Source organism: Macaca nemestrina, chromosome 5 (assembly GCF_043159975.1).
Source record: "Macaca nemestrina isolate mMacNem1 chromosome 5, mMacNem.hap1, whole genome shotgun sequence".
NCBI lineage: Eukaryota > Metazoa > Chordata > Mammalia > Primates > Cercopithecidae > Macaca > Macaca nemestrina.
In genome coordinates this window covers 155,814,087-156,100,705 of record NC_092129.1, presented here as the reverse complement: position 1 = coordinate 156,100,705, position 286,619 = coordinate 155,814,087, and the positions used below count along the sequence as shown (strand labels likewise).

General features: G+C 40.1%; 8 protein-coding genes, 5 long non-coding RNA genes and 3 other non-coding genes across 38 annotated transcripts in view; 9 read left to right on the top strand and 7 right to left on the bottom strand.

Annotated features, from left to right (window-relative positions):
- Nucleotides 1–6,905: 6,905 nt before the first annotated feature.
- On the bottom strand, nt 6,906–18,386 carry LOC105491620 (zinc finger with KRAB and SCAN domains 4). Of its 3 annotated transcripts, none has more exons than XM_011758170.3 (5): nt 17,645–18,386; nt 15,580–15,727; nt 13,971–14,053; nt 12,895–13,018; nt 6,906–11,909 (listed from the first exon to the last, which is right to left on the bottom strand). In XM_011758170.3, exons 1-5 carry the CDS (start codon nt 18,065–18,067, stop codon nt 11,047–11,049), a joined length of 1,641 nt encoding a protein of 546 aa, XP_011756472.2. In that variant the 5' UTR covers nt 18,068–18,386; the 3' UTR covers nt 6,906–11,046. The 3 variants fall into 3 exon arrangements, with proteins under 3 accessions (XP_011756472.2, XP_024651757.1, XP_011756473.1); XM_024795989.2 differs by having other exon boundaries at nt 17,954–18,385; XM_011758171.3 differs by lacking the exon at nt 17,645–18,386 and adding an exon at nt 17,510–17,633.
- A 24,337-nt stretch (nt 18,387–42,723) lies between these two features.
- Nucleotides 42,724–44,384, top strand: LOC105491619 (NFKB activating protein like). Its single transcript, XM_011758169.2, has one exon. The coding sequence runs from the start codon at nt 42,796–42,798 to the stop codon at nt 44,011–44,013; it is 1,218 nt and encodes a 405-aa protein (XP_011756471.2). The 5' UTR covers nt 42,724–42,795; the 3' UTR covers nt 44,014–44,384.
- Nucleotides 44,385–50,452: 6,068 nt separating this feature from the next.
- On the top strand, nt 50,453–61,317 carry LOC105491618 (zinc finger and SCAN domain containing 26). The gene is given in 5 exon segments (XM_024795988.2): nt 50,453–50,595; nt 55,197–55,277; nt 55,365–55,682; nt 56,011–56,128; nt 59,516–61,317. Coding segments are annotated over 4 exon segments (1,350 nt in total). The 5' UTR covers nt 50,453–50,595; nt 55,197–55,262; the 3' UTR covers nt 60,415–61,317.
- LOC105491617 (piggyBac transposable element derived 1) lies at nt 56,012–88,750 on the top strand. 2 transcript variants are annotated; one of them, XM_011758166.2, is made up of 8 exons: nt 56,012–56,128; nt 61,965–66,992; nt 68,850–69,284; nt 70,634–70,790; nt 72,158–72,246; nt 82,119–82,248; nt 83,183–83,279; nt 85,793–88,750. In XM_011758166.2, the coding sequence occupies exons 3-8, from the start codon at nt 68,889–68,891 to the stop codon at nt 87,351–87,353; spliced, it is 2,430 nt and encodes an 809-aa protein (XP_011756468.2). In that variant the 5' UTR covers nt 56,012–56,128; nt 61,965–66,992; nt 68,850–68,888; the 3' UTR covers nt 87,354–88,750. The 2 variants fall into 2 exon arrangements, with proteins under 2 accessions (XP_011756468.2, XP_011756467.2); XM_011758165.2 differs by having other exon boundaries at nt 68,830–69,284.
- An 18,128-nt stretch (nt 88,751–106,878) lies between these two features.
- Nucleotides 106,879–140,428, bottom strand: LOC105491614 (zinc finger and SCAN domain containing 31). Of its 4 annotated transcripts, none has more exons than XM_024795980.2 (4): nt 137,534–140,428; nt 121,182–121,335; nt 112,825–112,975; nt 106,879–112,298 (listed from the first exon to the last, which is right to left on the bottom strand). In XM_024795980.2, exons 3-4 carry the CDS (start codon nt 112,877–112,879, stop codon nt 111,610–111,612), a joined length of 744 nt encoding a protein of 247 aa, XP_024651748.2. In that variant the 5' UTR covers nt 112,880–112,975; nt 121,182–121,335; nt 137,534–140,428; the 3' UTR covers nt 106,879–111,609. The 4 variants fall into 4 exon arrangements, with proteins under 4 accessions (XP_024651748.2, XP_070953527.1, XP_024651747.2 ...); XM_071097426.1 differs by lacking the exon at nt 137,534–140,428 and adding an exon at nt 113,670–114,142 and having other exon boundaries at nt 121,182–121,274; XM_024795979.2 differs by lacking the exons at nt 121,182–121,335; nt 137,534–140,428 and adding exons at nt 113,670–114,142; nt 120,473–120,539.
- Nucleotides 112,857–113,841, top strand: LOC105491613 (uncharacterized). Its single transcript, XR_011623912.1, has 3 exons — nt 112,857–112,985; nt 113,349–113,437; nt 113,703–113,841. It is a non-coding gene; the product is annotated as an uncharacterized lncRNA (long non-coding RNA).
- LOC139363474 (uncharacterized) lies at nt 113,872–121,420 on the top strand. Its single transcript, XR_011623916.1, has 2 exons — nt 113,872–113,991; nt 120,031–121,420. It is a non-coding gene; the product is annotated as an uncharacterized lncRNA (long non-coding RNA).
- Nucleotides 129,197–160,535, top strand: LOC105491616 (zinc finger with KRAB and SCAN domains 3). 6 transcript variants are annotated; one of them, XM_071097422.1, is made up of 8 exons: nt 129,197–129,478; nt 130,117–130,299; nt 143,172–143,635; nt 144,970–145,117; nt 146,799–146,881; nt 147,185–147,308; nt 148,429–148,521; nt 148,914–160,535. In XM_071097422.1, the coding sequence occupies exons 3-8, from the start codon at nt 143,234–143,236 to the stop codon at nt 149,771–149,773; spliced, it is 1,710 nt and encodes a 569-aa protein (XP_070953523.1). In that variant the 5' UTR covers nt 129,197–129,478; nt 130,117–130,299; nt 143,172–143,233; the 3' UTR covers nt 149,774–160,535. The 6 variants fall into 6 exon arrangements, with proteins under 6 accessions (XP_070953523.1, XP_070953522.1, XP_070953521.1 ...); XM_071097421.1 differs by lacking the exons at nt 129,197–129,478; nt 130,117–130,299 and adding an exon at nt 133,620–133,676; XM_071097420.1 differs by lacking the exons at nt 129,197–129,478; nt 130,117–130,299 and adding an exon at nt 133,637–133,782.
- Nucleotides 160,536–161,735: 1,200 nt separating this feature from the next.
- LOC105491608 (zinc finger and SCAN domain containing 12) lies at nt 161,736–182,829 on the bottom strand. 4 transcript variants are annotated; one of them, XM_071097417.1, is made up of 6 exons: nt 182,669–182,829; nt 181,347–181,816; nt 175,988–176,132; nt 173,183–174,507; nt 165,014–165,522; nt 161,736–163,779 (listed from the first exon to the last, which is right to left on the bottom strand). In XM_071097417.1, exons 2-4 carry the CDS (start codon nt 181,746–181,748, stop codon nt 173,219–173,221), a joined length of 1,836 nt encoding a protein of 611 aa, XP_070953518.1. In that variant the 5' UTR covers nt 181,749–181,816; nt 182,669–182,829; the 3' UTR covers nt 161,736–163,779; nt 165,014–165,522; nt 173,183–173,218. The 4 variants fall into 4 exon arrangements, with proteins under 4 accessions (XP_070953518.1, XP_070953520.1, XP_011756441.2 ...); XM_071097419.1 differs by having other exon boundaries at nt 173,361–174,507; nt 182,669–182,801; XM_011758139.3 differs by lacking the exon at nt 161,736–163,779 and having other exon boundaries at nt 165,388–165,522; nt 166,189–174,507; nt 182,669–182,828.
- LOC139363472 (uncharacterized) lies at nt 182,822–203,520 on the top strand. 2 transcript variants are annotated; one of them, XR_011623914.1, is made up of 3 exons: nt 182,822–182,911; nt 194,501–194,555; nt 203,244–203,520. It is a non-coding gene; the product is annotated as an uncharacterized lncRNA (long non-coding RNA). The 2 variants fall into 2 exon arrangements; XR_011623913.1 differs by lacking the exons at nt 194,501–194,555; nt 203,244–203,520 and adding exons at nt 183,762–183,891; nt 186,522–188,732 and having other exon boundaries at nt 182,829–182,911.
- A 1,696-nt stretch (nt 203,521–205,216) lies between these two features.
- LOC105491609 (zinc finger and SCAN domain containing 23) lies at nt 205,217–231,859 on the bottom strand. Of its 6 annotated transcripts, XR_011623908.1 has the most exons (7): nt 231,743–231,858; nt 224,249–224,733; nt 223,851–223,998; nt 222,846–223,472; nt 211,909–214,046; nt 211,032–211,415; nt 205,217–207,668 (listed from the first exon to the last, which is right to left on the bottom strand). XR_011623908.1 is itself a non-coding variant. In XM_071097430.1 (5 exons), exons 2-4 carry the CDS (start codon nt 224,654–224,656, stop codon nt 222,859–222,861), a joined length of 1,170 nt encoding a protein of 389 aa, XP_070953531.1. In that variant the 5' UTR covers nt 224,657–224,733; nt 231,743–231,859; the 3' UTR covers nt 205,217–207,668; nt 222,846–222,858. The 6 variants fall into 6 exon arrangements, 3 of the variants coding, with proteins under 3 accessions (XP_070953531.1, XP_070953529.1, XP_070953528.1); XR_011623906.1 differs by lacking the exon at nt 205,217–207,668 and having other exon boundaries at nt 211,282–211,415; nt 211,925–214,046; nt 231,743–231,847; XR_011623907.1 differs by lacking the exons at nt 205,217–207,668; nt 231,743–231,858 and adding an exon at nt 228,449–228,846 and having other exon boundaries at nt 211,290–211,415.
- Nucleotides 210,551–259,011, top strand: LOC139363471 (uncharacterized). Of its 3 annotated transcripts, none has more exons than XR_011623909.1 (5): nt 210,551–210,623; nt 211,339–211,511; nt 219,007–219,088; nt 230,859–230,942; nt 258,820–259,011. It is a non-coding gene; the product is annotated as an uncharacterized lncRNA (long non-coding RNA). The 3 variants fall into 3 exon arrangements; XR_011623910.1 differs by having other exon boundaries at nt 219,007–219,120; XR_011623911.1 differs by lacking the exons at nt 230,859–230,942; nt 258,820–259,011 and adding an exon at nt 220,069–220,191.
- A 6,760-nt stretch (nt 259,012–265,771) lies between these two features.
- TRNAT-UGU (transfer RNA threonine (anticodon UGU)) lies at nt 265,772–265,845 on the bottom strand. Its single transcript has one exon. It is a non-coding gene; the product is annotated as a tRNA-Thr (tRNA).
- Nucleotides 265,846–269,896: 4,051 nt separating this feature from the next.
- TRNAL-AAG (transfer RNA leucine (anticodon AAG)) lies at nt 269,897–269,978 on the bottom strand. The gene has a single exon. It is a non-coding gene; the product is annotated as a tRNA-Leu (tRNA).
- Nucleotides 269,979–279,020: 9,042 nt separating this feature from the next.
- The window catches only part of LOC139363473 (uncharacterized), an 11,727-nt gene continuing 4,128 nt past the window's right edge, over nt 279,021–286,619 (top strand). The window contains exons 1-2 of the long non-coding RNA XR_011623915.1: nt 279,021–279,377; nt 281,835–281,920. This is a non-coding gene — a long non-coding RNA (uncharacterized lncRNA). The remainder of the gene's footprint in view (nt 279,378–281,834; nt 281,921–286,619) is intronic.
- On the bottom strand, nt 284,766–284,839 carry TRNAT-CGU (transfer RNA threonine (anticodon CGU)). The gene has a single exon. It is a non-coding gene; the product is annotated as a tRNA-Thr (tRNA).

The following is a 286,619-nucleotide window of genomic DNA, read 5'->3' as shown; positions in this document are numbered from 1 at the left end:
TCTTTCTCTTCTGTTTCCTTGGCCTAAGTCTAGAGAAAAAAAAATTCTTCCCTGTATAGATCTTTAAGAAAATCAATTGTACGCCAGGCGTGGTGGTACAAGCCTATAATCCCAGAGCTTTCGGAGGCCAAGGCAGCAGTATTGCTTGAGGCCAGGAGTTCGAGACCAGTCTGTGCAACATAGTGAGACCCTGTTTCTACAAAAAAAAAAAAAATTTAAATGGCTGGGTGTGGTGGTATGTGCCTGTAGTCCCCAGATAGGAGGTTGAGGTGACAGGATCACTTGAACCCAGGAGTTTGAGATGGCAGTGATCATGCCACTGCACTCCAGCCTGGCCACAGAGAGAGACCCTGTCTCAAAACAAAACAAAACAAAAACCCAGAAACCTTGTCTCAAAAAAAAAAAATTCAGTTATGCTGCCTCCATCAGAAAATGTAAAAAGGAAGAAAATTTTTTTAAAAACCGGAGAAGACTTACGTAGCCTTAAATGTTCTGCCCCAGAGGAGACTCTCTCAGTGAAGTTTACTCATGGAGAAGAGGAATCTCCCCTTCTTAGGACTAAAGACTTGAGACTTGAGGTTTTCCAAGGTCCTTTGCCTGCCCTCCCTTACTCCCTTTTATGATTACTAAGGCTGCAACCCCATCTCTGTCCTTTCATCTATTTGATTTAAATGTTCAGAGGTTTCCTGACAGATGGAAAAGGAAAAATGCTGCAATTTGCTTAGGATGAGTCCATACACAGTTGAGTTTTGCACTGTTTTCAGTAACTCCTAAATGTTTTGCAGAGCAGCCAACTCCAGAATTGGGGATTGTATAATTTAACTTTTTTATATAAGATTCAAACAGAAGTGGAATAGCATAGTGAACCCCATGAACTTGTTGACGAAAAGAGTCAAACTCTCTAAAATATTTGAAGAGACTTATTCTGAGCCAAATGCAAGTGACCATGGCCTGTGACACAGCCCTCAAGGGGGTCCTCAGAACACGTGCCCAAGGTGGTCAGGGTACAGCTTGGTTTTATATATTTTAGGGAGGCATGAAACATCAATCAAATACATTTAAGAAATAGATTGGTTTGGTTCAGAAAGGCGGGATAACTCAAAGCATGGGCTTCCAGGCTATAGGTAAATTTAAACATTTTCTGGTTGACAATTGGTTGAGTTTATCCGAAGACCTGGGATTAATGGAAAGGAATGTTTAGGCTAAGAGAAAGGATTGTGGAGATTAAGTTTTATCATACAGAGGAATCTCTCAGGTAGCAGACTTCAGAGAGAGAGTAGGTTGTAAATGTTTCTTTTTTCTTGTTTCTCCACTGAATGAGTGGCCAAGGAAGTTGGATTTTAAGTCAAAACCCTTAGCAACACTTTCCCATCAGAGGGAAAATAAATTACCTAATACTTAGCATCACATAAAAATGCCACAAAATATCAGCTTAAACTAAGATACTCATTTCTCCTTTTGCATCAGGAAAAAGTTTTACACGTTGTAGGGAAGCCTAATAATAATTTTTGTGTCATAGTAGGTTTAAAGGATAAACTCCAGGATCATCTAACAGAAATGTTAAATATAATACCTTCCTATACCAAAAAATTGGTATGGGAATTACTTATTAATGATGACATTAATCGTCTTGAGTGAGTTAAAATTCAAAAATGTACATGTTAAAGTAGCCTCTTCTCTTTTTTTTGTTATGTCTTAATACCACATGGTATAGTTAAAAAAAAAGGAGTGGACCAGGAGTTGGGACCCCTGAGATGGAGTCCATGCCTAATCAATTCTAGAGTTTGGACCTTGTATAAGTCACTTGGGTTGGGTTTCCTAGAAGCGGAGCCTAGGCATGGATTCAAGTCTAGGGAATTTATTGAGGCAAAATAAGCTGCAGAAAAAAAGCTGCAAGGCAGAGAGGGAAGCAAGATATGGAAGAGGAAATGAGCTGAGCAAGATGTGGTCTGAGCTTAAGTCTAGTTTAGTGTAATTTGGAAGAAGGATCTTTGGAACAAACCTTACCCTTGTAAGATACAAAAGGGGCCAGCCTTTTGTACCTCGATCAGTGCCTTGTGGATTGGGGACTTCCTGGAGATAATAGATTATCTCCCTTTTCCAAGGATAATTCTTCAGAGAAGGTGAAGACTGTGAGCCAGTAGCAGCCAGTGCTCCTGATAATCAGGGAATGGGTGCACTGACCTTCCTGGCAAATGGAGAATGGGTGTACTGACTTGGAAAAGGGGACCTGGGCAGGATACCACTGGCATCTATCACCACACTTAACCTCTCAGGCCCAAGTTTCTTCACTTATCCTCCTATTTGCAGGATTGTTTTTGAAAAACAGCAGCTAGCAATTACAGTCCTATAAATGACAGGGATACATCCTGAGAAATGTGCTGTTGTATGATTTTTGTCACTGTGCAAGCATCATAGAATGTACTTACACAACCTAGATGATATACCCTACTACGCACGTAGGGTAGGTGGTATAGTCTGTTGCCCCTAGGCTGCAAACCTGTACAGCATGCTACTGTGTTGAATACAGCAGACATTTGTAGCACAATGCTGTATTTGTGTATCTAAACATAGAAAGATGTAGTAAAAATGCAGTATGAAAGATAAAATGGTATACCTGTATAGGACACCATGAATGCAGTCTGTAGGACTGGAAGTTGCTCAGGATGAGTCAGTGAGTGAGTGAAGAGTGAATGTGAAGACATTATACTACTCTAGACTTTATAAACATTGTACACTTTAACTATACCAAATTTATTTTTAAAATATTTGTTGACACCATCACTACAAACACATGAATAATGCATTGTGCTAAGCTGTTAAGATAGCTACAATGTCACTAGGTGACTGAAACGTTATGTGGCACATGACTATATGAAAGGACAATGCAATCTTTAAAATGCTGCATCAAACAAATAGAAGGAGATATTACCAATTTTGCATATAATATGCCAAGGTAAAAGAAGTATCTGACATACTGGTGAGAGAGTTTTAAGTTGAAGTTTTTGTGAGACTTTTTCTTTTGCCTCATTTTTTAAAAAAGTGTATTACAGACTGTACTCACATGGGTTTTAAAAGTAAATTAATATTAAAAAGTAAAGGTTTCTGTATTGAATGAAATTCTCCATTTTTTATATATGTCTCTACCCAACCTAATCATTTAATCATACGTAAATTCCATTTGTTCTGCAGCAGTCTCTCAACTAATCCATCTAAATGTTCTTCGATCCTAACTTCTTTCCTTCCCTGCCCTTCCCACCCCGCCTCACTACCTCTATTCTGCTCTCAAAACATCTCCCTCAATTGTTTCTTTAGCTCTGTTTGAGAACTAACATTGAATTTTAAAAATAACATTGTTGTGAATAAGGAGAGTTTTATTTCTTCCCTTCCTTATTTCCCTTTCTTGTCTTGATGCAGTGGCCAATCTCTCCTGGACAATGTTGGGTAGAAATCATACTAATAGTCATCTTATTCCTGATTTTGAATGGATTCATCTAATGATTCATATCATATTTGTTGTGAGTTTCTGATAATTATCCTCCATAATATTAAGAACATTCCCATTTAGTCCTCATTTACTAAAAGTCTTTCTCACAAATGGGTATTGAATTTTATCAAATAATGTTTCTGCATCTGTTAAAATGATGGTATAGTGTTTCCTCCTTTGATCTTAATGTGAACTAACAGATTTTCTGTTGTTAAAATATCAGTTTTTCGAGTTTGTTAACTTCAAATTTTTCTATAGCCTAAGTTTTTGTTTGCCCTCTGAAATTTTTTTTTTTTTTTTTTTTTTTTTTTTTTTTTTTTTTTTGGTGGGGGTACAGAAACTTGCTCTGTCAACCAGGCTGGAATGCAGTGGCATGATCTCAGCTCACTGCAACCTCAGCCTCCTGAGTGGCTGGGAATACAGGCCTGTGCCACCATGCCTGGCTAATTTTCGTATTTTTAGTAGAATTGGGGTTTCATCATGTTGGCCAGGTTGGTCTTGAACTCTTGGCCTCAAGTGATCCGCCTGCCTTGGCCTCCCAAAGTGCTGGGATTACAGGTGTGAGCCACCCCACCTGGCCTGATCTATTGATTATTGGGAGAGGTTTGTTAATACTTTGCTGAGGGGAAAAGACTTGTCAATTTCTCCTTGTATTATGTCAATTTTGCTTTGCATATTCTAAGGTTATGAGTTGAGGTATACAGAAGTTCAGGAATTGCATGTCTTCTTGACATGCAAATAAATCTTGAGGAATTATTCCTTTAATCATGATGTTTTTATTGCTAACAATGCTTGTGTGGTCTGATATTAATGTAACTAGGCCAAAATCTTTTAGAGATTATTAGCCTCGTATCTCTTTCTCATCCCTTCGCATTTTAAAAAAATGATTTCCTTTGGACATCAAGTGCACAGAATTGTATTATTCATATTCCTTTATGTGATTAATAACACACTGATATCATTGGTCCATGTATTAGTCTATTCTCTCATTGCTCTAAAGAAATACCCGAGACTAGGTTATTTATAAAGAAAAGAGGTTTACTTGGCTCATGGTTCTGTATCCTGTACAGGAAGCATGATACTGGCTCTGCTTGGCTTCTGGGGAGGTCTCAGGAAGCTTACAATTGTGGCGAAAGGCAAAAAGGGAGTGGGCATGTCACATAGCCAGAGCAGATGTAAGAAAGAGAGGGGGAAGATGCCATACACTTTTAAACAGCCCAGTCTCACGAGAACTCACTATTGCAAGGACAGAACCAGGGAGGATGGTGCTAAACCATTCATGAGAAACCCACCCTCATGATCCAATCACCTCTCACTAGGACTTGCTGCTGATACTGGGGATGACAATTTGACATGAAATTTCATGGGGACACAGATCCAGACCATGTCAGCCCATGAATGGCATGCTTTTGATTATTACTTTCTTAATTTAAGTAGTTATTTTAAATAATTAAATTAGCACCCTTTAACCTGCCATTCAAAACAAAAGACCTTGAAAACCACATATATATCTAATCATTTGGTACTCCTTATTTCAGCCACCTGACTTCTTCCAATTGAGGGAACATCATCCTGAATCCCAATTTTATCATTTCTTGCTTTCCTTTTTTATATATAATTTTATTGCGTATATATGCATTCCTAAGCAGTATGTTTTTAAAATTGATTTTAATATCCTTTTACAATATTTTTATGTCCAAATCTTATCTTTTAACTATGAATCCCTTTCATCCATATTTTTATGATTATTGATTTATTTCCACCACCTGATTTTGTCATTCTATTTTTCATGATCTTTCTTTGAGTTTTTAGTTCCTGTCTTGTGTTAATTTGTATTTTCTTCTTTTCCCCCATTTACATGTTTGAAAACCATACATTTACACATGAGCATAAAGTGTCCATATACCCACCTAGCTTGTAAGATTAGGAAACTAATCTCTTTCCCCACCCTTCTCCATATTATACAAAACTTGGAATGCCTCCTATCAACCCCCTCCAATATTATATAATGTTATTGATTAATACTTTATTTATTCTTGTTTTTAAGCTTTCCTTTCCCCAAAGTGATCATTGTTATTATCGTTGTTGTTACTATTGGATTTTTATCATCAATGATTAACTAGGTTTCCATGTATACATTTTAACAAATTGGTTTTACTCACTGGGGCTTTCTTGAAGATTCGTTTTTCTTCTCCCTGAAGCACATGTTTCAGTGGTTTGTATAGCAACTGCAAATTCTCTCAGGCTTTGTGTTAACATGTTTTTATTTAACCCTTACCCCTGAATGGTAGTTTCCATGTGTCTGCAGTAAGTTAGAGAGCCCTCATTAACTCAGTCTGCTCAGGTTGACAGTGGTATTCTTCAACACTTTAAGTACTTCTTTTTAGACTTTTATTTTAGGTTCAGGGGTACATGCACAGGTTTATTATATAGGTAAATTGCAACAGAGTGAGACCCCCACCTCAAAAAAAACAAAAAAACAAAAAAAGAAAACGCTGAGGTCAGAGAGATAATGTGAAGCCAGACTGTGAAGAGCCTTGCCCATTTCTGTAAGGGCTTGGGCTGTTAATTTTGGTGAAAATGGAAACCATTGCAGGGTTTTGAGTGGAAGAATGATGTGTGTGATCCGACTTAGATTATGCAGGGATTTAAAAAGGGTTACTCTGACTGATATATTGAGAAGAAACTGTAGGGGGGACTCATTTGTAGGCTTCCATAGTAATAATCATGGGAGAGCAAGAGTGGCTCAGACCAGGATGGTAGCAGTGGAGGTGGTGAGAAATGATCAGCTTCTGAATCTACCTTAAAAGTGAGTTACAAATCAAAACCTAGCAGGTTAAAATAGAGAGTAGCTCTCAAGCTTTTCCAAGGCAAAGACAACATCTTGTTCATCTTTATTTCCTTAGTGCCTGAGCACAGACATGACATAAGCAATTGGGGGTTGTTGAATGAATGGTTAGGAATACATAACTTATTTAGAAATAGGGAAAGCCTAGTATTTCTGGAAGCAGATATGCAAATACTTTGGCTGTCAAGAAATCTTGATTTACTTAAATAATACAAAAGAAGAAGTTGAGTCAGCCAATTTCCACATTCACTGATCTAAGAGGAACTCTTTTAGGTGCTGAGGTTACAATGAAAAGCCAGTCATATATCTCGTATATTTCATGTGTCCCTCGTATCTCTCAGCCCTTCAGCAGGCCTTGTATACCCTGTGCTATAAGTGGGTCTGTAAGGCTACAAACTCCATTTCCCAGGCTCCCAATGCTTATGGGCAGAACTGGTGGGAGAGAAAAAAAGGAAGAAAATTGTTAAAGGTTTTAATACTTTAGTTAATACCTGAAATGATAGTTATTATTCTGATAGTTTGGAAATTATGCAGTCCATTGTCTTATTTAATAATTCATTCAGAGGAAAGGAATAATCATATGGTTTATTACTTGTATACAAGTAAGTTACATTAGGATTGCTTTCCTAGATCCCTGAAAACCTTGAAGTACCAACCTTAGAAATGGCAATAAAAACAGGAATTTGAAAAAATGTGCAGAGGATTTTGGGTAATCTTCCAATTCAACAACATACACAGAACAGGCAGGAATATACCCCAGTGTTCAACCATTAATTCAGAAAGGAGTCCAGGAAATCTTACTGCATTCAAATTCCAGGGTCATTGGTTGATATTGTCAATAGAAGGGGACCGCAAATGCCAGAAACCAAGTAAGAAATCTGGGTAAATACAACAATGAAAGGATATTTCTATAATAAGGGAACATGATACATATAAAAAAAAAGTTCATAAGAAAGTAGTCATGGAAAGTATTCATCCCAAAAAAGTTCTGTCATAGCAACTCCCTTTGAAATGTACAAAAGAGAAACTACTTATACAAAGCTGACTGAAAAATAAAGCTTCCTCATTTGAATCTATCAGACCCAATTTTGACTATCATGAGGAAAAACAAAAAATGGACTAAAACAGGTATTTAGAGAAAAGTAGATAAATTGCATTTACTTAGTGGTTAAAGTTCTTATGAATAATTGAGGAAATGGTACCATGTAGGTTTGGGAAATTATTAGAAGATAAGAAGACCAATACTGTCAAATAGTTACAGGATATTTTTAAAATATAGTTTTTACTATTAAATAATTATAATTCCTTTATATGGAGGTTTCCATTAACAAAGTGTTCAATCTCAACTTCTCTACCAATTAGCAACATTTTCAGAGTTTTTACATAGCACTTCTTATTTGTATAAGCAGATCCTCAGAATCCTGTGAGGTAAGTTGTCACTCCTACTTTTTTTTTTTTTTTTTTTCACTAAAGGAAGAGGCAGAGAAAGTCTTTTGCAGAATTATATACATCTTTGCCAAAATTAAGAACAAATCCAAGAGTGCCATTCATCAAAAGCTTTTTTCATTATAACCATTCATTCTTTCGAAGTAGGAAAAACGCTATAACCTTTGAAACGAAGTAGGAAAAACGCTATAGCCTTGAAATACTATTCAAGCAAAGGGAGAAAAAAGAAAATAGAGGATTTCTGCACTGCTTGGGTTACAGAAATGAAATAGAATGGCAGACTAGTCACCACTAAAATTCCTAAAAACAATTTAAGAAAATATGAAAAGTGACATTTTATTGTGCTTTATATACTGCTTATATCTTAACTAAATAGTTTATTTTACTGGATCTGATTTCACTGGAAAATAAACTTTTTTGACCATCCTTTTCAATAGGCTACAGATAAACCTATTTTATAATTCAGCTATTTATAAACACATACCTCTGTTTTATACAAAAGTGGAGTATCTAAAAGACTGTAAGCAAAATAATTTTCTTACTTGATATCATATAATATACCAGATAAAGTTTCCTAGATAATATTTTGATTATGAAATATCATGGCTCCCTAGTGCTTACTGAATAAAATTTAAACTTTTTGCTCTGGCACTGAAGGCTCCTACAATGTCCCTATCTCTTAAAATTTGCTTTATTTACTCAATTAGACAAAGTTGTGAGTCCATTCAGCTTTCTAACATGTAAAGCTGTCTATATAATAATAACAGCTTGCACAGCTGGAAGTATCATTTTCCTTCTCCGAATTTCTACAAGCCTCAGTTTACCACTCATAAGGCATTTATCATTGCACTGCCTTATTTGTGTGCAAATCTTACCAACCTGATTGTACTAAAGGCCTAAGCCCAAGTGTGTATATACACACACACACACAAATAGAGGCTTTATTTCTTCCCTTGTCTAGCATAGCAGACACTGAAAAGTACTTTTCAACAATATTTCCCTCCGCTACAGAGAAGACTTTTAGGCTTGGAGGCGCAGGAGTGAAAGGAGGCACAGTGGTCCTTAGTTAATCTCAGGAAGTTATATTCGTATAATACTTTCTGGTTTGTAAAAAGCTTTCACATGTATCTCTTCATGTAACATCAGAAACAAATACCACAGAAAAGTGAATAGAGTTGTCTGTAATGAGTCTGAGTGTGTAAAATCAGAGCTATTAGCAAATATTTAGGAAAAGTAAAAATTAAAGGAGAAAAGAAAGTGGCTAGCTTTGTGGAAATAACATAAATAAAGCTGATTTTAAAGAAATTAAAAACCTAGAAAAGATTGAGTGGAGAAAGTCTACAGAACTTTGGAATGCTAAAGAAGTTTTAAATTAGACTGAAAAGAAGGAGATAATGAAGGCAATAAACGATTGTAGGGAACTAATAAAGGCAGAGCTTTATGGTTTTGAAAGTCTCTGGTCAGCCTGTAGTATTTCAGAGCAGAAATCCAGAAAGGGTATTTGAGAATAGACAAGAACACTATGCTGGTGACTGAATAAAACATGGTCAGGTAATTCATCAGAAGCAGAATCCATTCATGAAAATCTGGCAATGCTGGAAGATGGTAATAGGCACTTGAGCACTTCAGAAATCAGTCTTTAAGCACACAGGTGATTTGGATGAAAACAGAAGATATCAAAACATTCTTATTTCTTGTGAATAACTCACAGCATTGAGCCTTGACATCACATATCAACACTTTGGATATTGTGAAATCCTTTTCATCAGATACCTAGGATTCCCAATGTGCTTCTGAACAGACACATTTTCTTTTTTTTCTTTTTGAGACAGAGTCTCACTCTGAAACCCAGGCTGAAGTGCAGTGGCACCATCTCGGCTCACTGCAACTTCAATCTCCCAGGTTCAAGCAATTCTCCTACATTGGCCTCCCAAGTAGCAGGGATTACAGGCATGTGTCACCATGCCTGGCTAATTTTTGTATTTTTTGAAGAGATGGGGTTTCACCATCTTGGCCAGGCTGGTCTCTTAAACTTCTGACTTCATGTGATCTGCCCGCCTCAGCCTCCCAAAGTGCTGGGATTACAGGTGTAAGCCATGGCACCCAGCCTGAACAGATACATTTTCTCCTACCACTCAAGACGTGAGTTTCTCTCCTTGTAGGCTGCCTCTAACCTGATCTTCCTGTCCCCAACTGATAGTGCAGTTTTGAAACCATGAATAATAATTATAAATATTTGGTATGAATCTTCGGACCTGGAGAAAGTTTAAGCTTAGCTGGCATAAGCCTTGATGCACAGTCAGCTATAAACTGGGGAAGACGGACACAGATGACGTCTTAGCACTTCGTTAGGACCAAGATAACTAAAAGGTAAGAAACAAGATGGTAAGTCTTACAGAATGTCTTCAAAATTCATAATAATCATTTTGATCTAACTTGATAGGTTGATTTTTATTTACCTGAATGTGAAAGATTCCCCCTAAAGCGTAGCAAAATTAATGTAAACTAACATAATTAACATTGACTAAACAGTGGAGTTCTATGGATGGAGCAATTTCACAATGTCTTAATGATAAAGCAGCTGTTTAAGGGATTCTTCTCATCTGTACTATCATGGTAGAGAAATATGGATTCCCCCACCTCAATTCTGAAAACAGTATGTACATGGCAACAAATACACTAGATTGACCCAGAATCTAGAACCTCAGAGAAGAATACATAAACAAAAATGGCATAAGTTAGAAATTTCTCAGAAATACAGACATCAAATTTTTGGAGCTACAAAGGCCATTTTACTGGTACATTTAATAGATGTTTATTAGCACCTATCATACAAGGCACAATGAAGAGTAAAAGACCTCATTGATCTGACCAATATGTGAAAGATTCATTAGAGGCAAAATGAATGGTCAGAGCAGCAGCCCCCCAGATCAGAGCCATCCAACCAGATGTCCTAAAGTGCTAGCTGAGGGCAATTAACAAGTCCAGAAGGCCATTTAAATCCACTGGGTGAGAACAAACTATTTTAGGTCCTACAACTTTCAGATGACTCTCCCATGGCCTCCTATCAAATGACTTCTTCTTCCAATCACTTTCTAGAATGTAGAAGATAACTCATCATCTCAGCCAGACTACATTTTCCCATACCTGATGATGTATAGTGGTAAATAAAGCCCTGGTCCACAACTTCTGTAACCATTAAAGGCTCCAGGGTGGCTTCAGTTCAGTGACAAATGAGCACCAGTGCTGGCATGAATACTATGGGTCACTGTGAAATAATTTTTTTCCCTACATGGCTTCTCTGATGTTGAACAAGGTATGAAGTTCGAGTGAAACCTTTTCCACATGTATCACACTGATAGGGTTTCTCACCAGTGTGGATTTTTTGATGTTCAATAAGACTTCTATTCCGGGTGAAACTTCTCTCACACTCATTACATTTATAAGACATGGGAGCCTCAATATTTTCCCACTGGCTTTCCGTCCTACCCTGCCTTTCCCAGGACTCCCCATGCTCAGGATTCTGAACATTTTTATCACCATGAATCCTCTGATGTCTCAGGAGATGTGAATTCCGCCTAAAGGTTTTGCCACACATATTGCACTGATATGGCTTCTCCCCAGTATGAATTTTGTGATGTTCAAGGAGGCTGCAGCTCTGGCTGAAGGTCTTCCCACAGTCATCACACTCATAGGGCTTCTCCCCAGTGTGGGTTCTCTGGTGTTTGATAAGATTTGAGCTGTGACTGAAGACCTTACCACATTCTTCACACTCATATGGTTTCTCACCAGTGTGAACTCTCTGATGAATGACAAGGGCAGAGCTCCCAATGAAGGTCTTCCCACAGTCTTCACATTCATATGGTTTCTCGCCAGTGTGGATTCTCCTGTGTTTAGTCAGGCCTGAACTTTGAGCAAAACTCTTTCCACATTCATGGCAATAATGTCGCTTACTCCCTACAGCATTTTTCTGCTTTCTTTGTAACCTGCCCTCCTGTTCACCAGCTTCTGCACATGTAGGATTCTGGGCAATGTCTTCCCTCAGGTGGCACAATATCTTCCCATGCTCCTTTTTTGAAAGCTTCTTGACTGGAGGCAAGTCCCTGCTCTCAGTCTGTATTTCACCACCTGAAACAACAAATGGCCAGCAACCGTGGGTTATGCCCTGCCATGGGAGGAAAGCTCTGTGATGAGTACCAGGGAAGCAAGAATTACAGAAGTCTATATATGCCCAGGATGAGGATTTAAGTGCTAGAATAAGGATGGGAATAAAAGGGGAGAACAGGGGTGCTGGGGAGGAGGGAGACCTAAGAATGAGAATGGGGCCACTGGAAGGGTTCAAACTGGGAATGGAGGGAAAGTGGTGAGGACCCAGGACTATGCAGGGGACATATGTGGTGGTTCTAAGCTCTAAGAATAGTAAGGCAGGGCCATGCACCTAGGATTAGATTTTGAAAGGGCTAAGCAGAGGGTGATAGTAACAGGGCAAGTGGAAGGATTTCTGAAGCATCTGCAAGAAATGACAAAAGCAAAGACTAGAAATTGGTGATGGATCAATGACATGGGCCGTCATCTCTAACTGTGCCCCAGGCAGAGGCAAAGTTCTCAAACAGAGCTGACACTGGCACTAGGAGTTCTGAGTTAGAATCCCCACCATGCCACCAATAAGCTATGAAATTTCAAACAATTGAGGTAATTTACGCCTCTGCACCCTCAACCCTAAGGTCAGGGTCTGTAGTTGATTTCCAAGGTTGCTTCTGGCTCTCACGTTCTGAATCCATGGCTCATTTCCTGAAGAGGCCCCCCAGCTTTCCTCTTCAGTCAGGGATAGGAACAAGAGGACATCAACATTTACTGAGCATCTCCTATGAGCCAGACCTGTACTAGGAGTTGTGTCAATTTCACCTCACTTATCCTAACTAGAACAATGGCATGGCAGAGGAGAAAGCAAGGTCAGAAGGAGTAAGAAGCTAGTAGTCAGTAACAGACTTTCAGGAATGGTGATTCTGAATCCAAACATAACGGGGACTCAACAGCTTCTAACAGCCCAATAGGTTCTAATACACAAAAGAATGCCAAGCAATCTTAAGACAAATTAGTGTCTCAGTCTTACCAAGGGAGACCAGGCTGCTATGGTTCTCCTGCTTTTCATCTCTGTAGATGTTCACCTGAGATGAATCCAGCTGTGTCCACCCAGGAGAGAGGGTCAGAGCCACATCTTCCATTTTCAGCAACCCCTAAAACAATAGGTAGTCCTAACTAGCTCCTCTTGCCTAAAATTACTCCCAAAGCAAAGAATGAACATCACCTTTAAAGAGCAAGTGTGGCACACCTACACCGATTTAGCTTTATCTCTAATAACATTACCAAAAACACCTGCCAAATGAAAGAAATATTACACACATTTTAGAATAAGTACTTTCAATAAATATCGAAACAGTCCAGAAAGTGAAAAGGTTTGGAAAACAAGGGTCAATGCAGCAAAAGGAATGGAACTATGTTGAAAATTTTCAAAAGATTTGCAGTATGCTTTGGCAAAGTGAGGGTAGAGGTTCATTTACATTAATAGTTTTAAAAAAACAATGAAATCTAGGACTGAAGGGAGAAAAATTAGGGGAAAAAAGGATACTACAGAGCCTTAAACACTGAGATCTTCAAGCAGGACATGAAAGGCTGCATAGTAAATTGAAATCTAGGTTGAGAAAAGATTGTTCATATTGTAATATAAATAACTTTAAGAGAATATGCCTTATCTGACCTTTCAGGTATAAGTTCTTTGAGGGCAAGGGCCAGGCCTTTATATCCCCCACCAACAGCACAGCTTATTATATTTTAAAAAGCAAAACAGAATGACCATCCCAACAAAACCTTCCGTTTGCTTTTGCGGAACTGCCCTTGTTGAAGAAGAAAAATCACATTGAGGAAGAGGCTGACCTAAGAAATGTAGTAGGAAAGATCTGAGAAGCACAAATAACATTCCAAGGTTGTTGTGAAACAGGAAAATCCTCTTAGGTGGGCACCAAAATGATGGTAGACAATAATAGGCAACTTTGGGATAGATGAGAAAACTCAAATCCATATAGATCTAGGATAGGGGTGGGGTAGGACTGGGGAGGGAGGAACCTAATGCGGAGCCCAACAGTAGTGAAAGGTATGGGGTGCTGGGGAGGGAGAGGAGTTCCAGCTCACCTGGGACCCTGGAGTGAGCCTGGAAGCTACCATTGCATCTTCTCTGCAGCACCCTCCCTGGGCAAGCCCAGGAACCTGGAGAACTAAGAAGGAAAGAAGCTCTGGATGAGAACTACCCTAGTATTCAGCCTCCCTGCCTTGCAAAATCCAAGTTCAGAAACTGGGGCAGTAAGTTATTGCCAATAAGTTTATACAGAATGTGTTCCTTCCAAAAATGCCTGATTCCCACCAGCTCAGGCCCTAGGGCCGAAAGAAATCTGGTGTGCTCTGCAGATATACAAAAACCACGTGCAGAATCCTTGGTAGGAGTGGTGAAATGAAAGCAACATAACAAAGCTTTCCATTTGAAGACCTTTGGGTTTTGAATTTTGCTAGGAGATGGTGAGTAAAGAGGGTTTTTTGTTTTTGTTTTGTTTTGGTTAAAATGTCTTTAGTAGACATTAGGATGCTTTCTACTTCAGGTATGAAAAACTAGGAGGAGGCCAGGCACAGTGGCTCATCCCTGTAATCCCAGCACTTTGGGAGGCTGAGACAGGTGGGTTGCCTGAGTTCTGGAGTTCGAGACCATCCTAGGCAACCTGGAGAAACCTGTCTGAACCAAAATTACAAAAAATTGGTGGGTGTAGTGGCCTGGGCCTGCGGTCCCAGCTGCTCAGGAGGCTGAGTTGGGAGGACTGCTTGAGCCTGGGATACAGGTTGCAGTGAGCCAAGGTCTCACCACTGCACTCTAGCCTGGGTAACAAAGTGAGACCCCCATCTCAAAAAAAAAAAAAAAAAAAAAAGAAAGAAAAGAAAAGAAAAAGAAAAAGGAAAAACTAGGAGGAGTCAAATAAGGCTTGGTCCAGAAAGGAGGAAATGGAAGACTGCTTAAATAGAACTTGCTCAGACTCAAAAGAGAAGTAGAAGAAACCTTAGGTTTCCCTACAATAAGTCAATTTGCAAGGGGCAGAAAACAAGTTGGTTTAGGCCAGGAACTCTGCTGAGAAATAAAGATTGCATGTTGGATGGCATGTCCAAGTGTTGTATGTCTTAGGAATCGACCCAGATATTCACAGCACGTGAGGAACAGCATGGAACACACAGCTGCTTCCTGTTAAGTGATTTTCACTCTTCTAGTTATAGATTTTACAGGGTTTAGATTTACACTCTTCTATTTGTAGTAGTCCTACTATCTCTGGAATGTTCTGGCTGGCTTTACAAATTCTGCCTTACTTTCTTCATAGCACTTACCAATATCAAAATTTATATTATTATTTGCTATCCTCCCTGCTAGAATGTAAGCTCCATCAAAGCAAGAATTCTGTCTTATTGGTGGCTCTCTCTCCAGTACCTACAACACTGGTTACCACAGATGAGGGCTCCCTAAATATATCTTTAATGAATGGAGATCACCATGTTGTTTAAAAAACTGATTATTTCTAGACATCAATTTTAATAAAATAGGATTTACTATGTCCTAGTTTGGTTTGAAATTTCTCTTTTAGACTCAGTCTTAAAATAGAGTCTCTCTGTAAAGAGCATATAAACTGTAAATGGATCTTTTGAGTGATCCTTAAATGAAATTGGATGAAGTCTATAGAATTCATACAACCCAGAAGAGAATACTCACCTCTGTCTTGTAAGGGCTGGGATCCCAGAGATTCATGCTTGAACAGAGCCTTCACTGGTTGGCATTGGTTACTTTGAGACCCTTGAGTTTGTGTCAACAGTGCCATCTTGCAACAGAGCATTTCTTGCCCTTGGTCACCAACTGGAACCTAGAAGTCATTATTTTTAGTTATCTACCCAACATTTCTATGTTTTCCATGTGCAAGTGATTTCTATTTTCTAGGCACTGTTTCTGAAAGCCTTATGATATTAACACAATTCATATAGATAACAACCCTATGAGCTATTATTTTGGATTTTTGTGATAAGTTGCTGAAAACGGAGATGTGGCCCTGATCCTCTCTCTTGAGTGGACAGCATTTTTGTTGTTGTTGTGTCTTTTTTTTTTTTTTTTGAGATGGAATTTCACTCTTGTTGCCCAGGCTGGAATGTAATGGCATGATCTCGCCTCTCCACAACCTCCACCTCCAGGGTTCAAGCGATTCTCCTGCCTCAGCCTCCCTAGTAGTTGGGATTACAGGCATGGGCCACCACACCCAGCTACTTTTTGTATTTTTAGTAGACACGGGGTTTCTCCATGTTGGTCAGGCTGGAATGTAATGGCATGATCTCGCCTCACTGCAACCTCTGCCTCCGGGGTTCAAGTGATACTCCTGCCTCAGCCTCCCTAGTAGCTGGGATTATAGGCATGGGCCACCACACCCAGCTACTTTTTGTATTTTTAGTAGAGATGGGGTTTCTCCATGTTGGTCAGGCTGGTCTTGAACTCCCGATCTCAGGTGATCCATCTGCCTCAGCCTCCCAAAGTGCTGGGATTACAGGCATGAACCACTGTGCCCAGCCAAGGGTGGACAGTGTTTAAGCAGCTTGCCCTTGTCACCCAGCCTGGGCAAGGTGCTTTTAAGCAAGCTGCTTCAATAAGTGGCAATGCTAGGATGGGAGCTCAGACAGAATGACTCCAGATCCTGTGGTCTTACCATTACTCTAGGCTCCCTCATTATATACATCTGTGTGTTTACGAAAACCCTTTGGACACTGGTGCTAAATTCCTAAAGAATACTAATATATTTTCTAATCTGAGAAATGAGGATAATAATTTCTACTTTATGGGGTTTTGGAGACCAGTAAATAAGATCACAGTATGTGAAATCACCTAACATAGGGCCTGGCACATAGTTATGTCCTCATTAAAAGCAGGTTTCCTCCAGACATTTATAGCTAAATTACAGTTTTCAAGTTGCTGTCTCATGTGCAGCTCAGAATTTCCCACATCTTTTATGAAGAATGAAGCTAAGAGATTTATAATGACTTCCCACTGCTACAGGGCTCGGGTGCAATAGACCTAAGTCAAGAACCTCGGTATCCAGCTCACCAGTTAGAAGGCTTTGGCCACACAGGTCCTCTGAGGGTGTGTGCACAGGGACACAGGACAATGAGAAGAGGAAACAGTCCCTCATAAAACAGGGAAGAACATGGAGGTAAAAATCGGCCCACTTTCTACCAGAGGTTCATAACCAGTGGTCCATGGACTTTCTCCCAAGTGGTCCATGAACTTAGACAGGACAAAAACTAATCTTATTTTTACTGGTCTTTAAGAGAGTTAACATTTCCTTCAACTATGAATGGAAGCAACAAATCAAGGTAGCATAAGCAGTACCCAGGACTTTGTCACCAATAGAACCTGCACGTGTTTTCACATCACATTACAACCAGGCAAATAGATGCTTATCACCATTCTGAAATTGCCAATTATAAGCCCTGTCCCTAGGTCTTATTATTTAGTGCACTAATAAAAATCCACATATATTACTTTAATACAAATTTAACTCTTTGCTAACTGTATGTCATTATGGTTGTGTTCTTTTGTAATCCTTTATAGTTTCTTTATATATTTAAAAACATAATTCTGAGAAGGAGTCCGGGGACTTCACCTTACTGCCAAGGACGTTCACAGTACAAAAAGAGATGGAGAGCTCCTGGATCTTAAAGGAATGCCCCTCACTCCGATCTGGGATTTCAGGAGGAAACAGACCACAGCGCTCAGATATTAAACCTGTTCTTTCTACCTGCGGCGCCGGTTCATCCAGCTGCCTCTCCAAATACTCCAATAGCACCACCACTTCCTCCCCGCTCTCTGGATGCTGCTCCCGCACCCAGCTCTGCAGATTCCCCGGCAGGATGGTCAGGAACTGCTCCAGCACCAGCAGCTCCAGGATCTGCTCCTTGCTGTGCATCTCAGGCTGCAGCCACTGTCGGCAGAGCTCTCGGAGCCGGCTCAGCGCCTCGCGGGGACCCGCAGCCTCCGGGTAGCGGAAGCCTCGGAAGAGCTGGCGGGAGCGTTCGGGGCCCCGAGCAGGGCTGCAGGATGCGCTCACCTCCGCCGTCAAGGCGGAAGCTTCCTCCTTCTCTACCTTCACGGTCAGAAGCCCCGTCTGGTCTTCTGCAGACTGGGCGTCCAGGGCTGCGTTTTTTCTCGGTTCTCTAGCCATTCTGACCCAAGGCAGTACTCAGGTCTCACTCTAGTTGCGACCTGTATATCTTCAGAGGATTCTGGAAAGGTGGTAAATTGTCCAGTAAAACTGCAAGTGGTCCCCCTCCTCTCATGCCCAGAGGCCCAGGACACTCCTGAGGCGCAGCTGCACAGATCTCTCTTATAGTCCGTGCCCTTGCAGGGTCGTCCTCTGCACTTCACTCTGAATCCCACAGTAAGTATCCCCAAAGGATGTCTGGAAGTGAAAGTGATCACTCTCCAGACACGGGAGGGAAGTTGAGGCTGGAGCACAGGAAGCCTCGCTGGCAACTAAGGCAACTTCCTGGGCTCTCTAGGAAGCTTCTCTCAGTGGTTGTCTCCGAGTTAACCCTTTAGCTACCCTGTCCTTACCACCACACAAGGGAAGGCAGTTAAGGGAAAGAGAAGGAAAGGATGACGTACACTGGATCATAAGAAATAGGACTGAGCCTTTAAATCCTGGAAGGATGCCGTTGTGGCTCATATTTCTTTCCTATGTAAAGCTTGCTTAAGCAGCTGGCATAAAATTAACACTAAAATTGAGCTGGAAAGCAGGGGTTCCCCAGAGCCCTAAAAACTCTGGCAAGAGGACCAGAAACATCAAAGCAGCGGAACACATCACCAGGCACTTGCCTGGAGTGAGCAGTGGCTGCCCTTGGTCCTTCCCCACTCACCCCCTTAATCTGTCACTTTTTTTCCTCCTCATTAAGGTCAAACTACTTGAAAGAAAGCCCCCCCACCCCAACTGTAGCCCTCACCTCCCACTAATCCTTAACACAGTGTCCCACTCCCCCCTCACCACTTTGCACATTCTGTGGCTGCTTCTCTGGCAATCAGGCTTATGCTTCTCTCCACCTTCAGAAACTCTCTAGTCTCTGGCTTCAGGAACCCCATTCTCTTCTGCTTTCTTCCTTCCTGTTTCTTTCCAGCCCCCATTCACAGTCAAGCACAGTGGCTAGATACACAGGTAGCCAGGTTACCTGTGTAATCCTGGCTTTACCACTAACTGGCTGGGTGAGCTTGGTAAATTATTTACCCTCCCTGTGCCCGACTTTTCCAATCTGTAAATAGGGAAAGTAATAGTAGATAGGGATGTTACAGGCATTAGTAGGGATTAGATAATATTGAGAGCACTCTTGTGTAAACTGCTTAGAACAATGCCTGGCATGTGATAAACTAGGCCTATCCTATAATAGGAGAAAGCCTTGAGAATTCTTTGAACTAGATGGGACTCGATTTTAAGCCGTAATTGACTGTAAGTTATTTGGCTGGACACTTCAGTAAGCCCCTTTCTGCCCAGTGGAATGGAGAAGCTACAAAATGCAAGTTCAGTAATTTATTAGGGGAAAAAATACCATGTCAGTACTTCCCTGAGTTTTTCTTTCTCTGCCTATGCCTCTATGTTCCAAGGATTAGGAAGGAAAAGAACTTCAGAAAATGAGAGGTCCCAAAGAGTTTTGCAAATGAAAACTGCTACAAAATATCTTTCTCTTGATGAGCTACCACAGAAGGTAGAGGGCAGTGCCCCTGAAGTATCCTTATAAGTAAACTTGAATATAAGTAAGTTTCTAGATCCTAATATTTACAGAAACAAGTTAAGTTAGCAGTTTTCACACTCTGTCAGAGAAAATCACTGGGGAGCTTTTAAAACATCCTGATACCTAGACTGCAAGCAGGATCAATTAAATCAGAGTGTCACAGGATGGGACTCAGGCATGAATAACATCTTTTTGTTGTTTTTGTTTGTTTTGCGACAGTCTTGCTGTGTCACCCAGAGATGGAGTGCAGTGGCACAATCTTGGCTCACTGCAACCTCTGCTTCCTGGGTTCAAGTGATTCTAGTGCCCCAGCCACCTGAATAGCTGGGATTATAGACATGCGTCACCATGCTGGTCTCGAACTCCTGGCCTCAAGTGATCCACCCACCTCAGCCTCCCAAAGTGCTGGGATTACAGGTGTGAGTCACCATGCCTGGCCAACTTTCCTAGATGATTCCAACATGCAGGTGAGTTTGAGAGTTAAGGAATTAAATGACACTTTAAAAATCAATCAGCCAAATCCAGCATGTGGGATATTCTATAGAACAGAATGATGCAGGACAAGTGAGCCCCAAAATTAGGGCTTAGCTCAAGAGGATGCTTTGCTTTGCCCAGGGAAGAGTTCAAGGGCAAGCCAGTGGTATGAGGCAACAACTTTTATTGAAGTGTCAGTGTACAACAGCAGCAGAGGTACTGCTCCTTACAGAGCAGGGCTACCCCCTAGGCAGTGTGCCCAGAGTAGCAGCTCAGAAGCAGTTCTGCAGTTACATTTATACCTACATTTAATTATATGCAAATTAAGCATCCGATTATGCAGAAATTTCTAGAAAAGGGATGTTAACTTCTGAGACACCTGGTCATTGCCATGGAAAGGGTTGGCAACTTCCTTGTGTTGCCATGGCAATGGTAAACTGACATTGCACATTGGTGGGTGTGTCTTGTGGAGAGGTGATTTTGCCTCTTCCCTCTTAGCTAGTCTTCAATTTGGTCAGGTGTTGGAGCCCCACTTCTGGAGATGAATTCTGCCTCCTACCTCATTCCTCCCTCAGAGATTAGATATGCCTTCTTAATTTTAAGCAGGCTGCAGAAGGGCAGTGGTCCATCTTCTGTAACTGCTTCCTGCTTAGTTTATGGGTATAGGCCCTGCCTAGCACTGGAAGAGTACAAATCTCTGGATACCATATCTAAGGGTCAGTAGATGGGATGGGTTGGAAGCCTTTTGACAGCATTTTCTTTATCTGGAACTGTTGTAATTTAGAAGACACAGATTTTATAAAGAGGTTAAACAAGCAAGGGCCAAAGATTAGTAATAACAAGATGGCTATTAAAGGTCCTAGGAGAGAGAAAAACTAGGTGAGACTTTGAACGGCACTTTTGATAATTGACCAGATATAGTTGGAGTCAGTGCCCTGATTATAGATATGTAACCGGGTAGCTTGCTTATAAATCTTGTGAAAGTTAAACTCAACCTGTTCAGAGTTGTTAATACATGTGCAGCAGGTTTTATTAATAACTGCACAGACTACATCTTGTTTGGCTAGTAAATAATCTATACACTGGGGCTGGCAAGTCAGGGGCTCTTCTCTGGGCATTCCAGATACCCATCTTATGACACTTTTTCAGGATGGGTAACCCTGAAGGGTCAGGTTACTTAAAGCATTTGCTAATAATTGCACTTTTGGCTATTGTTAAACCTCTTTTGCCCTGTCCCTATTGTTGTAAACTTTAAAGGCCACATTTAAAAGGCTCATAGGGGTTTGAGGTCCTATTGCTGCTTTTTGTAGCTTCCTCCTAGTGTAAGGGGCAGATTGAGTAATAAAATGCATACCTAGGAGAGCTTGTCCTTTTTGGGAGTCTGGGTCTGCATTAGTATATTTTCTGAGTGTTTCACCGAAATGACCCTGAAATAGAGTGGGATTTTCTCATTTTCCCTGAGTTATTTCTATAACCTTGTCATAAATGACTGGCTTAACCACACAATTTTCCTTCACTTTTTTTCTTTTCATGGCACAGCAAGCAAATGGCAATACTTGCAAGTCATGACAAGTGAAATCAAAGAATATGGTAAAATGTATAAACCTTTTTTTTTTTTTTTTTGATTCTCTGAAAACTGGCCAAATTTTTCCTTGTATAAAACCAAATTATAGATAGACAATGCCCCTTGTACTGTAAGTGTTCCTCCATTTCCATCAGCTACCTCCTGCAATGGACGTAGGTTTGACTTTAGGGGCTTATATGGGGCCCTACTCCTGGTGGTCCTGGTTGGGCTTACTTTTTTGGGCCCTGGGGGGTAAGGGCTTGGGCTAGTTGGATAAGGGGAAGGGGTGCCTGATGACCTTGAGTTAGAATCCTTCATTAGAAAACTAATGGGACTACCCTCAGAATACGACTGAGGAGACTTCAGACAGGGCATAGGCCTTCTACAGGGGAGCTGCTTGGAGAGCATCCCTTAGGTGTGGCTTTCTGGTGTTTGGAAGTAATGTGAACCACTATAGAGCCACAGAAGCCTGTGCATAAGAGATCTCTATTTTCCTTTCTTTTTAGAGAGCAAATCTACTTCTTAAATATCACTATGATGTAAAGAACCCTGCCTAGGTTCTTTATCTAGTTTAAATTTACTCCAGTTGTCTACAAGCCACCCTAGTGGCGAGTCTCTTGGGATGCTCACCGTTTTCCCCGTGTTTAATGAAAATATCTACAGGGGTTTCAATTACCCTAAGTTTATTTTATCTTACTTTTTAAGAACGAGTCTCACTCTTGTCACCCAGGCTGGAGTGCAATGGCACGATCTTGGCTCACTGCAACCTCCACCTCCCAGGTTCAAGTGATTCTCATGCCTCAGCCTTCCAAGTAGCTGGGATTACAGGTGCCCGCCACCATGCCCTGCTAATTTTTGTGTTTTTAGTAGAAATAGGGTTTCGCCATTTTGCCCAGGCTGGTCTCAAACTCCTGGGCTCAAGCGATTCACCCACGTCAGCCTACTAAGGTGCTGGGATAACAGGCATGAGCCACCACGCCTGGCCTAGTTAGCCTAAGTTTAGCAAATGCCTAGTTATTTTTCCCTTTTAATTTCTCACTTTATTCTACAGAGAAGGCATAATTGAGGGAGCAAAGTGTTACGAAGGTGCATTATGAGCTGAACTATGAATGGGCAGTAGAATGTTGAACCTAAATTTTGCAGACAGCAAGTGTTATGCGGAGAGAGGCTAAACAAATGGTGACAATGGAAGGGAGAAAGGAAAAGGGGTTGCCCAGGGGGAAATCTCGGAGGCCCTGACTTGCTGGAGAACCTACCTACCAGCAGAGACACTGAAAAAAAATGTTTGGGTGGCCACTTGTTTACTGCTGTAGGTGGTTGGCTGTCATGCCAGGGGATTGGGTACTCCCAGCTTCTTCAACCAAGAGGGCTGAGCAAGGCAGTTATAAGCTAGCACAAAGGAAGGGGACTGCAACTGGCTATTAGGGAAGTAACTTCTAACTTTAGGGCAGACAAAGGCGAGACCAATATTTTCCTAGAGGTAGGGACTGTAATCCACAATCCTAGAGGGAATGTCAATGCTGAAAACCCCAGAGCATCTGCCGGGGCAGCCGAAAATACCAAAACCCAGAGTGCCTGAGTTTCAGCCAGCGAGGGTCTCCTCACCAAATACTGAAAACCCCATGGAGGCTGGACATGGTGGCTCACGCCTGTAATCCCAGCACTTTGGGAGGCCAAGATGGGTGGATCACCTGAGGTCAGGAGTTCAAGACCAGCCTGGCTAACATAGTGAAACCCCTTCTCTACTAAAAACACAAAAATTTGCTGGGCCTGGTGGTGCATGCCTGTAGTCCCAGCTACTCGGGAGGCTGAGGCAGAAGAATCACTTGAACCTGGGAGGCATAGGTAGCAGCAAGCCAAGATCATGCCACTGCACTCCAGCCTGGGTGACAGCAAGGCTCGGTCTCAAAAGAAAAAAAAAAAAAACTGAAAACAAAACATATATTTTAGGACTGAAAATGACTGGTGGAGCAATAAAATGGAGTCAGAGGAGAAAGAACTGGGGGAAGATGTGGCAAGGATGTGCTTCAAGGCACTCAAACAACAGGGTACTTTTAACTGACCACTTACCCAAAGACTTTTACTTCCTATCTTACCCGATATTAGGGGGTGAGGTAGGGGAACACAAGGAACATTCACTTATCCTCAAGAGTCAAAATGGCTCTGACCGATCTTTCACATGGGACCCAGGTGAAAGTCTCTCCCGATTTCCTCAGCTTAGGTGGGCTCAGCTGTCACATGGGGGACCAGGATGGGGCTGGTAACCCACCGGCCTGCTGGCTGGAGCAGTGGGTCCCATATAAGGCAGCAGCATTATGACCCCTTACACATCCACTTGGCTCCACCTGTCAGGGAAAATGATGGCTCTGAAAAGAACCTCTGGTTACTGTTATAGCTCTGTAGTGTTGGCAGCTCTTTATTGTTAGAGCTCTTGCAGCCTCAGTCACAGACTGCTTTGCCATCTCTCCATTTACCTTCTCACCAATCGCCATCTCTCACTGGTCTCTTGCTGTCTTGCTGACTACCATCTCTCATCATCTCTTGCCAATCACCACTTCTCTGCTGATCACTGATCATCTCTTTTGTCTCGCTGCCTTACTACTATCTTGCCTTCATGCTGATTGCCTCTTTCTCCACTGTCTCTGCTGTCTTCATCCCATCTGGGTTGCCAGATGATGCAGGACAGGTGAGCCCCCAAACTGGGGCTTAGATCAGGAGGGTCCTTTTTTTATTTCTTTTTTATTTCTTTTTGCTTGTTTCATAAAATGAATGAATCAATGGTTCTCAGCTTAATTCAGGAAAGAATTCAAAGGTGAGCTAGTGGTGTTAGACAACAGCTTTTATTGAAGCAGTAATGTACAGCAGCAGCAGAGGTACTACTCCTTTGCAGAGCAGGGCTAACCAATAGGCAGCATGTCCAGAGTAGTATCTCAGAATCTGTTCTGCAGCCATATTTATACCCACTTTTAATTATATTCAAATTAAGGGGCAGATTATGCAGAAATTTCTAGAGAAAGGGTGGTAACTTCCTGGTCATCAGGTTGTTGCCATGGAAAGGGGTAGCATGGCAATGGTAAACTGACATGGCACATTGCTGAGCATGTCCTACAGAGACGTGCTTTTGCCTCTACTCTGTTTTGGCTAATTCTCAATTTGTCTGGTGTCAGCCCCACTTCTGGAGTCGAGTGAAGACTCCTACCTCAGGAAGACCTAGATTCTTCAACAAATAAATGGCATTAATAAACATTCAGAGGAGAAAGGGGAACTATAGATTAAAAGACACTGAATAGACTTATCAACCAAATGTAATGGTAATGTTAAACCTTATTTGGACCCTGATAAGAACAAAACAATTGCAAAAAGACATATTTGAGACAATTGGGAAAATTAAAACACAATGATATTCATGAATTACTGTCAATTTAGTTGTCATAATGATACTATGGTTATGTTTTTGAAAAGTCCTTATTTGTTAGAAATTCACGCTGAAGTACTTGTCCTTGTAAGCTGATATAATGTCTGGGATTTTGCTTTACAATACTCAGAAAATAAAAGAGGAAGAAAAAAAGAAAACAGCACAAACATGATAATTGTTGAAGTTAGGTGAGACACATATGGGAGTTTGTCATAATATTCTTTCTACACTTACATATGTCTGACATTGTCCATAGTAATTTTCTTTTAAATTTAAAAAAATCCTACCTTCCTTCATTCTTGAATAATTCAGTCCAAAAACCATTAAATGGGGCCACAGGAGATGGAGGAGGAGGTGGCAGTCCAGCCTAGAGTGAACTTGGACCCCAAGTGGAGTGAGGAGAGTGTCACATGGGTGAGAGGAGGAAACTATGGTAGAAAAATTGACACATACATTGCTACCATCTATTCCATAGGCCTCATTCCAATTTCACCAAGTTGTAACATTTGAGGTCTGAGCCCAACTGAGATAAGTGAGAAGGCATGGGGAAATTGATTATATACATGAAAGATTGATTAAATAATCAGTTACAGTCATCCTTTGGTATCCTTGGGGGATTGGCTCCAGGACTCTCTCAGGTACCAAAATCTGAGGATGCTCTTTTCCCTAATATAAAATGGAAGAGTATAGTATTTTCATGTAATCTATACCCAGTATACTTTAAGTAGTTTCCAGATGTACTTATAATATCTAATACAATGTAAATGCCATGTAAATATTTGTTACAATGTATTTCTCTATTTGCATTATCTTTTTCATCATTGTCAAGAAAAAAAAAAAAACCCTTTTTATCTGAGGACTGCAAGCCCCTTTAAATGATCAGACCCAGAGAAGCACTGATATGCAATAGCACTCATGTCACACTCCCCTCTTGAGCTAAATAAATTCCTCTTAAAGGCACTCGCTTATGTGGGCTCTGCATAACTGTCCTCATTTTGGCTTAAGTGATCTCTTTAAAATAGTATTTTGTGCCTCAGCTTCTTCCTGTTAGGTCGACATTGCATTGTTATTTTCAATTTTTTTATTTTAAATGTTTTTTTTTATCTGTAATTGGTTGAACCCAAGATACAGACAGCCCACTGGTCATATTAGCATCCAGGTTTCTCACTGTCAGAGAAGGGAGTTACAAACATAAAAAATAAAAGGCCAAAATGAATCCTGCAGTATTGGATTAAAATTAAAGGTGTTGGTGTGAACTCAATGTTCCACTATCTGTAGTTACTTATAGAAATAAATATAGACATAGGTATGTAGGTGTGTGTAATATATATATATACACACACACACACACACTCACACATATGTAATTCCCACATGAGCCACAGGTCTCTTGGAAATGTTATCCAAAAGACCACTAGAATGGCTAAATGGTAGAAAAGAGGGCTTTATTGGTTATATTAGTTTTCAAACTGGGAAGAGATTGTCTCTTGCGTGGACCAAAGGTACCCTCTTCCAGGAAGGAAAGGACAAGTTGAGCTTTATGCTTCACAGTTTATGACAATAAAGTCATGCATATTCAGCAGGTTTGGGGGAAAGCTGGATATATTTATGAGGGGAGCGGAGTTCATGTGCGGTAAGTAAACATAAATGCAACATACATCCCATGTTCACTTTGGGGTAGCGTGGGGTGGGTAGCATTAAAATGAGGGAGAATTTGGCTCTTCATGTCTAAAGGTGAACTACAGGACACAAAGACAATTTATATGCAGCCCCTATGAGCCGGCTGAAACTGGCTTAACATCTACAATTGCTAATCAGAAAATAATGCTTGTAAGGCTGGTCCTCTATTCAGTCGGAGTTGTAGTGCTCTGGGTTATAAATCAGAGTTGGGATTTGCCTGATAGCTCCTGTTATTAGGGCGTTTAGTAAGAATATGGCTTTTCTTGTAGCCGTCAGAATTTAGAAATTTGCTTTACCAGCAAGGCCCTGAACCATCGAACACAAGCAGGTATACATGAACACATGCAGGTAAGGTTAAGATTGTTTCCTTAACTTTAAGGTTCATCTTAGTTGATAGAGGTGTGTCTATTTTGGTCTCTCAGATCACAGAGACAAGACTCTAAAAAGATGACACCTTTTTAGCACTGATCAGGGTCGGTGTATCTCAGCCTTCCACTGACAAAAATCTCTTTTCCTTCTCCTAAATCAGAGGAGTCAAGGAGAGGCATTTCCAACTCTTGGAGCTACTGTGGGTTTGAGCATCACGACAAACACCACAAACTATTTGAGAGAGGCTCTTCCTAAGAATATCTCTTCTCCCCACTCCTCTCACTCCCATGTAAGAAATAGTCCATTACCAACAAAATTGATAAAGGGCCTAAAAATTTAAAGAAAGGTAACAAAAGCCAGTCATCAAGACACTAAAGGTAAGGTGCTCCTTATAGGAAAAAAATAATAAATAATAATAGGAGATCATTATTACATCATGCTTACTCCATGCAAGGTACTATTTTAGGTGCTTTACATACATTCATTTAATCCTCGCGGACACAATCCTCACAGCCTTATCTAATGGGTTAGGTGATATACATTATCTCCATTTACAAAGATGTAAAATGCAGCACAGAGAGGTTACGGATTAGCCAGAAGTCACACAGTTAGCAGGACCCAACCTGACAGGCCAACTCTAAAATCCAGGCTCCTGACCAGTAATGCCAACAGTAATTTAAAGGGCTTTTAATACTGAACTTGTCTCTAAGAGCAGCAAAGATTTAAAGGCTCTCATTTTTTAAGGCCTGTGACTATAACCCAAGAATCCCCTCTCCTAACGAATTAAGGCACCAACCCAGAGAACGGAACCCCAGTCCACAACACGGCCCTGAACAAAAAGGCTCTTCTAGTGAGCCCTTTGTGGAGACCACGGCCCAAAGGCTTCCTGGGAAGACAGGGTTCAGGGAGTTGGGGAGGATCGGAGGCGGGGGGAAATTGGTGAGGGAGGGATTCCCACCCCCACCCCACCACACACACACATACACACACACACACGGACCCTAAGAACTGCATGACAGGTCAGAGAAGAGCAACCGAAGGAGGCGTGACCGCACATCTATAAGCAGATTCCGCGTGAGCCCACATCTGTAAGCGGGTTCCCAACCGGCTTCTGCCATAGACCACACACTGACAGTGTCGGAAACTAACAAACCATACACACAGGGCGGTACACAAAGGCCACTTCTGTTCCTCTCTAGCCACCTACCTGACAGACTCTGTGGTTTGCCAGCCCCCAACGCGTCTTCTTCCCTCCAGTGTCGCTGTTAAAATGACTTTTAAAAATGATTCTTTCAGCAAAGGGAGAAAAGGATCAGAGATATGTCTATATTTTGCTAGATTTTTGTGAAGATAGAAGAGATTAATAAGACTTTAATATATATTTGTTTCGATCTTGTATATTCAGAAGAAACCCCAGAGAGATACATTACATTAATAACGGTGGTTATCTATGAGGGATACATTAAGTTAATAATGGTGGTTACCTATGAGGATTAGAAACTGGGTAGACTAGGGGATATGGGTAGGAGGAAGAATGATTACTGTACACTTTTTAATATATTTTGAGGTGATTGCATTATCTAATTAAAACAAAGAATGATTATACCTTTTAATATATTTTGATGTAAATGAGTGCATTATCTAATTAAAATATTCAATATAAATGAATAAACCATGCTTTAGAAAATGTGTTGTAGTTTTTACACAGAAAGCCCAAGATAATCTAACACTTGAATTATTTTGATTAGTAAGAGAGTTTAGCAAGGTTGCTGGATGAAAAACATCAGTATTCACAATTGCTCTTCTGGTCTACCAACAAGAGTTTGAAAATGTAATTTTTAAAAGACAGTAACTACAAGAGCAATGAAATAAAAAGACACCTTAACGAAAACATAAAATTTTATTAAGAAAAGGATAAATAATGGCGATACATACCATGTTTATGCATAGGAAAATCCAATATGGGAAAGATTTCATTCCTTCCTAATTGATACACAAATTAAATGTAATGCTAATCAAAATCCCAGTGAGCCGTTCCATGGAATTTGACTAGCTGATCCTAGACTCATAAGGAAGAACAAAAGAGTGAAAAAGACCCAAGGAATTTTTTGAGCAAACAAAGGAGGTGCTGTAACTTGCCCTACCTGATATTAGGATTTATTATATATGTACAGTAGTTAGGTAGTTAAGCCAGTGTGGCATCAGCACAATTATAGACAAGTAGACCAATAGAACAGAACTAAAGGCTGAGAAGCAATTAGGCATGTATGGATGCTTCATATGTAACAGAAGTAGCATTAAAAATCAGTGGGAAAAAAAGGGCTACTTGATAAAAGATATCCAAATAGAAAAAAAAAAGTTTGGTTCATACATGCACAACAATTAATTTCTATGAAGACTTAAAAGTCAAAAAGCAAAACTGGCCAGGTGTGGTGGCTCATGCTTGTAGTCCTGGCACTTTGGGAGGTCGAGGTGACTAGATTGCTTGAGCTCATGAGTTTGAGACCAGCCACAGCAACATGGCAAAACCCCATCTCTACAAAAAAGGAAAAAATTAGCCAGGTGCAGTGGTGTGCACCTATAATCCCAGCTACTTGGGAAGCTGAGGCAGGAGGATCCCTTAAGCCCAGGAGTTTGAGGTTGCTGTGAGCTATGATTGCACCATTACACTCCAGCCTGGATGACAGAGTGAGACCCTCTCTCAAAAAAAATTTAAATAGAAAAATTTTGACACTTTCAGAAGAAAATTAGGAGTATTTCTTTATGATCTTAAGTAAAGCAGGAATTCTTTTAAAATACATAGCACATACTGTGAAGGAAAAAAATTAGTAAATTTGACCTCATTAAAATTTAAAGCTATATCAAAAGACACCAGAAACATGTGGAAAACCCAAAAGACTGAAAGAAGATATTTGCAACCCATATAATCAACAAAGATCAATAGCCAGAATATATAATGAACTTCTATGTATGAACCAGAAAAAAGCCAACAATCAAACAGAAAAAAATAACAAGGAATACACACAGGCAATTCACAGAGGAGGAATCTTAAATGGCCAATTAACATAAGCAAAGATCCTTAACCTTGTTATTAGAAAAGGCAAATTTTAAGCCAGTTCATACCTATACCTTAGCAAAATGTAAAAGTGTTTCAATAATATTTGCTAGTAAATGTGTGAAAAAACTCTTACACAGCTGATGGGTGTATAAATTCATACATTTATCTTAAAAAGCAATTTGAAAATATATGGTAAAGTTGAAAATGATATACATATTACACATTAGGACTCAATAAACTTTAAATTATTTAACCTTGTACAGAACAAGAATGTTGAGTTACTCTTCTGGGCTGGACACTATTTTAGGTGTTCAGGATACAACAGTGGCAAAAAGGACAAAGGTCTGTGCCCTCATAGTGTTAATATTCCAGTGGAGATTGACAATAGAATAAACCATAAGCAGAATGCATACATAAACTTTAATAGAAAGTTACGAGAATGATGGTTTAAAAAAAAAAAATCAGGATACAAGACCCTAGTCATTTTTTTTAAACCAGTCTATTCCTCAGACTGTTTAAGTAGCTGGTGACCTTGAAAGATAATGTCTTCCCTTGTACAATTACCAGGCTTACTCAACCCCTTGCTATAAAAGCTGCAGATTCCCTAAGCTCAGGCTTCTCTGGATGCAACACAACCCCACTGTGTGCATAGCATCCATCTGGGCCCATCATGTCACCTTCTTGAGACTTGGTGGCAGTGGCAACTGATGCAAATATGATAGCTGCTTGATATCTATGAGTAACAAATAGTAGACTTGCTATCTATGGGAAATAGACTGGTAAAAAATGATCAGAGACTTATATCCTTGGCACATACAGCAAGATGCGCAGAAGCACAAAAGGCCCAAGGGGGACTGTCTCTCCTAATAAGGTTTTTTTGGTTTTGTTTTTTATAGAGATGGAGTCTAGCTATGTTTCCAAGACTGGTCTCAAACTCCTGGCCTCAACTGATACTCCTGCTTCAGTCTCCCAAAGTGCTGGAATACAGGCATGAGCCACTGGGCCTAGACTATCCTAATTGGGAAAAAAATAACAATTGTAACTTTGAAATAGTAGGACTGTTTGGGGTGGGTTATTAATGCAGTAGAAAAAGGCAATGAAATTCTGAAGATGAAGTGTAAAAGTCATAGGGCCTCCTTGTAATCATAAAATTATTTTGTTTCTGACTTAGGCAATTTGTGTTATATGCCAGATTCCAATAACAGGCTAAGCTATTGCCTTGTTAGTAGAGTAAAATCAAATCTCAGACCCCCAAAACCTAAGACTGCACCTACCAGTTCTTGTTGAACCTCCTCTGGTCTTGCTTGTTCTTGTATCCATTACTCTGATTATGCATACACATATATTTCACAATTGGGAGTACTATTTATGAATTTTCCTTAGACTCGTTCACTCCCTTTCAGTCTTATGATGATAGAGCTTGCATGCCTAACTATTTTTTTTATAATTATAATTCCCTTAAGGCATAAACATGTACAGGGATAGTAGGCCAGTACTCACTATAGACATATTTTAACTTCTGCACAGCTTTTGCCCCTTGAGTAGTAGTTGCCTTGTTTATAAACTGCTCATCTGCTTTTTTGACTCTTGTCTTTTACTCTTCTCTCATGTCTCATCCAATTAATCAGGAAATCCCATTAGAACTACTTTCCCAATATATCCACAAACTAAATCACTTCTCACCATCTCCACTGCTACCACTGTTTTTCGTTACCATTATATGTTCCCAGGATTACTGCAGTAGCCCGCTACTGAGTTTTCTTGCTTGCACGTTTGTCTCTCATATAGTTTATTCTCAACACGACAACTACAGTGATCATTTTAAACCCCAAGCCAGATCTTAACTTTCCTCTATCAAAAAATATCAAATGGTTTCTCATTTACTCAGAATAAAAACCAAAGTTCTTACAGTAGTTTTTGAACCTCTATATAACCTGGCTACTTGCCTCCTCTCTGACCAGATTTTCCATTGCTCTCCCTCATTCACTTTGCTCCAGCTACAGCCAGTGAGCTGTTCCTTGAATCTAGACATACTCTCGCCTCAGAGCTTTAGCAGTTGCTGTTTGCTCTGCCTGGGATTTTATGCCCCCGATAACCACATGACTGGCTCTCTCACCTCCTTCAGGTTATCAGTGAGGTCTTCCTCATCACTCTATTTAAAATCTTCACCCCCTGTTGCCTGATGGAAGTCCCTGTCCTCTTTTCCATAGCACTTATTACCACCTATGTACTTTATTTTTTAGTTGTTTGTTAATTGGCCAACATCCCATAGAAGTTATGTGAGTGTGAATGCAGGAATTTTTTCTGCTGTTTTGTTTATTGTTCTAATACTGATGGCTCCAATACTGCACATGGTACACACAAGGTAAACATTTGTTGAACGAATTAATCAGAAATTTGAGTTGATCAATGAATGATCACCTCAACACAAATCCACTTCATTCACATTCCACATTTCACATTCTCATAACACCCCAGCCAGTTCTTTTTTGAACTGATTCTCATTCTGTTCTTTTCGCTCTTTTCCTTATCCTACATATATGCTTACTGCCTTTTTGCCAGTGTTTCCTCTTTTGGCCACTGGCACCACATATGTCACCTTTCTCATGTTCTCCTCATATTATGCCTTCTTCATATACTTTTCAGATAAACACAAACCTCATACTCATATTTTATTAGGAAGATTTTTCTCTCCTATAATAAGCCCCTTCTTTTCATTGGATTATTGTTTCCAATGGTAAGGTGAAGACTGAGAAAAGGACAGCAGCTCCAATTAAGGAAATTACAGAAAACAGAATTATATGGGAAGGTATGTGGAACACTCAATGGGAGCATGTACCAGGATTCTGAGTGTGGGAAAAAAAAATGGATCAGATTAGAACATCAGCAGGTGACTTTTACATTTAAAAAAATGACACAAATCTAATGAATTTGGGAAAAGCTTCATCCAAAATACAAGCCTCATTTACCACTACAGAATTCACCTGGAAGAGAAACTTCTTAAATGTGAAGTGGACAGAGAAGCTTTCTCTTCATGATTGGTATTCTGTTATCACCAGAAAATACACTCTGGATTTAGACCTTAAAAATGTGATTAGTGTGGGAATGCTTTCAGTGGGGTTATCAGTTTTGTTCTGTATCAGAGACTCCACAGTAGAGATACATCTTATCTATGTAAAGAATGGGGAAGGCCTCCATGAAGAGGTCAAGCATCATTCAACATCAGAGTGTTCTCAACAGGGAACTCTGTCTTTTAGAAAAAAGATGTCTAGATGTCTTCTAGACATCTACATGTCTTCTACAAAAACTCAGGTGTCAAAGCACTGAAAATGAACAGAAGATGAGCTAATACCAGAGGCTCCAAAATGCAGGCAATACAACCTACTACTGAAGAGGAGAGTTAAATTCCATACCTCTGAGGCAGTTTCTTGGGAATAAAACTTTCTTTTTACACTTTTTTTTTTTTTTTTTTTTTTTTTTGAGATAGAGTCTCACTCTGCTTCTCAGGCTAGAGTGTAGTGGTGTGATCATGGCTTACTGCAGCCTTGATTTCCTGAGCTCAGGCAATCCTCCCACCTCAGCCTCCCAAGTAACTGAGACTACAGGCACATCCCACCATGCCCACCTAATTTTTAAATTTTTTGTAGAGATGGGATCTCACTATGCTGTCCAGGATGGTCTCAAACTCCTGGGCTCAAACAATCCTCCCACCTCGGCCTCCCAAAATGCTGAGATTACAGGCATGAGCCACTGTACCCAGCCTTGAATCAAAGTTTCTAGAAAGCCAATTTTAAACGTCCTAGAAAGCCCATAATTAAACTTTCTAGAAATGTTTCTGAAAATCCCATAATTAAATTTGCTAAGGAGCAAACTATTCGTTGTTGGTGTTTAAACCCTGCATAATTGATTATGGGTGTTAAGAGCTTCTGCCTTTTCCCACAGCTTCTCATCCTTTTTTCATTCATATTTTCTGCCACTTGTGTTCATGACATTCATCATTATATTGAATATTACACAAGATCTTTGATTAAACACTGAGGTCTCTAAAAGTCCCACAAGGGGTACATTTCTTCTTGTCTTGTGCTTAAAAGTATAAAAACTTAATTCTGACACATCCTAATATTATGATCAAATTAATTGTCCAAGTAACAGTTGAGATGTTGGCTATAAATGTTAGAGGGCGTCTGATCCTTCTAGGGATCAGTATATATAAGTCTTCAGAACAACATAGAGGGAAACAATTCTCCCAATTCCACAGAAACTTTAAAGATGTCTAATTCTTCAGGTATTTTTGACTCACTTAGTAGAAATCATACAGATCTTACCAAACTGTTACAATACAAGCTGGATATTGTTCCAACAATCCACAGCATTTTTTTTTTTCTAGTTCTGTATGTTCTTTGTGGGACTATAGATGACTCATGGAATTTCCTTTATATGTTAAATGGGGGGAAAATGGGATGATCTTTTGTCTATCACTTATCTTTAAACAGTGCTGGAAGAAGGATAAGGCAAGAGAGGAATTTAGGCACAAAATTTAAGAGAGTGGGTTCATCCTTTGCCGTTCTGCAATATTTGCTGTTCTGCAGCCTCCGCTGGTGATACCCAGGCAAACAGGGTCAGGAGTGGACCTCCAGCAAACTCCAACAGACTTGCAGCGGAGGGTCCTGACTGTTAGAAGGAAAACTAACAAACAGAAAGGACATCCACACCAAAACCCCATCTGTACATCACCATCATCAAAGACCAAAGGTAGATAAAACCACGAAGATGGGGAGAAACCAGAGCAGAAAAGCTGAAAATTCCAAAAATCAGAGCACCTCTTCTCCTCCAGAGCAATGCAGCTCCTCACCAGCAATGGAACAAAGCTGGAAGGAGCATGACTTTGACCAGTTGACAGAAGAAGGCTTCAGATGATTGGTAATAACAAACTTCTCCGAGCTAAAGGAAGATGTTCGAACCCATTGCAAAGAAGCTAAAAACCTTGAAACAAGATTAGATGAATGGCTAACTAGAATAAACAATGTAGAGAAGACCTTAAATGACCTGCTGGAGCTGAAAACCATGGCACGAGAACTACATGATGCATGCACAAGCTTCAGTAGCTGATCTGATCAAGTGGAAGAAAGGGTATCAGTGATTAAAGATCAAGTGAATGAAATGAAGCAAGAAGAGAAGTTTAGAGAAAACAGAGTAAAAAGAAATGAACAAAGCCTCCAAGAAATACGGGACTATGTGAAAAGACCAAATCTACATCTGGTTGGTGTACCTGAAAGTGACAGGGAGAATGGAACCAAGTTGGAAAATACTCTTCAGGATATTTTCCAGGAGAACTTCCCCAACCTAGCAAGGCAGGCCATCATTAAAATTCAGGAAATACAGAGTATGCCACAAAGATACTTCTTGAGAAGAGCAACTCCAAGACACGTAATTGTCAGATTCACCAGAGTTGAAATGAAGAAAAAAATGTTAAGGGCAGCCAGACAGAAAGATCGGGTTACCCACAAACAGAAGCCCATCAGACTAAGAGCAGATCTCTCGGCAGAAACTCTACAAGCCAGAAGAGAGTGGGGGCCAATATTCAACATTCTTAAAGAAAAGAATTTTCAACCCAGAATTTCATATCCAGCCAAACTAAGTTTCATAAGTGAAGGAGAAATAAAATCCTTTATAGACAAGCAAATGCTTAGAGATTTTGTAACCACCAGGCTTTCCTACAAGAGATCCTGAAGGAAGTACTAAACATGCAAAGGAACAACCAGTACCAGCCATTGCAAAAACATGCCCAAATGTAAAGTCCATCGATGCTAAGAAGAAACTGCATCAACTAACGAGCAAAATAACCAGCTAATATCAGGATGACAGGATCAAGTTCATACATAACAATATTAACCTTAAATGTAAACAGACTAAATGGTCCAATTAAAAGACACAAACTGGCAAATTAGATAAAGAGTCAAGACCATCAGTTTGCTGTATTCAGGAGACCCATCTCACATGCAGAGACACACATAGGCTCAAAATAAAGGGATGAAGGAAGATCTACCAAACAAATGGAAAACAAAAAAAAAGCAGGGGTTGCAATCCTAGTCTCTGATAAAACAGACTTTAAACCAACAAAGATCAAAAGAGACAAAGAAGGCCATTACATAATGGTAAAGGGATCAATTCAACAAGAAGAGCTGACTATCCTAAATATATATGCACCCAATACAAGAGCACCCAGATTCATAAAGCAAGTCCTTAGAGACCTACAAAGAGACTTAGACTCCCACACAATAATAATGGGAGACTTTAACACCCCACTGGCAACATTAGACAGACCCATGAGACAGAAAGTTAACAAGGATATCCAGGAATTGAACTCAGTTCTGCACCAAGTGGACCCAATAGACATCTATAGAACTCTCCACCCCAAACCAACAGAATATATACTCTTTTCAGCACCACATCACACTTATTCCAAAATTGACCACATAATTGGAAGTAAAGCACACCTCAGCAAATGTAAAAGAACAGAAATTATAGCAAACTGTCTCTCAGACTACAGTGCAATCAAACTAGAACTCAGGATTAAGAAACTCACTCAAAATTGCTCAACTACATGGAAATTGAACAACCTCCTCCTGAATGACTACTGGGTACATAACAAAATGAAGGCAGAAATAATGATGTTCTTTGAAACCAATGAGAACAAAGACACAACATATCAGAATCTCTGGGACACATTTAAAGCAGTGTGTAGAGGGAAATTTACAGCACTAAATGCCCACAAGAGAAAGCAGGACAGATCTAAAACTGACACCCTAACATCGCAATTAAAAGAACTTGAGAAGCAAGAGCAAACACATTCAAAAGCTAGCAGAAGGCAAGAAATGACTAAGATCAGAGCAGAACTGAAGGAGATAGAGACACAAAAAACCCTTCAAAAAATCAATGAATCCAGGAGCTGGTTTTTTGAAAAGATCAACAAATTGATAGACCACTATCAAGATTAAAAAGGAAAAAAAGAGAGAAGAATCAAATAGACACAATAAAAAATGATAAAGGGGATATCACCACCGATCCCACAGAAATACAAACTACCATCAGAGAATACTATAAACACCTCTATGCAAATAAACTAGAATATCTACAAGAAATGGATAAATTCCTGGACACATGCACCCTCCCAAGACTAAACCAGGAAGAAGCTGAATCCCTGAATAGACCAATAACAGGCTCTAAAATTACAGCAATAACCAAAAAAAGTCCAGGACCAGATGGATTCACAGTCGAATTCTACAAGAGGCACAAGGAGGAGCTGGTACCATTCCTTCTGAAACTATTCCAATCAATAGAAAAAGAGGGAATCCTCCCTAACTCATTTTATGAGGCCAGCATCATCCTTATACCAAAGCAGAGACACAACAAAAAAAGAGAATTTTAGACCAATATCCCTAATGAACATCAATGCAGAAATCAATAAAATACTGGCAAATCGAATCCAGCAGCACATCAAAAAGCTTATCCAGCACAATCAAGTTGGCTTCATCCCTGGGATGCAAGGTTGGTTCAACATACGCAAATCAATAAACGTAATCCAGCATATAAACAGAACCAAAGACAAAAACCACATGATTATCTCAATAGATGCAGAAAAGGCCTTTGACAAAATTCAACAGCCCTTCATGCTAAAAACTCTCAATAAATTTGGTATTGATGGGATGTGTCTCAAAATAGTAAGAGCTATTTATGACAAACCCACAGCCAATATCATACTGAATGGGCAAAACTGGAAACATTCCCTTTGAAAACTGGCACAAGACAGGGATGCCCTCTCTCACCACTCCTATTCAACATAGTGTTGGAAGTTCTGACTGGGGCAATCAGGCAGGAGAAAGAAATAAAGGGTATTCAATTAGGAAAAGGGGAAGTCAAATTGTCCCCGTTTGCAGATGACATGACTGTATATTTAGAAAACCCCATTATCTCAGCCTCAAATCTCTTTAAGCTGATAAGCAACTTCAGCAAAGTCTCAGGATACAAAATCAATGTGCAAAAATCACAAGCATTCTTATATACTAAGAACAGACAAACAGAGAGCCAAATCATGAGTGGACTCCCATTCACAACTGCTTCAAAGAGAATAAAATACCTAGGAATCCAACTTACAAGGGATGTGAAGGACCTCTTCAAGGAGAACTACAAACCACTGGTCAATGAAATAAAAGAGGACACAAACAAATGGAAGAACATTCCATGCTCATGGATAGGAAGAATCAATATCGTGAAAATGACCATACTGCCCGAGGTAATTTACAGATTCAATGCTATCCCCATTAAGCTACCAATGACTTTCTTCACAGAATTGGAAAAAACTATGTTAAAGTTCATATGGAACGAAAAAGGAGCCCGCATTGCCAAGACAATCCTAAGCCAAAAGAACAAAGCTGGAGGCATCACACTATCTGACTTCAAACTATACTACAAGGCTACAGTAACCAAAACAGCATGGTACTGGTACCAAAACAGAGATATAGACCAATGGAACAGAACAGAGCCCTCAGAAATAATACCACACATCTACAGCCATCTGATCTTTGACAAACCTGAGAAAAACAAGAAATGGGGAAATGATTCCCTATTTAATAAATCGTGCTGGGAAAACTGGCTAGCCATATGTAGAAAGCTGAAACTGGATCCCTTCCTTACACCTTAGACATAAATTAATTCCAGATAGATTAAAGACTTAAATGTTAGACCTAAAACCATAAAAACCCTAGAAGAAAACCTAGGCAATACCATTCAGGACATAGGCATAGGCAAGGACTTCATGATTAAAATACCAAAAGCAATGGCAACACAAGCCAAAATAGAAAAATGGGATCTAATTGAACTAAAGAGCTTCTGCAGAGCAAAAGAAACTACCATCAGAGTGAACAGGCAACCTACAGAATGTGAGAACATTTTTGCAATCTACCCATCTGACAAAGGGCTAATATCCAGAATCTACAAAGAACTTAAATTTACAAGAAAAAGTCAAACGACCCCATCAAAAAGTGGGCAAAGGATATGAACAGACACTTCTCAAAAGAAGACATTTATGCTCCCAACAGACACAAGAAAAAATGCTCATCATCACCAGCCATTAGAGAAATGCAGATCAAAACCACAATGAGATACCATCTCACATCAGTTAGAATGGCGATCATTAAAAAGTCAGGAAACAACAAGTGCTGGAGAGGATGTGGAGAAATAGGAACACTTTTACACTGTTGGTAGGACTGTAAACTAGTTCAACCATTGTGGAAAACAGTGTGGTGATTCCTCAAGGCTCTAGAACTAGAAATACCATTTGACCCAGCCATCCCATTACTGGGTATATATGCAAAGGATTATAAATCATGCTGCTATAAAGACACATGCACAAGTATGTTTACTGTGGCACTATTCACAATAGCAAAGACTTGGAACCAACCCAAATGTCCATCAGTGATAGACTGGATTAAGAAAATGTGGCACATATACACAATGGAATACTATACAGCCATGAAAAAGGATGAGTTCATGTCCTTTGTAGGGACATGGATGAAGCTGGAAATCATCATTCTGAGCAAACTATCGCAAGAACCGAAAACCAAACACCGCATGTTCTCATTCATAGGTGGGAACTGAACAATGAGAACACTTGGACACAGGGTGGTGAACATCTCACACCGGGGCCTGTCATGGGGTGGCGGGAGGGGGGAGGGATACCATTAGGAGATATATGTAATGTAAATGATGAGTTAAGGGGTGCAGCACACCAACATGGCACAGGTATACATATGTAAGAAACCTGCACGTTGTGAACATGTACCCTAGAACTTAAAGCATAATTTAAAAAAAGAAAGAAAGAAAAAAGAAAATATGCATTACAAAATTATTCTCAATTATAGTTTGAATAATAATATAATTATATTGCATCAATAAAAATGTCCTTTTTCTTTTGTTATATGTATGTAATATACACCATGGAATACTACATAGCCATAAAAAGGGAATGAGATCATGTCCTTTTCAGGGACACAGATGAAGCTAGAAGTCATTATCCTCAGCAAACTAACACTGGAACAGAAAACCAAACCCTGCATGTTCTCATAAGTGGGAGTTGAACAATGAGAACACAAGACAGAGGGAGGGGAACAACACACACCAGGGCCTGTGGAGGGTGGAGGAGGGGAGGGAGAGCAGCAGAACAAATAGCTAATGCATGTGGGGCTTAAAACTAGATGATGGGTTGACAGGTGCAGCAAACCACCATGGCATGTGTATACCTATGTAACAAACCTGCACTTTCTACACATGTATCCCAGAACTTAAAAATAAAAATTAAAAAAGTTATCTATTCCTTGGAAAAATTGAACAAATTGTTTATTATACTTTATCCTTTAAAATAAATGTACATTTTGTTTTTTAAAAAAGTATGTAATAATATCCTCGATTTTGCCTCTTGGCCCACAATGCCTAAAATATTTACTATTGGCCTTTTGCAGAAAAGGGTTGCCAGCCCCTAGTCTAGTGTCCGGAGCTGCATGCCCCGGCCATAGCGAATAATAATTGAGGATTAAATGCCTGAGCTATATTCATTTCCACCCCACACCTTCTCCCTATCTTTGCCTATTTTCCCCTGTACTAATACCTCATTAAAGATGGCGCTCTTCCTGCTTCTTCTTCACTCACTTTTCCCGCGCCCGGGAAAATTGTTACTTAATAGCGCAAGCGCAACCGACCGGAGAAACCGAAACTAACCTGACCACGCCCTGGGCAATGAGATCATTTCCGCCTTAGCCCAACCCCTTCCCTTCCAAGTGTATATAAGGCAGTGCATTAGCGCCATTAAACGAGACTTGATCAGAGCACTGTCTTGTCTCTATTTCTCGTGTCTCTTGTTCCCCAAATTCCCACCCCCTCCTCCAGGGCCTACACTGACTATCCCGCGGGCCGGGATAGTCTAGGTCATAACTTTTCTAAAGATCAAAAATATATTCTAACTTTAATTTTCCTGTGTGCTACCTGAAAGAAGTATTTCATCAATCACCTTGTTAATTCAAGTCTACAACAGATATGAAATGGCTTAAATTTACAATTATCCAAGTAAGACATATCCATTTCATTGGCCTATCGAGTAGTTTATAACTCCAAAAGAAAATTTTCTTTACTTACACAAACTCTATAGTACTCACCCTATCCATATATTTTCACTATACATGTGACCATTCACATATAATACTCCCTGCTGTTTACCAGTTCCTAAATTTATGCATGGAACCAATTCTTATCCCCTTCAATCAAATTTACTAAAATTCTACTTAGAGCAAATGATATAATTTGGTCTTATTCAATTTAATTTCCCTGATTTTGTTGTTTAGAGTTCTAGCATCAGGAAGACATCATTCTTAAGTTTTGACCTGGCTGTCAAACAACTGAGCAGATCAACTTAATTAGAGAGAACCAAGATGATGTTAATGCCTATTTACATTTTAAGATGAGGGATAAATGATCTTGCATAAAATGTTTGTCATTTCTAAGAGTGAGATCTAATGTGTATTGAGAAAGTGGTTTCCAAACTACAGTTTCTGAAGAAATCTCCCTAGATAGAAAGACATCTGTCTACAAGATCGAGTGGGATGCTTCTGTGTGTTTCTAGGGTGGAAAAGTCTGTGAATTTAATAATTAAAATCATGACTCTGGGCCGGGCATGGTGGCTCACACCTGTAATTCCAGCACTTTGGAAGGCTGAGGTGGGAGGATCGCTTGAACCCAGGAGTTTGAGACCGGACTCAGAAACAAAGTGACAACCGTCTCTACAGATAATTATTAAAAAGTCAACCTGGCGTGGTGGCAGGCACCTGCAGTCTCAGCTCCTCAGGAGGCTGAGTTGGGAGGATCACTTGAACCCGGGAAGTCAAGTTGGCCCTGAGCCATGATCGTGCCACTGCACCCCAACCTGGGCGACAGACTGAGATCCTGTCTCAAAAAAAAAAAAAAAAAAAAAAAAGTACAACTCTGGCCTGGCCTTCACCTAGCTTAGAGGGTGAGCTCAAACTGATTCCAAAAGAAGTTCTGCTTCTTGCTTCCAGTGGTAATAAGGGGGGTTGGGAAGTGATTAAATATATTTCCTCCATGAAGAGGGTGGACAACTTCCTTTTTTAGGAAGGAAAAAATGAGGAGCGTAGGTAGTAGGGATCGTCCACAGAGGGGTAAAGTTAAGGAGGCAGAAATGAAAGGGAAGAACAAAGCGTGATAAGCAAAATGGTAAAAGGCAAAATCGAAAAAGAGCAGTGGCTGTTTCAACAGCAGAGGGAATCACTGACGCAAATTCGTCCTTTTATGTTCCCACACGGCTCAAGTTGGGGAATATAAGCCCTAAAAACAGGTGCGCCCTAATCCTACCCACCTCCCACAAGAAGCCTTCACGCAGCCAAGGCCCGCGCCTCACAGCACGCGCGCGGATTCGTTTTCCGTTTGGTAAGTGACAGGAAGCGGAAGCCGTGCACGGGAGGCCGATTCTAGTGCGCCTGCGTGGCCGCGAATCACCAGCTAGCGTCTGTGTCTGTAGTAACCGCCCATCTGTGAGTCGCGGCTCATGCCCCCAGTATCCCGGTCCAGCTATTCCGAGGACATTCTGGGCTCTCGGAGGCGGCGACGCAGCTCCTCAGGGAGCCCACCATCCCCGCGGAGCAGATGTTCCTCTGGGGATGGTCGTTCCCGTTCTCACTCCCGCGGCCGTGAGGGCCTCAGGCCTCCTTGGAGTGAATCGGACGTGGGCGCTCTTTACCCCTTTAGTCGCTCTGGGTCGCGAGAGCTGCCCCCAGGGCTCCGCAACTACGCCTACCCGTCTTCTTCGTCGACCTCGTATAGCGGATATCGCTACCATCACCACTACTATGCAGAAGAACGGCAGTGGGCGGAAGGCTATGAGAAGGAGAAGGAAGAGAACTATCGGCAGAGGAGGCTGAAGGAGAGAGAGAGGATTGGGGAATTGGGAGCGCCTGAGGTGTGGGGGCCGTCTCCAAAGTTCCCTGAGCCAGATTCTGACGAACATAACCCAGGTGAGGATGAAGAAGAGATAATGCATCAGAAAAGGAGCGGTTCAGATTCCAATTCGGAAGAACATAGGAAAAAGAAGACCAGTCGTTCAAGAAACAAGAAAACAAGAAATAAAAAGTCGTCTAAAAGAAAACATAGGAAGTATTCTGTTAGTGACAGTAACTCAGACTCTGACACAAATTCTAACTCTGTTGTTGATAAGAGAGTTAAAGCCAAGAAGAAAGAGAAGAAAAAGAAACACAAAACAAAAAAATACAAGAAAATGAAGAATAAGAAGACCAAAAAAGAATCCAGTGACTCAAGCTGTAAAGACTCAGAAGAGTTGTCAGAAGATACCTGGATGGAGCAGCCAAATATGGCAGATACTATGGATTTAATAGGGCCAGAAGCACCTATAATACCTACCTCTCAAGATGAGAAACCTTTAAACTATGGCCATGCTTTGCTCCCCGGTGAAGGTGCAGCTATGGCTGAGTATGTAAAAGCTGGAAAGCGAATCCCACGAAGAGGTGAAATTGGGTTGACAAGTGAAGAGATCGCTTCTTTTGAATGCTCAGGTTATGTCATGAGTGGCAGCAGGCATCGCAGAATGGAGGCTGTACGACTGCGTAAGGAGAACCAGATCTACAGTGCTGATGAGAAGAGAGCTCTTGCATCCTTTAACCAAGAAGAGAGACGAAAGAGAGAAAATAAGATTTTAGCCAGTTTCCGAGAGATGGTGTACAAAAAGACAAAAGGGAAAGATGACAAGTAAGAACTTGTTTGTTGTGCAGCAGGACTTTTAACAAAGTTTTATGTGTCCGAAAGTGTTAAAAGGCTTTACAGTGCTACTGTACTTACCATATTACTAAGTCCCTCAGGAAAAGCTTCTTTTGAGATACCTTTAGCAGCTTATTTTTTGTTATTTTAACTTTAAAAAGTAATATGTGCACATGGTTTTAAAAATATTCAACCATTACAGGAGGATAGTTCGTAAAAAGTGAATCTTTCACTTTAACCCCTGACACCTTTCCCCCAAAAAATATCTTTTTGGCGTCTTATATACAGAATATACATTGTGTGCTTATACAAGGGTATATGTTGCAGCATAAAAGTTAACAGCTATTAAAGTTTTTTCGCCTGTTACTCTGACTGTTTTGCCATTCATTTGTCCCAGGGGAACCAAAAGAAGCCCAGAAAGAACAAAGGATTCAACCAAGTGTATACCTCTACTTTCAGTTAACAGACTGGCTTGGAAAATAGAAAAGATTTAGTGGCTCTTACAAAGGAAAAGTCTAGACAAAGGATGGATTTTCTGCATGGCTTTAATTGGACTTTGGCTTTTTTCTCCACTTTTTTTTCCAAGGGTCATTTTCCTTGGGCTGGTTTCCCTTATATAACAAAAGGGCTGCCAAGGCTCCTGAGTTTGGTTATCTTTTTTCTGGTCCACCTCTGAAGAGAGAACATTTCTTAGTTGCCAATCCAAGCAAGAATCCAGAGATTCACCATAATGGGATAAGCTTAGGTCACATGCCCACTCAAAACAAGTGTTATTGCTTAGGAAATGGAATGGCTTATCTCTGGAGTCATAGACCAGTTGTAGAGGAATGGATTCTTGACTGAAAATCAGGGTAATTTTGGGCAAGGGGGATAGACAACCAATAAATGCCTACTACAGTTTTGAATGATTTTTTAAAAACATATAATGAAAGTACATGTGCTAAAAGTGAAAATTTTGAAGAAAAGCTTGGCTTTGACTATTAGCCAAATTCTGATTTAAGAGGATATAGGGTTTATTCATGAAAAGAGATATAAAAGATGACGATCAGAGCGCTTGAGTAGATTAGGGCCACCTAGACTAGCAAGAGAAAGAGAAAATGATAAGGTATAAAAAAGAAGACCCAGGCATGATGGCTTGCCTGTAATCCCAGCACTTTTAGAGGCTGAGGTGGGAGAATTGCTTACATCTAGAAGTTCAAGAACAGCCTGACTAACATAGCGAGACCTACAGCGAGACCTACTCCCACACACACACACACAAAGTTGTTAGGTTGTGAAGGGAAGGCAAGGGTTAAAGAAAGACATACACACAGAGGTCAGTTCAACAGGAAATGCAGGCTTTATGTCCAGCATAACACCCACAGAGGTGAGGAAGCAGCCTAATGCCAGTGCCCACCACTGCTTACAGGCTGGGGTACTTATAGGCCTAGGTGGGAGGGGTCTGGGCAGTATGGCTTGCTGCTACGTACTGCTATGTGTTGATAAGACGTTCCCATGATGAGGCAGTTTGGCTCTTGTTCCCGCAGAATGTGATGTTCCTTGCACTTTTTCCCAGCAGAATATGATAAAAGGCAGGCTATTTCTCACAGCCCGAACCCCCATGGAATGTTTTACTTTGATCAAGGCCTGAGAAATTGTGGGAGACTTACAACATGATGCAATTTGAACTAACGAGAGAGAGAACTAGAAGAAGAATAAGGTAGTTGGTAGAACTCATGAGGAGGAGACCAGGTCAGGAGGGACCACAAGGACAGGAGAATTAGCATCGAGAGACTGGCTAGCACCAGTCTTGGGGAAACTTCAGAGTGAGCTCCATTCATGGTATATTAAAAGGCCTTTGTTGTCATTCACTGATATGTGCCTGGCCCCTGAGACTTTAGTTCAACACTAGCCAAACTATCTCATTTTAATAACCCCCATTTCAAAGTTCAAAATACTGATTAGCCCCCAGAGACATGAAGGTGAGGAAATGGGGTTCTAGAATCTGGCGGGGCAGTGTGATGTGGAAGGGCACCTTTACCCTTCCACAGGATGTGACATGGCTGACACTGGACCACACCACCTTGAGATTTTTGCCAAAGGGGGTTGTGGCATGTTGGTGATAGACATGCTGTTACATGTGCATATTTCGATTTTTAGAACAAACTATACCACACTATGCACAAGGATTGACACCTTGCTCTTTTCAATTAATACATCCTGGAGATGTTTTATATCAATACATATGAATCTTCCTTTCTTTTAAATAACCTTATAGTATTCCATTATATGAAAGCACCATATTTTGTTGGATGGTTAGGATGTTTTTCTATATTTTGCTATCACAGAGCACTATAGTGAAAGCCTCTGTGGATATGGGACAATATATCTGTAGCATATTCATCTGAAAATAGGTGAATATTAGCTCAGAAAGAATCCTTTTGGTCATCTAGAAATGCTAACCTCAAAATAGAAGTATTAAACAAAGGGAAAATATCAGGTGCTTCCTACGTATTAGGCACTATGGCTGGTACTGGGGATAAACCAAGAAACAAGTTAGACTTGCTCCTTGCCATCATAGAATTTTACATTTTACTGAGGGAGACAGACTTCTAAAAGCCAATAGACAAAAATTACAAATTACAGTATGATGTGAAGAAAGTAAGGGGCTAGAGACAGTATTGGGGGAACTTTTTTGATATAGTGGTCAAGGAAAGTCTAAGAATGTCACATTTAAGCTCTGTGTGCTTTTAATAGGTATTGCAACAACACCTTCTGTGTTTACACACTCACCAACATCATCACCAATATTGTATTTTCGAACCTTTTGATCTTTCCCAATCTAAGGTGAAAATGGCATTTCATTTTTATTTATTGTTAAGAGTAAGGTAGAACATCTTTTCACAGATGTATTTATGAGTCTTTTGAAATTCTTTTGTATGTGAACTGCTCCCCTGATAACCTTTGTCCATTCTTCTATAGCGTTGTTAGTCTTTTTTCTTACTGATCATAAGAACTCTTTAATAAATAAATTAGATCTTTATCCAATATCTTGCAAATATATCTCCGTGTTATTTACCTTTGACTTGTTTTTCTGGGAGACACTTGACTATAATGCCCTTTAAGATCTAAAAAGATTTTCTAACAGTGGTCAAATATCTTTATCTTTCTCGCTTGGAAGAAGATGCAGCTGAGAAACTGTGACTTCTAAGTAAGCCAATGTAAGATTGGTGAGCTTCTTTCCCAGAAAGATAAAATACACACCGTGCAACAAATAGTATATCTAATGCCTACAGCGGAATACTCATGATAGCTTTTTTGCTGTAGTTATGCTTTAACTTGCCATTTAATGTTGCTATTAGAGAGGGACTTGGCCAATAAATCTGCCTTAAAAGAGATTTCAAGAGTTGCAATTTGACTGCAGATCACTGTTGTCTCAGGGGAGCTAATAAAAAGGGTTACAACTTTTCCTTTGACGTAATTTTGCCCAGAGTATGTAGTTATGGACTGTGAAATAGAAGAAAAATAGCACAACGAAAATTTTGTATTATGTTTACATTTCAAGAAACTATCAGAATCACTTTATTACTTCACTCTGCTCAAGCAGGAAGTTGAACAGATCAAATAACTTGTCTTAGCCACTAGAGTTACACTGAGTTTTATTCAGTGCTGAGAAACAGCCTAAGAAAGCAAACTAGTGAGGCTACTGCTGATTTACAATTGACACATTTTATGAAATAGCATTAATGTTCTCACAGACCATTATTAGATGGCTTTATGGAATTATCAAAAGTAGTGTTTCACAAAATATAAAAATCTCCCACTGGCATAAGGGGTCTAATGTATATTTCATGTTTGTTTTAAAATTCTATAGTACAAGGGAAGGTGTTTCTTAACCTTAGCTACCAGCAATTTAGGGAGTAAGAAATTATAGATTTAGCAAAATTGCTCTTTTTATTTTTAGCTCAATGAATTCAGCTAGATTTTAATCTGAATTTATGGGGGATATGTCTAAGATTTCACCATCAAACATAAGGGATGTTTTTGGTATATTTGGGATATATTTATTTTTGCCTTATAAAGGAATCATCCATCTATTTCTTTTTTATTCGGAATTTCTGCTTTTAGTCAGAAATATATGTTGAGTTTTATGAAATGACATTGTAGCATTTGTGGAGATTATATGATTTTTCTTTATCAGCCTACTAATATGGGTGACTTAAAGTTGTAGGTTTCCTAATATTGAACTATAAATTCGTTAGATTCATTTGTAGGCTTTGATTGTTTAGAACAATCACTGGACAAATTAAAATTTAAAAACTCAGAGTAATGAATGAGACCTTCCTGTATAGGTACAAGGAGAGAGAAGAGCAGGAAGCATCATTACCAGAAGATAAGAACTGTAAATCTTATGCTGCAGCATGGTGGCATGACTTGTAATGCAATAGCATCTCTACTGATGATATGGAAAAGAAAGTTCTTATCTTGAATATCCTATGAATGGACCTGGTAGAAACGCGATCACTATAGTTTACAAAAATGAGGATAATCCTGGAAAATGAAAACCTCAAGTTTGAAAATTGATTTGTATTTTAGTATTTTGTCCCTCCTGGTGATAATAGTGTTTTGAGCTATTCTCACCTTATCTACCCCTACCCCTCCCAAAAGATACAAACAGACTGTTTAAATGAAAAATGCACACCTTGTAAATTTTTAAAAACTCTTCTTTGTCTAGCTATTTTAAAGGTTTTGATTTTCATGGGATATCCAATGCAATGCCAATAATGTCAGCCTTGATAATAAAAGTGACAGATTTAAGGAACTAGTAATGGTAGGGAATTTTAGAGGAGGAGTAAAATAGTATTTACTTTCTATTTAAATTAAATTTTTTATCCCTTATATAATTTTTTAAAAAGTCCTTTTCTAGATATTAAAAAATAAGATATATGAGTTTTCCCTTCAAGAAAGAATATTGACTTCTAATTAGTAACACATTTATATTGACTAGATTTGTTGGCCTAATGAAAAGTTTTAAAGTAAACATATTTAATTTTTACTTTAAAAATATGCTTTCAAAGATACATTCAGTCACCTAAGAAGAAAAGATAACTGCTTGTGATAATGAAACTGATAGCTTTTTCTTTTCTATTATGATAATTTCAATGCTTGAAACACTGAATAAATTACATGTCATAGTACAATGGTTTGTATATTTAACGATATTTCAAAGCTTCTATCAACTGATCGGTTAAACAGAAAAGTTTGTTCAGAGTTTTTAAAGAGTTTTTTTTTTTCTTTCTTCCAACTTTTGTTTTAGGTTCAGTGGGTACATGTGCAGGTTTGTTACATGAATAAAGTGCATACTGCTGGGGTTTAGTGTACAAATGATTTCGTCATCCAGGTGGTAGCATGGTACCTTATAGGTAACTTTTCAATCTTCACCTCCCTGTCACCCTCCACCCTTAAGAAGTCCTTGTATCTGTTGTTCCCCTGTTTGTGTTCATGTCTACTCAATGTTTAGCACCCACTTAGAAGTAAGAACATGCAGCATTTGGTTTTCTGTTCCTGTGTTAATTGGCTTAGGATAAATGGCCTCCAGCTGCATCCATGTTGCTGTAAAGGACATGATCTCATTCCTATGGCTACATGATATTCCATGGTGTATGCACCACATTTTCTTTATCCAGTCCACCACTGATGGGCATCTAGGTTGATTCCATGTCTCTGCTATTGTGAAAAGTGCTGTGATGAACATACGAATGCATGGGTCTTTATGGTAGAACAGTTTATATTGCTCTGGGTATATACCCAATAATGGAATTACTGGGTCAAATGAGAGCTCTGTTTTAAGTTCTTTAAGAAATTTCTAAATTGCTTTCCACAGTGACAGAACTAATTTACATTTCCACCAGCAATGTATAAGCACTCAAAGAGTTTATCTTCTTCAAAAACTATAAAAACCCAGTTTGTGATACTGTGGGAAGAGAGACTATTTCTGTTCTCTGTTGTAGAATTTATTTTGATAAAGTGATATCTGTTGCTTTTATTCCCCCTAAAACTTACATTCATTGCAAAGTGTTGTTGATTTATTTTCTCTCACAGTAATAGACTTAATTTCTTATTACCTTAAACCTTTCAATCCAAACGTATGTCCATTGTTTAGTTTAATTTTCGAAGTACTTTGACAACTATTTTTGCCATTGTGTTTGATGAATTTTTAAATTGGGAAAAAATGGCGAAGTGTGTGTGTTTTATTTATGTGAGCAAAGTGAAAATATTGGTTGTTTGTGGTATCACTCAACGGAGCTGGCCTGTTTTTACATCAATAAAATAAACATTGGCTTTAAAATGAGAAAGAACTAAAACAAAAAACCCAACAATCTCAGCTCGCAACGAAATGACCCTCCCAGCTATGCTCAGCAGGCGGTACCCATGTTAGTCTCCTTCGGCTATGCCTGAGCAGTGGCACCATCGAGCCACGGTCCTCCAGCTTTCCTAGAGCGGAGAAAAAGGTGCTCCGAAGAGCTAGAGCTGACCCTCGGTGATGCGCTAAGATGGTGTTTCAGAGCGTTTGGCTCCTCTGAGGCCCCTTGGCCAGGTGAGCAGACCCTGGAGCTGGGCCCCGGGCTGGGGCGGAACTGAGGCTTAGGGGCCTAGGGAGCAGCTGGTTCCCCGCAGGTGCAGAGAACCTTCTCTCGATCGAGGGGGCGGGGTTCGTAGCAGAGATGTCCGCCCTGGGGCCTGTGATAGTGATGAAGCTGTGGATCTAGTTAACCGAGTACAACCTTCTGCTGCATATTTTTCATCCACTGTGCGCAATTTTAAGTAGGTATTAAATGTAGGCGTCACCGAGAAGGTAATATTTGAGCAGAAATCTGAAGGAGGTGGATGGAAAGATCTAAGTGGCTTTTGCGGACAGGAACTTTCTAGGTAGAGGGAATAGCAAGTGCAAAGGTCCTAAAGCAGGAGCTTGCTTGGCATATTTGAGGAATAACGGGGAGACTAGAGTGGTTGGAGCAGTGAACAAAGGCGACCTTTGTAGGGAATGATGTCAGAGAGATTGGGGTATGGAGAGGAAAAGTGTAGAGTAAATGATGACTGTATCATGTAAGGAATTTTGTCTTGGTGAGGGTTTTTGGAGGGTCTTGAGCAGAAGAAAACATGATCTGACTTATGTTTTAAAGCATCTTTACGTGGAGACTCATGATGATAATAGATTGTAAGTGGGCAAGAATGGAATCAAGAAAATTTAAAAGTTAAGAGTAATTTTTTTAAATTCCAAGTAATTCAGGTGGAGCCAGTGGTCAGATTATTGATCTGCTTTGAAAATAGAGCCAATAATATTTGCTACTGGGTCAGATGTAGGGTGTGACAGTAAGAGAGAAGGCAAATATAAAGTTTTGGGCCTGTGGGTGCAAGAGATACTGGAGGAAAGATCTGAGGTTTAGCTTGTTACCTTGTGTAAGTTCTTCAACTCTCCCTGTCTCAATTTCCTTCTCTGCACGATGAAATTAGGAATAGTATCTTCTTTATAGGGTTGTGTGAGAGTTAAATAATTAATATATGTGAAACATGTAATATAGTTGTCCTGGCTCATTGTTTTATTATGCTGAGACATGAAGTGTGAGTGGGCATTAACAAGAAGAAAATTGGAGGGTTGGAGGGTGGTCCAAGCAGAAGGAATAAGCTGTGGAAGGGCCAATGAGCAAGAAGGAGTATTGCAGATTTGAGGAAATAAAGTAGTTCATTAGATCAAAAAACAATTTAAACCATATTAAATGTTTTGAACTTAAGCTTAAGGGTAATAATCAGCCATTATATGTAACAGGCATAGCAGGTATATAATAATACTTCATATCCTCCTTAGAATGATCACTGTTTGTGTGTGGAAAATAGATTGATGTGTCAGTCCAGTCTGTTTGTCACAGTAGTCCGGGTAGGAGAAGATGATGGCAAAGGGGATGAGAAGTGGATTGATTTGAGAGAGATTTAAGCAATAGAATCAATAGAACTTGATTGATCAGATACATGAGATATGAAAGGAGGAAGGAATGGTCAGTTTTCTGGCTCAAATAGCTGGGTAGATGGAGCTCCTCCCAAAACAGTTTATCAAATTATTATATATTGTGTTTGATATATTTAATCACATTATAGAAATGAACTCACCACTAATTCAGCATCATACCTGGCCAGTAATCCCAGTACTTTGGGAGGCTGAGGAGTGTGAATCACTTGAGGTCAGGATTTCGAGACCAGCCTGGCCAACATGGTAAAACACTGTCTCTGCTAAAAATACAAAAATTAGCTGGGTGTCATGGCAGGCATTTGTAATTCCAGCTACTTGGGAGGCTGAGGGAGGAGAATCACTTGAACCCGGGAGGCAGAGGTTGCAGTGAGCCAAGATCGCACCACTGCACTCCAGCCTGGGCAATAGAGGAAGACTCCATTTCAAAGGAAAAAAAAAAAAACAACACACACACACACACATCGTACTCTATATATACGTATCAACATCATACCACATATTTATTTATATACCAATACTGATATAGATATCAGTATATATATATGTATGTGGCATAGATATATTTATATACTGATATTGGTAAGATATCTCTATAGATGTAATAATAAAAATACAGGTATATATGCATAAATAGTAATATGAATTATATATATATATATACACACACACACACACACAAATGCCTGTATTTGTATCATTATTTGCATAACTAGGGTATCTATATTGGTAAAGATAGATAGAGATCTAGAAAGAGATTTACTATAGGGAATTAGCATAGGTCATTATGGAGGCTGGCAAGTCCCAGTATCTTCAGAGTGAGTTTTCAAGCTGGAGACCCAGGAGAGCAAATGGTTTAGTTCCAGCTCAAGCCCAAAGGCCTGAGAACCAGGAGAGCTGATGGTGTAGTTCCTGTCTGAAGGCCATAGGCTTGAGATTCAGGAAGAGCTGTTTTAGTTCCAAGTCTGATGGCAAGAAGAAAGCTGATGATTCAGTTTGAAGCATTTTAGACAGGAAGAATTCTCTTACACAGGGGTGAGTCAGCCTTTTTGTTCTTGTCAGACTTTTAACTACTTGGATGAGGCCCACCAACATTATGGAGGGCAGTCTGTTTTAGTCTACAGTCTACCAGTTTAAATGTTAATCTGATTTCAAAAACATCCAGAATAATGTTCGACCAAATATCTGAGCACCCTGTGGCCCAGGTAAGTTGAGACATGAAATTAACCATTATAATACCAACCTTTTATTTTCTGGCTAATAATCATCACTTTTTTTTGAGACAGAGTCTCACTCTGTCACCCAGGCTGGAGTGCAGTGGCGTGATCTCGGCTCACTGCAACCTCTGCCTCCTGGGTTCAAGTTATTCTCCTATCTCAGCCTCCAAGTAGCTGGCACTACAGGCATGTGCCACCACGCCCAGCTAATTTTTTGTATTTTTAGTAGACACAGGGTTTCACTGATAATCATCACTTTCTTGGACTTTTTTACTTATATTAAGAATACTAGGAATTGGCTTTTTAAAGTTTAAGTTCATTTTGACTAAGAAAAATAATTATCAGCTGGGAAGTGTTACTATGTACACATTCAGGAATATGTAACAGCAAACTATTTGAAGGCTAAGCCACTGATTAAGTGAGCCTTCCCCCGTTCTGCCACTTACCACATGCACATTGATTCAAAGGCATGTATCAGCAGCTGACAGATGGTATTTCACTGATCTATAGGGACACTCAAGCATAGTCAAAGTCAAGAATACTAAATCTCCACATACCAAGGGCCTGCCGCAAAGGATGATAGGGAATTGTCTGAGTTCATTTTTGACATGTTGGATTTGAGAGGCTTCTGTAGGGTATCCTGGTCCCAAATAGGCAGAAGGAAATTCAAGTGTGACACTTGAGATGTCTGACCTGAAGAATAAGGAAATCATCAGCATAAGGACAGTAACTGAAGTCGCAAACATATTTGTACTCTACATTAGCCCTTTCTAGTTTCTGCCCTATTTCTCTTGTTCCATTCAATGTATTACTTTTTTGAAATTTGTCATTTATGCTCACTCTCTCCATTTTCTCATTTCCTATGGCAGGCTAGCTATTCTTACTACCAAAATTACCTTCACAGAGGTCACTAATGACATCTTTGTTTTTGAATCAAGTATCTATGCCAGGTCTTAGATTAATCCACCATCGTATAGCATTTCACACTCTTGAACACTGTGTTCATATCATTTCCCTTATAAATCAATGAATTCCTCATGTTCTTTAGAATTATCTCATTTGCCTCAAAACTTCTGTGAATTAGGTATTATCTTCATTTTACAAATGAGTGAACTAAGTCCAAAAGGATAAGTAACTTGCCCCAGGTCACAGCATGTAAGTGACAGGGCTGTATTGGAACCCAGGCCTGTCTAAGGCCCAGGGTCTTTCCACCATTCCACATTTGCAGAAATAGACCTCCTTGACCTTCTGGATACTATTGTCTTTTTTCTCCTCCTACCTTTCCAGTTCCATCTCACTTCTCTTTGTTACGTGTAGATGTTTCCCAGGATTCCGGCTCCGTATAACGTTTTCCCGGCCATAACTAACTACTACACTGAACATCCAACAGCTTTATGCTGTCTTTTTCTCTGTCTGAAAAAACTTTCCCTATTTCCTTGTCTGACTTTCACTTGTCTTTTTTCTTTTCTTTTTCTTTCATTCATTTTCTCTCTTTTCTTCCTTTTCAAATACAGGTCTTGGGGTTGCTATGGTTGCCCAGGCTGAACTCAAACTCCTGGGCTCAAGCAGTTCTCTCTCCTGAGCTTCCCGAGTAGCTGGGATTACAGGCATGTGCCACCATGCCCGGTGTCACTATGTTGCCCAGGCTGGACTCAAACTCCTGGGCTTCAGCAGTCTTCCCACCTCAGCCTCCCAAAGTGCTGAAATGAAAGTGTGAGTCACAGTGCCTAGCCTCAGTTATTTTGAGGGCTGCAAAATGGTGATTTTTCAAATCTATTATTCTTTCTACATTAGAGGGTATTCTGTAAGATAGTTTTTTCCTTCTGTATATATGTTTAGAAATGGTTGTTTCAGAGAGAAAAAAATGGATAATAGGAAATGTATAAACCCAAGAAAATGTTACTGTTCTTGTTAGCAGTACTATTACTGTTTCTATCGTTCTTGCTACTATATTTTTAGGAGTGTCTCTGAAGATACAGTCCAAAGAAAGTTCTCCGAAACAAGGAGAGCAGTCTGAAGCTGGGGATGGCGACAGCACTGGTGAGTGCCCATTCCCTGGCTCCCCTGAATCTGAAGAAGGAGGGGCTTCGGGTAGTGAGGGAGGATCACTACTCTACTTGGGAACAGGGATTCAAGCTGCAAGGAAACAGTAAAGGCCTTGGACAGGAGCCATTGTGCAAACAATTCAGGCAGTTGCGTTATGAAGAGACCACAGGACCTCGAGAAGCACTAAGTCGGCTCCGGGAGCTCTGTCAACAGTGGCTACAGCCTGCGACCCATACCAAGGAGCAGATCCTGGAGCTGCTGGTGCTGGAGCAGTTTCTGACCATCCTGCCTAAGGAGCTCCAGGCCTGGGTGTAGGAGCATCACCCAGAGAGCGGGGAGGACATGGTGGTGGTTCTGGAGGATTTGCAGCTGGATCTTGGAGAAACAGGACAACAGGTGGTAAGGGTCAGATGTGCTCTTTTTCAGGAATGCAGAAATTGAGATCTCTGGCCAGACAGGTGGACGTGGGCTCACCAGCGGAAGGAGAATTACTAAGCTTTGATTCAGTTTTTTTCCAGTCTAGCTGTTCATTTCTATAGGTCTTACCTCAACCTTACCTGGCCCTTGCTGGGAGAAAACAATGTGTGCCAGATTCCCCATCTTCTTTTCTTTGCCCCTCTGGGGTTTCTCTTTGTTCTCTTTTTTAACATGTAGGTGTTTTTCTGAACAGCAGTTTCCTAAACCCACCTGTATCTAATTATGCCTCCATATACCTAATTGTCCCTAGGATCCAGACCAGGCAAAGGAACAAAAAATACTTGTGGAGGACATGTCCCCCCTGAGAGGAGTGCAGGAACAGCAGGTTCGGCCTGAGTGTGAAGTTACAAAGCCTGAGAAAGAGAAGGGTAAGAACTGGATTGCATCTGCTGTGTGTGAGATGTGGTGGACTGTGCCTTTCCCTCTGAGGTTCTGCTTAGCACCCTTGTCTTTTGTTTTTTGCTTTTGTTTTGAGTTAGGTTTACTGAAGCATAATTTACATGTAGTAAAATTCACTCTTTTTAGATGTACAGGTCAACGAGTTTTCACAAATGTGAAATAATTATGGTCTAATCAGAACACTATCAAGAGATAAGAGATGTCTATCACCCCATATATTTTAGTTGAACAAAATAGCAAGGAAAGGGTACAAAGGGAACCTGGACCTTCACTTTGCTCTTCTTCCTCTTACTGTAGGGGTGAATAAAAAAAGTAGTGCTAGGCTAGCTACTTGGGAAGCTAAGGGAGAAGGATGGCTTGAGCCCAGTTAAAGGCTGCAGTGAGCAATGATTGTGTCACTGCACTTCAGTCTGGGCAACATCTCTTAAAAAAAACAAGTAGTGGCCAGGCATGGTGGCTCTTGCCTGTAAACCCAGCACTTTGGGAAGCCAAGGCAGGTGGATTACAAGGTCAGGAGTTCAAGACCAGCCTGGCCAAGACAGTGAAACCCTGTCTCTATTAAAAATACAAAAATTAGCCAGGTGTGGTGGCGGGTGCCTGTAATCCCAGCTACTTGGGAGGCTGAGGCAGAGAATTGCTTGAACCCAGGAGGCAGATGTTGCAGTGAGCCGAGATCACACCAGTGCACTTCAGCCTGGGTGACACAGCGAGACTCTGTCTCAAAAAAAAAAAAAAAAAACAAGTAGTGCTCGTTTCTTAATCAAGGCAAAGAAAGCCATTTTTAAAAAATTTCCTTCAAATTATTGTAAATGGCCACTCTCTTTCATTTCTAAATGTCACCTGGATTTTTTTTTCCTATATTTTCGTTTTTGTTGTTGTTTTTCTATTGAGACAGGGTCTTGCTCTGTCTTCAGGCTGGAGTGCAGTGGTACAGTCATAGCTCACTATAACCTTGACCTTCCAGTCTCAAGTGATCCTCTCACCTCAGCCTCCCAAGTAGCTGGGACTACAGGTGTGTATACCACCACACCTGGCTTTTTATTATAATTATTTGTAGAGACAGGGTCTCCCTATATTGCGCTGGCTGGTCTTGCACTCCTGGTCTTAAGTATTTCTCCCATTTGGGCCTCTCACAGTGCTGGCATAGGTACAAGCCACCTCGTTCAGCCTCCTTTATTTTCTTTGTCACTGAAGTTCTTCTTCCTAATTTTTGCTCCTCACATTTTTTCATTTCTTCTTTTTTTTTTTTTTTCCTGTCATAGGACTGATTACATTATATTGTAGTTTCTGGTTTGCTTCTCTTTTTCTCTTGCCAGACTAAAAGGGAAGGGTTTTGTTTCCTGAGTCAGCTACAGTTCCTGGCCTAGCGTAGACCCTCAATAAATGTCTATTTGATGAATGGCTGATTTCATATCTAAAACCATGCTTTACATGCTACCTATTCCTCTTTTCAATTTCCAAGTCACCTTCAAAGTTACCTTTCTTCTGGGAGCATTCTGAATAATGTAGCTGAAAGAAAGGGGCCTACCTTTTCTCAATAGCCTTGTAGAAATGAATTTGTACCATGTAATCAGTGATGGGTATATAGTTTAAATACAAAAAGTAAATGTGGCTGCCGTGGTGGTTCATACTTGTAATCCCAGTACTTTGGGAAGTCAAAGTGGGAGGATTGCTTGAAGCCAGATGTTTGAGACCAGCCTGGGAAACATAGTGAAACCTCGTCTCTACAAAAAATAAATAAATAAATAAATAGCTAGGCGTGGTGGCATGCAGCTGTAGTCCTAGCCACTTGGGAGGCTGAGGCAAGAGGATTGCTTGAGCCCAGGAGTTCAAGACTGCAGTGAGCTATGTGATTGCACCACTGTACTCCAGCCTTGGCAACAGAGCAAGACCATGTCTCAAAAAAAGTGAATGTAACATCAGTAGACTCTTGAAAATGTTCCTTACCCCCTGGATCTGTTGAAAATGTTATTTTCTATTCAAAATTCAGGGTTCTTTTGGTTTCATCCTCTCTTGCTTTTTTTAAGTTGTATATGTGATTATGTCATTACTGAAAGAGTCTTATTCCTTTTCCTTAATCTCTCACTCCTGCCCCCTGCCCCCATGTAGGACTGAATACTTCATTCTGTCGTAGAGGGTCTTTGTACACAGTACATTATTACTTTATTTAATTTCTTCACTCCTCACCTGTGACCTTCCTTTCTCTGATATCTCCTTACTAATCCCTTCACTTTCACTTTTCCTTTTGGCTGTCATCTACTCTCTCCTTTTTAATTATCTGCTGAATTAACTTGCTCACACTGATTAACCCTCCTTTGTTATTAGTGCTGCTTAGAGTCTCTTTCTTCTATTTTCTCCATCCAGCTTTCCTTTTACTCTCTCATTCTGACTTTGCATCCCCAGTCATGCTCCTAGCCTTTAAAGAGTTATCCTTAGCTACAAGAAAAACTGGTAAATAAAAATATAAAATGAAACAAAACAAAAAACTTGACATTCTTCTCACCCGTCTGCTTGTGTATCTATCTGAGCTTAAGTTTTCTCTATTTTCATTTAATTTCACCCTTAGGACACAGGCCATTTATTTAGTAAACATTTGTTTAATGTCTGTTATGTACCAGGCTCTGTGCTAGAGAAAACAAAGTCTGCTCTGCATGTGCTTACAGTCTCTTGGGGCATTGTGCATCAGGGGTGCAGGGAGAGAGATAGACATGAATAAATTATCACAGCATTGAGATAAAAACTTTGTTGAACCACACAGGAGAGCAGTTACTATTGTCCAAGGAGATTAGGAAAGCCGAAGGCATTTTTGTGAACTTCATGTTATTGTCACGGTCTTATGGTGCAATATTCTTTCTTTATTGATGAGGACACAGAGCCCAGATAATTTACCTTACTTTTTAAAGATTACACAGTTAGTGATAAAATTGGCACCACATCTACATTTCTTCATTTTCAGTTAAAATGCTGTCCCTTTCTTATGGGCCCTGGGGGTCTCAATTAACCTACCTTTTTTATTTTCCATGTGACATGTTATCTTCAAGACTGTACAGGCATGCCCTTTTAGACAGTTTATTTGCTTGCTTGCTAGCTACTCTGTGTGTGGTATCACATGATAAAATTTAAACTATTTAAAATAAGTTACCTCCCACCAGAATTCCCCATCTTTCCCCAAAGGCAGTCATAGTTAACAATGTCTTGTGTACCATTCTGTAACTCTTTTATACAATCACAAGCATCCACAGTGTTTTTACTTTGCACACATGGCTTCATTAAGTTTTTTTTTTCCTTCTAGTTGCAGATTCCTTTCCCCAAGCATCAAAAGACAAGTAATTGGTGGTATATATTTAATATTGCAGGTGAGGAGACAAGGATTGAGAATGGGAAGCTTGTTGTAGTAACAGACTCTTGTGGAAGAGTAGAGTCATCTGGAAAAATATCTGAACCCATGGAGGCTCATAATGAGGGCTCTAACTTGGAAAGGCAGCAGGCCAAGCCCAAAGAGGAGACTGAGTATAAATGCTCAGAATGTGGGCAGGGATTCCTCCAGCACTCAGACCTGATTGAACATGCGAGTACGCACACGGGAAAGAAACTCTGCGAGTCTGATGTGTGTCAGAGTTCCAGTCTTACAGGACATAAAGTCCTCTCTAGAGAGAAAGGTCATCAGTGTCATGAGTGTGGGAAAGCCTTTCAGAGGAGTTCACACCTCGTCAGACATCAGAAAATCCATCTTGGTGAGAAGCCTTATCAGTGCAACGAGTGTGGCAAAGTCTTTAGCCAGAATGCAGGCCTTTTGGAACATCTCAGAATTCATACTGGAGAGAAACCTTATCTATGTATCCATTGTGGAAAAAATTTTAGGCGCAGCTCTCACCTTAATCGACACCAGAGAATTCACAGCCAGGAGGAGCCCTGTGAGTGCAAGGAGTGTGGAAAAACCTTTAGTCAGGCCCTACTCCTCACCCACCATCAGAGAATTCACAGTCACTCCAAAAACCATCAATGTAATGAGTGTGGAAAAGCTTTCAGTTTGACCTCAGACCTTATTCGACACCACAGAATTCATACTGGAGAAAAACCTTTCAAGTGTAACATATGCCAGAAAGCCTTCCGACTAAACTCACACCTTGCTCAGCATGTAAGAATCCACAATGAAGAAAAACCCTATCAGTGTAGTGAATGTGGAGAAGCCTTCAGGCAAAGGTCAGGTCTTTTTCAACATCAGAGATATCACCACAAAGACAAACTGGCTTGATGAGGCGTTCTCTCCTTGTAGAACGTCAGAGAGGGCACATTGACTATCAAATAGCACTTTAGGAAAAGTCACCATAGCCCACTGTGGCATCAGAAAATTCTTGGGGGCTCCCTGCCTCTATTCCTTCTCCTTTGCTTTCCTTGAAGTCAGCTTTGGACCCCAATAATTTCATCCTAGATGATATGATAGGATCAAAGTTAACCAGCATTCTTCACTGCAGGACATCTCAGAGCTTTTAACATAACTGCATGATTATATACTCTAAGCAACAGAGAGCTTCATGACTGAGTAAGGGTTTTGAAGTCAGCAGTGAATCAAGTGCCCACAGATTTGCAGGCTTAAGCAGAACAAGAGAAGATTGATATTTTTGCATTTGCTATAGCAACTTACTCCTATAAAATAAAACTGATGATGTTTGCACCTTGAGACTACTCTCAAAGGTGTCTTAAAGTACAGGTTAATGGTGAACATTTTCCCCCAGTGGCTTCACCTCATTCCTCCCACTGGCCTTACCCCTTCCTTCCCCAGTGGAAGCATTTTCAAAAGCAAAGATATTTTTCGCTGGTGAACTTTAGAACTTGCCTTCAGGGTTAGCTTCATGTAATTTTACCACTTCCCCATCCCCACCGCATTATGTCAAGATTCAAGTTATAAATCAGCGTTTTAGACTTTGAAAGAGATTTCATGAGTAATTTGAATGCACCTTGCTGAATTAATCTGAATAGCAACTGTCTGACTTGATAACTCCAGTGCCAGTCTAGTGGCTGCTGCATAGACACTATTCAGTAAATGTCTGATGAAAGAAATTGGACTTTTGCCCTTTAATATTGATGATGCAATTTTGAAATGTTGCTTGTTCTGGAATACTTTGGAAGTTGAACAATAAAGTCAGCTTGGAGAGGAGATCATGATCTTTATATTGTGAATACCAGAATGTTACAGATGAAGAATATTAAAATTAGGGGTGTCCACTCCAAAACATATCACCAGAGTGATAAACACCACCTACTAATTGTTAGTAGCTGCAGAGGGTATTCCTTTCAGGAGAAGACTTTTCGGTCTTCCAGTGTGAAAAGATCAGTGAAACCTCATGTAGTGATTGGGACTGGATTCAGCTGCATATAGTTTAAAAACAAGGCATGAGTGACTTCATACAAGTTTATTTTTCTCTCTAATAGAAAAGGGCTGGAGATAATTAGTCCATCCTTGATGGCTGCTGAAGCTCCAGTTATCACATGTAAAATGTGGACAAAAGGTAGAGGAATAGAAAGAGGCTCCTCTCAGTTCAGTTACCTCCTTTTGAGCAGCCTCCAAAAATCACTTAGCAAGTATGTCATAGGCAAAAACCTAGACAAAGAAGGCTGGAAAGCGTGTCTTATTCTGGATTGCAGAGTGCCCAGCTGAAAATTAGGCTTCCATTACTACATTACTAAGGATAAAAGGAAGACTTAAGCTGACCAAAAGCAACAATCAATACAATTTCTTGGAGGGAAAAGAAAACAAATCTGTCATAGAAGCAGCTATAGCTTCTTTTTTCTTTTTTTTTTCAGACGGAGTTTTGCTCTCGTTGTCCAGGCTGGAGTGCAATGACGCGATCTCAGCTCACTGCAACCGTCCCTTCCTGGGTTCAAACAGTTCTCCTGCCTCAGCCTCCCAAGTAGCTGAGATTACAGGCATGCGCCACCACGCCCAGCTAATTTTGTATTTTTAGTAGTGATGGGGTTTCACCATGTTGGTCAGGCTGTTCTTGAACCCCTGACCTCAGGTGATCCGCCCACCTTAGCATCCCAAAGTGCTGGGATTACACGCGTGAGCCACAGCGCTCAGCCTTCAGCTATAACTTTTTGAGACACTAAAATATTTCATGTAAAATCAGTTGTAGTGTGTTGCTTAGAAAGCCAGAAAGCTATGTATATTTTATTCTGCCTTTATAAGTAAAGTTAACTTGATGTCTGGAATTTTCCCCACAGTATTTTGAGGACTATGTTAAGATAAGTATCTAAACATTTAGTACCATCTCATAGTTTAAATCTATTTGATTCAGTTCAGTTTAAGAAAGTACATAGAATATATTATTATGATGAAAATGAAAAGATTCAAAGTGTGAAGTACTTTCCCTCACAATTATCTGGAAGACGTATATTGGCTTTCTCCATGATGATTTTGTAGAACAGATGTAAACATTCTAAATGTATTGACACCTTACACAACTTAATTCTTCCTTATAGGTCCAAAGGAAATGATGTTCTCGTTATTTCCCTTGAGTCAGACCCATATCCACATGGGCATAAATGTCAACTGGAGGTATATTTAATTAATAATGTCTTACTACTTTATTCTAAAAAGTTATAGAAACATTGAACAAAGGGCAAATGTTATAACAGATCTCAAGGTTTTGCCTGCAGTGTAAGATACCCTGAAAGGTAAATTTAAAATCCCTATTCAGAGGACAGGAACCCAGGAGGGATGTATTGCAGCAATATTTTCTACTGATCAGGCTTTTCTGTTTGAGTAGTATCCTGTAATATCCAAATATACAGTGAAGTGGGAAGTCGCTGTATCTCCATTTCCCACTCACTCACTTGTTTAAAAAACTGATGAAGTTACTATGTAGTTTGCCATTAAAAGTAGCATGGGAAAAATAGGAAAGGGAAAAAATAACCCTAATTGTCTGTATTAATATCTTCATCAATTATTAATTTATACCTGATAGAAGTTCATATCCATTGTTTTAAAAACTTGAAAAATGTAAAGAAAGCAAATCATCTTGTTCATGGTACAGATATAACCTCTTAATGTAGATTTGTAGATAACTGGTCTTTTTCACATATAAACAATTGACTTTTCTCACTGGACTTTATGTCATGAACAATTTTTATGTGTAACAGACAGGATTGTCAATTTACCTATCCTCACATCCCATTCTAATCCACTCCTGCCATAATCCTGACTGTGCAGCCTGCCATGTGACCTGTCCCCCACCACTGATGATTGGATCAGGAAGGGACCCTCAAGCCAGGCTTTAGATGCCCATAGGAATTTGACATTGGATCACAGATTCTGATTAATGTTTATTAGGCATATGAACCCAAAAGTAATATAGAGTTGGAGGCTAGGTGCAGTAGCTCATTCCTGTAATCCCAACACATTGAGAGGCCCAGATGGGAGGATCACTTGGACCCAGGAGTTGGAGACCAGCCTGGGCAACATGACGAAACCCCATCTCTACAAATAAGAAAAAAATTAGCTAGGTTGGTGGTGCACACCTGTAGTCCTAGCTACTTGGGAGGCAGAGATGGGAGGCTTATTCAAGTCCAGGAGGTCAAGGCTGCAGTGAACCATGATTGCACCACTGCAGTCTAGCCTGGGCAACAGAACAGGACCCTGTCTAAAATATACATAGAAAAATAGAGGACACAAGCACACACTGGAACAATTTTGGTGGCCACATAAAAACCAAACCAAATCAAGACAAACTGAGAAACAAAAAATGAAGCGGACTCCTGAAGTGGGAATCCCATGAATCAGGTGTGGCAACTTCAGCCCTCAGCCTCTGCAATCCATATATATCCTGGTCTTGGGAGTCCATAGAATACTGTTTCCTTCTAATAAAGGTTTCAAACAAATCCCTGATTAAGACATGCTAATCATTAAAAGTCTTCGTGGAAGGTAATTTTCCATATAAGCTGTGCAATATTCTATGGTATATGTCTCCAGTGTTAATCATTTACGTCATTTACACTTTGATCACCATAAACAATTTTTCAGTGAACATTCTTGGAAATACAACTTTGCCTACTTACAGAATTTTTTTCTTTGTTCAGTTCCCATAATGAGAATCAATGAGGCAGAAAGTAGGCATGTTTTCTAAGGCTTTTGATGTATTTGCCGGAATGCCCTCCAGAAAACTTATACTAATTTGGATACCTTGTTAGCAGCCTGTGATAATGCCCAATTTTCTATACCCAAATAAACTCTGGGAATTATTCTTTTGAATATTTGACAACTGGTACATACAAAATGGATTGCTTTTTTTAATAGACTACTTTTTAGAGCAGTTTTAAGTTCTCAGCAAAATTGAGAGAAAGATACAAAAATTTCTCATATACCCACTGCTCCCATTCATGTATACCCTCCCCTATTATCAACATCCTGTCCCAGGGTGACATTTGTTACAATTGATGAACCTACATTGACATATTATCACCCAAAGACCACAGTTTACATTAGGGTTCACTCTTGGTATTGTACATTTTATGGGTCTGGACAAATACATAATAATGTGTCCACCATTGTAGTTTCATTGCCCTAAAAATCCTCTCTGTCTTACCTATTATGCATCCCTCCCTTTCTCCAGTCCCTAGCAACCACTGACCTTTCTACAGTCTTTATAGTGTTGCCTTTTCCAGGATGTCATGTATACAGGTGGAGTACCCCAATCTGAAAATCCAAAACACATTACAATGTGAAACTTTTCAGCACCAATATGATGCCACAAGTGCAAAATTTCACACCTGACCTCATGTGACAGGTCATAGACAAAATGCAGTCAAGACTGTTTCGGCCAGGCACAGCGGCTCAAGCCCGTAATTCCAGCACTTTGGGAGGCCAAGGCTCCTCACCTGAGGTCAGGTGTTTGAGACCAGCCTGGCCAACATGGCTAAAACCCATCTTTGCTAAAAATATAAAAATTAGCCGGGTGTGGTGGCACGCACCTGTAGTCCCAGCTGCTCGGGAGGCTGAGGCATGAGAATTGCTTGAACCCCGGAGGCGGAGGTTGCGGTGAGTCAAAATTGTGCCTCTGCACTCCAGTCTGGGCAACAGAGCAAGACTCAATCTCAAAAAAAAGACTTTGTTTCATGTACAGAATTATTTAAACTGTATAAAATTAGCTCTATGTGAGTAAGGTATATATGAAACAAATGAATTTCATGTTTAGACTTGGGCCTCATCCCTAAGATATTTCATAATGTATGTATATATTCCAAAATCTGAAATTGGAAACACTTCTGGCCCCAAGCATTTCAGATAAGGGATACTCAACTTGTTGTTGAAATTGTACAATATGTAGCTTTTCAGATTGGATTCTTTCACTTTCTAGTATGCACTAAAATTTTCTCCATGTCTTTTCATGCCTCGATAGCTCATTTTTTTCATTTTTTTCTTGTTTTCTTTTTTCTTGTTTTCTTATAAACAGATGTTTATAGCAGCTTTATTCATAATTGCCAAAACTCATTGGGTAAATGAATAAATAATGGGTCTGTTTTTAAAAGAGTGTTTTATATTTTTACTATTGAACATCTTTTCACATGTTAATTTGTCACTTACCTTGTTTTGTGTATAGTAACATTCATATCCTTTACTGATTTTTCTACTAAAGTCTCCTTTTACTCTTAAACAGAAGTGCCCTTAAAAATCAAATAGGGAACTTGCATATCAACATTTTAAATGCATATGTCCTTTGGCTGATCAGTTCTAATATGTGGCATTTATCCTAGAAATACATTCTTAAAAGAATGTAAAGGTATTGAATGATGTTCCCTCTAGCATGGCTTTTAAAGAAAAAATATAACCTAAGTATGCATCAATAGGATAGTTAAGTAAATTATGGAACACCCGTACAATATTACTTAGCTGTTAAAGAATAAGCTGATCTGTGAAGATCTCCAAGCTGTCTTAACCGAAAAGAGCTAAGGTGCAAAATTACATTATGATACCATAAGTGTTTTTAAATGTATAAATGCTTATTCACTAAACAAAATGTTTATTACGTGCTACTGTGTGACAGGTAGTGTCCTAGATAAATATGCACAAAATACAATGGTTAACTCTATAAAGAGTGGGACACTTTTCGTTTTATGGTCCTTCTGCAACTTGACTTTTTTGTTGTACGTATATTATGTATACTTAAAATAATTTGTACAGCTTACTATAATGGTCTTTTAATTGATCTGTTTCGCCTCCTAACCAGTGATGACCCCGAAGACAGACATTTACCACTCTGTTGGTTTTTTATTGAAATGATGTACATAAATGTGGGGCGTGCTTCCACCGTCCGGATGGGCCTGAGGTCCGGCAGCGGAGAGCGACCTGGGCGGGGCGGGAGGTGGCAGTGGGGGTCCTCCCGGATCACCAGAGAGACGAGCGGCCGTGCTCCTAGAGAGGCAAGGAACCCGCCAGACTCCGCCACTCGGCTGCGGGCGCGGCGAGTGGAGAAGCTTTTGTGCCGGCCCAGCTGCCGGAGGCGCCGGCGACACCCATCAGCCCCGCCAGCCCGCCAGTAGCACGGCTTGGGCTCTGGGGAAACCGGCGCTCTCGACTGGGCAGCCCCGGGCCTCTGCGCTCCCTCGGGAGCCTTTCACGAGGTCGGCTACGTCTTTGTTGTGCGCGTTCCTGAACTTTTGGTCCATTAACCAACAATTAGACACGCAGGTATTCAGTGCCTGGCGCGGTGCTAGATGCTGGGTGTAATCTCAGAAAAATACATTCTGGGGTGCGCCTGAGGGTGCTGGCTGCTGGCATCTCAGGTGCTTTACGTGCATTCGTGAAGAAGTCCATCAGTATTTGTTGAATACCAGGTACGTGCCGGGCTTGTAGAGTCTATGCAGAGATAAACTCCTGTCCTCAAGAACCCGGGGGGGATGGGCTGGGTGATCTGTAATACGAGATGGAGGAGATGAAGGTTGGGAGCAGTTTTCCATGGGAACACCCATCTCTACCTGTGTGGCTTACTTTTCCTGTCTATATGTTAGGGTTAGGGGTGGCCAGGGAAGGTTTCACATAGAACATTTGCGCTGGCCCTTGGGATTTTACCCTTAGAAGGGGGGTCCTGACTGTATAGAGTGGGTGGAAAAAAAAAATGAGTACTTAGCATGGCAGTGAGATAAGGAATTTGGGAAGACCATGGCTTTCTTGAAAGTAGGAACTAAGTCTTTTATTCCAGAGTTAGCTTTATGCCTGGAAAACAATGAGATGCTCCACAAATGTTTATTGAGTGACAAACAAATCAGCAAAATCCAGTAAAGATTAGATCCTGGGGAGTTTGAGTTTACTTCAACGAGTTTAATGAAAACTTTGTATGTGTTTATGTGTGTGTAAGGTATGTTGAATATGGTCAGAATTGTGCTTTAGGGAATATTAATCCAGTGACCATAGAAGCGGGGAATTGGGCAGGAATACCGTAACATTATTGTGACAGTGAATGAAAATGATAGTAAAATAATAAGGAAAGAATGGCTGCAAGAGGCATTTTTAAGAATTGACTTGATTCACTGATTGTATATAGAGGCTGTTTAAAAGACTGAATGCATGGAAGATGATGGTGATGCCAGTAGAAATGGAGAAATACAGAGTGAATGCAGCTGTGAGGAACTCTGATCTTAGTTTGAGATCTGTTGAAATTATAGTGCAGGAGAAGCCCACAGCTGCTGGCATTTCAAGATGTGGGTTTGGAGTGCAAAAAGCAAGCTGGAGCCAAAGATTTGAGTCTTCTTGGGAACAGAGATATATTGAAAGTGTGACTAAGGAGATCACAAAGGAAAAAATGAAGAGAGGGAAGAAAAGAACTTGATGCATTTCTACTGTTTCAGTTATGTGTTGTTGCATCAAAAATCAAACTCTAAACTTAGTGGCTGAAAACAAGCTCAGCTTATTGTTCCTCAGGATTCTGCAGGTTGACTGGGTAGTTCTACTGGTCTCACCTGGAGTTACTAATAGAGCTGCATTCAGCTGGTGAATTATTTGAGCACTAGGCCCGGCTGGGTTTTAGCTTGGTCATTTTGGTTCTCATCCACATGACCTCTGTCTAGCTAGCTTGGGCCTCTCACAGCATGGCAGTCTTATGGCAGTGAACCAAGAGCTACAGCAGCACTCTCTCTCTTACAATGTCATTTCTGCCATATTCCATTGGTCAAAGCAAGTCATAGGCCAGAACAGATTCAAGGGAAGGAAAAATAGACTCCACCCCTTGATGAGAACAGTGGCAAAATCTCATCACAAAAGGTATTTGAGGATGGGAGACTTTGGAAACAGTCTATTACACCTACATTTAAAGCGGAATATTCAGTGAGAGTTACACAGATATAGATGACCTTTGAGACTGTATTATTTGCCCATGAAGGCAGCCATCTGCCTCCTCAATGGGTAAAATGATCCCTTCTCCCCAGCTAAAGTGCAAGCTACTTGAGCGTTCTTATTGCTAACGCTTCTTCCCTCATATCCTACATCCCTTACCTCTGGACTCAGACCCTTTCGTACTAGTTCAAAATATACTTCTGATTCATTTCACTGATAAATAGAAGGAAGCAGGCTCAGCTTTTGAGCATTACCTATAGTGGGTACAAAAATATAAGTAGATTACATACAGTTTTGAAGGTCTTAGAATTTGTGTGTTGCTGATCAATTCTTATGCCTTAGATCTCTATTTCTGAACACAGACCCCCAAGCTAAGTGAAGCTTTAGCCTCTAAACTCAACATGTATGAAGCTTTGCCAGGCCCTGCTCCTGAAAATGAAGATGGCCTTGTGAAAGTGAAGGAGGAAGATCCCACCTGGGAGCAGGTGTGCAACTCACAGGAGAGCAGCTCCTACACTCAGGAGATTTACCGCCTGCGCTTTCGGCAGTTCTGCTACCAGGAGGCTCATGGACCCCGGGAAGCTCTGGCCCAACTCCGAGAACTTTGTCATCAATGGCTGAGACCCGAGATGCACACCAAGGAACAGATAATGGAACTGCTGGTGCTGGAGCAGTTCCTGACCATCCTGCCCAAGGAGCTCCAGCCCTGTGTGAAGACATATCCTCTGGAGAGTGGAGAGGAGGCAGTGACCGTGCTGGAGAATCTGGAGACAGGAAGTGGAGACACAGGACAACAGGTGGGAAGAAAATGTGTGTGGTGGTGCGGGAGAAGAACAGGGGGACATGTATCAGTTGATGTTTAGCTTTTTCTTTTGAAATAACTTCTAATTTATAGAAGTATTAGAAGAATAAAGAACTCCTGTAAACTTCATCCAGATTTGCCAGTTGTTAACATCTGTTTCATGAAGTCCCATTGTTGTGTACACACTTGTGCAAGGAAGTGCATCCCCCCCAATATGCATATGTACATGTATACACGCACATACATACATACACACATACAGTATTTTTTTTTTTCCTCAAACCATTTGAGAGTTAGTTGCAAACACTATATCCCTTTACCTCACTGTTGCCCAGGCTGGAGTGCAGTGGTACAATCATAGCCTCATTGCGGTCTTGAACTGCAATGGTGGAAGGCTCAAGCAATCCTCCCGCCTCAGGCTCCTGAGTAGATGAGGCTACAGGTGTGTGCCACCATGCCTGGCTAATTTATCTTTAATTTTTTGTAGAGGGGGTAGGGTCTTGCTGTATTGCCCAGGCTGATCTTGAACGCCTGGCCTCAAGCTATCATGCTGCCTTGGCCTCCCAAAGTGTTGGGATTACAGGCGTGAGCCACTGCACCCGGCCATTCAGTGTGGATTTCTGAAGAGTGAAGACATTCTGTTGTATAACCAGAATACAAAAATCAGGTTTAGGGAAATTAAAATTATGATACTGTCATATAACCTTAGTCTTTATTCATATTTTGCCATGTTATCCTAATAATGTTCTTTATGATAATTTTCCTCTGATTCAGGATACGAGCCAGCATCACATATTGCAGTTAGTTGCCATATCTCTAGTCTTTGTGAATCTGGAGTAGCTGCTGTCTTTCTTTGTCATGACATTGTTATTTGAATAGTACAGCTAGTTTTTTTGGAGAATATCCCTCAATTTGAGTTTGTCCTATAATTTCTCGTGGTCAGATTCAGGCTGCACATTTTGACTAGAATACCACAGAGGTAATGTTGTGTTCTCAGTGCATCACTTCGGGAGGTGCGTAGTGATGATTTGTCCCATTACTGATGAGGTTACAGTGGTACCTGTCAAATTTCTCCACTAGAAAGTTACCATTTCCCCCTATGTAATTACTAAGTAATCTGTGGGAGACATTTTGAGTTGGTGTACATATCCTGTTCCTCATTAAACTTTGACCAGCTAGTTTAAACATCCACTTGTTTGTTGTTTTTGTTTTTATGGGCTGGGGTCCTTTGCCTATCTTTTCTGCTTTGTTTGCTGCTGTATCTTCAGCATATAGAACAGTGCCTGGCTCTTAGCATGCAGTCCATATATGCATGCCTTTTCAAAATAAATCTTTTGTTTCCAGGCCTCTGTCTATATTCAGGGACAGGACATGTGCCCAGTGGTGACAGAATATCAAGGAGTCTCTTTGGAATGTCCGAGCCTCCAGCTCCTGCCTGGGGTAACCACTCTGAAGTGTGAACCTCCACCGCTTCCTCAAGAGAACCCCCAAGAAGTGAGTGGTGAGTGCTAGAGTGAGTTTAGTGAGGACACTGGGAACTGGCCACTGACACTTGCACAGCCTTCTTGTCCTCAAGTTTGTATACATTGTGAAATGATTACCACAAGCTAACTTACGTATCTCACAGTTACCTTTTATGTGTCTGTGGTAAGAATTCCTAAGATCTACTTCTCATGAAATTTCAAATATACAATACATTATTATTAACTATAGTGGCTATTCTGTACATAGGTCTTCAGAGCTTATTCATCTTATAACTGCAAGTTTGTACCCTTTGACCAACATCAAGTTTTATTTTTTTGTCTAACCCTGTATCTGGACAAACTTTTAAAGACCTGCTTTATTTTACACTGTGCTTTTTAAGCTGATTTATTTAGTATGTATGTGTTGTGGACAAGTACATGTAATAGTAAAAGTGAATTGGGGCAAGGCTGTTTTTTTTCCAGCAAACTTTATTCCTTCTAGAAATGAAACAACAGCAATAAAAAGATTCCATAGTGGTCCATTACGGAAGCAAAGAAAAGCAGAGCGAAGAAAAGTGATGTTCTGTTTTATATTTTGGGTTAGAATTACCACATGTGCTCTTCATTTGATAATTTTGTACTCTGCCATCTGCCAACTGCCAACTGTGTGACCTAGGCAGGTCATTTAATAGGCCATTCAATTAGTCAACAATTATCTGTTTGATCTCTGTGTGTACTCTGCACTCAGCTGTGATTCTTCTGAGTGTGCCTAGGATTTTGGCAGCAATAATTTGGACCCTCTTGATCATTTTGAGGATTGGAAATAATCTTTTAAAGTAACAGCACAGTGGCTGGCATTGTGCAGTCATCATCGCCGTTTTGATTATTGTTGGTTCTTTGGGATCAGTACCTCCTAACAGTTTTTCTAGTTCATGGCTAACATCTCTTCTCTACTTTTTTTTAATATCTTTATTTTTCTGTCTCTTTATCTTCCTTTCTTCTGCTTTCCTGTTTCCCCTCTGTCTCATCTCTCTACTCTCCACATCCTTTCTTTTGCCTCTGTGTTCTCTCCTTGATCCTTCCTTTATCACCAGCTTCTTCCTCCCCTTTATTTTTATCTATGATTTTTATTTTTTCTTTATGTAAAAGTGAATGACTATAAAACACCTTATGAGTTCATAAATCCCACTCCATTTTTTGCGTGAGAGACCCTAAAGCTGTAGAATTTTAGAATTTCTGACAGAATGAAAGCAGTTGTGATGCTCTTTCTCACACAGTAAAATCTACATCTTAGTTCTTGAATGTTTCACAAACATAACATTTGGGGGAAAAGGCTGAGTCTCCAAAAAGGGTACCCTGAAGGCCATCATGTCTCATTTAGGACTCTTACCTTCTCCCTCTACAGGGCCTGTTCCCCACGGATCAGCTCATCTCCAGGAAAAAAGCCCCAGAGACAAGGCTGCAGTGCCTGTGTTTAACCCAGTCAGGTCCCAGGTAAGTAGGATGCCCAAGCTTGTAGGAATGTCAGCAGTGGTCTTTCTCCTTCATTCCATGTTCCTTGCCCTTCTCTTGGCTCACACTCATCATCCTGAGAGCCATTCAGGTGGCATAGTGCCTCTGCCTTCACCTTGTCACAGAATATCACAAAGTGTGTTGCATCATTCAAGGAGCTTGTATTGATTACATGCCATTGTCTCATTTCATTGTTTAGGAGGCATGTCCAAATCTCAAGGCATGGGAGTGAGGGGTGGAGTGAGGCTCCTGGTTTCAGAAAGTGCTCCACTCATTTGATGTTGAGTAACTGATATTTTCTCTTTTGAAGTCTCTGGTTTATCTCCCCAGCTTTAGAACAAGGGCCCTTTCTCACACTACTTTATATTCAGCACATATGCAATTAATGCTTGGTGATAATAATGGAAATTCTATATATCCAAGGTAATACTTAACATCTTCTTCACAAAATGGACTCTGGTTTTTTTTTTTTTTTTTTCTTATCAGTGGTTCATTCATTTTCCTAGTCATTCATTTACAAAAAAAATAAATAAATAAGTCTCTCATTTAAGTCCTCTTAATATCGCTGCCACATCAGTTTCCTCAAGACACTTGCTCAGTCCTCTTCTATGGCTTCTAATTGATTTTTAATTCTATCAGACCCAGTGCCTCCTATTATTAACAAATACTTCCTGAGAAGAAGTGTCTAGAAAATAAAACGTACTCATGCACATTCTGAAAATCAACATAATTCCCTTAAATGTAATATAATGGTATAATGTAGAAACAAAAAAGTTACTTATTTTAAAAGTAGCGTTTCAGTAGGTAGGAATTGAACAATGAGAACACTTGGACACAGGAAGGGGAGCATCGCACACCGGGGCCTGTTGTGGGGTAGGGGGAGGGGGGAGGGATAGCATTAGGAGATATATCTAATGTAAATAACGAGTTAATGGGTACAGCACACCAACATGGCACATGTGTACATATGTAACAAACCTACCATGTACCCTAGAACATAAAGTATTAAAAAAAAAAAAGTAGTGTTTCAAAATGCAAGTGCTTCACGTGATTATAACTAGGAAATAACAAAGTCAGGTGTTTGCACTAAAGTATCATTAGTAAGTTCAAATGAAGGAGGAATAAGATCAGAAGTCCAAGAAAATCAAAGGGCAATGGTGTAGGTGGACAGTGGAATGAAACTAGTATTGAGTCAGATAATACAAGACTAGACAAAGTGGGGCCCTTAATTGAAGTAGGGTTTAGATGTTATAAATTGAATTATGTCCCTCTAAAAAATATGTGAAAATCCTAACCCCAAGTACCTGTGAATGTGACCTGATTTGGAAATAGACTCTGTCTTAGTCCATTTTGTGTTGCTGATAACAGAATTCCTGAGAATGGGTAATTTATTTTAAAAAGAGGTTTGTTTAGCTCAAAGTTCAGCAACCTGGGAAGTCCAAGATCATCAGCCTGTCTGGTGAGGATCTCATGCTGCTTTAGCTCATGACAGAAAGTGGAATGATGGAGAATCAAGTGTGTGCAAGGGGACCAAACGTTAGAGGCAGCCATCCTTTAAACAGCCTGCTCTTGGATCTGAGCAAGAGCAAGAATAGAAAGCTTATTCAAAGAAATAACAATAGGCCAGGTGCAGTGACTCTCACCTGTAATCCCAGCACTTTGGGAGGCCATGGCAGGAGGATTGCTTGAGGCCAGGAGTTCGAGACCAGCCTGAGTAACACAGCAAGACCCTGTATCTGTTAAAAGAAAGAATAGGCCGGGCGCGATGGCTCACGCCTGTAATCCCAACACTTTGGGAGGCTGAGGCGGGTGGATCGCGAGGTCAGGAGTTCGAGACCAGCCTGGCCAACATGGCAAAACCCTGTGTCTACAAAAAATACAAAAAAAAAATTATCCAGGTGTGGTGGCAGGCACCTGTAATCCCAGCTACTTGGGAGACTGAGGCAGGAGAAGCGCTTGAACCTGGGAGATGGAGGTTGCCGTGAGCTAAGATCATGCCATTGCACTCCAGCCTGGGCAACAAGAGCAAGACTCCATCTCAAAAAATTAAAATAAATTAAAAAAAAATAGAGAAATAATAACAAAAATCTTCACAAAACTTGAGAAAGATATAAATGTCCAGGTACAGGAAGATCTGAGAACACTGAACAGAATCATCCCAATTAAGATTACTACAAGGCATATAATAATCAAACTCTCAACTCTCAAGGAAAAAGAGAGAATCTTAAAAACAGCAAGAGAAAAGAAACAAACGCTGCACCTCATCTGGCAACAGACTTCTCAATGGCAATCATATAGGCCAGGAGAAGGTGGAATGACGTTTTCAAAGTACTCCAAGAAAAAAACTGACATTCAAGAATATTGTACCCAACAGAATTATCTTTCATTTATGATGGAGAAAGCGTTTCCTAGACAAACAAAAGCTGAGAGAGTACACCACCACCAGACACATCTTACAAGAAATGCTAAATAATTCTTAATCTAAAAGGAAAGAAGACTAATATGCAAAAAGAAAACTTTTGAAGGCATAAAAGTCACTGATAAAATTAAGTACATGGACAAACCCAGAATACTTTATTACTATAATAGTAGCATACAATATACTCACAACTGTACTGTGAAGTCCCAAGACATACCTATCAAAAACAATAATAGGACTGGACACAGTGGCTCATGCCTGTAAACCCAGTTCTTTGGGAGGCCGAAGTGGGAGGATCACTTGAGACAAGGAGTTTGAGACCAGCCTGGGCAACATGGTAAGACCCTGACGCTGTACCTGGAGACAGGAGACAGAGTAAGACCATATCTTTAAAACAAAACAAACAATAATAGCTAGCAACCTGTCAAGAGATAGGTAATATAAAGATATAAATTGAGACAGTAAAAAGTCAAAATCTAGAGGAATGGAATTAAAGCATATAATTTTTTTCTGTGTGTTTCTGCCTTTGTTTCTACTCTTGTATTTGGGATCTAAGATAAGTTGTCATCTCTTTAAAATAACTTATTATATCTAAAGGTCTTCTTTGTAAGCCTCATGATAACCGCAATGCAAAAACCTATAATAAACACACTAAAAATAGCAACAAATGAAGGCATACTATAAGAGAAAATCACTTAGCCACAGAGGGTTTTTGTTGTTGTTGTTGTTGTTGTTGTTGTTGTTTGAGATAGGGTCTCGCTTTCACTGAGGCTGGAGTGCAGTGGTATCATCTCAGCTCACTGCAACCTCTGTCTCCCGAGCTCAAGTGATGCTGCCACCTCAGCCTCCCAAGTAGCTGGGACCACAGGTGTGTGCCACCATGCCTGGATAATTCTTTGTATTTTTTATACACCTGGGTTTTTACCATGTTGCCCAGGATGGCCTTGAACTTCTGGCCCCAAGCAGTCTGCCCACCTTGACCTCCCAAAGTGCTGGGATTACAGGCATGAGACACCGTGCCCGGCTGTATATAATAATTATAAATACCTATGTATGTAACACCAGAGCTCCCCAGTATATAAAGAAAACATTAATAGATCTAAAAGGAGAGCTAGACTGCGATACAATAATAGTAGGAGATTTTAATTACCCCATTCTCAGTAATTGACACATCATCCAGATAGAAAGTCAACAAAGAAACAGTGGAATTAAACTACATACTAGATCTAATAAGCCTAACTGATATTTACTGAACATGTCACTCAACTGCTACAGAATGCACATTCTTTTCATCAGCACGTGGAACATTCTTAAGAATAAACCATATCTTAGGCCACAAACAAATCTGAACAAATTTTTTAAAACTATAAATCATATCAAGTATCTTTTCTAATCACAGTGGAATAAAACTAGAAAGCAATAACAAGAAAAACCTTGGAAACTACACAAACGCATGGAAATTAAATAGCATGCTTCTGAACAACTAATTTGTCACGGAAGAAATTAAAAAGGAAATCTAAAAATGTCTTGAAACTAATGAAAATAGAAAATGTGACATAACAAAATTTGTGGGATACAGCAAAAGCAGTACTAAGAAGGAAATTTATAGCAATAAACACCTATATTAAAAAAGTAAAAATACATCATATGAACAACCTAATGATACACCTCAAGGAACTAGAAGAGCAACAACTGACCAAACCCGAAATTAGTAGAAGGAAACAAATAATAAGGATTAGAGCAGAAATAACTGAAATTGAGACCAAAAAAAAAAAAAGAAAAACCCAGAAGAACAGTGAAACAAGAAGTTGGATTTTTCGAAAAGGTAAACAAAATCAAGCCTTTAGCTAGACAAACAAAAAAGGAGAAGACCCAAATGAATAAAATCAGAAATGAAAAAGACGTAACAGCTGAGACGTCAGAAATACAAAGAACTATTAGAGACTATTATGAACAACTATATGACAATAAATTTGAAAACCTAGAAGAAATGGATAAATTCCTAGATACATGCCAACTACTAAGATTGGACCATGAAGAAATAGAAAACCTCAGCAAACCAATAAAAAGTAACGAGATAGAATCTGTAACAAAAAGTTTTCAAAGAAAACTTTTTCAAAGAAAAGCCCAGGAGCTGTTGGCTTCCCTGCCAAATTCTAAACATTTAAAAAAGAACTGATACCAATCCTATTCAAACTCTTCAAAAAAAAAAAAAAAAAAAAAGAAGAAGAAGAAGAGGTACTACTTCCAAATTCATTCTAGGAGGCCAGGATTACCCTGACACTAAAACCAGACTAGGATACAAGATAAAAAGAAAACTACAGACCAATATCACTGATGAGCATAGGTGCAAAAATTCTCAGTGAAACACAAGCAAACTGAATTCAACAACACATTAAAAAGATCATTCACCATGATCAAGTGGGATTCACTCCAGGGATGCAAGGATGATTCAACATATGCCAATCAATAAATGTGATATATCACATTAATATCAGGAACAAAAACCATATTATTATTTCAATAGATGCTGAAAAGCATTTGATAAAATTCATTGCTTTTTGATAAAAACCCTTGTCAAAATTGGTATAAAAGGAACATACGTCAAAATTAGGGCCGTATGTGACAAACCCACAGCTAACATCAAACTGAAGGCCTTTTCTCTAAGGACTGGAACAAGACAAGGATGCCCACTCTCACCACTGTTGTTCAACATAATACCCAAAGTCCTGGCCAGAGCAGTTACACAAGAGAAAGAAATAAATGGCATCCAAACTGGATAGCAAAAAGTCAGGTTAGTCTGTTTGCAGATGATATAATCTTATACCTAGAAAAACCTGAAGACTACACCAAAAAAAACTGTTAGTGCTGATAAACTAAGTAAAGTTGCAGGATAAAAAATCAACACTCAAAAATTAGTAGCATTTATATACTCCAGTAGTGAGCAATCTGAAATAGAAATCAAGAAAATAATCGCATTTACAATAGCTACAAAAAATGTAAAATACTTAGGGAATTTAAATACTAAAAATTTAAACACCAAATTAAGTTAAATTTAGTGTTTAAATTCCCTAGGTATTTAATATTTTTTAGTATTTTATAATTTATAATTTAGTATTTAAATACTAAAGGAGTGAAAGACATATAAGGAAAACTAAAACTCTCATGGAACAAATTGAAGAGGACACAAAAACAATGGAAAGATATTTCATGCTCATGGATTGGAAGAATTTATATTGTTAAAATAATATAAATTATTAGAATTTATATTATTAAAATTACTTCCCAAAGCAATTTACAGATTCAGTGTAATCACTATCAAAATACCAATGACATTCTTCACAAAAATCAGAAAAAAAATTCATGTCATGAGCCCTAAATCTAATGACTCGTATTCTTATAAGAAGTCCGTATTTGCAAATTTACCAAGGGGTTGAAAAAAAAAGAAAGAAAAATGCCCAAGTGAAAACACACACAGGGAGAATGCCATGTAATAACTGAGGCAAAGATTTGTGTAACACATCTGCAAGCCGAGGAACACCAAGAATTACTGACAAACACTAAAAACTTGGAGAGAGACATGGAAAATTATCTCATAGAACTTTGTTTTCTTTTCTTTTCTTTTCTTTTTTTTCTTTTTGAGACAGAGTCTTGCTCTGTTGCCAGGCTGGAGTGCAGTGGCGTGATCTCAGCTCACTGCAACCTCCGACTTCCTGGTTCAAGCGATTCTCCTGCCTCAGCTCTAAAATAGCTGAGATTAAAGGCACGCACCACCACGCCCAGCTAATTTTTGTATTTTTAGTAGAGACAGGGTTTCACAGTGTTGGCCAGGATGGTCTTATCTCCTGACCTAGTGATCCGCCCACCTTGGCCTCCCGAAGTGCTGGGATTACAGGCATGAACCACCGCACCCGGCCTCCCATAGATCTCTCAAAGATAACATGGCCCTGCTGATATATTGATTTTGGATTTCTAGCCTCCAGAGCCATGAGAGAATATAATTCTGTTGTTTTCTGCTATTGAGGTTGTGGTACTTTGTTACGAGAGCTGTAGGAAAGCAATATAAGTTACAAAACAAATTGTGGACAGATAAAAAGGGAGAAAATAAGGAGGTGTGATATTACAGATATACCTCCTTTATTGTGTTTCACTTTATTGTGTTTCACTTTATTGTGCTTTGCAGTATTGAAAGTTTGTGATGACTCTGTGTGGAACAAGTATGTCAGCACCATTTTTTCTAACAGCGTGTGCTTACTTTGTGTCTGTATGTCACATTTTGGTAATTCTTGCAGTGTTTCAAACTTTATTTTTATATCTGTCATGGTGATCTGTGATCAGTTATTTTTTATGTTGCTATTGAATTTGTTTTGGTGTGCCACAAACCATGCCCATTTAAGATGGCAAACCTAATCGATAAACATTGTATGTGTCCTGACTGCTCCATTGACCAGCTGTTCCCCCATCTCTTTTCCTTTCCTTGGTCCTTGCTATGTCCTGAGACACAATAATATTGAAATGAAACCATTTATAATACTACTACTACAGTGACCTCTATATGTTCAAGTGAAAAGAAGAGTCACATGTCTCTCAGTTAAATCAAAAGCTAGAAGTGATTAAGCATAGTAAGGAAGGCATGTTGAAAGCTGAGATAGGCCAAAAGCTAGGAGGCCTCTTGTGCCAAACAGGCAAGTTGTGAATGCAAAGGAAATGTTCTTGAAGGAAATGAAAAGTGCTGGTGAATATACAGATGATAAGAAAGCAAAAAACTTTTCACTGATATGGAAAAAGTTTGAGTGGTTTGGATAGAAGATCACACCAGACGCAGCATTGCCTTAAGCCAAAGGCTAATCCGGAGCACATCTCTTACTCTCTTCAATTCTGTGAAGGCTGAGAGAGGTGAGGAAGCTATGGAAGAAGAATTGGAAGCTAGCAGAGGTTGGTTCATGAGGTGTAAGGAAGAAGCCATCTCCATAAAATGCATCAGCAACAAGTGCTGATGTAGATGCTGCAGCAGGTTATTCAAATCTAGCTAAAATCACTAATGAGATGGCTACACTAAACAACAGATTTTCAGTGTAGATGAAACAACCTTATATTGGAATAAGATGCCATCTAAGACTTTGATTGCTAGAGAGGAGAAGTCAATGCCTGGCTTCAAAGCTTCAAAGGACAGGCTGACTTGTTAGGGGCTTATGCAGTTGGCAACTTTAAAGTTGAAGCCAGTGCTCATTTATCATTCTGAAAATCCTAGGGTCCATAAGAATTAGGCTAAACCTACTCTGTCTGTGCTCTAGAAATGGAACAACAAAGCCTAGATGATAGCACATCTGTTTACAGCATAGTTTACTGAATATTTTAAGCCTACTCTTGAGACATAGTACTAAAAAAAAAATTCTTTGAAAATATTACTGCTTATTCACAGAGCACCTAGTCACACAAGAGCTCTGAAGGACAGGTACAAGGAAAATTAATGTTTTCAAGCCTTCCAGTACAATACACATTCTGTAACCCATGGATCAAGGAGTAATTTTGACTTTCAAGTCTTATTTTTTGAGAAATACATTTTGTAAGGCTATAGCTGCCATAGATAGTGATTCCATAGATAGTGATGGATCTGGGCAAAGTAAATTAAAAACCTTCTGAAAAGGATTCATCATTCTAGATGCCAGTAAGAACATTTGTGATTCAAGGGAGGAGGTAAAAATACCAACATTAACAGGAGTTTGGAAGAAATTGGTTCCAACACTCATGGTTGTCTTTGAGAGATTTAGGACTTCAGTGGATAATGTAGCTGCAGATGTGGAAAGGACTGGTATTAGAAGTGGAACCTGAAGATGTGACTGAATTGCTACCATCTCATGATAAAACTTGAACAGATAAGTTACTTCTTATGGATGAGCAAAGAAAATGGTTTGAAATTGAATCTACTCCTGGTGAAGCATTGTTGAAATGACAACAAAGGATTTAGAATATTAAATAAACTTAGTTGATAAAGCAGCAGCAGGTTTGAGATGATTGACTACAATTTTGAAAGATGTTCTACTGTGGGTAAAATGCTATCAAACAACATCGCATGCTACACAGAAATCTTTTGTGAAAGAAGAGTCAAGCAAGGTGGCCAACGTTACTGTTGTCTTATTTTAAGAAATTGCCACAGCCACCGAAACCTTCAGCAACCACCACACTAGTCAGCAGCCTCCAACATCGCAGGAAGGCCCTCTACCAGCAAAAAGATTATAACTCTCTGAAGTCTCAGATGCTTATTAGCATTTTTTAGCAATAAAGTATTTTTAAATTAAGATATATACTTTTTTTAGATATAATGCTTATCTACAATTAATAGACTACATAGTATAGTGTAAACATAACTTTCACATGCACTCGAAAGCCAAGAAATTTACGTGGCTTGCTTTATTGTGGCGGTCTGGACCTGCAATATCTCTGAGGTATGCCTATGTTTAAATGAGGTGGGCTTTGCCTTTTATTATCAAAATAATTATCTGTTTGTAGTTTGGGATATGGTGATGATGAGTTAAAGAGAAAATATCTTCTGTCTTGAAACCCCCTCGTCAAAACGGACATTCATTTCTGTAAAAGACTGGCACTGTATCCTTTTTCAGGCAACAAGAAAGAGAAAGTAGATTGGAAAATGAGAGAAAATCAAGAGGTTTATGAAACCATGTGGTAGCCCTTTGGAACAGTGTCAGAGAGATAGAAAATCTCAGACAGTTTCCAAAATAAATAATTTCAGTGTGTGATTTTTCTAGCCTAAATATCATTACTAGCTTTGAAATGTTTTTAAACAATCTTTGTTCATGAAATTTAGTGAGATTTCTGCATTTACGTTAGATTCCAAGTCTGTTTAAAGGAGTCTGAAAACTCCATTATGTATTTGTAGTCAGTTTAATTGTGTTTGTTATAACTGCAATATTATATTGAAGTGCTGTTCAACCAAATACATAGAAAATGCTGTAAAACTGTGTAGAATAATCTAAGTGAGTCAACTTTTGTGACAATGTCTTTAATCTATGTAAGCTTCCTTCTCTAACTTTCTTGAACCACTTGATTTTTTTTTTCAGTATCATCCTATAAAAACTCTTAGGATTCCTACGTTTCAGTGCAGCTGATTTATATTGATTGTAGGTTTGATTCAGGAGGACACTCAAAAGTCCGCAGGATGTGGAAGAATTATTTGTAGTGTGGGACTGTCCCACATATTGCAAGATGCCTAGCATCTCTGGCCTCACCCTCTGAATGGCATTGGCTTGGAGTGGTGGTGGACTTCATTGTTATAACCAGAAAGATTCCCACAAATTTACTTAATGCCCTGACGGGCTGGAACTATTGGTCTGCAGTGTGGTATTCAAACCCTTCACAACTGGATTCCTTAACCATGTGAAAACAAAGAGGCTATTTTCTTCTTTTGACTTTTTAGACATTGGTGAAGACTGAGGAAGAAACAGCCCAGGCCCTTGCTACAGAGAAGTGGCCACATCTGAGTCTGGCTCGGAGGAACCTCTGTGGGAACTCAGCTCAGAAGACAGTTACAAGCCTCAGTCTGATGAGTAAGGCCAGTCCTCTGACTGGACCCCTGTCTGGACTCTCATTTTCCCTTCACTCACCCCGGCTTGGCCCTTGGGAGCCCACGTTTCCTTCCACAACCTTCCATTCCCTTCTTCTAGCCTGTGCCTCCAGACTTCTCCTAGGCCTTATCACCTTGCATCCTTCCCAATCACATTTTCTTCTGTTGCTAATCAGCTTACTGATTCTTGTGGTTATCTTCTCTGATCATCCCTTCGAGTTCCCTGTTTCCTTCAGTGACTCCTTTGTATCCTTTTCCCCTTTTTTCTTCCCTATCGAGGATTCCATATAACTTGTCTTTCAGATATCCCTTCATACTTGGAAGCCCCACGAACACCTCTGTCTGATCTTGTCTTTACCTCAGAGGAGGTCATCTTCACTCTCTAAGAACACTACGGTTCATGTTTATTTTACTTTTTTAGTTTTTTTTAGAGATGGGGTCTCACTCTGTTGCCCATGCTAGAGCATAGTGGCATGATGATAGTTCACTGCAGTCTCAAACTCCTGGGCTCAAGCAGTCTTCCCACTTCAGCCTTCTAAACAGCTGGGGCTACACCCAGGTAATTTTCTGTAGACACGGAGGCTTGCTTTGTTACCCAGGCTGGTCTTGAACTCCTGGCCTGAAGCAGTCCTCCCACCTCAGCCTTCCAAAGCACCCAGCCTAATTTTCTTGAAATGTGCTCTGCCCTGTTGGGATCTCTGTCCAGCTGGGCTTTGTTGCCTTAATTAACCTTTCTTACCATTTTCCCATCCCATGCCACATTTTGTAGGATTGCTGAAACTGTGCACCCTTGAAACACCAATATGATTTTTTGTTTGTTTGATTTGGCACATCTGTTCCCTACCTTGGAAGTTGTTTTTTTTTTTTTTTTAATTAACAGAACAGATGACATTTAAATCATTAATACTATATTTTAGCTGAAGAAATTGTAACTAAAGATACATTGTTTAATGCAAAGCAAGAAACTTCTGAAGAAATGGAACAAAGTGGAGAAGCCTCAGGAAAGCCCAACAGGTGAGTGTCCATGGTCCTCAGTGAATCAAATCCTACAGATATAAGAAACTGGAATGGAATCAGAGAAACCAATTGGTCAAAAGCCTGCTTCCCTGGAATAAGATATGATGACTGCCACTCACTTCTGTGGTCATAGAAGGTCCATGCCAAGAAAGTGACCTATTCAAAATGTTCAATATGCAATAAATATACAAAACCTTCAGTTGACACTCAGTTGCCTCCGAGAAGCCTATCCTCATCCAGTCTGTCCTTGATTACCCTTCCCTGGGCTCCCTTACATTTCTGTGGAGCTATAGAGAAGCCAGAAGGCAGATGATTTAACAAGAGTGAGGGCTACAGATGAAGCTGCCATGACAGTTAAGAAAGAAATGTCAGAGCAGAAGAGGACAAGCAGGGTACAGCTTGAGCATTCCAAATCTGAAATGTTCCAAAATCTGAGCTGTTTTGAGCACCAGCATGATGCTCAAAGGAAATGCTCATTGGAGCGTTTTGGATTTCGGATCTTTGGTTAGGGATGCCCAACTGGTATAATGCAAATATTCCAAAATCTGAAAAAATCCAACATTCAAAAATCTTCTGGCCCCAAGCATTTCAGATAAGGGAAAATTAACCTGTATTTTCAACCGCCATTAGACCTGAACAAGGTATAGGTCAAAAGGAAAGTTAGCTGATGAAGTGGAAATGAATGACAGTGGTGGGCACTTCATAAGTGCTGGTTGTGGGAATGAATGAACTTGTAACACATACTTCTATGCAAATCAAGAAACTTCTGAAGAAATGGAACAAGGTGGAGAAGCCTCGGGAATGCCCAACATTCCAAGGCTTCTCAGGATTGCAGAAAGAGAGGGAGCAAATCACAAGCAGAGGGTTGGCTTCTGGTGAGGCCATTTGGTCCTCAGAGACTTGAGAAAAGAGAGAGGAAGCAAGGTGGGATACTTGGCTAAAGAGCGGAGAAGGGGGTATGAATTTTCCTTATTGACATTTGTTCAACTTAGAGAAACTGGGAGCTAAATCTCAGCTAAAGTAGAAATGTCTTAAAGCTTAAGAAGAGAAGTGAAATTTTGCATTAAGATTAGTGAAGACTGAGCCAGCCTCCGCTAAAGGAAGAGAAATGATGTTCAGTAACTAAGAGCAGAGTTATACAACTGGAGAATCGGAATCTGTTGTTGTGTCTGTGAGGTACATTTATTATCAGGCAACTATCAGGTAATTCACAGTGCCTATAAGAATAAAGATATTCATATAACAAAAAGTCTGAAGGTAGGCTATTTCAGGTTTGGTGCAATAGCTTAACCATGGTATCAAAGGTCTAGCCCCCTGCCCTGCTTCGAGTCCCCCTCCCTCACCTCCACCCCACTTTCTTAGCTCACTCTTTTTTTCCATTTCTCACTCCCATTTCCTTCCCTCACAATATTGGGCTTAATGCACTGTAGCTATTAGAGTTTAGATGTCAACAGTAGAAAGACTCAGTGTGATCAAGGAATGCACATATCTAAAAATTAAAAAGTTTGTGTAAAATAATACTTTTCAGCCAGGCGCAGTGGCTCACACTTGTAATCCCAGCACTTTGGGAGGCCAAGGTGAGTGGATCACGAGGTCAGGAGTTTGAGACCAGCCTGGCCAACACAGTGAAACCCTGTCTGTACTAAAAATACAAAAATTAGCTGGGCATGGTGGCACGTGCCTGTAGTCCCAGCTACTTGGGAGGCTGAGGCAGGAGAATCGCTTGAACCTGGGAGGCGGAGGTGGCAGTGAGCTGAAATCATGCCACTGCACTCCAGCCTGGGTGACAGAGCTAGATTCTGTCTCAAAAAAAAAAAATTTCATCTTTGTAACTTTAGCTTACTTCCTTATAGACCTGATAAAAATCAGTCCAAGTGCAATGAGTTGAGAGTTGAGTTTCATTTGTTCTTCCCCAGAGTAGTATGTCCATCAGATGAATATAGAACTAGCAGGGGCTAAGTCCTTCCATATTCAGAAATTCTGTGAGAGGTGTGAGGAGACCTGGTAAATAATAACCTTTGTTTCGTGTTCAGGTTCAGAACCAATTGACAGGGTCGCAGGGGTAAAATAGATGGTTCTGGAAACCTCAGTTTCTTACTGACAGAAGTTAGAACAGATAAAAACGGCTTAAAGGCAGAGCTAAATAGGCTTGTACTGGCAGAGGAGGAATGTAGCAGATGTCCCTCTGCATAGGTCTTCTCAATGCAACTTGGGGCACCAAGGAGCATGGGATGTCTGCATCCTGCTCCTAAAGAGGACAGAGAGAGGGGTGTACCAAGGATACCCAGTTCTTTCTCCCAGGCTCAACAGTTAGTTCCATTCTGAGGAGTAAGAGGTAGAGAGAGGCTAGAAATGTTCAATCTAGCCAAAGTCCTTCCCATGGAAACAAAAGAGAAATAAGTATCTCCTCCCCACCCCAAGCCACGAAAGATTTAAGCTTCAGCAGATTTATCATGTGTGAGAGAATATGATTGAGGATTTTTATAACATGTTCTTTTTTTCTTTCCCAGAGAGTGTGCACCCCAGATTCCTTGTAGTACTCCTATCCCTGCTGAAAGGACAGTTACACATTTGAACACTCTGAAGGACCGTCACCCAGGTGATTTGTGGGCCCGGATGCACATCTCATCCTTGGAATATGCTGCAGGAGACATTACCCGAAAAGGGAGAAGAAAAGACAAAGCTCGAGTGAGTGAACTGCTCCAAGGTCTCTCATTCTCTGGTGACTCAGATGTGGAAAAAGATAATGAGCCTGAGATCCAGCCTGCTCAAAAGAAGTTAAAGGTGTCTTGTTTCCCAGAAAAGAGTTGGACCAAAAGAGACATTAAACCCAACTTTCCAAGCTGGTCAGCACTAGATTCTGGACTTTTGAATCTCAAGAGTGAAAAGTTGAATCCAGTAGAGCTTTTTGAATTATTTTTTGATGATGAAACATTCAACTTAATTGTCAATGAAACCAATAATTATGCTTCTCAGAAAAATGTCAGCTTGGAAGTCACAGTTCAGGAAATGAGGTGTGTGTTTGGTGTCCTACTTTTGAGTGGATTTATGAGGCATCCTAGAAGGGGAATGTATTGGGAAATCTCTGACACCAATCAGAACCTGGTTAGAGATGCAATCAGAAGGGACAGATTTGAATTGATTTTCTCAAACCTGCACTTTGCAGATAATGGCCACCTAGATCAAAAAGATAAGTTTACAAAGTTGAGACCTCTCATAAAACAAATGAATAAAAATTTCCTCTTGTATGCTCCCTTGGAAGAATACTATTGCTTTGATAAGTCAATGTGTGAATGCTTTGATAGTGACCAATTCCTGAATGGAAAGCCTGTTAGAATTGGATATAAAATTTGGTGTGGTACAACCACACAGGGTTATCTGGTTTGGTTTGAGCCCTATCAAGAACAATCAACTATGAAGGTAGATGAGGATCCTGACCTTGGGTTAGGTGGAAATCTAGTAATGAACTTTGCTGATGTTCTTTTAGAGAGAGGTCAGTATCCCTATCACCTGTGTTTTGATAGCTTCTTTACCAGTATCAAATTGTTGTCAGCCTTGAAGAAGAAGGGGGTGAGGGCAACAGGAACAATTCGTGAGAACAGGACCGAAAAATGTCCCCTTATGAATGTAGAACATATGAAAAAAATGAAGAGAGGGTATTTTGATTTCCAAGTAGAAGAAAACAATGAGATAATTTTATGTCGTTGGTATGGGGATGGCATTATCAGTCTGTGCTCCAATGCTGTGGGCATAGAACCAGTCAATGAGATAAGTTATTGTGATGCTGATGATGAGGAAATCCCTCAGATAAGTCAACCATCCATAGTAAAAGTGTATGATGAATGCAAGGAAGGTGTAGCTAAAATGGATCAAATTATTTCAAAGTATCGGGTGAGGATAAGAAGCAAGAAATGGTACTCAATTTTGGTAAGCTACATGATTGATGTAGCCATGAACAATGCATGGCAACTACACAGAACCTGTAACCCAGGTGCTTCCCTAGACCCCTTGGATTTTCGGAGATTTGTTGCACATTTCTACTTGGAACACAATGCTGATCTGTCAGATTAAGGCACATAAAATGGACATAGTGCAGACATTAATAAGACATAGAAAAATAATTGTACATGCTGTTGTACCCTCCCGAAGTAAATCTGATATATGTAATGAAGTTATTAAATAATACTTTTAAAAATCAGACATTTAGTTTCAAGGACTATTGTAACAATGTTAAAAATTATCTGTGAAAATGTTGAACTGTAGTACTTTTCTCTATGTCAAATTTTGTGTCAGACATGGGAAATCCTTTATTTGTTCAATTGACTATTTTGTGCGTTCATTTATTTATTTTTTGAGACACAGTCTCGCTCTGTGGCCAGGCTGGAGTGCAGTGGCACGATCTTGGCTCACTGCAACCTCCGACATCCTGGTTCAAGCAATTCTCCTGCCTCAGCCTCCCGAGTAGCTGGGATCACAGGCACGTGCTGCCATGTCCAGCTAACTTTTGTATTTTTAGTAGAGACGGGGTTTCACCATGTTGGCCAGGATGGTCTTGATCTCCTGACCTCGTGATCTGCCCACCTTGGCCTCCCAAAGTGCTGGGATTACAGGCGTGAGCCACCATGCCCGGCTATTTTGTGCATTTAAAGAATGAAATCCTACCTCTTAAAAAAAATTCTCTGAAGATGGCCATTTTTAAGATGCAAGCAATGTCATAGTAACCATAGAATGATGCTGACTCCATAGTTCAAACTAGTGACACAGCTTATGAAGTAAGAATGGTCTAAACAAAACATAGGTGGTAGGAGACTAAAAACCTTAGCATTGGTGTAAAACTGGATTGGATTGTGTGTAAGTGAGAAGGGTCAGGCATGGATATTAAAGGAGAATGCTATAAAGGAAAAACCAGAGGTGAAGCAGTGCCTTCGAATATTGAAATGATAGGTGTATCCTGTGGTGATGGTGTGAGTTGGCAGCAGAAGTCAGGAGAGTAAAGAAAATCAAGGAAACATGAAGCAAATCAGGGTAATAAGTAACCAGGAGAGTTAAGGAAAAGATAGGCATAAAGTCAACGTAAAGACCATGTTGAAATCACCTGATTAGATATCTAGGCTTAAGGTCATCAGTGATAGGTAACTGAAGGAGAAACACTTGGAAAAGTGAATGATATGGACTGTGACTCCTTAGTGTTGAAGTCTAGTATTGGTGGATTAGTCTGGAGGGTAGAGAAGACAGGCTCCACCTCATTTCTGTGGGCTGTAGCCACAACAGCTCCTTGCCTTTCTTTCATATCCTAATATTTACAGTCCCTTTCCTGGCTGGAAGGCAAGTGGTCAGGTTTGAATTCTTTGAACAGGTGTGTTTATTATGTGGATGACTGGTGAAAGTGTAAGCCATGCGTAATGTCACAGATTCACCTATTCCATGCAAGATGTTCAAAGAAAATATAAGTTCATTACTTCCGGTAATTGATCTGATATTCTTTGTGAAATACATCACCAGGGTGGGTTGGTTTCTACTTTTAAATGATGAAGTGTCTGGTTAAGTACCTACCCACAAAAGGGTATTAATAGAGTGCAGGTTTTAGTTAAATGATGAGTGAGTGGTGCAGATAGTAATTGCTAATATAGGCAGGAAATAGTTACAGAATAACTTCTTATTTCACTTTCATGTCTGCCTTGATATTTAGAGCCCTCTAGCCATCCCCACTTGGCAGTTATCAAAGGCTGCACTTTATATCTCCCACATTCTAAATCTGCTTTTCTCTTCTCCAGGGTTCCATAATTATGTAAATAATATTAATCACTGACCACCCAGGTATCAAACAAGACACCTAAATGTTACCTGTCACCCTCTTCTACCACTCATCTCTAATACCTCTTGAATCTATTCACACCATTCAACCTCTTTGCCATCATTCAGACCACAGTTCTGTGATGTTGCTTGACTGCTCACCAAACCCTTCCTTGACCCTCCCCCTCCCCAAACCTGTCTCCAAACAATGACTGTGAAAGTTCTGAAGAGCAAATCTGAGCATCAGCTATTCAGAAGATAGAAACAGTATGTTATGAAAAAGCATAAATAGTGGACTGTATGTGCGTCTTGGCCCCAGAAAGTCTTTGAATTTCAGCCATGTAACCTTGGGCAGATTAACTCTCTGAGCCTAACCCACGCTCTCCATGGTGCTCAATATACCACTCTACAGTTGAGAAGTAAATGTGGAGCCCAAGGAAAATGGGGAGTGATACCCTAAGACGAGCAGAACCGGCCCATGCTGTACGCACCAGCACCTGCCCAGGAAGTGAAGTAAGCTGGAAGGAACCTGATTCCCTGAAGACTGGAATAGAGTCTTGAAAATTGCCTACGGCTGAGATTTACATGTGAGGGCAAAAACCTTCTATCTTGGTGAATTCATTGTTACTGGGGATGGGGTAGGTGTATTTGTTATTCCCAGCTGAACGTAATTCTAAGTGAGAATCACTGATCCATGTCAGGTCTCCTAGGTTAGATAAAGTTGGATACAGGAGAACAATTTTGGATGACTCCTATTTCACACCCACATATAAATTGAACAAAAACTTGTAGCATTTGCTACATATGACTGTTCTAAGAGTTTTAAAAATATTAATATCCCCATTCTATGCATGAGAAAACAAACATAGGTTAAGTGGCATTTTATAAGTCATATAGTTAGTAAGTGGTGTAATCCTTGCAGCCAATATTGAGCGCCGATTTGTTTTATGGTTTTTCCTTCTAGTTTTTATTCCTTTTGTTCTTCTCTCTATAAAACCCAAAGAAGATCACACTGCAGGAGAGGTCAACACCTTTGTTATTGCGAAAGGGTTAGGAAAAGACATTACAAAGGTTCCTGGAGATCTGTACCAAGAGAATGACTGTCTACCACACAACTGTACTGAACATCTATGGTACTTCTGCACACACCATGTTCATGGTGCTCCTTAAATACTGCTGCCTTACATGGTAGTTGTTTTTGTTCAGGGCATATCCTTTATTAGACAGCAAACTTACAGGGCATCTCTTTTGCAACCCTCCTTGCAACCAAAACAGGACCTGAAATTTCTATATTACTTATATTACTCAGGATACTTAGAATACACTGCAATTTGATGGGAAAATTTAGCTATCCAAATACATAGCTTTATCTTTAAAGTGTACTATAGAACAGTGGAATATGAGAGTAACCTTGGAAACAATACAGAATAATTTGGAGTGAGAGATAATGAAGACAAATGGTGACTTTAAAACATTATTAGGTACATTTTTACTTCAGGAGAGGCCCCAGCATCCTTTACTAATCTGGCTGGCTTCAAGGAACTGTTTCCAACTGAGTCATAGGACAGTGACTTTTTAAGGCAGGACAATTCTTGAAGGCAGGACAAACATCATGATTAAGTTCTCCTATAGTCCTTACACTGAGGTATCTAATTAGGGGTTGGCTGATTATTAATAACTGGATACCAAATTAACATCAGTCTGACTTGCATCTGTGCCTAAACATTCTGACTTAACCCCCAGGCTCAGACTGAACTTTTTCCTTATTTTAAACTATAAAGTTCATTCTTTTAAAATTTTATGTATTTCAATAGGTGTTTGGGGAAAAGGGAGTGTTTGGTTACATGAATAAGTTCTTTAGTGGTGATTTTTGAGATTTTGGTGCACCTATAACCCGAGCAGTGAACACTGTACCGAATTTATAGTCTTTTATCCCTCACCCCTGCTCCCATCTTTTCCCCCCAAGTCCCCAAAGTCTATTGTATCATTCCTATACCCTTGCATCCTCATAGCTTAGCTCCCACTTATGAGTGAGAACATACGTTGTTTGGTTTTCCAGTCCTGAGTTACTTCACTTAGAATAATGGTCTCCAATTCCATCCAGGTTGCTGCAAATGCCATTATTTTGTTCCTTTTTAATGGCTGAGTAGTAGTCTATGTTGTATATATGCCACAATTTCTTTATCCACTGTTGATTGATGGGCATTTGGGCTGGTTTCATATTTTTACAATTGTGTATTATGCTGCTATAAACATATGTGTGTAAGTATCTTTTTCATTTAATGATTTATTTTCTTCTGGGTACATACCCAGTATTGGGATTGCTGGATCAAATGGTAGTTCTACTTTTATTTCCTTAAGGAATCTCCACACTGTTTTCCATAGTGGTTGTACTAGTTTACATTCATCCACCAGCAGTGTAAAAGTGTTCCCTTTTCACGACATTCATGCCAACATCTATTATTTTGTTATTATGGCCATTCTTGCAGGAGTAAGTTATTGCATTGTGGTTTTGATTTGCATTTCCCTGATAATGAGTGATGCTGAGCATTTTATTATGTGTTTGTTGGCCATTTGTATATCTTCTTTTGAGAATTGCCTATTGATGTCCTTAGCCCATTTTTTGATGGGATTGTTTTTTTCTTGCTGATTTGTTTGAGTTCCTTGTAGATTCCGGATATTAGTCCTTTGTCAGATGTATAGATTGTGAAGATTTTCTCCCATGCTTTGGGTTGTCTGTTTACTCTGTTGATTGTTGCTTTTGCTGTGCAGAAGCTTTTTGGTTAAAGTCCCATCTATTTATCTTTGTTTCTGTTGCATTTGCTTTGGAGTTCTTGGTCATGAACTCTTTGCCTAAGCCAATGTCTAGAAGGGTTTTTAAAATATTATCTTCTAGAGTTTTTATGGTTTCAGGTCTTAGGTTTAAGTCCTTGATCCGTCTTGAGTTGATTTTTGTATAAGGTTAGAGATGAGGATCCAGTTTCGTTCTTCTACATGTGCCTTGCCAATTATCCCAGCACCATTTTTTAAATAAGATGTCCTTTCCCCACTTTATATTTTTGTTTGCTTTGTTGTAGATCAATTGGCTGTAAGTATTTGGCTTTATTTCTGGGTTCTCTATTCTGTTCCATTGCTCTATGTGCCTATTTTTATACCAGTACCATGCTGTTTTTGTGACTATGGCCTTATAGTTTGAAGTCAGGTAATGTGATACCTCCAGATTTGTTCTTTTTGCTTAGTCTTGCATTGGCTATATGAGCTCTTTTTCGGTTTCATATGAGTTTTAGGATTTTTTTTTCTAGTTCTCTGAAGAATGATGGTGGTATTTGCATAAGAACTGCATTGAATTTGTATATTGCTTTTGGCAGTATGGTCATTTTCACAATATCGATTCTACCCAACCATGAGCATGGGATGTCTTTCCATTTGTTGGTGTTGTCTTTGATTTCTTTATTCAGTGTTTTGTAGTTTTCCTTGTAGGGGTCTTTCACCTTGGCTAGACATATTCCTAAGTATTTTATTTTATTTGCAGCTATTGTAAAGGGGATTGAGTTCTTGATTTGATTCTCAGCTTGGTGGCTGTTGGTGTATAGCAGAGCTACTGATTTGTGTACATTAATTTTATATCCTGAAACTTTGATGAATTCGTTTATCAGTTCTAGGAGCTTTCTGGAGGAGGCTTTAGGGTTTTCTAGGTATATGATCATATTATCAGCAAACAGCAACAGTTTGACTTCCTCTTTATCAATTTGAATGCCCTTTATTTCTTTATCTTGTCCAATTGCTCTGGCTAGGACTTTCAGTGCTATATTGAATAGAAGTGGTGAGAGTGGGCATCCTTGTCTTGTTCCAGTTCTCAGGGGGAATGCTTTCAACTTTTCCCCATTCAGTATTATGTTGGCTCTGGGTTTGTCATAGATGGCTTTTATTACATTAGGGTATGTCCGTTCTATGCTGATTTTTCTGAGGGTTCTAATCATAAAGGGATGCTGGATTTTGTCAAATCCTTTTTCTATGTCTACTGAGATGATCATGTGATTTTTGCTTTAATTCCGTTTATGTGGTGTATCACATTTATTGACTTGCATATGTTAAACCATCCCTGCATCCCTGGTATTAAACCCACTTGATCATGGTGGATTATCTTTTTGATATGCTGTTGGATTTACTTAGCTAGTATTTTGTTAGGGATTTTTGTGTCTATATTCATAGGGTCTATAGTTTCCTTTTTTGTTATGTCCTTTTCTAGTTTTGGTATCAGGGTGATATTGGCTTCATAGAATGATTTAAGGAGAATTCCTCTTTCTCTGTCTTGTGGAATAGGGTTAATAGGATTGGTACCAATTTTTTGAATGTATGATAGAATTCAGCTGTGAATCAATCTGGTCCTGGACTTTTTTTTGTTGGCAGTTTTTAAAATTACCGTTTCGATCTTGCTGCTTGTTATTGGTCTGTTCAGAGTTTCTATTTCTTCCTGGTTTAGTCTAGGAGGGTTGTATATTTCCAAGAATTTATCCATCTCCTCTAGATTTTCTAGTTTATGTATATAAAGGTGTTCATAGTAGCCTTGACTGATAGTTTGTACTTCTGTGGTATTAGTTGTAATATCTCCCGTTTGATTTCTAATTGAGCTTATTTGGATCTTCTTTCTTTTCTTCTTGGTTAATCTTGCTAATGGTCTATCAATTTTATTTATCTTTTGAAAGAACCAGCTTTTTGTTTCACTTATCTTTTTACTGGTTTTTGTTGTTTCAATTTCATTTAGTTCTGCTTTGATCTTTGTTATTTCTTTTCTTCTGCTGGGTTTGGGTTTGGTTTGTTCTTATTTCTCTAGTTCCTTCAGGTATGACCTTAGATTGTCTATTTGTGCTCTTTCAGACTTTTTGACATAGATATTTAAGGCTATGAACTTTCCTCTTAGGACCACCTTTCCTGTATCCCCGAGGTTTTGATAGGTTATGTCACTATTATCATTCACTTCAAAGAATTTTTAAATTTCCATCCTGATTTCATTGTTGATCCAACAATCATTCAGGAGCAGGTTATTTAATGTCCATGTATTTGCATGGTTTTGAGGGTTCCTGTTGGGGTTGATTTCCAATTTTATTCCACTGTGGTCTGAGAGAGTACTTGATGTAATTTCAGTTTTCTTAAATTTATTGAGACTTGTTCTGTGGCCTATCATATGGTTTATCTTGGAGAACTATATATTCTGCAGTTGTTGGGAAGAATGTTCTGTAAATATCTGTTAAGTCTATTTGTTCTAGGGTATAGTTTAAATCCATCATTTCTTTGTTGACCTTCTGTCTTGGTGACCTGTCTACGGCTGTCAGTGGAGTATTGAAGTCCCCCACTATTATTGTGTTGCCGTCTATCTCATTTCTTAGGTCTAATAGTAATTGTTTTGCAAATTTGGGAGCTCCAGTGTTAGGTGCATATGTATTTAGGATTTTCCTGTTGGACAAGTCCTTTTATCATTATATAATGTCCTTCTTTTTCTTTTTAAACTGCTGATGCTTTAAAGTTTGTTTTGTCTGATATAGGGACAGCTACTCCTGCTCACTTTTGGTGTCCATTTGCATGGAATATCTTTTTCCACCCCTTTACCTTATGTGAGTCCTTATGTGTCAGATGAGTCACTTGAAGACTGCAGATACTTGTTTGGTGAATTCTTATCCATTCTGTCATTCTGTATCTTTTAGTGGAGTGTTTAGGCCATTTACATTCAACGTTAGTATTTAGACATGAGGTACTAGTCTATTCATCATGCTATTTGTTGCCTGAATACCTTTTGTTTTTTATATATTGTGTTTTTGTTTTGTAGGTCCTGTGACATTTGTGCTTTAAGGAGGTTCTATTTTGGTGTATTTCAAGGATTTGTTTCAAGATTTAGAGTTCCTTTTAGCAATTCTTGTAGTGCTGGCTTGGTAGTGGCTAATTCTGTCAGCATTTGTTTGTCTGAAAAAGACTATCTTTCCTTCATTTATGAAGCTTATTTTTGCTGGATACAAAATTCTTGTCTGATAATTGTTTTGTTTAAGGAGGCTGAACATAGGGCCCCCATCCCTTCTGTCTTGTAGGGTTTCTGCTGTGAAATCTGCTATTAATCTGATAGATTTTCCTTTATACATTACCTGGCACTTTTGCCTCACAGTTTTTAAGATTCTTTCCTTTGTCTTGACTTTAGAAAACCTGATGACTATGTGCCTAGATGATGATCTTTTTGTGATAAATTTCCCAGGTGTTCTTTGAGCTTCTTGTATTTGGATGTCTAGATTTCTAGCAAGGCCAGGGAATTTTTCTGCGATTATTCCCCAAATATATTTTTCAAGTTTTTAGATTTCTCTTCTTCCTCACAAACACCAATTATTCTTACATTTGGTTAACATAATCCCAAACTTCTTGGTGACTTTCTTCATTTTTTAGAATTATTTTTTCTTTGTCTTTTTTGGATTGTGTTAATTCAAAAACCTTGTCTTCAAGCTCTGAAGTTCTTTCTTCTGCTTGTTCAGTTCTGTTGCTGAGATTTTTCAGTGTGTTGTGCATTTCTCTAAGAGTGTCCTTCATTTCCTGAAGTTGTGATTTTTATTTATGCTATCTATTTCACTGAAGATTTTTCCCTTCGTATCTTGTATCATTTTTTTTTTTAATTTCATTAAGTTTGACTTCACCTTTCTCTGGTGCCTCCTTGATTAGCTTAATAATCAACCTGAATTCTTTCTCTGGCAATTCAGGGATTTCTTCTAGGTTTGGATACATTGCTGGTGAGCTGGTATAATATTTTGGGGGGCATTAAAGAACTTTTTATATTATCAGAATTGTTTTCCTGTTTCCTTATCATTTGGGTCAGAGGGAAGATCTGGGGCTTAGGGATGCTGTTCAGATTCTTTTGTCCCACGGGGACTACTTGATGTAGTGCTCTCCCTCTTCCCCTATGGATGTGGCTTCCTGAGAGCTGAACTGCAGTGATTGTCTTCTCCCAGATCGAGCCAGGTAGCTCTGCTGCATACTGGGCTCTGGGCTGGTACTGGGGGAGTCTGCATAGAGTCCCGTGATGTGAACAGTCTTCAGGTCTCTCAGCCATGGATACCAGCACCTGCTGTTGTGGAGGTGGCAGGGGAGTGAAATGGGCTCTTGTGAGGATCCTTAGTTATAGTTTTGTTTATTGCACTAGTTTTGTGTTGGTTGGCCTCCTGCCAGGAGGTGTTGCTTTCAAGACAGCATCAGCTGTGATAGTATAGGGAGGATCAGACAGCGGGTGCGGCCCCAGATCTCGCAAGAGATTATGTCGTTTGTCTTCAGCTAGCATGGTGGGTAAAGACCATCAGGTTGGGGCAGGGTCAGTCATGTCTGAGCTCAGACTGAACTCAGATGGTGGGTAAAGACCATCTCCTTGGGCAGGGCTTGCTGTGGCTGCTGAGGGATGGAGGTATGGTTCCTAGGCCAATGGAGTTGTATGTTCCCAGGAGGATAATGCCTACCTCTGCTGAGTCATGCAGGTCGCCAGGGAAGTTGGGGAAAGCTGGCAGTTACAGGCCTCACCCAGCTCCCACGCAGCCTAAAAGGCCAGTCTTACTCCCACTGTACCCCTACCAGCTGCACTGAGTTTCTTTCCAGGCAGCAGGTGAGCAGGGCTGAGAACTTGCCCCAGCCTACCAACCTCCTGACTGAGAAAGCAAGCAGTGCTTTCAGGTTTTGGGCCTTCCGACCTGCTGTGGTTTCTGTGCTGTGTCTGGACTCCCGATTCACCCCCTCCCAGGAGTTCTGTACAAGACATCTTGAATTTGGTCAAAATTGTTACAAAGTTCAGCTGGAAGTTTCCTTCTCTCTCTGGTCTTTTCTCAGTTCCTCTAGCAGCCTTCCCCAAGGACCCCTGTGAGACAAAGTCAGAAATGGCTTTCCTGGGGTCTAAGAGCCCATAGGGCTCTTCCCGCTGCTGCTTCTACCCCTGTGTTTCACTCAGCTCTCTGATTATGTCTCAGCTCCAGGTCAAGTCAAATTCTTCTCTCGTGATCTGGACCTTTGGGTTCCCTGGTGATAATGGGTGATCGGGGCAGATGATCCCCCTTTCACACTTTGGGCACCCACAGTTTTTCAGCTATCTCCTGGGGCCTGCAGGAGCAATCCGCTTCCTTCAAAGGGTCTGTGGGTTCCCTTGGATTTCCTGGTATGTTCCCGTGATAGTTCTTGGAGCAAAAGTTCACAATGTGAGTCTCCACACACTGCTCTGTCCATCTGAGTGGGAGCTGCAATTTAGTCCTGCCTCTTATTCGCCATTTTCCTGCTTGTCCGGTAAAGTTCATTCTTTACTGAGGTTTCACTCCCTTGTCATTCAGAGCAAAACTCAAATGAAAGTGGGACTTCTTGCGCACGTGGAGTTTCTGATGTTGGAAGTCAGAATGAAGAAGGAAGATAGCGCCAAATTCAACTGTCTGATAAGGTTTCTCTCCAGGACAAATTTACCAAAGTATATATATTTGTCTTCCAAGGTAAGGATGATGTCGGTGTCAATTCAAGCTCCAGCTCTGTTTTATTTTCCATGCTCCTGCTCCAGCTTGACACAGTCTGGGAAATAGTTGACTACCGCTATTAGTAAAGTATAGGTTCTGGTCAAAGATATAATTGGTTTATATTGTAATAGATGCACTTCTGGTATAAGAATTAAGCTCTTCATTTCTTCTTTTAATGATTCATATATTAATCTAAACTTATTCAAGTTCTATTCAAAGGTTTTCTTGCTATCACACTACCAATTAACATCTTTTCTTGGCTTTTTTTTTTTTTTTTTTTTTTTTTAAGTAGAGGGTTCTTATGGCCAAGAAGTGTTGAGGTCGGCCCAAAGGCATTGCCAGATACACACTGATAGGGCCTCTCGCTGGTGTGGACCCGCTGGTGCGGGATGTGGCAGGAACTCTGGCTGACAGTTTCGAGGCAGCCGCTGCAGTTATCAGGCCTGTCACCCGTGTGTGTACCTGCAGGTGCTGGAAGCAGGTGGAGCTTCTTAGGAAGCGCTTGCCGCGTGTGGAGTAGGAGATCGAAGCTGAGGAAGAAGACGGTAACCGCCCGAGGCATGCGCACGGCGGTGCTAAGTGCTCGCTGGGTGAGTGGCCGGCGCCATTGGGCACACGCAGTTGCTGGGTCTGGTTGGATGGAGCGCTGCTCCCACGCCGACTTCCCCTTGGAGCACTCATACGGTCTTTCCCGTGCGAGGAAATGCATCCTCAGGTGGATCTGGAGGTCACGTGAACCTTTTTTCCTTTGCGGGTTTGCCCATTCACTGCTTCTGTCTCATTTAGGACTGAAACACTTTTATTCGAGGTCTGCATAGGATTGCTTTAGGGAGTTTCACTTATTCAGGTATTTCTTGCTTTAAGGCTAGTTCTTTTTTTTTTTTTTTTTTTTTTTTTTTTAATTCGTAGTCTCCACATCTTCAACCTTAGATTCTGATCTGAAAACATACAAGGAATTTTTCAACCGGTCCTCGTCCTGGGGGAGAACAGGATGAATCAAGTGAAATGAAAGTGTAGTAAGCTTGAGGGTTGGTAAAGGCCTGCAAGGGATCACTGCCATAAACTGAAGGAAGGGGACAGAGCAAGAACCTGTCTCAAAAAATAAAAAAAAGAAAGAAAATAAAAAAGAAAGGACAAAATATTCTGTTGAAGCTGAACACTGAATCATGAGGAGCCACTCTGGATTCTGACTCTCTGGACCCCTTACTTTCATTCTTTGCTTAAGGCTGTAGAGTTAACAAAACTGACTTCTTAATCCCTGAACGGTGGCATGTATATATAAAATCTAAATGCTAAGATTTAGGAATCGCTATTCCCAACTGTCCTGTTGACTGCTGAATGTTATCTAGATGTCCATGACTAAAAGAGGCACAGTAATTCCCTTCAGCACAGATGCTGGGACAAATCATCAATGAACTGAAACCAGAAAACCACATATTGACTCAAGCAAATATATGTTGAACCTATGGCATGGACAAAAAGGAATTTTTAAAAATATGGATATAGTTTGCTGATAATTCTTTTTCTTCACATTCTGGACTTAAGGAAGCCCAAGAGTTGGGGAGGGGAGCTGGTTGGTTGAAAGGGAAATAATACAATTTATATAGTCTCACCTGGCGTCAAGGAAGAACATCAAAAGAAAATCAGGCAGAAAAGCTAACATTTATGAGAAGTTGGGGTTTGAGGTGCAGATTGGCAAGTCTGAAACTAAAACAAGTTTGGTGGGGAGGTAAGGATATCCAGGTGAAACCTGGGATTTGTCAATTCAGGCATGAGAGCTAAAGGTGAGATACAAGGCAGCTCACATTTTTATTCTAGGGCCAGAGGACTGGGAGTAAATGAAAGATTATAGCTAGGAAAAGGAATATAACAAAATTAGGCAGATATGAAAGGCGAAGTTGTAATTAACAAAGGAGATTCTACAGAGTAAGTCCTAGTTATTTTCTCCCCAGTGCATAGGAAGAAGCCAACAGGGAGTCTTTTAGTGTTCTTTTCTTTCTTTGATGCTTATATTTTCTGTGTCTTGCTCTTTCCCTTTAGGGAGGTACCTGTAACACAGAGAGTTACTAACCCAAGAAAGGCAGCAATCCAACTGTGAGGGGCAGTACACAGGGTTCTTCACTTGGTCCTAGAGCCATGGTTGAGTCTAGAATTGTGTGTAGTGGCTATATAATCGTGTGTACACATTTACATGCTAATGTGAAGGTGTCTTAAGCACAGATCACACATTCTCAAAAGGTCACATCAACACTCTTATGGTAAAGGCTATAGTCAATTCTATCCTGTCTATGCTGAAACACAGACTAAATGCAGGCCACTCAAATGATAGGACAAACAAGAGGCCGAACACACTTTGTCTCCAGAAGGAATGGGTAGATGTTGGTTCTGCCCACATATCTTTTGTGTGCATCAACTGGGCATGAGAAGAATGGATAGAGTTTTAATGAAAGGGGAAATGAATAAAAAAATGGGCCTGAAGATTACTTCTATGTCTCTAGCTGGCAATACTTCCATCTCAGAAGAAACTCTGCTTCTCACCAGTCTTTGGAAAGGTACATGGTTTTTGAGGTTCTCATTTACTTGGGTCTTTATGGGCTGCAAATGGATGACTAAGCATGCCTCCCCTGCCCTCAAAGATAATTTATCCTTCAAGATTATGTCATTTTTATGGAGATGGGCTGGACCCTGAATCAGTAGGTTTCTGTAGAAATTATTATGAGAATTAGGGCTAAATCCTTAGAGAAGAGATTGCAGGACATAGAAAAAACAGTGTTTCATTAGGCCATTCAAGGGCTGCAAGGATGATGTTTGAAAGTTGAAAAGGGCCGGGCACAGTGGCTCATGCCTATAATCCCAGCACTTTGGGAGGCCGAGGCGGGTGGATCACCTGAGGTCAGGAGTTTCAAGCCAGCCTGGCCAACATGGCGAAACCCCGTCTCTACCAAAAATACAAAAATTAGCTGGAGGAGGGTGGCAAATGCCTATAATCCTAGCTACTTGGGAGGCTGAGGTGGAAGAATCACTTGAACCTGGAACGTGGTGGTTGCAGTGAGCCGAGATCCTGCCACTGCACTCCATCCAGCCTGGGTGACAGAGCGAGACTCCGTCTCAAAAAAGAAAAAAAAAAAAAAGTTGAAAAATGCAAATAACTAATAACTTCAGCTTGGCTCAGTAAAGACAGAAGTTTCTAAGAAATAATCTCCTTACCACCAACCTGTCAGTGCCCCTCGTTCTGGCTTTATACCTCCAAGCCTTCTACCTTCTCACCTGCTGTCTTGATCAATCAGTCTTTCTCTTCTACATGGCCAAGCAGGTCACAGTCTCTTCTCCTTGCATAGCTGTTTGTTGTACCTCAGGGAAGTGGCCACAACTAGGACTTCACTTGTCCTCCAGATAGGTTGAGCCTTGAAAATTTGTAGCAGGTTCACTCTGCCTATAATTTTGGGATCTAGGAAGATTCCCATTCAGCATTTTATCTTCAGGGTTAGTCCTAATTTTTATAAAAAATGAAATTGTATAATATACATGTACATATACATATATCCTATATATAAATATACATACACACATATAACACAGGATTAATATCTAAAATATAAAGAATTTCTACCCTCTGATAAGAAAAAGTTAAAATGCCTACCAGAAAATCAGACAAAGGATATGAATAAGGAATTCACAAAGGAGGAAATGCAAATGGCCAATAAATGATTTAAAAAGATGTGTAGTTTCATTAGTATTCAAGGATTAAAAATAGAAGCAAGATACTTACACACTTAAAAGCTTGGTATATATTTAAAAGTTTGATAATGGGCAAGGATACAGAATCACAACCATACTGTGCTAGTGGTAATATACATTGGCATAGCCAATTTGGAGGCAGTTTAGTAGTATTAAAATTTTAAATGCACATATGATGTCATGTTTTAATTCTGTCATTCCCCACTGTCTCTGAGAACTGGGATACTTGACATGGAAGCTGAGTGTGAGTGACAGCCTCTAAAATGTCCCCCAGTAATCCCACTTCCCAGTATTCAAGGCCTTGCATAATCCTCTCCTTTTTTTTTTTTTCAAGTTCTGACACACAAACTTTTATTTATTTGCTTATTTTTGATTAAATGTTTGTTACAGGCAACCTGGGGATAGCTTTCTTTTTCCCCTCAAACCAGCTATAGAAAGGTTATTGATTGTGCTTAGTTCTCAGAACTTCAGAAACAACATAATAGGTAAACAATTTCTTAAAAGAAGTATTCTAGATAATAGTAAATGGGATTCTTTCAACAATAGTACTCTGTTGCAGTGAGAGATGATTTTTCTGAAGAATCCCAGACCTCACAATATTCTATATATTTCCTGGACCCTTACACGCACATACCACACAAATATTGTAAAATCTTGATCTCACATATATAAAAAGGCTCTATAAATGACAGGAAAAAGTGGAAAAAAAATAGCAGCATACGTCAAAGAAATACAAAATAGGCATGTGTTGACTATACCAGAAATTATAGAAAAACAGACTTTTAGTTCAATACCTTTGCGTTGTTACAACAGAACTGATGAAACCATAACTTTGATAACTGAGAATTATGACTATATCCTTTGCTTCAATACTTTTGCTCTAAAATGTGACCATAAGTAAAACATATGTACATAAATTCTTTCCATGAACAGCTTGATTGCAGAAAACCAAACGTATTTTAGACATATCTTAACTAAATACTGAACTATTTCAGTGCCTTCAGTTACAATGCGTTGCTTACACTGGCACCACGTGGAGACTGATAATCTAAAATAATAGCATTAAGTGTTATTCAAACTGGTCCATAAACATTCTCAGTGGTTGTTAGGTTCTCAAATTTGAGGAACATAGTCCTAAAGATTTACAAGTTTGCTTAGCTGTAATTGAAATTCTAACCTGCATAACATAATGTAACTTAAAATGTTAGTCCCTCCAAAAAAAAAGAAAAAAAAAAACCCAGGACCTCTTTGTAAAAAATCATCAAATTTATTTGATGATTTCTAGTTTCGTTTTTAAACTGTAGCTGCTAGACAATTTTTGTAAGTTAAAATTCATTATTGGGGTATAGAAAACACTAATAAGCTGACAGTGAATTAAATACTAACAGTGAATAAAATTACTGGACCATGCAGTTATAAAAGCCATGTTTAATAATAAAACATCCCAGTTATACTACTTAACTGAAAGAAATATCCTTTAGCTCCTTACTTCCAATTACAGTATATTCTCATTTTGAGATAATTTATCCTCTTTCACCCAATTACTGCTATGCCCAACAAAATGTTTCCAAATTTTGTACCTTTCTTTACCACTTATGAAGTATGACTTCACTGTTACTCATTAAGAGTTCTTTAAAAGAAATTTGAAATTTAAAGTTTCACTTTGAACCTGTTTGATCAGAAAGTATTAAATATCACTACCACATGAGTTAAAACAAAAATGGAATAAAAAAAGTGGTGTCTATGTAATCAGCAAATTACTTGATAAGACATTTTAACTATTTTACAGTTCTGCTTAGCACAAGAATAAACTGGTTCCAAGGTACTACCATGTTTAGCATTTTTACTGCAAACTCTAAACCATAGTATTACTCCTCTCAACAGGCCATCTCTAAGAAAATGGCAGTGTTTGAAAGTACAAAAAGTGTTCTATCCAATAGGTGGTATTCTACATAGTCAAGGTAAGAGGATTCTTTATAAAATAACATTTCAAAAAATGTGGCCGGGTGCGGTGGCTCACGACTATAATCCCAGCACTTTGGGAGGATGAGGGAGGCAGATCACAAGGTCAAGAGATCGAGACCATCCTGGCCAACATGGTGAAACCCTGTCTCTACTAAAAATACAAAAGTTAGCTGGGCATGGTGGCCCTGTAGTCACAGCTACTTGAGAGGCTGAGGCAGGAGAATCGCTGGAACCCGGGAGACAGAGGTTGCAGTGAGCTGAGATCGCGCCACTGCACTCCGGCCTGGTGACAGAGCGAGACTCTGTCTCAAAAAAAAAAAAAAAAAAAAAAAAGCAAAATGTCTTGATAATTACCAGTTGTTTCAAAGGCTAAAGTAAGAAAAATGCAGCAAATAGAAGTCCTTGTTGATTAATATTATTTTGAGAAAGCCAGAAATGTTTCTAAGAAGCAATGATAATAAAAGACATAATTAATACCTTATAGCTCTTTTAAGACAAAGCACATTTTTCACCTCAGACAGGATAGTTCTGACTTTTACATTCTTAACTTCCTTTGTCCAAAACAGGACCCCATTTTTTTTCGTTTTTTTAAAATTATTATTATACTTTCAGTTCTAGGGTACATGTGCATAACGTGCAGGTTTGTTACATATGTATACTTGTGCCCTGTTGGTGTGCTGCACCCATCAACTCATCAGCACCCATCAACTCGTCATTTACATCAGGTATAACTCCCAATGCAATCCCTCCCCCCTCCCCCTAATAGGCCCCGGTGTGTGATGTTCCCCTTCCCGAGTCCAAGTGATCTCATTGTTCAGTTCCCACCTACGAGTGAGAACATGCAGTGTTTGGTTTTCTGATCTTGCAATAGTTTGCTGAGAATGATGGTTTCCAGCTGCATCCATGTCTCTACAAAGGACACAAACTCATCCTTTTTTATGGCTGCATAGTATTCCATGGTGTATATGTGCCACATTTTCTTACTCCAGTCTGTCACTGATGGACATTTGGGTTGATTCCAAGTCTTTGCTATTGTGAATAGTGCCACAATGAACATACATGTGCATGTGTCTTTATAGCAGCATGATTTATAATCCTTTGGGTATATACCCAGTAATGGGATGGCTGGGTCATATGGTACTTCTAGTTCTAGATCCTTGAGGAATCGCCATACTGTTTTCCATAATGGTTGAACTAGTTTACAATCCCACCAACAGTGTAAAAGTGTTCCTATTTCTCCACATCCTCTCCAGCACCTGTTGTTTCCTGACTTTTTAATGATTGCCATTCTAACTGGTGTGAGATGGTATCTCATTGTGGTTTTGATTTGCATTTCTCTGATGGCCAGTGATGATGAGCATTTTTTCATGTGTCTGTAGACTGTATGCATGTTTTCTTTTGAGAAATGTCTGTTCAAATCCTTTGCCCACTCTTTGATGGGGTTGTTTTTTTCTTGTAAATTTGTTTGAGTTCTTTGTAGGTTCTGGATATTAGCCCTTTGTCAGATAAGTAGATTGCAAAAATTTTCTCCCATTCTGTAGGTTGCCTGTTCACTCTGATGGTAGTTTCTTTTGCTGTGCAGAAGCTCTTTAATTAGATCCCATTTGTCAATTTTGGCTTTTGTTGCCGTTGCTTTTGGTGTTTTAGACATGAAGTCCTTGCCCATGCCTATGTCCTGAATGGTATTACCTAGGTTTTCTTCTATGGTTTTTATGGTATTAGGTCTAACATTTAAGTCTCTAATCCATCTTGAATTAATTTTTGTATAAGGAGTAAGGAAATGATCCAGTTTCAGCTTTCTACTTATGGCTAGCCAATTTTCCCAGCACCATTTATTAAATAGGGAATCCTTTCTACATTTCTTGTTTTTCTCAGGTTTGTCAAAGATCAGATGGCTGTAGATGTGTGGTATTGTTTCTGAGGACTCTGTTCTGTTCCATTGGTCTATATCTCTGTTTTGGTACCAGTACCATGCTGTTTTGGTTACTGTAGCCTTGTAGTATAGTTTGAAGTCAGGTAGCGTGATGCCTCCAGCTTTGTTCTTTTGACTTAGGATTGTCTTGGCAATGCGAGCTCTTTTTCGGTTCCATATGAACTTTAAAGCAGTTTTTTCCAATTCTGTGAAGAAAGTCATTGGTAGCTTGATGGGGATGGCATTGAATCTATAAATTACCTTGGGCAGTATGGCCATTTTCACAATATTGATTCTTCCTATCCATGAGCATGGTATGTTCTTCCATTTGTTTGTGTCCTCTTTAATTTCACTGAGCAGTGGTTTGTAGTTCTCCTTGAAGAGGTCCTTTACATCCCTTGTAAGTTGGATTCGTAGGTATGTTATTCTCTTTGAAGCAATTGTGAATGGAAGTTCATTCATGATTTGGCTGTTTGCCTGTTACTGGTGTATAAGAATGCTTGTGATTTTTGCACATTAATTTTGTATCCTGAGACTTTGCTGAAGTTGCTTATCAGCTGAAGGAGATTTTGGGCTGAGATGATGGGGTTTTCTAAATATACAGTCATGTCATCTGCAAACAGGGACAATTTGACTTCTTCTTTTCCTAACTGAATTGCCTTTATTTCTTTCTCTTGCCTGATTGCCCTAGCCAGAACTTCCAACACTATGTTGAATAGGAGTGGTGAGAGAGGGCATCCCTGTCTTGTGCCACTTTTCAAAGGGAATGCTTCCAGTTTTTGCCCATTCAATATGATATTGGCTGTGGGTTTGTCATAAATAGCTCTTATTATTTTGAGATACATTCCATCAATACCAAATTTATTGAGAGTTTTTAGCATGAAGGGCTGTTGAATTTTGTCAAAGGCCTTTTCTGCATCTATTGAGATAATCATGTGGTTTTTGTCTTTGGTTCTGTTTATATGCTGGATTACGTTTATTGATTTGTGTATGTTGAACCAGCCTTGCATCCCAGGGATGAAGCCCACTTGATCATGGTGGATAAGCTTTTTGATGTGCTGCTGGATTCGGTTTGCCAGTATTTTATTGAGGATTTTTGCATCAATGTTCATCAGGGATATTGGTCTAAAATTCTCTTTTTTTGTTGTGTCTCTGCCAGGCTTTGGTATCAGGATGATGTTGGCCTCATAAAATGAGTTAGGGAGGATTCCCTCTTTTTCTATTGATTGGAATAGTTTCAGAAGGAATGGTACCAGCTCCTCCTTGTACCTCTGGTAGAATTCAGCTGTGAATCCATCTGGTCCTGGACTTTTTTTGGTTAATAGGCTATTAATTATTGCCTCAATTTCAGAGCCTGCTATTGATCTATTCAGGGGTTCAACTTCTTCCTGGTTTAGTCTTGGGAGAGTGTAAGTGTCCAGGAAATTATCCATTTCTTCTAGATATTCTAGTTTATTTGCGTAGAGGTGTTTATAGTATTCTCTGATGGTAGTTTGTATTTCTGTGGGGTCAGTGGTGATCTCCCCTTTATCATTTTTTATTGCGTCTATTTGATTCTTCTCTCTTTTATTCCTTATTAGTCTTGCTAGCGGTCTATCACTTTTGTTGATCTTTTCAAAAAACCAACTCCTGGATTCATTGATTTTTTGGAGGGTTTTTTGTGTCTCTATCTCCTCGTGCCTCGGCTGCCTACGAGCTGTGTGACCTTGGGTGAGTGACTTAACCTCCTTGTGCCTCAGTTTCCCCATCTTTAAAATGGAGTTGACTACATATTTAGATCATGTTTGGGGATTAAATGAACTAATACATGTCAAGCAACTAGAACAGTGCCAGGCATACAGTATTTCAGAAGTATCTATTATCATTATTATATTTTTATTCCTAAAATGCTGGCATTTATCCAACCACAGTTCTTGGCACCCCTTGCACCATACACCTCCAGTCACTCCTGGGCTTTAGCCTGGAGCCCAATGTGCATCCCCACCCTGCATCACCCCACTCACCCTAGGACTCATAACCCCACTCACCACGGACTCACCCTGAGCTGAGCCAATCTTTAACAGAGACTCTTCCAAAGCCCTTGGGCACCTTGACACCTGGGCAAGTCCTGCACCACTGACCCACCTTCTGCTGCCTCCTTAGGTGGCTTGGAGAATATTTCATGTCATTAACTTCCTCACTTTGAGCCCATCTAGGGCAAAGAGGCAAGTGGGAGACTCTTTTCCTTACTCCCCAAACATCCTGGGACCTTCTGTTTCGTTCTTTTCCAATTCCTAACCACTCCAGATCCCACCCCACCCCATACACCACTTGCCCCACAAATGGATTTACATGCTTTACCTGTATTGCTTTACCTCCTGAGATTTCTCTCCTCACCCACCTAACCTTCATGTCTTTCCACAAGAGCACAGAGAGGTGAAGTAACTTGTGCACAGTCACACAGCTAGATAGTAACAAACTACAGCTATGCTATGCTACCAAGCAGCAAACTTAACTGTGTCTTCACTTTCCCAGCCCTTCCTTCCCATGACGCTGCACTTTCCCAATCACTGTCCAGCCTCTCACACCTGACCTGCATTAACGCACCTGACAGGTTATCCCCCGCACCCCCTCCCTCCAGTGCTTTCAGGGCACAGCTACTCATTCAAAATAATTACTCAATACCTGTTTATGTGGCATCACGTTTGGCTTCTACAAAAGGAAAAAAAGCATAATTACCCAGATTGGAAAACAAAATTCCAACAAAAGAACACTAGATGGGGAATCATTCAGTCTTCAATGCAGACCTTTGCCACCTCACAGGCATGTGACATTGAGCAATCACTTTTACTTCACTGTGCTCAGTTTACACAATAAACACATAGGGCAAACACCTGTGCCTTCCTCTTCTAGGTTGATTGTGAGAATCTGTTGACAACCTCAGTGGGAAAACTATTTTTATTCCATACCTTAGCCTTTGCACCAGCTCAGCTCTTCCTGGAACATCCTTCTTCTAGATAGCATCGAGCTGACCCCCACTTCACCTCTTCATCTTAGTTTAAATGTCTCCTCCTCAATGAAGCATCGCCTGCACCATATAATGAAATCTTATTCCTTACACTGCTCCACTTTCTTCTGTTTCAAAAGTACTTTATCACCTTCTAATATACTACATAGTTACTATGATTATTGTCTATTATTTTTCTCTCCTGCTAGAATGTAAACTTTGTGAGGGCAGGAACCTTTGTCGGCTCTGCTGATGTATCCCAAGTTCCTACAGTGGTACCCACTGGCCTAACAAGTGCCCCATGGATGTTTGCTGATTGACAGAGTGCCCCCATCCACAGTCTGAGCCTCCCTTCTTTAGGTCTCTTGGTGCTCCTCTAATTATAGGGGCACTGAAAATCCTTCTTGTTACTGTTAATGAGGCCAAATGCAGGAAGTAGTGGCATCAACTACTACAACACTTTGGACCAGATCAGTGAAAGAGAATCTGGAAAACAACAACAACAAGAAAAAACAAACAAACAAAACCCAAACATTCCCAAATTCTCCCTTCTATTTTCTCTTTACTACAGGCATGCCCATTTGGGCCCTTTTTACATCCCTATCTCTCCCCTCCTCTTCTCTTACTCATTTGGGATGTCCCTCATTCCCTAAATGTTCCTCCTTCACCCTTTTGTCTTCCATTTTGTGGCTTTTTCCTCTGTGAGCTTTACTTTGCTTTTCTGAGTAGATGAGAGAGAAAGGGACTGTCTGAGCACTGGGGTTGGAGTCACAGAAGGACCACGCCAGGCTTCAGTGTTGAAGGTAAGTGTGGCATGCCATAGCACCATATATGAGGAAACCTCAGCTGGGACCTTGTTGCTTTGGCCCAGGCAGTTCAGAGAGCCCAAGAGAGGACTGGGGGTGTGGACTGGCAGGTCTGCATGGTGCTGGTAAACATGCAACAAACAGCCCCTTTCCTTTCGCCCTGCGAGCTCATGCAAGAGGAGCAGAAGCTCTGTAGAAGTAGCTTTTTCCTAAAATAAACATTTATGGGTCCTGTTTAGATTGCCTGGATAAACATTTAGCTCTATTTGCCTATTCCAGAGCAGAGGACGCTGCCTTGCTCTACAAACTCAGCTCAACTCACTTGCCCATTGCACTTCACAGGCATCTCAGTCCTCTTAGGGTGGGACAGGCAGTAGGTCAGTGAGGGGAGCACAGGTTTAGGGACTACCTACTGATGTAGAGGTTGCAAGTGGAAGGACGGAAAAGAAGCTATTATTTGCTTGATGCCTCTAGCATATTAAAAGGACCATACTAATCCTCAGGGTAGTCTGGGACCTTGATACTCAAAGTGCACTCCATGAACCAGCAGCATCTGAGGCACCTAGGAGTGCGTTGCTCATTTAAAAGGTAGGTTCCTGGGCCCCCTTCTGACCTTTTGAATTAGGAATCTGCATTTTAACAAGATCTCAAGTGATTTGTAGGTATTATACAATTTCATAAACACTATTCCAGAAAATCTGAATTCAGCTAATTGCTAATTGTTCTGTTGACAAATAAAATAGTAAGTGACTTTTAAAGAATCGTTTATGGTTCCTAAACCATGAGGAAAAAAAATACACATATATATGTATTCTTTAACACTTTAAAAATAAACTTCAAAGACAAAGGTTTAGGGCAGAACAGTTTTAAGCTCAACTTTTATTTCCTCTCTTTTGAAATATTCTGATTTAGGTTTTGACTATGGAGAAAAGAGTAACAATGTCAGCAGAGGCATTTCATATCCTAATTTTAACATGATACTTAAAATTCTACCTATATTTGTTAAATGGTATTATTTCTTATGTAAATCATAATGTACATTTATTGAGAGCTACATTTTAAGTACAAGTTTGTATTTATTTAATCTTATGTACCCTATGAGGAAGGTACTGATGTCATCCTCTGTTTTACAGATGGGGAGACTATAGCATAGGAGCATTTAGATAAGTTGCCTAAAGTCCCACAGCTCACAAATGGGGAGGAAGGATTTGAACTTGGTGCCAGAGCATACATTTAACCCTAACAATAAATGTCTGAGCATGCTGGTCTCCCTAGTAAGCAGCAAGCTGCCCAAGATATCAGACTTCTTTTCTTTATAAAACTACTTCAATGATGCTGCCTGCAATGGCACTCAAAGTTGCTGACCAACCCCCAAAAAAGAATAATGCGGACATAAAAGGCTATGAATTAAAGAGGTACCTTGTGAAGAACAGAGATTTTAAAGTATCATCTTATTATTTGTAACAAAAATGGAAAACTTAAATACAGTAATGACCAGCATTGAGAATTTGATATGAATCATCAACATAGTTATGTTGATATGTATATGCTACGTACTACGTTGATGATTCATATCAAACTCATTAACATGATATCAACATATATATGGATGATTCATATCAAAAACATGAGTTAGATATGAAATGAGACATAGATTTCTATTTTTTTTGAGATGGAGTCTCGCTCTGTCACCCACGCTGGAGTGCAGTGGCGCGATCTTGGTTCACTGCAAGCTCCGCCTCCCGGGTTCACGCCATTCTCCTGCCTCAGCCTCTGGAGTAGCTGGGATTACAGGCACCCGCCACCACGCCTGGCTAATTGTGTGTGTGTGTGTGTGTATGTGTGTGTGTGTGTGTGTTTAGTACAGACGTGGTTTCACCATGTTAGCCAGGATGGTCTCGATCTCCTGACCTCGTGATCCGCCGGCCTTGGCCTCCCAAAGTGGTGGGATTACAGGCGTGAGCCACCGCCTGTAATCACCTGGCCGAGACATAGATTTCTAAACCATTAAAACTACAGGTTTTATACCATGGATAATGCTGCTTATAGAAGCTATCTATCACATTCCTAGGGGAGACCATAGCAATGATTTCCTGTGGGAATGTGGACAATTCTTATTCCCAAAAACCTTATGTTTGTTTAAAACGTCACTCTTACAGAAAAAGATGCACCTCTGAATATCCTTTGATCTTAGCCAATCTTTTTTAAAAAAGTATACGTAGATACTGGTCTTTTAGAATTATTCAATGCTCAGTATTGCTCAAAAACAGCCCCTCCATAACAATTTATTTCCAGATAAGATTTGGTCCCTTTAAAGGAAATCATTAGAAATGGACCAAAGGATAGGAAATAAGAAGGCCACCCAGCAACCCCCTACAATCACAGTCATCCACACAGGAGGCACCAACACCTGGTTTGTAGACAAGTGGTTCACTGCAATACAAAATAAGTTTTATATGAACAGAATAAGCCACTTGAAAATCTTACTTTCCAAGATGGCCCCATTTAGGGGTCTGAGGGTCCACAGAATTAGTCTAGTTCTGCTGGAACAGTACAGATTCTAAAATGCCTAATAAGGTTGCAATGATGACTGAAGGCTTTTCCAAACTCATCACACTCATGTTCTCTCTCCAGTGTGGATTTTCTGATGTTTCTTAAGAAGGGTCCGCTTACTAAAGAGTTTACTGCACTGACTGCACTGATAGGGTTTCTCACCAGTGTGGACTCGGAGATGCTGGAAAAGCCCTGCATTCTGAATGAAGGCTTTGCCACACTCACGACACTGATAGCGCTTCTCTCCAGTGTGTATCCTCTGATGCTGAACAAGGCATGAGCTGAGAAGGAAAGCCTTTCCACACACTTTGCATTCATATGGTTTTTCCCCTGTGTGGATTCTTCTGTGTCTAGTGAGGCCATTGCTGGCACTGAAGGCTTTCCCACACTCCTTACACTGATAGGGTTTCTCTCCAGTGTGGCTCCGCCGATGTTCATTCAGGCTTGACCTCCGGCTGAAGGCCTTCCCACATTCTTCACATTCATATGGCTTCTCCCCAGTGTGGATTCTCTGGTGCTCAATGAGTACTGAACTCTTAGTGAAGCTTTTCCCACATTCATTGCACCTGTGGCGTCTCTCTGCAGTGGAATGTCCCTGCTGCTTTTCTGCCCTGCTGTCTTGTTTACAAGTTTCTCTGTACTTAGAATCCAAAGATACGTCTCTTTGGAGTCTGCTATCCCGCAAATGTTCCATTTCTTTTAAGATTTCTTGCTTTGATATCAACTCCTGGTTCTCAGGTATACTTTCACCATCTGGAATAATAAGTGGACCAAACAATGTAATCTCTTTCCTTTATGAAAGAACACAATCATAGGATGGAAATAGAAAGATCCATATCAAACAGACATGTTCTAGGAATGAAGAACTGCCAGTTAAGGAGGGGATTGGGTTAAACAGGGATGTTTAAGCTAGTAGAGTAAGGTCATCAGCACTGCTGAAATGGCTGGAGGGAGCACCCAGAGGCTCCCAGAGAGGATGCACATAAGCAGGTACTATATTATATTCATTACAAGGCAGGCACTGTTCTAAGTGTTTTACGTATGTTAATTTATTAAATCTCAAATGACTCTGTGACTGACGTGCTATGATTATCTCCACTTAAAATATGCATAAACTGAAGACACCAGGAGGTTACCTGACTTGTCCATTGTCACAGAGTTATTAAATGCAGCATTTAAATTCCAACCCAGGCAATTTAGCCCCCGAGTCCACAGTCTTAACTATTGCCCTATATAGACCCGCCAGAGATCTCCTGAAAGGACCTGTCAAAATCCTTACCTTGTTCTCGAAATTGGTGGAGGCGAAAAGATTCATATTTGAGCTGTGTCACCATAGGCTGAAGCTGGATGTCTGTTGGTTCCTGCTTGACCTTCAGATGTTCCACCTCCTCCGAGAGCACTTCAGAATGTCCATGTTCATGGTCTAGAGCCTGAAGGCAGGTAGGCACATTTCGTTCATAAGAGGGGGATTAGAGGAGTCCAAGCTAATATGAAATGAAAGATATCACATGGAACTATATGAAACATTTTCTAGAGAGATGTCACAGTGGAAGGACCAGAGTTTAATTCCATACCCAAAAGCAAAACAGGGAAGAGTGGCCCAATTTAGTATGGTGGTTTAAAATAAATCCACCAGGTAGAATCGAACTGCCCACCCCCAGCCCCCTGAATGTGGGCTATACTTGATAGCTCAACTCTACTGAATAGAAAGTGAGGCAGAAGAGATGGTATATAACTTCTGAGTCATAAAAAGCACTGTGGCTTTTTCCTTTCTCTCTCTTTCTCTCTTTCTTCCCTCTGGAGGAAGCCAGCTGACATGTTGTGAGGACACTCAAGCAGCCCCATGAAGAATACCAACATGGTAAAGAACTAAGACCTCCTGCCAATAGCCGGTGAGTAGCTGAGGCCCCCTACCAACAACTGTACCAGTGAACCATCTCGGAAGTGGATCCACCTACCTGAATCTTGTCTTCAGATGACTGTAGTCTTGGCCATTAAGGTTTAGGGGTAATTTGTTACACAACAGGGAACTAATACATATAGCTATAGCCAACCAACCTGTGTCACCAAACCCCAACTTTCATTTAGTATTTAATGTCTAGAAGTCCATCTTTGTCCTCTCACCTGGTTCCCTGGCTCACTAAGCTCTTGTTCCAGATCTTCGACTACAGCCACAGCCTCCTCCCCACTCTCTGGATGGTGCTCCCGCACCCAGGCCTGGAGCTCCTCAGGCAGGATAGTCAAGAACTGCTCCAGCACCAGCAGCTCCAAGATTTGCTCTTTCGTGTGGATTTCTGGCCTTAGCCACTGACGACAAAGTTCTCGGAGCCGGCTCAGAGCTTCTCGGGGACCAGGAGTCTCTTGGTAACAAAACTGCCTAAAAAGTTGTCGGGAGGCTTCTTGGCCAGAAAAGTTGTTCACTTGAAGGTGGGCTTCTTGATCCCAGGTAGGGTCTTCCTCCACTTTCACAATCTTAAGATCGTACTGTTCCTCTGTTGAAGCCATTCCTGGGGTTAATTTAGAAGGCTTACTCTGGCTTTAGGTGAAAGGATAACTGTGATTTAAAATTTTCTGATTTAATCTTCCTTAGAAGACACCTGATGATAGAGCATTATATATTAATGGAAATAAATCATAAAGTAGTGGGGAAAAAAGCAAAGTATGGAAATATGAATGGTATTCTATCATTTATGTTAATACAATGTATATATGGTTACTGACTTACATATGTTTAGCAACTGGGAAAAGGTTATTCCAGAGTACGTTAATGGCCTCAAGTCTTCCCCCTTCCCTGTAGCCATGTATTAATATTTTGCAGTGCCCTTCCATTGTGACACTGAATTCAACAATATGACTTGATTTTGCCAATGATATTAGCAAATGTGATGCATGCAGAGGTTTGAACAGTACTTGTGTAACTGGGTTTGCTTACTCTTGCCCTCTGAAATTGCCAGAAGAAGGATATTTTTTCAGATGATAAGAGACACGTAGGACAGAGCCAGATCACCCCAGTGGAGTAGATGAGACCATCCTAGATTAGTTGACAGCCAGCTAACTGCCAGACATGTGAGCAGGCCTAGCCTGAGGTCTGCAGAGCTGCTGAATGCAGATGTATAAATAGGGCCTGCCCACCCTAGGTAAGCTATGCCCCATATACTCACGTGCTATACATAAGTTTATCACTATATGCCACTCATGTTTTGTGGCTATTTATTATACCACATTATTATGGCAACAGATAACTGATATAGAAGGGTGAACCTCTGGGAAGGAAAATTAGGTAACTGTGGAATAAAAAAGCAAGAGATATTTACTTTTTGAGCATAGACATGATGCTAAAAGGAAATGCTCATTGCAGCATTTCATATTTCAGATTTTCAGATTAGGGATCTGTTAAGTTTAATGCAAATATTCCAAAATCCAGAAAAATCTGAAATCCAAAATACTCTGATCCCAGGGGTTTTGGATAAGGGATACTCAGTCTGTAGAAGTGATTTAAAGGCCTGGGCAATATGTTTATATGGTAGATCTAGGAGGAGAACAGGATATATAAAACTAGCTATAATATCAGATGATTAATGCTGTAATAGAGGCCTCGCCAGAATATTCAGGGAGTAAAGAATAGAAAAAATAATTTCTGACTGGGTATGGAACATTGAAAGAATATGACTTAGGGGCAAGTACATTTGAATTAGGCTAAAATCATGAACAGGAATTTATCAGGCAGAGAAAGGAAGGGATCCGCCATCATAAATCAAGCAAACAACATGAGGAAAGGTATTTAAGGGCACACACAACGGCGATAAGGACAGGCAAAGCTGAACTATAGAATATGGGTTGTGGGTAAAAATGTGAGAGATGAGGTTAAAAAGATGCATTATAGGGGACAGAAAACGGCCTTCAACTCTAGGCTGAGACATTAGACTTTACTATATGGAACACTGAGAGGCAAGGCTTTTATTTCATTGTCATGGTGTTAGATATGTATTTAAAAAAAATATTGAGTAAGATTCAGGATGGAAATGGTAAGAATATGTTGCAGCACTGTGGCTTTTTAAGTTGGGAAGTTTAATGGTAGTTACACTGATACAATGTTGACTTTAGTGGTGTAATTTAAGTTTTATCTGACTTTTGCCCAATGCTAATGGAATCATTAAGGTCTGAGAGCACTTGGAAGTTTTTCAGTTACACTTTATTGGGTGAAAATGCATTTATTCCATTCATTCATATATCATGTGTCTGTTAGGTGTCTGGAATAGTGTTGAGGTGCTTAGTTCAAATTGGTGAAAGGAAAGGTCCCTACCTTTATGGTATTTACCGTGGGAAAGACAGACCTTAATAAAATATTCACATAAAATTATGTTACAGAATTGAGAATTTGAAGAGTTACAAAGACCATGGCATTTATTATTTGTCAATGTCCAAGGCGATATGTATATCTTTTTACTCCTTACTGTATTATCTGGTAATTTGGTTTGTTGAGTCTTCAGTTCAGGAAGACTGAAAGTCTGACAGTTTCTAATTATGAATTTGTATTGGATTCCATTATTATTAAACATGTAGCTTCTTGTGGCCTTAGGTTTATAGTCAAAAATTGTTCTGCAAATATGGGTTCTGTACTTTAATGCTATTGAGAAACCATGGAGATACAGCTGGCTCTTTTTATTTTGTTTTTTTTTTGTTTGTTTGTTTTCTGGATCACTACAGGCAATCTCTCACATACCCAAAGCCACAGGTGGAGTATTCCTCCATCAGTTGTATTCTTCTCCCCACAATTGGTGCTTAGGATTTACCTCCTGGTCTTATGCCACCATGAACTGTCTTTATCCTTAATGCATAGCACAGTGCCTAGCCCACTGTCAGTGCTCCAGAAATGTTTTCCAGGCAAATAAATATATTCTCCCCTCCTATATCCCCTTTCACTTCATCAAGCCATGGTAAGGACAGGGAAGGAAACACAAAAGGGAAAATACACTCTTTATTCTTGTCCCCCCAAACCACTCCTGTTCCCAGGATGTATATGCATTACCCTATGTTCCCCAGTCCTCCCATCTCTTCCTATCTCCTCTCCCAAACGGCTACAGATTACAGACACTTCTTATTTTTAAAATGCCTAGAGGACTTACAAGTCTGGACTTGCCACAAAATTATGAATGCATCGTCAATGTTTTGTTTACCTGATTTATTTGATTAAATGCAAATTTGGTGTCATCTGATATCCTAGCAGGGAACAAATACTTGATAGACATCTGACAAATTAAATGGAATAAGCTATTTAAAATCATCTTTAGTGAAGCACTGCAGTACAGTGAATAATGTTCATATCCTGTGACCTCTCTAAGCAGTAATGATCATAGTACTCCTCTTATAAGTGTTGGGATTATACAAGGTAATGCATATAAAAAGCTTAGCACAGCACCTGGCCCATAGCAATTATTACATAAATATCAATGAGCAGGTATTATTAGTAAAGTAGTATTAGTAAATTGAATATCTTCATAGAGGAAATAAACCCAATAAAATAAAATATTGATGTCATGTGTTAATACTCAGTGGACAGTTGAAAATACTAGAAGAAATATTCCAGAAAATCCAGGACAGACAGTGACCAGTGGTGACCTCCCATTTGTGTACTGAAGCCCATCTTTAGATCCCACCAGGGGTATCCCCCTGAACATCCCAACAACAGCTCAAAAGCAACATTAAAAATTGGATTCATTTTTCCAGGGTATATGAAACAGGCCAATTTATGGCTAATTACCAATTGACTCCAAACATTTGGCATTGGAAGATGATATATAAAAGGAGATAAAGAAAAAGATATGGCCAGCTACAAATACAAGACAAAAATCTCAGTGGACCAGAAACAGAAACACAGAGTAGTTAGTGGAGTTGATGCTGTGGGCTAACTGACTTGACTGCAGAAACAGTCAAAGACATCCTAGAATTCAACTCCTGCAGGATTAAATGTGGTATGTCTCAGCTTGTAGGGAACCAGGCTCACTGTTTCATGCCAGGGCATGAAAGGGGGATAAAAAAATAAAAGGCAGTTGACTGCTGACTCAACTTATGACTTTATCAGCAACTAAGGCTCAGGAGGCAAGGGACAAGGAGAGACTCATTACTAGTAACTGATCCATTTACTTGCTCATTTAGTCAATAAATGTTCATTGAGCACCCATAACATACCAGGTACTTGGCTGGGCACTAGGGCTACAGTGGTGAAAAAGATGGGACCAGGCCCTGTTTTGCTGAAGTATATATTTTAACAGGGAAGACAAACTGAAAATAAAAGCAACAACAAAAATAAGTAAGGAGGCAAATAAAATAATTATGAGTTGTGATGATTACTTTGAGGAAAATAAACGAGGCACTGAGTTACCAAATACATGTAGCCTATTTAGATGAGGTGGTGGGAGGTGAGGTAACATTTAAGCTGAGCCCTTAAGTGCAAAAGAAGTGAGCCATACAGAGTAGGGATGAGGGACGGGAAGAGCACTCTGGACTATCCAAAGGCCCTGAGGAAGCGCATGCTGCCATCAAAGACAGGAGAGGAGGCTGGAGTGTCTACAGTCATGTGGGAGAAGAGTGGCAAAATATTAGGCTGGCAAGACAAGCAGGAGTCAGATCATGTAGGGCATAGGAGTTAGGATTTTATAAATGCAATAGAGAAACCACTGAAGGCTTTACGAAAGGAAGTGACAAGGCTGAATTATGTACTGAGAAGCTCTGCTACTGGATGGAGAATGAGCTGAGGGAATGAGGGTAGAGGCAAGAGTGGAAGAAGAAAGCAAGAGTAGAAGCAGAAGAGGCAAGAGTTGAAAAAAGGGTAAAGTGGAGGGGGTGAAGGCTATTGCACTGAATCTGGAAAGACTTCCACTTAGTTTAGATGTTACTGTACACATGAAAGGAGAAACAGCTTAACCTTTGTAAAAGCAGTTCAGTCACTGGACAATCAATTTATGGAGCTGTGCTAAGAGCTGGGAATACACAGGTGTTTATAGCTCTTGAGGATATAATTACAATACAATAAAATAAAAGCCATAATTTGAAAAATGTATACAAGGTATACTCCTGGAGGAAGTGGGAGAGCTCATCCTAAATACAAGATTAAGTTTCTATGCATTGCCTGTAATCCACAAAGGAATTCATTAATCCGTAAGTGTCTATGAGGTGTCAGACAGCAAAGAGTGAAACAGTGCAGAGTTTGATGTGTCCCCATTGTCCTTCACTGAAATAAAAACATGGCAGAAAGAGCATAAAAGAGAATGTTTTCATTCGTGAGAACGTTATCTCACGTCAGCATAATTAGCAACAGCAACAAAGAGATCATGTAAATCACAAATCATCTGTGTTGTAAAATACATCCCAAAGGATAACCAAGTACGATGACAAGAAAACAGAGGAAGAACTTAGATACCATGAGGAAACAGTCAAATCAAAAATTGGGGATGCACTACAGGAAGACTGGAAGAGCCTCCTTTTCAACAAGGCAATGGGATGGGAGGAAGGGAGGCAAAGGGTAAAATTGCCCTAGATTGAGACTTAACTACATGCAGTGAGTGGTCTATGATTGGATGCTAGTTGGTACAAACAGGTGTAAAAGACATCTGTGGAACAACAGGGGGTGGAGGGATTTAAACATGAACTAGGTGTTAGGTGAAGCGCCTACACTTAGTTGGGTGTGCTAATAATATTGTGGCTATGTAGGGAAATGTCCCTAATTTTTAGAGATGCATTAGAAACTAGAGGTGACAAGTTATGAGGTTTGTGGTTTTACAATATTTAAAGAAAACATTATATGCGACAAACATTGCATAATGTTGACTTATTAAATAAAAGTTACGTGTATATAGGAAATAAGGCTTTTGAATAAGGCTTTTGACAGGGAGCGAAGTCCACCCCTTCTCTACCTCTCGACCTCGGTTTCGCTGCTAAAGCTCCGCCCTCTCTAGGGGTCTCTTCCACCACCCTGTGAAAGGAGCTACCTAGCTTGCCTTAGGTAGATAGCAAGGGAAGGGTCCCTGGAGAGCCCGCCCCCGTCCATGGGTCAGTGTCTCATCTCCACATAGCATAAAACGCAGCCTGGGAAAACATTCACGTTGCAGACACCGATAAGGGAACTAGCACAGGGTGTTGTGCCTATAGATATGCCCACGGCTGCACAGATAGAAAAACCTCGGGCCGTTTGGATAAAAACTTGCACAGAACAGCCAGCTCACTCAGATAAGGGAACAAGGCCTGGCACATAATGCCTTTGTCCTTTGTATAGTCAGCAGGTTCCCAGGAAAAGTTTCTTCTCCTTTGTGGGTATGGGCACGGTGGGCTCTGGTAGGTTCCGGCGGGAGCTCTACTTTCCTTCATTAGCACGGCAGCTTCTATGAATCATCGCCTCAGCCCCTGATTGGTCCGGGCCCAAGCTTTCACATCAGATTCTGATAGGTCCTGGGCCAAGCTAAGCCGCATCTATGAATCATCATTGCAGCTCCTGATTGGTCCTGGGCCAAGCTCAGTCAAGCGTTCGCCAAGACAGCCCGCAGACTAAGCGCATTCTCCTTTCCAGTCCACAAAAACGTCAGAAAGGGCCCCATAGTGGGTACTCCGGGTCGGGAGCCTATCTCTGCTGGCAGAGAGCTTTTTCTTTTCGCTTATTAAACTTTCGCTCTAACCTCACCTTTTGTGTCTGCGCTCCTTAATCGTCTTGGAGGCAGGACAAAGAGCTCCGGGCGTTATCTCAGACAAGGAAAGGCTGTTTAACCTTCAGGATCAGGGGCGGGACCTCCACCTACTCCACTGGGACTTCAGGCCAGTGAATGTGTAGGGGCGTGGGTCACGCCTGCGCAGACGTTCCCTCCCCGCCTACTTCGAGGCACAGACCTGAAATGTTCCGGGAGCCTGGCGGGTCGCGACCAGGGACCAAGACTCACCTTCGGGGCACCGGGAAGCTACGGAACAGGTGGCGGGGCTGCAGCACCCCAATGACCGATCAACCGCAAAGGCCGGAAATGCGTCAGCCGTTCTGAGCCTACTGGCTGAAGCCAGGCAACTCTTTCCTTTCTAGGAATTCCAGAGGTGGCTGCATCTTGGTGACTCCCTTATTGCAAAACCCGGGGCCAAAAATCCCAGCCTCACTGGTTACGAGGCGGAGAAATGCGGCGAGGGATTTCTATGGGGAGCGGCTCCCAGCATTTAGGAGCTAGATGGTCATCGAGACGCAAAACATTAGAGCTGGAAGGTGTTAGGAAGATATAAAGGAAGAGAGCGAGTAACAGGAGGCAATTCCACGGCCAAACAGGTTTATTCACAGGAATAAGCCTGCGAAGAGTTCCAGTCAGGAATCTGGCTGATACTCTGATCGCTTACAAGCTGAGGCTTTTATAATAAAGTTCCTATTGGGGAGGGGTTGGGGAAGTGCTGGCCAGTTGGAACTGTTTGCAGACTTTCCAACTGGGGACAGATGTGGTTAGGGTCATTGGGCTCTGTTGCGGTTAGGGCTGTAATGCTCTGTTGAAGCTGAGGGCAGGGTTAACATTTGCTTTGTTTCTTGAGAACACAGTCATCAAGGTTGTAAAATGGCATCACTATTGTTAGTCCTCACAGAAGAGACTTCATACTTTTTCTGTCTCTAATACTTACCTATGCTTCTCCTAGTCTGTCCACTTCCTCTGGTCTCTTTGACATCACAAAGGGGAGATGGTAATGGTGGGGACGAGAATACAGAGTTGTTTTTGTTGTGGTCTTGTTATTTTGTTTTTTACTCTCAAACCTCTGTCTTCTGGAAACCCAAAGTCTAGAAGAAGAGCATGTAAACAAGTAACTACGTAAAACTGATGCATGTGAAATGAAGTAAAATAAAATCAGTGCTTGTAAATCGATGAGGATAGTCTCTGGAACATATAAAATGCTAAGTACGTATGTAGGAAATAAATGTATGTATTAGTTTGAATTCGTGGCATGGAAGAGAGAGGAAAACTAATGGGGCAAAACAAGAAGCAGCAGGAATCTGCCAGTGTGCACTGGAAAAGGAGCAAAGGAAAGAAATTTCTGGGAGAGGGAATCAAATGTACAAAAGCAGAACTGGGGTGAGATCCTTTGGTACATCCACAGAACTGGGCTGATCAGCATGACTGGAGAGTGGATTATGTGGCAGGGGCACCAGCTCTTACTTTTTTTGGATCCCTAACCAAGGAATTTGAGCAATCTGATCAAATTTACTTCTAGAAATGTTATATTGGCAGCCATGTGGGGATGGACTGTAAGGAAATGAGTCTACAAGCAGGGAGACCAGCTAGGAGACTACTACAAGAATCCAGGGTAGAGAGAGTGAGGGCCTGAATCAAGGCAGTAGCAATAGAAATCGAGAAGACAGATAATACATGTTAAGAGGTTGAATTGATTTTTTACAATTCATTCATTCCATATATAGGAAATCCATATATAGATTTCCATTGAATGCTATCTTTGTGCCAAGGGCTTGCTGGATATAATAATGAAGGACACAAGGTCCTCATCCTCATGGGGTTTATAATGTAATGAGGAATACAGACAGAGGGAGATCCATTTTATACAATTCAAGAGACCCTACTTGAGAAAAAGAATTCAAAATTACAAGTACAAACATAGGTATGAAAATGGAGATTTAGGTCAGGTGTAATAGCTCACACCTGTAATCCCAACACTTTGGGAGGCCAAGATAGGAGGATCTCTTGAGTCCAGGAGTTCAAGACAAGCCTGGGTGACATAGTAAGACTGTCTCTACAAAAAATAAAAAATATTAGCCAGGCACAGTGACTCATGCTATTAGTCTCAGCTACTGGGGAGGCTGGGCAGGGAGAATCAGCAGTTGTAGTAGCCATGATCATGCCACTCCACTCTAGCTTGAGTGACAGACTGAGACACAGTCTCCAAAATTAAAAATATATATATAAATAAAAAAAAAAGAAAAGAAAGAAGGAAAAAGAAAAAAAAATTGAGATTTAGCATGGAAAATGGGCCAGGCATGGTGGTTCACGCCTGTAATCCTAGCACATTGAGAGACTGAGGCAGGCAGATTGCATTAGCTCAGGAGTTCAAGACCAGCCTGGGCAACATGGTGAAACCCCATCTCTACCAAAAATACAAAAATTAGCCAGGCATGGTGGCACATGCCTGTGGGTCTGAGGTGGGAGGATTGTTTGAGCCTGGGAGGTGCAGGTTGCAGTGAGCTGAGATTGTGCCACTGCACTCCAGCATGGGTGACAGAGTGACACCCCATCTCAAAAAATAATAATAATAAATAATAAAAATAGAATGGAAAATACATTCTTTATATCACATTACAATTTTTTTTTTTGAGATGGGGTCTCATTCTGTCAACCAAGCTGGGGTGCAGTGGTGTGAGCATAGCTCACTGCAGCCTCAAACTCCTGGGCTCAAGCAATCCTCTTGCTTCTGCCTCCTAAAGTGCTGGGATTAAAGGTGTGAGCTGCTGTCACCACACTCGGCCATACTACAGATTTTAAAGTCTCCCAACCATCACAAACAAAAATCAGAAAAATAACAAAATATTTTTATTATTTAACTGCCTGACACCTATAGTAACTCTCCCCTAATTTGTTGGCTTTATGTTCTTGGACTGCTTCTTCATACGTTAATTTCATAATTTAAATTTTTCTAGAAAGAATAAAAAGTTAATGTAGCCTTTCCTCTAGCATAGTTGATCAAAAGCTTTTCAAATTGTTGACATTTGAGTAAACTTCTAACAAGTTTCTTTCAATTATGACCTACAAGATTTCAGGACATTAAAATTTTTTTATGTGGGGACTAATCTGAGAATCTCTGTGTTGATGACACATTAACTAGTTGGTCTTAGATATCCTCATTGCCAATGGCATATTATGTTGTTTTTGTCAATATCGGTATTTTGTGTCAAATGTGCAAGAAATTTAAATCTCTTTTCAAGGTGTTCAGTGATTCACTTTTCTTCACTAGAGAATTAATCCAAGAGCCTATTTTTTACCATATTCAAAGTTTAGCTTTTTTTCTTAATGAGTTGCTGATTTCATATACTTTGACATTGTTTCTTTTGTTATAATTTGCTTCCTGATGTCAGAATAATTTCCATTGATTTTATTATCTTTCTTTTGTTTCTCATTCCATGAACTTTTTTGGCAGGGGGTGGGGAAGGAGTCTTGCTCTATTTCCCAGGATGGAGTGCAGTGTCTCGATCTCAGCTCATTGCAACCTCTGCCTCCCGGGTTCAAGCGATTCTCATACCTTGAGTATCTGGGATTACAGGCATGTGCCACCACGCCCAGTTAATTTTGTATTTTTAGTAGAGACAGGGTTTTGCCATGTTGGCCAGGCTGGTCTCAAACTCCTGACCTCAGGTGATCTGCCCACGTTGGCCTTCCAATGTGCTGGGATTACAGGCATGAGCCACCATGCCCAGCCTCCATTAATTTTTAAATTTAAATTTGCTCTCAGTTCTTTAATAAATTATTTCATTTTGTAATTTAGCATTTATTGCTTAAATCATGCCAAAATATCTTTTCAAATTGTAGTTAAAATGATTTATTTCTAAGATAGTGTCCCCTTACCAGATGCTAAAATTCTCTGTTGTTATTTCAGTGCCACTCAACAAGAGAAAAATAAGAGATGGGGAGTCAGAAATGGAAACAAACAAACAGTGGTTTAAACACCTGTTGCTAAAATATCCATTTTTTCCCGTCAAATTTTGCAAGTTTATGAACCATGTAAACACATTGCTAGGTATCATTCCAGGCCAGGGCATTTGAAGAAACATGCAAATGTAGACTCACTTATGCTTTATAGACTTAAAAATAAACCCATTTCTGAATAAGTAAGTGCTGCAGTGGAAATAGACAGGAATCTGATGATTGTTACAGTAATTACAGTACCCATCTTTAATTTATCACAGCCTAATTGGAAATAATATTGTATCACTTCACATTTTAGTCTTAGTTGCATATTTAACACTTTCCATTTCACATATAGACAGAAACTTACAACACTATTATTCCTTTGCTCTTGCCCATTGATATGGTTTCGCTGTGTCCCTACCCAAATGTCATCTTGAATTGTAGTTCCCATAATCCCTACATGTGGTGGGAGGGGCCCAGTGGGAGGTAATTGAATCATGGGGTGGTTTTCTCCGTGCTATTCTCATGATACTAAGGTCTCATGAGATCTGAGGTTTTATAAGGGGTTTTCCCCTTCACTCTGTTCTCTTCTCTCTCCTGCCACCATGTGAAGAAGATGTTGCTTCTCCTTCTGCCATGGTTGTAAGTTTCCTGAGGTCTCCCCAGCCATGCAGAACTGTGAGTCAATTAAACCTCCTTTCTTTATAAATTACCTGGTCTTGGGTATTTCTTCATAGCAGCATGATAACAGACTAATACACCCATCTTTTGTAGTACTATTCTTATTTTACTTCTCTGTATGTTGTAACTGCCAGCTTAAAATGATACTATTTTTGCTTTAAATGATCCCTTGTTTTTTAAAGAAATTAACTAAAAAGCAAGGCTTTTATATTCACATGCATATTCACCATTCTGATGCTCTTCATTCCTTCTTGTAGATCTGAGTTTCCAGCCTCACCTCCCTTCGGTCTGAAGATTTTTTGTTTTTCTTTAGGGTTTGGTTTTGGTTTGGTTTGGTTGGTTGGTTTTCCATGCAGGTGCAAGTCTGCTGGAGAAGGATTTTTCAGTTTTCATTTAATAGAAAATGTCTTTATTTCACTCTTATTTTTGAAGGACATTTCCACTGGATTTAAAATTCTGGGTTAGGAGTGACATCAGAAAGATGGCAGAATTGGAAGTACTAGCCCTGTTCCCCTACAGAAATGCTGATGAACAATTATATATGGATCAACATATCCTTATGAGAATTCTAGAATCAAGTTAAAAAGTTGCAGTACCCCAGGTGAACTAAAAGCCAAAACTGCTACATTGAAATGGGTAAGAAGTACAATTTCACTTTACACAATGTCTTAGTCCAGTCAGGCTGCTATAACAAAATACCTTAAACTGAGTAATTTATAAACAACAGAAATTCATTGCTCACAGTTCCGAGGGCTGAGAAGTCCAAGGTCAAGGCAATAGCAGATTTGGCATAGAGTGAAAACTTTTCTCTACTTTATAGATATGGTGCGTTCTATGTGTCCTGTTTTGGTAGATGGGGCAAATAGGCTCCCTCTAGCCTTTTCTTATAAGGGCACTAACCCCATTCATGAGGGCAGAACTCTCATTACCTAATCACTCCCAAGTCCTCACCTTTTAATGCCATCACCTTGGGGGCTAGGTTTAAATGTAAGAATTTTGGGGGAACATAAACTTCAGACCATAGGGGTCATGTCAGCCCTTCCCCCAAGTGGGCACAGCTCAGAGCTAGGTGACAATGTCCTGGCTTATGAATTCTTTCTTGGGAGAAAGAAAAAATTGGAGCATGCATCCTCTGTTCTGGCTCTTTGGAGGGTGGCCCAAGGGACTGGTTTCTATCTTACCTCATTCGGAGAGCTGAGGGAACTGTCATAGTTTGGATGCCTGGGAGCCACTAAAAACAAAGAAGAGTTGGGGTAGCTTATGAGCTGCATAAATAACCCTGAGAAATAGCATGGGCAAAAGAATGATCAGGGCCTTGCATTGTTGGCATATACTGTAAGACGTGTCGGAACACAAAAGGCCCTAGAAAGAATGTTCTACTAATATTTTTTTTAGAATTTAAGTAGAAAACGTATTTATAATGACTTTGAAATGGTAGAGCTGTTTTTGAGGACCACAGATGCGTTGGAAGAAAGCAATGGAATTGGGTGATTATGAATGTAAGGCGAAGTGAAAAATTCAGAGACATTCCTGGTACCATATAAAGAGTCTCCTTCAGCCACAGGGAAGCAAAGGCTGAGGATCAGGCCTGGGGCTCAGCTGAATGTGTAGCAGAGCTTGAGAAAAGATGTCACATCCAGCAGGCTTGCTACACTAATGCCAGAGAGCTAATTGGAAAGAAATGGAACTCTACAATTGAGGATACGGGTATCTAGGCCAAAGCACTAAAAAGTCTTGACTCCTCAGATTCTCCTGAACCCTATGGACCTTCAAAAGTATCCCATTCCTCCCTAGTGTTCTCTACTTGCTTGAAGATGTGTGCCCGCTCAGGACACACCTCACCACCACAACTGGACACTACGTTAGTTCCTAGGGTTACATCACAGCAAAATCTGGCTAGATAAGTACTGGGTCTGCAAAGGGAGTAAAAACACTATCTACCAAAGTTGCTGTAGGACCTAGCCAACACGTAGTGTCAGGACCTAGGATCATACATATAGAATTGGATCCTAAGAGAGCTGGGTCAACAGGAATCTGATATATAAACTTGGATAAGAAAGAATGTATCAAGATAGAGACACTCTACTATGATTTAATATTCTGGCAAGGGCCCTGGGAGATGTTGCTTATATACAGATGAATATTATTTGATCCATAGTACTTTTTTAAAAAATCAAGGGTAAGTGATAAGGCTGAGGGCAACTATCATAATAAAAAGTCTCAAGTCCTTCTGTAGTTTTTGGACTAGAGCTAATTCTCAGAACTGGCTGTGTCCCCAAGAGGACAGACCATGTAGCACTAAACCAAATAGCATATGGAACATTTCCCCAAGTCTTCTACAGAAAGACTGCAGTCCAGGACATTTATTTAGTTAGATACATATTGGAGAAAGGAGGAATATCCAAAGCTTTTTAGGATGAACCTTTTACACAAAGTGTGAGTTGACATTGATACCTAGGTACCCAAAGTGTCATTGTGGCCTCCTGTTAGGATGTGGGCATATAGGGGCCAGATAAGAAATGAAGTTCTGGCCCAGATAAGGCTCATATTGGGTCAACAGACACTCTCTGCCTGCATTGGTCATTTCTCTCATTTCTGAATATAAAACAATATATATTACTCTCATTTCTGAATATAAAAATATGAACATACTTTAGAGTTGGAGTAACCCCACGTTGATCATTTGGGCTAGGGTTTATTATAGAATTATTGTACTGGAAAAAGCCAAGTGGTTGTTTCTGAAACTGCTACCCATTCCCCAACCAAGAGTACTCAGAAAAAAATTTTTGCATCTCAGTGGGAGTGGAAAGGTTAATATCAATCTTAAAGATGAAAAGAATACAAAGGTGGTAGACATGATTATCCCCCACCTTTATCTCACCAGCTCTCTACAAAGCCAGGCAGACTCTGAAGAATGACAGTTAACTACTGCAGACTCAACCAAGTAGTAGCCCCAGTTGCAGCTACAATGCTATATGCAGTATATTTTCTGTAACAGATTAATATGACTTCAGGTACATAATGTGTAGTCATTGATTTGGTAAATGCATTCTTTTCCATCCCTCTTAGAAAGGGGGAACAAAAGCATGAAAAGATACACAAAGGTTTCTATTTCTGGTTGTTTCCCAGGGGCTATGTTATCTCTCCTGCCCCCTATCATATTATAGTCAGAAGGGATGTGGACTAAAGGTACAATTCTAAGGGTGTTATATTGGTTCACTCTACTGATAATGTATTATTCAGACCACATGAGCAAAATGTGATATGTTAGAGGCCTTGTTAGGATACATTTTCTACAGAAGCAGGGAAATATATTCAATTAAGATGTAAATGGAAAGGTAGGGCTGCCACAAAGGTTTTTTGGCCTCTTTTTTCTAAGACATCAGCGACAAAAGGAGTCACTACCCTGGCAGAAGTTAATGGTTCCAATATATCTTCAATGATATATTCTTCAATGAAGAATTATTCTTCAATAATATTCTTCAATGAAGAATTATTATAATTCTATCAGATCCACCAAGATACCAGATTGGATAGGTCCAGCAACAGTGCCTCACAAGATATGTGTGGTATGTTCAGCATTGGACATGTGCAGGACTAGAGGGCAAATAAGCTTTCTGAGTAGGTGGCCCACATGTTCCTGTCATCCATCTCAACTCCACTAGCACCTATCTTTGAGCTCATCCTTGTGACTATAGGAGTGTGTGATAATTGTGTTTGGTGGAGTTTCCTTGTGACTAATTGACAGAGGAGGAAAAATACTGAGTTTGGATTATTTGGGTTAAGTGTCATTGTATGTTAGTAAAGGCTGAAAATGGATGGTGGCTATCTTAGAATTCCTCTCTGATGTGATCCTGGCATTAGTAGTCAAGGGAATTCCATCCAATGGGCAGAGTTTTGAATGGTACATCTAGTTAGGTGCAGTTAGTTATCTATATGGCTACAGGTAAAAATATATATAGTACATTTAGGGTAATGATGAATGTCATGTCTGGTTTTTAGGGAACTAGAAGAAAAAAGATTGGGCCAGACATGGTGGCTAACACCTGTAATCCCAGGACTTTGGAAGGCCAAGGCAGGTGGATCACTTGAGGTCAGGAACTCCAGATCAGCCTGGTCAACATGGTGAAACCAGTTCTCTACTAAAACTACAAAAAAAAAGAGAAAAAATTAGCCAGGCATGGTGGCATGTGCCTGTAGTCCCAGCTACACAGGCGGCTGAGGCAAAAGAACTGCTTGAACCTAGGAGGTGGTGGTTGCGGTGAGCTGAGATTGCACCACTGTACTCCAACCCGGCAACACAGTGAAACTGTGTCTCAAAAAAAAAAAAAAAAAAAAAAAAAAAGAAAGTAAAAGAAAAAAGAAAGAAAGGAAAGAAAAATGATTGGAAGATTGAAAACAAAGAAGTCTGGGAAAGAGTCATGTGGATGGACCTATAAGAGTGGGAAGAAAGTCCAAAGATCTCTGTTGTACACATTAAAATCCATTATAGAACATTCACCATGGAAAAGGCAATGAACAAATAAGCAGACAGAATGACCTTGCTGGTTTATATTAACCAGCCTCCATCATTAGCTACCCCAGTGCTGGCAGGATGGACTCATGAACAAGGTAAACATAGCAGCAGAGATGGAGGCTATCTATGCCTAACAGCATGGTCTCTCCCCGCTCAGTGGCGCCTGGCTATAACTGAATGTCCAACTTACTTGCAACAAAAATTAATATTGAGTATTGATACGGTAACACATCATGAAGGGACCAATCCCATCAGTGGCAAGTGATTCATCTTGAATCACTAGAATTAACAAATATTCTGGTGTGGGTTTGCCTCTTCTGCTCACAGGACTCAGCTAGTACTATTATCCAAGAACATACAGAATCACTGATCCACTGACATAGGATCTGGCATAACTTCACATAGGTTCAAAGAAGGTGTAGCAGTGAGCACATGACCATGGGATCCACTGGTTCTATCACACACTTAGCCACCAGGAGCATGCTGGCCAGATAGAGCATAGCTTTGAAAGCATAGCTAAAGTACCAACTTACATATGATACCCTGAAACAATGGGGTGTCATCCTCCAGAGCAAAGTATAAACACCCTAAAACAATAATTATTATGTAGTGTTTGTTTCCTAGTATGCAAGTATACATGCCTGGGAACAAAGTATAAGTAGCTCTGAATTCCCTCACTCCTAGTGATACACATAGGGAAAGATGTGCTTTCTATGTACCCTCTTGATTCTAGGCTCTGTGAGTCCAAAAGTCTTTGTTCCTAGAAGAACATTTTCACCATGACAAATACGGAGTCCCTGTAAACGGAAAGGTAGGGCTGCCACACAGATTTTTTCGCCTCCTTTTTCTGACATCAGCAGACAAGAAGAGGAGTCACCACCCTGGCAGAAGTTGATGGTTCCAATATCAAGAGAAGGTAAGGCTGCTGTTACACAGTGGGGACAGGGAAAAGTGAAGTTTGTCACTCATGTTATCCATTAGGTTGTCTCTTACTTCTTGCTTCTCCTCAGTACAATCTTTTTATTTTTATTTTTATTTTTTTAATTTTTATTTATTTATTTTTTAGACTGAGTCTCACTCTGTGTCTCCCAGGCTGGAATGCAGTATGCAGTGGCATGATCTCAGCTCACTACAACCTCTGCCTCCCAGGTTCAAGCAATTCTCATGCCTCAGCCTCCTGAGTAGCTGGGATTACAGGCACCCGCCACCACACCTGGCTAATTTTTGTGGTTTTAGTAGAGATGGGGTTTCACTGTGTTGTCCAGGCTAGTCTTGAACTCCTGACCTCAAATGATTCACCTGCCTCAGTCTCCCAAAGTGCTGGGATTATAGGTGTGAGCCATGGCACTCAGCCTCCTCGGTACAATCTTTATTATTAAATGGACAAGTGCAACAGCCACAATCTGAGAGGAACATAGTTACCAGAGTGTTTTGGTCACCTACCAGGTAAACTACCTAAATGATCACAGATGATAGTAAAGGATGAGGGGAATCTAGAATGGATAGTAGAGGAGAGAGACAGTAAATATCCTTTATGACTTTAAGATATGCTACAACACTAGGAACTGTAAATCTTTTTACTAATCTATTCTTATAAATTTCCTCAGGAAGAAAGGAAATTATAAATATTCCTCTGGAATAGTTATTTCCGTTTCTTACTATACCAAACAAACAGGAGAGTAGGTAGCTGATGTCTCTTAATTGAGCCTGTCTCTGGGAATTTTCCTTGGTCAAAAAGTTGCCTCACAGAAGGTTACATTCCTTCCACCTCATGCCCCTTACATCAAGGCAAAGCAATTCTTAAGGACTGTCCCATCCCTTGAGCTCCTGAGAGGATCAGCTGGAGCCTCTCTTGTAACTGCACCACAGTTCAACTACTCTGCCTAGCCCTATTTCTTTAACTTCTCTTGAGTGTTATTCCTGAACGCACAACTCACTAAAATTCTTGCTTAAAAATCCCAGAGTAACCTTATCTCTGATACCCTCTATTGTTCACTCCACCTCAGCCAATCTGGCTCTCTTGCTGTTTCCTCTACCAGGAACACTCTTCCTTAGATATGCAGAGGGCTAACTCCTTCATCTCCTTCAGATCTTGGCCAAAATGTCACCAGACTTACACCATCTTATTTATATTGAAGTTAGCCCCCTCTCATGCCAGGACTTCTCATCTCTCTACCCTGATTTTCTTCTTTTTCTTCCTCTCCTTTCCCTTTTTAAAATCACAGTGCTTATCAACTTCCATTCCAGTTTATGTATTTATTTATTCTGCTTAATTCTTTTCTTTGTTTTTGTTTATTTTATTTATTTATTTATTTTTGATTCAGTCTCCCTTGGAACATTAGCTGTATGAGAACAGGGGTCTTTACCTTTTATTGCCCTTGTTATATCCTGAGCATCTGAAACTATGTCTGGCCTAGACTAGTCAATTAACATTTTTGTTTATGTACAAGAGCTCCTACAGGGTAAGTCCTTTGAAGCTGCTGGGCCAATGTGTGTATCATTTTTAGGTTTACCATATATTTCAACTTTACTATATAATTCAAAATTGCTTCTTTAGATGAGTGTACCAATTTATAGTCCCAGCAACTATGTATGAGAGTCTCAAAATTTTCACATTCTTGTCAGTGTTGGTATAAAATGATTTACAATTTGCCTTTATTTAATTGCTAATGATTAACTATATATGCTTATGTTTATTGGTCATTCAAGATTCCTCTCTGGGAATTGCCTGTGCATATTTTTTGCCTTTTTTTTTTTTTTCCTACATGATTGTTGACTTTTTCTCTCTCACTCATTTGGAGATGTTAATTATATATTCAGTGGACTGATCCTTTGTCGACTGTATGTGTTGCAAATATCTTCTCCCAACCTTTTAATTTAACTGTCTTTTCCATTAGTTTCTAGTATCTTTTGATATAGTTTTAATTTTTAATGAGGTCAAATTTATTTATTGTTTTCCTTATAGCTTGTATGTTTGTGCAGTTTAAAAGAAATCTTGCTTTACTTGAGCTCATAAAAAAATGATTCTATAGAAGCAAACTTGTGAATAGAAAAAAGAGCAATGATTCTAAATTTTCTTTTAAAAGTCTGAAAGTTTGCTTACTGGAATTGATTTTTTGTGCAACATATAAAGTAGAAACCCAATTTTATTTTTTTTCCATTTAGATATCCAAATATTACAGTACTATTTGTCAAGTAGCTCCTTTCTTCCTCCCCGATTTGTAATGCAATTTCCGTCATATATCAAGCAGCCACACATACATGTTTGTTGCTCAGTCCTCAGTTCTGTTTCACTGGTCTATTTGTCTGTAGTTGTGCAAATACTATATTGTCTTAGCTGCTATAAATTTATAATAAATTATATAGGGCAAGTTTCTGCAGCTCCTTCATTTGTTTTAAAAATGGATTCATCACTCTTTAATTATTCCATATAAATTTAAAATCAACTAGTCAAGTTCCACCGAGCATAATTGGAATCTTGATTTGCTTTGTACTGAATTTGTGTATTATTTTAGGAAGGAATTATATCTTTATGATATTGAGTTCTCATATATATAGACATGGTATATATTTCACATACTTATCCTTAATGAATAAAGTTTCTAATGTATCTTTTGTGTATTCAGGTATCTTTTGTGTTTCTTTGCTTCTGTGATAGCTGTCTTTTAAAAATTACATTTTTATAATTTTGATGAAGAATGTGATTGTGAACATGAATTTTAAAAAGTCCAGCCACCTTGCTAAACTCTCTTATTAATCATCGTAATTTGAGTGTTAGATTATCTTGGATTTTCTATGTAAACCACGCAGCATACTCCTTAAAATTCATGTATTTAGAATTCATAGTTTAATTAGGCAATGCAATCAACTCTAAAAATAAAAGTACATTTAAAACACGTACCCTAACACTTTCCTTCTCACTCTTGTCCCCCTTTTCACTCAGTTTCTGACCGTTCACCTCTCATAGGTAACCACCATTATTAATTTTCCGATTTTTCCAGAGCTTCTTTGTGCCACACAGGCAAGCATAGTTTAGATTCTTTTTACTCTCTTCTATTCACAAATATAGCAAATTATGGAAAGAGTTCTGCACCTTGCCTTTCTCCCTTAGTTATAGCTGGAAAAATAAAAAAAAATCAAAAGCCTCTTTAACAGCAAAAGGGGAGGGGAAACGAGGTGTCGAGCTAGCAAACGACAGAGTCTATCAGGGAGGTGGCTAGAGAGGCCCGGAAGTGGCTTCTGTGCCCCGCCTTGCGGGTGGTTTGCTAGTTTCGAGCACTTTGTGAGTATGGGGTGAGTAGCGGACGCCAGTTGGGCGTCCGCCTTCCACTGTGGGGTTAAATCTCATCCCGCGGCTCTCCTCCTGTCGGTCCTGCAGTTCTTTTGTCCCCTGGTAGAGGTGCGTTTGCAGGGGTGTGTGTGTGTGTGTGAATTTGTGGAGAGAGGCCCTTCCCTCCCCAATTCCTGCAGCCTCGGCTCCCAAGGAGGGAGACCCCTGCGAGAAGCCGTGGGGGAGGGAGGGGCGCTCTGCGTCTGAACGAAGTGGTGCTCGGCGTTCTTTCGTAGAGCCCAATATGAGTGTCCCTTGTTTAGCGCCGTTACCGAGTGTCTGGGTCGGTTCTTGAGGGTATCTGGAGACGGGATGCATGGGTCACATAGACAAGCCTCGAAAATGGGAGCCGTTACATTTTTGCACTGCCTGGTAACAAGGTCAGTTTCAAGGTCTTTAAATTATTCTGTGGTACTGGCGAAGAGCCAGAACGTTGGAGTCAGATTACCTGATTCGAATCCTGCCTCTGCCACTTACTGGCTGTGTGACTTTTCACTAGTTCCTAACCTCTCTCTGCCTCATTTTACTATTTTGCAAAATGGGGATAATATTCCTTAACTCACTGGGTTGTGAGGATTGAATGCATTAATATGTGTAAGGTGCAGAGTAAGCATGATTTAAAGATTTGCTTTTATTAGTAGTACCATTATTATTTATAACTATGATGACACATTATCTTTAATTACTGGTTTTTGTACGGTTGCTTTCAATTTTAGTGTCATTCATCAATTCACTTTGTAATGGATTATTTCTATATTTTAGGAGGGAAAAATAAGATACTCTGAAAAAGAGCCTATCCCAAAGCAAAGACCAAAACTGGTTTGTGTTGTACGTTGTGATACTCAAACTCCCAAAGGCTTTAAGATTCGGGGGTACCTTTTCCTTGGCTGGAGAGTAGGAGGAACAATAGAAGTTTTTAATAGTGAAAAAGGACGAGGACCCCTGGTTTTAGCAAAAATCTGATGTCCTGCTTAGTGCTGGAGATGCACCAGTTTTTGAGCTTCCAGGAACGCCCTAGCCTGAAACTGGCTTCCTACTAACACCCTTCATTTCAACCCAACTTCCACAGGGTTAACTCTCTTTTCTAGACTTGTAACTCTTTTCTGTTAATGAGAAACTTTCCTTTCCTTATCGTCAGTATATTTACTGATTTGATAAATAATTTGTGTTTGCAACCAATTTCCCAATCTTGTGCCTTCCCACTGTGATCAATTTGGCTCAGATCCAAGTAGGGTCCAGGTAGTGAAACCTAAATGCAGTTTGTGGAATAAATGATATAAATGTATCAGTGTTGTTTTCCTGCCATAGACTTCCTCCCTTTCCCACCGTGGACACCCTCCTCATTCCACTTGGGCTCCAGATTCACTCTGGGTTGGGCTGTGGCTCTCTCTTGCCTTCTTTGACCCTACCTTAATGCTTTTTGACTGTATTATTCAGGAAGGAAGGAAGTTAGGACTTTGTTCAATTTTCTAAAATTTTGGAGAGAAATTTAAACACATTTAATTGTAGAGAGAATGTTACAGTGAACACCAATATAACCATGACTCGGCTTCAGCCATCATCTTCTGGTCATTTTCATTCTTCTTTTCCCTCCTTTCCCCTCTCTTTCCTTCCCTTCTCCTCCTCCTTCCCTTCTGTCTTCCTCCTTCCCTTTTACCTGTTCCCTCTTTCCCTCTCTCCTTTTTTTCCCTCTCCCTCCTTTGTCTTCCTTTCCCTCCCTCCCTCTCCCCCTCTTTCTTTATTTCTTTTTTTTTCCTCATTACATCCCTCCTCTCTTTCATTTTATAACAAATTGCAGATGGAAACATTTTAATTCACTCACAAGTACAAGTACTTCAGTGTCAATTTCTTATATATAAGGACTTTTATCTTGATATAATCATAGTATCATCACACGCAACAAAATTGACAGTAATTCCATGATATCATTATCTTGATTTTCAAATAATTGTCTCAAATATTTTTACAGTTTTTTTTTTTTTTTTTTTTTACAGTCTTTTTACAGTTGTTTTCAGTGGGGTCCAAATATGGTTCACCATTTGCATTTATTTGATAAGTCTGTTCAGTCTCCTAATCTATGACTGTTCCCATTCCCTCCCACTCCTTTTGGTAAAAATACCATTTATTTGTTGAGGAACTTGAACCTTCTGTTTTATAAAATGCCTCACATTCTGGATTTGGTCGATTGCTTCTTTTTAGTATCTTTAACTTATTAGATCTCAAACTCAGCTGCACATTAGAATCACCTAGAAAGTTTTAAAAGTTATTAATGCTGAGTCCCACCCCCAGAGAGTGATTTAATTGATTTTTTTTTTTTCATTGCTATCTCCACCTCCCAGGCTCAAGTGATTCTCATGCCCACAGCCTCCCAAGTAGCTGGGATTACAGGTGTGTACCACCACGCCCAGCTAATTTTTGTATTTTCAGTAGAGACAGGGTTTCGTCATATTGGCCAGACTGTTCTTGAACTCCTGACTCCAGGCAATCTGCCTCAGCCTCCCAAAGTGCTGGGATTACAGGTGTGAGCCACTGCACCCAGCCTGATTGATCTTGATTGTACCCAAGGCATTAGGAGTTTTAAAAGTTCCCTAGTGATTCTAATATGTAACAAAGTTTGAAAGCCTTTAATATAATTTTTTCCTATATTTTGCCTGTACACTGGTATTTGGATCTAAAGACTAGATTAGATTTAGGGTCACTTATTTTGGTATTATTAGCTCATGTAGCAGTGCCCCAGATCTCTTGTGGCAACTTATTAGGAGGAAGTGTTTTCTGGTACTTTTCATTTGTAACAATCAATGGGTTCTCTCAGTTTCCTAATTTCCTTCTATTCCCTACCATCCTTTGAACTATAGAGAGTTGGCCTGAGGAATAGAGGTTCAGGATACAGATCTGGAATTGTTTTTCCCTTTGTAACCTCTACCAGCCTTACTTTTTTTTTTTGAGACGGTCTTGCTCTGTTGCCAGGCTGGAGTGCAATGGCACGATCTCGGCTCACTGCAACCTCTGCCTCCCAGGTTCAAGTGATTCTGCTGCCTCAGCCTCCCAAGTAGCTGGGACTACAGGCGCCTGCCACCACGCATGCCCAGCTAATTTTTGTATTTTTAGTGGAGACGGGGTTTCACCATGTTGGCCAGGATGGTCTCGATCTCTTGACCTTGTGATGCACCCACCTCGGCCTCGCAAAGTGTTGGGATTACAGGCGTGAGCCACTGCGCCCGGCCCAGCCTTACATTTTCTAGCCTCTCCATTCCACTGAGTAAAGACAGACTTACTGACATCTGAGTCCAGTCAAATAATTTTGCAGTCACTCACTTCTAGTTTAAAGTCTAGTCCCAGCTGGTTCACAGGAATCTCAGGTTTCCCTTCCCTCTTAGATCAGGCCCAGGTCTCATGGCTTCTGGGATAGGCTGTCTTTCAGAATATCTTACTTTTCCCTCCTAAAATATAGAAATCATCCATTACAAAGTAATGACTCTGAGGAAACCTGGTGGTTGGTGCTATTGTTTCTAGAGAATACCATACTGAGGAAGGAGTAGATTAGGAGGCAAGAAAATCAGTTTAATTTGGGGCATATTGAATTGGATTTGTTTGCAAGATTTCCGTATAGGACTATCTGGGAGGCAACTCAGGATAGGGATCAGGAGTCTACAGCCTAGAAATAGAAGTTAAAACCTTGCAAGTGATTAAACATAGTTCTGGGGAAGACTGTGGATAGAGAAAAGAAAAGGTCAAGAACAGAACCACCAGGCCTACTCTTATTTTAAAAAAAGAAAGACCAGTGAATTATACTATTAGCCAATATGTATATGGTACTTACCACTGTCATGCCAAGTGTCAGGTTCCAGCCCATACTGAGGTCCGAGGGGAGTTGTTGGATAGGTGGCAGATAGTTGAAAAAACAGTTGGGGCTGTAGACAGGTAAAATATGATTTTAGTCAGCAGCAGCTGCTGCAGCTCTCACACTGTCTGCCTCTGTCTCGGGTGCCTCCTCCGACCACAGCCCTTCTCAGCAACTGGCTCTGTGGCTTCTGCCGCTCCCACACTTACAGCTATACTCCTTGGCACACTTGTTAATTCCTGGCTCCCCTCTGTCGGTCTGCAAGACGGCCAGTTCTCTCTTCCAAGGTCAGCAGTTTTTCCCTCTCTCTCTGGGCATGAGTCCTATGTACAGTGTCAGCAGGGCAGTTATACCATTTACACACAATAGTGGCTGTGAGCCAAGTATGAGCTTACACAAACAGGTTATATAACAAGTGGAGTGGTGCGCCTGCGTTGGAGACTCGCTGAGTCACACTGGCCTGCATATCTGCCTCAGCCTGTTCTTGACCAAAGCACATCCATTTTTACCTTACACTCCACCCCCTTGGCCGAGGGAAACATAAGTTTTTAGGTACACAGGCCCAATATATAGGTTTGGCACGCAAGCCTGACATATACACTTTCAGCACCCAGGGCTGATACATACACACAGGCTTGACACGTAAGTCTGACACATAGGCTCTGGGCACACAGGCCCAGTGTATACATAGAGGCTTGACACATAAGCTGTAGGCACTCGGGCCACAGTAGTAATACAGGGAGCAATAATTTCAGGTTATAGTAGGCAACCACCCCATGGTGATGTTACCCCGATGTTGCTTTATATATTAAGCCAGGTTTTTTGCTTACCTACCTTTAGGGGCATTGGGGCAGGCAACAACAGGTTACCGTTTGTCCCCATACCTGGTTAGAGGAAGTCATCCTTTCTCCTATAGGTCTGGCCACATGGCCTGGCCCTACATAGGTCAGTGACTAACCACTTCTGTAACTTCTAGGTAGTTAGCCACAAGGTTAAGCCTTGATAAACTGCCCAGCTATTGGTGCAGATTACCATAGGTGTCACCTTCTTGGTGATCATCATTTACATTGCCCTGAGTTCAGCTTATTAGCTACTTTGTCCACACCTGGTATCAAACCGTAGGGTGTCAGTACTAGGCTGGGCTTCAACAGCAGTCCAGGCAGCAGTAGCACCCTGGCTAGACCTATCTGTGTACCACGCCCTATTGGGAATGCAGGGATGCCCTTCCTTAAAAGATGAAGGCTCAGGGTCTAGGGGTGCCTCAGGTCCCATAGCCTTATCTTGCATTAGGATAGTAGGTACTAAGACTTCTTGTAATTGTGCTGCTAAGGGACTTGACTTAGCATACTTTGCTGTTCCGTGTAGGCTTAGGCACCCCACTTTGCAAAAGTGGATGTCTGTGCCATCCCAGTGTGCGGGTTGTTACCTATGAGCATACCTACCCTACTGTTGGGTAAGTCATGCGCACAACGACTGTAGCCCATCCTGCCAGGCTGTCATGAGTCTAAAGGGCAGCATATGCAGTTACTAACTCCTCTGTCGAGGAATACCAGAGCTCAGCTCCTTTTCAAAGTTGGGACGAAAAATCTACTGGCATTCTAAAGAGCTCTGTGCAATGCCATAAGCCCCAGTCAAAAATATCTGTGGTCACATGCACATCAAGTTTAAATGGGTGCCCCTGATCAGCTACCCATAGGGCTTGTGCCTGCTGAATAGCCTGTTTGGCTGCCAGGAAGGTGGTTTCAGCCGCATCATCCCAATTCCAGGCAAGAGGCTGCATTGCTGCTTCTAAATCTGCAAGAGAATCAGAGGTTAATATAATAACATCATTAATAAGATCATGACATATGTTGGGGCTATGCATATATCCCTGCAGCAACACTGTGAAAGTCCATCATCACCCTCCCATGAAGGCAAAGTGTTCCTGGCTCTCTGGAGCAATGTCCATTAAGAGGAATGCATTGGCCAAGTCCACCACACAGTGGCACCATCCCAGTTCTGTTGTCAGGTGGTCTATCAAATCCATGATAGATGGCACAGCTGCCAAGCCGTGCAAAACATCCACCCCAGCCTGTCCTCAGGCATGGGAGAGACATACACAGTGCATAAGCAGGGAGCCAAGCGGCCGACGCCAAGGTCCGAAGGTACAGGTTTCACTTTCACTGACCAGCTTTCATAACTGTCAATAAATGCAGCTCTGCCCGGAAACTTATACAGGTTTAGGGACCAGTAGATTGCTGAGTCCACATACAGCCTTTGGTTGTCCGTTGTCCCCCTAAGTCCGGCACCTTGGCCAGTTCCCAATCAAACAGGAAAGGCTTTACATTTCTGCCTGACTGCAGCAGGTAATCTTTGAGCTGGAACGCTCCGGCGGGACCGAGTCACCCAGCAATGTCCTTTTCACGAATGACTTGCACAAGTCTGTATACGACTGCCATCTACTGACAGTTTCTGGTATTTCACTGGCATCAGTCCACACTGTAATTAAAGAAGCCAGCTTTTCCATCTCAGAGGCAGAGCAGGAAATGGATCAGCTCCTTTGTCCCAGAGAGAGAGAATTCAGGAAGGGAGGGGCTCCCCCAGATGCTACTGGCACTGCTTACCTAACTCCCGCAACTCAGTGGGGGTACAAACACTATATGAAATGTGCTTCACTATGGTAGGGAGTCTCTAGGCCCACCCTTGGGGCCCAGTGGCTGTTCATGCTCTATTTTCTGGCAGACCACTGGGTGAGCCTGTAATGGAGGTTCTTCCTCCTCCCTGCGTTGCGTCCAGCAGAGACTGGGCATGCACTTCTTGCAGCACAGTCACAAATGCCCATCTGACTCTGTTGGCAAAGGCACACTCCTCAGTGCTGTGCACTTCCAGGTGCTTCAGCTCCTTCTCCGAGGGCCTGTCCAGTGTCGCCCATGTTTCCACCAGAGCCCATCCTCGCACCACGGCTGCCACTGGGTGCCACAGCTCATACTGTGGCTGCATAGCCGGCCCGGGAGCCTGGGAGCTGGAGACCCACTCACCTCATCCTGCCCACTATGCCAAATGTCAGGTTCAAGCCCCAGCTGAGGTCTGAGGGGAGTAGGTGGATGGGGGGGCAGGGAGCTGGAAGAACACTTGAGAGACAGCAGGTAGATGGGACATGGCTTTACTCAGCAGCTCTTTCACAGTGTCAGTGCTGCATTTATACACCTCACAACAGTGTCTTAGAGCCAGGTGATGAGCCTCCCCAGGTTATGGCTACATAACTGTGATTGTATAATGCACGGAATTGTGTGCCTGCACTCCAATCCCACTGAGTCATGCAGGATGTTTACCTCGGCCTATGCCTGCCTGGCTGCAGCACAGCCATGTTCCTTATGTCCACATACCAGGCACTGTTATACAGACGTTATACACTCACTTAATGCTTACAATGGCCCTATCTACTATCACTATCCCTATTACAGATAAGGAAAGGGAGGCACAGAGCTAGTAGGTAGTAAAACCAGGATGACGACGACCTCAGGAAACCTGGGTTCAGAACACTTAACCAGATTATGATGGGAGGTGAGAAGAACCAGGAAGGAGGAAAGCAGGAGAAAGGAAGGTTCTTGAAACAAAGGACAAGTGAGTTTCTGGAAGTGGGCAGTATCCTCAGCCCAGTTGCCTGAGAAGAGGCCATGGAAAATGGGAATTGAGGGAAGTCTCTTTGGTTACTTCTGCAGGTGAAATCTTAGTGGTGTTGGCAATTTGCAGCCTACAGTGTGTGGAAGGCTTAGTAGGAGGTGAGGACTAGAATCAGGGACTGAGGGCTTTCTTTCAAGTTCAGTCTTGAAGGGGAAGAAAGAGAGTGGCAGACTGAGGAGGTGGCGAAGACCAGGGGCAGCCTGTGCTCTCTCCAGGGCAAGGGCTTGGTGATGTTTTCAGCTTCCTTGATGTTTCTGAGAGAAACTGAAGGGCCTCCAGCCCATAGATCAGAGGAACCTGCAGAAACCCTACTTTCAGCTGACTTTTAATGTGAATATTTTGCCAGTTTTTTGGGCAAGTGTCACATCAGATATAACTGAGGGTCTCACTAGCAGGCAGCCAAGGTTTGTTAATTCAGTCCTATTTCTTTTGGTCCAGGGCCTTCTATCCTTCTTCTTCCCCTCACTGCCAGTACCTTGACCACAGATAAGACCTGGTACAGCCATCCTTCATTATCTATGGGGGATTCATTCCAGGATCCCCACTGATACCAAAAGTTGTGGATGCTCGAGACTTACATAAAATGGCATATGGTATTTGCCTATAACCTACACACATCCTCCTGTATACTTTTTTTTTTTTTTAAAGAGATGGAGTCTCTACACTGTTACCCAGGCTGGAGTACAGCAGCACAATCATAGCTTACTGCATCCTTGAACTCCTGGGCTCTCAGGTGATCCTCCTGCCTCTTCCTCCTGAGTAGCTGGGACTGCAGTAGTGTGGCACCAGGCTCAGCTTCTCTTGTACACTTTAAATCATCTCTAGATTACTTATAAACCAAATACAATATAAATGCTTTGTAAATCCTTGTTATATTGTATTTTTATTTGTATTTTTTAATTGTTGTTTTTGTTATTTTTTTCCCAGATATTTTCCAGCTGTGGTTAATTGAACCTCTTGATGCAGAACCTGCAGATATAGAATCAATTGTATTAGTTTTCTATTGCTGTATAACATTTACCTCAAATTTATCAGCTTAAAACAAAATCTGGGCTGGGTGCAGTGGCTCATGTCTTTAATCCCAGCACTTTGGGAGGCCGAGGCAGATCTTTTGAGGTCAGGAGTTCAAGATCAGCCTGGTGAACATAGTGAAACCCCATCTCTACTAAAAATACAAAAATTAGCTGGGCATGGTGGTACACGCCTATAATCCCAGCTACTTGGGAGGCTGAAGCAGGAGAATCTTTTGAACATGGGAGGTGGAGGTTGCAGTGAGCTGAGATCATGCCACTGCGCTCCAGCCTGGGCGACAGGGCGAGACTCTGTCTCAAAATAAACAAGCATAAAAAAGAAAAAATCAGCTTGTTTGTTCCAGTTCTCTAGGTCAGAAGGCCAGGCAGGCTCAGCTGAGTTCAGTATTAGGGTCTTCCCAGGCCAAAGCCAAAGAGTTGGTAGGGCTGGGCTCTTATCTGGAAGCTCTGAGAGGAATCTACTTATGAGGTCATTGAGGTTGTCGGTAGAATTCAGCTCCTTGGGATCAGTCCAGTCAGTCTGGACTTGCTATCTCATATTGAAAGTCCTGAGGATTAGGGCAGGAAATCGTTAGAGTCGTCTTAGAATTTAGACAACCACAGACCTGCTTGTTAATGGGATAACTGAGCAAGTCACTGAGAGGAGCTTCCTAGAGAGACCAGGAAGTGCCCTGGATCCTCACCAATTTCAGTTTTTTTCCTGATTAGTCTGGGGCTTGGGGATGTCCAGGATCACCCCAGGACATCCTTTGGAACCTTACTGTGGGATTCAGGCTTGGGGTGGTGTAGAGGATTAAGCTGCAGAAGCATTGAACGTGGAGAAATTTCTGCAGCAGTTCCCCAGAGATATCTCTGGGCCCCTGGGCAGGAGAGAAGGGACTACTTGCAAGTTTACTGGTTAATAATTATTTCCCACCTTTCAGGAATCTTCTGCAGAAATAGCGCTGGAAGCTAGAGTGAGGCCTGAGTACTGCCTTGGCCCAGGATGGCTAGAGAATTAAGTGAAAGCACAGCCCTGGATGCCCAGCCTACAGAAGACAAGATGGAGCTTCTGGTCATAAAGGTGGAGGAAGAAGAGGCTGGTTTTCCCAGTAGCCCAGATCTGGGCTCTGAGGGCTCCCGCGAGCGCTTCCGAGGCTTCCGCTACACGGAGGCTGCAGGTCCCCGCGAGGCGCTGAGCCGGCTCCGAGAGCTCTGCCGACAGTGGCTGCAGCCTGAGATGCACAGCAAGGAGCAGATCCTGGAGCTGCTGGTGCTGGAGCAGTTCCTGACCATCCTGCCTGGGAAACTGCAGAGCTGGGTGCGGGAGCAGCATCCAGAGAGCGGGGAGGAGGTGGTGGTGCTGTTGGAGTATTTGGAGAGGCAACTGGATGAGCCGGCGCCGCAGGTAGAAAGAACTTAGTATCTGAGCGCTGTGGTCTGTTTCCTCCTGAAATCTCAACATCGGAGTGAGGGGCATTCCTTTAAGATCCAGGAGTTCTCCATCTCTTTTTGTACCGTGAACCTCCTTGGCAGTAAGGTGAAGTCCCCGGACTCCTTCTCAGAATACTTTTTTTTAAATACATAAACCATTAAGGGTTACAAAAGAACACAATCATATCAACATACAGTTAGCAAAGTATTAAATTTGTATTAAAGTCATATATGTGTTTTTTTAAATTAGTACACTAAATAAGACCTAGGGACAGGGCTTATAACTGGCAATTACAAAGCAGTGATAAGTATCTATTTGCCTGGTTGTAATGTGATGTAAAAACATCTACAGGTTCTATTGGTGACAAAGTCCTGGGTACTGCTTATGCTACTTTGATTTGTTGCTTCCATTCATAATTGAAGGAAATACTAACTTTCTCTTAAAGACCAGTTAAAAATAAGATTAGTTTTTGTCCTGTTCAAGTTCATGGACTCCGTGGGAAGGAGTTCATGGACCACTGGTTATGAACCTATGGTAGAAAATGGGCCTACTTTTACCTCTATGTTCTTCCCTGTTTTATGAGACTGTGTCCTCTTTGCATCATCCTGTGTCCCTGTGCACACACCCTCAGAGGACCTGTGTGGCCAGAGCCTTCTAAATGGTGAGCTGGATACCAAGGTTCTTGACTCGGGTCTATTGCACCCAAGCCCTGTAACAGTGGAAAGTCAGTGCAAGTCTCTTACCTTCGTTCTTTATAAAGGATGTGGGAAATTCTGAGCTGCACATGAGAAAGTAACTTGAAAACTGTAATTTTATAATACTGTAAATGTCTGGAAGTAAACCTGCATTTAATGAGGACATATCATATGCCAGGCCATGTTAGGTGATTTCACATACTATGAAGTTATTTGGGTCCCCCAAATGCTGTAAACTAGAGATTGTAATCGCCTTTTCAGATAATAAAAGGTATCAATATTCTCTGAGAATTTTGCACCAGTTTCCAATGGGTTTTCATAAAACACAAATGTATATATGAAGTAGCATAGAGTAATGGTAAGAACATGTGCTTTGGCATCATTCTACCTGAGCTCCCATCCTAGCATTGCCATTTGTTAGCTGCTTAAACTGGCTATGCCTTCATTTCCCTATCAGTAAAATGAGTATAATAATACCTCCCTTATAAGATTGTTGTTTTCTGTATTAAATGAGTTAACATTTATAATGATCTTGGAAATAGTGCCAGCCACCTAGGTAATTCTATGGAAGTGTTTGATGAATAAATGAAAATAAGAACAAATGATTTCTAGGTTTCAGGTGTTGACCAGGGGCAAGAACTGCTCTGTTGCAAGATGGCATTGTTGACACCAGCCCCAGAGTCACAAAGTAGCCAATTTCAGCTAATGAAGGCTCTGCTCAAGCATGAATCTCTGGGATGCCAGCCCTTACAAGACAGAGGTAAGGATTATTTTCTAGGCAGTATGAATTCTGCAGACTTCATCCAATTTCATTTAAGGATAGCCAACAAAATTCATTGATAGGTGGTGTATATGCCCATGACAGATCAACTCTCATTTAAGACTGAGACTAAAAGGAGTATTTCCAACATAATGATGGAAAACTTTTTCGACCAAGACTGGACATAGTATATAAGATATTAGTAAAACTTAGGTTTGGAAAGAATTGGTTCTTGTTTGGATTTTATTTTGTTGTGTTGGTTTTTGTTTTCTTGAGACAGGTCTTGCTGTTTCACCAAGGCTGGAGTGTAGTGGCATGATCTCAGCTCACTGCAGCCTCCACCTCCTGGGCTCAAACGATCCTCTCACCTCAGCCTCCTGAGTAGCTAGGACTATAGGTGTGCACCACCATGCCTGGCTAATTTTTTAAAAAAATTTTTGTGGATATGAGGTCTCACCATGTTGCCCAGGCTGGTCTCAAACTCTTGGGCTCAAGTGATCCTCTTGCCTCGGCCCCCCAAGGTGCTGGGATTATAGTGTAAGCTACCACATTGTGTATACCAGCTATTTGTCTTTGTTCTTCTTTGTTTAACTTGTAATTATGGAGGCCTCCAGTGTGGTGGCCAGTTAGCTCTGGGGATGGAACAGTCAGTGAGACTGTTCTTATTCCAGTGGAGCTTACATTTAAGTGGGGAAGATGGCAAATAAACACATTAATAATACAATTCGTATGACAGTGGGAAGTCCTATGCAGAAAGTAAACAGAATTTGTAAAGCCAACCAGCCAATCTCATAAATTATAGGACTATTGCAAATTAAAGGGTATAAATCTTCTAAATCCTGGGTCTGTTATTAAAGTAATATGAAATTCACTGCATAGGAAATGGCTGTATGTTCTGAGATGTCCTTTCATGTGTCTTAAACACATGTACAAGTTCCCAAGACACACATCACTGGGATATTCTAGCCAACATGAGATCTTTATTTTTCAACAGAGGTTCTAGCCTAAACCACCTGTTTTGTGCCCCTTTAAAAATTTGCTTCCTGAAGTTATATAAGGAATATATGAGGAATATATGTGCTTCCTGAAGTTATATAAGGAATAATAAGGAAACCTGAAGTTCTTTACTTTCCTGTAAAGCCAGACCCTTACTCTGCTTTTCATAGCCCAGCTTCATCTGACTCCTCTTAGCTTTTCAAATCCAAAGTGAAAAGCACCTTAACAGCTACTAAGGACATACTCGCCCAAAATCTGATTTTTCCTCCTATATCTAGCAAAATTCAAAGGATCTTCAAATGGAAAACTTTTTTATTTTTATGTTCTTTTTATTTCACAACTGCTAACAGGGATCCTGCCTTTTTGCATTGTTTTCATGTATCTGCAGAGCACAACAGGTATGTTTAGCTATAGGATTGCAGCAGGTAGGGACAAAGAATTTTGGAAAGGAGCACACTCTGTATAAACTTGTTTGGCAGGAATTTATTTATTTAGAGAGACAGGGTCTTAGTTTGTTGCCCAGGCTAGAGTGCAGTGGCCCAATCACAGCTCATTGCAGCTTCAGACTCCTGGGCTCAATCACGTGAGACAGGAATCTATTAATCCAGTTATTTAACTTAGATTCCACAAGGCAGGGAGGCTGAATGCCAGGGTACATCTCATACACAGCTTCTTTCCTTCTTAGTTCTCCAGGTCCCTGTGCTTGCCCATGGAGGGTGCTGCAGAGAAGATACAGTGGTAGCTTCTAGGCTTACTCCAGAGTCCCAGGTGAGCTGGAGCCCCTATCCCTCCCTCAGTGCCCCTCACTACTGTTGAGCTTCCTGTGAAGACTCCTTACTCCCCATTCGCCTATACTCCCATCCTAGATCCTCCATACAGATCTCAAATGGGATCTGCATTTTCTCATCTATCTTGAGGTTATCATTAACTTTATTTAGGTGCCCACTTAAGAGGCTTTTCCTGTTTATTACTAGCTCTTGACAGGGATGGGGATTGGGGGTGCTTCCCAGATCTTCCCTACTCCACCAGTTTGGTCAGCCCCTTCTTCAATGGGATTACCTATTGTTTTAGGGGTTGTTGAAAGTGGAAGATGTGGCCCTGACCGTCACCCCTGAATGGACACAGCAGGATTCATCTCAGGGGAATCTCTGTAGAGATGAAAAGCAGGAGAACCATGGCAGCCTGGTCTCCCTGGGTAAGACTAAAGGACACTAATTTCTGTTAAGGTTTCTTGGCATTGTTTGTGCATTAGAACCTGTTGAGTTGTTGGAAGCTGTTGAGCCCTATTGTGTTTGGATTCACAATCACCATTTCTGAAAACCTGTTACTGACTAGCTCCTTACTCCTTCTTTTTTGTTGTTTTTGAGAGATAGGGTCTTGCTCAGTCACTCGGGATAGAGTGCAGTGGAACAATCATGGCTCACTGCAGCCTCAACTTTTTGGGCTAAAGTGATCCTCTTACCACAGCCTCCCAAACCGCTGGGACTAAAGGCATGCACCACCACGCTTGGCTAATTTTTTAATTTTTATTTTTTGTCGAGATGGAATTTTGCCATGTTGCCCAGGCTGGTCTCAAACTCCAGGGCTCAAGCAATCTTCTTGCCTTGGCCCCTCAAAATGCTGGAATTACAGGCATGAGCATGAGCTACTGCACCCAGCCTGCTTATCCCTTCTGACCTTGCTTTCTCCTCTCCCTGCCAGTATTCTAGTTGAGTTAAATGGGTTGAAGACAATACAGTCCCAAGTACAGGTTTGCCTCATAGGAGATGCCCAGTAAATGATGATGTACTCCTTCCTGATCCTATCCCTGACTGAAGAGGAAAGTTGGCGGGCCTCTTTAGAAAATGGGCCTTGGGACCATAGATTGTGAGAATTAGAGGTGTTCTTAGACATTGACTATAGACCCTGACCTCAGAGATGAGGGTGCAGAGGCTGAGAAGACTGCCTTACTTGTCTGAGGCCACGTAGCTCATTGGTGGCATAAAATTCACAGCACTGAATCCAGTTCTGTTTGGGGACCCTGCCTCTGCCTGGGATATGAGCCGAGACAACTGTCTTTATTGTTTCATTGATCAGTGCCCAATTTCTGAGTCTCCACTTTCACTGTTTCATTTCTTTCTTTCTTTCTTTTTTTTTTTTTTTTTTTTTGAGATTGAGTCTCACTCTGTCACCCAGGCTGGAGTGCAGTGGTGCAATCTTGGCTCACTGCATCCTGTACCTCTCATATTCAAGCTATTCTCCTGCTTCAGCCTCCTGACTAGCTGGGCTTATAGGCACCCACCACCATGCCTGGCTAATTTTTGTTTTTTTAATAGAGATGGGGTTTCACCATGTTGACCAGGCTGGTTTTGAACTCCTGACCTCAAGTGATCTGCCAGCCTCAGCCTCCCAATCGCTGTTTCTCAAAGGTATTTCAGAAATCCTTCCACTTGCTCCATTTAATGTCACTTTCTGTTCAACTCTTTTAGTATCTAATCCTAGATGCATGGCCCTGCCTTACTATTCTTAGAACTTAGAACGACCACATATATCCCCAGCATAGTCCTGGATCCTCACCATCTTCCACCCACTCCCTCCACTCCCAGTGTGTACCTTTCCAATGGCCCCATTCCCATTCTTAGGTCTCCCTCCTCCCCAGCACTCCTGTTCTCCCCTTTTATTCCCATTCTTATTCTAGCACTTAAATCCTTATCCCAGGCATTTATAGACCTCTGTAATTCTTGCCTCCCTGGTACTCATCACAGAGCTTTCCTTCCATGGCAGGGCATAACCCACAATTGCCAGTTATTTGTTATTTCAGGTGGTGAAAAACAGACTAAGGGCAGGGACTTGCCTCCAGCTGAGAAGCTTCAAGAAAAGGAGCATGGGAAGATATTGTGCCACCTGAGGGAAGACATTGTCCAGATTCCTACATGTGCAGAAGCTGGTGAACAGGAGGGCAGGTTACGAAGAAAGCAGAAAAATGCCACAGGAGGGAGGCGGCACATCTGCCATGAATGTGGAAAGAGTTTTGCTCAAAGCTCAGGCCTGAGTAAACACAGGAGAATCCACACTGGTGAGAAACCCTACGAATGTGAGGAGTGTGGCAAGGCCTTCATTGGGAGCTCTGCCCTCGTCATTCATCAGAGAGTCCACACTGGTGAGAAGCCATATGAGTGTGAAGAATGTGGTAAGGCCTTCAGTCACAGCTCAGACCTTATCAAGCACCAGAGAACCCACACTGGGGAGAAGCCCTATGAGTGTGATGACTGTGGGAAGACCTTCAGCCAGAGTTGCAGCCTCCTTGAACATCACAGAATCCACACTGGGGAGAAGCCGTATCAGTGCAGTATGTGTGGCAAAGCCTTTAGGCGAAGTTCACATCTCCTGAGACATCAGAGGATCCATACTGGGGATAAAAATGTTCAGGAACCTGAGCAGGGAGAGGTCTGGAAAAGTAGGATGGAAAGCCAGTTGGAAAATGTTGAAACTCCCATGTCTTATAAATGTAATGAGTGTGAAAGAAGTTTCACTCAGAATACAGGCCTCATTGAACATCAAAAAATCCACACTGGTGAGAAACCCTATCAGTGTAATGCATGTGGAAAAGCCTTCACCCGAGTTTCCTACCTTGTTCAACATCAGAGAAGCCACGTAGGGAGAAACATCCTATCACAATGACCCATGCTATACATGCCAGAGTTGGTGCTCATTTGTCACTGATCTGAAGCCACTCCCCCTGGAGTCTCGACTATAGGAATTGTGGGCTGGGCTTTATTTACCACTACACATTATCAGGTGTTAGAAAATATAGACTGGGTTAGACAAATTATCTTCCAAGTTCTAGAAGGTGTTTGGAATCAAAACATATTTGATAGGAGGCTATGGGAGAGTTGTCTAGAATAGGTAAGACCTGAAATGGTTTGTTCTCTCCCATTGGAATTAAATGGATGTTTAGACTGGCTACTTGCCCTAAACCAGCACTTTGTGGTGTCTGTTGGGTGGATGGTTGTGATTTGGGGGCTGCTTCTCTGACCATTCCTTTGGACTGTAATGAATCCTCCACAGTTGGTCAGATTCACAAAGTCTTATATCCCCCTCTGTGCCTTTTCCACAGGTGCTAATAAATGTTTATTGAATGTACCAGTGAGATTACCTTCATAGATCTGAAAATCTGATGTTATCCAGGTTTCTGAAGAACTTCTCGCCAAGGCCATTTGTGCTTGTGTCCAATTCTCTGACCTAGATTGTGACTCAATCTAGTGTATTTCTTACCAAGTACATAGGCAGAACAGAGGTGATGGCAGGGTTACTGTGATTGAAAGAATCCATTTTTTTGTTTGTTTGTTTTTGAGACAGAGTCTTGCACTGTCTCCCAGGCTGGAGTGCAGTGGCACGATCTCAGTTCACTACAACCTCCGCCTCCTGGGTTCAAGCGATTCTCCTGCCTCAGCCTCCTGAGTAGCCAGGACTACAGGCGTGTGCCACCACACCTGGCTAATTTTTTATGTTTTTGGTAGAGACGGGGTTTCACCATGTTAGCCAGGATAGTCTCGATCTCCTGACCTCGTGATCCTCCTGCTTCAGCCTCCCAAAGTCTTGGCATTATAGGCGTGAGCCACCATGCCCGGCCAAGAATCCATATTTCTTTACCAGACTAGGAATTCTATTCTAGTGCAAATGCCTTAAACAGCTTATCACTAAATCATTATGAATGTGTGCCATCCATGGAATTGCATTTTTTTTTTTTTAATATGAGGTCTCACTGTGTTGCCCAGGCTGGTCTCGACATCCTGGGCAATCTTCCTGCCTCACCCTCTCAAAGCTCTGGAATTACAGGTGTGAGCCACCATGCCCAGCCCAAATTTCATTCTTTAATGTTTTCCTGTTGCTACTCTTTAAGAAAAAACTTACCTATTCAGACAGTGTGAAAATCAGTCATCAAGTCAGAATAAAATGATAAATATTCTAATGCTCCATATCTTAGTTCTCTCCATTTAGTTCTCTTGGGCCTAACCAATGCCTGCTAAAACAATAGACACTATCCTGCCCCACCCTACTACCCAGCATACACTGTATAGTAAACTGCAGCAAAACTTATTCCTGCTAAGTTCATACTTTCTCCTGATGAATGGATTCACACCAAATATTTAAAACGAGTATCACTTATGGTTTCAGAACCCCATTATTAGTGTCTGACGTCTTGGTCTTCTTATACATTGATTCCCAAATCGCCTGTGTGGTAACAGCATCTCAGTTTTTCATGATGACTATTTTAACCATAAATTTAACTCCTCAGGCTATCTACTTTTTTGTTAAACACACTGTGTAGATCATCTTTTTTTTTTCTTCTCATCATGATAGTCAAAATTTTAGTCTTGTGAATTCAAGTGAGAAAATGTTTAGTCAGCATTATACAAGTAGTATTTATTATGTATACATTCAGTGGAGTTGTTTCTACAAAAGTATTTTGGAATGACTATTCTGCTGCAAACTTTTGTGTAAGTGCTTCACCTTATTCCTACAATAAGGAGAAGTGCACTAACAAAATGAACAATGCAGCAAGGGCTTCAGTCGCAGCTCAGGTCTTATCAAACACCAGAGAACCCATAATGGGAGAAGCTTTATGAGTGTGACAACTGTGGAAAGACAGTTCCTTTTTTGTTAGTATCACTTCTCCTTATTGTAGAAATATGCTTTCATTGTTGGATCTACTCACATTTCTCACTCGATTTCTGGCACCAGCAATCTCTTCCATATTTACAATATCAGTCAAAAACTCGGGAATTCAAACATAACAAGATTTTTCTGGTCACCTTTAATGGTTAATGACTTGGGCATTGTGATATATTATCTCCTGCTGTATTTTGTTTAGTAGAAATTGAATCATCATCCAAAATCCTTTATAGAAATATCCAAGTCCCTGTTTTTATGCTGGTTTCCAAGGCTTGGTCCTTCAAGGTTTTCAGGGATCTAGGGGACACAAGTCTGACAAATCCTAGTGTAAATTATTTGTATTATAGTAATAAACCATATGGTTACTTCGTTTGAGTGGATTCTTAAATTGAGAAAAATGCATTGCATGATTTCTAAACTTCCTAAACATACATTAGGATTCTCCAGAGAAATAGAACTGATGGGATCTGTGTGTACATATGTATGTATATGTATGTATGTGTATGCATATATATTTGTATTTATAATATTGGTTTATATATATATTATACACACTATATATGTGTTTGTATATATATTTTATTTATTGGCAAGAATTGGTTCATATGATTATGGAGGCTGAGAAGTCCTAGGTTCTCCTATCTGCAAACTAGAGAACTAGCGGAGCCAGTGGCGTGAGCGCCAGTCCAAAGACCCGCAGGTTCAAGACCCAGGAAGAGCCAGTGTTCTAGTTTGAGTCTGAAGGCCAGAAAAGACTGATGTCCCAGTTCAAGATGGGCAGGAGGAATACCCCTTGAGGGAGCATCATCTTTTTTGTTTTCTTCCTGTCTTCAACTAATCAGATGGGGGCCACCCACATTAGTGGGGGCAGTCTGCCTTACCTAGTCCACTGATGCAATGATTCATCACATTCAAATTCAAACACTCAGAATAATGTTTGACCAAATATCTGGGCACTTTGTGGTTTGGTCAAGTTGACATATAAAACTGGCCATCACAATGCTATAGTTTCAACATTAAAACTACAGTATAGTATTACAGTTTCAGTAAAGCATTAAAACATTTAATCTGTGCTTCCCCCTTTTGTCAATTCTTCCAATTGGCAGTAGGAGCCTGGGAAATAATGTTTGTAGCCTCCCTACCCCATTTACGGGTCAGGATAGGAAACGGCTGGTGTGAGGCAGGCTGAGGGACAAGATAAACAACTAGATCACCATTGTATCCTCAGCATCTAGCAGAGTTCCTGATAAATGAATGATTCTGAAAATTGGCTGGTTCTACTTGTTCTTTTGTATTATTAACATAACATAAAATCTCCTGACACTGAGTGCCAGAGACCAAAGTATTCACATTCATATTTCCAGATATAAAAGTCTTCCCTTATTTCTAAAGAAATTATGTGTTTATAACCGTTCATTCAGTAAACCTGATTGTGTTAGGTCAGGTGCTAAGGAATCAAAGATGAACAAGACATTATCTCTGCCCCCAGAGAACATAAGACCTAAATCATCTTCTGTCTTACAAGCTATTTTTTCCATTTCTGTTCTCACTTTTGTGCCAGCTTAATAGTTCTTCCTTCAGGGGAATGACTGCACCAATGGCTGCCCTGGCAACTTGCATCTCTTCATATGAGCCATATATGCCAGGATTTAACACCAGCTGATCTAAGCCTTATAATTCACCTAGAACATGAGTGCATGGTAGGTTATGTGAGGAGCTGATACAATGCCATTTCTCACACACTTCCCTACCTACCATGGAGGCTGTCCTGAGACAGTTTGCTCTGATGAGGAATGAGGCTTTCTACTTCTCCCTATTTAAGGTATAACTGCAAGCTATAAACTGCTTATCTGCAGAACAACATCAGGTTCTCAGCAACAAAATGTTTCACCATATGTGTTGCAGTCACATGACCTCTTCTGATGCCATCTTGTGGGGAAAAGACATACAGAACTGAACTGTTTTAATCCAGAAAGGGCTTATTTCTTTTCTGATCAAATACAGTCATGCACTGCATAATGACACTTCGCTCAATGATAATTTGGTCAATAACAGACCACATCTACAAAAGTGGTCCCATAAGATAATGACAGGCTAGGTGTGGTGGCTCATGTTTGTAATACCAGCACTTTGGGAGGCCAAGGTGGGAGGATTTCTGAAGGCCATGAGTTTGAGACTAGCCTGGGAAACAGCGAGACTCCATCTCTAACAAATATAAAAGTTAGCTGGGTGTGGTGGCATGCACCTGTAGTCCTAGCTACTTGGGTGGCTGAGGTGGGAGAATTACTTGAGCCCAGGAATTCAAGGTTACAGTGAGCTATGATTGTGCCACTGCACTCCAGCCTAGGTGGCAAAGCAAAACATTGTCACACAAAAAAAGATTATAATAATATTTTTACTGTACCTTTTCTATGTTTAGATACGCAAATACCATTGGGTTACAATTCAGTATGGTAACATGCTCTACAGGTTTGTAACCTAGGAGTAACAGCCTAAGTTTGTGTAAGTACACTCTGTGATGTTCACACAATGACAGAATTGTCTAATGATGCATTTCTCAAAACATAACCACTTTCATTAAGTGACACATGACTATATGCTAGCCTTTCCTTGACAAATTGGTGCCAAACACGGGGCTGGTAACATTACAATGCCCTTTCAGAAGAAAGACAGATGTGCTCCCACAGGACTGGATAGGACACATGATAAGATTTCCCAGGATCTGGTAGCACATGTTCTTGCCTAAGTGGTGGGCAAGAAGGAAGGAGTAAGAGTCTTCCCATTGTATTAATAGCTATACTGCGTTGGCTAGATTATAGGATGTGAATAGACTCCCCAGGACCCAGTATCATATGCCACCTGCTGATGAATGTTTAGAGGTTAAGTTACTTTAGGTAGGATTGAACCCAGTTGCCCAATGCCTTAGTTGTTATTAAAAGTTTGTTGCAGGCCAAGCATGGTGGCTCATGCCTGTAATCCCAACACTTTGGAAGGCCCACAGTGTATGGCTTGAGCCAAGGCGTTCAAGACCAGCCTGGGCAACACAACAAGACCTTGTCTCTACAAAAAATTTCAAGAATTAAAAAAATTAGCTGTGCATGGTGGCACATGCCCATGGTCTCAGCTACTCAGGAGGCTGAGGTGGGAGGATCCCTTGAGCCCAGGAAGTCTAGGCTGCAGTGAGCTGAGCTGTGATGGTGACACTGCACTCCAGCCTAGGCGATAGAGCAAGACCCTGTCTCAAAAAAAAAAAAAGTTTGTCATGACTGAGTGGATGATTTAAAAATGAAAGTGCAAATCTGTGCTTACCAGTGTGGAACAGGTCTTCTTGTGCTCCCTTGATTTCTCTCTGGCCTATATCCAAACCTCAGTTTTTTAAGGAAAGAAGATTCTCTGGTGATCCAGCTAACTCTGCATGATGGACTCCTCCACATTACTTGGCACTCTGTGAGCTCCCGGCCAACAGTCTATGTGCTCTCCTGACAGTTGCTGTTGTAACCTTTTACACGTCGGCACAAAACTTCTTTATCTGTTATTTTTTTTTAAGTGTCTGCATTCAGCTGATAAGAGTTTGGGGAAAACTTGCAATGAAGAGAAAAAAGTTAAGCAACCTTGTGAGTGAGGGTGCCTGGAAGATGTTATTCACTGGGGCATAAAATGGCCCAGTGAATGACACAAATAGCTGCCCATTGTTGGGCACTCTTCAGCAAAATGTTTGTTCATGATTTTTGCCCATACCTAGTTAAATTGTTTGCTGTTTAACGGTTGAGATTTGGTGAATTCTTTTTATATTCTAGTTACAAGTCCTCTGTCAAAGACTTGTTTTGCAAACATTTTTCCCTATCTGTAGCTTGTCATCTTTTTTTTTTTTTTTTTTTTGAGACAAAGTTTCGCTTTGTCGCCAGGCTGGAGTGCAGTGGCATGATCTTGGCTCACTGAAACCTCTGCCTCCCGGGTTCAGGCGATTCTCCTGCCTCAGCCTCCCAAGTAGCTGGGACTACAGGTGCGCACCACCACACACAGCTAATTTTTGTATTTTTGTAGAGACGGGGTTTCACCATGTTGGCCAGGCTGGTCTTGATCTCCTGACCTCGTCATCCACCAGCTTCAGCCTCCCAAAGTGTTGGGATTACAGGTGTGAGCCACTGTCCCCAGCCATCTTTTCATCTTTTTAACAGAGTCTTTCAGAACATAAATTTTACATTTTGATAAATACTAAATCATAAACATTTCCTTTAATGAATTATGCTTTTGATGTCAATTTTAAGAATCATTGCCTAGCCCTAGGCTCTGATGTTTCTAAGAGGTCTAAAGTTTTAGGTATTATTTTAGCCCATGACCCATTTTGAGTTTGTTGTTGTTTGGTTTACGGATGTTCAGTGCTCTATCAACATTGTCTGAAAAAGCTATCCTTCCTCCATCCAATGACTTCTGCACCTTTGTCAAGAATTAGGCATTTCTGTTTGGATCTATTTCTAGGTCCTCCATTAAACTATATGTCTGTCCCTCTATAATATCCAACTCTCTTGATCACTGTAGGTTTATAGTATGCCTTGACATCAGGTATGGTGATTCTTCTCACTTTATTCTTTTTCAAAATTTAGTTATTAGTCCTTTGCTTTTCCATGCAAATTTTAGGATACATTTGTATGTACAAAAATTTTTGCTGAGATTTTGATAGGATTTGTGTCAAACCTATAAACATAAGGAGAATCGACATCTTTACCATGTTGTATCTTCTAATCCACAAACATGTCTCTCCATTTATTCAGATTTCTTTCTTCAGCATTTTATCAGCATACAGATCCTGTAAATGTTTGTCAGACTTCTACATATTTCATTATCTTTGCAGTGATTACAAATGGCTTTGCATTTTAAATGTCAATGTCCAAATGTTCATTATTAGTACATAAAAATAGGATTGTTATTTGCATGTTAATTTTGTATCTTGCAACCTTGCTGAATTCATTTACTAGTTCTAGCTATATTTTGTACTAGATTCAAAATTGTAATCGATTATTTGGAATATTCTATACACTCCATTATTTAATCTGCAAATAGGAGCAGGTTTGTCTCCAATTTGTATTTTGGTTTCTTTTGTGTGTGTACACAAAATCTACAAACAATCTGTATGCTTTTAATCATTTTTTACCTATTGCATTGGCTTGTATTTTCAATATTATGTTGAATAAGAGTGATGAGAGTGGACATTCTTGCCTTGATCCCAATGTTATGGTTAAAACATAGTCTTTTACTGTTAAGTATGAAGTTATCTGTGAATGTTTTGTAGACATTCTTTATGAAGTGGGAAGTTTCTATTTCTAGTGGGCTGTAAGTTTCTGTCATGAATGGGTGTTGGATTTGTCAAATGCTTTTTCTGTGCCAATTGTATGGTTATACAGTATTTCTGTTTTATATATATATATATATATGTTGATGTGATGAAATACAGTTTAATTTTTAAATATTGAAACAACCTTTTGTATTGGAAAAAAAAATCCCCCTTAGTCATGGTGTATACTTCTTTTTATAAATACCTAGGTTCAATTTGCTAATATTTTGTTGAGAACTTTTGCATCTAAGTTCATGAAGGATACTAGATTGTAATTTTCTTTTTTCGTGCTGCCTTTGTCTCCTTATGGTATCACAGTAATTCTAACCTTATAAAATGAGTTGGAACTTACACTTTTCTCTTCTATTTTCTGGAACAGATTTTGTAAAATTGGTGCTAATTCTTCTTCACATGTCTGGTAGAATTCTCCAATGAAGGCATCTGGGCCTGAAGATTTGGAAACTTTTAGATTATGAATTCAATTTCTTTAATGATTATAAGACTACTCAAACTATCTGTTTCATCTCGGCCACTTGGACTTTTTGAAGAAGAGATTTATTTCTTCTAAGTTGTCAAAGTTATTAGTGCAAATTTTCGAATCTACCTTTATGATCCTTCAAACAGATGCAGCATCCCTTGTCTCATTCCTGTTATTGGGGATTTGGTCTTTCTTTTTATCTTTGCCAGTCTTGCTAGAGGCTTACCTGTTTTATCGATTAAAATATTTTTTGTTTATTTTGACACAATGTAATTTTACATATTTATGGAGTACAATTTGACATTTTGATAAATATGTTGTATTATGATCCAATCAGTGTAGTGCATCCATCATTTCATGCATTTATGACTTCTCTGTGGTAAGAATATTCAAAAGCCTCTATTCTTGCTATTTTGTAATATACAGTGTTTTACCATTAACCACAGTCACCCTACTGTGCAATAGAACCCCAGAGTTTATTCCTCCTATCTAATTGTAACTTTGTGCCTGTTGACCATCTCCAGTTTCTGGTAACCTGCTGTTCTGCTCTCTGGTTCTACCATATAAACTTTAATAGCTTTTCTTGTTTCAACTATTTTCTCTGTTGTTATCCTGTTAATTTAATTGATTTGTTATCTCTGTTATTTCCTTCTTTCTGCTGCCTTAGGTTTGCTTTGCTCTTGATCTTTCAGTTTCTTGAAGTAGGAACTTAATTATTGATTTGAGACTATTCCTCTTTTCTAATATAAGCAGTCAGAGCTCTAACTTTCCCTGTCAGCATTCTTTAGCTATGTCTTATATATTATGATAAGTTGTATTTTTATTCAGGCCTATGTTCAATTTTTTTCCCCTTTGAGACATATTCCTTGACTTAGGCATTATTCAGAACTGTTTCATTTAGTCCCAAATGTTTAGAGATTCTCCTGTTGTCTGTTATTTTTAGTTTGGTTCCATTGTGCACAGAGAATATACTCTATACGAATTCAGTCTTGAAAATTTGGTTAGGTTTGTTTTATGGCCTAGTATGTAGTCATTATTTGTGAATGTTCTGTGGATATTTAAAGAAAAAATGTATTCTGCTATTGTTGGATGGAATTATTTGACAAGTATTTTAAAGCAGTCACCATAAAAATACTTCAGGAAGCATTTAGTTAAATGTTTGCAAAAAAAGTCTCAGCAAAGAAATAGTCTCAGCAAAAACTAGAAGATATTTTCAAAGAAGTGCAAATAGAAATTTTATAACTGAAAAATCAAATTACTGAAATAACTCCCTGGGTAGAATCAACTGCAGCACTTTTGAGTTGCAGGCTTCTCTAGCACTCAGATCATGCAGTCTCCACTGTCACTACAAGATATATGAGGCAGAAACAAAAATATAAAAATAAAAACACCAAGGGTATTCACCTCTGGGTCTTTCTCTGCATCCTGAGGGTCCTAAATGCCTTTTTCCCTCCAACTTGCAGTGTCTTCTTGTTTGTTTTATATATAATGCCTAAGGGTTTCAGCTGTACTTAGTGGGAGAAATAAGGAGAAGTGTATCTGCTCCATCTTGTCAGGAACTGGATGCCCATACATTATTTTTCATTTGTTCATTGGTCAACTGGCCTACATCTCTTACAATGTAGATTCTTTGTGAAAACTAGAAATTTTGCATGTTTTGTTTTCCACTTTAATAACAATACCTACATTTTCTGGCACGTAAGTATTTGTTGAATGAGTAAATCAGGTAATTCAGATTGGGTAGCTGCTGAAATGATAGGAATTTTTGTTATGTGGCTGATAAATTGTTATTATAGACATACATCAGATAATTAGAGTGACTGAACTTGGCCAGTTACGCTTTTCTAGAGTTAATAAGAAACAGGAAAGTAAGTTAAAGATATTAAATAATTACATTTATTTTATTTTATTTTATTATTATTTTTTTGAGACAGAATCTCACTCTTGTTACCCAGGTTGGAGTGCAGGGGCTTGATCTTGGCTCACTGCAACCTCCGCCTCCTGGGCTCAAGTGATTCTCCTGCCTCAGCCTCCAAAGTAGCTGGGATTACAAGCACCCACCACCATGGCTGACTAATTTTTGTATTTTTAGTAGAGATGGGGTTTCATCATGTTGGCCAGGCTGGTCTTGAACTCCTAACCTCAGGTGATCCGCCTGCCTTGGCCTCCCAAAGTGCTGGGATTACAGGCATGAGCCACTGTGCCCAGCCTTAAATAATTATATTTTAACAGGCACAATATTTCAAAAATAGGGTGGAGGAAAAGAACCTCAGTCCTGTGGTAAAATGGTTGGGAACTCTTATACCATTTCTGAAGACTGTTTATATCTTAAGTGACTAACTTGTACAGAATTCTCATGAGAAAAAATTAAAATCAGTATATTTGAGGACATAGAGATATGTAGATTATTTTACTAGTATAATATTGAACTGGAAACAAAAACAGATTAGAATATCTAAATAAAATTAGACTAAGTAGCTATTATGAATCTTCAGTGTTACCTTCATTAAAGTAGGAGTTCAAAAACAATTCCAATTACAAAATAAGTTGACCAAATAACTCAATTGAATAAGATATATACATCAGATTAGGGGTGAAAGCAAAAGCTTCTAAGAATAGATAAATTCGGAGCCCATGATAAAAGAAAATAAAAGGACCAATGTAGGAAATACAAGCCAATAAACTGTAAATATTTCACACTCCTGTAGTGCAAATACCTGGCAAGAGACCTGGTACTTAGCTGATAAAATTATTGCAAAAGCAAGCTGGGTGTGGTGGCTCACGCCTGTAATCCCAGCACTTTGGGAGCCCGAGGTGGCCAGATCACAAGGTCAAGAGATTGAGACCATCCTGGCCAACACAGTGAAACCCCGTCTCTACTACAAATACAAAAATTAACTGGATGTGGTGGTGCGTGCCTGTAGTCCCAGCTACTTGGGAGGCTGAGGTAGGAGAATCACTCGAACCCGGGAGGCAGAGGTTGCCAGTGAGCCAAGGTTATGCCACTGCACTCCAGCCTGGCAACAGAGTGAGACTCTGTCTCAAAAAAAAAAAAAAAAAAAACAAGAATTATTTATACATCCAACAACATGGATGAATGTTGAAATCATTATGCTGAATAAAAGAAGCAAGACCCCCCCTGAAACAGAACATTCTGTATAAGTCCATTTATATAAAATTCCAGAAAATGCAAACTAAATTAGCAATAGAAGGCAGAACAGAGGTTGCCTGGAGAGGGGTGGAAGAGTGCAGGTAAAGGTGGGAGAAATTATCATGAGATATGAGGAAGCTTTTTTGGGTGACATATTGATGGTGGTAACTGTTTCACAGGTGTAAACACGTTAGAACTTATCAAGCTGCACACTTACGCAGTTCACTACATATCAATTTCCTTCCATAAAGCTGTTTAAAAAGTCATAAGGAAGCCAGATATGGTAGCTCATGCCTGTAATCGCAGTACTTTGGAAGTCTAAGGCAGGAGAATCGCTTGAGGCCAGGAGTTTTGGACCAGTGTGAACAACAGAGACCCTGTTTCTACAAAAACAAACAAAAAAATTAGCTGGGTGTGGTGGTGTGTGCCTGTAGTCCCAGCTACTTGGGAGACTGAGGTGAAGGATTCCTTGAGCCCAGGAGTTCAAGGCTGCAGTGTGCTATGATTGCACCATTGCACTCCAGCCTGGATAAAAGAGCAAGACCCTGTCTCTAAAAAAATACAATAAATAAAATTTGTTTTAAAAGTCATTAGGTTACATTGCATATTCTAGGCAAATAAATTTGAAAGTCTTGATGAAATGGATAATTTCCAAGGCAAATAAAGATTACCAAAATGGAACCCATTATAAATAGAAAGCCTGAATGGATAATTTTCATAGAATAGAGGAAGTTACCATGAAATTATCCCACAAAAAAGCATATGACCCAGAGTTTCACATCAGAATCTATCCTTCAAAGACTAGCTAGTTCCAATGCTTCGTAAATTGTTCTAGAGCATTAAAAATGAACACAGACTTAAGTTATTTTTATGATGCAAGTAAAAGAGTGAAATCTAAACCTCAAAAATATGATATAAAAATTACGGACCAATTTCATATGAATATTGAAGAAAATGTACTAAATATTAACAAGTAAACCCATTAATACATTAAGAAAATAACACATCATGGCTAAGTGAGGTTTATTCTAGGAATACAAGGTTGGTTCAATATAAAGAAATCATTTTATATAATAGTAATAGAGTTTAAAACAACTGTATGACTTGCAGATACTGGAAAAGCCTTTTACAGAATGCAGTCCCTCTTTAAAAATAATGAATGTATTAATAATACCTATGCAAAAAATTTAGGGATGTACACCAGAGAGAAACCTAGCATTCTGAGATAATCACTAAATAAAGTTTTTAAATACATGGTTCCTATATTTAGTGTCCTACTATAAAATACATAAGCCTCACTCTCCTATTATGGGTAGAGTTTGGGCTACATTACCAACTTGTTGACAGCTTCTAAAGATTCTTTCCTATAGGTTTTAGAACTGAAAAGAATAAGCAAGTTACTTAACATATTAGTCTTCACAATGTTTATTATGTGTTATCTATAAGAAAAAATATCAGTCATTATCTGTCAATAGGCTATACATGAAGTACATTTTTCTATCTTAAAAAAACAGCCGGGCGCGGTGGCTCATGCCTGTAATCCCAGCACTTTGGGAGGCCAAGGTGGGCAGATCACAAGGTCAGGAGTTCGAGACCAGCCTGGCCAACATGGCGAAACCCCGTCTCTACTAAAAACACAAAAATTAGCTGGGCGTGGTGGCAAGCACTTGTAAACCCAGCTACTCGGGAGACGGAGGCAGGAGAATTGCTGGAACCAGGGAGGCGGAGGTTGCAGCGAGCTGAGATCATGCCGCTGCACTCTAGCCTGGGCGACAAGAGCAAGACTCCGCCTCAAAAAAATAAAGAAAGAAAGAAAATAAAGAAGCCAAAGCTGGAAAAATATACTGTCTGAAGGGACACCTACATGGTCTTGTGTTGGAGAATAAAAAGGTAGTCCCAAATTTATAGAAATGCCCAGCAATTTCATAATATAGTTCCTTTCACTACATTTACTGAAACACGATATATGTGATTTTTGTGTCCTAGGGTACCTATACAAGCCTACTCAGCCCATAAAGAAAATAATATATATATATATTTACAACAAACAGTAGACGATAATACTACTGTGTATACTTGCTGAATGAATTAAAGATATGAGATGAGACTAGAGCAGGCATGAAGAAAAAATACCTGTCCCCCAAAACAGAGATAATCATCCAGGAGACAGATCACAAATCCAAAGATGCAACTTATTTCAAAAGTCCTGGTTGCTTACACATATAGATCTCTCTGAAAGGGAAAACTAACTTGTAACATTTCCTTTTCTTGATCTAAGAAACTCATTTAATGTTTTTACTGGCTAAAATGAGCAATTTAGACTACCCATTCTCCATACAACTTGCCCACTTACATTAATTATATTAACTTTTCAATACTGTGGAGACTCCCTTGTTGAGGTCTGATCTCTGTCTATACAAGTTCCCACAATCCTCTCATTTATAAGAGCCTCTAATATGAATTCACTCACTGATTTTTCCAAGCCTTTTCCACACTCATCACACTGGCAGGGTTTCCCTTTAGTGTGAATTGTCCAATGCTGAAGAAAGCATCTCTACATTCATCACGTTTATGGTGCGGATTCTTTGGTGCACAGTCAGTTCTGGCTTCTGGGCGAAGGTCTTCCTACATTCTTCACACAAGTTTGTATAAGGTTTCCTTGCTGAACAAAGGCCTCCTCAGTTATCATATTTATGCAGTCTCTCTCTCATGTGGATTCTTTGATGTCAAATAAGGCCATGTGGCTGAAAACTTTCCCACATTTCTTATGCTCACAGCATTTTTCCTGTGGTGGTTCTTCTGCGGGAAAAGAGGGTTCCACTACAAGCAAAAGCCTTTCAAAACTTGTTGATTGCAGAGATTGCAAAGATATTCTCTTCATCGTGGACTACATGATGCTGACTAATGATGCACCAGAAACTAAAGCTTTTACTACACTTATTGCATTGATGTTGCAGTTCTACAAACATTCCCCCTAATAAAATTCAGCATATCCAGATTTTTTTTTTGTTTTGGAGCCAAGTCCTTAGTTTCCTTCTCAGTAACACCATCTAAAATAAAATGCACAGATAATTCAAATGTCAGTTGTCTCTTCTGAAATAAAATTTATGATAGGGTACAGTGATTAAAAATAAAACCCACTTTTACCTAAAGTGCATGCCTTTTCTAAGTCTCTAAACAAGCATCTCATTTTTGTGAAGGCACGTGGCAGGGTAGGAGTAGAGGGGTCCAATTTGGGTGAGAAGAGACAGCTAGGCAGAAAGAAACTGGAAATGCATGGAAGACTTTTCACAAAATGTGACAATAAAAGAAATCAGGAAAGCGTAATCAAAAAAGTTAAGAGAAGATCAGTTTGAATCCAAAGCTGAGAAACAAGGAATATCATGAAACCAAGAGAAAGTTTAATTTGTTAAGGACAGTTAAAAGGACTATTTCTACTCACTGATAAGTATCTTGGCTACTACTACAGACCTACAAAATGTTCAATAAATATTTGTTGAGTGGATCAGTAAACAATGGGATATGATCAAAGTTAACTTGAAACAATAGCTAAACCAGTTTCAAAATACATACTAATCTGATGTGGGGAAATCAATAAACTGGAAAATTTACAGTGGGGTAATAGCTTTTCTAGGTAATATTCATGTCTAAAATGTAAGAAAGCAACATTTTGAAGTTAAAGGAGTTAAGTGAGTCAAAAAACAAAACCCCAAGCCCCTACAAATATGGTTGAGATTTTCTACTTAAAGAATCAGGTAGACAATGAGAAGGAGATGAGTAGAGACAAGGTTTCTGGGGAGAGGATGCTACTAAAAGTTCTAAAAGCTTCCCCTGTGAGGCTCTCTTCTTCTTTCTCTCCAGAGATGCTCTCTCATCAACTTTCCATATCAAAAGGCAATAACACTGAGAGGTAAACTAAGATAGGATCTTAGGTTTGATCTGAAACCTTTGATTCCAAGGTACTATCTTGACCAAAAGCATACCTTGTTCTATCTTTTAGCCTAAGACCCAAAGGCAATGTGATAAAATTGGTCTTGGGAAATGGAATTTGAAGCTAACCCCTAACTTATAACACCCAACAAACAAAAAACCCAATATAGAAAGAGAAGGTCCCAGAGATGCACCTAAACAGCAGGAGAATTAAAGCCTGCTATTTACGGGAAATGCTGGGTTATGGTTCCAGAGACATCCGGTGGATCTTAAAGTTCAGGTTTGCTGCTTTCTATCCTATTCCCAAAGCCTTTTGCTAGTCCAGCTATAAGTGATCCTTCCAACCTTTCCCACCTGTGGTTTGTCCTTCATTCAAGCTGTCTCTTCAACTTTTCCAGCATCATCGATTGCCTCCTCTCCACATTCTGGATGACATAATCCTACCTATATCTGCAGCTTCACAAGTAGGAGTTAGGACCTGTTCCAGCACCTGTTTCATAATATGTATTTCTGGTCTCAGGAACTACTGGCAAAGCTTCCTAAGTCTTCGGACAGCTCTGTGAAGTCCAAGTGGCTTTTTCCAACGCTGGCAAACCTTCCCAAGTCCTCTGACAGCTCTGTAAAGTCCAGGTAGCTATCTCCAGATAGTAACAATTTGAAGTTTGAGGAAAGACCTGTGATTTCTTTGCCAGCCTGATTCTTTATTCTAGGCACAGCCTTCTTCCTTTACCATCAGTCACTATTAGAGATCTTTCCTGCAACAAGATTGCCATTCTGGAATGAGAGAGCTCAGGAGAAGATTCACTCCAGCTTGGGGTTCAGAATGATTTTTCAGAAGTATTTCCTTGTAGCTGGTCTTCCTCCTGAGGCATAAAATAACAATGTTAACAGAAGCTAAATTTTGTTTACCTCTTTAGCCAAGAACTCACTCATCTGAACAAGGCACTGAAAGAAAACGAAACTCTGTCAGGAAGGTAAATAAATTAGGAAAGAAGAGTGACTGCAAATTATTAGCTAGCCCCATCTGCTAGCCTTTTACTCTCTAAAAGTTTTTATTAATAAAACTTTAAAGATCATGACCCTCTTCCCTTGGCTCCCCCCCCCAACTTCAAAATATCCTGTATAAACGGCAGAGATAAGAACATCGGAAATGAAAAATAACAACAGCTAATATTTACTTAAAATGCACCATGCATGCAGCCATTTAAGTAGACACTTATAATCTCACTGACAGATGAATAAAACTGAGGCACACAGAAGTTAAGTAATTTGCTCAAAGTCACACAACAGCTAGGTGGATTCTGTCTTTTCTTGTACTCAGCGTCGATCTTGGGAAAATCGTGAATCACATCATTTTCCCAAATAAACCCAACTTTCTTTCACCAAACAGGGAACCCAGACTCCCTTTTCTCAACAGCCAGTTTTCCTTATACCTCAAAACTTGGAAGTCACCCTTAACTTCCCCTGGCAGCTCTCAACCTATCAGGCCCAACTTCACCAGAGACACTTAAAGGCCAGAGTGCACGAACCTGGGACCACCCCACTCCTAAAGGTCCGTCACAAAGGTCAGAAAGGTCGGTACTTTCGTGTCCAGCCGCCGTCAACGGCTGTCTCAGCATTCAGCTTCTCTAGGATTCTGGAGGCTTTCTCCTCTCTGTGGTTGCCCGGCCGAACCCCGCGCCAGCTCAGGAGCGCGAGTTCCAGCTGAGCAGTCAGGTAAGCCCGAGGGCCCATGCTCCCAGGCCGGGGCGCGTCTGACCCGCGCGAGGCCGGCCTTCCAGCTGCAGAACGTAGGAAGAGTAGTTTCGAAGGCAAACGGAGGATATAGCACGGGCTGCTAGGTACCTCTGATAACTAACAGGGGCGGAGACAAAAGGGAAGAAATCTCTCTTCCCAGCTTGGGCGGTAAGTGTCCCCTGCTGGCCACTGCTCATCAGTTCTCCAGGCAGGAAAGTAAAAGTATACCTGCGTGGGAGCTTTTATCCCAGGGCTAGGAGGACTGCAGCAGTCTGGGAAACCTGCAGCATGGTTAAAGGTAAATTTTGACCTGGGGCACTGGCATCTAGAGACAATGCATTTGAGAGAGCCCACAGCAACAATCAAAATAGCAGTTGTAAAGCACTAATGTGCCAAGCACTATTCTAAGCACTTTGTAAACTAATTTAATCTACATTGGGTTGGTATTATTATCTTTGTCATTTTACATAGGAGGAAACTGAGGGACAAGAGAGGTTAAATCGCTTGCCCAAAGTCACTTAGCTAGTAAGCTGAGATTCGAACCATGGCAATCTGTCTCTAGAATCCAGGTTCTTAAACCCTATCTCAGGAATAAGTAGAGAATTTGGCCACAGGAAGCTGCAGAGTCCCTAAACTGCCTCAATCTTTATCAGGGATGAAATGCGGAGACATCTACTCCTAAATTCATTACTGAAGTAGGCAGAACTAAGGCACTAAATCAAAACACTAAGATATGCCCACCAAGCTTGAAGAGGAGTAATGATGATCTAATCATAAATCAGAACTAACAAAATGGCTTCCACTATGGAGCCCTTCTTGGGACTTCCAGAAGCAGGCCACCAGGCTTAGGAAAATGACTGGCAGGAACAAGCAGACATATACCCTAGAGATCAACTTGAACTATGATAGGTGAAAGCTCTGGGAGCCTTGACTGATGGGTTTCAGACACCTAAATGGTGTTTTTAAAGTGTATGAAGAGAATCAACTGTCCATGAAATCAAGGGAAAACTGCTGGCTCTAAATGATGGTCTTACAATGTAAGCTAGGGGGCTAATCAACTGAAAAGCTTAAAACACTTATCATAGTTGGCTCTGTCAACATCAAATTATATACATGAGGCCATATATATAAAATACAAATTACAACACATAAAAATATTCATACATACTTTGTACACATTAATATATATATGTAGAAATACTATACAAGTAAAAAATAATGTGTGAGGACTCCTTACCAAATACACGCAGAATGTTTGAGAGGGAGAGGATCCAAAGAAATTCCAATAAAATGAGCTGCTGTAGTGACTGTGGTATAACTTTTCGGTTTAAAGGATAAAAGTTAGGAAGAGATTCAATTAAAGGCTATCGAATGATTATGTCTAGGTTGAACAAGCATTTGCTCAAATTCTGGCCTTGTGGAGTTAGGAGGGACATCATTTGAACTGTAAAACTGGTGAGTCTTAAGCAAAGAAAAATATCATATATCACATATATGTGTGTGTGTGCATTTTGAAATCCAAGAAGTATCTTCTAATATAAAATCACTTTTAAAAACTCACATTAAAGATACATCCATCATGGGTTATCAACACTTGGGGACAAATCTTTAAATCTTTCTGTATTAAATTAGACAGCCAAATATTCCTTATTCTGTGAGAATAATGCAGAGTGATTTATGATTCTAAGCTAAGAAGGATGATCTTTTCATATAAAGAGCCCATTTTTAAAGTGGAATGTCTCCTGTGACACCCTCTCTGTGCAGGGCTGGCCAAACCTCATCCAAGATTTGGTATGCAGAGGGGGTCATAATACTATTACCTGAGGTGTTTGGACTCTAGGACTTTCTGAATCATTTTTCAGAATACCGACTAGAGATAAAAAGTTTTTACAGATAATTACTCAAGACACTGAATTACCACTGCAACACATGGTTTGTTCAACTGAAATAAACTGAGGAAGTGTATCACAGAAGTTAAAAGTGTGGACTCTTGAAGTGGGCTGCCTGGGTTCAAATCTTGGCCTTACCACATACTAACTCTGGGATCTTGAGCAGCTTTAGCTTATCTATTTCAGTTTCCCCAGCTGAAAGTGAGATGTTGTAAGTAAAGCATTTAGTAATGTCTGGCCCTTAGCAGTTAATAAGTGTGGAGTATTGTCATTAATAAACCCTTTTCTCAATTCCAAAAGATGGTCAATAAGAACAGCTTTGTTTTGACTATAGCAACTCGACAAATAATCTGTATAATAACAAAAAAGACTACTTCTGTACTGAGTACAGGAGTGCAGACTTGTCTAAGTTCTTGTATCTTAGTGCTCTCTACAACCAACGTCATTATACAGTTGAGATGTCTCAATTTGGAGCCCTCATGAATCCCACTGTCCTTCCTCATTAGCTTCATCTCATACCTCAAACTCTGGTAACCTCTTAATACAATGTATTGTTGGAAGGAGGGCCCCGTTCTGTTTTCCTCTGCAGTCCCTTCCCACTGCACTCTCTGGAATCAGTTTGTCAGGTTATGTTTTCATTCACAGCCTGAGTTGAAACTCACTTCACTTTTCATTACTTTAGAAACTTGGCTCTTCCCCCAACCTCTCCATGCTTTTTGCCTTGAACACTTAATGTCATGTTTACCTTGAACCAATTAGAAAAGACAAGCCAGTCAATCTTATTCTTGTCCTTAATATTATTTGCAAACTTTATGATTCATTTGAGTTTTACACCAGATACTTCTATCTGGCTGTTGTTACAATTGATGACCATTATTTCTACCTTGGACCTGCTTCACTTTCATATTCTTCCTTTCCATCCCACCCCCTGTTATTGTTATTTCAAAATCCACATACATCAAATGCTTCAGAGGTTTCAGGTTTCCTAGGATCTTGTCACTGTCACACCACATCTGTATTTTATCCATAAAATGTACTCTTGACTTCATCACAAAGCATTCTCTGTTCACTGCACTCCCCAGTGTAGTACTCCTATTCCATATCTAACATGTCACATCCTCCATTTGCCCCTCAGGGCCTTAAATTTCCCTATATTGCCAATTTAGCTCCAATTAGTAGCCTTATTCTACTATATTTCCTCTTTATCCTGGAGAGCTAGTTTAATCCCCTTTGATGCCTACCTGGAAATTCCATGTCACTCCACCATTTTTTGGTACTACAACTGTATTTAAGCATGAGAAATAACCAGAACAAAACCCCAACATATATTTATATTTTTATTTTATTTTATTTTGAGACGGAGTCTCACTCTGTCGCCAGGCAGGAGAGCAGTGGCGCGATCTCGGCTCACTGCAACCTCTGCCTCCTGGGTTCAAGCGATTCTCCTGCTTCAGCCTCCCGAGTAGCTGGGATTACAGGCACATGCCACCACACCCAGTTAATTTTTGTATTTTTAGTGGCGATGGGGTTTCACCACATTGGTCAGGATGGTCTCGATCTCTTGACCTCGTGATCCGCCCACCTCGGCCTCCCAAAGGTGGGAAGCATGAGCCACCACGCCCAGCCTCCACATTTATTTTTAAACAAGTATGAACTGTACCCTCCTGTAATCGGCATATTCCATTGTTCTGAGTCTTTGTTTATGGCCCCTTTATAATATTAGGTATATAAGAAATATTAAGTCGCGTGCAGAAAGGCAAATGGAGGAATGTGCGCAATGACAGACCATATTAAGCAGAAAATGAGCTGGAAAGATCCCCAAGTAAAGGCACTGAGAGGAACAGAAGGCAAGTTTAAAACAAGGATTGCATTCCAGTGAGCAGTCAGATTAAAAGAGAGGCTCTGAAGTTACTATGAACAGTAATTTCAGTTTGGATAACAAGTCTATAAAATCAGATTAGATAAGGAGTATGCATAGCATATTTGGTAAGGAGAACATTCTCACACAGGTTCTCATCATTAAGTAAAGTCCCCTCCACTAAGAGGAGTTTCTAACAGTGAAACAGCACAAGAACTAACATAAGTAACTCCATTTTTGTTTAAGGAGCCTTTACCCATTCCTCCATGTAGGCTAATTTTAGAGCAGAGATAATATGCAAAACAGCAATCATGTAGTTTTAAAAACAAACTCTGGTATTAAAGAAGTATGTATAACTATGTTTTGTTAAAGATTTACAGGAGCATTGTGACCCAACCAATGACAAAGAAGTTCCCAACTTCCTTGGACTCTTGCTGGCACCCAGATGTCTGTGGTCATAGGTTACCTCTTCATCCCAACTCTATCCTCTTCCCTTTGCCCTTAACATAAAAAGAGCCTAAAATTTGTACTGACTTAAGATGGTACTTTAGGACACTAGCCTACCATCGTCTCAGTTTGCTGGCTCTCCAAATAAACCTGCTTTTCCTCCCACCAACTCTCTTCTCTCCCGAGTTTTGGCTTTGGAGCCGCAAGCAGCTGAACCTTGGTTTGGTTACAAGTTTGCATTCTCATTATGTGAGAAATGGGAGGCAGGGTAAACTTAGGTAGAGCATAGGCCTCACATACTTATAGCTACAGAGCTCCCAGGCTCACTCTGGGTTCCTTGTTTCCTGGAGGAAGAAAACTAGGTTTCCAATCCCAGTTGCCTCAGTGCCTTATGCGTGCAACTCCTATGCTGGGGTTATGAAAAAAACCTAACTAAGCAGTCCTCAACTTATGAGTAAGTTGTTTTTCAACTGTTCATTTGCCTTTCTCTCTCATGAACTCAAGAAGTTTTTTCCACACAGAAAGTCATGTAAGTTCCAATCCCAGAAGCCAACCTGACACCCAATATACCTGAATTATAATACTTAGACCATTATGACTTCTATGGGAATATGTGTTCATATTTACAACTTAGCTAGAAATATAATATTGCTATAGGACCAAGGGGTGCTTCTAGTTCCAACCCAGGGATGAAATTCTGTACAGGGTTTATGGCTAGAGAGGCAAGAGACAGTGGCACTAAGAAAATGGGGGTGGGGAATGTATTACAGGAGTGAAGATGGGACAAAGACACAGGACTGTGTAATTAGGTAATTAGGAGTGGGAATTACTAAGGAAGAATGCAGATTACCCTTCTTTTATTTTTCCCCTTCCCCTTTTATCACTGTCTCACCACTTCAAACCCATTGACCAGCTAGAAGTATGAAGAGAAGAGAGGATTGGAGTTGTGTTGGGGTGCAGTAGGAAGTTAGTCCCAGAAATTGTGGAGTTTGCTGTGGCAGGGTAGAAAAGGAAGGAACTAACAGGCCATCTCAGTAGAGATTAAGAATGATTTCTGTAAATAAAAAGACAGATCAGGAGCCATGTGTACTTCTATGTGGCTTGCCTGTTGTCCACTAAAACAATCAAGACAGGTTCTCATCCAAAGCAGAATTTTTACTCAGCAAGACAAGGTTAGAGTCAACCAGTTTTTGGTTCATTTTTCAGAAGCCCAAGGGGTAGTATCTCTAATTTGGGGTCCTTTTATGTGCTCAAGAAGTATACAAACCAACAAAATGTAAATCAGTTCTCAAGAGCAATTATTAGGGAATTCAGAACATAGTGGTAACAAGAGATCTGGGAAACAAAAGAAGGTAAAGCGTAAAGCAGAGAAGAGCACCAAGCCCTCCCCTAAATAAACAAACAACACAAGGCCTTGCACTCAGAAGACCCTTGGAATGTAGGTCTGTCTCTTTTTCTTTAAATACTTAAATCTGAAGGGATGGAAAGACCACCTTAAAACCCTAGTTTTTGGCATGATGGGGGTCTAATTCCCGGTTTACTCCAAAGAGCTGGTGGCACATGTTCCCTGTAAGGATCTCCTTGTGCTAAAAGTCTGCAGTGGCCTTTAGTTTACAGGACTGTGTTCAGGCTTCCCCACTTTGCAGACAGCCATGAAGTCAGCTGTCATTCAACTCAACATTTCTCAAATTTTAAAGTATATTAAGTAGCTGTGGAGCTATAAAAATGAAGATTCTTAACTTGCATCCTAGGCCTAATGAAGCAGAATGTGAGTGGGATTCAGGGATGTTAAACAAGCCCCAAACGTGATTTTGATGTTCATCAATGTTGGAAGATCACTAGTGTAATGGCCAGGACTAGAAGTCAAGAGACCTGCACTTAGGTTACTGGTCTTTTTCTTTGTGTGGGATTATAGCTGTGTCGCCATCTTCATAGGCAAGAGTATTCTCATTTTTAAAATGGAGACTGCTTTTGATTTACCAAGGTATTTTAGGAATAAGAAAAGTGCTCTGTAAATGTCAAAGTGCTATAAAGTATGAGATGAAATTATTCACATTCTGGCCTTCTTATAGTCTGTCCCCAAGCTGTTTCCAACTTAATGCTATTGATTGCCCAATTTGCATGAACCTTTTACTTCAGGTTGGCTAGTTTTTTCCCTGATGCTTCCAAACCACATGCACTCTTAAGTTGGCTTACATTTGTTTTACCCATTTTCTCCCTTGTGACTGCTAAGTCTGTCCATCAAATCCTTATTTTAAATAAAATCTTTCTTCACCACTCCAGGCAAAAGTAACCTGTCCTTTAGAATTTACAGCCCTTCAGGCTACAAAGTACCACTTTTATTCAACACCGACTTGTGCATCTATTCTACTCTCCTGTAGTCTTATTTAACTAAATATGTGGATCTTATCTATCCCAAACTAGGCTATAAACTCTCTGAGAAAAGAGTTTGGGGTTATCTTCTTGTTCTCCACAGCACCTAATACAATGGGCAGCACGTACTGAATTCTTATTAAATATCTGAGGTTTCCCTGTAACAATGGTGACTGAAGTTTTACCCCAATAATTGTAAAGCTAAATAGTATTTCTCACCGGCCTGAACTCTGTGAGATAACTTCCCTGTAGTCATCACACAGAAACAGATTTTTCTCCTTTGTGGATAGTCTGATGTTGAGTAAGAGCTGAGTTCTGCCTGAATGATTTCCCACACTCTTTACATACATAGGGACCACCTCTATTATGGATGCTCTGGTGTTTACTAAGATCTGACCTCTGTCTGAAGGCTTTTCCACACTCATCACATTGGTAGGGCTTCTCCCCAGTGTGGATTCTCTGATGCTGAATGAGGCTGGTGATTCCTCGGAAGGCATTCCCACACTCATCACACTTGTAGGGCCTTTCTCCAGTGTGAATTCTCTGATGTTCCGTGAGGACCGATCTTTGAGTAAATGCCTTCCCACACTTATCACATTTATAGGGTCTTTCTCCAGTGTGAATTCGCTGATGTTCTGTAAGACTTGTCCTTTGAATAAAGGCTTTTTCACATACCTCACATTTGTAGGGTTTTTCCCCAGTGTGAATTCTCTGATGCTGAATAAGGCCACTCTGACTGAAGGATTTCCCACATTCCTTACACTGATAGCATTTTTCTTTGTGGTGGATTTCCTGATGGGAAACAAGGGATGAGTTATAAACAAAGGCTTTTCCACACTCATTGCACTCATAGGGCTTCGCGCCGGTATGAACTCCTTGATGCTGAGTAAGTATGGAACGCCGACTAAAACTTTTATTACACTGAGTACACTGATAAGGTTTGTCTCTTGTGTGGATCTTGATGTGGTGAAAGAGGCCTGCTTTCTGACTAAAGGCTTTGCCACAGTCATTACAGTGATAGTGTTTTTCTCCTGTGTGAAGTCTCTGATGTTGGTTAAGAGCTGACCACCGGCCAAAGGCTTTGCCACACTCATTACACTTATATGGTTTCTCTCCAGTGTGTATTATTTTGTGTCGAATAAGCACAGTTCTCCCACGGAAAGCTTTTCCACATTCTTCGCATTTGTAGGGTCTGTCTCCAGTATGGATCCTCTGATGTTCTGTGAGGTGTGAGTGCTGACTAAAAGCTTTTCCACAGTCATCACATCCATAAGATTTTTCTCCTGGACAGATTCTCTGATGCTCAGTATGGTCAGAGTTCTCAGTCAGGCTTACTCCATTTTCATCACAGGTAGCTTGTTTATCTTCTCTGGAGCATGCAGAGGGCTCTTCTGTTATTTCTTCAGGTTCATGAGTTTCTCCACACCTAGCAGACTGGGACATATCATTTTCAAATTTACTGGATGTATTCCCATGTGGTTTCATTCCTTCAGAAACTTCTTGCTTTAAATTTCCATACTCATTTCCAGTCTCAACATCTAAAACTAAGAAGGGATCATAAATGTTACCTTTTGTACCTTTAAAATGTATCCATACATTTTAATATTAAGCAGCTGTTAGGAAATAAAAAATGCAAGACTCTACCATCTTAGTGATAAAGAGAGGAAAATATATTTGTTTCAATATGGAAAACATATATGCATCAAAAAATATCTGGAAGGACACACAAAAAATTAGTAACAGTTACAGCCTATTTCAGAGTAGGAGGAAGAGACTAGGTGGCTGGGAAAATCAAGTGGAATAGAAACTTTTCATTAAATAACTTTAAAACATTTTGTTTTTGAGCCATGTACATTTTTACCTACTTAAAAAATTAAATGAAAATGAAACAGATACAGAGAAAGTAGAAATAAGGTAGTGGATCTTTCACACATTCATGAACTTTTAATATTTTGTAACATTTGTTTTATTATTTTTTCTTTTTTTTTTTTTTTTTGAGACAGAGTCTTGCTCTATCGCTCAGGCTGGAGTGCAGTGGCGTGATGTCAGCTCACTGCGACCTCCGCCTCCTGGGTTCAAGCGATTCGCCTGCCTCAGCCTCCTAAGTAGCTAGGATTACAGGCATGTGCCACCACACCCAGCGAATGTTTGTATTTTTAGTAGACACAGGGTTTTACCATGTTGGTCAGGCTGGTCTCGAACTCCTGACCTCGTGATCTACCCATTTTGGCCTCCCAAAGTGTTGGGATTACAGGTGTGAGCCACCACACCCAGCCTGTTATTCCTTTTCTTTGTAAGTATACAATTTTTTTTTTCTTGAACCATCTGAAAGTTAGTTGCAGAAATAATGGAGCAAAGTCTTATTTAATGAAGCAGAAAGGATATAGTGCAAGTGGAAGATAGAGGTATTGTCTGATAGGATAAAAGCTAAAAATAGCAAGGAGGTAGGCCGGGTGCGGTGGCTCACGCCTGTAATCCCAGCACTTTGGGAGACCGAGGCAGGCGGATCACAAGGTCAGGAGATTGAGACCATCCTGGCTAACACGGTGAAACCCCATCTCTACTAAAAATACAAAAAAATTAGCCGGACGTGGTGGCGGGCGCCTGTAGTCCCAGCTACTGGGGATGCTGAGGCAGGAGAATGGCGTGAACCCGGGAGGTGGAGCTTGCAGTGAGCCGAGATCGCGCCACTGCACTCCAGCCTGGGCAACAGAGCGAGGCTCCGTTTCAAAAAAAAAAAAAAAGAAAGAAAGAAATAGCAAGGAGGTCAGTATAAAGAGAGAGAATGTATCAGAAGGACTAAATTAAGTGTTAAAGCCAGAATTTAGAAGAATATGAATATACAAGAAAGTAAGGGTTGAAGAGTGACAAACCAGGCCATCTGAGAGTCTATGTATGAGCCATCAGATTCAGAGAGGGCCTTTTTGACTTTAATGATCAGAAACAGTAGCAAGTACAAAAAAGCCCCAGTGTCCTATGTTACCCATCTTCCCCTTCCTCCCAAGATGGATCTTTCTTCTTTACCTTGCTCCTGTTGGGATTCAAGTTCTGGAGATTCATACTTTAGCTGGGCTTTCATGGACTGGAGGGGCATACTGGGTTCTCCTTCTTTTCCTAGAGGTACCATCTTCTGCAAGAACATTTTATGTTCCCCAGTGTGGGCTGAGACCTGAGGAAAATGAGATGTAGCTGACAGACTCACTCTGATAACAGAAAACAAAAAGTATACATTTGTGGCAGTGGCTGAAACCTGAAATGACCATTTTCCCAGATATAAGCCTGCCATAACCCTACCCATTCTTCAAGGCTAATATAAATGTCACATGCTCTGGGGAATCTTCCCTTCTACACCCAGATGTAATTTCTCCTGTTGTTACTGCTAAAGTATGTTGGTTGTGCCACTTTTACTTCTTTGTCTTATGCTCAAAGAAGTGGAGAAAGGAAAGGGAGAAAGACAAAACAAAGGAGAGAAGAAAAAGGTGAAAGAGGCAGAAAGGAGGAAATAAGATAGAACTTCGGGTAAAATAAAACATTAAGAGAGAAAGAGGAAAAGGAAAGGGGATATGTAAAGATAAATAATGTAGAGAAATAATAAAAAAGAAAGGCACCCTTGGGATGCTATGATGGGAGGATTACTTGAGGCCAGGAGTTTGAGACCAGCCTAGGCAATATAGCAAGACCCCATCTCTCCAAAAAAATTAAAAATTATCTGGGCATGGGGGCGCACATCTGTAGTCCTAACTACTCAGGAGACTAAGGCAGGAGGATTGCTTGAGCCCAGTTCAAGGTTATAGTGAACTATGATTACACTACTGCACTCCAGCCTGGGTGACAGAGACACCGTATCTCCAAAAACAAAACAAAACAAAAGGTATAAGGGAACAAATGAAGAGAAAGAAAAGAAAGAAGGTGGGAGAAGAAAGAAAGGGAAAAGAAGGGAAGGAGAGAAATCTCTTCCATATTCATTCCTAAGCTGTTCCCAATAGTCTCTGCTCTTCTGAGGTGCCCATCCCACTTCTCTCTGGGAAGATTATCTTATTTTCTATTTATCCAAGATCACAATCATCTCAAAAATCATCTACTATTCATTTTATCTATCTCCACCCTCATACTCCTCTCCATTTCTTCTATCTTAGAGGATGATGTCTTCTCTATTTCAAGGCTCACATCTCTACTTTTGCCTTCAATCCCATCACTTTTGGCTTTCCTCTGACCCTTGCTCCCTCAGTTAACTAACTCATTTATTCAGCAATTTCAGTCACTGGGTGGCTGCCATTCTTCCATGGGCCTATTTCCTCTTGCATTTAAAAATAATAGGTTTCTTCAGCAAGGTATTGTAAAAAGCAGGGATATGGAATCACATGGATTACTAACTCTCTCTCTTAGTCTAATAGCTCTGTGACCTTGGGCTAGTTACTTACTCTCTCTGAGATTATAAATAACATTTGTATAAAGCACCTTGCACAGGGCTTGGCATACAACAGGCTCTCAAATTACTCCCCCATTCTCTTCAAAGGTTAAATTTTATAAATAAGAAATCACCATATACTGCCTCTATTTCCCTGATACGGTTTCATTTTGTAGACTCAGTCTTCAGAATAAAAGCCAGAGTCAGCAAAATGCTATCTCAGATGTACAGAAAATGGTGTTTTGATATCTCACATTTTGAAAAAAGAAAGCGGGGAGAAAAGGCCAGTACTGTGAGCTGTGCCTTCTATTCCTGGATCTCTGGTCAGGCCTCAGAAATCAAGCTGTAAACTCCATTAGATGCCCCCTGCAGTGCTTTCAGAGAAAGAACTGGTTGGCAATACAGATTCAGCACATTTAAAACCAAATTACTTTTGCCTGCATCTAAGAATCCCATTCTTTGTACCTCTCTAGCTACTCTGTTTCTACTGCTCATTACTCCCTTCATGATCTCATCCTATCTTGTGGCTTTAAACACTATGCATATTCTGAAAAGCCCCAATTCTGTAGTTCTAGCACAGACCCTTCTCGTTTATTATATCTAGTTGTTTGCTCAACTTTTCTGCTTGGGTTCTACCGAGACGGGCGGATCACGAGGTCAGGAGTTCGAGACCATCCTGGCTAACACGGTGAAACCCCCTCTCTACTAAAAAATACAAAAAACTAGCTGGGCGAGGTGGTGGGCGCCTGTAGTCCCGGCTACTCGGGAGGCTGAGGCAGGAGAATGGCGTAAAAACCCGGGAGGCGGAGCTTGCAGTGAGCTGAGATCCGGCCACTGCTCTCCAGCCTGGGCGACACAGCGAGACTCCGTCTCAAAAAAAAAAAACAAAAAACAAAAAAACAGGAATCTCAAAATTAACATGTCCAGACCCTGTTTTTTGTTTGTTTTTTGTTTTGTTTTGTTTTGAAGCGGAGTCTCACTCTGTCATCCAGGTTGGAGTGCAGTGGCAAGATCTTGTTTCACTGCAACCTCCGCCTCCTGGGTTCAAGCGATTCTCCTGCCTCAGCCTCCTGAGTAGCTGGGATTATAGGTGCGCGCCACCACATCAAGCTAATTTTTCTATTTTTAGTAGAGACAGGCTTTCACCATGTTGGCCAGGCTGGTCTTGAACTCCTGACCTCAGGTGATCTGCCCATGTCGGCCTCCCAAAGTGCTACGATTGCAGGCGTGACCCACCGTGCCTGGCCCAAACCCTAATTTTTGATTCCTGTCCTTCCACCCCAAACCCACTTCTCTCCCAGTCTTTACCATCTCTATGAAAGACAAATCCACTCTATCTGATATTCAGACCAAATACTTGGGCATAATCCTTAACTTACTTTCTCTCATATTCCACATTCTATATAAAAACAAACCCTGTCAAGCTCTACCTCCAAAATACATCCAGAATCCAATCACATTTTACCACTCCCACTGCTACTATTCTAGTCCAAGTCACCAATATCTCTTGCCTGGATTATTGCTTATTATTATTGCTTCTACAATGGTTTCTTTGCCTCGAACTTTTACTCCTATGCCTACCCCAGCCCCATTGTGGAACTTTCTCACAGAAGCCAGAGTGACTATTTTAAAATTCAAGTCAAATTATGTCTCTCTTCTGTTCAAAATTCTCCAGTGACTTTCCATCTCAGAATACAATTCGAAATTCTTATAATTGCTACAAGTTCTGACATAATATAATCTTATAAGCATTTTATTTCATCTCCTCCTTGACAAACACATCTCTACTGTGATAAGTAGATTCTCACTTTAAGACCCTCTGCCTGAATGCTTTTATCCCTGATAGCTGTATGGCTTGCTCTTTTCATTCAGATTTCTCCTGTAAATGTCACCTATCTGAAAAGCCTTCTCTGACAAGTCTACAGAAAACAGCACAATTCCCACTTATTTCACTATTCCTTTTCTCTGCTTTTATTGTTGTTGTTGTTGTTTGAACAGAATTTATTACCACCTACATCTTGTATGTTTGTTGATTTTTTTTTTTTTTTTTTTTTTTTTTTTTGGAGATAGGGTCTCACTGTGTCTCGCAAGCTGGACTGCAGTGGTATAATCACGGTTCACTGCAGCCTCGATCTCCTGGGCTCAAGCAATCCTCCCACCTTAGCCTCCCAAGTAGCTAGGACTACACGTGCCTGCCTGGCTAATTTTTGTATTTTTTATAGAGATGGGGGTCTCATTATGTTGCCTGGGCTGGTTTGTTGATTTTTAATTTACTATCTGTCTCTCCTCAGTAGACCAGAATCTACATAAGAATAGCAACCCCCTGTGTTTTGTTGGCTGTTGCATTCACAGTGCCTAAAACAGTACCTAGTCCAAACAGACATACAGTAAATATGTACTTAATTATTTCCTACAGTCTTTAATTTTGTTAGGAGTGTCTCCATTATACTAGTCTTTCAAGCTTAAAATCCCTAGTGTTTAGCTTAGAATACATTGCTCTGTAAAGAGTTCTCCATTGGTTCTTCCTTCTTTATTTAATAGCTCTAATCTGTCATCACTCCCAAACAATTCTTACCTAAGACATGCTTCATCCTTGGTAATCACACTTTCATGATCCTGTTTCTTTTTTTTTTTTTAAGCAGAGTCTCACTCTGTTGCCCAGGCTGGGGTACAGTGGCACAATCTTGGCTCACTGCAACCTCTGCCTCCTAGGTTCAAGTGATTCTCCTGCTTCAGCCTCCCAAGTAGCTGGGATTACAGGCACGTGCCGCCATGCCCGGCTGATTTCTGTATTTTTAGTAGATACGGGGTTTCACCATGTTGCCCAGGCTGGCCTTGAACTCCTGACCTCAGGTGATCCACCTCCCTCGACCTTCCAAAGTGCTAGGATTACAGGCATGAGTCACTGCGCCTGGCCTCGTGATCTTATTTCAAACTTAGATCTTTTTGCCACATGTTCCTACCCTCTCTATTGTATTTTGTATCACAGTGTTAGATTATACTTCCATTTCATTATTTCCCTAAGTTTCAAACTCTTTATATCAGGGTTTCCTAGTGTTGGCTCTACTGACATGTTGGTTTAGATAATTCTCTGTTGTCTGGGGCTGTTCTGTGTGTTGTAAGAGGCTTAGCATTAGCCTTGTCCTCTCTACCCACTAGATACTAGGAGCACCTCCCTGAGTTATAACAACCAAAAATGTCCCAAGACATTGCCAATGCCCTCTGGGGCACAAAATTGGCACTGGTTGACAACCACTGTCTCATTTTAGTATTAAAAACAAAACAAAAAAGTTCTATATAATTTGGTTCTCTTTTACATCTTACAATTAGTAAAGCTCATTTAGACTCAAGAAGAAAAGGTTAGGGGCGTCTGTCTACAGAATAAAATCTCAATTCCAGAGGTTGAGATTCAAGGTCCTGGACACTATCTCAACTCTTCTACTCAGAATTCACCTTTCCAACCTAACTGGGCTTTCTACTACTCAAAGAAACACAGAACCCCACCCTGCTCTCCTCACTAACTTTCCATTGTACTCCCACATCTCATTCCCCTGAAATAGTTAATTTTTCCATTTTAAAACCCTGTAATGGAGTCAGAGCAATGGATATATCTGCAAAACCTTAATTCTTAATTATTTGTGTTGCGCAACAGAGTGATGCCCCTCCAAGAGACTGCTTCCCATCCTGCTACTTTCATCTCTCTGATACCTTCTCTTGTCTTAGAAGTTTTCTAAGATGAGCAGCATATTTATCAAACAGAATTTTGTAGCTTAATAGAGAAATATAAAATCCTTCCACAGAAAAGTTATAAATAAGTTGGGACCACATTAGCCAACTTTCCCTGAAACTCATGCCCCTTTCTGATGCATCAAACTGTCAAAAAACATGCTTTGTGAAAAAATGGCTGTTCTTCACTCTGGCCTAGAAATCCACAATTTATCTTTTCTCAAACAGAAGTCACATCTTTTTTCTCACCTGCTCTCCTGGCTCATCCAATTCTCTCTCTAAATCCTCCAGCACAGTCACCACCTCCTCGCCACTCTCTGGATGCTGCTCCTGCACCCAGGCCTGGAGCTCCTCAGGTAGGATGGTCAGGAACTGCTCCAGCACCAGCAGCTCCAGAATCTGTTCTTTGGTGTGGGTCTCTGGCCTCAGCCACTGATGGCAAAGTTCTCGGAGTCGGCTCAAAGCCTCACGGGGACCAGACGTCTCCTGGTAGCAGAACTGTCTGAAGTACTGACGGAAGACCTCTCTGCTATGGGTGTTGTTTTTATGCAGGTCCCAATCCTGTCTGGTGGTATACTTCTTCTCCTCTATCTTTACTTCCAAACGTTCATCCTGGTTCATGTGGGCCTGGATAGCCCAAGTAGATGCCATTTTAGCTGTGCCAGAACTACCGGTGTTTCAAGTAAGATCTCCCCTGGAAAATTTATTCCTGGACAGTCCTGAGGAATAAGCCATCATTATTAACACAAACTCCACCATAAAGTAAAAGTGCAAATTCTGAGAACTTAACTATGATCTTTGAAATCTGGCCTCCAGGTTAATGTACGATACTTACTCAGAAAAATACTCTGATAGAAAAGACTTAAGATTAGACCAATTTAAAGAGAAAGACTAAGGAAAGGTGCCAAGTTGTTTCAGGACTTTAAGAAGAAGAGTAAGACTTGTTAGTAAACTTATTCTCATTTGGTCCTAAATGAAAGACAAATGGAATAAAACTAACATTTAGATCAAGTAAACAATAATGATAAAAGGTTAGGACATCCTTGATTAGTTACTTTTATCTTTTGAATGTCCAGATGTCTGGTAGAAACCATGAAATCACAAAAGCAACAAAGTCATGTAAATTTATTTCCTCAGGGACTTAAACTTTCCGCTCCTTATTCTTCATTTATAAAGTGAGAAGGCTGAAGAGGTTACTCTTTAAGCCTTCCCTCTATCCTCATGGTCTGTGATTATAATCTGAAGTGAGGAAGGCCCTGGGACGCTGGCCAGCGTCTGTGAACCACCACTGTCTAGAAATGTCGGTACGCGCTGAACCCAAGGATACAACGCCGAGGCAAACGCGGAAGGTAGGTATGGGCCTTACAGCACGGAATTGCTGCAGACTGGGAGCCGATCCCTCATCCTAGTCTCCCAGCGCACTTTGGGGAGGGAGAGCTTCCCGCGGATCCACCTGGGTTTGGGAGGACCAGGGTCCATTCTGCACCGGCCAGAGCCGAGGGGCCCAGCAACTAGAATACAGCAATCTTCCGCCCACCTCCTCGCAGCATACAGAGCACAACATCGCTCACCTGCGGCCCCCCGGGCCAGAAGAGAACTGCCCCCTAAAGGCCTCGAACCCTTTTGGGACCCGGAACCCATCAAAAGTGACCCACAAAGGCCGGAAGCGGCCACGGGAGGGCTGAGAACCAACCCGCGTGGGGCGCACTTCCGCGGCCGCTCTAGGAAGGGGGCGAAAGGGGCTTTCAACTCGGTAGTAGTGTTTCCGCGCGTCTACGTGAGAGGAAGTGTGATGATGGCTCTCAGACCCGCGGGTAAACGGAACGGGTTTATCTTTCTCCTCTTCTTTACTCAGCCATTGTCCACACTTCCCCGGCCCGATGGGCGGTCAAGGCTTGTAGAACTGATCTTAAGACAGGGAAATCCCTTGCGTCTCCATTCACTTTGGGATTCTGTGTCTCTGAGGTTAGAGATGCCTCAAAGGGATATTCTCGGGGGACCTTCTCCCGGGGAGCTTCCCAAATCCGCGCTTAGCGGTGGCGTTGGGATTTCTTCCACACAGACTTCTCAAGGGCCAGCGGGCTGGTTTCTGCCGGCTATTTCGCCATCCACGATCCTCTTGATGTTCTCTTTTATGCGCCGATGTATGATTATATGTCAGAAAACCCGGTTCAATGGAAAAACTATTAAAAAAAAGGATAATTTAGTAAATTAGCAAGATATAAAGTTAACACACTAAAATCAATGGCCTTCATATATGTGAATAATCAATGATAACGAGTTACGAGATATAATGGAAGAGAAGACTATATTTACAATAGCAACAAAAAATTGAAACTAGGAATAAACTTAACAAGAAATGAACAAAACTTCTATGGAGAAAGCTTTAAAAAGCTCCTAAAAGGCCAGATGTACATTTAAACAAACAGAAAGCAATATGCGGTTCTTAGAAAGACTCAAAGAGGTCAATCCTCCCTAAATACGTATGCAACTCTAGTATTCCAACAAAAATATCAACAAATATTGTTCTGGAATTAGATAAACTGATTATAAAGTTCAAGTGGGAAAATAAGAATAGCCAGGAAACCCATGAAAAAGAACAATGGTGAGGGTCAGCCTTATCAGATACTGGAACATACCCATATGATTTTATTGTATTAACAGAGAGAAAGAATAGACCAGAAATAGATCCAGGTATGTAAGGATATTGAGTAAATGATGAAGGGGACACCACATGTCAACAGAGAAATGAAGAACTTAGAAGTTGTGCTGGGATGACAACCATTTGTCAAAGGTAAAACTGGATTTGTATTTCCCACCACACATCACAATAGAGATAAATTCTAAATGGATCTGAGATCTAAATGTAAAAAATCCACCTATACATGTATTAGAAGAGAACATGAACAATAATTCTAACACGTGGGAATGGGGAAACATCTAACCATATGACTCAAAATCCAAAACTCATAAAAATAATAAATCTGACTACATGAAAATAAAATGTATTGCTTGTCAAAAAAAATAATAAGGAAAGAAAAAGACTTGCAACATATCACAGGCAAGAGCTAGTTTTCCAAATATCTAAAGAGCTCCTAAAAGTTGAGAATAACCAATAATCCAATAGAGAAAATGGCTAAAAGAAATAAATAGTTGACAGAATAAGAAATGCTAGCAGCCCTCAAACATCTGTAAAGATGTTCAACTTCGCTCAAAATATGAACATACAAATTAAAAACTATGCTGACTGAGGTACCATTAGTCATCAGAATGGCAATGGTCCAAAAGTTTGACAGCATACTCTACTCAAGAGGAAGGAGAAACTCCTAACATTCTAGTGGGAATGCAAAATGGTACCACCCATAGGTAGGAAAGATAATACTACACAGCAGAATTGTATATGTAAGTTTACCCTTTGTTCCTGCAATACCACTTCTAGAAATCCATCTCAAAGACACTTTGACATGCACAAGATTAAATGGGATCGGGGGAGGCCTGATTTTTAAAATGCCAAATATGAGGGGATGAAATTGAGAAATAGGAGGAAAAATGGATCAGGGTTTCATCATTGATTGTATGGGGGTTAAGATAACCAAAAATAGAAGCCTGGTATCATCAGAGGATGGTGGTCCCTCCACCAAGACAGGGGACTAAATGACAAGTAGCATTTTGAGAAGAAATTTATGAGCACAGCTTAGCCATGTTAAGTTTGATATCCTAGGGAGCATTACACTGTAGATGTTGCTATTCGTTAACGGATTGGTTTAGGGATTTGTGGGTTTAGGAGTCATGAGAAGAGAGTTAGCTTGAGATCCATATTTTGGAGCCTTCCACCTTTCAGTAATGGTTAAAACAATTAAGAGATCTCATGAAGTGTGTGGTGCCAAAAGACAGCCTAGGACAGATTTCTGGAGTGCCCTTTGCCCCCTACTGCCAGCCCTGTAGATTCTTCTTTCAGGGCATCTGGGGAGAAGGGAGAGAGAGATCCCTCCTCACACCGTGTCAGGGCTCAAATGTCACCTGAAGCCATAGAACATCTCAGAAAACAACAGACAGAGGAATTATTGGACAACAACCTGAATTCAACCTGGAAGTGAACCTCAAGCTCACTTTGGGGTCCTTTTCTAGGCATCTTGAAGGATTTTTGCAATGCAGTCGTTTTCCAAGTTTCACTTGGCATGACTTACTGAAAGAAGCTGATATGAAAGTCTCACTTAAAAAGTCAACTTGCACCAAGAATGATTGACTTGGCATAGTTCCCAGGGACCTAGGTGAAATAGTCAACTTTTTGTCACAGATGCAACATAGCCACAAGAAAAGAGCATCTAAGCACAAAGAGAGCTTAAGACAGAACTCTGAGTAAAACCAATCTCCGTCTTTTGACACTAGAGAAACACAAGGATATAGAGACAAAGAGCAGACAAAATGCATCTCTAGAATATCTTTATTTTAAACAATTTTTGTCTAACGTTATTACACTTTTCGGCCATTTTACTAACCAAATAACTCTAACATTTAAAAAGGAGAAAGTTTCCTGTGATATATTGATAAGCCTTCTAACTGCACTTAAAAGGGAAAAGAAAGCAGATGTTGAGAGCTAGGACTCAAAGACTAAGAGAAAAGGTAAAACTGTAATATTGGAAGCCCACCTATGCAGCCATAAAAAAGGATGAGTTTGTGTCCTTTGTAGGGACATGGATGCAGCTGGAAACCATCATTCTTAGCAAGCTATCACAAGAACTGAAAACCAAACACCGCATGTTCTCGCTCATAGGTGGGAACTGAACAATGAGATCACTTGGACTCAGGAAGGGGAACATCACACACCGGGGCCTATCATGGGGAGGGGGGAGGGGGGAGGGATTGCATTGGGAGTTATACCTGATGTAAATGACGAGTTGATGGGTGCAGCACACCAACATGGCACAAGTATACATATGTAACAAACCTGCACGTTATGCACATGTACCCTACAACTTAAAGTATAATAATAATAAATTAAAAAAAAAAAGAATAGCTGTATTAAAGCCTTTGCCAATTCTAAAAAAAAAAAAAAAAAAAAAAAAAAAGAAAAGAAAATGAAAGCATGTATAAACTTGATTAGCTCATAATTGTGCCAGGTTTATTTAGTGAGGTTGAAAGGGGATGGAGACAATTGAGAAAAAAGTTATTTAGGAAAAGATTTCAAAAAAGGCTTATTTTTCCTTCAGACTTTAAATCTGAGGTGGATAAAGGTATTGTGGAAAATTAAAGATGGCTACAAATTCTTTGACATTTCCCGTCAAGATGTGGGGTCTGTGTCACTTTCCCTTGAATTTGAGTGGGCTTAATCATTAATTTGACCAATAAAATACTGCAAAAGTTATGCCATGGTTTCTGGCCTGAGCCTTTGGAGAGCAGCAGCTTTCACTTTTTGTCTTTTAGAACAATTGCTCTTGAAGTCCTGAGCCACCATGGAAGAAGTCTATCAACCCTGCTTTCCAGTGAGTGAGTTGCAAGAATCCTTCAAGATGCTGAGAAAATGACCCCAAAGTGAGCCTTATGTGACTCCAAGACCACATAAAGAAACTCTGAGACCACATGGAGAAGATTAGCCCAGCTAAGCCCACTTTTCTGGCTGTCCCTGCCAAGGCACTTGGCATGGCAGTAAAACTTCTTGGATTTTCCAGACAAATTATAATGCCAGATGAATACCACCAAGTGACTTTAGTTGACACCACATAAAACAGAAGAATTTCTCAGCTGCGTCCTCCCCAAATTCCTGGCCCAAAACATGATGGCGTGGTTTTTCTCCACTCTTTTGGAGAAACATTTTATGCAGCAATAGATAACAAGATCAGATGTTTACTAGATTATAACAGTTTGATTAGACTATTTCCTAAGAACATTAACTTTCCTGAGTTTCAATGACATAGTCAACATGTAATTTTTAATTTGTAGTTGATATTTAAATTTCCAGTTAGGAAAAAGCTTGATGTTGAGGATTTTCACTAAATTTTAGGCCAGGATAGCAACAATTTTTATGGAAATTATTATGTACAGTATAAGGTAACTTTTTATGGGCTATAGTTACTAACCAATTTCTTTTTTTTTATCATTTTTATTGTTTATTTATTATTATAATTTAAGTTCTAGGGTACATGTACACAACGTGCAGTTTTGTTACATATGTATACATGTGCCGTGTTGGTTTGCTGTACCCACTAACTCATCATTTACATTAGGTATTTCTGCTAATGCTATCCCTCCCTCATCCTCCCACCCCATGACAGGCCCTGGTGTGTGATGTTCCCCGCCCTGCGTTCAAGTGTTCAAGTTGTTCAGTTCCCACCTATGAGTGAGAACATGCGGTGTTTGGTTTTCTGTCCTTGTGATAGTTTGCTGAGAATGATGGTTTCCAGCTTCATCCATGTCCCTACAAAGGACATGAACTCATCCTTTTTTATGGCTACATAGTATTCCATGGTGTATATGTGCCACATTTTCTTTATCCAGTCTGTCACTGATGGACATTTGGGTTGGTTCCAAGTCTTTGCTGTTGGGAATAGTGCTGCAATAAACATATGTGTGCATGTGTCTTTATAGTAGCATGATTTATAATCCTTTGGGTATATACCCAGTAATGGGATAGCTGGGTCATATGGTATTTCTAGTTGTAGATCCTTGAGGAATCGCCACACTGTCTTCCCAAATGGTTGAACTAGTCCCACCAACAGTGTAAAAGCCTTCCTATTTCTCCACATCCTCTCCAGCACCTGTTGTTTCCTGACTTTTTAATGATCGCCATTGTAACTGGTGTGAGATGACATCTCATTGTGGTTTTGATTTGCATTTCTCTGATGACCAGTGATGGTGAGCATTTTTTCATGTGTCTGTTGACTGCATAAATGTCTTCTTTTGAAAAATGTCTGTTCATATCCTTTGCCCACGTTTTGATGGGATCATTTGATTTTTTCTTGTAAATTTGTTTAAGTTCTTTGTAGATTCTGGATATTAGCCCTTTGTCACATGCGTAGATTGCAAAAATGTTCTCCCATTCTGTAGGTTGCCTCTTCACTCTGATGGTAGTTTCTTTTGCTGTGCAGAAGCTCTTTAGTTTAATTAGATCCCATTTGTCTATTTTGGCTTTTGTTGCCATTGCTTTTGGTATTTTAGTCATGAAGTCCTTGCCCATACCTATGTCCTGAATGGTATTGCCTAGGTTTTCTTCTAGGGTTTTTATGGTTTTAGGTCTAACATTTAAGTCTTTAATCCATCTTGAATTAATTTGTGTCTAAGGTGTAAGGAAGGGATCCAGTTTCAGCTTTCTACATATGGCTAACCAGGTTTCCCAGCACCATTTACTGAATAGGGAATCCTTTCCCCATTTCTCGTTACTAACCAATTTCTTAATCACAATCGGCACTAAACCAAAGCAGGGTTAGACCTGAAACCTTTTTAAAAAATCAGACTGTGGGATCCTATGGTAACTATACTAAAACAGTTGTTGTCATATCACATTTTTGTATTTTAAATCCGTATTTCTCACCTGGAAAAATGTTAGTATTTAAACTCAATATATAAACATTTAACATATTACCAAATTTTAAATTCTCCTATTTATTAAAAAAATACTAATTTCTGGCCGGGTGTGGTGGCTCATGCGTGTAATCCCAGCACTTTGGGAGGCCAACGTGGGAGGCTCACCTGAGGTCAGGAGTTCAAGACCAGCCTGGCCAACATGGTGAAACCCCATCTCTGCTAAAAATACAAAAATTAGCTAGGCATGGTGGTGGGCACCTGTAATCCCAGGTACGTGGGAGGCTGAGGCAGGAGAATTGATTGAACCTGGGAGGCAGAGGTTGCAGTGAGCCAAGATCACACCACTGCACTCCAGCCTGGGTGACAGAGCAAGACTCCATCTCAAAACAAAACAAAACGAAACAAAAAACTAATTTCTTAACTCTAAATCATCATTAGCGATAATAAAGGAAGTATTTCATTTACAGATTTGAAATCAGAAGCCAAAAGCAAAACAAAGTTTTGTGATGTGAATTCTGTGAGCTTCAGAAAGTATATAGTTGAGAACACAGGTACTTCAGAGAAAGCATATAGTTAAGAACATAGGTAAATATTCAATAAAGGAAGAACTTTCAGGGTTCACTTGGGTACAGTAGAATGTTTTGTTTCCTATCTACAGCTCTAATGGGAGAGTCCATAACTAGTTGTTTTTTAAAAAAATCAAATTGTATCTAATTGATGAACCATTGATACCATTTGTTTTTTGCCGGTCATCTCTCTTCTACCTTTAAGAAATGTGCAACAGATTGAGAAAAAGTCTGAAAACTATTTCAGTAGGTCCATGCTGGTAAGCAGATAATGAGCCATATAACTGGGCATAAATTAAATAAAACCTTGTTTTAAAAAGTGAGCAAGTAAAAAAGTAAAAGATGAGTAAAAATTTAAGCTGCCCTTCATCCCAAGGAGACAAAAGTAGAAACTGAGAATAGTAACATAATCATATATTGAAGATTATGACTTAAGTTCCAACTGTACATAGCAAATACTCAATAGGCAATGTTAAGAGTAAATAAACAAAACAACAACAACAAGTAATAGAACTAAATTGCTTAGTAATATGGAGGTGACCATTTGGAGAACCAGAGATAGAAAAGGGTACCTCTCAGGAGTACCAGGGAGTGTGTCAAATGATAAAGTAGGTCTGTTGCTTTTCATTCTAAAACCTGGTTTGCTATTTGATTTTTTTAAGTATTACAAACCTTTCAGTGCAAAGTAGTTGATAAAAATTATAAGCCTTTCTTACTTTGATTAAAGAAAAAGACAGGAGCATGTCGGCAGTTTTCATGTTCGAAAAAAAAAAAGAGCAGAAAAAGACAACAGCAAAAGAAAAATTAAAGGGCAGTGGCATATGCCTGTAATCCCAACACTTTGGGAGGCCAAGGTTGTTATGCCCAGACCGTTTGTTCCCCAAAGAAGACCACCAGAGTCCAGAGTCAAAGCCAAGCGGCAAGGATCTTTTACTGCAAGTTCGAACTTGGTCCCTCCATTCCACAGCATACAAGAGGGCCTCGAACAATGCGAGTGCTTGCCTTTTATAGCCCGAGGTAAATAGGATGGTAAAGTTACAGAGGAACAAGGGAATTCTTTTGGTTACAGCATTACAATTGGTTTACATTTTAAGTTATACATTTAGTAGTTTTTCTATTGGTTCCCGCGCTTTCAGTGAAACCTCAAACGCTGTGTCCTTATCGGGGATTTTCCAGGTGGTGTTTGTCAGGAAATTGAGAGATATATGGTGGGATGTGTTTGTACTGGGCTCAGGAAGTTGAGAGATATATGGTGTTTGTACTGGGCTCAGGAAATTGAGAGATATATGGTGGGATGTGTTTGTACTGGGCCTGTTTGTGTTGAGCCCGGGGCTGAGGAATGTGCCTGATTTCTTTCAAGGTGATAGGATCACTTGAGGCCAGGAAGTTGAGGCTTGCAGTGAGCCATGATTGCACCACTGCACTGCAGCCTGGGTGACAGATTGAGACTCCATCCCCAAAAAAGGAAAATTAACATTTTGAGTGTTTGTCAAAATGCGGATGCTACTGCCCAAGGTGAATAATACCCTGTTGCGGGAAGTCAGGGACCCCAAACGGAGAGACCGGCTGAAGCTGCGGCAAAAGAACATAAATTGTGACGATTTCATGGACATTTATTAGTTCCCCAAATTAATACTTGTATAGTTTCTTACACCTATCTTTACTGTAATCTCTGAACATAAATTATGAAGATTTCATGGACACTTACCACTTCCCCAATCAATCCCTTGGGATTTCCTTGCCTGTCTTTAATCTCTTAATCCAGTCATTTTCGTAAACTGAGGAGGATGTATGTCGCCTCAGGACCCTGTGATGATTGCGTTAACTGCACAAATTGTAGAGCATGTGTGCTTGAACAATATGAAATCTGGGCACCTTGAAAAAACAGGATAACAGCAATGTTCAGGGATAAACGGATATAACCTTGAACTCTGACTGCCGGTGAGCCCGGTGGAACAGAGCCATTTTCTCTTCTTTCAAAAGCAAATAGGAGAAATATCGCTGAATTCTTTTTCTCAGCAAGGAACATCCCTGAGAAAGAGAATGCACCCCTGAGGGTAGGCCTCTAAAATGGCCGCTTTGGGGGCGGCTGTCTTTTACGGTCGAAGACAAAGGGATGAAATAAGCTCCGGTCTCTTGTAGCACTCCCAGGCTTATTAGGACGAGGAAATTTCTGCCTAATAAATTTTGGTCAGACCGGTTGTCTGCTCTCAAACCCTGTCTCCTGATAAGATGTTATCAATGACAATGTGTGCCTGCAACTTCATTAGCAATTTTAATTTTGCCCCATCCTGTGGTTGTGTGATCTCGCCCTGCCTCCATTTGCTTTGTGATATTTTATTACCTTGTGAAGCATGTGATCTCTGTGACCCACACCCTATTCGTATACTCCCTCCCCTTTTAAAAATCACTGAATGGCTCAGGGAGCATCACAGAACCTGCCGACATGTGATGTCTGCCCCCGACACCCAGCTTTAAAATCTCTCTCTTTTGTACTCTTTCCCTCTATTTCTCAGACCAGCTGATGTTTAGGGAAATAGAAAAGAACCCATGTTGAATGTTGGGGGTGGGGTCCCTGATAATACCCAAGATGAACAATATGAACATATTAACAAAATAGTAAAATGTGCCTGTCCTAGAAGCATCAACTAAGCAGTTCTGTTGTTTAACACAAATGGTTTCTTTGGGAGGGCTAGATGGTCCTCTGACTTACAGGTCCTTAGGTCTTGAAATTCACAGATCACTAACATCTCATGGCCCATCTACAATATCTGCTGTGTGTGTGTGTGTGTGTGTGTGTGTGTGTGTAACATAAACTTTGATCTTTTGGTAAAACTGATATTTTTGCATGACCTCTTAGAGGCCCTATAGGAAATTACTCCCATGTTGAAGACTGTTGAGTTCCATCTAGGATTGAATCAAAGCATTAAGAATATGAGTATGAATAAAGGAAAAGGGGAAGGTGGCAATCTATATCTTCCACAAGCACTAAAAGAAACACTGTTAGGAGCTGCAATAGTAGATAGTTTTGATAGCACAAGGAGAGAGTCAGTGTGACACAGAAGCAGAGCACTGATTTAAGAGAAAGGGTCTGAATCTAAGATATTTTGATATAGGTCTGAACCTCACTTCTGGCACTTAATAACCGAGTGACTGTTTTATAAAATTTAAAGATTATTTGACGAAGAGACACAACATACTGATGATGAAAAGCAGAACTTTGTTAGTTACAGCTCCGAAAGAGAGAAGCTGCCATGCAGGGCTACGCAGAGTTGGACCCAGGGACAGAGTAATGGCAAGCTGGAGCTGCAGAAGGCAGTGTATATATGGCAAGGAGGTGGAGTTAGCTCGGTTTCAGGGGCTCCCTGTGGATTGGTTAATTTTATAGCCTCTGGGTCATAGGGGCTGTCCCTAGTTGTCTAGTACCTGTCCTGAGAGAATGAGGCCCTAATAAGGGAGGCAGTTGTGGTGTGTTGCACAGTGGCTTCAGAGAGTGGAGGACCAATAAGTAAAGAGATTGGGATAGGGGTTAGCAAACTACCTGCAAAGGGGAATTGAAGATTTGTTAGCCATAACTTACAAACTGGGTCAAGATAGCATTTGTGAAATATGTCACAGTGACCTTGAGTACAAGATCACTCAGTTGCCTCACCTGTAAAACATTTCCATGTGTGAAGTATCTTCTACTAGTACCTAGTTACAATATATTCACAATAAATGGAATTTACAATAATATATTATAGATAACTTGCTTTGATGTCTGACACCAGTTTATTCAATTTCTTTGTCAATAATCCAGGAGATAAATAAGGTATTTACAGTAAAGGCAGATTTCCCACTTTAAAAGCAATCATAAAATCTTTCCTGATGTTTAATCAATATTGTTTACTGTACTGTTTTATGATAGTCTCAAATTAAAAAAACAGTTTACTAAACTACTACACAGTTTACACTGAAAAGGCTTTTCCTCCAGTTTGTACTCAGAGATGGTAAAACAGGCCTGTGTTCTGAAGTCTTTGCCACACTCATTGCCATAACAGTGCTCCTCTCCAGCATGGAAAAACTGGTGCTAGTTAAGGGCTAACAACTGGCAGGATGCTTTCTGACATTGCATTTGTAGGGCCTCTCTCCAGTGTGTTTTAAAAAAAAATGTCTGATATAGCTACTGTTTTTAAAGTCTTTTTACATTCTTCATGTAAAATGAAGATTGTAGGATTGGTCTCTTGCATAAGTTTTGTAATGTTCAGTAAGCCCTGGGCTCAAGTGCTTCCCACAGTCAGTACCTTCGAGTTATTTCTCCCTTGAGGAGTGTATATTCTGATGTTTCACAAGACTTTTACTGAGTCACTAGTCTCAATCTCATTATGCTCACAGAGCTTGTTTTTCAGAAACTCATTTCCAGGAAGGCCCCCATTGTGACTCTCACTTTCCTACTGGGTATCTTCTTTCTCCTCTGAGTGAGCATTCTTAGTACAGATGCTGGGTTGCCCATGCCAGTCCTATTCGCAGAAGAAATCCTGCAAATAGGACCTCATAATGGATCCTTGTAGTGGATCTCTGCTGCTCAGTGTGGCCTGCTCTCTAACTGAAGGCTAACACTGAATACATTTAAAGAATGTTTTCCTCTAGTGGATCTCCTGAAGAGGGATAAGTTGTGTACAGAAGTTTTCCTGCTATCATGGCACTTACAAGCTTTCTCTGCTATATAAACTACCTGATGCTGAATCAAGGCAGACTGATGAATCAAGGTTTTACTACACTGATTCCAACCAAAGCATTTGTCTTCTGAATGTTTTTCAAGATCATCAAAAACTCTTACATTCTGAGTAAAGCCGTTTCAACAAGTGTTTTTCACCTGTGTAAAGTCTCCAATGTCGACTAAAAACTGATCTTTAACAGTTCTTCCACACCCATCACATTACAGGATTTTTCCTTCCGTCTGGATTCCCATTTGATGAATAAGGCCATTGTTTGATCTAAGGGTCTTCCCACACTTTTCACATACAGTGGGTAGGCTCAGAGTTGCTTTCTTTGATGCTCAGCAAGGTCTGTATTTGGAGTAAAGTCTCCCCCATGTACCCCATGCTCCAAGACTTTCTGTGTTCAGAGGAGCCTCTGATGCTGATTATGTACTAAATTCTGGATAACATTCGTTTTGGAGTCACTGAGTTTGATTTGTTACTTAATCGTGGAATGTACCTAACTTCTCCTTCAGATTTTGCAAAATTTTCCTTTGGGTCTGCCAGATAGGTCCCTGTGTGGTTCCCTTTCTTCATGTTTCCTGCTTTGGACCCGTATTTCTGTATTTGCTTCTAGAATCACCATCTGAAGCTACAAGTAGATGAACTATCCAAGGAAGAACATAAATTCAGTGAGTACAATTCACATTTATGAGGCAACTATTTTAGGATGTGGGTAACAGGGCTTCTGCATGTGGGAGAGGGAAGTGGTTAGCAAGAAGACTGATGAAGGTCCTATTGTGCAAAGCACAATAGGAAGCCAATCAAGATGTGTAGAAGGGACCATATTTGAGAGCAAGGAGACATTGTCTGAAACTTTTGCAGTGGTGAAGTGATGCATATGGGTAAGTGTAGAAATATGGACTAAGTATAAAAACTTTGGGAAAGTAACCAGTGGTAAGGAGCAGGAAAGGACTGTTAAAGATGATGATTCTGAGGTTGATTTATAGTCACTAATAAGGGACAACCATAAAAAGGGGATCACAGTAAATATGGGAGTATGTGACAGAGACACTCTAGAAATAAGCAAGTCAAGGTTTAGTGGAAGTCTTGCTCCATTTGGGATACTTATTATCCTAAGTCAACAACTGATGGTGCCCTGGAGTCTCTTTTTATCCAAGACTTCTTTAGTAGATCCTTCTTTGCTACTTAGTATAAGAAAGGAAGTTAAATATGTCTAATAAAAGTATACTGTGGTTTTGGCATTTATTTAAATGTATAAAAAACATAAAGAATACATAATTTGGCGAAGGGCAGTGGCTCATTCCTGTAATCCCAGCCCTTTGGGAGGCCATGGTGGGCAGATCGCTTGAACCCAGGAGTTCAAGACCAGCCTGGGCAACATAACAAGACCTCGTCTCTACAAAAAATACAAAAAAATTAGCCAGGCGTGGTGGCGCCTACCTGTATTCCACAGTGTATATTTGCCACATTTTTTTTATTCCACCATTGATGGCCATCTAGGTTGATTCCATGTTTTTGCTATTGTGTATAGTGCTGTGATGAACATATAGGTGCATATATCTTTTTGGTGGAATGCTTTATTTTCCTCTGGGTACATACCCAGTAGTGGGATTGCTGGGTTGAATGGTACTTCTTTGAAAAGTCACCAAACTGCTTTCCACAGTGGCTGAACTGTGTGTATGCATTCCTTTTTCTCCTCAACCTCACCAGCATCTCTTATTGTTTGACTTTTTAATAACAACCATTCTGACTGGTGTAAGATGGTTCTCATTGTGGTTTTTATTTGCATTTCTCTGATGATTAGTGATGTTGCACATTTTTTCATGTTTATTGGATGCTTGTACGTCTTCTTTTGAGATGTGTCTGTTCATGTGTTTTGCCCATTTTTTAATGGTAGTGTTTTTTGCTTGTTGAATTGTTTGTATTCCTTATAAATTCTGGATATCAGATCTTTGCTGGATGCAGATTGCAAGTATTTGTTTTCATTCTGTAGGCTATTTACTCTGTTAATAATTTCTTTTACTGTGAAGAAGCTCTTTAGTTTAATCAGGTCCCACTTGTCAATTTTCGTTTTTGTTGAGATTGCTTTTAAGGACTTTGTCATAAATTCTTCCCCAAGGCTGATGTCCAGACTGCCATTTCCTAGGTTTTCGTCTAGGATTTTTTTTTTTTTTTTTTTTTTTTTTTTTGAGATGGAGTCTTGCTCTGTTGCCCAGGCTGGAGTGCAGTGGCGTGATCTCGGCTCACTGCAAGCTCTGCCTCCTGGGTTCATGCTCTTCTAGGATTCTTATAGTTTGTGTCTTTAATCCATCTTGAGGTAATTTTTATACATAATGAAAAGTAGGAACCCAGTTTCATTCTTCTACATATGGCTAGCCAGCTATCTCAGCACCATTTATTGAATAGGGAGCCCCTTTCCCTGTTGCTTATTTTTGTTCTTTGTCAAAGATCAGATGACTGTAGGTCTTCAGCCTTATTTCTGGGCTCTCTATTTTGATCCATTGGTCTCTGTGTCTGTTTTTGTATCCGCACCATGCCATTTTGGTTACTGTAGTCATATAGTATAGTTTGAAGTCAAGTAATGTGATGCCCCCAGGTTTGCTCTTTTTGCTTAGGATTGCTTTGACCATTTGGGCTATTTTTGGTTCCATATGAATTTTAGAATAGTTTTTTCTAATTGTGTGAAAATGACATTGGTAATTTGACAGGAATAGTGTTGAATCTGTAGATTGCTTTGGCCAGTATGGTCATTTTAGTGATATTGAGTCTTCTAATCCATGAGCAGGAAATGTTTTTCCATTTGTTTGTGTCATCTATGATTTCTTTCAGCAGTGTTTTTTAGTTCTTTTTGTAGAGGTCTTTGAAGATTGGTTAGATATATTCCTAGGTATTTTATTTTTTTGGGTCTATTGTAAATGGGATTGCATACAACTTTCTTTTAGATGGTTCAGTTGAAAAAGAAAAAGGAATAAAGAAAGAAAGGAGGAAGGAAAGGAGGAATGAAAGCAAAGTATACATGTGGCTGGGTGTGGTGGCTCATGCCTATAATCTGAGTACTCTGGGAGGCCAAGGAGGGAGGATCGTTTGAGGCCAGGAGTTCAAAACCAGCCTGGGCAATATAGTCAGATCCTGTCTCTACAAAAAATTTAAAAGTTAGCTGGGCATGTTGACACATGTCTGTAGTTTTAGCTACTCAGGATGCTGAGTAGGGAGGATCCCTTGAGCCTAGAACTCAGGAGTCTGAAGTGGCAATGAGCTATGGTTGCACCGCTGTACTCCAGCCTGGGCAACAGAGTGAGACCCTGTCTCTTAAAAAAAGGAAGAAAGAAAAAAATGTACCGTACAGTGTTAATCTGTTCAGTCTACTATAACAAAAACACCATAAACTCGCTGATGTATAAACAACAAACATTTATTTCTCACAGTTCTGGAGGTGGAGAAGTCGAAGATGAAGGCACCAGCAGATTTGGTGTCTGGCGAGGGTCAATGATGGTGCCTTCTTGCTATGTCCTCACACGTGGAAGGGTATGGCAGCTCTCTGTGGCCGTTTTTTTGTAAGGGCACTAATCTCATTTAAGAGAGCATCTCCAAAGGGCCCCACCTCCTAATACCATCACAGTGATGACTGATTAGGTTTCAATATATGAATTTTGGGGACACACAAACGTTCAGACTATAGCAGCAGTATACATTGTGATAAAGCAAATTTTTTTTTCCAAAAAAGTAGTAATTTCACCAAAATAAGGAATTTTTAAGGAAAAGTGAAATAGTATATGAAAGACAATGGAAACCCGGCTGGGTGTGGTGGCTCATGCCTGTATCCCAGCACTTTGGGAGGCCTCGGAGTTTGAGACCAGCCTAGCCAACATGGGTGAAACTGCGTCTCTACTAAAAATACAAAAATTCACTGGGCATGGTGGCACATGCCTATAATCCCAGCTACTTGGGAGGTTGAGGCAGGAGGATCACTTGAACCCGGGAGATGGAGGTTGCAGTGAACAGAGATTGCTTGACTGCACTCCAGCCTGGGTGACAGAGTAAGACTCCATCTTTAAAAAAAAAAAAAAAAAAGACAATAGAAACCCAACCCAATCAGGCTCAAAAATAAGAAGACTCACTAGACATGGCTGATGAATATGGAGACAGGATTGCCAAGGAATATGCACCAGACTGGGGTCTCAGTTATTTTGGCCTCATTTTGTCTTCAACTAAAAAATTGACCTCGAGCAAGTCACCCAAACTCTGAGTCTATTTTGTAACCTATGAAACAAGAAATTAGGCTATTAGATTTGAATCCCATTCCCCCTTCCTTTTTATAGACCACTAAAATGGTTTTTTTTTTTAATACTAACTTGCTCTGTCACCCAGGCTGGAGTGCAGTGGTGCAATCACAGCTCACTGCAGCCTCACCTTCTGGGCTCAAGCGATCCCACCTAAACCTGCAGAGTAGCTGGGACTATAGACATGTGCCACCATTACCAACTAATTTTTAAATTTTCTTTAGAGACGGGGTCTTACTGTGTTGCACAGACTGGTCCAGAACTTCTAGACTCAAGTGATCCTTCTGTCTTGGCCTCCTAAAATGCCAGGATCACAGGTGTGAGCTACTGCAATTGGCAAAAACCGTTTTTAGGAATTTTTTTTAGGAATTTGAATAAATTTCCCCCCCCCCCCCCAAAAAAAAAAAGGCAGAACCTTTTCTCAGGTGAAGCAAAGGGGGCTGGATGCCAGAACCCTTCTTGACTGACTTGATCCTGCCCATAGCTGACTGCCAAGTAACATCTGACGAGCCACCTAAGGTTCTGGAGAACAGTTTGAAAGTCAATGATTGTGCTGATTTTTTTTTTTTTTTTTTTGAGACAGTGTCTCACTCTGTCGCCCAGGCTGGAGTGCAGTGGCCGGATCTCAGCTCACTGCAAGCTCTGCCTCCAGGATTTACGCCATTCTCCTGCCTCAGCTTCCCAAGTAGCTGGGACTACAGATGCCTGCCACCTCACCCGGCTAGTTTTTTGTATTTTTTAGTAGAGACGGGGTTTCACCGTGTTAGCCAGGATGGTCTTGATCTCCTGACCTCGTGATCCGCCCGTCTCAGCCTCCCAAAGTGCTGGGATTACAGGCTTGAGCCACGTGTTGATTTTTAAAGGCCTATAAAAGGAGCCACCTAAGGTTCTTGAGAACAGTTTGAAAGTCAATGATTGTGTTGATTTTTAAAGGCCTTTTATAGGCCTTTAATATGCTTGAAGTGTCTGTAGTTTAAAAAATAAACTTGCTTATCATTGTCTAGGAACATTAAAAAAATAAATTTGTGAGGTTTAAAAACAGTATACAGTCAATTATTAAGCTTGTATTAGAGGCCTTTCCGGATTACCATAAAGTAGTCTTTAATCACACTCCAGTCACCATGACAACATCCTATTTTATTTTCTTTATAGCATTTATCAGTTCCTAAAATTATCAATACTTGTGTGTTTGTCAGTTCTCTCTCCCTAGAATGTGTATTCCTTGAGGAAAGGGATTCCCTAATCTAAAAGGGATTAATAATGAGATGATGGCATCCAATATATGCTCAATATATTTGTCACCTAAGGATTTCAGAAACATAAGTTTCCATTCTGATTTTTACACTTCACATGTTACAATGTGGTCATCATATGGGTGGTTTCCATTTTCTCTTGAAAATTAACCACAATTTACTAATTTTAATACACTAATTTTGGATGCAGCCCTGGAAAAGGGAATATGTTGTAGGCTTTCTGGATTCTGTTATGTTCTTCCAAAGAGTATGGGATTTTGTATTTTTAAGCAGGTAGATAACTTTTTATTTTTATGTTTATTTTTTAAATTTTTTTGACATGGAGTCTTGCTGTTGTCACCCCCGCTGGAGTGCAGTGGCATAATCTTAGCTCACCACAACCTCCGCCTCCCAGGTTCAAGCTGTTCTCCTGTGTCAGCCTCTTGAGTAGCTGGGATTACAGGCGCCTGCCACCATGCCTGGCTAATTTTTGTAGTTTTAGTAGAAACGGGGTTTCACCATGTTGGCCAGGCTGGTCTCGAACTCCTGACCTCGTGATCCATGAGACCTACTCCTAGGCTAGGAGGTATAACTACCAATGCACTGTCATGGCAGACCAGATTAGTTAATATTATAATTGAAAGGACTTTCTTTTTTTTTTTTTTTTTTTTTTGAGACGGAGTCTCGCTCTGTCGCCCAGGCTGGAGTGCAGTGGCGCCACCTCAGCTCACTGCAAGCTCCGCCTCCCGGGTTCACGCCATTCTCCTGCCTCAGCCTCCCGAGTAGCTGGGACTACAGGCGCCCACAACCGCGCCTGGCTAATTTTTTGTATTTTTAGTAGAGACGGGGTTTCACCGTGGTCTCGATCTCCTGACCTTGTGATCCGCCCGCCTCGGCCTCCCAAAGTGCTGGGATTACAGGCGTGAGCCACCGCGCCCGGCTGAAAGGACTTTCAAAGCAAATGTAATTATTAATATTGACTCTCATATACTATAACTTAGATTTCCTGAAAGGCAGGCATCACACCATGTTTATCTTTGCAATCCTGTAGCAGCTCACATTGTACTACACATAGGTGTTCAAATAATTTTCATTTAACTCAAATGAGTAGTCCCTAATTAGGTGTGGAAGTAACAGGAAAAGTGGTAGTTTGGAGAATTACTCTAGAAGGCAGAACGTTTTCATCAATCTACAAGAACGTTGAAATGCACAACTGATAAAACAACTTGTGAGATACAGAAATATAATACTGAAATATAAAATTAGTCAATTTAATAATAAATCAATCACTTTATTCTAGTTAGCAACTGATTAAATAAAACGTAAGTTCAACTTCCTGTGCTACCTATCAGTGTTCACTCAGTAGATAAAATGTATACACTCTCATGATTCTGGGAGGAAAAATCCACTTTAAATGGCAAGAGCAACCAAATTATTTGGTACCCCTCCTTCATGGCTTTGAAACACCCAATTCACATTGTTTTCAAAATTTAGCAAGATACTATTGCATTTTGCATAGTATTGTGCATACAATAGGCACTCAACTTTTTTTCACATGTCTTCAGTTGCTCACAGCCTCTGTTCTAGGAATTTATAGACGCTGCTGAATTGTTTGATCTGGACTGCTGAACACTAACCTGCAATCCACTGAACTTAAACCAGTTCTCACGCTGGCTTATTACTTTCTAACATTAAACAAATCTTTACCTTTCTTAGACTCTTCATCTGTAGAAAACAAACAATAACTAGTTCAGAGAGTTGTAATGATTAATGGAGAACATCTGAAAATATTTTATAAGCTTTAAAAAAACGATAAAGTGTTCACAATAAGTTTTAGTGCTAGGCATGTTTGTAATTGGGAACTAACTTGATAAAACTTTTTCCCCCTGTGCCTCAAAAAAAAGTTTCATGAAATAGAACAATTTATTTGTTCTTTAACCAACTCAAGAGGTTTTGTTCAATAGTTCACATACTTTTAGCAATTAAGAACAGTATACTTGTGAGGTTTTTCATAGGGAAATCTGGAAAATAGGGCAGAGCAGTGTTTTCCAAGGTTTAAGGTATATAACAATCAACTGGGGATCTTGTTAAAATGCAGATTCTGATTCAGTTGGTCTGGGGTGATGGCAGGGCTGCTGATCTTCTGACCACTTTGAGTAAAAAGGGTCTAAACCTATTGATGAAAGATAATAAACAATCATCTTGTTCATGCTTATGATTAAAGATAGCATCCAACTAAGTTGTTTTCCTACACAGATAACTAGTGGGTAGGCTAGGTAATTTTTAGAAACACTACTTTCAGTTGTGAATTCATGACACTTGGAACAATTGCTGAAAATGTAACAATTTTTCTGAGAGTTGGAGGCTAAAACCTTAGAAGGAAGCACTTCTGAGTGCTCGTAAGAGATAATTTTCTTCCCAGTGCAACTCCTGAAAGGGAAAACAATTGCTTTAAGAGAAAGTTTACATAGGAGCCAGGTCATCTTAATCTGGCAGCTTCTGATATTGAAGTCCATGGACATCTAGTGGAAAGAACAATGGACTGGGAAACAGAGCTCTAGTATTTATTAATTTGTTTCCTAGCATTGGGTATGTATGTACATTATTTTGTTTTTAACTGTCTCAACTTCCTATCAGCAAAATGGGAACATTGGTCCTGACAACTTCATAGGGTGACTATACGAAATCAAAAGGTAATATATGTAAAAATGTTTCTTCAAGGCTGTTAGAGGTGTAAGGTAATATAATGGTAAAGAATGCAGACTCTGGGCCGGGCGCGGTGGCTCAAGCCTGTAATCCCAGCACTTTGGGAGGCCGAGACGGGCGGATCACGAGGTCAGGAGATCAAGACCATCCTGGCTAACACGGTGAAACCCCGTCTCTACTGAAAAATACAAAAAACTAGCCGGGCGAGGTGGCGGGCGCCTGTAGTCCCAGCTACTCGGGAGGCTGAGGCAGGAGAATGGCGTGAACCCAGGAGGCGGAGCTTGCAGTGAGCTGAGGTGGCGCCACTGCACTCCAGCCTGGGTGACAGAGCAAGACTCCGTCTCAAAAAAAAAAAAAAAAAAAAAAAGAATGCAGACTCTGGAGTCAGACCAGCTTCACTGCTTTATAGCTGTGTATTATTTACTTTCTTCTGGTTTCATGTCAAAACTAGACTGAGGAATAAACAAATGCCTCTGGAGGAATTTATACTGATGATCATTCAGGAAAATTTCTTACTAAGGGATTTTGAGTATCAAAGATAAAAGACAAATTATTTCTCCAGAGCTTCCCATTTATTATTTTGCATTCACATAAGAATACAGATTATATTCATGATAAAGAATATTAAGGCCAGGTGCAGTGGCTCATGCCTGTAATCCCAGCACTTTGGGAAGCCAAAATGGGTGGATCGTTTGAGGCAGGAGTTTGAGATCAGCCTAGGCAACAGTAAGACCCCTGTGTCTACAAAAAAAAATTAAAAAATTAGCCCAGCCTAGTAGCACACACCTATAGTCCCAGCCACTTGGGAGGCTGAGGTAGGAGGATCACTTGAGCCATGGAGGTCAAGGCTGCAGTGAGCCATGATCATGCCACTGCACTCCAGCCTGGGTGACAGAGCAAGACCGTATCTCAAAATAAAATAAAATAAGAATACTAATGATGAGTGTATTAGTTTTTTTTATTGCTAATATAAAAAATTACTACAAACTTAGTTGCTCAATGCAAAACAAGTATCTTATAGTTCTGTAGTCAGGAGTCAAAAATGGGTCTTACGGGGCTTAAAGATGTCAAAATGCCAGTAGGGCTATGGTCCTTTCTGGAGGCTCTAAGAGTAAGTCCATTTTCTTTATTTTTCCAGCTTTTAGAGGCTGCCTGCACTCCTTGGCTCATGGCCCCTTCCAGCAATGAATCCCTCTGACCTCTGCTTCTGCTGTTACATCTTCAGATACTCATCCTCCTGCCTCTATCTTACAAGGACCTTGTGATTACAAAGAGCCCACCCAGATAATCCAGAATAATCCTCTCATCTCAAGATCCTTAACTTAATCACATCTGCCAAATCCTTTCACCATATAAGGTAACATATTCATAGGTTCCAGGGATAGGATGAGGATATCTTTGAGGGACCATTATTCGTCCTATTACAATAAGTTATCCAGATTTCCAAGGTCAGTATAGAAACTGAAGATTGTGCTGTCAATCAAGCTTCTATACTCTTGAGAATCCAAGGAATTGGCAATTTTGAATAGTTAAAAGTGGTCCTTTAAAGCTTCATATGTAGCTGAATGCAAGGAGGGGAAAAATTCGCTCCAAAAGCTAATATTCAAATACAAATTTATGTATGTATAAATGATTACTAGATTATAAACTCTAAATTTATGGTGTTTTATGGAAAGAGACCACTTTTCCAGCACCTAACATATAATGGGTGCTAAAAATGCTTTTTCTGAAAAAATTAAATATACATTTGTTAAATATCACATTGTTCAAGTTCAAAAAATTTAAAAACGTAATTGGCCACACTTTGAATTCTGGCACATATTAGATAAATTACTTGCCTCTTCCACAAAGTGGGTTATAGAATTAGAAACAAGAGTGCCAGTTTTGAAGTCACACTGTTTTGGTTTGAGTAGCACCTTTGTTACTTGCTATGCAGTTGTTCAAAACCTGTCTTAAGTTTTCTTATGTACAAAATGGGAATGAGGATAGCACTGATCTCACAGATTCACTGTAGATTATGTGAAATACATAGAAAGCAATCAGTGTGGTGCAGATTAATGACAAATCTTGTTAACCTTCATTATGTCCTTTTCCTAGTGGCATTTCAAACATTTCACTGGCCTTTGTTGACCTCAGCTAAGAGAAAAAGAAATTTTTAGGTGCAATTATAGCCTCAGGCTTATATTCTTATAGGACTTAAAAGGCGGAGTATGAGAAGCTTAGTGCTTCATGAAGGTGGTTCTTATACCAGGGCAACCAACGTCTTCATTCTTACAGTAGAGGGAAAGTAGCTACCTAAGAGCTGGCAGATATCTGTTGGAAGGAGACATTGAAGCGGAGAGAAAGTGGTAAGCAAGTGTTCTAGCCACTCTGTTGAGCAATATGTATCAGCAGTTGGTAATCTCTAGGCCCCAAAGGTACTAAAAGCCCGGGAGCATAAAAAGTATCATGGCTCTCATCTCTACATTCCCAATATCACTGTTAACAATTACAGCAGCTTTTTGGATAAAATGTACATTTTTATAAGCAGAGTTGAAAAACTAATAGCTTGTAGGCACACTGTTGGTCTAAAGTATTTTTTTCAAAAGCTGCGAAGACTAAAAGTAGAAAGAGTATATATAAAAGTCAAATTTGGAAAACATGGCAACACTGGGCATGTGTTCCTACATAATTATCCACTGGATCTGAGGAGCAGTCCCTTTAGCTAGGCCTTGCCCTCTTAGGAAAAATAGCTAACATTAAAAATATGAGTTTCCCTTTAAAAGAGGCCTTCCTTTAATTAGAATATGATCTTTGGCTAGGTTTGTTAAAGGAAAATTAGTCTCATAACTAATACATTTTTACTTACATCACGATTCCTATTAAGGTCCTCATACCTAAGAAGATAACATTTTCTTAATGTTAATTTAAAAAACCTGTTTGTTTGAAGGATCCCTTGTGCTAGAGTTGACTTCAAGTTGTGAAACACTGTATAATTACATAAGTTATTTATTTTTAATTTTTTAATTTTTAATTTTTTGTGGGCACACTGTAGGTATATATATCTATAAGGTACATGAGATGTTTTGCTACTGCATGCAATGTAAAATAAGCACATAATGGAGAATGGGATATCCATAATTTGTTTGTTTATTTTTCGCTTTGTCGCTCAGGCTAGAGTGCAGTGGCACGATCTCGGCTCACTGCAAGCTCTGCTTCCCGGGTTCATGCCATTCTCCTGCCTCAGCCTCCTGAGTAGCTGGTACTACAGGTGCCTGCCACCACGCCCGGCTAATTTTTTAATTTTTTGTATTTTTAGTAGAGATGGGGTTTCACCGTGTTAGCCAGAATGGTCTCAATCTTCTGACCTCGTGATCCGACCGCCTTGGCCTTCCAAAGTGCTGGGATTACAGGCGTGAGCCACCGCGGCCCAGCCAATTTATTTATTTATTTTTAGATACAGGATCTTACTCTGTCACCCAGGCTGGAGTGCAGCAGCACAAATGTAGCTCACTGCAGCCTGTAACTCCTGTACTTAAGCGACCCTCCCACCTCAGCCTTTGAAGTAGCTGGGATTACAGGCATGAGCCACCACATCTGGATACATACGTCATAACTTAATGACTGGCATTAAAATTAATGATGCTTCAAAAATTATTCGTTGATTATTTAAATGATTCAGCAGTAAAACTTAGTAAGCTTTTCTACACTATACTCAAAAGTATAAAAAGATCATTATGTTTATGGTAGCCAAAATGAACAATTAACTTGATCATCTTTCTCCTGCAGTAGAACTCAAAATCAATAAAGAGGATTTTGGCAATTTTCCTGAACCCCTAATAAAATGTATTAATAATAATAATAATAATAAATTAATAAAACTTGTTTTGTTTTCACTTTTTTTGACTCTAGGACTAATTCACTCATTTATCTGCCTGGCCCATAAGCAAAATCTGAGTTTGCTTATTCTCTTCCTCTGAAGACCAGCTTGGGTATCTCCAATGTTTTCCTAATGAAATTAAAATTAACACACCTCAATTAAAAAAAAAAATAAAGATGCAGCTAGGTGCAGTGACTAATACCTATAATACCAGCGCTTTGGGAGGCTGAGGTGAGAGGATTGCTTAAGGCCAGGAGTTCAAGACCAGCCTGGGCAATACAGTGCATCTCCATCTACAAAATGTTTTTAAATTAGCTGGGCATGTTGGCATACACTTGTAGTCCTACCTATTCAAGAGGCTGAGGCAGGAGAACTGCTTGAGCTCAGGAGTCCGAGGTTACAGTGAGCTGTATGATTGTACCACTGCACTGTAGCCTGGGTGACAGAACAAGATCCTGTCTCTAAGACAGAGAGAGGGGAAAAAAAAGCATCTTTCTTGTTTGGAGTCTTGGCTGGGAGCTACATGTTATACATCAGAACTTAGGTAGGAATAGAAGGCCCAAGAATTCACTGTGCTGTCCCTAAAAGAATGCTAAACATGTTTGACTTGACAAATTATCATCACTGCAGCTACATTTAAAATACATTAATGATCTAATATTCTTATTTGTATTTTATGTACAACTTCAGTTTTCACTAAAAAGTATTATTAAACAACAGTCTAAACTTGTGAGAACTGTATTTTGGAAAAACTAATAAAACATCGAAACTGAACTGGTGGTCCACAGGCCACTCTTTGAATCACAAAAGTGTTTTATTTGATTAGCGGTTAGGGGAAAAAGTAAATGGCTTGTTCTGTTAAATGACAGGATTTTGGTGGGGACCATTTTGAAGGGCCAATTCTCATCCAAACCAAGTTCAAGGTCTGGTGGGAAGAAATTCTGCCTTGCCAATTTCAGATGCTGGACACTCACAAAGTCTCAATGTCAGGTGAGGAACTATTATGCAAAGCCTTTTCCATCCATATTTATCAACTTCCTAAGTTCTCTTTTGAATGGATTCTCTGGTGTTGAATAAGGAATGAATGTTAAAGAGAAATTTTACTATACTGATTACACTGAAAGGGTTTCTCTCCAATATGGATTCTGATATGATGAAAAAGCTGAATTCTATGAACTTTACCACACTTGTTACACTGGTAGTAACAAATCTCTCTGGTGTGAAGCCTCTGGTGCTTGTTGAGGACTGACCACTGGCCAACGGCTTTGTTTCACTTATCACATTTATTATAGGGTCTCTCTCCAGTATGGATTTTCTTACGATGAATGAGTCTAGTGTTCGCACTGAAAGCTTTCCCATATTTTTCTCATTTATATATCTAACTCCAGTGTGAATTCTCTTATTTGCATGAAGCCTACACTTCTGAGTAAAGGCTTTCCCATACTTGTTACATTCATAGGAATCCTCACCAGTGTGAATTTCTGATGCTGAATTAGGACAGAGTTCTGAGCAAAAATTACTCCACATTCATCACTGTGGTATTTTCTGGATATTTTCCTAGTCTTTCCTCATACATTTGGACATCTACACAAAGTTCTCAGGAATACTGCCATCAAATCTGACAGTGTTTTCCTGTTGGCATGTTATTTCTTCATTTCTTCTGCTTGGGAAGAACACTCTTATTCTCCATTTTGATCAAATCATCTGAAAGAAGAGACTGAAAATGTCAGCATAATTCACTCATTCACATATACTTTACTCAATCACTTGCTCACGAAATAAGCACTTTTTAGAACTATATGCCAGAAGAAAGAGAAAACAGAAGAAAATGTTTCCCATAAAACAGATATGTAGAGTTTATTACTTAAATTATAATGTGCTATCATTTAAAAAGGAAGGGTTGTGTGTGTATTTGTGTGTATACATACATATGCTTGTATTAAAACAACAAGTAATGAAAAGATAATTCATAAAAGGAGCACAGAAAGGTTACTGATGGGTAAGGGAGGCAATAGGAAGAAAACAAGAATAGAACCTCGAAAATATCTTACTTTGTAGATTTAACATCTAAAACTTTATGTTTTAAATAATTTTAAAAACCACTCTCTGAACATTGAAAAAAATTCAACAAACTGAACTTACGTTTATATCCACTGGTGGCATAACCACATAAAAGAGTAATTATTTCATACGTCCTTAAAGCAGTAATTTTTTTTTTGTATAGCCCAAGTGATATATATCTTAAGGACAAAAAGAATAGAAAACATGTATACACACACACACACGCCACCACTAAGCTATTTACAGTAATCATATTTGTGGGTAATGCTGTGGTTTTTTTATGATGAGGCTATTGTGTATATATTGTGGGACAGCAAGTGAGTAATTATTTGATGTTCTATCATTCCTGGTGCCTTTCAGAATCCTCTAAAAGGAGATACAGATGAAGATAAGAGATTAAGACCCGAAGTAGTAAATGTGAACTAGAACTATCAATGTGAACTCATGATATACATTTTCTTTTAAATTTTTTCCTAACTCTGAGTACTGGAAAGGCCTAGGACCAATTGACTAAGCCATAAGCACTCCTAATGCCCTATTTTTGGTTTTGAAATACCATTTCCCGTTAGGCAGAATCAGAGGTCCTTGGAAAAAGTATTAATTCTAGGACTATGTAAGGAAAACTGTAAGATGGGCTTGGTACATCTTATCACACAGGTCAGCAAGAAAACCATCAAAGATGACTAGGTTCATAAGGATTCACATGCCAAACTGAAAAGGCTTCTACTGCTCAAAGAGGAGATAAATGAGCTTTAGGAAGGATAGTATTATGGATTGAAAAACATCAAATAATGCTTCAATCCACAAGTTCCTAATGATACTATTACTAACAACTGGCCACTGTTTTAAAGGATGATTACAAACTAATTCATTGTTTTGAAAACTGATTTAAAAAGCAAGGTACTGGGGAGTGACTTAACCAATTATCTTGCCTTTCCTAAACAAACCATTGGATAACTAAACAGAAAACCAGGGGAAATGTCTTTTTATATAACTATTCCAGCTTTATTAAATGAAGAAAGGAGGATACAATTAGAATGTCACCATTTTGGGACCCCTAATGGATTATTAGCTATAGGTATTGAGGATCAATAGCTGCTAACACCAAAGAAAAAGAGACAAACAGAAAATATAGGCTTCATATAGAACACACTATCTTGCCAAAATCATTAAATTTACCTGGTCAAAAAAAACTTAAAACTTGATTTTAATCAAGCCTGTACATTACTACAATTTACAGAAAATACAGAGGACAACAGAACATCGTAGACTACAGCACATGATGCAGACAGCAAAACCCATGCTGTGTGCAACTCTACAGGACAAACAACTTCATTTTCTTTAACAAGTGAGTTGTAACAGAAGAGAAAACAGGAGAGGGTACCCATACATTAAAAGAAACTTAGGAGACATATCAACCCATCACAATGTGTTTTCTTCCTTGGATCTTGATTCAGATAAGTTAAAAAACAAAATGAACAAAAAAAAGTTTATGACATCTTTGAGAAAACTAGAAAATTGATATTAAAGAATTACTGTTAATTGTTTAGGTATGAAAATAGTATTATGTTTACATTTTTAAAATTCATACCTTTTACAGCAAATATTGAAACATTTACATTTGAAAGACTATGATATCTCAGATACGCTTTAAAATTATATGTATAAAAAAGCATGGGATATAAGTAGAGTTATAAGTGAAACAAGATGGGCCATAATCTGATAATGGTGAAGCTGGGTGACAGGTTCATGGGGATTTATTAAAAGTAGTACAATTCTACTTTTATATATGCTTAAACTTTTTTCATAGTACAGAGTGAAGAAAAAAAGAAAAAGAAAAGAGTTCATGGCTTTTAGTTGGTAGTATTAAAAAAAAAAAAAACAGAAAAAAGAAGCCATGTGAAAATCCTCTAAGGCCAGTTACAAAATAATTCAATACCCTTGCAGTGAAATGTATATCAGCTACATATAGGTATTATATGTAACTTGAAAAGATATCCATAATGTAATATTAAATTGAAAAACAAGTGGTAAACAATACTTTCAGTATAATGGCATCTTAGCACGTATGCGTGCTTTCCCAGTAAGCATGCACCTACTAAAGTTTTATGTTTCCTACGCTCATTTAAAAAATGTACATTTGAAAATTTATTTATTGCATGTAGCCTTTTAATAGTTTTCTATTGGCTTCAATATAGAAAAACATTCTCCTGTCTTTGGGCTAAGAGGTCTGGGTTAAGGAAGTTGGCAGTATTAGAAGGGAGAAACTGAACCATACAAGGTAACATGAGAGTAGCAGGATTTAAAAACAAAAACAAAAAACAATTTTAAGGCAAAGAAGTGAAGAAAGAAAAGAATCATAATCCAGGTTAAAGTGGTATGCTTAGAGGAACAGGTTAAAAGTGGAATAGGCAATAGAGATTAAATGAAAGGTAGGCAGAGATTTTAATGACGAGGTTCATTTAGAGAAATACAAAAAGACACCAACATTTCCTAACTTCTTCTTTGCTGTCTCCTCCTCAATGTTCTCCTTAATAATGTGAAACTCCCAAGATTCAGAGCTGAATTGACCCTTTACTGGCTGGAGCTAGACTCCAGGTGAGTCCTATGAAGCTGCCAGATACAGTATTTGCCTTGGGACACTATTTGTTGCCTGTAGGAGGGTGGGGAACTGGGGACAATAAGACAGAGTTTAATGAGGATGACATTTGCTGAAAGTTAGAGCTTAAAATCCCATTATTACTGTGGAACACACAATGGGAGGGCAGAAAGCAGTTTTCCTTTATCTGCAAGGGCAGGGACAAACAGACAAAGAGGGAAAAATACACAGGGCCTACAAGTTAAAAAAAAAAAAAAAAAAACTCAACATAGTAGAAAAAAAATAAATAACTCTGGCCAATAACATGTTAGCCATTTTCTCTAACTACCCTAGAGAAGTGATCTCAACTCTCTTATCTCTCTCTGGAGATAATACCTGCTATCTGATAAGACATTTCTTCATTTTACCTTTCCTCCCAGATCATTCGGCTTCCTCTCCAAGTTTAGTACAGATAGCTTCTTCACTATACTCTGGGATGCTCCTATACCCAGGCCTGGAATTCTTCGGCAGGATGGTCAGGATCCGTAGTTCCAAGATGTGCTCCTTGCTGTGTATCACTGGTCTCCACCACTGATGGCAAAGAGCCTGTAGCTGGACCCTTGAGGCCCAAGCAAATACCCATAGTACCCTCTCTGAAGAACTCCTGACCAGAAGCTCCCTTTCTGTGTGGGCTAGATTCTTTAACCATATGACACTTCTTTGGTTCTTCTGCAGTTGGTCTGAATGCATTCCTGGGTGAAACAGCTCAGAAGACTGGCTCAGTGCAGCAGTACATATGCTTCAGGATGATGCTAAGGCATAACACATCATTGTTAAAGAAGATCAACTCCAAACTGGAACATATTTACCTCAGAGGTGAATGGCTATATCAAGGCAATGATTTGAAGGTAAAAAAAAAATTTATGTGAAAGATAAATAAGCAAAAAATGACATAAAATTAACTAAAAGACATTTCAATTACTTCTAGAGTAAAGAATAAGACACTATTAGCTTTCAGATCTAGAAACTTCAGTGAAATATTCAGATGATTAACAAAAACAATAGGTGCAAAAAGTGATGCACACAACTTGGCATGCTTCTATTGCATGTCAGATGGGTCAATTAACATTTACAGGCATACATTGGACATATTGCAGATTTGGTTCTAGACCACTGCAAAAAAGCAAATATTGCAATAAAGTGAGTTATACAATTTTTTTGCCTTTCCAGTGCATATAAAAGTTATGTTTACACTACATGACAGTCTATTAAGTGTGCAGTAGCATGTCTAAAAAATGCACATACCTTAATTAAAAGATACTTTATTGCTAAAAAATGCAGAACTCTTCAGTGAGTCATAATCTTTTTGAGGCTGCAGGGTCTTGCCTCGATGTCTGCTGACTCATGGCTGATCAGGGTGATAACTGCTGAAAGCTCGGGTGGCTGTGGCAATTTCTTAAAACATGAGACACTGAGGTTTGCTGCATCAATTGATTCTTCCTTTCATGAACTATTTCTCTGTGATATGCAATGCTGTTTAATAGCATTTTACCCACAGAACTCTCAAAATTAGAGTCAATCCTCTCAAACTCTGCCACTGCTTTATCAATTAAGTTTATGTGACATTCTAAATTCTTTGCTATTATTTCAACAATTTCACAGCATCTTCCCCAGGAGTAGATTTAATCTCAAGAAACCACTTTCTTTACTCATCCATAAGAAGTAACTTCTCATCCATTCAAATTTTATCATAAGAATGCAGCAATTCTGTCACATCTTCCGAGAAGACGAGACAAGAGAACTACACTTCTAGTTCTCTTGCTATTTCCTCTATATCTACAGTTATTTCCTCCACTGAAGTCTTGAACCTGTTAAAGTCATCCATGAGGATGGGAATCAACTTCTTCCAAACTCCTGTTCACGATGATATTTTGATCTCCTCCCGTGAATCACAAATGTTCTTAATAGCATCTAGAATGTGAATCCTCTCCAGAAGGTTTTCAATTCACTTTGCCCAGATCCATCAGAGGAATCACTATCTATGGTAGCTATACCCTTACAAAATGTATTTCTTAAATAATAAGACTTGAAAGTTGCAATTACTCCTTGATCTGTGGGCTGTGGAATGGTTAGCTGTGTTAGGCATGAAAACAATATTAACCCTTTTGCACATCTCCCTCAGAGCTCTTCAGTAACTTGGTGCATTGTCAATGAGCAGTAATATTTTGAAAGGAATCTTTTTTTTTTGAGCAGTAGGTCTCAACAGTGGACTTAAAATATTCAGTAAACCATGTTGTAAATAAATGTGCTATCATCCAGGCTTTGTTATTCCATTTTTAGAGCACAGGCAGAGTAGATTTAGCATGATTCTTTTTGTTTGTTTGGGGCAGGTTCTTTCTCTATTACCCAGGCTGGAGTGCAGTGGTGCAATCGTGGCTCACTGCAACCTCTGCCTCCCAGGCTCAAGCAATCCACCCACTTTAGCTTCCCTAGTAGGTGGGAGCAAAGGTGTGTGCCACCACACCTAGTTAATTTTTGTTTTTTTTGTTTTTTGTAGAGACAGGGTTTTTCCATGTTGCCCAGGCTGGTCTCAAACTCCTGGGCTCAGCAATCCTCCTGACTTGGTCTCCCAGTGTGCTAGGATTACAGCATGCCCAGCTAGCATGATCCTTAAGGACTCTAGGATTTTCAGCTTAGTAAATGAGCATTGGCTTCAACTTCAAGTCACCAACTCCACTAGCTCCTATCAAGAAAGTCAGACTGTCCTTTGAAGCCAGGCACTGACTTCTCTCTAGTTATGGAAGTCCAAGATGGTATATTCTTCCAATATAAAGTGTTTCATCTACATTAAAAATCTGTTCTTTAGTATAGCTACCTTCATCCACTATCTTAGCTAGGTTTTCTGAATAACTTCCTGCAGTGTCTACATCAACATTTGCTGCTTCACTTTGCACAGTTATGTTGTGGAGACAGCTTCTTTCCTTAAATCTCATGAACCAACCTCTGCTAGCTTCTAACTTTTCTTCTGCAGCTTCCTCATCTCTCAGCCATCATAGAATTGAAGAGAGTTAGGATCCTGCTGTGGATTACGCTGTGGCTCAACGGCATGTTGTGGCTGGTTTGATCTTTCCAGATCACTCAAACTTGCTCCATATCAGCAATAAAGCTGTTTTGCTTTCTTATCACTGTGTTCAGTGGAGTGGCTTTAACTTCCTTCAAGAACTTTTCCTTTGCATTCACAACTGGCTGTTTGGTACAAGAGGCCTAGCTTTCAACCTATCTCAGCTTTCAACATGTCTTCCTCACTAAGCTTAATCATTTCTAACTTTTGATTTAAAGAGAGAGATGTGAGACTCTTCCTTTCACTTGAACACTGAGATGCCACTGTAGTGTTATTAACTGGTTTCATTTTGACACTGTTGTGTCTCAGGGAATAGGGAGGCCTGAGGAGAGAGAAATGGGGGAATGGTTGGTTGGTGGAAGAGTCACAACACACACCACATTTATCTTTTAAGTTAGGCATCTTAAATGGGTGTGGTTAGTGGTGCCCCAAAACAATTGCAAATTACATCAAAGATCACTGATCACAGATCACCATAATAGATATAATAATAATTTTAAATTTTGAAATACTCAATTACCAAAATGTGACACAGAAACACGAAGTGTGCACATGATGTTGGAAAAATGGTGTTGACAGACTTGCTTGATGCAGGGTTGCCACAAACTTTCAATCTGTAGAAAACACAGTATCTGTGAAGTGCAGTAAAGCAAAGTGCAAGTAAAATGACGAATACCTGTATAAATCAACTTCTCTGTGCCAAGGATTGTGCTAGATGATTTCAAAAGTTTGTTTGTTTGCTTCAGACAGAATTTTTCTCTCATTGCCCAGGCTGGAATGCAGTGGCGCTATCTCGGCTTACTGCAACCTCTGCCTCGCAGGTTCAAGCAATCCTCCTGACTCAGCCACCCAAGTAGCTGAGATTACAGGCATGTGCCACCATGCTCAGCTAATTTTGTATTTTAGTAGAGATGGGGTTTCATGTTGGTCAGGCTGGTCTCAAACTCCTGACCTCAGGTGATCCACCCACCTTGGCCTCCCAAAGTGCTGGGATTACAGGCGTGAGCCACTGTGCCTGACCCAAAAGTATTTTTAATTTTAGAATAGTGTGCATGCCAGTCAGGGGACCTCATATCTGACTTATTGGTCCCAAGTTAATTAAACAAGGCCCCCTTGGTACACAAACCCAGTGGGTATTTTTCAGTCCTTTTCCTACCAGATGCCCCTGCAGCACCTAACACTGCTAACCTACTCCCAATTTTCTGAGAAATACTATATACTCTTCTGGTTGTTTTTCCATAAGTTGGTTTTTGTAGTGTTTAGCCTAATGCTTGGCACTCAGGAAGAACAGTTATGCATTGCTTAATCACATGGTTATGTTCTAAGAAATGTGTCTTTAGGCGATTTCATCATTGTGAGAATATCATAGACTGTACTTCCACAAACCTAGATGGTAGAGCCTACTATACACCTAGGCTATAGTGTATAACCTAATGCTCCTAGGCTACAAACCTGTACAGCATGTTACTGTACTGAATACTGTAGGTAGCTATAACACAAAGCCAAGTATTTGTATATGTAAACATATCTAAACACAGAAAAGGTACAGTAAAAATATGTTATTATAATCTTATGGAACTATTATTGTACATGTGGTCTGCTGTTGACTGAAACATTGCTATGTGGCACATACCTGTTAAATATGTTTCTAATGACTATTATTTAGTCTATTTCGTGGCTCTTATTCTGCCTATCAAAAATGTCTAGTATCAAGCTGGGCACGGTGGCTCACGCTTGTAATCTCAACACTTTGGGAGGCTGAGGCGGGCAGATCACCTGAGGTCAGGAGTTCGAGACCAGCCTCACAACATGGAGAAACCCCATCTCTACTAAAAATACAAAATTAGCCAGGTGTGGTGGCGCATGCCTGTAATCCTAGCTATTTGGGAGGCTGACGCAGGCAAATTGCTTGAACCCAGGAGGCGGAGGTTGCGGTGAGCCAAGGTTGAGCCATTGCACTCCTGCGTGGGCAACAAGAGCAAAATTCCGTCAAAAAACAAAAACAAAAACAAAAAAAGTCTAGTATCCTAATTTGAAATCCAGCCTTATTCTCATCCCATATTCATTCTGGGCAATCTCAACCATTCTATGACATCAGCTTTCACCTGAAAAGTCCTAAACCTGATTCACTCATCCCAATCTTTCTTTGGAGCTCCAGGCCTTTACAGTCCAGTGGTGCATTAGACCCTTTCAGTTTTATGTCTTACAAGCATCTTCAACTCACCACCAAAAATTCATCATTTTCCCCTTGTGACCAATTTATTCTCCAATATTAGCCATCTCTTATAAAATTGTGCCACACTTACCGAATAATTTAATCCAAACCTGCCTATTTATCCCTGGCTACATTTATTTTATTTAAAAAATACTTATATAATACTTAGTGTGTGACAGGCAGTGCTCTCAATACCTTTTCTTTCTCAATTTCATCAGTCTAATTAGTTATCAGGTCTAGTTAAATCTGTAATCTGTAACACAGTTCCACTTGGTACCTTCTTTATTTCTATAGCCAGTGACTGACTTACTTTCACCAACTTATGGTTTTGGTTCTTTCTTTAACAACTGCACGTCTCTAGTCTCTCTTGCTTTCAGTTTTGCCCTCTTCCAATTCATTCACCACATCACTTCTAGAATATTTCTAGAAAGCTAGTAAGATTACATTACTCCTCTTCTTAAATCTAGACAGAGCATGTAACTGCCCAGCTACTGTGCATTGCCACAGTTTACTGCATGCTTCAAACGGCTTATAGGAGTACCAGCATACTGATCTCTTCAGCTACCGGGGTGGCCAGGAAGGCTGATGTCCTTAGCCTAGTCTCTTCTGCTTAGCAGTGTGCCTACAAATTTTCTTTATGTGCTGTGACATTAAGAAAATGGAAAAGCACACTGCTCTATAAACTTTAAATTCCTCAGCATATTTCAGTTATTCTCTACTCTCTTTGCCCCACCTCTGCCACTCTTGTTGCCCAGGCTGGAATGCACCCACCATTTACTTGCAGTTTTCTGAAATGGTTTTCTGATCCCTCCTTCACATACTATAACGATCCCTCAAGTGCCATTTCCTCTTTGCTATCCAACTTCTCATAGTCCACAGAGACAGCTCTGCTATTGCCTACTCAGGGAAACCATCTTTAATGTTCTACCTCCAGAGTCCCTATGTACGAAGTTTATTTTCCTCAAGACAACATGTCTTTCCCATTACACTATACAGTAAGAAATGCCTTTTATCTGGCTTATTCCCATTTTTGCAACATAAAGCCTAGGCCATTATGTGGCATTCAATAAATGCTCGCTTGAATGTGTTAACCTCTGAATGTTTTCTTACCCAGAGAAATTCACGTACCACTTCCCTTTGTTTTGCAGAATTGTGGGGATCATGTCAAGTATTTTTCTTTAAGTATTAAGCCTTTACAGATATACAATATCGTAATCATTAGTATAGGGGATTTTTATGAAAACTGAAAAAACTGTTCAGGTTAAAACGGCCGTAGGATTCAGAAAACGTATACGGAAGCCAGCTCTTGGCCGGGAGGACCTTTCGGCTGATGGATTCTGGTGAGGCCTCCTTGCTGGTAAGTCTGTGCCCCCATCTGAGAAGGGGATGATCCATACAGACCCAGCTCTGTACAGCGCTTTGTTCAGTTTTCTGCATCTCTGAAATGTCTGGGGGAGCTGACTACAAAACACAAAATCCTGATCCTGAGGGATCTACGTAAAAGAGCAAGCCCTGGAAAAGGGGGCAACAGCACCCCCTCCAAGTACCATGATCTCTGGATCGCTGAGAAAGTATAGTGCATCTTGCATGAGTAGAAAGGACTAGCACACTGCCTACACACACAGTCCCGGGATACTGAAAACTGAACACTTCACTAGGGGAAAGGAAATACTTTGTCCGCAACGCACAGGATACCGGAAGAACGTCCATGTTTCAACGCACTTCGGCCGGCTCCTCTGCCCACCTCTCTAGGAATCTTGGAGGACCCATCAATCTCAGTGGTTCATTTGTGCACACCACCTGGCTCACCTTTGTGAGCGCAAAAGCCGCCTCAAAAAGGCTCAGGGGGACAAGGGTCGTAACATCTTGTGTCCAGCAGCCACTCAGTCTGGGCTGACTTCTCTCTCTCCCCTGCTGAAGACACCTGGCTGCTCACACTGGATCCTGCCCTGTCCTCCCTTCCCTAAGTCCCTGGTCCTCCGGGTCTCAGGCATCAGGGTCTTTCCTCTATCCTCAGGGAGATTCCTCAATCGGCCCCAACGAGCACCTTAGAGCCCAACCAAGCTCCTGGGATGGCTGATGGGGAGGTCTAGGCACGGGCACACTCAGAGCTCCTCCCACAGCACTGGTCATGTCTCTCAGAAGATAAAGGGCTTTCCAAACAAAAAAAATCAACCAACCAACTCTGGGTCTGGTATTATCAGTACCACACAAATTGTCCAGTTACCTTCACTCTGCCCCCAAGGGTCAAATGCAATAATCAACACCCACCTGAGGAAAGTGGCAACAAGAGGGGAAGATGTTGGTTTGCTCTCCATTGTTTTAAACCAGTTTAAATAAACTCGTCCCCACGAGTAACTTAACCACTAGCAAGTTTGGGGCTTATAGATCCCTGACTATATACCCCTCTACAATGAATTAGCAGAAGTCAGGGGTGATGAGGGAGGCCACCGCCATCTCCACCCCTGCACCTGCAGTCAATGATCTTTTTTTTTTTTTTTTTTTTTTTGAGACGGAGTCTTGCTCTGTCACCCAGGCTGGAGTGCAGTGGCCGGATCTCAGCTCACTGCAAGCTCCGCCTCCCGGGTTTACACCGTTCTCCTGCCTCAGCCTCCCGAGTAGCTGGGACTACAGGCGCCCGCCACCTCGCCCGGCTAGTTTTTTGTATTTTTTAGTAGAGACGGGGTTTCACCGTGTTAGCCGGGATCGTCTCTCGATCTCCTGGCCTCGTGATCCGCCCGTCTCGGCCTCCCAAAGTGCTGGGATTACAGGCTTGAGCCACCGCGCCCGGCCGCAGTCAATGATCTTGAGGCAATTGCTGAATAGCTATGAAGATCTATTAACACACTTAAGGCAGGTCAGCTGTCTTTGGTACCATCAAGTGGCAAGAGGACTCCTCTCCACAGCCAACAAATGATGTGGAGTGAATGTGATAAATTATGAAACTACTTGGTACAGTATCTGCCCCCTTCCCCTTCACCCAACTACCTGCTTAAAATGGCTCACTGTTTGCCTTAACAGTGCAAGCTTCTGATCCAATACTCTATCTTCTCACTTTCTTCTACAGTATAAGGTTGAACACTGTACTCTATCGGTCCCTATACCACTGAAACACTCCTGTGCTTCCAGGACGTCGTCCATCTTGTCTGGTAAACCATTCACTCTAATAGTTTCATCTTAGGTAACTAGCTATGTTAACAATGGGTTTGTCTTAATTGGGGGTGGGGTGGAGGGCCCTCTGTTTTGTTTGTGCAGACATATCATCCCATCCTTTCTTTCCTAATCCAATAGATTACTGGGGGTTACCTTAGGCTAGGTGGCTACACCTAAGTCTCCAACAGCCTTTTCGTATATATTCTGCCTTAGCTTTCATGACAGAACATTGTAATCTTTCTGATTCTCTGTCTCTTCTATCTCCTTGGTTGAAAAAAATATTGCCTATTGCAAACGTTATTAGTATGGGGACCATACCTCCTGATTTATACTTGTTGTCTTGGCATAATTATTAACAGCACTCCTTTTCATTTTCAAGTGTCCCAGATTGGACAATCAATTACATAGTTACCTTATGTGTGTGGACCACTAATATGCTAATTAGATATAGATTCTCAGGCTCTGCCTCAGAAACTGATTCAGGGGTGGGGCTCAGAAAACTGCAGTTCAAACAAACAACCCAGGTGATGCTAGTGCAGGTATCATCAAGAAATAATGCTTTCAACACTGCCCAATGGCAGCTGACATAGAAAATTGGGGATAGGTTCAAAGAGATCTAAAAATCACAGTGGTTTCTAGACTATGCTTTTCTCCCTATCCTCCATTTTATGGAAAGTAATAAAAAGTGTGAGGAGTAAAAGGCAGTGAGATTATTTTCGCTGCTTAAGACAACAATATCTAAAAACTTGAACCAGTTGATAAATGAGAGATTTCTAATAATTATTATGAAGATGAAGCATGTTTCTTGGCAACACTCTGTCTCTGCATCTAGCTTTTTATTTTTCCTTTGGTCACCATTTTTCGCCCAATCTAGAGTTTTAGCATCTAATTTTACCTTCTGTCTGATTCTTTTTTATGTTCTCATATTTTGTTCTTTTTTCTTTCCAACCCACTTTGTTGTTGCTCTTGTTTTCAGATGCCTACAATGGGTCTCAGGGCTCCAAGTGTAAGTGTCTATGAAACCACATGTAATTCACAATGATCTCTGTTCATAATTGGTTTCCTTTACAAAATTTTTAAGGCAATAAAAGATGGAAAGATTACTACAAGTGCTTAAGCACTCTGGACTTCACTTTTCTCATTATCTTAAATGGAGAGGCATTTAAGATATTTATAAACTCAGAATAGTATAGAATCTCTATTACATCACTTTGTGGAATACATATTTACTTGAGAAGCTGATTTTACTTCAAATTTGGGTCTACTATATTTTTCTTAACTTCACTTAATAATCTGTAGCTGGCCGGGCGCAGTGGCTCACGCCTGTAATCCCAGCACTTTGGGAGGCCCAGGCGGGCGGATCACGAGGTCAGGAGATCGAGACCATCCTGGCTAACACGGTGAAACCCCGTCTCTACTAAAAATACGAAAAATTAGCTGGGCGTGGTGGCGGGCACCTGTAGTCCCAGCTACTCAGGAGGCTGAGGCGGGAGAATGGCATGAACCCGGGAGGCAGAGCTTCAGTGAGCCTAGATCGTGCCACCGCACTCCAGCCTGGGCGACAGAGCGAGACTCCGCCTCAAAAAAACGAAAAATAATAATAATAATAATAATAAATAATCTGTAGCTATTTCTCTTGGAAATAATTTAACCTCAAGACACAATAAAAAATACTCTTGAGGAAGTATAAGATTTTTTATAATACCCACAATTAGCCTTAAGGAGTGACACAAGCAATTTGAAATGTCAGGTGGAAGAATATGTGATAGAACCAAATACACTAAACTGAAAAATACCACCCATCACTTCTCCATTTATCTGTAGAAGAAATATGTGCAATTCTGGTTGCCCATGCCTTGTTTCCTAGCTCATATGAAAACTGTTAGCTTTTGAACAGAAGGAACTTAACTTGGACTAAACTGGGGAGAAGAAACAGAATATGTAACATTTTAAAATAGTGAGTTTTTTCATCTATAGGAGTTTGTTAAATAAACTATGGAGTATGAACAAATAAAATTCTATTCACTTATAAAAAGAATGAAGAAGTTCTATGTTATGATGTGGACATCTCTAAAGATTATATTCTTTCATGAAAACAGCAAGGTATTAGAAGAGTATAAATAATATGCCGTCTTCCTGAATAATGGAAGAAATAACATTATACATTAGTATTTGCCTATATTTACATAAAGAAACACTGAAAGATACATAAGAAACTAGTACTATGGCTACTTAGGAAAGTAGACCTTTTGTATTATTTTGATTTTTGAACCAGTTGAAGAATGAATCTTTTTAAAAAGTCCTACTAAGTAAATTAAATTTTAAAAGTTAAAAATAATAATTACAAACATAAATAAAATGCTTCCAATGAGGAATAAGTGAGAAGAGACTTTCCTGGATTCCAGTGTAAATTAAATAGAGGAGTTGTGCATTTATTGAAACATATAAATGGGCGGGTTTGTTGAGCAACTTCAATGACTTATAAATCCTATAAATTCCATATAGTTGTAATTTTTATTTGGTGATATAAAAAATATATAAACACCCAGTGGCTTAATAGAAACAGTGTTACACTAGGAACTAGGAGACAGGGTTCTAGTTACAGCTCTGCTTTTAAGTGGCTCTATGATCTTAGTTACTTCCCAGAACTTCCTTTTCTCTTATCTGTCAAATAAGAGCAAACAGAAATGATCTCGAAGGTCCCTTAGAGTGATTCTGTTATTCTTAAGTTACTTGCTATGTATTGGGTATTTGGGTGTATTCCAAACCAGATTGTTTTCACCATAGGTTTTCCATTTCTTTGTCTCCTGGACCTTGTATAAAGCTTTGTAAAGAGTTACTAAGTCAATGTTAAGGGAAAGAAATTTTTTTATGTATGACCTTGGTGGTAATCAATAGTAAATGCTGAAAAATGTGGAGGTTATAAAAACAATCAACATGAAAGAGTGATCATACTTCTTCTCTTCAATCTTGAATATGTTTCAAATTTTCCATACAAAATATTGAATAAAGGAGAAAAAGGCAAAAACAAAAAATGCTCATTATATGTTACTGGAAAAATACATAGGCCTATATTTTCCAATAAAAAATCTGAAGCGATATATCAGATTTTTAGCTAAGTTTCTTAGCCTCTGCATAAATTTAAAATCATGAGCAATATTTGTTACAAAGAGCCACTGAGCTGCGAATAACACATGGCTGCTTCAATTCCTTGGTTCCTAAAGGTTAACTTACTAAAAAATCTACAGAAATCCAACTTACTATAAATCTACATTTATATAGGAGGATTCATCTGCTCCTTTTTGTAGGTTAAAAAGCAAATTATCATATTTTATGTGAATGAAGTCAGGAAACCTATATTATGAATTTTATTACAATTATTTTTAAATTAATTTTTAAATACTCAGTGAACTCCCTTTGAGATTATTTTGTACTCAGCCTACATAGAATTATTTTAAACTTTTTTTTTAAAGTTTTTAAAAACTAGGATGAAGAAGTTTTCCTGAAATATACTTAGAAAACTTCTTGCACAGATGTGTGTGAAACTAGGTCTACAGCATACATGATGAAATTAACACAAGAGGCAACATTCAGTATCGTAAAGCTGTAGATGTCACTGATCAGAGAACTTGGCAGATGTATTTAAGATATTATGCTTCTCTGTATAAAATAAGGGAATTTTTACTGGCTTTCCCTTGAACTCTCTATGCTAGAGGACATAGCAGGGACAAAGTGAGAAATACTTTTCCCTACCTGTTTCAAGGAGCTAGCTTGATTCAGCCACAGGGTGGACTTTCCGATGCTGGATTAGGTTGCAATGGTAAATGAAGTTCTTGCCACATTCTTCACATTCATAAGGTCTCTCTCCAGTGTGAATTCTCTGATGCTTAATGAGGACTGAACGTCGACTAAAACTCTTATTGCACTGATTGCACTGGTAAGGTTTCTCCCCAGTGTGAATTCTGAGGTGATGGAAAAGCCCGGCATTCTGGCTGAAGGCTTTGCCACAAACACTGCACTGGTAGCGCTTCTCCCCAGTGTGGAGTCTCTGGTGCTGGAATAGGCCTGACCGCTGGCTGAAGGCCCGCCCACACTCGTCACATTCATAAGGCTTCTCACCTGTGTGTGTTCTCTGGTGCTCAATAAGGATGGAATTCTGGGTGAAGCTTTTTCCACATTCATTACAGATATAGGGTCTCTCCACTGAAGAGCTCACCCTTTGCTTTTCCAATCTGCCCTCGTGGTCACAGATAGCTCCATACTCAGGCATCTGAGTAATATTACCATTCAGTTTTCCAGGAACTTGTACAAGAGATTTCACTTCCTGAGAAATCTCCCTCTTTGGGGCTAACTCCACATTCCAAGTCCCAGCCTTGCCATCTAAAATAATAATAACATGAAAGATAACATGAAGTATGAGAGATAACAGATTACCTTTCCAAAGACAAAAGAAAAAAAGTGGCCAGGCAAATGGGTGGAAGGGGACAAGTAGCCACTTTTTCTGTTTATTTTTCCACTCAATCTATTATACCCAGACCTCAGGGAAAAGATGCACTGTATTATAACTGCTTACTTATTGTCTGCCTCTCCCACTAGACTGTAAACTTCATGAGAGCGGGGATCACATCTACCTTGTTTATCACCGTATCCCTGGTACCTGACACAGTGTCTGGCATATAGCAGACACTAAATAAATGTGTTGAATTCATAAATATTCAGGGAATGAGGTAGGCTCCCTGAGGAAATTCTAATCCTCACCAATCTCCTGAACTGGGCACACCTCTCGCAAATTATACCGAAGTTGCTCTTCCAAGGTTTGGAATTGGTCATTTGATGACTCCTGAGCTGCTCCTGGAGTTGCCTTCTCCTTTACAAACTCTTCCTGTTCATGAGCATGGCTCAGGACCTGGTGGAAATCAAGGACAGTTGGGAACCAAATATCAGAGAGAACATGGCAAGAAGGCCTTCTCAGGGCCTCTGGATAGAAAAGAAGGACCAAGAAGCTGGCAAAGAAAAAAACAGAGGCAGACAGATTAAAAGCCCACAGAAGATCAAGTCTGGCATAAAAAAAAATCCTCCTCCTCTACCTTTTCTTGTTGCACTGAAACCTCATACTTGTTTTTACAGGTACAAACCCTGTTCTGCCATCTTCTCACCTGCTCTCCTGGTTCATCCAGCTCTCTCTCCAAATCCTCCAGCACAGTCACTGCCTCCTCTCCACTCACAGGACGGTGCTCTCTGACCCAGGCCTGGAGCTCCTCGGGCAGGATACTCAGGAACTGCTCCAGCACCAGCAGCTCTAGGATCTGCTCCTTGGTGTGCATCTCTGGTCTCAGCCACTGATGGCAGAGCTCCTGGAGTCTTCGAAGAGCCTCCCGGGGCCCAGGGGTCTCCTGATAGCAGAACTGTCTGAAGCGTCTACGAAAGATCTCTCTGGTATGAGGGTTATTTCTTGACAGGCCTGATTCTGGCCCACAGGAATGTTCCTCCTCTTCCTCCTTTACCTTCACTGCCAGAAGTCGTTCCTGCATCTCTGCAGTCTGAAGGGTCAAGGTTATGGCCATCAAAGGTTTAACTATTCAGAAAAAGAATCTATTCTTGATAATTCTCCCTTGATCTTTTCTTCTGGAAACCCCGAGATCTAGACAATTATTTGCAAAGAAAAAAATATAAAAATGCAGAAAACCTCAGGACAAGGAAGGACTGGAATATTTACACTAAAATCAGTCACTCTGTGTCATGAAGGAACACCGAAACATGATTAATGATAGATACTTTAGAAATACGAATCCAGATAATACAGGAAGAAAAACAGAAACGGAACAAAAACTCCTACAATTTTCTGAAGGAAGGTACTGTTTCAATCATCCTGACTGGAACAGCTCAAATCAGCTTGAGCATATTGGGTTTCCATTTGAATAACAAGATACTAAATTCGGGGTAAATTTTAGCTATATGAAGGTAAAAAAGCACTTTGGGCCCAAGTGGTCACAGATGACACCAAGAATCAAGAAGAAAAGGGAAATAAATGGAGGATGGAGGGAAAGTAAAGATGATAAAACAAGTAAGAATTCTAAGAAATGCACTTAGAGAGACGAGGCAGAGTCCCTCCAGCCATAGGAGGTATGGAGGAGGGAGATCTAGGTTTAAAATGTGGAAGGTCTTGGACTGAGACATCATCCTGCAGGTATTCCCTCCAGAGTCTTGGGCTTCATGTTTTGAGCCTTGGTCTCTTCAATCTATAAAACAGGAATTCTAAAACCAACACTGCCTATCTTTCTAGGTTGATACAAAGATAAAACGAGGATAATGAACACAAAGAAGTTGGCTACTTAGTAAACTCCAAAGTGGTAACACTGTTGTTATTTTTCTTATGTTATTGTAAGATTAAATGAATATCCCTAGTGGTTTAAGGCTAAGGCAAAAGAATCAGAAAGTAGTTGACTGCAGTGATCTAGGCTCAGAGATATTAAAATGATGGAAATACTGGTTCCAGTACTTTAAAACAGGAGTAGAATTTGACCTTTTTCTCGCCCTTTAATTTCCTGGAAACTTTTTCTCTTTGAAGCTACTTGAAGGTGGGGAGGGGGCAATTTTATGTAAAATAAAATTACTGCTAATAAAAAGACAAATGTCTATGACTCCTGAGGTCAGGAGTTCGAGAACAGCCTGACCAACATGACAAAACCCCGTCTCTACTAAAAAATACACAAATTAGCTGGGCGTGGTGGCACACCTGTAATCCCAGCTACTCAGGAGGCTGAGGCTGGAGAATTGCTTGAACCCGGGAGGCAGAGGTTCCAGTGGGCCAAGATCATACCACTGCACTCTAGCCTGGGCGACGGAGTGAGACTCCGTCTCAAAAAAACAAAAACAAAAGCAAACAAACTTATAAGCAATCTTAACCAGGATAGCAATTAATGAAGACAATTTTCTGAAAGAAAAACAGTTAGATGACCCAGTGATTCCTAAGCACCATTTTCGAGCACAGACTTTCAAACTTTTTTGACCAGGACTCTTATTAAGATATATTTTATATTATAACCCAGAACACACATGCACATGTATATAAGTGTATGTTTGTGCATTTATGAGATACACAAATAACTAAAATAATAGTTTCACAAAACACTATGTATCCTTGCTTTATATAGTGACATACAATTATTTTTAAACCTATTTCATTAAAAGACAAAACAAAAAAGCCTGAGAACATATTTCGTGGGTTATAAAATCTATGTGGTGGGTTGTGACACACCACATAGATTTTATGACCCACAAATGAATAATAACCTGTAGAATAAAATATTTGTTTTAATTTTAAGTAAAATTATTGTAATCCATTGCAAAAATAACCCTACACTATTCTGTTTGTTGTTTTTTGTTTTTGTTTTTTTAAGGAAGAGTCTTGCTCTTTTGCCCAGGCTGGAGTACAGTGGCGCAATCTCAGCTCACTGCAACCTCCGCCTCCTAGGTTCAAGCAATTCTCCTGCCTCAGCCTCCTGAGTAGCTAGGATTACAGGTGCCCGCTACCATGCCAGGCTAATTTTTGTATTTTTAGTAGAGACAGGGTTGTACCATATTGGCCAGGCTGGTCTCGAACTCCTGACCTCAGATGATCCACCCGCCTTGGCCTCCCAAAGTGCTGGGATTACAGGCATGAGCCACCGCGCCCAGCAACCCTACATTATTCTTAGGTGTTGACATGCATTGTGAAATTAAATAACTAAGAATAGGGTATTTTATTAGTCTGTTCTTATGCTGCTACTAAAGACATACCCAAGACTGGGTAATTTATAAAGGAAAGAGGTTTAATTGACCCACAGTTTAGCATGGCTGGGGAGGCCTCAGGAAACTTACAATCATGGTGGAAGGGGAAGCAAACATGTCCTTCTTTGCATTCAGCAGCAGGAAAAGTGCCAAGCAAAAGGGGGAAAAGCCCCTTATAAAACCATCAGATCTCATGAGAACTCACTATCACCAGAACAGAACATGAAGGTACCTGCCCCCATAATTAAATCATCTCCCACCAGGTCCCTCCCATGACACATGGGGATTATGAGAAATTGGGAACTATAATTCAAGATGAGATTTGGGTGGGGACACAGCCAAACCATATGAGGTATTTAAATTACAAGTGAACACTGATCACATTGCAACCAGAAGAAAAATTAGATTCATATTGTGATTACTGGTTATATTTATCAAAGGGGAAAAAAACTACTGGCATGGGACAGCATCCTTCTGGATAACCTGCACACATAATCCCCTCTATAAAGTTCTGGCATCTTTGGTTTGGTTACCTTCTGTAATCACTACCCCAGGAAGTGTACAGAGGATTTTTTTTCCTCTAAAGACAGAATCCTCAAATTCGTGTTTTCCTCCACTTTTTTTTTTTTTTTCTGAGACGAAATTTCACCCTGTCGCCCAGGCTGGAGTGCAACAGCATGATCTCAGCTCACTGCCTCCCAGGTTCAAATGATTCTCCTGCCTCAGCCTCCCGAGTAGCTGCGATTACAGGCACCCACCACCACGCCTAGTTAATTTTTGTATTTTTTTAGTAGAGACGGGGCTTCACCATGTTGGCCAGGCTGGTCTCAGACTCCTGACCTCGTGATCTTCCTGCCTCAGCCTCCCAAAATGCTGGGATTACAGGTGTGAGTCACTGCGCCCAGCCTTCCTCCACTTTTCTTGGTGCTGACTCACCACCACTGTGACTACCATATTATCTTTTTCTGTCATAACTTTTCATATACCACTCATTCACTTAGCAGATATTTATTCAGAGCCTACCAGCAAATATATATTCAGAGCCTACCATATTCCATGTACTGTTCTAGGCACTGGGGATACAGCTGCAATTATAACAAAGTCCCTAGTCTCATGGAATTTACATCCTAATAACAATAATAGCAGACATTTATAGTGCTTTCAACATGCCAGGTAGTGTTACAGATGCTTTATATATATTAACCCATTTAATCCTCAAAACAACCATGAATAAGGTGCTATTATTGCCCCCATATCACAGATGAGAAAACTGAGATATGAAAAGTTTAAGTTACTAGTCCAAAGTTCAAGTCAGTTATAGATAGTAAGCAGTGAAGCTGCAATTCAAACCCAACAAATCTGACTTCAGAACTTACAGTCTCCAGTGCTACAACACTAACTTCTGTTGGGGAAAAGAGGGGCCAGGATGAGGAAAAGGGGTCACAGGAAACAGATAATTATTAAGTATTTGTGAAGTAGTGATAAATGCTATAGAGAAAATAAAGGTAAGGAGATAGAGTAAGGGGAAAGAAAGGTTGCTATTTTATAGTCAGGGAAGGCCTTGATAAGGCAATGGTTGAACAAACCTGAAGGAAGTGAGGAGCAAGTCACATGGCTATCTGGAGAAAGACTGTTCCATGCAAAGGGAACTGCAAGTGCAAATTTGTGCAGATGGGAACACACCTGGATTCTTCAAGTAATAGCTAGTTGAACAATGACTGGAGCAAAGAAAACAAAAGGGAAATTGACAGGAGATAAAGCAGGGAGCTTGGGAACTGATCATGAAAGGCAGTGGTAAGGGCTCTAGCTTGTACTCAATGAAATTTGGAAACCATTGGGGATTTTTGAGCCAAGCAGTAACAAAATTTTACTTACATTTAAAACAAAAGCATAACTCTAGCTGCTGTGTCAATGACCTTGGGGTTAAGTGGAGGCAGAGAGGGATGCTATGACAATCATCCAGGGAAGAGATCATCATGGCCTGAAACACGGTCTGCTGAATTTGTTCTAGGGTAAGAAAGTTTTGTGGTACAAATATCAAATAGCTAAATTCAGAATATGTACTCACATTACTCAATAAACATACCATGGATTCAAAGGATGAAACAGCCACTCATGCTTTCTTGTTTTTTTCAATCTTCTAGGGTCCGAAAAATGTCTTTTTCTTATTTACCACCTGTGCCACTTGGTTTCAAGTCAAAGTTTTTCTATTCAAAGACAATGCAGCTGAATCTTAGAACTCTGCCCAGAAAAATTCATTTCTGGGATGTAGTGTTTCAAATCTTTACACAGTTTCCCAAATATAAATTTCCCTATTTTCTCTGTATACTCTGGGTTCATTTTTGCTTTCATTCACCTGATTTTGCTTTTATCTGCTGGCCTTAATGCCCAGATCCTTGCACCAGCATACCTGAGTTCTTTGAACCCAGTGTCTCCAAAAGGCTTCCCCAGTTTTTTGTAATCCTGCCCTCCTGGTCACAAACATAGAGTTCCTAATCTTCCATTCAGGATCACAACCTCAATGTATATGCCACGTATATAATTAGTATAATAAATCTTACCTTAAAAAATGCATCTGCATTTTAAAGTTGTTCCTCCTAGAGCCTCAGCAAGCTCAACACCCCCAAATCTACCATCATCCTCATGGAAGGATTATCTTTAACAAGGATAGGCACGTAGGTGAAGACTAAGCAGCACATAATACAAACGTGCCTTTATCATCATACATCCCATGACCCTCACCTCCACTGACACCATCTATGGCTCCTCACTAATTGGATGAATTCCCAAACTCTCAAGCACAGTTTAAAACCAGTCAGACCTTTAGCTTCTGTTGTCTGGCTCCACTCTTGGTTTCCTCTATTCCACAAGCAAAAACTCTCACCTCCAGTCAGGTTTTTCTCTTCACTATTCTAATCAGGCGTTTCTCATCCCTGTGCCATGAGCTTGGTCTTGCCTTCTTCCCTTATTCAAACTCTACCCAATCTCTGCAGCTTGATTCAAATCTCACATCCTCTCTGAAGTCTTCTTTATCCATTTCAGCTCACCCTGTTCCTCCTGCCCGCTCACATGTCATGTACTGTATGAGTCCCACCTTTCACCCTCAGTCACGATTTACCTTGTACTATTACTTCTCTTCAGAACCATTTTTTAAAATCCAAAAAGTAGAGAGGAATATAGAATTCTTTCACCAAGTTCTACTACCCTGAAATAAACAGTCTTAAAGACTGGAATGTGTCCTTTTCTATGCATTTGCAATCGTATATACACATGTACACATGTGCACACATAGAGTTGATATAAGCCCATATATTTTATTTACCTTAGATAAGCAGAAGGTAGTATGAGGTAGTAGAGAACACAGGCAGATCTGGTTGTTTATTCTTTTTTATTTTTTATGTTTTTGAGACAGAGTCTTGCTCTTTTTGCCCAGGCAGGAGTGCAGTGGTGCGATCTCGGCTCACTTGCAACCTCTGCCTCCCAGGTTCAAGCAATCCTCCTGCCTCAGCCTCCGGACTAACTGGGATTACAGGCACCTACCACCACTCCTGGCTTATTGTTTCATTTTTAGTAGGATGGAGTTTCACCATATTGGTCAAGCTGGTCTCCAACTCCTGACCTCAGGTAATCCGCCCACCTCGGCCTCCCAAAGTGCTGGGATTACCATCTGTGAATTTTAACACAGTGATCTTGGGCAAGTTACCTGATTTTCTAAGCCTCAAGCTCATATATGAAATGAGGTCAAAAACTACCTTGCCAACTTGTTGAGAATATTAAATGAGATAATGCATAGAAAGTGTTTTTGCACAAAGCCTGGCATATAAACATGCAAATTAATCTTTTAATGACATAATGTACAATTTTGATACAATGGTGGTTTAATTAATAGTTGCTACTTTCCCTTAGGGCCAAGACTGTAATCTTTTTCTATTGCTCAAAGAACAAGATGGGTAGGCGAAACATGTACACAAACCAATAAAATGGCTGTTTCATCAGGTTTGCAGAAACACTGTGAAAGATGGATGTCTTCAGATACATTCTCTCCAATCAAATCCTAACTAGAAGCCCAGGACTATTGAGGTACAAAAGAAAGACGGGATTCAAATGAGCGAAGTAACTTCCCGGGTTATAGCTGTAAAGCTAATACAGGAACAGAGTGGAGTTAGCATAGCAAAGGTTTTAAGAAAATGGACTCTGGAGCCAAATTTCCTGTATTTGAATCCTGCCTACACCCCTTACTAGCTCTATGACCTTAGGCAAATTACTTCATTTTCTTCTTGTATGTTAATTTTAAAAAGGGGCGGGACAGGGAGGTGGGGTGTAGTCTACATAATAACAGTGCCTATCTGTTAAGAGTTATGAGAAGCAGATATTTGGAAAGTGCTTAGAACAGTGCTGGGCTGGTACATAGTAGATGCTATTTATTCTTCTAAAAAATTAGATAGCAGCAAGAGCCTTTATACTATGTGAATTAGACTAAGAAAGGCTGTGGCATATTTTAAAACTATCCCTGCTTATTCTTTAAAATAAGTCCACAGTAGAGAATAAGACATCGGAAAATACAAACATTTCTTCATATCCGAATCTATTCGGATCCTAAGATACAGATAGGGAAAGTTCAGAGTGCCATCAGTACAGGGCAGACAGGTTGAAGAGCTCAGGAATAGACATGGGGTGGGGGAAAGGGGTAGGCGCAACGACGCTGACTTTTGGTTAACAAGGCCCTTCCAGGCTGCGGAGCAACATCCTCTGCCCTCATCTGCCCGGCCCATCTCTGGCCAAGAAGCCCCTGCCGCCAGATCCCCACACCCAGTCCAGGTCGCAGCGCACAGACCAGCCCTTCCGAAGCCCCTCAGCGGTAGCCCGACTCCAAAGCTCACCGAGGCATCCGTGAAAGGAGATGCCACCTAGCGCAGATCATACCGGCTCTGAATCCTTGACAACCGCAGTCCAAAGAATGATAAACCACAAAGGCCGGAAATGCGTCACCGCGGCCGGCTCCCCGCAGAACTGTGGTTCTGGCTGTGTTCCTTCTAGGAAGGCCGGAGGTTTCCACACCTCTGTGGTCGTCACGCTGAATCCCGTCTGTAGTCTTAGTGAGATGCTAGGTGGCACATTGTCTTCCAGGGGGCAATATAATAACGGCCAACATAGTGTTTTAACACGTATTAATTCATTTACTCCGCATAACAACCCTGTGAGTTAGGTACAATTATCTCCATTTAACAGGTGAGGAAACTGAAGCACATTTCTACATTGATTAGTTGCCATTTCCTACAAAGAATACCTTTTCTTTTCCCTGCCGTCTCATTTTATCACGATGAACTCATGGATTCCTTTACAAATAAACAATTACTCCGGGCGCCGTGGCTCACGCCTGTAATCCCAGAACTTTGGGAGGCCGAGGCGGGCGGATCACAAGGTCAGGAGATCGAGACCATCCTGGCTAACAGTGTGAAACCTCGTCTCTACTAAAAAATAGAAAAAATTAGCCGGGCGTGGTGGCGGGCGCCTGTGGTCCCAGCTACTCGGGAGGCTGAGGCAGGAGAATGGCGTGAACCCGGGAGGCAGAGCTTGCAGTGAACCGAGATCACACCACTGCACCCCGGCCTAGGCAACAGAGCGAGACTCCATCTCTAAATAAATAAATAAATAAACAAACAATTACTGTCATTATTATGTTGATGCTCAAATTATTTAAAATTTGGTCAGTTGGAGCCCTTTCAGACAGCTCGCTTCCTTCCTTCTCTTTCTTTCTTTCCTTCTTTCTTTTCTTTCTCTGTCTCTCTCCCTCCTCTCCCTCCTCTCCCTCTTCTCCTTCCTCTCCCTCCTCTCCCTCCTCTCTCCTCTCTCTCTCTTCTTTTTTTTTTTTGACAAAGTCTCCAGGCTGGAGTGCAGTGGATGCGATCTCAGCTCACTGCAACCTCCGCATTCCTGGTTCGAGTGATCCTCCTGTCTCAGCCTCCTGAGTATCTGGGATTACAGGCTCAGGCCACAATCCCCTACTGAGGCTGGTCTTGAACTCCGACCTCAAGTGATCCACCCGCCTCGGTCCCCCAAAGGGCTGGGATTACAGAAGTGAGCTACCACACCCGGCCTTAAACAGGTTTCTATGTCCTTTGATAAGTTCCCAACAGTTTTTGTGCACTTCACTTTCTCACACAAGGTATTTCAGTCTCATTTTATGCTATTCCTACCCTAGACGCGGAATCGCCACTGCTTTATGAAGCTACAGTACTTATTAATGAAAAATGGGATATAGAAACCAAGATCTGGATTTTGGGCAATGAATAATCTTATTGCTACTAGGATATATTATTGCCTCTAGGCCTTGTCAGTGGACAAGAGCTAGAATATATGAATATGTTACATATATGTATATACGGTACATTGTGTGGATGTACCGTCATGTTTTTAACCAGTTTCTTAGGGGTGGGTGTTTGGATTATTTCCAGTGTTTTACTTTAACATATATCTATATGGAGGATTTTATAAGATACTTTCTGTTCAAAAACAACTCCACAGAATTCCTTTTCATTTTTCACCATTGCACATTTGTTTTTTTTCTTTTCCCCCACAGTGAAAACTCTGGCTCCCAACAGCATAAATACATTCACTCAAACAAAATAGTTTCTTATAAACAAAATAGTTTCAAGATTATAATACAAATACACCACTAGCAATAACATATCTACTATGTAGAGTTCACATTTTCTTTGCTTGTTTTGTTTTTGAATTATATCCCGTTTAGGGAGTATAGCTGCATAAATACCTTATTTGAATTAATTCTTTTCTCTGTGGTTATATTTTAAATGATATATGGTTAGGATCATTTGTTTCTGCTTATATTCCATTTCAGGGTTTGCTTTCATCCCTTTTTTATTCTTTTTTGAAAATTCAAGACATTTACTTAGTTCAAAATCCACATTATATAAAAAGGTATATTTAGAGGAGTTCTGCTTCCATCCCCAGTCCCTTTACCCCATATATTTATATCCCATTTTCATTATTTATTTATCCTCTCCTTCTTTCCTTCTTCCTTCCCTCCTCCCTTCCCTACTTTTTCTTTCTTTTTTCTTGCAAAAATAAATATTTACCTTCTTTACCCCATAAGTTATGTTATATACATTCTTTCATGCCTTGCTTTATCATCTAACAGAAAAGCCTAGAAATGTCCTGTTTATAGACGTAGTTCTCTTTTTTTCACACCTGCATAATAGTAACTCATTGTGTGGATGTACCGTAATTTTTTTAACCAGTTTCTTAGGCGTGGGTATTTGGATTATTTCCAATGTTTTGCTTTAACAAATAATGCTGCAATGAACAGTAAGAGGGAGACTTTTGTAGGAGCTGTGTTATTTTGTACTGTCAACAGCAAAGTGTGAGAGTGCCTGTTTTCACACAGCCTCATGAACTGTATGTTTTCAGGTTTTTACTTATTGCCAGTATGATAGGTCCTTGGGTATTTCTTAAGGAATCACAAACTCAGCGCTGAAATCCCTGCTAGAAATGGATCCACAGTGCCAAATTTCAGCAAGAATTATGGAACAATGGGAATTTTCACATATATTTTATGAGAGTGTACACTGGTGAAACCATTTTGGGAAACTCTGGCGTATCTACTAAAGTTGAATGTATGCATGTTCTATGACCCAGCCACCAGAAACGCATACGTGCTTGCATCTAAAGACATGTTTTAGAAGCGTTTTTTGGTGACTGCTTTAAACTGGAAACAACTCTAATGTCCATTAACAGTAGGATGGTTTTTAAAAAAAGTTTATTCAGACAACTGAATACTATGTAACAATGAAAATCAATGAACTACAGCTACAAACCACATTGATAAATTTCATAAACATAATAGTAAAAGGAGCCAGAATAGTGAGTAAAAGAAGACAAAAAACACATCCTTCACGATTGCATTTATATAAGGTTCAGAACAGAATAAACTAATATCTGATGTTAGAAGTCACAACAGGGAGGAGGAAAGGAACAGAGTTTAGCAGGGAGCATAACTGGGGCCTTCTGGGGCACAGGTAACAGTTCTATTTCTTGACCTTGGTAGTGGTTATATGAATGGTTTTACTTTGCAGTATTTCATTTCACTGTGCACATATTGTTATGTAATTTTAAATATATGCATATTTTAATGTTTTTTAAAAATATGCAAACCACTCATTTTAGAGTTGAAAGAACCAGAGCTCAGATAAATGAAGTGTGTTGCTGAGGTCAGCAGACCCAGGACTCGTACCCAGTTTTCCTCATCTGCTAGCTCCCTTGGCTTTGAGGAATTAGTTAACCAGGTACCCTTACATGTGGATCTTTTTTTTTTTTTTCTCTGAGGTGGAGTCTTGCTCTTGTTGCCCAGGGTGGAGTGCAATGGCGTGATCTCAACTCACTGCAACCTCCACCTCCTGGGTTCAAGCAATTCTCCTGCCTCAGCCTCCTGATAGCTGGGATTACAGGTGCCCACCACCACACCTGGCTAATTTTTGTCTTTTTAATAGAGACGGAGTTTTGCCATGTTAGCCAGGCTGGTCTCGAACTCCTGACCTCGGGTGATCCGCCCCTTGGCCTCCCAAAGTGTTGGGATTACAGGCGTGAGCCACCACGCCTGGCACATGTGGATCTTAAAGGTGCCCTTTTTTTGGTTGCAAGGTTAACAGTGTCCATTAGACAAAAATGCAGTTATTAGCAATGCTTAAACATATATGACAATCTTTTTACTCAGCTATTTCACCTTCTGTGAAATGTATCCCAAAAAGAGATAGAAGTGGCCCTGTCTTTACAGGTCATGTGCTGTGAATAACAATGTTTTGGTCAACAACAGGCTGCATATAAGACAGTAGCCTCATAAGATTATAATGGAGTTGTCCTATACAGGTGTATTATTGTTTTAAAATGTTTTATGGCATATTTTTACTATACCTTTTCTACTGTTAGATATGTTTAGACATACAGATAATTACCATTGTTACAACTGCCTACAGTATTCACTACAGTAATATGCTGTATGGGTTTGTGGCCTAGGAAAACGGGCCATACTATACAGCCTAGGTGTGTAGTAGACTATATCTAGGTTTGTGTAAATACATTCTATGATGTTCAAACAATGATGAAATGGCTTAATGATGCATTTCTCAGAATGTATCCCTATTGTTAAGTAACACATGACTGTGTGTATGTACACACACACACACACACACACACATACACACACACGTATATATGAAGACTAAAGTGACCTAAAACTATTATATAAACCATAAGGTAATAAATTTGGTTATGTGGAAACGTGGAGTAATTTTAAAAATAAGCGTGGTTAATAAAAAATATAACCAATCATAAAATTCTAAGTACCTGACAAAAATCATATATCTATTTATCAATCTCTCTAAATAGACAATTTGAAGAAATAAAAATAATTCTTAAATTAGGGAAGTAGGGATAAGTTTTTTCTAGTAGTAGAAAAAAACCTAGATATTTTTCCTTTAAAAATATCTTTTGAGGCCAGGCATGGTGGCTCACGCCTGTAATCTCAGCACTTTGGAAGGCCAAGGTGGGCAGATCACTTGAGGTTAAGAGTTTGAGACCAGCCTGGCCAACGCGGTGAAACCCTGTCTCTACTAAAAACACAAAAAATTAGCCGGGCATGCTGGCATACACCTGTAGTCCCAGCTACTTGGGGGTCTGAGGCACAAGACTCGCTTGAACCTGGGAGGCAGAGGTTGCAGTGAGCTGAGATTGCCCCACTGCACTCCAGCCTTGGTGACAGAGTGAAACTCTGTCTCAAAAAATAAATATATAAAATAAAAATATTTTTTGATATCACTTCAAAATAGAGTTAAACTGTATTTTTAAATAAAACTTTTTAATGCTATTATTTAAGGAAGCATGATGTGTTAGGGACTTCTAACTCAGAGATTTATCTGTTCCTGTTCCTCACTTCCTCTTTTCCCTCTCCTTGCTTTATCCCCACCGCCTTCCTAATCCTCACTAAATCACCATTGAATCTCTTAGTTCTGATTTTGTTCCTTGCACCCCTTCTCTCATTCATTCATCTGTTTACTGATCTTTCATCACACATTTATTAGGAGTTGGTTCCTGCACTTAATAACTTGAAATGTTACATCTTTATCTGGGACTAAGGCAGAGACTGTTTGCCTACTAAATAAGTGTTCTCTCCTTTTTATCAAATAACCATTACAATTTTTATCTTGTACACTGGCACCTGAAATAAAGATTACATTTCTTAGTTATCTTTGTAGCAAAGTGTAGTAATGTGACTAAATTCTGGTTAACTAGGTGTAGGAATTTGTGCATTCTGAGAAGACTCCTTGAAAATTGCTGACTTATCTGGGAGAGTCCATTTTTTTGCCCTTCCTGCTGACTAGAATGCAGAATTGATGGCCAGTGTTTCAGTAGCCATGGGAAGAGAAGCTGTACACAGAGGACAGTGACAAGGTGGAAGGGACCTGGATCCCTGATGATTCTATAGAGCAAAAGCAACAACTTCAAACTATCTACCTTTGGACCTCATTTACATAAACTGTTAGTAACAGCTGATCATAAAGTCCGATATAGGGCGTCTATGCTTTGACTACCTACCTAGGGTTTTCTTTCCCTTTTTAAAAAATGTGACCCCCATCACCTCTAACTGAACCCACTGTCTCTGCTTCCTACCTACAAGAACTGATATCTGGGAAATACAAGTTTAGTGGGGAGAGGGTGAGGACTTATAAAGAAATGATGCTTATGTGGTAGAAAGAGTGTAGGTGATCAGAAAAAAAGGGACAACAGATAAAAGAAAAAAGGGAGGTGAATATAAGGGAGGAAAAGGCACAAAAAAAGAATAAGAGAGAAGGCACAAGTTGCATTACATCTGGTGGTTCAACCGACATTCAGCAAATTATAATGTTCAAAATACTATATCATCATCTCAGGGTCTTAAGTGTCCATAGCTTGAGTTACCCTTCAAGGGTGTCACATTTGGTGGTTTAAGCCCTTGCTTAGAAACCTAGAGGAAGTTCAAGGTCTGCTCACTTGTAAGTATACGGCTAATCATATGAAAATGATAGCTCCATTATTAACTGATAGTAATATCAGAGTCAAGAAAAATGATAGCTAATGTCCTCAGAGTCACTCAGTCCCTAAAATAACATTCATGTGGGAGCCATGGTAAAGAAGACTATTTCTCTAGTTCATCCATCCTAGGGTATACTGTACCTTTGTCATTTGTGGCCTTTGAACCTTGCTACCTGTCTTCTAATCCAGTGAAGTTTCTAGTTATCTTTTTATTTGCAACACATGCCACTTTGTTTTGGGATCTCAGAATTCCTCTTGAGGTCCAGCCCATCTTATTTTTTTCTGTACTAGCTAAAATAAAGATGCCTGAATAAGGAGCACTTCCCCTTGGGTCTATCCTACCTAGATGTCTGGTGTACAGTGGCATCAGCAATGTACAAAATACTATCTAGAAAGGATCTTCCTCTGACTCTCATTGCAGCCTGGAGTATGTCTGGGTCAGCATCACAGGCTCCCTCTGCATAAGGTGACCAATGCCTACTTGAGTATTAGTGTTTTCCAATATCTCCAGAAAGGGATTGCTCTTCTCTTCCTCAAGAAGCAATATCTTGTTTTCAGGAGGCAAACCCAATTGTCACCAAGTTAACTGAAAGCACACAGGGTAGGAGCCCAAGGGGTTCACTAACATTTCAGCCAAACCTGTTTTTAATGACACATTATGGGTACTGTTACACAACCTCTAGGAGGTTCAGCATTCAGAATGCTTGTTTATTCTAAACAGGGCTATGGTAAGACATATGTAAAATTTGGTTGGCCCAAAAGCAAATGCAACAAAAACAAAAATAGACAAATGGGCTTAATTAAACTAAAAAGCCTCGGCACAGAAAAAGAAGCAATCAACAGAGTAAACAGGCAATCTACAGAATGGGAGAAAAATTTGCATTATGCCTCTGACAAAGGACTAATGTCTGGAATCTACAGGGAACTCAAACAACTCAAAAAGAAAAAAAAAACGACCCCATTAAAAAGTGGGCAAAAGGCCAGACACGGTGGCTCGCACCTGTAATACCAGCACTTTCGGAGGCCGAGGCAGGCGGATCACCTGAGGTCAGGAGTTCGAGATCAGCCTGACCAACATGGAGAAACCCCGTCTCTACTAAAAAAATATACAAAATTAGCCGGGCATAGTAGCGCATGCCTGTAATCCCAGCTACTCGGGAGGCTGAGGCAGGAGAACCTCTTGAACCCAGGAGGCGGAGGTTGTGGTGACTCGAGATTGTGCCATTGCACTCCAGCCTGGGCAACAAGAGCAAAACTCCGTCTCAAAGAAAAAAAAAGAAAAAAAAAAGTGAGCAAAGGACATAAACCAACATTTCTCAAAAGAAGGCATCCAAGCAGCCAACAAACATGAAATACTACATAGCCACAAAAAAAGAACAAAATCATGCTCTGTGCAACAACATGGATGAAACTGGAGGCCATTATCCTGAGTTACATAAATCAGAAACAGAAAATCAAATACCACATGTTCTCACTTATAAGTGGGAGCTAAACAATGGGGACATATGGACATAAAGATGGAAACAATAGACACTGGGGACTACAAACTGGGGACGGGGGAGCGGGTTGGGATAGGAGTGAGGGTTGACAAATTATTCATTTGGTACAATGGTCACTATTTGGTTAATGGGCAAGCCCAAACACCATTTTGCAATATACTCATGTAATAAACCTGCACATGTACCCTCTGAATCCAAAATAAAATAAAATTTTAGAAAATAAAAAGTAAAATCAACCTAAGAAGACCTAAAAAAAAGTAATAAAATCTGATTGGGGAAACAACAAAGAGGGCATTCTGGGTGTAAAGGGGGAGAAATGGAAGAAAAAGGCATGGAAGCTTCAGTGTACACAGGGTGACTGGGGAAAGTGAGGTCACTCCTGTTGTGGACTCTGGTGTTCAGTGAGATGTCAGCTCAGATGGAAGGCCTTCCCATATTCATCACATTCAAAGGGTTTCTACCCAGTGTGAATTCTCTGATGTCCAGTAAGATCAGAACTTCCACCAAAGGCTTTTCCATATTCATCACATTCATAAGATTTTTCTCCTGTATGAATTCGCTGATGTTTAGTGAGGTTTGAACTTTCCCTGAAAGCTTTCCTACACTCATTGCACTGATAATATTTTATTAAGGTATGGAATCTCTGATGCTGGGTAAGTCCCATGCTGTTACTGAAGGTTTTACCACATTCACTGCGCTCATAAGCCTCCTCCCTAGCGTGATTTATCCGATGTTTAATAAGGACTGAGCCTCGACTAAAACGTACCACACTGGTTACACTGATAAGGTTTCTCACCAGTGTGAATTCTGAGGTGTTTAAAAGAGGTTTTGTTTTGACTGAGGACTCTCCCACGTTGTTTATACATAGAGGGTTTTTCCCATGTATAGATTCTCTGATGTCCAATAAGACTGATGTTGTGCATGAAACTTCCCACACTGATCACATGTGTGTTCTTTTCCTTCCTTTAAACTTCCTTGATGCTTTTCAAACCTGTCCTTGCATTCATGAAGGTCTCCAAAATGAGTATCCTGAAAAATGTTCCTGCCTCTGCAGATTCTACTGAACAGCGTCTTCTGTGATTCCATTCCTTTGGATGCTTCCTGCTTTGGAGCCAAATTACCAGTCTCAGGCCTAGTTTCACTGTCTAAAATAGGAAATGAATCATTCAAATATCACTTTCTTTTTTAACTTTTCATTATAAACATTTTTAAACAGAATGGAAATGTCACCTTTTTAAATTGATGAGAGAGTAAACCCCCGATGGATCATTTATTTCCATTTTAGCCATGTTCCCCCAACAATCAGTGAATACTTTTTCAGTTGAGTTAAGGAAGGAAAGTGCTAGAAAGCAAAAGTGAAATAGACATATCCTAAGAATAAATAATCTATATAATACTAAAGTGGGATTGGGAATAATCTTTACCTCCAAAACAGGATACAAATCATCGGAGCATATTGAAAAAGTCTAAGTGTGTAAATAACTTTGAGTTGCATTCAAGGGCCAGGTGTGTGGCTCACGCCTGTAATTCCAGCACTTTGGGATGCCAAGGTGGGTGGATTGCTTGAGCCCAGGACCAGCCTGGGCAACATGGCAAAATCTCGTCTCTACAAAAAATACAAAAATTAGCAGGCCCATGCTTGTAGTCCCAGCTACTTGGGCAGCTGAAGCAGCAGAATTACTTGAGCCCAGGAGGCGGAGGTTGCAGTGAGATGAGATTTTGCCAGCCTGGGCTGAAACCTTGTCTCAAAAACAACAACAGCAACAACCACTATAGCAGAAAGGCAAAAGTGTATTTATACCATTGCTTGGGGAAAAAACCCTTTCATCTTAATATTCTCCCAAATAGGGCATTGCTTGCAGATTCAGCGTAAACCAACAATTCCTAATAAATAAAGGTCAGTATTCCTTTATGAACACAATAAAAAATACATTTTAGTAAAATTTGACCTGAAGAAGATAAATTAAATGTGTACTGAACTCATTTAAATGAACATTCCACCTGAACTCACAGGAAATACTAGAAAAGCACTGACTTCTCAGCTCTCCTAATCATTTCATTGCTGTTTGCTGGAGACAGATGCTTTTTAAAAAGGGTCAGAATGTGAGAAGGAGGATGCTTTTTAAATGGAAAGGACATTTGGCATGCAGAGAATGTGGAAAGGAAAAAGGGTACCTAATCTATACTGGAGTGACAAGTAGGGGGAGGTATTGATAAGAAAAAAGAATTTAATGTGGAAGAAGACAGAAATGTAGCCAAAGTGAAAGGTTTAAAAGGTAACTTTATCACTAATAGGCAGAGAACACTTAAAGGGACAAAGGGTAGAGACAAAGAAGACATTTAGTAGATTACCATAAAGGAAAGGCGATATAAAAAGTAACAGAATAATGTGATAATTTAATGCTTTAATGAAAATCAAAGAGGCATATGTGAAAGCAAATAGAATAAAAATCTTTGCTTAAAAGGCCAAGGATAAAGGCTCTCCTTTATAAAGACAGAGACAGATGGGCCAGGGAGGGTTTCAGGAGAGAGTTAGGGTTAGAGATGCTAATGAATGAACTATAAAGGATGCCTTTGGTTGGCCAAACAAGAGCCCCTGCTCTTACCCACCTCCCAGATAGATTCCTCCTCTTCCTCCTTACCTCTTTCTTGTGGAGAATAGGGTTCCAAAGGGTCATCCTTGAGCAGGGTCTCTATGTGTTGGAGGTGATAACATGGTGACTGCTGTGTAGCTCCCAGGATATCACCTCCTCCCAGGGCACTTCCAGTCCATCTGCTTGGGATGTGCCTTGGAGACAATTAGGGACCATTGTACTTGAGAGGAAACTTCTGTGGGAACTAGATCTGAAACCTCAGGAAACATTCCTATGAAAACAGAATAGGGAAAAGGGACTCAATGGAATTAGAAGGAGAGATGATATAGAAAAAGGAACTGACACTACCAGTGAAGCCTAATAGGAATGAAAACTCAGTAATGTTGCCCTCACTGCTTCACTATTGACCTAACCATTGAATGCTCACTTTGCTACCACAAGACACACCTCCTCTTCCCACCTGAAATCCAGGATCATGAAGTTCCCTCTCCAATCTTCCAGCAAAGACACAGCTTCATTTCCATTCAATGGATGATGCTCTTGTACCCAACACTGGAGCTCCTCGGGTGGGATGGACAGGAAATGCTCCAGCACCAGCAGTTCCAAGATCTGCTCCTTGTTATGATCCTCTGATCGTAGCCACTTATGGCAAATTTCCCAGAGTTGGCTTAGAGCCTCCCTGGGTCCAGGTGTCTCCTGGTAGCAGAGCTGTCTAAAGCACTGGCAGAAGACTTCCTGGCTGGGCTGGCTGTTCTACTGCAAGTCAATTTCTCGTACAGAAGAGTTACCTTCCTCCATTTTTACTATCACAGGTCTCTCCTATTCTCCATCCTGTATGATACAATCTGTAACCATTTTCACTCAAGAGTAACTGCAGACAGGTTTATACTCCAGGGAGACTCATCTTAAAAAATAAAGAAAATGTTATTCAAAGGTGAAAAACTTTCATCAGTTTTTTTTTTTTTAAGTACGTGTACTATAAAGGCTGCCTATGCCACGTTAAGAAAAGCAAAACAGAAAAGGTTTTTGAGGTTTTGCTAACAGTGATGAAATTTGAGGATTTGACACCTCAGTAATGGAAATTTATATGACTATTTTAGAAATAAAAATAGTAATCTTTTTCCTATCAATGTTTCCTGTGCTCACTCTATTTCAACTCTTTTCTGTTCCAGACATGTGAAATGCATTCCATGTGAGGGCCTTCACACCTTCTTGGAATACCATTACCCAAACCTGTGCATGAAACATTCCCTCATTTCATTAAGGCATGCTCACAAACTGTTTCCTCAAATAGATATTTCTAGCCCATCCTGTAAAAAAATAGCTTTCCACCACTATCTGCCCTCTTACCTTACTATATTTTTCTTTATAACTCTCATCACCCCAACATTAAAACACAATTAAAAGGCAAATAAAATTCGCTTTTTGTTTGTTACCCTCACAATAAGTGCCATAAGAGTAGGGGCTTCATGTATTTTGTACACTGCAATACTTCCACTGCCTAGAATAGTGCCTGGTACATAGCACATCATTAATAACTATCTGTCGAAAAACAAAATGACTAATAAAAGGTATTAACTGTAAGACTCACAAAACTTAATTAAGGAATCATTTCCTTTACACTGTGTGATAAACGAGCATGATTAGAGAAATAAGGCAATGAAAATATTAAACAGAACAGGTCCACAATCCCTTTTCCACAAATTCAAAATCCCTCAAAGTTCTGAAAAACTGAGAGTATTTTCATAAGTCATTTGATGGCAATACCCAAAGTAACATAAACATATTTTGTAACAAGACTTGGCTTGAAATGACATGAAGCTATTTATAGTCTTAGGGTGAATATTCATGTTTTATTACAGAAATATTAATAGGCCTGAATATCAGGCTTCACCAGATCTCTGGGGTGTTATGCATATGTAGCACATATGCATCATACTGCTTTTCAAAAATCGTTCGAAATCTGATTTCTAAAACACTTGTGACCCTAAAGATTGGGGAAAAGTTTCCCTGTTTTCTTTTCTTTTTTTTTTTTTTTTGGATGGAGTTTCGCTCTTGTTGTCCAGGCTGGAGTGCAATGGCACGATCTCGGCTCACTGCAACTTCCACCTACTGAGTTCAAGCGATTCTCCTGCCTTATCCTCCCGAGTAGCTGGGATTACAGGCATGTGCCACCACGCCCGGCTAGTTTCGTATTTTAGTAGAGACGGGGTTTCTCCATGTCTGTCAGGCTGGTCTCGAACTCCCGACCTCAGGTGATCCACCCGCCTCGACCTCCCAAAGTGCTGGAATTACAGACGTGAACCACCGCGCCCGGCAAGTTTCCCTGTTTTCTATATGTCAAGGACCCACCAGATTCCAAGAAGGCCACCCTCTTACACTCAGGAGTCCTGCTTCTCAGAAACTTCGGAGAAGAGGGGCCTGACTCCAAGTCACCAAGACAGGCCGGCTACGGGTACGGAAGCCTGGGTTAGGGTCAGGCACGAAGCTCTGTCCTCCTCGTTTGGGGTCACTCCAGGAGACCAGCTAATGGCAGCTCGGACTGGAAAGGAGAAGATGGGGTCTACACCCGGCCCAGGGCCAGCCTATAGAGCCCAGGTCCTACTCTCTTGAAGCCCTGAAAACTCCCGTCGCTAAGGACCAGCCAACATCCCGAAGTGTCGCCGCACTACTCTAGAAATGTTCATCTCTATGGTTTGCTCCTGCCAGCCGTCATAGTACGATACCATTCCGTGGTCTGTTCCTATTACCCGAGAATTCCTGCAGCAAAGCCTCTTCCTCCCGTATCAATACCTGGTTAATCTAGGAATGGCTGCCCAGCCTGGAGAACCTGATCTTTTTTTCTTTCTTTCTTTTTTGCCCGGGTTTATCTCCTCCTCTGCACCGCCAGCCATCCATATCAGCACCTTCTCTTTGCCCCAGCCTACGTCAGTTCCCCGGTATGCATTCTTGCATATTTTTCTCCCTGTACGGTAAATAGACGTACACATTTATAAGCGAATACAGAGAGACAGTGTAGTGTTTAAGAGCTTGGTTTCTGAGCTTAACTTGTATATCTTGATATCTTTGTGCTGTGGGTCGTTACTTACGTTCTTTATGCCCCATATTACTTACCTGCAAAAGAATAATAGTGGTGCGTATAGCACAGTTACTCTTGAGTATTGAACGATTAACATGTAAAGAGCCCCAGGAGCACATTAGATACCAAAGTCTAATAATATACATATATGGGATTTGGGGGAGAGGAAGGGGAGATAATTTTGTTTTGTAAACATGAGGTAATATATATACAAATTCTTGCATATAGACAGGGTCTCGTTCTGCCACACAGGCTGGAGTGCAAAGGCGCTCACTGCCACCTCCGCTTCCACAGCTCAAGAGATCCTCCCACCTCAGTCTCCCAACTAGCTGGGACTACAGGCAGGCCACCAAACCTGGCTAATTTTTGTATTTTTTGTAGGGACGGGGGTCTCACTATGTTGCCTAGGCTGGTCTCACTATGTGCCCATGATCGTGTCAAACTCCTAAGCTCATGCCATCTGCTGGTCTTGGCCCCTTAAAGTGCTGGGATTACAGATGTGAGCCACCACGCCCGGCCATATTTTCTTTATACCTCTAGAATCCTACTAGAAAGTGTTGTGAGTCATCTGGAATGATTATTAAGAATTATTTAAAATGGCCCCACTGTGTTTTATTTTAATAGCTAATTCATTAACAGTCATACTGCTCCAGTTTTTATCATCATGAACAAGTTTGCAATATACATTCTTATGCACACCTGTTTTGCACAGACAATTTTATTTATAGGACATAGGTTCTCATAAGTAGTATTGCTAGATGGAAGAACATACGTATTTTTAACAATAGATGCTGTTAGTTTGCTTTCCAAAAGGCTGTAACCACCTCACATTTCAAAGATCAACAAGTGTTACAACTTTTCTAAATTTTTGGTCAGTTTAGTGGTATCTCATTTTATTTGTGGATGTGTCTCAAATTCACATCTCCAGATTTGATTTGAATCCGTGACTGAATGTCATGATTGTTTTTCCTTCTATGTTTAGGTGCCTTAAAGGCATCTCAAACAAAACATGTTCAAAGCCAAACTTGTAATCTCTGCACCCAAATCTGATCCTCTTCCAACATCCCTTTTGTCCACTTGTCCAAATCAGAAACTTGGGCATCTCTGTTTTTTTAACCCTCACATAAAATCCATCAAACTCCTATCAGATTTATCTTCAAAATATTTATGTATTTATCTGTTTTATTGATGCATAATATTTGTACATATTTATGGGGTACAGGTGATATTTTGTTACATGCATAGAATGTGTAATGCTCAAGTCAGGGTATTTAGGATATCCATCACTACAAGCATTTATCATTTCTCTCTGTTGAGAACATTTCAAATCTCACTTCTAAGTATTTTGAAATGTATGATAAATTGTTAACTATAGTCACTGTACTCAACTAACATTATAATTTATTGCTTTAATGTAACCGTATGTTTGTATCCATTAACCAACCTCTCTTCACCCCTACACCCACATCCATCCCAGCCTCTAATAACTATCATTCTACTGTCTGCCTTCATTAGATCAACTTTATTAGTTCCCACATATGAGTATATGTGATATTTGTCTTTCTACGTCTGGCTTATTTCACATAGCATAATAATCTCCAGTTCTATCCATGTTCCTGCAAATGATACGATTTTCTTCTTTTTTAATGGCAGAATAATATTTCATTACTTAAATATACCACATTTTCTTTATTCATTCATCCACTGATGGACACGTACATTGATTTGGTATCTTTGCTATTGTGAATAATACTGCAATAAACATGGGGGTCCATGCATCTCTTTGATATACTGATTTCCTTTCCTTTGGATAAATACCCAGGAGTGGGATTGCTGGATTGATAGTTCTATTTTTAGTTTTGTGAGAAACTCCACAGTGTTTTCCATAATGGCTATACTATACAATGTACACTCCCACAAACAGTGTATGAAAGTTCCCCTTTCTCTGCATCTTCATTAGCGTCTGTTTGTGTTTTTTTTTTTTTTTTTGGTCTTTTGATAATAGCCATTCTGACTGAAATCATATGATATCTCACTGTAGTTTGATTTGCATTTCCCTGATGATTAGTAATGTTGAGGTGGTACACGCCTGTAGTCCCAGCTACTCGGGAGACTGAGGTGGGAGGATTGCTTGAGGCCAGGAAGTAGAGGCTTCAGTGAGCTGTGATTGTGCCACTGCACTGCACTCCAGCCTGAGCGACAGAATGAGACCCTGTCTGAAAAAGTAAAGAAAAGAAAAACAAAAAAGAAATGGCAACCATCCCAGAATTTGGTGGCTTTCATTTTCATGAACATTTTAGATTATGCATCTATCTATAACTTTAAAAATATCCATAAATGAGGGGTGTGTGTGTGTGTGTTTATATATGTGTGTGTGTGTTTTTAAAATATTTCTTTACTAATCTTTTTTGCCTAATCCTTTACATGTTTTGTTTTGTTTTATTTTATTTTGTTTTGTTTTGTTTTGTTTGAGAAGGAGTCTTGCTCTGTCGCCCAGGAGTGCAGTGGCGCAATCTCGGCTCACTGCACCTCCACCTGTTGGGTTCCAGCGATTCTCCTGCCTCAGCCTCCTGAGTAGCTGGGATTACAGGCACATGCCACAATGCCCAGCTAATTTTTGTATTTTAGTAGAGATGGGGGTTTCACCATTTTGGTCAGGCTGGTCTTGAACTCCTTCCTGACCTTGTGATCTGCCCACCTTGGACTCCCAAAGTGCTGGGATTATAGGCTTGAGCCACCGCGCCTGGTCGTTTTCACTACTGTACACTATTCCAGATTATAAATGTACCCCAATATATTCATCATTCTCCTATTGGTGTGAATTAAATTGTTTACAAACAGTGTTGTCAAGAACATTCTTGTACATCTTTTGTGGATGTGTGAGAACATCACTAGTGCATTTAGCTTTTTTTAAATGACATTTACCCAGTAGTGAAATTGCTAAAGGGGTACATTTCTCTGCATTGTATTGGATGTTGTGAATATTTGACATATTTGTGGCTACCCAGAATACTTGGAGCACCCTTCCTATAGCTGTGACTTTCCCCCGTTATAACTCCTACCTCTTTAAGGTAGGTGCTAGAAAAACCCATTTTTTAACTTCCCCTGCTGGTAGTGAGCAGGCATGTAACATAGGTTTTGCCAATAAGATGCATTCATGAAAACCTTCAATTTAGAAGACAGCACTTTGAGGAAGGGGCTGCTGTGCAGAATTCGGTATATGAGAGTGGCAGTATGGTCATGTTAAGAACTTTTAGAAGCAAAAGGGACCAAGATCCATGCTGTAGTTTCCTGTGTTTCGTGCTCACACTGAAAATGATGGTAATTATCCACTGTTGTGGGATTGCTTGTATGAGCAGTCTGGGAGTGAAATTTGGGCATTTTTTCCTGACTGCATAATTCTAGTGTTTTCTCTGGCCTTTCAGGAGACTCTAAGTCAACTGATATTCTTAATAAATTCTTGTACTATTTCATCTGTAGAGTGGATTCTGATGCTTGCAACTAAGAATTCTAACGGAAACAGTTATTCTCAACCCTTCTCCTCTCATGGTACATAAGTGATCATTGTATAACAAACTGGAAGCAATGTATAAAACTGATTGTGGCTGGAAGCAACCAGAACTACAGATATTAATTTCCCATAGTCTTGCCAGGCCTCTCTCAGGAGATCTGTATCTCAACAGCACACCTGTCATACATTCATAGCCCAACTACGTGCCACAATGTGCTAGCTGGAAATCTGTGCACTGATATTGCTAAATTACTATCAGTTTATACTCCTTCTAGTACTGTGTGAGAGTTCTTGCTGGTCAACATCCTCTTCGACCTTTTTTGTTTGTTTGTTTGTTTGTTTGTTTCAGAGTCTGGCTCTGTCGCCTATGGAGTGCAGTGGCTTCTTCAACTTTTGGTATCACTGGACTTTAAAACTTATTCCAGTCTTATTGTTATAATTTTATATATGATTTTTAAAATTTGCATTTTTCTGTTATTAGTGAGAATCATCTAATTTGTATTTCCTTATTTGTTAATTACTGGTTTCGTATCATTGTATGCTTTCCTCTTGGACTGTTGGTCTTTTTATTACTGATTTATGAAAAGCTCTTTATACGTCTTTGATACTTAGGATTCTTCACTTGCCTGGGTTGCTTTGAAGGCTGCAAGAGCATTTGTGGTAATTACACATTCATAATTTTGTATTCTATTTTTCAAAAGGGTCCTCCAGATTATACAGGATTCAGGTTCTACAAAACCTGGATCCATCTCTGACATCCCAATTGGAGGTCTATCTCTCTGTTTTGCTTATGGTATCTTCTGAGCACAGAAGATTTTATGGTTAATTTAGTTAAATTTATTTTTATTTTTATATGGATTGTACTATTTGGATATTGTTTAAGAAAATATTTTCTAACCCTATAAAATTAAAATATGATCTTATATTTTTTCAAATTATTTCAAATTTTGTTTTTATTTATTTATTTTCTTTATTATTATTATTATTATACTTTAAGTTCTAGGGTACATGTGCACAACGTGCAGGTTTGTTACATATGTATACTTGTGCCATGTTGGTGTGCTGCACCCATCAACTCGTCAGCACCCATCAACTCATCATTTACATCAGGTATAACTCCCCATGCCATCCCTCCCCTCTCCCCCTCCCCATAATAGGCCCCGGTGTGTGATGTTCCCCTTCCTGAGTCCAAGTGATCTCATTGTTCAATTCCCACCTATGAATGAGAACATGTGGTGTTTGGTTTTCTGTTCTTGCGATAGTTTGCTGAGAATGATGGCTTCCAGCTGCATCCATGTCCCTACAAAGGACACAAACTCATCCTTTTTTATGGCTGCATAGTATTCCATGGTGTATATGTGCCACATTTTCTTAATCCAGTCTGTCACTGATGGACATTTGGGTTGATTCCAAGTCTTTGCTATTGTGAATAGTGCCACAATAAACGTACGTGTGCATGTGTCTTTATAGCAGCATGATTTATAATCCTTTGGGTATATACCCAGTGATGGGATGGCTGGGTCATATGGTATTTCTAGTTCTAGATCCTTGAGGAATCACCATACTGTTTTTCATAATGGTTGAACTAGTTTACAATCCCACGAACAGTGTAAAAGTGTTCCTATTTCTCCACATCCTCTCGGGCACCTGTTGTTTTCTGACTTTTTAATGATTGCCATTCTAACTGGTGTGAGATGGTATCTCATTGTGGTTTTGTGGTATCTCAATGGCCAGTGATGATGAGCATTTTTTCTTGTGTCTGTTGGCTGTATGCATGTCTTCTTTTGAGAAATGTCTGTTCATATCCTTTGCCCACTTTTTGATGGGGTTGTTTGTTTTTTTCTTGTAAATTTGTTTGAGTTCTTTCTAGATTCTGGATATTAGCCCTTTGTCAGATGAGTAGATTGCAAAAATTTTCCCCCATTCTGTAGGTTGCTTGTTCACTGTGATGGTAGTTTCTTTTGCTATGCAGAAGCTCTTTAGTTTAATTAGATCCCATTTGTCAATTTTGGCTTTTGTTACCATTGCTTTTGGTGTTTTAGACATGAAGTCCTTGCCCATGCCTATGTCCTGAATGGTATTACCTAGGTTTTCTTCTAGGGTTTTTATGGTATTAGGTCTAACATTTAAGTCTCTAATCCATCTTGAATTAATTTTCATATAAGGAGTAAGGAAAGGATCCAGTTTCAGCTTTCTACTTATGGCTAGCCAATTTTCCCAGCACCATTTATTAAATAGGGAATCCTTTCTACATTTCTTGTTTTTCTCAGGTTTGTCAAAGATCAGATGGCTGTAGATGTGTGGTATTATTTCTGAGGACTCTGTTCTGTTCCATTGGTCTATATCTCTGTTTTGGTACCAGTACCATGCTGTTTTGGTTACTGTAGCCCTGTAATATAGTTTGAAGTCAGGTAGCATGATGCCTCCAGCTTTGTTCTTTTGACTTAGGATTGTCTGGGCAGTGCAGGCTCTTTTTTGGTTCCATACGAACTTTAAAGCAGTTTTTTTCCAATTATGTGAAGAAAGTCATTGGTAGCTTGATGGGGATGGCATTGAATCTATAAATTACCTTGGGCGGTATGGCCATTTTCACGATATTGATTCTTCCTGTCCATGAGCATGGTATGTTCTTCCATTTGTTTGTGTCCTCTTTTATTTCACTGAGCAGTGGTTTGTAGCTCTCCTTGAAGAGGTCCTTTACATCCCTTGTAAGTTGGATTCCTAGGTATTTTATTCTCTTTGAAGCAATTGTGAATGGAAGTTCATTCCTGATTTGGCTCTCTGTTTGTCTGTTACTGGTGTATAAGAATGCTTGTGATTTTTGCACATTAATTTTGTATCCTGAGACTTTGCTGAAGTTGCTTATCAGCTGAAGGAGATTTTGGGCTGAGATGATGGGGCTTTCTAAATATAAAATCATGTCATCTGCAAACAGAGACAATTTGACTTCTTCTTTTCCTAACTGAATTGCCTTTATTTCTTTCTCTTGCCTGATTGCCCTAGCCAGAACTTCCAACACTATGTTGAATAGGAGTGGTGAGAGAGGGCATCCCTGTCCTGTGCCAGTTTTCAAAGGGAATGCTTCCAGTTTTTGCCCATTCAGTATGATATTGGCTGTGGGTTTGTCATAAATAGCTCTTATTATTTTGAGATACGTTCCATCAATACCAAATTTACTGAGATTTTTTAGCATGAAGGGCTATTGAATTTTCTCAAAGGACTTTTCTGCATCTATTGAGATAATCATGTGGTTTTTGCCTTTGGTTCTGTTTATATGCTGGATTACATTTATTGATTTGCATATGTTGAACCAGCCTTGCATCCCAGGGATGAAGCCCACTTGATCATGGTGGATAAGCTTTTTGATGCTGCTGGATTCGGTTTGCCAGTATTTTATTGAGGATTTTTGCATCGATGTTCATCAGGGATATTGGTCTAAAATTCTTTCTTTGTTGTGTCTCTGCCAGGCTTTGATATCAGGATGATGTTGGCCTCATAAAATGAGTTAGGGAGGATTCCCTTTTTTTCTATTGATTGGAATAGTTTCAGAAGGAATGGTACCAGCTCCTCCTTGTACCTCTGGTAGAATTCAGCTGTGAATCCGTCTGGTCCTGGACTTTTTTTGGTTGGTAGGTTATTAATTATTGCCTCAATTTCAGAGCCTGCTATTGGTCTATTCAGGGATTCAACTCCTTCCTGGTTTAGTCTTGGGAGAGTGTAAGCGTCCAGGAAATTATCCATTTCTTCTAGATTTTCTAGTTTATTTGCGTAGAGGTGTTTATAGTATTCTCTGATGGTAGTTTGTATTTCTGTGGGGTCAGTGGTGATCTCCCATTTATCATTTTTCATTGCGTCTATTTGATTCTTCTCTCTTTTCTTCCTTATTAGTCTTGCTAGCGGTCTATCACTTTTGTTGATCTTTTCAAAAAACCAACTCCTGGATTCATTGATTTTTTGGAGGGTTTTTTGTGTCTCTATCTCCTTCAGTTCTGCTCTAATCTTAGTTATTTCTTGCCTTCTGCTACCTTTTGAATGTGTTTGCTCTTGTTTCTCTAGTTCTTTTAATTGTGATGTTAGAGTGTCAATTTTAGATCTTTCCAGCTTTCTCCTGTGGGCATTTAGTGCTATAAATTTCCCTCTACACACTGCTTTAAATGTGTCCCAGAGATTCTGGTATGTTGTATCTTTGTTCTCATTGGTTTCAAAGAACATCTTTATTTCTGCCTTCATTTCGTTATGTACGCAGTAGTCATTCAGGAGCAGATTGTTCAGTTTCCATGTAGTTGAGCGGTTTTGATTGAGTTTCTTAGTCCTGAGTTCTAGTTTGTTTGCACTGTGGTCTGAGAGACAGTTTGTTATAATTTCTGTTCTTGTATATTTGCTGAGAAGTACTTTACTTACAATTATGTGGTGCTGAGAAGAATGTATATTCTGTTGATTTGGGGTGGAGAGTTCTGTAGATGTCTATTAGGTCTGCTTGGTACAGAGTTGAATTCTATTCCTAGATGTCCTTGTTAACTTTCTGTCTCGTTGATCTGTCTAATGTTGACAGTGGGATGTTGAAGTCTCCCATTATTATTGTTTGGGGGTCTAAGTCTCTTTGTAAGTCTCTAAGGACTTGCTTTATGAATCTGGGTGCTCCTGTGTTGGGTGCATATATATTTAGGATAGTTAGCTCTTCCTGATTAATTGATCCCTTTACCATTATATAATGGCCTTTTTTGTCTCTTTTGATCTGTGATGGTTTAAAGTCTGTTTTATCAGAGACTAGGATTGCAACCCCTGCTTTTTTTTGTTCTCCATTTGCTTGGCAGATCTTCCTCCATCCCTTTATTTTGAGCCTATGTGTGTCTCTGCATGTGAGATGGGTCTCCTGAATACAGCAAACTGATGGGTCTTGACTCTTTATCCAATTTGCCAGTCTGTGTCTTTTAATTGGACCATTTAGTCCATTTACATTTAAGGTTAATATTGTTATGTGTGAACTTGATCCTGTCATTGTGATATTAGCTGGTTATTTTGCTCGTTAGTTGATGCAGTTTCTTCCTAGCATTGATGGTCTTTACATTTTGGCATGTTTTTGCAATGGCTTGTACCAGTTGTTCCTTTCCATGTTTAGTGCTTCCTTCAGGGTCTCTTGCAGGGCAGGCGTGGTGGTAACAAAATTTCTAAGCATTTGCTTGTCTGTAAAGGATTTTATTTCTCCTTCATTTATGAAACTTAGTTTGACTGGATATGAAATTCTGGGTTGAAAATTCTTTTCTTTAAGAATGTTGAATATTGGCCCCCACTCTCTTCTGGCTTGTAGAGTTTCTGCCGAGAGATCTGCTGTTAGTCTGATGGGCTTCCCTTTGTGGGTAACCTGACCTTTCTCTCTGGCTGCCCTTAACAGTTTTTCCTTCATTTCAACTTTGGCGAATCTGACAATTATGTGTCTTGGAGTTGTTCTTCTCGAGGAGTATCTTTGTGGCATTCTATGTATTTCCTGAATTTGAATGTTGGCCTGCCTTACTAGGTTGGGGAAGTTCTCCTGAATGATATCCTGCAGAGTGTTTTCCAACTTGGTTCCATTTTCCCCCTCACTTTCAGGCGCCCCAATGAGACGTAGATTTGGTCTTTTCACATAATCCCATACTTCTTGAAGGCTTTGTTCATTTTTTTTTCCTCTTTCTTCTTTAGACTTCTCTTCTCACTTCATTTCATTCATTTGATCCTCAATCGCTGATACTCTTTCTTCCAGTTGATCGAGTCAGTTACTGAAGCTTATGCATTTGTCATGTATTTCTCGTGTCATGGTTTTTATCTCTGTCAGTTTGTTTATGGCCTTCCCTGCATTGATTATTCTAGTTATCCATTCTTCCATTCTTTTTTCAAGATTTTTAGTTTCTTTGTGCTGTGTACGTAATTCCTCCTTTAGCTCTGAGAAGTTTGATGGACTGAAGCCTTCTTCTCTCAACTCGTCAAAGTCATTCTCTGTCCAACTTTGATCCATTGCTGGCGATGAGCTGCATTCCTTTTGAGGGGGAGATGTGCTCTTATTTTTTGAATTTCCAGCTTTTCTGCCTTGCTTTTTCCCCATCTTTATGGTTTTATCTGCCTTTGGTCTTTGATGATGGTGATGTACTGATGGGGTTTTGGTGTGGGTGTCCTTTCTGTTTGTTAGTTTTCTTCTAACAGTCAGGACCCTCAGCTGTAGGTCTGTTGGAGATTGCTTGGGGTCCACTCCAGGCCCTGTTTGCCTGGGTATCAGCAGCGGAGGCTGCAGAAGATAGAATATTGCTGAACAGTGAGTGTTCCTGTCTGATTCTTGCTCTGGAAGCTTCATCTCAGAGGTGTACCCCTCTATGTGAAGTGTCGGTCTGCACCTAGTGGGGGATGTCTCCCAGTTAGTCTACTCAGGGGTCAGGGACCCACTTGAGCAGGCAGTCTGTCTGTTCTCAGATCTCAACCTCCATGTTGGGAGATCCACTGCTCTCTTCAAAGCTGTCAGACAGGGTCATTTGTGTCTGAGAGGTTTCTGCTGCTTTTTATTTAGCTATGCCCTGTCCCCAGAGGTGGAGTCTAGAGAGACAGGCAGGCCTCCTTGAGCTGCTGTGGGCTCCACCCAGTTCGAGCTTCCAGGTGGCTTTGTTTACCTACTTAAACCTCAGCAATGGTGGGCGCCCCTCCCCCAGCCTCGCTGCTGCCTTGCAGTTAGATTGCAGACTGCTGTGCTAGCAATGAGGGAGGCTCTGTGGGCCTGGGACCCTCCCGGCAAGGCGTGGAATATAATCTCCTGGTGTGCCGTTTGCTAAGACCCTTGGTAAAGCCCAGTATTAGGGTGGGAGTTACCCAATTTTCCAGGTGTTGTGTGTCTCAGTTCCCCTGGCTAGGAGAAGGAATTCCCTTCCCCCTTGCACTTCCCAGGTGAGGCGATGCCTCGCCCTGCTTCAGCTCTTGATGGTTGGGCTGCACCAGCTGACCAGCACTGATTGTCTGGCGCTCCCTAGTGAGATGAACCCAGTACCTCAGTTGAAAATGCAGAAATCACCCGTCTTCTGTGTTGCTGGCACTGGGAGCTAGAGACTGGAGCTGTTCCTATTTGGCCATCTTGCTCCAGGTCCCAAAATTTTGTTTTTATAAACTAATATCTTATATTTAGGATACATTTGGGAGGGGTATGATATGAGTCAGTGATTCAGTTTTATTTGCATTTTTCTGCATGAATACTCAATTGTCTCACATTTGTTATCGAATAATTCGTTTTTCTTCACTAATCCTCAGGCCCATTTATTTACAAATAAAAGTATTTTTCCTCTTGGTTCTTTGTTCTATTCTGTTTGTCTAGTTGTCCATGTATGACTACAGTTGAACAAGGGTATATCAAGAGGCAACTAAGTGAACCATCTGAGCTTCATATGTATTCCACCCTGACCTCACTATGTAAAAACAGCTCTACATTCTCTTGTCTTCTGATCCCTGGACACAAGGATCTCAAAATGCCTAGGTGGCAGTTGTAGCTTTTACTTCAATGGGCTTCTTGCTATACTCCCTGGCAAGAGTGGACTGCCTTTGAGACTAGAAGTCTAACTTTGCCAAACTCAGAATTGTGGGGATAGGAAGCACAAATCCCCAAGTGGTCCTCTGGAAGTAATGATTAATGGGGCCACTCCTGCTTCCACATTTTGGTTCCTGGACTCACATTTTCTTCCTATTGGAGACACAGCACCATTTAGGAGCTCTAATTCAGTAATACATACGTTGCATCCTGGAGAATGCCATATTACCTCTGAGCTGGTGCTGCAGCTGTGCCTTCAGCAAGCCTGTTAAACTCTGTCAGACCAGGTGCTTCTAGATAATGTGGTTTGGAATAGGACCAGTGAGTCCCATCATTATGGGCTTACTGGAAGTGGGTCTCCTCGCCAGTTTGTATGGTCACACACTAGCTTTTGTGAGATTTCATGCATATAAACCCAAATATCCCTAAATAGTAGCCCTGACTGGGGCTATATGAACAAGAATGTTAAACCCATACCAGGAATAGGTATCTATTCCTGTGAGATTAATCCCTGGCCTGCCTATGGTAGAATGGGTCTATTATTATCAACCTGCCAAGTGGCTGGTTGGTTTCCTTGAGGAATAGAGCCATTGAAAGTCTTAGCATTGGTATCTGTTGCTGGCACTTTGGACCTTTACAGGCAGCACCTGTTATTTCTGCTTCAGTAAATGGGAGTTTATTCTGTTGCACTCTTGTGTAGTCTTTATCTCTGCCACCTTGGCCACTCCATTCACATGCTCATTATGCTAGTTATGTGTCTGCTGGTTGTTATGATAATTGCAGTCCTTTCCTTGATTGCTGGTGTTTAAGCTGTACCTTCTTACTTCACATCCCCATTGCCAGCCAATGGGGAGTTCTAGAACAAAGGTTTCTCACTAAAGAAATCCCAGGTATGTGAAAAGTTGGCAGGCCCTGGTATCTCCACCATCTTCAATCTTTGGTTTAGAGCTCCCTGGCATGAGGTTGGCCTCAGATAGAATGCTGTAGCGGATCTCAAAGGTTGTTACCGTTAGACACTGTTAGGTGACACACTCTAACTAAAGGAAGATCTGAGCTATACACTGCTACAGGGGCAGCTAAATTGTGAGTGTTGACTTCAGCAGTGAATTGGCCAGACCAATTAACCAAGCAGTGCTGGACAGGTGCTGGCAGACCTTATGGTCTATGATTATAGTGTACCTTGGAGGTTTACAGACAGCCACATGGCGGTCTAAGTCCATGATGCCAAGAAGGACACATTCAGTACAGGCTAGCCAGTGAACTACATAGGCCTGGGCCATACAGGCTATTTAAGTGATGTTCTTGTTGGGACCCCCTAAATTGAATAGCATTTGAGGTACTGTTGTGGTGGTGAAACAGAGATCTAAGAAGGAAAGACTGGTGAGAAAGAAATGCATAGGACTATGAAGTTGGGAATCTAGTTGAGAGACCAGAATAATAGCAATATTTCCCAACAATGTGAACATGTAGAAGGTCAAGAGGACACAGTAGAGAAGAAAATCCAGCCATGGATATTTGATAAATCCCATAAGAATGAAATCCTCTGGGAAACTTTCATTCAAGTGCTTCACCGAATTTTGATGACACCAACCTGCTAAAAAAAACAAGTAAGATAAGAGTGATTTTTTAAAAGTTCTGAGTTGGTAGAAGTTCTGAAGACAGAACTTTTTCTAGGAAAAAATAGTTTTAGTAGGGAGAGATGAGACACACCCTCAATAGAAATCATAACAATAATAGTGAATAATGAATGAATGAATGTAATAATTATTATAATTAACATTATGAGGTAATATTTGAAAAGCTCTTTCAGTAAAGACAGTGGTTTCACATTTTTCCCCCAACTCAAAACCATGTGTGATAGGTTAGTAGACTTTAGTTGTTATGGTTTTTATGTCTGACTAAAGAAACCAGTGGAAAGTGGGCTGCAAATTCTCCCAGATGCCTGGCACTTACTATGTTACAGTAAACATCATTGAACTTGTTTTCTCATTTTCAAAGAACTGATTATGATACATGTTTGTCAGGATTGTTGGGTCAATTAAATAAGATTGACCTGGAATATGGTAGATGTTCAATAATGCTAACTCTTCCTTTCCCTGAAATAAGAGGGTAAGTGAATGTTCATGAATAGGTACAAAAATGTTGATGTATGTATAGATGGACATCCCTCTCAATTCAGGTCTGTGTGTAACACTGTACTTAAAGCTGGAGTTCTGCAAATATGATTCACTTGCTTCAAAATCACTTGGAGTGCATATTAAAAATTCACATTTCTGGGCCCTTAACAAAACAAGAATTAAAACCTCTGGGGGTAAACCTCAAGAAACTGTTTTTAACTCATTCACTAGGTGACTCAAACATACATTTAAGCTAGAGAATCCCTGCATTACAGCATCATACTGTTTTTTAAATTGTAGAACTAAAGTTCAATTCCCAGTGGGGCCAATTATTTATTTCCTTAAGGACTAAAACTCTTTTTTGAAGACTAAGGGCATATAAGCAAATATAAATTACTATTATTACAATTAAGTAATATTTAGAAAATCATTTGTAAAATAGATAAAATGCTGGGTTCCCTAGAATCAACAATAAATTCTATCAAAGTTCAAAAAATGCCTTTAAGAATTGATAACATTTTTGTTGCCCTCCCAGCCAGAGAAAGAGAGGACAAGGAAGAGCTTCAGCAAAGACGTCACAAAGAAAGGTCTTGGAAAACCAAGGATACTCATCTGTCTGAGGCTGGAGGGTTTCTGATGGAAAGTGATGGATGATAAATTGCAGAATGAGTAAAGAAAAGCTGAAAGGTCATGCTGAAGAATTTGAATAAACTTTATGAGTCCTTGTGCAAAGTATTATGTCTACATTTTATATTTATGTGGATAAAGTAATAATAGTATTAAGAACAACTACTTATTTAGAGTCTATTATGTGCTACATATTTGGCAGATATTTTCCATTTTTAAAGTTAGTCTGCAAAATATCTCATTATCTATTTACTAAATCACCCAGCTAGAAAGTAGTTACATCTAGTGTTTAGTAGAGATGGAACCCAATGTATGTGTGGTATCAAAGACTATGCACTTTCAATTTGGTAAGTAGAAATCAGATATATGTACTGGTTTCCACACTGGACAATCAGTTCCATGGTTAAAGATAGGATATTCGTTTTGAGAAATTCTAGTTAAGTACTCAGTCCTTCAGAATGTTTTCTACTACAATACAAAATCAAATAATAAAAATTGAGTAGAGTTGGAAAAAGCTTTTGATAGAAATAAAAAATAAGCTTTTCAACATTATAGGATGAAAATTAAATAACTCAGCAAATTTCATCTTTTGCTTTGGCACCCAAAATGGCCAAGAACTAAACTCAAATTCAAGTACTCTCTTGGACCTACGTTTGATGTTATCATGGTTTACCCATCTATCATACAGCTCTTGTTTTCATGTTTCGAATAGCTCCTTTTGTAACAATCAGGAAAGACTAGGTTATGCTGAGGTAACAAGTTAACTCAAATTCTGTGTGGCTTAAAACCACAAAGATTTGTTTTTTGCTCATGCCACATATCCACTGAGAGTTGGCTGGGGCCCCTGGTCAACATCATTCTCACTCTGAGATCACTGTGATGGAGCAGCTTTTCTGGAAACATCGCTGACCCCATAGCAGAACAAAAGAGAACTCCGGAGTATTTCATATTGGCAATTAAATACCTGCAGAATGGAAGTAGTAGACATTCTTTCATTCACAACTCATTGCCAGAATTAGTCACATGGGCTCTCTCAAATACAACGGGGACAGAAAGTGCACTACTACCATGAGCCCGGAAGGCTGGTAGACAGAGGTATTTGCTGAACAACACTACAACTATTATATATTGTTTATGTAATTTTATTGTCTGAAATTTTTTTTGTAATTAGTCAGAAATAATTCAAAAGTGAAAATTGGGGGGGAACCCTCTTTTTCAGCTTTGAGGATTAAAACAGTCCTAGGACTGAAGTCCATTATTTCATGTTTGCAAGGAAAGAAATTGCACGCATACACTATAGGACCAAGTTATTAAATTGTCTCTCTTACATCACTAGTATACATACATCTGTCAATATATAACACCTTTTCTTTTTCTATCCATGCCACTTATATGAAGCATTTAGAGGGAATCAGCTTGATATTCTTAACATAACCATAAAGTTTTTGTTTGTTTTAAAAGATATATTAATTTATTTAATAGTTAGTTAAAAGGTCAAACTGTGTAATAGGTGTTAAGGATTAGAAGCCCACTATCTCAGGGAGACTGATATGTAAACAGATAATTGCACTCCAGTAGTGTAAAGAGCTATGGTAGAATAATATGTAAAGGAGAATGACAGTAAACTAAAAAGGCACCTTGACTACATGTGATTTATTTGTTGTTTATTCACTTACACACTGTGATAAGTGTTGAAGATACAGTGGTGAAAAGGATATTTATAATCACTGCAATCATGGAATTGCACTAGGAAATGTAGGCACTAAATAAATACTAAAAATAGGCTTTGTACAGGTGTCTCACACCTGTAATCCCAGCACTTTGGGAAGTCGAGGTGGGAGTTTGAGACCAGCCTGGACAACATAGCAAAACCCCTGTCTCAAAAAGAAATAAAAAATAATAATAAATACACACTAAATATAAAAGTAACAAATTCTATGACTGATGAAATACAGAGTGCTATGGAAGCAGTCATATTTCAGAAAAGACCTACAATATGCCAGGGCTTCCTATGTTCTGGGAATACAATAAACAAGACCAGTTTCCTATCCTCAGAGATACTTTGCTGAGAGAAGTTTTCCTGGGAAAAATATCATTTATCTAATACTAAAGAATATGAAGGCAGTAAGTACATAACAACAGGGTGAAGAGAGTTAAAAACAGAGAAAAATAGCATATGTGAAGGTCTGAAGGTGGAAGGCTGTGTCTGGTTAAAGTAACTGCTATGAGTTTGTGACCTCGTTTCAGAGACTTGACTGTATCAAGCAGGAGAGGAGCTCAGAATAAGTGATTTGAAGAGGAAACACCATAGAAACTAACTCTGGAAGACAAGCAGATTTCTTCTGTGGTACTTGGAATGAGTGATATGATTGTCCACATTAAGATAGAAGAAAATAATCTTGCCTTTTAAAAACATACATTTAAATATGTCAATTAGGAAGTAAGAGTACTTCGGTTAAATATAAAATAGTGGAAGATTTGTGGCAAGAAGATTGCTGTAACATATGTGCTGAGTCTTTCTGAATCACTCCATTAAAAAGGCATAACAATTAGGATAAAAAACCAAATGAACAAAAACCCACCAGCAATATCGTCAACAAAATGAGGTAATTAAGTATTCTCACAAACTCTCAAATATGACTGAGTAGGAACTACTCAACAACAGATGCAAGGTACAACAACTGTAAGAGAGGAAATGAGGAGAAAGAAAATGAACTTCTGATGGCCCTCAGAACTGGAAAATCCAGAAATTAGTAATGGTCATTCGCCTACTAAAAGGAGGAGAGGGCTCCACCTGAGAATAGAAGCTCAGCAAATTGATCTAATGACAGTGGCTAAAAGGGAGAGTTTTTACAGGTTCTTTTTCATAAGTAAGTGCAAGGAGACCAGAGGAAGGCCAGATATACTGAGGTTGTCTGGGCCCTGTGAACCCTTGAAATGAAGGAACTTTCTATAATAAAAACCCACACCATGACAGGGTGCAGGGGCTCATGCCTGTAATCCCAGCACTTTGGGAGGCTGAGGTTGGCAGATCACTTGAGGCAGGAGTTCTAGACCAGCCTGGCCAACATGGCGAAACCCCGTCTCTACTAAAATACAAAAATTAGCCAGGAGTGGTGGCCCACACTTGTAATCCCAGGTAAGCAGGAGAAGCGCTTGAACCAGAGAGGCTGAGGCTTCAGTGAGCCGAGATAGTGCCATTGCACTCCAGCCTAGGCAACAGAGAGAGACTCTATCTCAAAAAACAAAACAATCCCACATTCACATTAAACAACTAAGAACAAAGAAAAAAGAAGTGAAAGTAGACCTAAACAAATGGATATTCGTTCTATGTTCTTGGATTGGTCATCATAAATATATCACTTTTCTTTATAAATTTATATAAATTATATTACATTTATAAATTTAATCCAAAATCAGTAAATAAAAAGTACTGCTCATTTAGTCGCAGAAACGTAAAGAGAGCCCAACAATCTTCTAGAGTTGGGGAGTTAGCATTCAAGGAAGCCAATGTAACTAAAATTCACAGGCAAAGTACGAAGGGGAAGAGGGCTACTGACAGGGAGAGTTCTGAAGATCTGCAGAGGGTTCTTTGGCAATTAGAAAGACTTTTAGTTGGGTTCTGTGTCCCTTGACATACCATCATCATCATGTTGTTTTTCAGCACTTTCATAGTTTCTGGCACTACAAGATTATCCAGGCTTATCTTGTATATTTCCTCCCCAGTCCTACCATTCACAACTTCTCCAAGGAGCCCTGGTTCCTTTTATTAGAAAATTGTTTTAGAAACCAAGATCTGGGCACTAGGTGTCCTTATTGCTAATGGGATATTGTTGCCTTTAGGCCCTCTCAGCTGACAGACCAACAAAATACATGCTTGTGTGTTTTATGTGTACATAATATATATACATATTATATACATACAAATATCTATAAATCTATATATCTGTTTGTATCTATATTAAGCTAAATTTGAGTTCATACTGATATTTCCAATTCCAATCCATTATCACCTGGATCATTCCAGCCTTCTTCCCTTGCTTCTCTGTAATTCACTCCCAAAGTGAGAAGCCTGGCTCTCACCATCTAGCATTCATTTATTTAATTGTTCAATTCCAGTATCCATGTAGAGGGGTTTCAGAATTGTTAATCCATACTTTCCTGGTAAATGACTTAATCAACTAGAGTACAATGTTATGTACAGTTCTTTTTGACTTTAGTCTTGCAGACTCTACTAATTTCCAAAGTTACTTAGTTCAGCAGCTTTCCACTCTACTTCCTTCAATGAAGTTGTTTTATAGATTTGAAACACAGTTATATTCTTTTGTCACAGTACAAGTTCCATTCTGGGATGCTGATAGGAGAATCTTTTTAATAGGTGATGTATAAGCAAACCGTTTGCTACCAAGGTCTATTATTTTGGTTACTTTTTCAGCAAGTTCCAGCATATATCTAGTTTTGGGGCAAATAATTTGTGATTATTAGTAAGTTTTGAAGTATTGAGACTATTGTATGCAGCTTTTTAAATATGTTAGGTCAACTATTCCATTTTATGTAAACATCGTTATAACTGTATAAGAAAACAGTTGTGGCCGGGTGCAGTGGTTCATGCCTGTAATCCCAGCACTTTGGGAGGCCAAGGCGGGTGGATCACAAGGTCAGGAGATGGAGACCATCCTGGCTAACACGGTGAAACCCCGTCTCCACCAAAAAAAAAAAAAAAAAAAAGTACAAAAAAAAAGAAAGCAAACAGTTGCAAAATCATGTGTGGATTGCCTACTGTGTTTTTGGATAAATAAAAACTATGAAAGTGGTCACTATGATCATACTCAGCCAGAATCTATTACATTTTGATGTGCTACAATTATTTTCTGAATACACAGTGTTCCACTGTCAATGGCAGTTGTTTGATGTTTTCTTCATTGTTTTTGTATTCTATGAATAATTTACTAACCAGATGCAGTCTTTTGACAGCAGTTTGAGATTCAGAAATTTCACAAAAAGCAAATAAAACAGAAGCATAATTCTATCTATTAAACAGATATATTGCTAAACTTAGAAATGCTTTAAGGTGTTTCTAAATATCCAAATACTTGGTGGCCATAATCAAAAGCACACTGACTGCACCAAAATGAATATTTATTGAACAAATTTTTTGTGCTTAGGATAATTTAATTCAGAGAAGAGCTTTTAGGTATGGAATTTAATCATGATGATCCTGATTTTTATTATTGTGTAAATTTCTATATATTTGCTACCTCAACTAGAATATATGAGGCCAACATTTTCATGCACTCTTTCTTAAATATTTTATTTAACTGTTGATCTATTTCCCTAATTATTTTAAAATTCGGTATTGTTTCTGTACATGTATGAATAGAAAAAAAGGATAGATTTTGTTTACTTGCTAGTAGAAGTTAGTAAATTGTTAAGCTTTGGGATTTCTATCATAAAATGAAATAAGATCTTAAAGTGTGGTTTGAAGAACTAAACACTTGGCCCCAAAAATGTTTGTTCAAATAATAATAATGCTGACCCTTACTGAATGCATTTTTGTTAAACAGTAATTTATTTGTATTTATTCTTGAAAACGTTCTTATAGCAATTCCATTATCATTAAAGAAACAAGGGAAGTGAAGCCCAGTGAAGTTATGTAGTTTGCCTAAACTACATAGTTATTAAAGAGGACAGCTGAGGGTTGTACCCAGGCATTCTGATGTGACTTCGAATGGTTCCCTGTCCAGGGTCGGAATCTAACGAGGGGCAGCATGTAATAGGGTGCAGCAAAGGTAAAGCTGAAAGTCAATTAACTATTTAAGGATGTTACCTAGGGTTGTTAGAATAACATGGCGATGAGAGTCATCCTGTGATCACTTCTCATAAAAGATAAAGGAAAACAAAAAATAGATCCGCTAGTGGCTTATAAGAAGGGCAGAGAAATCTTTTTGGTTTCTACTCATACACTCCTCATCTTCTTTGTTTGCTTAATTTTTCTCCATAGAATTCACCACAATCTGACATAATATTTATGTTATGTTTTTATCTATTCATTATCTTCCATACTCTTCTAGAAGATAAGGTCCATGAGGGTAAGAATTTGTTGGGGTGGAGGGATGGTGAGGGGTTGGCATTTATTAAACTGTCCTACCCCTGGCCTTGGAGCAGTACCTGGCACATACAAGGCAGTCAATAAATCTGTGTTGAATTAATGGCCAAAATAATGAGATATGCAAACACATGCAAATGAAACTAATCCAGTAAGGTTGGCCCTTATTAGCTTTGGATGTTTGAAAATTTTCCTTAATTTGCTCTATTCCTTCAGCACTTTTGTTCCAGCCCCAGAGATGCACCAGCCTCTGGCAAATACAGCTTCTAACTGGCCGTCACTATAAAGTGTTCCTAGTTCATTTTATAAGAGGGTTAACAGGGCTTTAAAAATTATTTTCCTCCTGTTCTCTTCAAAAGGCAAGTAGGACCCTGCAACTATGCTAATTTCCCATCTGTTTTATGATAGACTTACTACTTTATGGTAGTATATTAATTTATATGAACTCTTCTGAAATCAGCTATAGAGTTGGACGTTCCTGGATTCTAGAGATGAGACAATCTACATCTATATAGGTTTTGAATCTGTGCATACACAGAGAAACTCAATAAATATTTGTTGGAAAAAAAGATCTGCCGGAATTTAATTCAAAACTTCACAAGGTTCTCATTTTCTTCTTTCAGCTTGGGAATATTGCCTTCACATAATCCATAATTGATTGCATTAGAGCTGGCAGTACACTGAGTACAGTGGAGAATTCAGGTACAGTACAGGTTAACGAAGAACTGGCTTTCTAGTGAAAATCAAAACTCTAAGGCCCTACTGGGATTCGAACCCAGGATCTCCTGTTTACAAGACAGGCGCTTTAACCAACTAAGCCATAGAGCCCACAGGTGCAGGAAACTTGCCTATAGAATCTATTCCTGCCTTTAAGTAAAATATTCTTGGCGTAACTCGTCTCTACGCTCTTACCACAGCTTGCGGTGAGAAAAGGGGCAAACTCCAAAAATACGTTTTGCTTACTTAGTTGCACTGCGGAACTAACACAAACGAAAAAGTTTTCGGGCAGCTTAAATATTGGAACCGTTCATGCTTCAATTAGTCCAAGGATAACTACACGTAAAAGTCAAGGCTACTCACTTTTTCCAAATGTGATAAAGTTTCCTAAAATTAAATTTTGCAGGTACTACTTTTTATCATTTTAATGATTCGTCGTTCGAATGTCCTAAGGGGAATCTCTAACAAAGGAACTCCACAAGAGACTCGTAGACTACCTAGTTGGGCATATGGTGTTCTGACAGTCATTTGCACTCAGGAGGCAGCTATTTGGAGGGCAGAGGACCGCAGCGTCAACCCCTTCCCAATGTGAGCATCACTCTAGAGATTGTCTTCAGGGCTTATTTTTCTTTAGACTTGATCTCAGCTCGCTCTTACAACCAGTCAGGTTCTATTTTATAATATCTTAGTTCTCTGGGCTGCACTTGGCAAGACAGGGGAGTCAGTCTGAATGTGTCTCTGGGTTAGCAAAGGTTAATACATTTAAGGCTGATTAAAGGAAACATCTGAACGTTCTCTGGAATCTCAATCTTTTTTCCAAAATGAATTATTTGAGCAATTAATTCTGAAGTTTCTACCATGATTTATAATTATAGAGCTCAGGGTGAAAATCAGAAATCACCTTCATTTCTTTGCCACAAAAGCAATAAGGAATATTATCCTGGGATTTTCATTGGAATTCCTTTGGATCGCTAGATAAATTTTAGGGAGAACTGGTAAACTTTTAATCCATACATATGGCATAACACTCCATTTATTCTTTTATTAAATTTATTCCTATAAATTTGATGTTTACGTTATCATAATTTATACTTTAAAATTTTTATTTCTACCTTTTTTTTTTTTTTTTTTTTGAGACAAGGTCTCACTCTGTCACCCAGGCTGGAGTGCAATGGTGCGATCTTGGCTCACTACAACCTCCGCCTCCCAGGTTCAAACGATTCTCGTGCCTCAGCCTCCCGAGTAGCTGGGATTACAGGGTCATGCCACCACGCCCAGCTAAATTTGTTGTAGTTTTTGGTAGAGACGGAGTTTCACCATGTTGGCCAGGCCGGTCTCGAACTGCTGACCTCAAGTGATCTGCCCGCGTTGGTCTCCCACAGTGTTAGGATTACAGGCGTGAGCCACCGCGCCCAGTTTACAACTGGTGTTTAAAAGTATAATTCATTTTTATACTTACCCTGTATAAAGACACCTTATTAAATTTAATTATTAATTCTAATAGTTTGTAGATTATTTTGAATCTTCCACAGACACAATTTTAATAAAGGATTAAATTTATGGGACAGATTTTAAAAATAAAGGAATTCATTTTCATTTCTTTCTGTTGCCTGAAATGAGGTTGACAGGAGACACAATAGAATCTGTTGTCACCAGTCAGTGCAACTAATTTAATAATAAAAGCTTAAAATAGCTACAACTTTGTATTACTTTTAGAAAATTAAAAATAACAAATATTTATATTTATAAAAACATTAACAGGGATTGGTAATATGTTTGAGGCTAATTCTGCTGCTTCATAAATAGAATAGTAAACAACAGACACACTGACTTCCCACACTTGAATCTTCTGTCAATATATGCCTTGGTAAATGACATGCTCAGGAACTATGAGAGAGTGAATAAACCACTGTTAGGCCTCCCATATATATATATTTTTTTTTTTCCAATGGGAGCACCCAAAAGTTGAGGGAAAAAATGGGGTTTTTTTTGGTAATTATTGGCAACTCAAACCAAAAGAAATAGACAGATTATTCAAAACATATGTTGTGCTAATTGGACAGCCACTTAGGAAAAGAAAAGCTTCAAGCTATGAAACTAAAATAAATTCCAAATACAGGCAAATTGTAAAAGTAAAGAATGAAAAAAAAACCCACCATTATAATTACTAGAAATGCCAAGACAGAAATTTTATATAACTTTGGTACAGAAAACTAATTTTTTACACAAAACTCAGAGACAATAAGAGTTTAACATAATTCACTGCATTAAACAACATTTAAAAAATTCTACTGGGATGTACCTCATCCCCTCAAAAAAGGCATAAACAAAGTGACAAAACATCAAGTAAAACTGGCGGGAAAATATTTGTAACTTATGTTTTAAAGAGTTAATTTTCTTCATTTCTACCTGTTGCCTGAGATAAGGTTGATAGCAGACACAACATAATCTGTTGTCGCCAGTTGGTGTAACCTATTTAATACTAAAAGCAGTATAGAGGTAAGAAGTAAAGGAAGTTTAAAAATGAAACTATAGAAATACAGTGAGGTAATGTCTTTAACCTATCAGATTGGCAAACAACAGCAAAACAAAAACAGTTGTTTGTGGTAGTGCTGCTGAACAGCACTTAAAGATGTTGAATTAGTTTTCTGTAGCTTCTGTAACAAATCACAGTACCACAAACTTGGTGGCCTAAAATAAGTGACTTCTTTTCTCACATTTCTGGAGGCCAAAAGTCCAAAATCAGTATCACCGGTCTGAAATCAAGGTGTTGGCAGGGCTGTGCTCCCTCCAGAGGCTCTAGGGAAGAATATGTCCTTGCCTTTTCCCAGCCTCTGGTGACTGCCCACATTCCTTGGCTTGTGGTGGCATCACTCCTATCTGTGTCCCTGTGGTCACATTGCCTTCTCCTATTCTGTCACTGTATAATCTCCCTGTGCCTCTCTCTATTAAAGGCATTTGTGATGGTATTTGAGCTCCACTTGGATAATCCAGGATAATTTCCTTATCTTTAACGTATTCTCCAAAGACCCCATTTTTGGGGTTCTGTGCAAAATAAGGTAATATTCAGAGATTCTAGGAATTAGAATGTGGATATCATATCTTTTGGGGCATTTTTCATTCAGTCACAGGCATTGACATCCTTATTCCTCCATCTACAAACTATTCGATTTAGATGACCGTGGTTATGTGATTAATTGGTTACAACTCCAATTTTCTTTTCTGTAAAATGTGGACTATATGAACTTCCTTATATATTATTGAGATTATTATATGACTCAATATATGTTAAGAATTTATGACAATATCTGGGGCTTAGTTGGAGCTAAATGACTGATAATTGTCATTATTACAATGTTCTGTGCTGGTCATGGTGTTGAGGAAACAGGTTCTTTCTGGGTCCTACAGGAGAATAAATTTGTAATATTTAGGGAAGGAGAATGAGGCAAGAGCCACCAAAATCATCATCACACACATATGTTTTGATTTAGCGATTGCACTCTTAGAAAGTTTTCTAATCCCATGCATCTATTAAATGTGGCTATACATGTTAATTTATTGCAATGTTATTTATATTGTTAAAAATGACTGCTGAAATAAATTCAGATACATTCATAAAACTGAATGCTATGCAGACAAAACAAAGAGGGAAGAGGCTCTTTCTTTGTTGACATGGAAATTACTGCAACATACATAGAGTGAAAAAGGCAAGGTGTAATAGAATGGGTTTGGAAAGCATATTTATAGTGGAAAAAAAAAACCCAATAGTGTTTCTATTGGCTTGTATATGCAAAGAATATGCCTTGAATAGAACTCCAGATTTTAATATGGCTGGTTGCCCAAGGGGCCAGAATTGGGTGTCTGGCAGGATGGGGTGGGTACACAAATAGACTATCATTATGTATGTACTCTTAAATTTTTGTAATTTTGAATCATGTGAATTGTACTTTTTGTATGAACATTTTTAAAACATAAAAAGGAACATACTCCCTTGGACATGAAGTCTTATATATGACTGATGGCAGTCTGATTTTACAGCTACTATTTGGTTTTCAACCTACCATTATCAGGATTAAACACCTACCTTGCGCTGGCAGTGGAAAATGTTTCTTTTGCAAACCTCAATGAGCTTTAGATACCCGTAGTCATTTTGCAATAAGTTTGGCAGCGGTGGGATTCGAACCCACGCCCCCGAAGAGATTGGAGCCTTAATCCAGCGCCTTAGACCGCTCGGCCACGCTACCACACCTGTGTGCTCTTGGAGCTCATCTTAATGATTTAAGAGACACAAGACTATTCTGCGTGTTACTACTTTCTTCTCAGAGCATTTCTATACAAATGATTCCATAGCGGTCTCAACCACCGACAAAATCTGTAAATAGGTTCCTTGTCCCAGTCCCTTGTCTTGCATCTGAGATTTGCATGTGCTTTCCGTCCTGTTTCTAATACCTGAGAGTAAAGGGACAGGAAACCAGTACCTAATATCCAACAAATCTCAAGAGAATCGGTTCTTAAGAACATGATTAGAAATCACCGCCTAAGCCGACGCAGCACGGGGACTCTGAGGACTCAGATCGAATCTCCAGTTTGTCAGCTGCGTTTGGGGATCTGGAACAAGATGTTATTTTTAAAGTTCGCAACCAGAAAACAGAGGAGCTCTCATCCCGATCCACCCGGAACTCGCGTCTTGGTTTGTGTGTCTGTGCGTGATTTCCTCTTGTGAAAGGGGTGGAAAGAACTATGCAAACAGACCTGCTTTTTTTGCTAAATGTGTTCATGACCTTAGTTTTTAAAGTTCAGGGCGAGGACCAGTTTGTATTTGGTGCGGAGCATCACATCCTCTCCGGACCCTAAGAGGATGTGTGGCCTGCTCACTTCAAGCCCACAAACGCCATCTGGGCTGGCACTCCGACCTCTTCTCCCCTGCTGCAGCCCCAACGCCGCTCATCTTCTTATTTAGTCTCACCTGTCCCGTTAGATGTTGCCCTTTTTTAAACGACCCCCAGTTGGACTATTTCAAATGCCAGCAGCTCCACTTAATAGCTGCAGGGTCATTGGCAAGGCACTTAAGCTCACTGGATCTCACTTTCCTCATATGTAAAACCAAGACAATAAAACTTGCCTTTAAAAATTATAGCAGAATGTTTTGATACAATGGATTTGGGGGACTCAGGGGAAAGGGTGGGAGAGGGGTGAGGGATAAAAGATCACATATTGGGTACAATGTACACTACTCTGGTGACAAATGCACCAGAGTCTCAGAAATCACCACTAAATAACCTATTCATATAGCCAAACACCACCCATTTTCCCCAAAACCTATTGAAATAAAAGAAAGAGTTAAAAAAAAAAAATAGCAGAATTTTTATTTTTAGCAAATGCATGTAAATTGCTTAAAACAGCACCTGGCTCATAATAAGCACTCAGTATAGTTCACTATCAGTATTTGTATTACTTATTAGCATTCACTGAACAATTTTTTATATCAAGTACTCAGTCTCATGAATGACACAGTGAGATATCTCATTTCACAGGTAATGAAGTTTTTTAAAGTAACATATTTACAAGAGAGTCGAGTGAATTATTTTTCCTAAATTAAGATGGCACATGGAAAATTTACACCTCAACCCTACAACTTCAAACACTGGACAATTTTCACTTTCTCAGATTGCTTTATCTTGTATATTGTTTCTCCCTTCTCAATCATTTCACCTCATCTCTTCCCCCTTGTCTCACCTCTATTTATGCTATTCTGGAGCTCAGGACCTGTGAAGATCCTTCAGGTGACAAGGTTAGGGACATTGATTTTAAGGAGAACTTTGGCAGGCAAGGAGGTGTAGCTTCAGACCCAGGCAAGCCTGCAGCTATGATTTCATTAGAGTTTATCTGCTTTCTGTGTCAGTCATTGCTTTCTGGCTGGGAGTCTTCAGGCTGTGGACCCAGCTCAGTCCCCTTGCGTCTGTATGTCACCTTCTAGTAACATCTTTACACATGTTGTGGTGGGGGGTAGTGTGCAATCTAATGAAGTCTAACATCTCCCAGCAGAAAGTGGTGTTTAAGGCACAGTGGGAAAATCCACTGTGTTGTACATTTATTTAATCAAGGGGAAAGTCCCGAGATGATTTTTGTAAGTCATATGACATACTTGGAAGGACAGTAAACACATGACATAGCATACATTCTCATTTTACACTCTATTTTGAAAATCTAACTTTTCAGAAAGTTCACATAAACTTGAGAGAGTATAATTAATGGATTTGCTAAGACAGTTAGGAGTGCCTTCTTAGCACAGGAGGCAGCACATCAGTCTCATAATATGAAGGTCCTGAGCTTGAACCTCAGGGAAAGCGTGGTGATTTTGTAATTTCCATATCCTTCTGCTTGAGAAAGAAAAATCCCACCCATTAAGCTTGGATTCCTGCATCACTGACAGACAACATGACTGAAAAATGAGGCTGCAGTCCCTCAAGAACCCTACCAACTTCCTTTGTGAGTTAGATGCTATTTTAATGCACTGACTGCAGTATTATACAATACCACAGTCTGTACCAAATACCATAAATCTTTATTAGTTGCCTTTGGCAGCCGTTGGAAATTACCATGAATTTAGTGGCTTAAAATAACACAAATGCATTATCTTAAATTTCTGGAGGTCATAAGTTTAAAATGGGTCTTAGGTAGATAATCAATGTGTGACACAGTTGCTTTCCTTCTGGAGGTTCTAGGGAAGAATCCATTCCTTGCCACATTGCTTGACTCACGGCTGCATCACTGATCTCTGCTTCTGCTGTTACATCTTCTCTAACTCTGGGGAGTCTCATGCAGCCTGGTCGATGTGTCTGTTTGGTGATGGGGAGTGCAAACTCAATATCACCCGACTGGCGCAGTTTGAGAAAACTAACCACAACCCGGTGTTGCGGCTTTAGTTTTGCCTTCACCCAATGACAGAACCAGCAGGACAGAGATCGAGATAAACCTATCCCATTCTTAGTTTGCTTTGATAGGAACAAGAGGGCTGTATTCCCTACTGTGGGAGGCTTCCCCAAGAGGAAGACCCCTCTAGAAAACTGTCCATGAAGTCATAACTGTCTTGCGTGTGAAGGCAATAGACAGGTGGAAATAGGATCCTGCTCCCCGACAAGATGTGGACAACATGGTCCTGTCCCAGTGACCTTGGAGGCTTTTATGAGACAAGATCCTCCTCAAAGGCAGGTCCTCCTGCCCTGTCATAAATGGACCAAAGGGCCCCACCCATAGCATATGAGCAACTGCCTGCCATGGATCATGGTGTCACTCCTGAAGCCCTCCAATGCTATCGGCTTACCTCTACCCTTGTGAGAAGTCGGAATTCTTGTCTTTAAAACCTCAGTGTCCAGAAACCCCATAAACATCTGAACCCCCACTCCTTTCTCCCCTTCAACCCTTGTTGGTATGTAGAGTCACTCCACCACAGCAAAAACCAGGAGACTGTGGCCCCACCCCTAATTATTCTTCCTGGAGGGAGTAAAGTCAGGACACATGCAAGAAGAGAGGTTCTCCACCCCAATGGTGGCCACATTTTGACTAAGAGTGGATGAGGACCCTCTGTCCAATGTGCTGAACTCTGTGAGGTACTGATGGCTGTGTAGGCCACTACAACAGCAACTCCCTGCTACTTATTTATAGACTCATGGGCTGTTATAAATGGGCCAGCCATATGGTCCAGTGACGGTTGGACGGATAATTGAACAGCCAGGACAACATGGTGAAATCAAAGGAAATATGGAGAGATATTCCCTTTGAATGGTTAGGAGGACTCAATATTATCAAGGTGTCAGTTTTTCCCAATTTGATCTATAGAGACAACATAATCCCAATCAACATCTCAGCCAGTTATTTGTGGATATTGACAAATAGATCATAAAGTGTATACGGAAAGGCAAAAGATGCAGAATAACTACACAACATTAAAGAAGAACAAAATTGAAATATTGGAGAAACACATCTGCCATGTGTTCAGATATCCATTCAGACTCTAATCTGACCAAGGCACTTTCTTCACAGCCCAGATAATGCAGCAATGGGCATGTTCCTATGGTGTACAATGAACTTGATCTTCTCTATCACTTCCAGGCACCCAGAGTAGGAGGGGCGGTGTTAAAGCACTAGAATGAATAACTCAAGCAACAACTACAAAAGGACCATCAGGAAGGACAACTCAACGAAGGGTGGTACTCCTGCTTACTGAAAGTATTTGGGCCTTAAATAGTGCCCTCCAATGAAAGGGAAACATGGCATTGCAACGCATGCTGGGCAATGTTGACTTTGGAAGTGTGGTTGCCTGACGTGGCTACGCCAGAGGAATCCCAATCTCAGTATATCCAACCATAGTGTTTGGAGGTCAAGCCTGCAGGGAGCCACAGTTGAGCCACTGCACTCCAGCCTGGGTGACAGAGTGAGACCCTGTCTCAAAAAAACAAGCAAGCAATAACAACAAAAACAAACAAAAAAAACCAGAACAATCTATGCAGTAGATTGACATCCTGGACTATTGCTTCTGGTGGTAGACTGTGTTACATTGTTTGTTATCCTCCATCCAGTGACAATGGTATTTCTCTCATTCATTTAAGTATTCTTTAATTCCTCTCAGTTATCTTTTATAGTTTTTCAGTGTGCAGGTCTTGCACACATTTTTTAACTTACCTTTAAGTATTTCATAATTCTGAAGCTCATGTAAAAGGTATCTTTTTGTTTTAAAAATCCAATTTTTCTTTCCTTTGAATGTTTCACTAACTTAGGATTCTTGGAGTTTAATCCCAGGAATGTCCTGCTTGGTCATGATGTGTTATTTTATAAATGATTGAATTTGATTTGCTAAATTTTTAAGGATTTTTTTCTTCTTATGAGGAACACTGGTTTGCAGTTTCATTCCTTGTATGGCTTTGTCTGGTTTTGGTATTAGGGTAACGCTGGCCTGATAAGTGAGTTCAGATGTGTGGCCTCCTCTTTTGCTTTCTGAAATAAGTTGTGTAAAATTGATATTATTTATTGCTTAAATAGTTGGTAGAATTTACTTGAAACCATTTGGGCCAGATTTTATTTCTTTGTAAGACTGTTATAAAGCATGGATTTCATTTATTTAATCGATGTAGGGCTATTTAGATTATCTATTTCTTCTTGAATACACTTTGTGTCTTTCAAGGAGTTTTTCCATTTCATCCATTGTCAAAGTTATTGGTGAAATATATTCAGAACATTTTCTTGTGTCCTTTTATTATTTGCAGAAGCTCTAGTGATATCTACTCCTTCATTTGTTTCTTTTTCTCTCTCTTTTAATACATAATTTTTTTTACTTTTTAAATGTAGAGATGGGGTCTCGCTATGTTGCCCAGGCTGGTCTTGAATTCCTAAGCTCAAACAATCCTCCTGCCTCAGCTTCCCAAAGTGTTAGGCGTGAACCACCATGCCCAGCCTACTCTCACTTGTCATATGTGTGTCTCCTCTCTCTTTTTTCCTGAAGAGTATGGCTAGAAATTTATCAATTTTGTTAATCTTTCCAACAAACCAGCTTTTGATGTTATTGTTTTTCCTTACTGTTTTTCAGTTTTCTATTTCATTGGCATTTACTCTTTATTATTTTCCTCTTCTGCCTGCTTTGGATTTAATTTGCTCATCTTTTTTACTAAGTTTCTAAGATAGAAGATGAGAACATTGATTAGAAATATTTCTTCCTTTCTAATATGTTTAATGCTAAAATTATCCCACTAATATGGTTTTTGCTGCATCCCACAAATTTTGATATGTTGTATTTTCAGTTTTATTCAGTTTAAAGTATTTTCTAATCTCTCTGTGATTTCTTCTTCGACTTGTGGGTTATTAGAACTCCGTGGTTTAATCTCCAGATATGTGTGGCTTTCTCAAATATCTCCAAATGTTATTGATGTTCAGCTGTGTACAAGAAAAAAACTCTCTGTGATTTTAATCCTTTCAATGATTATACATCTATATATATATACATATATACACACACAGACAGTGAAAGAATATATATATATATATATGGATTTGTGCAATCATGCAGATAAAGATATGGACTTCATAGCTTTAAAACATGTCTGAACTTTTTCTTTTTTGCAACTCCTCCCATCAAATTATATTTTATGTCAGTTTTCCTTACACCTACATGGACTTTGGTGGCTGCCTCCATTAATAGAATGAGCAAACACAGTGCTATACAACTTTTAAAGTCTAGGTTAGAAAAGGTTTTGCAGCATCTACCATTTTCTCTTGGGGCACTTGCACCAGCAGTCTTCAGCCATCAGCTACCATCTTGTTGTTCCACATCCTTGGCAGCATTTGGTGTTGTCAATGTCTTGAATTTTAGTTATTTTAGTAGGTGTGTAATGGTATCACATTGTTGCTTTAATTTGCAATTCCATAATTACATGTGATTTGGGGCATATTTTCATATGCTTAGTGGCTATCTGTATATCTTATATCTGTTTAGATCTGCCTATTTCTTACATTGAGTTGTTTTCTTATAGTTGAGCTTTAAAAATTCTTTGTGTAATTTGCATACCAGTCCTTTATCTGATATGTGTCTTGCTAATATTTTCTCACAGCCTGTGGCTTGCCTTTTCGTTTTCTTACTTGTCGTCTGCAGAGCAGATGTTTTGAATTTTAATGAAGCTCAACTTATCAATTTTTTTCTTTATTGAAGATGTTTTTGACATTGTATGTAAGAAGCTGTTGCCAAACTCAAAGTTACCTTGATTTTCTTCTATGCTATCTTCTATGAGTTTTATAGTTTTGCATTTTATATTTAGGTCTGTGATCTTCTTTGAGTTTTGTGAAAGATGTAAAGTCTGTGTCTAGATTCATTTTTTGTGTGTAGATGTCCAGTTGTTCCAGCCCCATTTGTTGAAAGTACTATCCTTTCTACTATCCTGTGCTCCTTTGTCAAAGATCAGTTGACTATATTTGTGTGGGCCTATTTCTGGACTCTCTATATTCTAGTCCATTGATTTATGTATCTTTTCTTTGACTAATATCACACCGTCTTTATTTATTTATTTATTTTTTGAGACGGAGTCTCGCTCTGTTGTCCAGGCTGGAGTGCAGTGGCACAATCTCGACTCACTGCAACCTCCGCCTACCAGGTTCAAGCAATTCTCCTGTCTCAGTCTTCCAAGTAGCTGGGATTACAAGTGTGTGTCACCAGGCCTGACTAATATTTTCATGTTTAGTAGAGATGGGGTGTGCCACCAGGCCCAACTAATTTTTTTATTTTTAGGAGAGATGCGGTTTTGCCATGTTGATTTCATTCATCTGGAGTTTTGTAGATTACCACATGCAGGTATGGCATATATTTTGTTAGATTTATATCTAAGTATTTCTTTTCTGGTGCTAACATAAATGGTATTGTGTATTAAATTTCATATTCCAGTTGTTCATTGCTGGCATATATGAAAATAATGGACTTTTGTATATTAACCTTGTATCCTGCAGCCTTGCTATAGACTCATATTACTTTCAGGAGTTTTTGTTAACTCGGATTTTCTACATAGATAATCATGTTATCTGTGAATAAAGATAGTTTATTTCTTCCTTCCCAATCTGTATATCTTTGATGTTGTTTCCTTGTCTTATTGCATTAGCTAAAACTTCTAGTACAATGTTAAATAGGAATAGTGAGAGTGAAGACTCTCACATTGTTCCTAATCTTAGCAGGAAAGAAACTAGTTTCTCACTATTAAGTATGTTGTTGGTTGTGGCATTTTTTGTAGATGTGCTTTATTAAGTTGAGGAAGTTCCCCTCTATTCCTAGTTTAGTAGAGTTTTTGTTATGAATTGGCATTGAATTTTGTCAAATGCTTTTTCTGCACCTATTGATATAATCATATGATTTTTCTTCTTTAGCCTTTTGATGTAATAAATTGCCTTGATTTTTGAAGGTTGAACCAGCCTTGCATACCTGGAATGAATCCCAATTGGTTCTGGTGTATCATTCTTTTTATGCCTTGTTGGATTAGATTTGCTAATGTTTTGTTGAGAAATTTTGCATCTATATTGATGAGAGATATTGGTCAGTAGTTTTCCTTTCTTGTAATGTCTTCATCTGGTTTTGGTGTTAGGGTAATTCTGGCCTCATAGAAAGAGTTAGGAAGTATTTTCTCTGCTTTTATTTTCTGGAAGATATATTAGAATATTGGTATAATTTCTTTCTTTAATATTTGGTAGATTTCATCAGTGAAAGCTGAGCTGTTTCTTCTATTGCTTCAGTTTCTTTAGTAGATATAAACCTAACTGGATTATTTATTTCTTCTCATGTTAGTTTTGGTAGACCATATCTTTCAAGGAATTGGTCTATTTCAACTAGGTTATCAAATTTGTGGGCACAGAGTTGTTCATAAAATTATTTTATTATTGTCTTAATGTTCACAGACTCATAGTGGCCTCTCCTTCACTTCTGATATTAGTAATTTGTGCCTTCTTGTTTGTTTTTATTAGTTACCTGGCTAGAGGTTGATCAATTTTTCTGAATTTTTGTAAGTAACCAGCTTGCAGTATTGTGAATTTTCTCTATTAATTCTGTTTTTTATTTCATTGATTTCTGCTCTAATATTTATTTCTTTTCTTCTGTTTACTTTGAGTTTAATTTATTCTTCTTTTTCTGGTAGCTTAACGTGCAACCTTAAATTACTGATTCTAGATCTTTCTTCTTTTCTAATATGTGCATCCAATGCTATAAATTTCCCTCCAAACACTGCTTTTACTTCATCTCACAAATGATTGATAAGTTGTGTTTTCATTTTAATTAAGAAATGTTTTTAAAATTTATCTTGAAACTTCTTTAACCTATCTGTTATTTAGAAGTATATTGTTTAATCTGTAAGTATTTTGTACTTTTCTAGTTATCTTTTCATTACTGATTTCTAGTTTAATTCAATTGTTGTTTGGTAGCATATTTTGTATGATTTCTTTTCTTTTAAATTTGCTAAAATGTGTTTTATGGTCCAGAATGTAGTCCACCTTGGTGAATGTGAGCTTGAGAAGAATGTGTATTCTGATGTTGTTGGATGAAGTATTTTATAGATGTCAATTATTTACAGTTGATTGGTGGTGCTGTTCTGTTGAACTGCGTCCTTACTGATTTTCTGCCTGCTGGGTCTGTCAATTACTGATTGAGGGTTGTTGAAGTCTTTCCAGCTCTAATAGTCGATTCGTCTCTCTCTCTCTCTTTTTTTTTATTTTTTTATTTTTTTGAGACGGAGTCTAGCTCTGTCCCAGACTGCAGTGCAGTGGCGCGATCTCTGCTCACTGCAACTTCCGCCTCCCGGGTTCAAGCGATTCTCCTGTCGAGGCCTCCGGAGTAGCTGGGACTATATAGGCTCCCGCCACCACGCCTGGCTAACTTTCTGTATTTTTAGTAGAGACGGGGTTTCACCGTGTTAGCTAGGGTGGTCTCCATCTCCTGGTCTCGTGATCCACCCGCCTCGGCCTCCCAAGTGCTGGAATTACAAGCGTGAGCCACTGCGCCAGGCTTGTTTTGTTTTGTTTTGTTTTGTTTTGGCAGTCTCGCTGTGTCATCCAGACTGGAGTTCAGTGGTGCCTGGCCTCAAGTGATTCTCCCAAGGTAGACTTCCAAAGTGCTGGGATTACAGGTATGAGTCACTGTGCCCAGCCTATATTTCTAGTTTTGTCATTTTTAGTGGTTGTTTTCGTATTTGCTATATACACTTACAACTAATTCAACTCCGTTTTCGAATTACCCTACACCACTACACAGGTATTAATAAGTCTTCCCAGTTCCTCCCTCTGGCCCCTTATGACCTTATTGTCATTCATTTCACAGCATCTGTAAGCTATATCATTGAAACATTGTTGATATTATTTTGAACAAACTGTTACCTGTTAGGTCAATTAAGAATAAGAAAACTAAAATGTTTTATTTTACTTTCTCTAATTCTCCTTTAACACTCTTCCTTTCTTTATGTAGATCCAAGTTTCTGACCTGTATCATTTCCTTCTTTCTCAAGAATTTTTATCATTTCTCACAAGGCAGATCTTCTGAGTACAAATTCCCTCAATTTTTGTTTCTCTGAGAAAGTCTTTATTTCTCCTTCATTTTTGAAGGATAATTTCATAGAAATACTGTATTATATGTCTTTTTATTTGAAGAATATTTCTATTTGCTACATCATACCCACGGAACTAATAATTTAAAGACTTACAAGACTTACATTGTAGGTCTTATTTTTTTAAAGCTGTTATCTCATGCACTAGATGGTCATAACTTGAGGGCTCATACTCAGTTATAATGTATAGGTACTTTACTGAATACCTTACAGGGTCTTGCACCTTGTAAATTTCAATAATGAAGATAAATCCTGAGTAATGACTTTCAAATGGAATTTGCTTTTCTGATTCAAAGCAAAAAAGACACTGAAAGAAAACAGAAAGGTCAATCAGCCACCAATTTGTTTGGTACCTCTCACATTCTCCACACTGGATGTTCAAAGTTTTCATTTTCAGGATCTGATGCACAGTGTGAATGCCTTCCTCATGTGTAAAGCTCTTGGGCTGAACTTTTCCATGTGAAAACTTTGTTCAATTGATTGAATATGGAGAATTAGTAAAAGGAATTTATTAAATTATCATTTGAGACAGTCTCACTCTGTCACCTAGGCTGTAGTGCAGTGCGATGTTGGCTCACTGCAACCTTCACCCACCCAGGTTCAAGCGATCCTCCCACCTCAGCCTCCCCAGTACCTGAGACCACAGGCATGCATCACCATGCCTGGCTAACTTTTGTATTTTTGATAGAGAGGGGTTTTTGCCATGTTGCCTAAGCTGGTCTTGAAATCCAGGGTTCGAGTGATCTGCCTGCCTCAGTCTCCTGAAGTGCTGAAATCTCAGGCATGAGCCACTATGGCTGGCCAAAAATTTACTTTGAAAGTCTTTTTAGGCCAGACTTGTTAGCTGGGCGTGGTGTCCCGCGTCCATAGTCCTAGTTACTTGGGAGGCTGAGGTGGGTAGGGGGTAGAAGTTGCTGTGAGCTGAGATCACGCCACTGCACTCCTGCCTGGGAAACAAAGCCAGACTCTCTAAAGCATACCCCAAGACAAGGGATGTGCCTTACTGAGTATGTGACTTACTGAGAAAATGATCCTCTGGATGGGGAAGGAAAAGTAACAAAGCAAAGATGTGGTCTCACATAAAGTCTAGCCTTGGCCTGACCCATGAGACAGGGGCTCTGGAATATAAATTGCATAGCAGAGTGGTCACTGAGTCAAGGGACTTGACTTTTATACTCCTTCCCCCCATCCGTCAGTTATCAGCTGCTGGGAATGGAATGGTGGTGTAATCTACTAGATGTCTCCAAACAGCCAAGGGCAATTCATGGGAGAACTTCACAGAGTTACACCATTGTGGGGATGGGTGTGTAACTTCCCAAGGGGTCCTTCCTGTCCACTGCAGCCAGAAAGATCACAACATTGCACTAAAGAAAGAGTTTAATAGACACAAGCTCAGCCACACCACATGGGAGATGGCATTAGTACTCAAATCATCTCCCTGAAGGCATGGAGGTTATGGGCTTTTCAAAGACAGTTTGGTGGGCAGGGGACCAGGGTAGGGGCAAGCTGATTGGTTGGGTTGGAGATGAAATCATAGGGAATTGAGGCTGTCCTCTCATGCTGAGTCAATTCCTGGGTGGAGGCCACAGGAGGGGTTGGCGGGTCCAGGTGAGGACATGTGGTTGTCAGAAATGCAAAAACCTGAAAAGATATCACCATGTTGTAGGTTGTACAATAGTGATGTTATCTGCCAGAGTAATTGGGGAAGTTGCAAATCATATTACTTCCAGAATAATGGCTGGTAAGTATTTAGAATTCAGACCTTCTTATCCTCTAACTTGGTGGCCTTTTATTAGTTTTATAAGAACAGTTTAGTCTTTGGGAAGGGGCATTACCATTTAAATTATAAACTAAATTTCTCCAAAAATTAGTTTGGCCCATGCCCAGGAATGAGCAAAGACAACCAACCAGTGAGCTGGAAACAAGATGAAGTCAGCATGCCAGATTTCTCTTACTGTCATAATTTTGCAATGGCTGTTTCAGGTGTAGTGGCCTGTAAAAACCAAACTAGGAAGAAGAAAAAGAATTGAGAGGGTTTCCAAGATTCTGTGCTAGTGTAAAACAACCAGGTAAGTGGAATACTCTACATTTGTAATTTTAAGCTGAGGTGTGACTGTCCCAGATATCGTCTGTTATTTAGGAAAAATAATAGATTTCATTTACTTGCTAGTATAAATCACTAATTTTGTTTTAATGTTTTGCATTAGTTTCCTAGGGATGTCATAACAAATTACCACAAACTGGGTGGCTTAAAGTGATAGAAAGTTACTTTCTCACAGTTCTGGAAGCCAGAAGTCTAAAATTAAGGTGTGGACAGGGTCATGCTCCTTTAAAAGCTCTTGGGAAGAACCCTTCCTTGCCTCTTTCAACTGTGATGATTGCCAGAGATCCTTGGTGTTCCTGTAACCACCTAAGATGTTCTCCTTGCCTGCTGCCTAGACAGAGCCAACTTATCAAGACAAGGGAATTGCAATAGAGAAAGAGTTTAATTCATGCAGAGGTGGCTGTACAGAAGACTGGAGTTTTATTATCCCTTAAATCAGTCTCCCCAAAACATGGGGATTGGGGTTTTTAAGGATAATTTGGTGGGTAGCGTTCAGTGAGTTGGGAGTGCTGATTGGTTGAGTCAGAGATGAACGCATAGTGAGTTGCAGCTGTCTTCTTGTGCTGAGTCAGTTCCTAGGTGGGGACCACGAGATCAGATGAGCCAGTTTATTGACCTGGGTGGTATGGCTGATCCACTGAGTGTAGCATCTGTTAGGTTTTACAATAGAATAGTGATATTATCACTAGTAGCAATTTGGGGAGTGTCAGAATCTTGTAACCTCCAGCCGCATGACTTCTAAACCATAATTTCTAATCTTGTGGCTAATTTGTTAGTCCTACAAAAGCAGTCTAGTCCCTAGGCAGGAAGGGGGTTTGTTTTGGGAAAGGGCTGTTATCATCCTTGTTTCAAAGTTAAACTATAAACTAAGTTCTTCCCAAAGTTACTTCAGCGTACGCCCAGGAATGAACAAGGACAGCCTGGAGGTTAGAAGCAAGATGGAGTCAGTTAGGTCAGATCTTTTTTACTGTAATAATTTTCTCAGTTATAATTTTGCAATGGCAGTGTCATTCCTTGGCTTGTGGCTAGTAACTGCAATCTCTGCCTCCATCTTCACAGGGCCGTCTTCCCAGTGTGTCTGTGTCTCTGTGTCCAAACCTCCCTCTCTTTCTTCGAATAAAGATCCAAGTCACTGGATTATGCCCCACCCTAATCCAGAATGACCTCATCATAACTTGATTACTTCTGCAAAGACCCTAGAAAGGCGATTTATTAGAGAAAGTATAAAAATAGATTGCAAGAACGCAGTGGCCAAATCAGCATGAGAGAAGCTGACTGCAAAGAAACAAAGGCTTGCTGGAGATTTTATAGAATAGTGTTTATGCTGTAAACTGAAAAGGGCTTTGTGCAGTACTGATAATGCCAAAGTTGAAATGAGCTACCTTGCAGGTGTGTGGTGATGGTTGAGCACAGGAAGATTGTGAATTGTTTGTACAAGAGGGCTATGTGTCCTGGACCATGAAGAAAGGCAGACTTATAGCTTATCTGCTTTCTGTTCTTGCTTTCCCTTGGTCCTGCCAGCTTGACTCCTTTTCCCTAATTAGGACTCCACAGTTAACTTGGTCCATGCCCAGAAATGAGCAAAGGCAGCCAGCCTGTGAGGCTAGAAGCAAGATGGAGTCAGCCACAGCCATCTCAGATTTCTCTCACTGCCATAGTTTTGCAAAGGCAGTTTCAGAGTAAAAGGATTAAACACTTGGCCCTAATTGTTCAATAAATAAGAAAAATGATAAAAAAGCAGCAATATAGTGAAATTTATTGCTTGTTTAGGTGCCAAATAGCCTTCTAAACTATGTTGTGTGTACTTACTCAACAAGCCCTCCCATCAACCATATTAGGTAGGCTTATTACTATTTCAGTTCCACATGTGAGGAAAGTGATGCTCATGGAGCTAGAGCAATTTGCTAAAGGTCCCTTAGGCATCAAGTGGAGCAGCTGAGGTTTGAATACGGGCAATGTGACCTAATTCAACAAGGTCCCAATCAAAATGTACAGCAGTGAGGTCCAGACATAAGGGACCATTTTCCAATTTTTTTACCTTGCTACTTACGATACTTAGAGTAACATAGTAGCCACATTGTAAAAATATTTCTCATTAAAAAGTAAAAAACAGGCCAAGCGCAATGGCTCACGCCTGTAATCCCAGCACTTTGGGAAGCCGAGGCAGGCGGATCACTTGAGGCAGGAACCGGAGACCAGCCTGGCCAACATGGTGAAACCCCGTCTCTAATAAAAATACAAAAATTAGCTGGGCATGGTGGCACACGCCTGTAATCCCAGCAACTCTGGAGGCTGAGGCATGAGAATATCTACCGCACTGGAGCCTGGGCGACAGAGTGAGACTCCATCTCAAAAAAAAAAAAAAAAAAAAAAAAAAAGGCAAGCATGCCCCTGCAAATGTCCTAATTTTTGTTTGTATCTATTAATGGGTTCGTTGCTCATTAATTTCTTATCTTATAGAGCTGGAGATTTTTAGAATCTAGAAAGATTTTATTTACCTGCAAGCCTACAACAGTTATCTACATGCTTTAAACTGTAACACGTTGTAAGTGCTCAAAAACATTTTACCACAGTTTAAAGCAAGACATATGAAATTGATAGAGGTGGGTCACATGCATTATTCTTTGGCAGTGCTTTGCATTTTCGTTGTCTTCCTCCTAAGCATTTACTTTTTAAAAGTAAGGAATCTGAGCAGGATGTAGTTAAAGAACTTGGAATTTATCCAATTGTGTTCTACTGCTGTTTGACAATTTCTTTCCTCATCAAGAAAACAGTTTTCAGAAACAGCTGATTTTCTCGGGAAAAACATCAGGCCCCACTGGGAGTCGAACCCAGGATCTCCTGTTTACGAGACAGGCGCTTTAACCAGCTAAGCCATAGAGCCACGCGGAAGCGCCATTTAAAAGTGAATCTATCTCATTTTACTTTGACAAAATGAGTTTATTGAGTGTTAACTGCTGTCTTCAAAAAATATGCCAACTCGAGAGATGCTTCATTTCCTCAGTCTCTTTTGAAGACATACGAATACACGGGGAAACGTATTCGCCTGTTTACAATGTCAAGGGATTTTTCTATTAATCCAAGAAAGAGCATTACAGAAAGCTATACAATATGTGAAGACCATTAAAAGGAATATATCTATACATAATTTTAAAAAACCTTCGAATCTTGAAAGTCACTCACTTAGGGTACGTGAAGCTGCCAAATTTGTCAGAGGAGGAACAGGCATCTCTCGCATGGAGCCGTGGGACTCGGCGTTAAGGCACTCTTCAGCTACAGGTGTCAGCCCGTTTAGCTCCTCTTCAGGTCTTGTGATGTCATTCTCAAGAGGAGAGTAAAGTTCTGTGTCGTGTGGGGCCTCTCAGGAAGGGTACGGAGGTGGGGGAGGGGCGGGGCGTCAGGACTCTCTGCAGCTTTGCCCTGAAGGAATTTGGTCGACACTTTAAGACTGACCAAGAAAAAGTCATTTGGCCCAGTTTTCTCCCACCCTTTGTTTACTTCTGCTCCTCCTGGGCTTGTTTTTTGTTGTTGTTGTTGTTTTGTTTTGGTTTTTTTTTTCGTTTTTTTCTCTTTTCTTTTTCTTTTTTTTCCCCCCTCAGTTCTGAAAATCACCTCCCAGAGCAGATAACGCGTTCTCCTCTGTAACCCGTCCTTGCACTCCCCGCGGGGGTCCCGGTTCTCATCCCTCCGGGGACCTGCAAGGAGCCCCGCCCGCGGGGTTTGAACCGCTTGCTGCTCAGCGTCCAGGAGCAGGCCCCGCGTAGGGCCGGGGAGGGGCCGTGGGAATTCAGGTGCTTCTGCGGGGCCCAAGGCCCCCAGGGCAGGCGGGGACTGAGACGACTGAGGAGTGAGGGACAAGGAGGCTGGGACTGGGGAGGGGAGACCCGGGATCCGCCCAGAATGCTTTCCTGGGGTTGGAGAGGGCAGGACACAGCCTCTTCCGGCCCGGTAGGATCCGAAGATACGCATCAAATGCAAACGGATTCCCGTCCTGGACTTTGGGAATTAAGGCCCTGAACGCAGTCAGCAAAAAGTAGATCTGTCTGTACAGACGTTTCTTTCCACGTCTCTCATAGTAAGGGCTTTATTAAAAAGCAGGGACTCGAATCCTAGGTGGGTAGATGGGAGGCTGGGACTGGGGAGGGGATGTCCTCTGTTTTCTGGTTGTGCACATTAAAAATAACTCTCTGCCACCTACTCCTAAACACAGCCAGCAAAAATGAGACGTCAACTAAGCGCTGTCTCAGCCCCAGAGCCAGGTCGGCCATGGGGTTTTTCAAGCGTTTTCTTAATGACTGATTTTTCTAGAAGCTAATGGATTTTATTCTCCCAGATGTAAAGGCTAAGGCTACCGCCTGCTTCACACCCGGATAACATAAAAGACAGCGATGGGACCGAAACTCGTGTCTCCTGGGTCCTGGTTGGCTGGAGAGAGGGGCAGTGAACTCCCCGAAAATAATTCTGTCTTTTCTCAGTATCTGGGAGGACTCATTACAGGGTAGATAATCAGGGTGGATGTTTGGCAAGTGGGAATCTTTGAAATCTGTGCACACAGTTTTAACTCTACTTTTGCCAGTTTGGAGGACATGAAATTCCCGATGAGTGTATGTTAAAAGTGAATACAGAAGGCAATATACACAACGTTCTAAAAGACTTGCTTTTCA

Bases quoted from the DNA above. Each gene is read 5' to 3' on its own strand.
- LOC105491620 (XM_011758170.3), bottom strand. From the start codon at position 18,067: ATGGCTAGAGAACCGAGAAAAAACGCAGCCCTGGACGCCCAGTCTGCA. The intron at 15,728-17,644 runs GTAGAAAGAACA...AATGACTTCTAG, and splicing joins TGGATGAACCGGCGCCGCAG to GTTCCAGTTGGTGACCAAGG. The intron at 14,054-15,579 runs GTGAGTATTCTC...TTTCCTTCTTAG, and splicing joins CCAGCCCTTACAAGACAGAG to TTCTCCAGGTTCCTGGGCTT.
- LOC105491617 (XM_011758166.2), top strand. From the start codon at position 68,889: ATGTATGAAGCTTTGCCAGGCCCTGCTCCTGAAAATGAAGATGGCCTT. The intron at 82,249-83,182 runs GTAAGGCCAGTC...ACTATATTTTAG, and splicing joins TACAAGCCTCAGTCTGATGA to CTGAAGAAATTGTAACTAAA. The intron at 83,280-85,792 runs GTGAGTGTCCAT...TTTCTTTCCCAG, and splicing joins GCCTCAGGAAAGCCCAACAG to AGAGTGTGCACCCCAGATTC.
- LOC105491609 (XM_071097430.1), bottom strand. From the start codon at position 224,656: ATGGCCATAACCTTGACCCTTCAGACTGCAGAGATGCAGGAACGACTT. The intron at 223,999-224,248 runs GTGAGAAGATGG...GATTTCCACCAG, and splicing joins TGGATGAACCAGGAGAGCAG to GTCCTGAGCCATGCTCATGA. The intron at 223,473-223,850 runs GTGAGGATTAGA...TTATTATTTTAG, and splicing joins GTGCCCAGTTCAGGAGATTG to ATGGCAAGGCTGGGACTTGG.
- LOC105491608 (XM_071097417.1), bottom strand. From the start codon at position 181,748: ATGGCATCTACTTGGGCTATCCAGGCCCACATGAACCAGGATGAACGT. The intron at 176,133-181,346 runs GTGAGAAAAAAG...CATTTTCCTCAG, and splicing joins TGGATGAGCCAGGAGAGCAG to GTCTCAGCCCACACTGGGGA. The intron at 174,508-175,987 runs GTAAAGAAGAAA...ATCCCTTCTTAG, and splicing joins TGAATCCCAACAGGAGCAAG to TTTTAGATGTTGAGACTGGA.
- LOC105491614 (XM_071097426.1), bottom strand. From the start codon at position 114,050: ATGGCTTCAACAGAGGAACAGTACGATCTTAAGATTGTGAAAGTGGAG. The intron at 112,976-113,669 runs GTGAGAGGACAA...ACCTGCCTTCAG, and splicing joins TTAGTGAGCCAGGGAACCAG to GCTCTAGACCATGAACATGG. The intron at 112,299-112,824 runs GTAAGGATTTTG...TTATTATTCCAG, and splicing joins CCACCAATTTCGAGAACAAG to ATGGTGAAAGTATACCTGAG.
- LOC105491619 (XM_011758169.2), top strand. From the start codon at position 42,796: ATGCCCCCAGTATCCCGGTCCAGCTATTCCGAGGACATTCTGGGCTCT.
- LOC105491616 (XM_071097422.1), top strand. From the start codon at position 143,234: ATGGCTAGAGAATTAAGTGAAAGCACAGCCCTGGATGCCCAGCCTACA. The intron at 145,118-146,798 runs GTAAGGATTATT...TTTCCTTCTTAG, and splicing joins CCAGCCCTTACAAGACAGAG to TTCTCCAGGTCCCTGTGCTT. The intron at 146,882-147,184 runs GTGAGCTGGAGC...CTATTGTTTTAG, and splicing joins GGCTTACTCCAGAGTCCCAG to GGGTTGTTGAAAGTGGAAGA.